Source organism: Tursiops truncatus, chromosome X (assembly GCF_011762595.2).
Source record: "Tursiops truncatus isolate mTurTru1 chromosome X, mTurTru1.mat.Y, whole genome shotgun sequence".
NCBI classification, from domain to species: domain Eukaryota; kingdom Metazoa; phylum Chordata; class Mammalia; order Artiodactyla; family Delphinidae; genus Tursiops; species Tursiops truncatus.
The window spans coordinates 75,037,540-75,325,897 of NC_047055.1; the positions used below are offsets into that span (position 1 = coordinate 75,037,540).

General features: G+C 38.9%; 1 protein-coding gene across 3 annotated transcripts; it reads left to right on the top strand.

The window, feature by feature from the left end:
• The first annotated feature begins 27,743 nt into the window (after positions 1-27,743).
• On the top strand, positions 27,744-190,249 carry AR (androgen receptor). Of its 3 annotated transcripts, XM_004316787.4 has the most exons (8): positions 27,744-29,278; positions 117,502-117,653; positions 159,388-159,504; positions 178,060-178,347; positions 184,216-184,360; positions 188,294-188,424; positions 189,284-189,441; positions 190,094-190,249. In XM_004316787.4, the coding sequence occupies exons 1-8, from the start codon at positions 27,744-27,746 to the stop codon at positions 190,247-190,249; spliced, it is 2,682 nt and encodes an 893-aa protein (XP_004316835.2). The 3 variants fall into 3 exon arrangements, with proteins under 3 accessions (XP_004316835.2, XP_033705275.1, XP_033705276.1); XM_033849384.1 differs by lacking the exons at positions 178,060-178,347; positions 184,216-184,360; positions 188,294-188,424; positions 189,284-189,441; positions 190,094-190,249 and adding an exon at positions 162,881-162,942; XM_033849385.1 differs by lacking the exons at positions 117,502-117,653; positions 178,060-178,347; positions 184,216-184,360; ... (1 more) ...; positions 189,284-189,441; positions 190,094-190,249 and adding an exon at positions 60,281-60,296 and having other exon boundaries at positions 159,335-159,421.
• Positions 190,250-288,358: the final 98,109 nt, after the last annotated feature.

A 288,358-nucleotide genomic window follows, 5' to 3' on the forward strand; every position in this document is an offset into this window, starting at 1 on the left:
GAGTGGTAAGAAACGAGAGTAGAGAGGGAGATGGATGGGGAAGTAGTCATGGGAGTCTTGGATATCACTTTAAGGAGCTTAGCTTATCTAAAGGCAATGGGGAGTCAGTAAGGAGTTTTAAGCAGGGAAGATCTGTCAATTAAAATATCACTTGGAGTGCAGTGAATGTATGAATGAATAAACATGTCTATGTCACAACTTTACCTGAAAATGTGCAATGTTTTCCAAGGAGCCTACAGAATAAAGCCAGAATTCATTTGCTTCGTTTTCCTCAGGCTTCTCTAACCTAAATTTCTATTCTCAACTCACTCTTTTCTAGCCACATAAAATTCACTCTTCTTACTCATTTAAAGCTCATGCTATTCCTTATTGCTAATTTGTCCCTGTATGCTTCCCTTCTCTGGTGAATTCATAATAATTCTTTGAAAATAAGGGCAGTTATCATTTTCTCTGAGAAGTCTTCCCTGACCTCTGTTTACTCTATTCCTCCTCTGTCTTCCCATAGGACCCTGCTCATGCTTTATAGCTTTTATCACAAAGTGTTGTAACATCTCTGTTTCCCTGAGTATTCCCCACTTGGCATGAGCTGCTTGAAAACAAAGAAGATGCCTTATTTATTTCTACTTTATCAGTACTTTACATAGTCAGCACTCAATAAATGTTGGTTGAAATAATCAAAAGATCAACAGGTTAAAACAGAAGGTCAGAAACAGACCATTCTAATCATTCTGGCACTGTAGGAGGTTAATTGTGGAGTGTAGCAGAAAAAGCACCAATCACCAAGGTGTAGGGTGTGAGACAGGACTTGAGATTTCACTCCATGTCCTGATGTTGACTTACTGTAGTCATCTTTTCCTATCTCTGTACTGCAGTAGTCCCAAGCTATGTATTAGTCCAACTGATCTCCTGAAAGGTTACCAATCTCTCTCCCAATCCAGATCTAATTCTCTAGGATAATATTATTCATATTATCCACATTCCTATATCCTAGAGGCCTGCAGAGTCTATGGCAATGGGATATATAAAGCACTTGGATTGAGAAGAAAAAATATGTTAAGTCCTATGATAGAGGAATACTGGGAAAGGTATCTAAGAGATACTTTAGAACATCTCATAATGGAAACAGCTTTCTCTCCCTTCCTTCCTCTCATATCTAAAGAATGGGGCACAGTGACATTTAGAGTTGTGTTGAGTTGACTTTGCCTAGTTGCAATAGCCCACGAAAGCCCATACAAAAGATTCCACAAAGTGAGCCTTGTAAGTTAAATTCCATAGGGTACATACTCATTCATTTGCAGCTTTTTTACATCAAGAGATCTGCTGTTTGATATTCTCCAATCTAAAAAAGATAGTGTTTTCCTGGATTCGGTTGTGAAACCAAAGCCACAGTAGCACAAGCCAGGTAAGGAGAAAAAAAGGAATTGAACACATTAATAGGACCTTTCCTAGCTGCCTGGCAGTAAAGGGGAAAAGCTTAACAACATCTACAAAATGATGGCTAATAGGATGTGTCAGTAGTTAATTTGCATATTTTTCATTTAATGTGAAAACAGAGCCCAGGCGCTTTTCTGACTCCTTTATCACTACTTCCAAACTTCTATAACCCTGACCCATTTGTCCTCCCAACGTTGAACAATGTTGGTTTGGCGAGGCCCAGAGAAGTGAGTGTCAGGGTTCCAGGACGCAGTGTGAAGATAAATAATGAAAATTTAAAATGATAGCATTTTCATAGTGCTTTACTGTTATAATCCTTTTTAGCATAAATCATCTTGATTCTTACAATAACTATGTTCTATTGAGCCTCAGGGCTTTTGCACATGTGCTTCTCTTTGGACAGTTCTTCCCACCTATCTTTGCCTAGTTTTACGAATGCTTCAGGTCTCAACTCAATGATTACTTTATCAAGGTAACCTTCCTTGACTTCATTGTCTATGTCAAGTCTCTCTGTTACACACTCATGACACTAGTACATTTCTTTGTTTCTTATCATAATTGCAACTTTACATGAGTGGGCATGAGCATTTAATTATGACAGCTCTATAATATAAAGCTGTTGTTGAGAAGTGGCTGCCTAGCCAGAGACTACATTTATCAGCCCTCCTAACATCTTGGGAAAGGAAAAGGTGCATACGACCACCCTCCTAACATCTTGGGGAAGGAAAAGGTATGTGCATACGTACCTTTTAGTACAACCAGTTCTTACTAATGCAATACAAACAGAAGTATGTCATTTCTGGGCCACAGTATTTAAAAAGCAGGTGTGCCTTCTTTATCTTCTCTTTGTACTTCTCCAGCCTAGATACAGAGGCTTCTGAGGCCCTAGAGCAGTGGTTTTCAAACTTGACTGCGATGTTAGAATCACCCAGAAACTTTAAAAAATTCTGATACCTCTACTGCATGTCAAGCCAATTAAATCTCTGTATGTGGACACCCAGGCATTAGTAATTTTTAAGCTCCCTAAGATATTCTAATGGATAGTCAAAGTTGAGAAAAACTGCCTAGGCATGGCTTCTGGACCCCTAAAACACTGTGTGGAAAAATGTTGTCTGTTGAGCAGGAATATCTGTATTAGGCTGTCATGTGAGCAAGAAATAAGCTTATGTCAAGCCACAGAAATTTGGGGGGTTGGTTTGTCATATCAGCTATTTTACCATAACTAACATACTCCTCATTGTATCTCTAGTGCCTAGAACAGAGCCAGGTACATATTTGGTGCATAGTTACTAGTTATTGAAGAATGGTATTATCTTTCTCACCTTTACAAATGAAGCTCAAAGTGGTTAAATAACTTACCCAAGTTTGTACGGCTAGAAAGCAGAAGTTTGAATTTTAGCCCAGGTCTCCTTGATTACAAAATAGGTATTCTTCCCACTATATTATAATGTTCCATTTTGCAGATGAGGACACCATAGGTTTTCAGAAGCATAGGCACTAACTTTAATATCCCTTATAGGTGACAATTAGTGGGGTGTGATGGTCTCAGGATTCTGGCAGCTAATGGTGGGGATATTAGCACCTAATTAGTGGTAAATAAAGGAACAGAAAGACACTGATGGGAGTTGGTAGAAATTGGTAGGTGTTAAGACCCTTATCTGGATCTTAGGTTGCCTGTTTCAAGATCAAGCCTGAAACCTCAAACTTTTGACAACTAAGACCCTTTTTCATGAGACCAAAAAAACAATGATTAGAATATAGTATTTTGTGGTAGAAAAACAAAGACGTTGGCCCTGGACCAAATTAAGATCTGATTAAATGGTCTCATTGACTCCATTTTTCCTGTATCTTCCAACTTTGCCTACCATATCTTTCTAAAGACCACCTGCATCATATCACCCCACAGCTCAAAAATATGTAATGGCTTCCTGTCCTTTCCCATATCAATTCCACATCATTCTGCCCAAATCACTAAAGACCCAAGACCCTCCATAACCTGTCCCTGTCATATCCAGCCAACTTTTTCTCTCAGCCCTCCTCTACACCTCTTTTTCTTTAGCCAGAGTGCCCTCTTCACACTTGGTACCACACCCATACCAACTTCAGCATTCCTTCAAACCTTACTTTATGTTGAAGCCTGCTCTCCACCCCACTCTGCTCATGTCCCAAAACTCCATGAAGTCATTTTGTACTACTCTGAACCATCTAGTATTTACCTAGTTGCTATATTTTGTGTATTGGTTTCATCTCCCTGAAGGAGTTTGTCAGCAACTTGGTTGGCAGGACCCCATACCAAGCCTTCTTCATTTATGTAATTGTGACCACTGATTATTTTCTTTACAAAGGTAGTTGGCAAGGCACTCTTGAATACATGATCCCATTTGACAGTCACACTCATCCTGTGAAATACATATTGATTCCCTATTTAACAAAATATTTATTGAGAATCTGCTACCTGCCAGGCACTGTGCAGGGAACTTATTTCTAGCCTCTTTTTATAGATGAGGAAACTGAAAATTTTGGTAAAGAGACTTAGATAAATTCACACAGCTGAAAAATGAAAGATCTAGAGCTCTAACTCATGTTTACCATTCTACATCCAAGGCTTTCTCTATTACATGTTAGACCTCCCTTAGAGTAAGCATTCAATATATCTTAATGAAATAAAGTAAATTTTATTTTTATACATTTGGGAGAATTCATTGTATATTATTGTGAGCATTAGTAATTTGATCAAAAAATATTTATTGGGCACCAATTGTTTGCTGGGTAGGAACGATGTATACATAAAGATTAATAACATTGGTTATGCTCTGTTAAGTTCCAACTGAATGGCAGAAGTTTCCCAGGCCTTATGAAAAGGACAAGAGCACTGTGAGTTAGTGGACCTGGAAGGCTTCAAAGGAAATGTGAGCTTTGAGCTGAGCCTTGAAAGGTAAGTAAGACTTTGATAGAGAAAGGTGAGAGTATGAGGGAATTTCAAGGAGAGGAAATAATTTGAGCAAAAGCTTCCCAAGGTGTTGCAAAACCAGGTCGGGCATCGCTGGTTTGTACCAACAGTAAGAAACAAACTTTTGAGCAATATGTGATAAGTGAAAACCTAGATGGTTTTGAGGATTGAAAGAAGGTGATAAACAAGTATTAGAGCGGGAGGCCAAAGTTGTGAAATGAGTTACTGAAAGTGACAGAACTTTACAAACTAAATTGCAATGCACATGGAAATGATTTAAAGTATTATTGTTGTTTTTGTTATTGCTATTCGACCGACTGCACAGTAAGTGGTTTGATTTAATCATCACTGACTTTCATCATTGAGCTGTGGCCATTTCTACAAAGCAATAAAAGGCATAGCCCTTTCCAGGAAAGGCAAGTAAAGAAAATATACAAATTGGAAACGTTCTTTCTTCTCACATTGTTTTGAACTTATTAGAAGTTCAGGAGGACCTGAATCAGCAGGTGGGTGACTTCAGACACTGTTAGTCCTTCACACTTAAAGTGAACTTCTTGGAGGAAGTGAGTTATGGGGAAAATGAATTTTTTTAACATCTTTATTGGAGTATAATTGCTTCACAATACTGTGTTAGTTTCTGTTGTACACCAAAGTGAATCAGCCATATGCATACATATATCCCCAGATCCCCTCCCTCTTGAGCCTCCCTCCCATCCTCCCTATCCCACCGCTCTAGGTCATCACAAAGCACCAACCTGATCTCCCTGTGCTATGCTGCTTCTTCCCACTAGTTAACTGTTTTACATTCGGTAGCATATATATGTTGATGCTACTCTCAGTTCGTCCCAGCTTCCCCCTCCCACCCCATGTCCTCAAGTCCATTCTCTATGTCTACATCTTTATTCCTGCCCTGCAACTAGGTTCATCAGTACCATTTTTTTTTTTAGATTCTATATATATGCGTTAGCATACAGTATTTGTTTTTCTCTTTCTGACTTACTTCACTCTGTATGACAGACTCTACTAGGTCCATCCACCTCACTACAAATAACTCAATTTCATTTATTTTTATGGCTGAGTAATATTCCATTGTATATATTGCCACATCTTCTTTATCCATTCATCTGTCAATGGACATTTAGCTTGGTTCCATGTCCTGGCTATTGTAAATAGTGCTGTAATGAACATTGTGGTACATGTCTCTTTATTAAGGAAAAATAAAGTTTAGAAAAATGAGCCAGCAACACTAATCATCTTTCACTTTGCCTAGCACTTTGGTCTTTTCAGCTATTTCTGTGGACTCATCTTCATCTCACTCTGACTCTGAGAGATGATGAGAACTAATATTACAGTTCTATAGAGGCATTCTTGAAGGCTGTGGAGCTAAGACTTGTAGGTTTAAATCCTGGCTCTGTCACTTCCTAGCCATGAGAACTTATACCTCTCTGAGGCTCAGAGAGAAAAAATAATCCCTAATTTGCAGAATTCTCATGAGAATTAAATAAAATATGTGTCTATAAAGTCTGGAATGTTCCTCAAATATCAATTCTTCTTTGGTTCTCTGGCATTATACAGCATACTTTTGAGAGTCAGAGAAGATATAGACCCAAGTGAAGGAGAATTCATTCAACATATTGCAATTGAGCTCCTCTTAAGTGTCAGGCTCAGTGCTAGGGGCTGGAGAAAGAACAGTGAACAAAGCAAACAAGACCTTTATTCTTATAGAGTGTACAGGCCAAGCCTTTTTGACATATAGTAGCTGTGTACCTGTAATATTTAATTCCACTAGCCTCAGTTTGCTCAAAGGAATGATAGTCATTGCCCAACATACTTTATTAGGAAGTTGTGAGAATCAGATTATATAATTCATATGGAAACATTCTTGTGAACTGCAAATTATTGTACTAATGAAATTATTAGTAGTTGTGTTCCTATTTGATAGCAAGAGGGGCTAAAAACATAAGTTGGTAGCTGTAGGTATCAGAGAATACATTATCACAGAATCCTGACCAGCAGTCTGGCCAGAATAGCATGAGCTGCTACTTATAGGTGCCATAGCACATATTATCATAGAATCCTGATCAAAAGCCTGACCAGATGGAGTGAATATGATAATGTCATCAATATTAAGGGCCAGCTGCTGGAGGTACCCAGGCAATTTGTATAGCCAGGGAGGTCTGGCTGTCTATAATAGTGAAGGAGAAAGCCTTTGTCTTGGGCCTCTAGCCATTCTTCTTATGCTCAAATTCCTATCTTCCCTGTCAGGAAGTCCATATTCCCATTGGCTTCCCAAATTTTCCCCTTCTCCCTCCTGTAAGTGAATATGCTCTAGGGAAATGATATGGTCAATGCATTCATATCAATGTGTCAGTGACTGAAAAGACCTCATGGATGACCACTCCCAAGGAAAAGGATATTGAATTGGGGGCTAAGCCTTAAGATAAAGAAATAGAACACTGATTGGTAGAATTCTGGGGAGTATCAATAAAGCTCAGGCTCCTCTGAAACCAGGTGGATAGGAGACTTAACAATAATGGAACCAGAAAATGTAAGCACTAAAATATTTCTCAAAGTATGTTCACTGGAACACTAGTCATTCATCTATTCTTCTAGAAAAGAAGAGAATGGAGAACTGATGGCCAATAGCCCTGGAAATAAGCATAGATATTTTAGAGCCATTGTTAGGATTGAGGGAGACCTGTTGGCACATGCAGAGAAACCCATCTCTAAATCTCACTAGTAATGTACTCAGGCTGCATTAGTTGGCAAAAATATATATTCTTTGCTTTTGTAGAAAAATCTACTCATTTGATTGTCTTCCCAGAAAACCCCTTTGAAGGAAACTGTCACTTTTTCCAGAAGGAATACCCCCATTCACATATTACTGAGAGCTACTATGCTCTTTTACACTTACTATGCTCTTACACTGAGAGATACTATGCTCTTATGCTACTATGCTCTTACACTACTATGCTCTTACAGGGAAAGGGAGCTCTACTATGCTCCCTCTTGCTGGTAACAATTAACTGGCCAAAGGATGGGCATATAACCCAAGTTTTTACAATCAGTCTTTACCTTGGTTTTTGGACCTGGCGATTCAAGGCCAGTTTGGCTCCTAACTTTAATTGTACAGATGTTATCAGTAGCCATTTTCTCCAGTGTGGACTTAGAACGGAGAAAGTGGTCTGTAGAGAGAGGAGGAGGAGACATGCCAAAAGAAGCAGAGACAATAAGAGGGAAAGAGACCTGACAGCACTGAGTCCCTTGTTCTAATTGTTTCTGAGGCCCAGCAGAATTCTGATCTGTAAGACACCCCTATAGGCTTAATAACAAACAGTTCTTTATGCTAAGTTATTCAATTTCTCTCTTTCCTTAGTGAGCTTAACTGGGTTTCTATTACTTGCAAACATACATCTAAACTAGTAAAGCCTCCTACTTAACAAAAGCAAAAGCTAGTCATTAGTGAGCTTTTATATTTATACAATCCTACCACTGTACAAGTATTTTTTTGTTTTTATTTTTATTATGACTTAATCACATATGATTTTTTATGGTTTTTATTCTTCAGTTTGTTAATATGGTGTATCACATTGATTGATTTGCAGATATTGAAAAATCCTTCCATCCCTGGGATAAATCCCACTTGATCCCATGATCATTTTAAAGTATTGTTGGATTTGGACTACTAGTATTTTGTTGAGGATTTTGTGTCTATATTCATCAATAATATTGGCCTGTAATTTTCTTTTTTTGTGGTGTCTTTGTCTGGTTTTGGCATCAGGGTGATGGTGGCCTCATAGAATGAGTTTGGGAGTTTTCTTTCCTCTGCAACTTTTTGGAAAATTTTGAGAAGAACAGGTGTTAACCCTTCTCTAAATGTTTGACAGAATTTGCCTGTGGATTTTGGTTCAAGAGGGTAGAGTAGAAGTACGTGTGCTCACTCCCTCTTGCAAGAGCACCTGAATCACAAATAACTGCTGAACAATCATTGACAGGAAGACACTGGAACTCACCAAAAAAGATATCCCACATCCAAAGACAAAGGAGAAGCCGCAATGAGATGGTAGGAGGGGCACAATCACAATAAAGTCAAATCCCATAATGGCTGGGTAGGTGACTCACAAACTGGAGAACAATTATACCACAGAAATCTACCCACTGGAGTGAAGATTCTGAGCTTCACATCAGGCTTCCCAACCTGGGGGTCTGGTAACAGTAGGAGGAATTCCCAGAGAATCAGACTTTGAAGGCTAGCGGGATTTGATTACAGGGCTTTGACAGGACTGGGGGGAACAGAGACTCCACTCTTTGAGGGCACACACAAAGTAGTGTGCACATCAGGATCCAGGGGGAAGGAGCAGTCACCCCATAGAAGACTGAATCAGACCTACCTGCTAGTGTGGGAGGGTCTCCTGCAGAGGCGTGGGGCAGGGCGGCTGTGGCTCACCAAGGGGACAAGGGCACTGGCAGCAGAAGTTCTGGAAAATACTCCGTGGCATGAGCCTGCCTGGAGTCCACCATTAGTCCCACCAAAGAGCCTGTAGGCGACAGTGCTGAGTTACCTCAGGCCAAACAACCAGCAGGGAGGGAACTCAGCCCCACCCATCAGAAGACAAGTGGATTACAGTTTTACTGAGCTCTACCCACCAGAGAAACACCCAGCTCTGCCCACCACCAGTCCCTCCTATCAGGAAGCTTGCACAAGCCTCTTAGATAGCCTCATGCATCAGAGGACAGACAGCAGAAGCAAGAAGAACTACAATCCTGCAGCCTGTGGAATGAAAACCACGTTCACAGAAAGATAGACAAAATGAAAAGGTAGAGGACTATGTACCAGATGAAGGAACAAGATAAAACCCCAGAAAAACAACTAAATGAAGTGGAGAGTGGCAACCTTCCAGAAAAAGAATTCAGAAAAATGATAGTGAAGATGTTCTAGGACCTCAGAAAAACAATGGAGACGAAGATTGAGAAGATGCAAGAAATGTTTAGAAAGACCTAGAAGAACTAAAGAACAAACACCTAGAATTACAGAACAAACAAACAGAAATGAAAAATACAATTACTGAAACGAAAAATACACTAGAAGGAATCAATAGCAGAATAACAGAGGCAGAAAACTGATGAGTGACCTGGAAGACAGAAGGGTAGAATTCACTGCCACAGAACAGAATAAAGAAAATAAATGAAAAGGAATGAAGATAGCCTAAGAGACTTCTGGGACAACATTAAATGCACCAGCATTCACATTATAGGAGGCCCAGAAGGAGAAGAGAGAGAAAAAGGACTCGAGAAAATATTTGAAGAGATTATAGTCAAAAACTTCCCTAAGATGGGAAAGAAAATAGCCACCCAAGTCCAGGAAGCACAGAGAGTCCCAGGCAGGAAACCCAAGGAGAAACACGCCAAGACATATAGTAATAAAAATGACAAAAATTAAAGAAAAAGAAAAATTATTAAAAGCAACAAGGGACAAATGACAACATACAAGAGAACTCCCATAAGATTAACAGCTGATTCCTCAGAAGAAAATCTACAAGCCAGAAGAGGGTGGCACAATATATTTAAAGTGATGAAAGGGAAGAACCTACAACCAAGATTACTCTACCTGGCAAGGATCTCATTCAGATTCGACAGAGAAATCAAAAGCTTTACAGACAATCAAAAGCTAAGAGAATTCAGCACCACCAAAACAGCTCTACAACAAATACTCAAGGAATTTCTCTAAGTGGGAAACACAAGAGAAGAAAAGGACCTACAAAAACAAACACAAAACAATTAAGAAAATGGTAATAGGAACATACATATTGATAAATACCTTAAATGTGAATGGATTAAATACTCCAACCAAAAGTCACAGGCTCACGGAATGGATACCAAAACAAGACCCATATATATGTGGTATACAAGAGACCCACTTCAGACCTAGGGACACATACAGACTGCAAGTGAGGGGATGGAAAAAGATATTCCATGCAAATGGAAATCAAAAGAAACCTGGAGTAACTATACTCATATCATATAAAATAGGCTTTAAAATAAGGAATGTTACAACAGACAAGGAAGGACACTACATAGTGATCAAGGGATTGATCCAAGAAGAAGATATAACAAAAGTAAATGCTTATGCACCCAACATAGGAGTGCCTCAATACATAAGGCAAATGTTAACAGCCATTAAAAGGGAAACTGACAGTAACACAATCATAGTGGGGATTTTAACACCCCACTTACACCAATGGACAGATCATCCAGACCAAAAATTAATAAGGAAACACAAGCTTTAAATGACACAATAGATCACATAGATTTAATTGATATTTATAGGACATTCCATCTGAAAACAGTAGATTACACTTTCTTCTCAAGTGCACACGGAACATTCTCCAGGATAGATCACATCTGGAGTCACAAATCAAGCCTCAGTAAATTCAAGAAAATTGGAATCATATGAAGCATATTTTTTGACCACAATGCTATGAGATTAGAAATAAATTATTTGTTACTAAATAACAAAGATATCACTGATGAAATCAAAATGGAAAAAAAAATACCTAGAGACAAATGACAATGACTATACGATGATCCAAAACCTATGGCATGCAGCAAAAGCAGTTCTAAGAGGGAAGTTTATAGCAATACAATCCTACCTCAAGAAACAAGAAAAAAACTCAAATAAACAATCTAACCTTACACCTAAAGGAATTAGAGAAAGAAGAACAAAAAAAAAACTCAAGTTTGTAGAAGGAAAGAAACCATAAAGATCAGAGCAGAAATAAATGAAATAGAAACAAAACAATAGCAAAGATCAATAAAACTAAAAGCTGGTTCTTGGAGAAGATAAACAAAATTGACAAACCTTTAACCAGACTCATCAAGAGGCAGAGGACTCAATTCAGTAAAATTAGAAATGTAAAAGGAGAAGTTACAATGGACACTGCAGAAATACAGAGCATCATTAGAGACTACTACAAGCAATTCTATGCCAATAAAATGGATAAACTGGATGAAATGGAAAAATTGTTAAAAAGGTATAACCTTCCAAGGCTGAACCAGGAAGAAATAGAAAATATGAACAGATCAATCACAAGTAATGAAATTGAAACTGTGATTAAAAATCTTCCAACAAACAAAAGTCTAGGACCATACGGCTTCACAGGGGAATTCTACCAAACATTTAGAGAAGAGCTAGCACCCATCCTTCTCAAACTCTTCCAAAAAATTGCAGAGTAAGGAATACTCACAAACTCATTCTATGAGGTCACCATCACCCTGATACCAAAATCAGAAAAAGATACCACAAAAAAAGAAAATTACAGAACAATATCACTGATGAATATATATGCAAAAATCCGCAATAAAATACTAGCAAACAGAATCCAACAACACATTAAAAGGATCATGCACCATGATCAAGTGGGATTGATCCCAGAGCTTCAAGGATTCTTCAGTATCCACAAATCAATCAATGTAATACATCATATTAACAAATTGAAGAATAAAAACCATATGATCATATCAATAGATGCAGAAAAAGCTTTTGACAAAATTCAACAATGATTTATGATAAAAACTTTCCAGAAAGTGGACATAGAGGGAACCTACTTCAACATAATAAAGGCCATATATGACAAACCCACAGCAAACATTATTGTCAGTGGTGAAAACCTGAAAGCATTTCCTCTACGATCAGGAAAAAGACAAGGATGTCCACTCTCACCACTATTATTCAACATAGTTTTGGAAGTCCTTGCCATGGCAATCAGAGAAGAAAAAGAAATAAAACGAATACAAATTGAAAAAGAGGAAGCAAAACTGTCACTGCTTGCAGATGACATGATACTATACATAGGTAATCTAAAAATGTCACCAGGAAACTACTAGAACTAATCAATGAATTTGGTAAAGATGCAGGATACAAAATTAATGCACAGAACTCTCTTGCATTCCTGTACACTAACAATGAAAGATCAGAAAGAAAAATTGAGGAAACAATCACATTCACCAATACAACAAAAATAATAAAATACCTAGGGATAAACCTACCTAAGGAGGTAAAAGACCTGTACTCAGAAAACCATAAGACACTGATGAAAGAAATAAAAGATAACACAAAGAGATGGAGAGATATACCATGTTCTTGGATTGGAAGAATCAATTTTGTGAAAATGACTATACTACCCAAACCAATCTACAGATTCAATGCAATCCCTATCAAATTACCAATGGCATTTTTTACAGAACTAGACCAAAATATCTTAAAATTTGTATGGAGACAAAAAAGACCCCTAAGAGCAAAAGCAATCTTGGGGGGAATAAATGGAGCTGGAAGAATCAGGTTCTCTGACTGCAGATTATACTACAAAGCTACAGTAATTAAGACAATATGGTACTGTCACAAAAGCAGAAATATAGATCAATGTAAGAGGATAGGAAGCCTAGAGATCAGCTCATGCACCTATCTATGATCACCTAATCTATTACAAAGGAGGAAAGGATACACAATGGAGAAAAGACAGTCTCTTCAGTAAGTGATGCTGGGAAAACTCAACAGCTCCATGGAAAAGAATGAAAGTAGACCACTTTCTAACACCATACACAAAAATAAACTCAAAATGGATTAAAGCCCTACATGCAAGACTGGACAGTATAAAACTCTTAGAGGAAATCATATGAAGAACACTCTTTGACATAAATCACAGCAAGATCCTTTTTGACCCACCTCCTAGAGTAATGAAAATAAAAACAAAAATAAACACATGGGACCTAATGAAACATAAAAGCTTTTGCACAGCAAAGGAAACCATACATAAGACGGAAGACAACCCTCATAATGGCAGAAAATATTTGCAAACACATCAACGGACAAAGGATTAATCTCCAAAATACATAAACAGCACATGCACCTCAACAGTAAAAAAAAAGAAACAACCCAATTAAAAGATGAGCAGAAGACCTATGTAGACATTTCTCCAAAGAAGACCTACAGATGGCCAAGAAGTACATGAAAATCTGCTCAACATCACTAATTATTAGAGAAATGCAAATCAAAACTACAGTGAGGTATCACCTGACACCAGTTAGAATGGGTATCATCAGAAAATCTACAAACAAATGCTGGAGAGGGTGTGGAGAAAAGGGAACCCTCTTGCACTGTTGGTGGGAATGTAAATTGATACAGCCACTATGAAGAACAATATGGAGGTTCCATTAAAAAAATAAAAAAAGAATTCCCATATGACCCAGCAATCCCACTACTACACATATACCCAGAGAAAACCATAATTGAAAAAGACGCATGCCCCCCAATTTTCATTGCAACACTATTTACAATAGCCAGGTCATGGAAACAGCCTAAATGCCCATGAACAGACGAATGGATATACAAGATGTGGTACATATATACAGTGGAATATTACTCAGCCATAAAAAGGAACGAAATTGGGTCATTTGTAGAGACGTGGATGTATCTAAAGACTGTCATTCAGAGTGAAGTAATTCAGAAAGAGAAAAACAAATATCGTATATTAACGTATATATGTGGAACCTAGAAAAATGGTACAGAAGACACGTTTGCAAGGCAGAAATAGAAACACAGATGTAGAGAACAAACGTATGGACACCAAAGGGGAAAAGCAGGGTGGTGGTGGTGGTGGGATGAACTGGGAGATTGTGATTGACATATATACACTAATATGTATAAAATAGATAACTAAGAAAAACCTGTTGTAAATAAATAAATAAATAAATAAATAAAAGTAAATAAGAGCCAAAAACAAAGAATTCATCTGTGAAGCCTTCTGGTCCTTGCCTTTTGTTTGTTGGGAGTTTTTTAATCACAGTTTCAATTTCAGTACTTGTGATTGGTCTATTCATATTCTCTATTTCTTCCTTGTTGAGTCTGGGAGATTGTGCCTTTTTAAGAATTTGTCTGTTACTTCCAGAATGTCCATTTTATTGGCATACAGTTTCTTGTAGTAGTCTCTTATCAGCCTTTGTATTTCTGTGGTATCAGTTGTAACTTATTTTTCATTTCTAATTTTATTGATTTGAGTTCTCTCCCTTTTTTTTTTTTTGACGAGTGTGGCTAAAGGTTTATCAATTTTGTTTATTTTTTCAAAGAACCACCTTTTGGTTTCATGGATCCTTGCTATTGTTTTGTCTCTATTTCATTTATTTCTGCTCTGATCTTTATGATTTCTTTCCTTCTACTAACTTTAGGTTTTGCTTGTTCGTCTTTCTCTAGTTGATTTAGGTGTAAGGTTATGTTGTTTATTTGAGGTTTTTCTTGTTTCCTGAGGTAAGACTGTATTGCTATAAATTTCCCTCCTAGAACTGCTTTTGCTGTATCCCATAGGTTTTGGATCATTGTGCTTTTATTTTCATTTGTCTCTAGGGTTTTTTTTAATTTCCTCTTTGATTTCTTCAGTGATCCTTTGGTTGTTTAGTAGCATATTGTTTAGCCTCCACGTGTTTGTGCTTTGTACAGTTTTTTTCTTGTAGCTTATTTCTAGTGTTATAGTGTTGTGGTCAGAAACAGTGTTTGATATGATTTCAATTTTCTTAAATTTACCAAGGCTTGCTTTGTGGCCAAGCATGTGGTCAATACTGGAGAATGTTCCATGTGCACATGAGAAGAATATGTATTCTGCTGCTTTTGGATGGAATGCTCTATAAATATCAATTAAGTCCATCTGCTCTATTGTGTCTTTTAAGGCCTTTGTTTCCTTATTGATATTCTGTCTGGATGATCTGTCCATTTATGAAACTGGGGTGTTAATATCCCCCATTATTTTTGTGTTACTGTTGATTTCTCCCTTTATGACTGTTCGTATTCATCTTATATATTTAGGTGCTCCTATGTAGGGTGCATATATATTTATAATTGTTATACCTTCTTCTTTGATTGATCCCTTGATCATTATGCAGTGTCCTTCTTTGTCTCTTATAACAGTCTTTATTTTAAAGTCTATTTTGTCTGATATGAGCATTGTTACTTCAGCTTTCTTTTGATTTCTATTTGCATGGAATACCTTTTTCCATCCCCCACATATGACTTTTTCATTAACTTGTAGGCCAAGTGCTATTTGCATGGTTAAGAGACCTAGAGAAACTGGGCATCAAAGCAAGGCAAAGACTTATCTAGGGTCAATATCAGAGCTATAACACATATAAAAGCATTATGATTTTGGATTATTCATGAATTTCATTGTCTCAGCCCAAGTTGGGCTGCCTTGGCTTTATACCAGTGAGAATGCCATAAAAATGGCAGGGTAAAAAGCCAAAAGGCTTCCTCTAACCACTTGAGTGACAGAATCTATGTGCTTGAAGCTGTTATAGCATGTGAGTATAGTCATTCTGAGTCCAAGGTGTTTGACACGTTCATTTAAAGCACTATGGCATACAGTAGTTAAAAGTGCACAATTTGTAGAGTCAGAAGATGTTTGAATCTCATCTGTATAACTTTCAAACTGTGTGGTCCTAAGCAAGTAACTTAGACTCTCTGAACTTCAGTTCTCCCATTTGTGAAATGAGAAGAGAAATACGTTCCTAGCTGAACTCACAGAGTTGTTAGGATTAGGTGGGGAAAAAGGCTTTGAAAATTCTAAAATGCTGAACATGTCCTAATTGTTCTTATTTTTTAACAAAATAAAAGTTCATTCTACTAATGTTGAAAATAATGGGCTGGGTTGCTTTTCTATTGCAAATTTCTTGATGGTATGCCTAGTACATAGTAGGTGCTGAGAAAAGGTCAGTTACTTGTTGAGACTTTCTGGCATTTTGTTAATAAGAAAAGGACCAGGCAGATGATATGCAAATATCATTTAGTAGTCAGGATAGCATAAATAATAGTGCCAGGTTTCAGGGGTTCTAAACCTGACTCTATCACTTGCTAGCTGTTTGATCTCAGATAAGTTGCTGTATTTCTCCAAGCTTTTCTTTCCTCATCTGTAAAATAAGAGTAATAATAATAGTTTTCTCACAGGATTGTTGTGAGGATTAAATGATTTAATTCACATAAAGCTGTTAGATGAATGGCTGAACACAGAGTAAGTGCTTTTAGTACTAAATGAGTTGGTTCATGTGTGGCTCTTTTAAAAGGATGGTTAGCACACAAGTGTGTAATAAGTATTAACTGTTATTATAGTCCATTGCATAGACTCTGGTGATAAAGGAACTACAACCTGGTTATTACTAGATGAGGCCCTTTTGTTTCAATCTGATCACATAATCCAAATGCTCTTGCAATACTGTATTACTTTTGTATCTGTATTCCTGTCCTGGTTTGCTATCTGTAACAGGGGACCACTGGAGCACCAAGGAAGTAGCATCTCTCCTAGCTTTAAACACTATATGGAGGCTTTGCTACTATAAAAGATAGAAATGATCTCAAGTGCATCTTTTAGCCTTACTCTGGTTTTCCCAGAGTATTCACATATCACCTACGGGCCTTTCTATTCTTAAAGGTCCATAGGTGATATATGTTCTCTGATTGATTGTCATTTTTTCCTTTTGGCAGCTATTGATTCCCTCCTCCTTACCTGGTAAAGCAGAAACAAATATGAGCCAAGATTCTCTGTATATTGCCATATTCAAATGGGTTTTTCACAACAAATGCTGCCAAGGACATTTCTAGAGTAGAATGAGATAGGGTCTTTTTGCTGGGGAAGGGTGAGATGTGGGTAGGAAGAAAGAAAGGTCTTGCTGAAATGATTTCCAACTGTAAGCCTCTGCTGCACATGTTTTGAAACCTTTTAAATGTGGAGTTTAAACTTTGAATCCCAAATGTTATCCCTGGCACCTGAACTTGAGGTCAAATATCCTTAGGCATTTTGAAAAGCAAATAGCAGTATACAGATGATACCAGTAATTAACTGTTGCCTAATGCATGAGAGAAAATATGACATTCTGTTTTGTGTCAAAGAGGGCAAGCTTCAAATTCTAGCTCTGCCTCAATATTGTCATCTTTAAAATGGGAATAATAACAATAATGCTTCTCTTGGAGAGCTGTCGTAAGCACTTAATGGACAGATTATTATAATAATCCTTATTGCATAGTCTCTTTGAGTTCTTCTTCTTTTTTTTTGGTTTTCACAACAAACTGTGAAGAAGAAAATTATTATCTCCATTTTAGAAAAAAATAAAGGGAGGTCCAAACTGGGAGATTACCAGAGGTCACATAGCACATAAATTGTAGGGGAAAGAATTTTCATTCTTCATCAAATGTCACTATAAAACCTATTATGAAATGCCTTGCTCTACCATAGATTCAATACTGTCCCTGCTCATCTAATGTTTGGCTTGCATATTATGGATGGATAGGGCACCTCACCAGAGCATTAGAGAGGCAGCTGGGGCATAGTGGTAATAGGTCAGTTGCTTTGTGATAGAACATCTAAATTCATAGTTGTGCTAGCCCTGCCTGCTATCAGCTGTCTGACCTTGGGCAAATTACCTAATATTTCTGAGCCTCAGTTTCCCCATCTACAAAATAGAGGTAACCCCTACTCATCTGGTTTATTATACAAAAGTGATTATCAGGGCTTCCCTGGTGGTGCAGTGGTTGAGAGTCTGCCTGCTGATGCAGGGGACATGGGTTCGTGCCCCGGTCCGGGAAGATCCCACATGTTGCGGAGCGGCTAGGCCCATGAGCCATGGCTGCTGAGCCTGTGCGTCCGGAGCCTGTGCTCCGCAACAGGAGAGGCCGCAACAGTGAGAGGCCCGCATACCGCAAAAAAAAAAAAAGTGATTATCAATGTCCTGTAATGTCAGTGGATTCTTACTGAATTATCATTATTAGCAGTCAAATAGCAGAAGTGTGGACAAACCTCTCTTTCTCATAATACTTTTGTAATCTGCATTTAAAATTTTATACCTATAATTTGGTTAAACGGAACATCTAGAGCTCTTAGTCATAGTGCCTGGTAGAGTGCCTGACACACAGTAGGAGTTCCACACATTTGTTGAAAAAAATGAAAAATTAATGAATGGGAATGCACAAGGTGTGGGATACCGCCTGGTGGAGGAGTAAGTTTTTATATCAGATATATTTATATAAATAGCAGGTTGTGATAAGTGTTTTAAAAGTGATAAGGATAAAGAGCTATATAAATTATGATTAATAAATCCAAAACTACTGCCCAGAAAACTCAAGATTTGAGCTGTGTTTTGAAAGTTAAGTTGAATTTGGTCATGAGGGAAGCGAAGGAATAACATTTCTGTAAAAGACAATAGCATGACCCAAAGGTAGGCTGGCCATACAGTGTAGGATATTTTAAGAGGGAACCCAGGAAGTCTGATATGGTTGAGGAGGTGGGTGATTGGCAGGAGAATGAGATGGGAGAAGGGGCTGCAGAGAGATATTAGGACATAACTGTGATAAACTTTAAAGTCTAGGCTATGAAACTTGGACTTGAACCTGCAGGCCAGAGGTTGCAGATTTGCAGCCCACGAACTAATTTTTGTCCACAGACATGTTTTTTTTGGCCTGAAAAATGGTTGGCCTGTATGATGTTTTTAAACCAATTGAATTAGTTGCCAACTTTTTTAAAAAATTCAGGAGCTTTCACATTAAAGTCTGGAATTCTGTTCTTAAAAATAATGGAACATCTGGAATACTGAGACTTCATTTCTGCCTGGCAACAACCAGTTGGAGTTGAGTGGAGGCTGCCCACTTTAGATGGGGCATCTGTTCTCTAGTTGGCCACAGCCTCTCCCACCACAACCTTTTCTCTCTTTAACACCAGGTTCTCTTCACTCACTTTTGTTTAAGGAGGCGTTCAGGTTTGAAACCCCTAGTATAGGCAATTGAAGTTTATAGAGAAGAGAAACAATGCTATCAGAGTTATCATTTTATAAAGAACCCTCTGATTCTGATTCTGTTGAAGATAGCCTGGAAGAAGGTGGTCAGGGGAGAAATTAGGGCTGTAGCTGTGGAGAAGGATAAGATAAGATGGAGGCTCCAATATTTAGGGGGAAAGAAGAAAATATGAGATGAGAAAGTAGTCTTTTATAACCCTCTAAGTGGAGGAAATAGCAAACATCTACAAATCAGCAGAATGAAAAACTCTAAGGGTTCATTCATAAGCCCCACTCCTCATTTCCGGCCCGACTCAATTACAGGTATTTAAATGATTTTTCACTCTCTTTCTTACACTGTGAATATAAGCTCTCAAAGACACAGTCCACAGTATCCTATTCATCAGTGAATCCCAAGTGCCTAGCACAGAGCCTGGCAAGAAGTAAGCGCTTAATAGATACCCATTCAATGCATGAATTAGAGAGATTCTCTATTTTAGGCAGAGAAGGTTTACTGCATGCCTAAGCATGCTGAAACCACAAGGGTTTCTGCAAACCCCCAAAGCCAAGCTCTCAGTTTGGAAATAGAGTTTTAATTCTGTGAAAATAGAATCCATCCATTTATTCAACAGATATTTATTAAATACTGACCATGTGCCACACCAGGCTGAGTCTTAAGGATTCGATGATGAACAAAACCAACATGGTCCCTGCTATCAGGAATGAGGAAAGTCTAATGAGGAAACAGTCTAATGAGGAAAATAGATATTAAGCAACTAAATGCACAATTATTATAATTGTATTTGTGTGAAGACCTCCAATGGAGAAATACTGGGTACTGTTAAAACATGTTAAAAGGTGGGTGAGTGGGGAACTTGAGCTAGCCTAGGGGGTCAAGGAAGTCTTTATGGAAGTGCTCTATGCATAGGCATTAACTAATGAGCAGGGAGAAGGATAAGCCAGCATTTCAGGTACAAGGAACAGCATATGAAAAGGCACGAAAGATTATTGGGCATTTGAGGAGCTCTAAACAAAGGCCAGTGTGAGCAGAGCTCAGAGAGCAGGAGAAAAAGTGGTATGAGATAAAATCAGAGAGATGGCGAGACACCAGATCATATAGTGTCTTGTTAAAGATTTGGGCTTTTATACTAAGAGCAATGAGAAGCCAGAGATAGAATGTAAGTGAGTGAATGATATGATAAGATTCAACTTAAAAAAACTCTCTTCACAAACATATATTGACAGTTCACTATTAACAAAAGTCTAAGGGCAATTAAGAGGAGAAAGAATAGTCTTTTAAACAAATGGAACTGGATATCCATATACAAAATTCAATTCAAAATGGATCATTCTAAGTATAAAACTGAAAACTATACAACTTCTAGAAAAAGAAACACGGGCTTTTAAAAACATAGTTTGTGACGTTGGGTTAGAAAAAGATGTCTTAAATCTGAAACCAAAAGCTTAATCCATAAATAAATAAATTGATAAACTGGACCTCACAGAATTAAAATCTTCTCTTCTTAAAAAGACCTATAAGGACCTCCCTGGTAGTGCAGTGGTTAAGAATCTGCCTGCCAATGCAGGGGACACGGGTTTGAGCCCTGGTCTGGGAAGATCCCACATGCCGCAGAGCAACTGAGCCTGTGCTCCACAGCTACTGAGCCTGCACTCTAGAGCCCGCGAGCCACAATTACTGAGCCCGGGGGCCACAACCACTGAAGCTCACGTGCCTAGAGCCCATGTTCTGCAACAAGAGAGGTCACCGCAATGAGCAGCCCGCGCACTGCAAGGAGGAGTAGCCCCCGCTGGCCACAACTGGAGAATGCTCACATGCAGCAACAAAGACCCAACGCAGCCAAAAAATAAAATAAATTAATTAATTAAAAATAGAATTATAGTTATAAGTTATAGTTATAGTTATATAGTTATAAGTTATAAGACAATGAAGACAAACTACAAATTGAGAGAAAATATTACTGAGTCATATTTCTGACAATGAGCTTGTATCTAGAATATATAAATAACTCTAAAAACTCCATAAAATACAAGCAGCCCAATTTTTTAAAAAAATAGGCAAAAATTTTGAGCAGTCTTTACCAAAGAAAATATACAAATGGCAAATATACACATGAAAAATGCTCTACATAATTATTCATTGGAGAAATGCAAATTAAATGAGAAATGCTTACACATCAAATTAGAATGCTAAATTTAAAAAGACTGACCATACCAAGTGTTGGTGGGGATGTGGAGGAAATGCTGGTGGGAATATAAAATGGCACAACTACTTTGGAAAACAGCTTGGCAGTTTTTTTATTAAGGCAAATATACACCTACTCTGTGACCCACCCATTCCACTACTAAATATACAATCAAGAGGAATGAAAGCATATGTCCATACAAAGATGTATGTATGTATGTTCATAAAAGCTTTATTCGTTATAGCCAAAAATTGTGAAGAACACAAATTCCATCAACAAGCTAATGGATAAACAAATTTTGGTACATCCATACAATGGGATAATACTTAGCAATAAAGAAGAACAAATTACTGATACACATAAAAGCTTGGATGGATATCAAGGGTATCATGCTGAGTGAAAGATGCCAGACAAAAAAGATGATAATTTTATTGATATAAAATTTTGGAAAATGAAAACTAATCTATAGTGACAAAAATGCAAACTTTTGATTGCCAGAAAGGGAGTGTGGGGAAGGGTGGGGAGAGGAAGTAAAAAGGTACATAAAAGAAATTTTGGGGGTGATGAATATTTTCACTATCTTGACTGGGTGATGGTTTCATGAGTGTATGCATATGGCAATGTTATCAATTTATACAACTTCAAATATGTGCACATTATTGTATGTCAATAATGACATACCTTAATATGGTTGTTTTAGAAAAATCCTCTGGAATAGAAAGCCCAGGAATAGACCCACATAAATGTAGTCAATTGATCATTGACAAGGGAGCAAAGGCAATAAAATGGAGCAAAGGTAGTCTTGTCAATAAATGATGCTGGAAAAACTGGCAATCCACATGTAAAAAAATGAATCTAGACATAGACTTTACACTCTTCATAAAAATTAACTCAAAATGGATCACACCTAAATATAAAATGCAAAATTATAACACCCCTAGAAGATAGCATAGGAGAAAGTCTAGATGACCGTGGGTGTGGTGATGTCTTTTTAGATACAACACCAAAGGCACAATCCATGAAAGAAAGAATTGATAAAGTGGATTTCATTAAAATTAAAAGTTTTGCTCTTAAAGGACAATGTCAAGAGAATGAGAAGACAAGCCACAGACTGGGAGAAAATATTTGTAAAAGATGCATCAATAAAGGACTGTTATCCAAAATATACAAATAACTCTCAAAACTCAACAATAAGAAAACAAACAACTGGATTAAAAATGGCCAAAGATCTTGACAGACACCTCACCAAAGAAGATATTCAGATGGCAAATAAATATATGAAAAGATGTTCTATATCATATGCCATGAAGGAAATGCAAATTTAAACAGAAATGAGATACCACTACCAGAGTGGCCAACATTGGAACACTGACAACACCAAATGCTAGTGAAGATGTGGAGCAACAGGAATTATCATTCTTTGTTGGTGGGAATGCAAAATGGTACAGCCACCTTGGAAGACAGTTTGATGGTTTCTTACAAAACCAAACACACTCTTATTATACTATTCAGCAATCATGCTCCCTGGTATTTACCTAAAAATGTTGAAAATTTATATCCACACAAAAACCTGCACATGATGTTTATAGCAGCTTTATTCATAATTGCCAAAACTTGGAAGCAACTAAGATGTCCTTCGGTAGATTAATGGATAACTAAACTGTGGTACATCCAGACAATGGAATATTATTCAGTACTAAAAAGAAATGAGCTGTCAAGTCATGAAAGGACATGAAGGAAACTTAAATGTGTATTACTGAGTGAAAGAAGCCAATCTGAAAGGCTACATATTGTATGATTAATACAATACATATTGTATAATTCCAACTATACGACATTTTGGAAAAGGTAAAACTATGGAGTCGGTAAAAACATCAGTGGTTGCCTGGGGATGGGGGAGATGAATAGTTGGAGCACAGAGGACTTTTAGAGCAGAGAAAAATCTCTGTATGATATCATAATGATAGATACATGTCATTATATGTTTGTTCAAACCCATAGATATACAACACCAAGAGTGAACCCTAATGTAAACTATGGGCTTTGGGTGATTATGATGTATCACTGCAGGCTCATCAGTTGTTACAAATGTACCTCTCTGGTGGGAATGTTGATAATCGGGGAGGCTATGCAAGTGTGGAGACAGGGGTTATATGGGAAATATCTGTGCCTTACCCTCAGTTTTGTTGTGACATTAAACTGTTCTAATTAATTTTTTTTAATTTTAAAAAGTCCCTTTAATTGCTCAATGCAGAACTGACTCCAGGAAAGTAAGAGTGGAAGGAGGAAGCCCATTTACAGTGGTCCAGGTGAGAAAGGACAGTGCTTTGAACTAGGTTGACAGTAGCAGAGATGAAGAGAAGTAGGCAGATTTGTGAGATATTTAGGAAATAAAGCCCACAGGACTTGGCGAATGTCCATCATTTTCCAAAGGTCAGCTCATCCTGGCTTTCCAGAGCAAGGAACTAGGGAAAATTCTATTAACAAAGTCTCCTTGAAATTGCAGAGGAAGCCCATGGCAAAAACATACCCTCAACTCAAATGTCCTGAGAAGACACTACTGATTACTTATGTGGTTGCTAAAAATTGCAAAGAAGAAAAAGAGAAAGAAAGATGGTACAAGCACATAATTTATGTAATAGTCTCCAATAGTGTCTCTTGATCTTTAAAACAATGGGAGAAAAATAAGATTTGAGATTGGGGATCAGAACTCAAAATTCAAAATAAAGTGTAAGCTCCTGTTATGTTCACAGTAGTCTTCCCTGACAATAACATAAATGTAGATAGCACCACCTTTAAAAATATAACATAACAAGGTGATCCTTCAGATTTGTACAATGCTTTCCTGTTTATAAAGTTGTTCCACACACATGATCTCCTTTAATTACCACATCAGCCTTTTAAGGGTACGTATTATTGGCCAGAATTTTATAAGAAAATTTTGAAGACAATTTTGGTGCTGTGAAAGCAACATGAATTTTGGAATTCTTCAGACCTGGGTTTGAATGTCTGTTGGGATGTCATTTATTCAACGGGCAACTCTGAGGAATTATTTCTCACCTTATGTTTTTTCAGGCTTCTTTGCTTATAACTACCCTCCTCACCTCTGTCCATTGGATTTTTCACTATCACTAGTGAAAAATAGTGATATCCCTCCATCCCCACCCTCTATGGAGTGTAGATACCCACCCTCCATATCCACCTCCATATCCACCTTCTACGGAGTGTAGATAAGAAGACAACTCATGTCAGTCACAGCACTCTAAATTGTCAGTGTTTGAAAGACTGTCAGGTTCAGCTTCTATTTCCTTCCCTTCCCATTTCACAGAGCAAGAAACCGAAGCTTATGTAGAGGAAGAGATTCATTGTTAATCTGTAGACAAACTTCTGACTTTGAGACCTATGTTATTTCCATTTCATTTTCCTGCCAGCCCAACTTACTTAATTCCCTTTGAGGAACCCTTGTTAAAAGCTTTGGTGGAACTAAAGGTTTTGATGACTATTTAAATAAGGTTTTCAAAGTATCTGTGCATTTCAATTACATATTCTTGTTTTCCATGACAATAAGGAATTGAGAATTAGCCCTGTTACAATTTGACGTCTCTACGAATAAGACTGCTTCTTTACCATAAGGAGTATTTTGTGAGATTCTTTACCAACAAAGGGTGTATATCTGCGATATGTTCAGGCAGGGGTGAAATCATTAAAATCCCAGAAGATAATTTTTCACCTCCTCAGGTGAAAAGCTCCTCATGCTTCTGGAAGTTTCATTTATAGCCCTTTTCTAAGTTCTCTTGACATTGATGAGTCTAGCTAAAATAGCAATAAGATGGAAGACTAGTTTAGGTTCTACTAAAGTGGAACATAGAACAAATTATGTCCTTGCTTCAATGTCTTCATCTGGAAAATAGAGCAGATCATGCCCACTCTTCCCTGCCTTTAGTATTAAGTTACTTCCTTTGGTCATGGTAAGTAAATTCCCATTATGCTTGGCTGTGAACAAGATAAGATTCTGTAGAAACCTGTAAAAAACAGAACAGGCCCACATGGAAAAACTCCACTTGTCCTCTGGGACAGACAGACCCTGCCCAGATCCAGAAGTCTAAGGAATTTAAAAGCTAGGGAGGCCCAGGGACCCTGCTGATACCAAGGGACACCTCTTTCCCTATAGATCTCCCCTTTCACTTTCTCTACTCTTCCATTCCCAACTGCCTCTCCATCTTTATACAGGGAAGATGAGACCTCTTCCAGAAAAGAACAGTTGCAATAGCCCACATGACCTTCCACTCCTGGTTGTCTACTAAGAGGAAGAAAAGCGGACCTATATAGGTTCCATTCCTTGAATACTGCAGTTTGCAAGCTTAAACTATTCAAAGGCAACTTGGAAAAGCAAGTGCCTGTATATAAGCAAATGTCTGCAAAACCCTGGACAAAATCAAGATCTCTATGTACATGACAAGTGTTTCTAGAGTTTACGTGTTTGCCTGCTTTTCTGGGTGATTTTCCTTTGTACATCGGGATAGATGATAAGTGTGTGGTAAGAAGCAATTCCAGACAGGAAAAAGGGAAGAGAAGAGGATAGAGATTACCTTTTGTTCCCAGGCAGAGGGTTCCTAGAGCAACTGATACAGTGCCACGAGGCCCAATCTACCCCTATGGAGAAATTTGAAATGTTTCAACAAGTATAGACTGGCTTGGCCATTGCTTGTTCCTCAGTTTGTAGGAGATCCTCCCGTCTGCGCTTTTCGGTCTGCCTTCCCTGAACATAGTCCCTCGCTGAAGGAGATCTATTTCCTCTATACTTCTATTGCCCTTTCCCACTCTCTCCCCCCTCCCACAAGTGCACAGGGTCTGTTTTGAAATTGGACTTCAGAATCAAATCTGGCAAGTATGGTCCTCTGAGAGTTTGGTGGCCCTGTCGTCAAAATAAAGCTCCGGGTTAAAGCTTCAGCCCCGATGCTTAAAACCTGGTCCAGGAAAGCAGGAGGTAGTCGGGGAGCTGGGGTGCTCCTGGGCTAGAACAAGCCTCTCCTGCCCTCACCCACGCTGCGATAGCACCTGTTTCTCCAAAGCCGCCCGGCTTTAGTGGACGGGGAGGGGAGGGGAGAAAATCAAAGGGGAGGGGAGGGAGAAAGGAGGTGGGGAAGGCAAGGAGGCCGGCCCGGCGGGGGCGGGACCCGACTCGCAAACTGTTGCATTTGCTCTCCACTTCCCAGCGCCCCCTCCGAGATCCCGGGGAGCCAGCGTGCAGCGAGAGCCAGAGGGTCCGGAGCAAGCCTGGAGGCAGAGGAGGCGACGGAAGGAAAGCGACCGAGCTAGCTGCTTCAGTGTGGGACAGGAGCCGAAGGGACGCACCGCGTCAACCCCAGCCGGCTCTGGCGACAGCCAACGCCTCTTGCGGCGCGGCGGCTTCGAAGCCGCCTCCCCGGAGCTGCCTTTTCCTCTTCAGTGAAGTTTTTAAAAGCTGCTGGAGACTCGGAGGAAGCGAGGAAAGTGCCGGGTAGGACTGACGCCTGCCTTTGTCCTCCTCCCCTCCACCCCGCCCCCCCCTCCAGGGTCTCCTGTCCTGCTGCTGCCTCCGCCTTCTCCTCGCAGCCCCCTCAACCCCCCTGCAGTCAGCCCAGCGCAGCCAGCCCGAGTTTGCAGAGAGGTAACTCCCTTTGGCTGCGAGCGGGAGAGCTAGCTGCACGTTGCAAAAACGGCTCTGGGGTGCCAGGAGACCGGGGAGCCGCTTCAGCACTGCAGCCAGAATCTGGCTGGTTAGGCGGTAAGCAGGGCAGACCCCCAGATTCCTCTTACTCCCTCTCCACCTCCCCCTGCACGCCGCTTCCCCCTCCCACCAGTTTGTGGGGCCAGAGATCAAAGGATGAAAAGGCAGTCAGGACTTCAGTAGCCTCCCCCCAAAAAGAAAACAACAACAACAACAAACAAAACCCCAACCAAACCCAAACAAACAAAACCGAATAGCAAAACCCAAAACAAAACAAAACAAAAAGAAAATAACCTGGTTCTTATTTGCACCTGCTTCAGTGGACACCAAATTCAGAAGGCAGAGGGTTTTCCTCCCCACCCCCCTTCAAGATTTGAGCATCTTTTGAATCTACCCTCCAAGTATTCAGGAGCAGATTGTGAGCCTACCAGGGAAGATCGTGTCCAGCGCGTGTTTCCTCTGCACGAGACTTTGAGGCTGTCAGAATTCTTTGGAGTTGTTACTCCCGCAAGTTTCCTCCCCAGGAGCTTCCCGCAGGTGGGCAACTAGCTGCAGCAACTACGCATAGCAGCCTGTTGAACTCTTCTCAGCAAGAGAAGGGGAGCAGGATAAAAGAATTGGGTGGAAGATTCACCCAAGCTTAAGGATGGAGGTGCAATTAGGTCTGGGGAGGGTCTACCCCCGGCCGCCGTCCAAGACCTACCGAGGAGCTTTCCAGAACCTGTTCCAGAGTGTATGCGAAGTGATCCAGAACCCGGGTCCCCGGCACCCTGCGGCCGCGAGTGCAGCACCTCCCGGCGCCCGTTTGCAGCAGCAGCAGGAGACCAGTCCCCAGCAGCAGCAGCAGCAACGGCAGCAGCAGCAGAGTGAGGATGGCTCTCCCCAAGTCCAGAGCAGAGGCCCCACAGGCTACCTGTCCCTGGACGAGGGACAGCAGTCTTCACAACAGCAGTCAGCTCCCGAGGACCCCCCGGATCGTGGCTGCGTCCCAGAGCCAGGAGCTGCCTCGGCAGCCGGCAAGGGGCTGCAGCAGCCGCCGCCAGCACCTCCGGAAGAGGATGACTCAGCTGCCCCATCCACGTTGTCCCTGCTGGGCCCCACTTTCCCCGGCTTAAGCAGCTGCTCCACCGATCTTAAAGACATCCTGAGCGAGGCCGGCACCATGCAACTTCTTCAGCAGCAGCAGCAACAGCAGCAGCAGGAGGCGGTATCTGAAGGCAGCAGTAGCAGCGGGAGAGCGAGGGAGGCCACTGGGGCTCCCATCTCCTCCAAGGACAGTTACCTAGGGGGCAGTTCGACCATCTCGGACAGCGCCAAAGAGTTGTGTAAGGCAGTGTCGGTTTCCATGGGCTTGGGTGTGGAGGCATTGGAGCATCTGAGTCCTGGGGAGCAGCTTCGGGGGGATTGCATGTACGCCCCGCTCCTGGGAGGTCCACCAGCTGTGCGTCCCACTCCTTGTGCCCCGTTGGCTGAATGCAAAGGTTCTCTGCTGGATGATGGCCCGAGCAAGGGCACCGAAGAGACTGCTGAGTATTCCCCTTTCAAGGCAGGTTACACCAAAGGGCTGGACAGTGAGAGCCTGCGCTGCTCTGGCAGCGGCGAAGCAGGGGGCTCCGGAACACTTGAGCTGCCATCCGCCCTGTCTCTGTACAAGTCTGGAGCACTGGACGAGGTAGCAGCTTATCAGAGTCGCGACTACTACAACTTTCCGCTAGCCCTGGCTGGGCCGCTGCCCCCTCCGCCGCCTCCGCATCCTCATGCCCGCATCAAGCTGGAGAACCCCCTGGACTATGGCAGCGCCTGGGCGGCCGCGGCGGCACAATGCCGCTATGGGGATCTGGCGAGCCTGCACGGCGGGGGTGCAGCAGGACCGGGCTCAGGCTCACCCTCAGCTGCCGCCTCCTCTTCCTGGCACACTCTCTTCACAGCCGAAGAAGGCCAGCTCTATGGGCCCTGTGGCGGAGGCGGGGGCGGCAGCGCAGGCGAGGCAGGGGCTGTAGCCCCATACGGCTACACTCGGCCACCTCAGGGGTTGGCGGGCCAAGAAGGTGACTTTCCCCCACCCGATGTGTGGTATCCCGGCGGCGTGGTGAGCAGAGTGCCCTATCCAAGTCCAAGTTGTGTCAAAAGCGAAATGGGCCCCTGGATGGAGAGCTATTCTGGACCTTATGGGGACATGCGGTAAGTTTCTCCTCCTAAAAATGTCTTTAAGCCTAGAGTCAGTCCTCTCCTCCCCGCGCAAACGCTCTGTTCTTGGGCGAGCTGAACAAGCTTCCACAGAAAGGGCCGCCCTAAATCTGGAGCCTTTCCCTGGACTACCAAAGATTCGACCTTTGCGCTCTGAACCCCCACTGTGTGCTCCAGTCCCCACCACTGTGAGCCCTGGGTGCTGGTGCAAGCCCTTCCAGATTCCTTGACAACCCCCGCCCCCCACCAGCCTCCAAAAATCTTGCCTGCCACTTGGTACTCCATGTCCCGCTGACTCCAAATTTAAATCCAATTGCAAGGGCCATCTTCCGAAATAAAGCCCTTAAGCCCTCCACTACTTCTCCTTCTCCCCGCCCCCAAATCAGAGAACCTGGACAAGAAATATGGGCACTTTCCCCTCTTAAGGTCTGTTAGGGATTGCCCCCCTGGCCTGTGGCTGGTCTTGACAGGTTAGAGGCAAAATAACTGACCCAAGCTTTTCTCAACCCGCCTCCTCCAAAGAGATGAAATGGAGTATGGGATTACGGGAAGAAGGTGGTCTCTGGGTTCTGAGGGCCGCTGTGTGAAGAAGGAGTGAAGTCCCTTTGTTGGCAACAAAGAGGACTTGCCCCAGGGTTGGAGGTCAGGAGAGAGACTCCAACCAGGCAAGATTAGAGCAGGCAAAGGTAGGGGAAAGCCAAATGACCCCTTTCCCCGTAAACAATGGGCAAGATTTGCCCTCACAGGTTGACAATGTTGGAACTAGATGGTAGTGTTGGTTTTCTCTTGTAAAGTGTTTATTTGCTCTATGGATTACAACAGATCCACAGTTCCTACTTTGAGTTTGCATTAGCTCTATAAAGAGGAGAATGTTCTTTTAATGAACAATTTAACCAGACTTGAGTCTGACTTACAAAAGTGTTGGGAAAAAAGTTTAAAGGATTTCCTGCTATTCCAGTGTGCATAGAAATCTGCTTTTGTGAGATTAGGGTTTACAAAAGGAATAGGGCTTTTCAATATATTCCTTCATTTTAAGGACATACTTGCATTTTAAAACATGATATGTTACCTCTAACAAATTAAGTAAGAACTGTTAGGGACCTATGAGCCTTAATCTTGCCCAATAGTTTTCATTAGGACATGAGAAAAGTGGCGGTCAATTTCATCTTGCGTGTTAAAAATTCTTACTTACCACAATTGAGCACTTTGGAGACCACATTAAAGATTTTTTTCCTAGTAAACTAAGATATTAGTTTATTCCCATGAGGGAGGGAATATTGACTGGGGAACTAACTCCTCAGATCTGCTGGGTGCTGATGTCCTCATGGATGTTGATGTCTTGTTCCGTGTTTCTGTAGCTATTTTCTTTACCTGTGACTTTTCAAAATTTGTTAGACTTAGTATCTTTGTTTGGAGACTTAAATCCAACAATTTGCTTCCTTTCACTGATGCTTCTGTTCTTGGAAGGTTGATAGCACAGTGTTAGAAAAGAAAGAGGAGGATAGGATTTCATAAAATATTATTTTCTGGGTTACTGAAGAAACAGCTTCTAACCAGGCTTTATATTTTTTAGGTTCTTAAGGTTTGGCTTACAGGATTTTCAAAGGCTTCATTTATATTGTCAGTCTTTTCTACTTAATTTGAAGTTTGTTTTTTTTAAAAATTTTTGCAATGTGGTTATACTGTGGGACAAAAGGTCTTCATTTCATAAGAACAGATTTACTTGCTAGAGTATATATTTTTTCCTAGGGCGGTTGCTAGTCAGCGGAGCTCTCTTCTACTGTGAAATATTTTTCTTTTGGCGGGGTTGGGGGGAATGTATAAGGTGCTTCATGACCTACCCAGTCACTGGAACCGTCCTGTCCCTCTTCTGTATGCCTCCCCCAACACCCAAGTAACTCAGTTAACAGGGAGGGGGTGAATGATTCCACATATTTGTTAAGAGATGTGTGTGTGTTCGAAGACATAACCTGAAATTTTCAGAAAGTGGCTACAGAGAGCTTTTAAATAGCTCTTCCCATCAGGTGTGCAGTAAGCTAGGGGATTTTATCCCAGGTCTTAATGGAAAAACTTCTCTATTTCTAAAACCTGCATAAATTAATGACCTCAACTAGTGAGACATTAGCAGTACCCGAATAAAGTACAAGATTATTTAATCTTTCCTGGTTTGTGATTGCTGCACTAGTTATAGGAATCTAGTGAAAGGGAAAACTGGCATTCCTGTCTTGTGTGTTGACAAAGATTTTTCATTTCTAGGACAAAGAAAATCCTTGAATCAGGTTTTTGAAAATTTATCAATTTCATCAGAATTCAACAAATCCCAATACAAAAGTTGGTATTTTCTTACTTTCTCTTTCTTTCCCTCACTTTGTAGGGCCACAGTTTGGTGAAAGGCAAGGAATTATTTTAAGCCAAAGCTAGAGCTTCCACCCTCTCTGTATTGCATGCATTATATGCCAACTTTGAGTTAAAAATCTCAACATTCTAGAGACTTTCAATAATCTGTTGGATTACTCCCTTTTCTGATTGTGTGTGTGTGTTCATACACGTTATTTAATTGTAGGTTTTTTTTAACTTAATAACTTCTGGAACAGCTCTGTGTTCTTATGCATCTACAATATTTCTGCCGAGAGGAGAGAGGCCTAAGGTTGTCCATTAATTTTTATTTTTACTTATTTTAGCATGTGGTATGAGCAGAAGGAATAATAAAAAGTGATAGGGCTTGTGTGAAACCCTGATAATATTTTATGGAGCTGTCTTCCACCAAGAACAAATAAGACTACAACTTTGTTAATTGACCACTGTCTCACTTGACAGAAGTAGGGCCCTTTATATCCCAGCAAACAGCGTAATAATATGACAAATATTTATTCTTGGGAGATGAGACCAAGGAGAGCCTGTTCAGGAATTAGAGTTGGCGTTTAAATAAATTATCCAGATGCAAAAAGAACATTTTAATTTTTCTCTTGATAATTTGTTCTGGTCTTCATAATAGGTAGTATTTTAGTAGTGCTTTGAAATTGGCAAATCCTGCCTTTCTCCATTAGTTGTTTCAAAAGAAGTCATTTTATTAACTCCCCTTTCCATCTCCTCTCCTCTCCACAGTTATCAAGTCACTTTTTATGACTATATTGCAAGGAGCAGTTTGTCTTTTTTGTAAATCTGAGTTTTGCTTTGGGAATGACGCTCTCTGTCCATAGGCCTTCAGGGTCAATATGTTGGAAAGAAGCATCCTTTCTTCACGGTCAGTAAATAACTGGTGAGTTCTGTCTGGGTACCAGTAATCAGAACCCGAGGACCATATAGCCACACTGGGTGGTACCCCATTTGAAAATATGTGCAAGATGTAGTGATAGAATTCTTCTCTTGGTTGTCCACAGAGTATCTCTCTCATCTTGGCCAAAGGTTAACATCAGTGAGAGACATTTTTGAAGATGCTTGCAGCTTTCCTGTTGCAGGGTCACTTAAGGGAGCTTTCTTGCCAGTGCTAATTTTGCCTCATCAGACGTCCATTCTTTTTACGCTGTAAACTTTGATATTAATATATTGAATTTGCTGGCACATTTCATTTTCTTTTTTAAACGTTTTACCTCCCTGTAGTAATTTTCTCATCTGGTATACATATATGTATTTAAACCAAACAATTCTTTGGTCTCCCGACTCTTACTTGTACTGTGGCTGCTCTTGGTGGGATTATGTGAGTTGGAGTTAGGGACATGGACAATTTTATTATTATTGTTATTTACTGTGATATCAAGACCACCAGTTTCATTCAGAACTGTGCTAAGCAGAAAGCAGAATGCCAGCTGGTTGTGGTAAGCAAGGGGCTTATTTTATAACCAAACCTGAAATCATGATTCTGAAAAATAGAAAGCAAATAAAAATCAAGTTTTGTGAGGTTGGTTTGAGAGGGAAAAGGAAACTTCTCCCCATCCCCTACCTCCACCATTTTCTCTTTGTCCGCAGCTTCCTTAAGTGCTGCCTGTCCCCGATTTTCTTTCTTTCTATTCCTTTCATGCTTTTGATATTGGAATATAGACTTTTTTTTCTACTTTTCAGGATATTTTTTCTCATTACACCTGTGGCATGCTCCTAAAGAATTTTTTTTTAATCTGGAGAGTAACAGATCAGATCAACCTCAGCACCTTTCTTTTAAGGCTAGATAGATGACTTGAAGAAATTGCAAAATGAATAGCTGGGCTTTTTTTACCTTAAGGTTAGAGCCTGATTTAACAGTTGCTGAGGGAGCTGAACTAGATGGCTTGAGGACTTGGTGATTTAATGAAGTATTTTGCTGGCTGCTGTCTCTGTCTCTTGTTCTCTGTCTCTCTCTGTCTACTGGCTATTTTGGCAACGTTTTCTCAAAACCTGAGAATAACTGGACCTCTCGCCTCTGAGACAGCTCTGTCTGGGTCAAACTTCTGCAGTGCTTTCACAAGTAGTACCTGATCTATATGCAACGGTGCTTGCTAGAATTGTCTGGCTGAGCTAATATGGTGATGCTATATGTGAATTAATCATTTTAAAAAAAGAAAGGTATTGAAGAAATTATTCAACCTCAGAATTTGCCTGCCAGCATTACATCACGTTCTGAGATGTTGAACTCAGAGTAAGTTATCCTCATCCTAGGCACAAAGTTGACTTTTTTTCCCTCGTTGCTTGTAAAGCTCCATACAGTTATCAGTATTGGTTGGCATTTGCCATATTGAAGAGAATTATGAAATCTCATATTTATATAGCACTCTTTTCAAAGAAAAGACCCAGCATCTTCTGGTTTATTCACTAGCACTCATGTAAGTTTGAGTAAGCCAGGAGGGTGCTTAGTGTACATCCCTTTGCTAGTTGAGGGAGTAGAAGTTGTTGCATTTTCTATAGCATTTGTTTACCATAGGGAAACCTCTCTAGAGTGGCACTTCCCAACTTTTTTTCTTGAACTTTCCCACCTGACAGTTGATGTTTTAGATTTTTGCTCAGTAAGGGCTACTTTTAGTGACTGCTGCTGTGATTTATGCACAGCTCCTTGCACACTCATGAATGCTGCCATCCCTTCTCTCTTACACCAATTCCTGTTGCCAACCTACAGGGCAGAGCAGTGTTGAGAGTGGCTCATCTAGATAAGCATATAGCTCTAAAGTGCTGGTTACTTGAGAATGCTGCCAATTTAGATCATGCAGTACCTGAGTTTTATTTTTTTAATCAACAGCTTTATTGAGACGTAATTCACAATATATAATTCACCCATTTAAAGTATACATACAATTCAATGGTTTTTATTATATTCAGAGTTGGGCAACCATCACCGCAATCAATTTTAGAACATTTTAATCACTTAGCAGTCAAACCCCACCCCAACCCTGAGCAACTATCAACCACCAGTCTACTTTCAGTCTCTATGGATTTGCTTATTCTGACATTTAATATAAATGGAGCCATGCAATACGTCACCTTTTGTGACTAGCTTCTTTCATGTAGAATAATATTTTCAGTGTTCATCCATGTTGAAGCACATCTCAATACTTTCCATTTTATGGATGTACCTCACTTTATCTATCCATTCATCAGTTGATGGACATTAGAGTTACTTCAACCTTTTGGTTATTATGAATAATACTGCTATGAACATTTATGTACAAGATTTTTTTTATGAACATGTTTTTTAATTCTTTTGGGTACATACCTAGGAGTGGAGTTTCTGGGTCATATAGTAACTCTGTGTTTAACCTTTTGAGGCACTTCCAAACTGTTTTTAAAAGTGGCTACACCATTTTACAATCTCACCAGCAATGTATGAGGGTCCTATTTCTTCACATCCTGCCAATACTTGTTATTGTCTTTTTAATTATAGACATCACAGTGGGTGTGAAGTGGTATGTCAAAGTGGTTTTGATTTGCATTTCTCTAATGACTAATAATATTAAGCATCCTTTTATGTGCTTATTGACTGTTTGTATATCTTCTTTGCAAAAAAGGTCTTTGCTCATTTGTAATTAGATTATTTTTCTTATTGAGTTGTAAGAGGTTTTTTTTTTTTTTTGCGGTACACGGTCCTCTCACTGTTGCGGCCTCTCCCGTTGTGGAGCACAGGCTCCGGACGCACAGGCTCAGCGGCAATGGCTCACGGGCCCAGCCGCTCCGCGGCATGTGGGATATTCCCGGACCGGGGCACAAACCCGTGTCTCCTGCATCGGCAGGCGGACTCTCAACCACTGCGCCACCAGGGAACCCCGAGTTGTAAGAGTTTTAAAAAAATATATTCTAGATAAAAATCCTATAAGAAATTACAATTTGTGAATATTTTATCACATACTCTGAGTTGTCTTTTCACTTTCTTGATGGTATCCATTGAAGAACATGCTTTAAAAATTTTGAAGTCCAATGTACTTTTTGTATGTAGCTTGTGATCTTTGTATCATATCTAAGAAGGTTTTGCTTAACCCAAGGTCACAAAGATTTACACTTAGCTTTCCTTCTAAGAGTTTTATAGTTTTAGCTGTTAAATTTAGGTTTTTGATCGGTTTTGAATTATTTTTTATGTAACTATCTAGTCACCACAGCACCATATGTTGATTCTTTCCCTATTTAACTGTCTTGTCACCCTTTGTGTAAAATTAGTTGACTGTAAATGTTTTTTCTGGACTCTGGGCTATATTACAATACATTGATCCTATACCAATACCACGGTGTCTTAATTACTGTAAGTTTTTAATAAGTTTTGAAATGAGGAAGTGTGAGTCGTCCAATTTTGTTCTTCTTTTTCAAGATTGTTTTTGACTATTGTGGGTCCTTTGAATTTCTATATGCATTTTAGGATCAGCTTGTCATTTTCTACAGAGAAGCCATTTGGGATTCTGATAGAGGCTACATTGAATCTGTAGATCAATTTGGGGAGTGTTGTCATCTCCACATTAAGTGTTCTGATCCATGGCCATGGAATGTCTTTCCATTTATTTATGTCATTTTCACTTTTTTCAACGTTTTGTAGTTTTAAGAGTATAAATTTTGCACTTCTTTTGTTTAATTAGTTCCTCAATGTTTTAATTTTTGATGCTACTATGAATGGAATTTTCTTAATATCCTTTAAAATTGTTCATTGCCAGTGTATAGAAATATAACTGATTTTTGTATATTGACTTTGTATCCTGCAACCTCGCTGAAAGTACCTGAGTTTTGAACCCCTCTGGGACTTAAGAGGCAAAAGGTTTCTGCTGCTGTGTTGAAAGTTAAAGCATACTTTGTTTCATCCTGTATGAAGGCTGCATAAGGACACTGTTCTCAGTTTTCCTCAACTGTGAATTAGAATTGATAATGCCAGCCCCTTCCTGGATGAATAGAAGAGTGTCTCTAAAATTTTCAGGTCTTCAGACAACAGTAGAGAAGAAACATATTAATAAGGTTTATGCAGTTAGTAGTCCTCTTTTTAGTATTTGGATTTGGGAACTACTAGCAAGGGGATGAGGAATAATAATTTCTATGCACTAAACTAACATGAAGAGGTAACAGATGCAAACTAAGCCAAAGAAATCACTAGTTAGTTGTATTTGGCTTATGTTTAGGTTTGTGTAAGCAGCTGGAGTCATAATTTTATGTTTTTATATGTTGTCCTTTAGACAAGGTAAATGCCACCACTCCTTCTGGTGTGTATTTGTAGATGAAGAAGTGGTCCATTTACTCTCATATAATTTGGGCTTCTTTTCAGGGGTGTACTCTATAACCATAAAGAAGAGATAAAATTTACCTATAAAGGGATTGAACTTTGGTCTTATTAACACTCTAGGCTAAGGGTCATATCTAATCAGCTATAGCTATTGTGTCCTGAAAATGGTAAGTGAACGACAGGCCACTGAACAAAATGTCCTCTTGTGACGTAGTTGTCTTTAGAGATGACCCTAATAAAGTGAGTTTTAAAAAGTATTCATCAATCAACCACTTTTCATTAAACACCTGCTATATGCCCATCTGTGTACTAGAGAGAGATCAGGGTAAAGGGAACACAATTCAGGGAGAATCTTGAGATCACTGCCCTCAAGGAGCTTATAGCTATTAAAACAAAAATAAAAACAAAACAGAATGGCAACACCATGATGCCAGTATGATGAGTTGCTGGATTGTATGGTATGTATTTTTTAAATGCAGATATCCAAAAAAGAAATGGATCAACATAGGTGGAAGTGGTCAACAATATTATCTATGGCTGCTTTTTATCCTTATGGATGAGGTTGGGACATGATTTAACTCAAGCAATAGATTATACGTCTTGATGAATATTTCAGATACCAGAAGGTAGTATTTCTGGAAAGACAATGAAGAGTGAACTCAAGGGGTTGGAATCTATTTCTCCTTTTTCAACAGTGCCACCCCAGTCAAGTCAGTTACTAGTTACTTTCTCATTTTTGGCTATATTTTTGCACTTTCTGGGAACATGTTTTGATGTCTTTGACTATACAAGTCTGCAATATATGGGGAAGTAATTAAAATTGAGGGTGATTAATGGGTCTAAGTTTGGCGTGAGAGCCAATAAAGATGCCCAGTGTGGTGGTCAGATCAAGAATTATCATTCTGAGAGGGAAGACATATGGGAACATATGTTTATGTATGACTGATTCACTTTGTTATAAAGCAGAAACTAACACACCATTGTAAAGCAATTATACCCCAATAAAGATGTTAAAAATAAAAAAAAATAAAATAAAAACTGGCAAAAGAATAAAGCATTTATCCAGCCAAAAAAAAAAAGAATTATCATTCTGCTCTCAAGTTTTCCATTGATCATGGTGGCTTGCTTTGAGGTTCTGTATAAATGGGTTTTCAGGGTGTTGGTTAAGGGAGAGAAGCAAAGAGCACAAGTCAGACAATTCTGGGAGTAAGGGGAACATGAAAACTTTTTTTTATAAGGCCTTTGCTGAATTAGATGATGTAGCTTTAAAATGGCCAACCCCTTAATTATGGGTTCTGTTTTGTGCAAATTGAGTGTGTTCCTTGCTTGTGGAAGTGTAGTCTTACTATCTGGCCGCTAGGGGGACTGCAAGTGTCCTGTGACAGGGTTTCCCTGGAAATAGTTGGCCTCCTTTGGTGGATTCAACATGTCACAGGATAACTTGAGCCAGAACAACCTAGTACCAGACAATAAATAAGCTACAGTGGTACTTAGTATTTTATCTGGGATGTTCTTTTCCAAAGTTCAAAACATTTTTAGTAGCACTATTTGACTCTTTGACAACTTTTTCTGAATGTAGCACAGGGAACAGTGACATTGGACATATTCCAGTAACACTTTACAGTTTACAGAGTTGTTTCATATTCCATTATTGCATTTCATCCTCTTTTCTACTGTATACAAGTAGCCAGGTTTACTGTGTTTTAATATTCTCCATACTATTATAATACTGTCATTCCCATTGTAAATATTATGTTCAGAGAAGTTAAGTGACATGTCTAAAGTCAAACAGCCTCAAGGTGGCAGAGCTGGGATTTCAGCCCCACTCTTTGTTCCTCAAATCAAGTGCTCCTTTTTTATCACACAGGTCGCTCACCTCATAGATAGGAAATAGGAGAGTCAGAGAGGCAAAATAACCTTAACTAGTATCAATAGAAATTCATGAAGCTCTTAAGGCTTCTGGGTCTTTTATCCATTTACTGGACTGATGGATTGGCTTGTGTGGGCATTCAAGTTGCCAACAGTCTTGCCATCTTACTTTATAGACTGCATTTATTCGACAAATACTTACTGAGCTTTTTACATATCAAATTCTATGCTAAGCACCTATGACACAGCAATGAACAAGGCAGACAAAAATTCCTCCCTTCATGGAGTTTACAGTTTAATGAAAGGAGACATGTAGAATATATCTGATGGTGATAAATGTCATGAAGAATAATTTAGCAGAGTGTGGGGAATAGGGATTGATAGTGGGAAGGACTATTTTATATCTGTTGGTCAGAGAAGCCCTTACTGAGAAGGTGATATTTGAGCAGAGACCTGAAGGAAATTAGGAAGTGAACAATAGGGATATCTGGAGTTAGAATATTCCAGATACAGACAACCACAAGTAGAAAAGACCTGAGGCAAGAGCATACTTTGTATGATGGACAATAGCAGAGAGACCTGTATGGCAGTTTAAGTAAATGGAGAGTGATAAGAGATGAGATCAGAGTTAATAAGGGACATCTCAGGTCTTCCTTAGGACTTTGGTTTTTACTCCGATATGGGGAGTCATTGGAAGATTTTGAATAGAGGATTAACATGATTTGACTGATATTTTAACAGATTCTCTTCTTCAGAACATCCACCACTCTTTGATATTTTATACATTTGTTTGTTTACTGATTGTCTGTGTGGAGAAAACACTGTAAGAGCAAGGCGAAAGCAAGGAGATGAGGCTACTGCAGTGATCCAGGTAAGAGATGATGGTGGTTTAGACCAGGGGTTATTGGTAGAGGAGATGAGAAGTAGCTGGATTCTTGATGTGTCTTCATGGTAGATCCTACAGCATTTACTGACAGATTAGATACTCATTGTGAGAAAAAGAGAGAAGTCAAGGCTGATTGCCAAATTTTTGATCTGAGCAATTTGAAGAATGTGATTGCCATTTACTGAAATGATGAATATTGTAGGTAAAGCCGGTATGTGTGTGTGGGTGGGTAGGAATCAAGAGTTTGATTTTTGATGTATAAAGTTTGAGTTATTTGGTGAACATCTTGTTGGCTTCTGCTCAGTTTTCATGCAGTGCCCTTAGCTTTCTGCTTTTCAAGGAGATTAAAACCTTAGAGACCACCTAGATCTTTGATGCCCTCTCACTTCTCCCCTTTTGCTTTATAGGGGCCTAGAGAGGAGTGGAGTCTTGTCTAGGGCGAAACAACAAGCTGGCAACATAACTAGAGCACAAACTCAGTTCTCCTGGATTCCAGCTTGGTGCTTCTTAGCGTTATCCTGAGACCTCATTTTGGGGGTGGTGTGAGTTTCTTCTTCTTGCCCAAACCTTAAACCAGGTAACTAAACTAAATAATGAATAAAAACCTAGAACACCACGCAAAGTGGCTGCTGCCTTCAATCGAACCAAAATATTGTTATTATGTTTTTACTGAACCACACACCAAAATAATTTATCCATGAAAAACACAGTAAGTAGACTTTTAAAGGCCACTGAGCTTTGATCTAAGCTGAAACTTACAGAGATCTGGAACATAAATGGCCTGAGATTGTAGGATATTAGAGTCTATGGAACGTGGCAAACCATCTTGTCCAGTTTGGTCATTTTATGAATGAGGTGCCTGAGACAGAGAGATGGAAAGGAATTTGAACAAAGTCACACAAAAAGCTAGTTTCTTTTAGTCAGAGCCTATTCTGAGGGTTAGCTGTCTGTTGCTCCTTTGGAAAATTCTATGTTGGAAAAGTGATTCCCCACTCAGAACAAAGAATTATAATAGCAATAATAATGATAGCACTTACTATGTGCCAAATTTTGGTGCCTTACATGGGTTAACTAATTTAATTCCCACAAAAACCTTGGTAAATAGTCCCAGAGAGGTTAAGTGACTTGCCCAAAGGTCACACAGCTAGGAAGTAATAGAAGTCTGGCTTGTAACTGCGAGGTTCTAATCACTGTTTAGTACCAACAGCTTCTCAGATTAGCTAGTCATTCACCTCTACTATCCCAAAAGACTGGTGACTAGGGTGACCTCATTAAGCACTGACCCTATATCGTACACTGATCCTCACAGAATACCTGAGTTCCTGGAGATTAAAGTGGAGGTGGAGGGACATAAAGGGGGTGGTGGGAAGAAGTTGATCATTTACAATAGGGATTGGAAAGCAGAACTACAGAAATTGTTGAAAAAGGCCTGGAGATTCCAAGGTGGTTGAAAATCTCAACGCCCACTACAAACATGGGCAATGCAATGCCTGCTTAAATAGGAAAGAAACCAAGGTAAGAAAAATAAAATGGCTGATTTCTTGAAGTCAGGAACTCTTTTATGTGTTTTACATGTGTTAATTCATTTAATTCTCAAAATAACTCCCTGAGGTAAGTAGGATTATCATTTCTATGTTACTGGTGAGTGAATAGGAACAGAACAATTAAGTAACGTGCCCAAGGTTATAGAACAAGTAAGTGAAAGAGACTATATTAGAATCTAGGTAGCTCTGCTCCTCAACTTATATTATTTTCCACTACATTTAGGGAAAGGAGTGCTATTCATATTATAGAATTTTTTTAATGCAAAAACATTGTGCCTGAGCTTCAAACATTGAGCACCTCTTGTCCTTAAAATACACCAGCTTCTTTCAAGGACTCTTAGAAGGAAAGGTACTTATCCAAGGGCACATGGTGAGTAATTAGTAGAACCAGAGTCTGAACTCGAGACTCCAGACTGCCAAACCTCTTTGCATTTTATCACTCTGTTTCCATTTTCACACTGACTTGTCTCCCTTTATTCCTCCTTCTGTATCGCCCTGCCTCTCATTTTTTAAAAATTAACTTTCTGCATCAGCAAGATTGGACAGAGAATGGGAGAATGATCAGAATCCATGTCCTATCAGGCATTGTCAAAAGGAACAAAAACGTAAGGAAAAAATGTCAGCATATGGGATTTGCCCTAAATAAGAAGGCAAACTTCCCAGTATGAGAAAATGCTACCTCTGTTCTTCTAGCCCAAATTGGTTGTGCAGGATTCCATAGGAAGTCATGAATATGATTGTCAGATGACTTTTTTGTTATTGTGGAAATGTAAGAAGGCCACTATGAAAGTCTGCTTCTCTCCAGATTTTTTTTAAGGAAGGTGCAATCTTCCCACTCATATAAGTGATAACTACTTAGGAATTTCTTTTCAAAATTGGCAGTACATAAGAGGAAGCATCTTTCCAAAAGTGTCATATTGGTCTACTTCTCTGAAGCATTGTCCAACCTCTGATTAGATGATGAGGTCTCATAAACTGAGAGTTGGGAGTAAGATGGAAACTCCTTTGATGTTTGGGTGCAGAAAGGATTCCAGAACATGTTTTGAGTCTGTTTACTTTACCTACCCCTCCTTCCCTTTCATCTTTGTTTAAAAATACAAAGGTTAGCAAGTGTGTAGTCTGAGTTTCCAGTTGTTCATTTGAAAAATCTGTTTGATCAGGCGTTTAAATAAAAAGGACCAAATTATACTGAGATATTTCAGTCACCAGCTACCTAATAATAAACCAAAAACCTTAACCATACTCGTATTTTTGTATGTCATTTTCTTTGGACACCTGCTAAGCATTGTTGAGGTGCTAGATTGACTCAAAATGTGTCATCATCAGAGATGATCCCACAGTGTCTGGGAAAAGCTGCACTGGAGGCTTTGGGAATTAAGGTAGTGAAATGATGTGTTGTTGTTTACCAAAGACTTCTCTGTCATTCCCTCTCCGTGAGTTCCAGTCCTCATCACCTCTTGCCTGGATTAGTGCAGTGACCTCATGCCTGCTCTCCCTAGTCCTCTGTGCTGCTCTCTGATTCATATTGTATTCATCCTACCAGATTAACTTTCCCAAAACTCAGTTACAATATTGTTAGTATCTTCCTTTAAACATCCATTAGTCTATAAGCTCCTTGAGGGTTAGAACTCTGTTTAATTTATCTCTGTATTCTCAATGCTTAGCACAGAAGAAGCCTTCCTGAGCAGTTGTGTAATGCATGTTTGAAATTGCAGCTCCTCTCCATTTGCTTATAGGTTAAAATACAAATTCTTTAAGTCTGGTGTTCAAAGCTTTTCATTATCTGTATTACTTTTCCAACCTTAATTCCTATAATTACCCTACAGAAATCTTTAACTCCAGCCACATGGATCTGTCACCTTAAACCGTTGTCACTCCTGTTTTCCTTGAACTTGTTGTTTTTCCTATTATTCCTTTGGCCTTGAAGGCTATCCCAATTTTAATACTATCTATTTTTCTAACCTTAGCTCAAATATAGTCTCATATGAGATGAAATTTCTCATCCCCTAATCCATTGAGAAAGTTATCTCTGTGACATGATATGGTTGAAAGAATGTAGGCTTCAGTTTTCATCTGTAAACTAGTGCTCGAAATCTCTAGATTATAAGACTTTTGCAAGGAGATGATCAGATGACGTGATGCATGATGGATGTCAGGTATAAGTCAAGAGTTAGTGCTTAATATCTTTTAGATTCAGCCCTTTTTACCTTCTCCATTGATATATACTTAGTTATTAAATTATAATTATTTATATGCTTATCTTATATATCTTTTTAAATTGTACTCTCTTAGGGCAAAGGTTGTTTCATGGATATATTTCTGTAAATTATACAAAACACATAGCTTAGCATTTGGCTCATAGTAGGTATTCCATAAACATTTATTTATTCAGTGAATCTGAGCCAATCATATTAAGTGCCAAAAACAAATAATGGATTATAAGTTCAATTAATAGAAATATGGGATTCAGAATAAAGGAAGTGAATTCTGGTCAGACCATATTTACAATGTGGTGTTCAACCCAATTTTTCATGAGGCATCTCCTCTTGTTAAGCATGAAGAAGCTGAGATGCTGAGTTGGGTATGGGAAGGGAGGTAGGGAGCAATGGACATAAATATTGTCTCAATATATCTGAAGGGCTATCATGGAATAAAGGAGTTAGATATTTTCTGTAGTACCCCAAAGGGCAAATCCAATGAGGATAAATTGCAGTTCAGTAAAAGGAAGACATTTTCTCATAGTGGATTCACCCTATATTGGAAGTTTCCAACAAGGACCAAATGAGTTTTGGGGTGTGTGTGTGTGTTTGTGTGTGTTTATCAAATTAGTTGCTAACATTTCACGTAAAAATTCAGATTTCCAGTTTGGGAAATGAAGATCTGGAATTATTGGGACTACATTCCTGCATGACAGTAACCAGCTGGAGGTGAGAAGCAAGTGCTCCTCTAGATGGAGCATGTACTTTCCAGTTTACCCAGACACGAGCAACCTGCTTTATTCATTTAAGTTACTTGCTTGACTGTTCTAGGCATTTGAATTTGCCATCCCTGTCAGATCAGGGACCTGGGAAAATCTTGACAGCCTTCTTTACCCCAAGGGCTTGTACTCCTCATCTAGGAGGGACTAAAGAAAAGCACAAGGGATGCTGCAATCAGATGTGACTTGGCTTTCAGTTCTGGCACAGCCATTTACCAACTTGGGTGAGTTAACTTAACCTCTCTGAACGTCAACTCCTTCGTCTGTATAACGCTCTCCTCACAGCATTATTGTGAAAACTAAATAAAACAACTAGATAAAGGGCATGCCACTTAGTAAATGATGAAATACTAGTTCCCTTCTTCTTATTTATGGCACCCTTTATGTCCATTGGGAGTATCACATAAGTAGTAAATTAACCCTCATTGAAGGCATTCAAGAAGAAGCTGGGGGCTTCCCTGGTGGCGCAGTGGTTGAGAGTCCGCCTGCTGATGCAGGGGACACGGGTTCGTGCCCCGGTCTGGGAAGATCCCACATGCCACGGAGCAGCTGGACCCGTGAGCCATGGCCGCTGAGCCTGTGCGTCCGGAGCCTGTGCTCCGCAACGGGAGAGGCCACAACAGTGAGAGGCCCACGTACCACAAAAAAAAAAAAAAGAAAAAGCTGGACTTGTTGGAGACCATGTATACAGGGAAGAGGTTTCAACTCATAGTAGGTGATTTCCACAGTCACTTTCTAACAATTTAAAAGCCTATCAATAACTCCAAAATGCCCGTCTGGATGAATTTAGACATACATCACAGAGTTAGGGACTTTTAATAAACAACAGATAGGATGAGGGCTCTTGGGGAAAAAGTTGGGGTCAGGGCTAAAATATAATGTGTTGACATTCAGGAATAGGCTTTGGCACCTGACAGATTTTAGTTTAAATCCTGAGTTTGACAATTACCAATTGTGTGTTCTGGGCCACTTAATCTTATTTTCAGTTTCCTCATTTATATAATGAAGATATTAATACTTCTCTCGTTGGGTTCTTGTGAGGGTAAGTGAGATAATGGATGTAAAAAGTCTTGACCAATGCCTGGCCTAGAATAAAAGCTTGATAAATGGCTCTCCTCCTCTTCCTCCTCCTCATTATTATTATTATTAGAACAGACCAGCAGAGCTTGGGAAAACGCATGGCTAGACTCTGAAGTACATGAGCCTTTCCTCAGGCCACTGCTGTCCCTTCCTCCCCTCCACAAAGCTCTGTCTCCAAAATGCTTTGGCCGGAATGTAAGTGTGAGGTCATTGCAGATAACAGGAGCGTGATTTGTTTTGGTAATACAAGTTATTCAGTTACTTCCCTCAGCCCAGCTGAAATCTTTTACTAGTTGATGCTTGTTTCAAAGTGCAAGACTGAGCTGGTCTGAGAAGACAGGGAAAGTAAGAAGACCCCTCCTCTCAGCTAGAGGTCATGGTCCTCCACAGGGAACAGAATGACCCAGTGCAAAGTCTGGGCCCTTGGTGAGTTTGGGGCCCCTACATTTAAACAAGTCACTCCATTGCATACATTGGTCCCCTTCCCCCACAGAATCACTGGGCAGGAATTTCCTTCACTCCTTCCATGGCCTGGAACCATCCCCCTTCTCATTCTTGTGCTCTACACAGCTGGCAAACAGCAGACAGCAGAACAAAAACAAGCCTCTTAGCATAGAGAGAGAGCTTCATGGCAATGCTGAATTTGCTTGGGAACCTCATGTTAACAGAGGACCTTCCTGACCGCCTCTCAACACCCCAAACAGATTAAAACATTTTTTTTTACTGTGTCTCAGAGCAGCTCCTTGCCTGGGTATATTTAAAGATCTGCTGAGTCACTGAAGAGCAGACTGGCATGTCACAGGAGGCAAGGACTATACCCTAATCTATGGGGGAGTAAGTTGAGAGGTGGAATCTATCTGACTTCCTCCAATGGGGACTGGAAAGGTGACCCACTTCTAGCCCCCATGACTCTAGAGAGCATCTATTAAGGCTTCTTATTCTATCACTTTTTGTTTTCTTCTTAGTTTATAAAAGAGTAAAGATGAGAGGGAGGCAGCACTTGTACCAGTGGGTCAGCTGTCTGAAATTGTAATGCTTCTTTCTGCTATAGGTAGCTGAAAGTAATATATTATCTATTATAGGTAGTATAATTCTTTATACTTTGTCCACCACTGCAGTTATGAATTTATTAGTGGAGAAAATGGCAGTTAGCAAGTAGTTCATTGTAGGTAAAGATTGGGCTTTTCTCCTATAAACCTGGTTTCATCCTGTAAAGCCCTGAGCTTCAACTTGGTCCTGGCCTCTTTGAACCCTGTTCCACAGACTCCAAGCCCCTTTCTCTTTCAAGGCAACTGCTCTCCTCTTTGTCCATTGCTGTCTCCCTTCATCTACTTTTGCCATTTCTACTTATTCAGTCTGCATCCCATGACTTACATAGCCTCCCCCTTCTTTCTATCATGCCATCTCCCTCCCATCAGAATCTTCCTCACAGCCCTTCACTTTGCTGGGCATAGGAGCCAGGGTGGATCCAAAAGGGATGCTTCTTGGATGACTTTAAAAGGTTGGTATTAAGATTTTTTATCAGTGGCAGCAGTAACTTGTTCAGACAGCCATATCCAGGACCTAGAAGAAATCAGATAAGCCAAAATTTGCTTGAAACTGGCAGGAGACCTAGGCCTCTGCCTTCCTCCCCACCACCTTCTTTTATTGAGGTATAATTTATTTATAATATATGTCAATTTCAGGTGTACAACATAATGATTCTATATTTGTATATCCTTTCCCTTTTGCATTCAGTTTTAGATGGTTTTCAGAGGATATGGTGGCTGGCTTTGTTATAGCCAATTGATATGTGAAATGGTAGAGGACTGGAAAATGGGAGTGGAGCCATTGGACATGTTTGAGACTAAATGATTCAAATTCCTGGGAAGTATAAAGTGCTTGAAAGTGCACCAGGTACTTTCAGGCATATTGTCTTCTCAAAACCAACTTGGAGGTAGGCACAATATGGATCAAAATCCTCATTTCACAGATGAAGTACCTGAGGCTGGAGGCAATTGAGGGACATTCCATGGTAATTTAGACAAAAAGTGGAAGAACCAGGACTTGGACCATGTATTTCTGGTTGTAAGTCCTATTTTTTTTCAAGCTCACTGTACAGATTTGCTTTTGAATAAATGAATGAATGAGTATACATTTGATTTGGGAACATTATTTTCAACTTTGAGTTAAAGATTTGCTCCATCCTTTGTGGATCATCATTTTTATTATCAGCAATATCAGTCTTGTCAAATGATAAACATTTCATTCATTAATTCACTAATTCATTCTTTTATCCATTAACATATTTCCTGAGTGCCAACTTTGTAACTGACCCTGTGCTGGATTCTGAGGATGAAAAGAGAAATAAGACATCATCTCAGGTCTGAAAGATCTCAGAGACTGGGGACTGACATCTCAATAGTAAACATAAGAACAGATGCTTATGAAATAACATTACCCAAATTTCAAGTCATATCCCTCTTGCATAGTGAGTATGGCCCTCCTAAAAATGTAGATGTCTTTTATTTTGGGTATATGAATATGAAGTTTTAATGAGTAACTGCTTTTTAATCTAATCCTATCTTCCTAAGAACAAAAGTGAAAGTTTCAGTGTGTGTGTGTGTGTGTGTGTGTGCGTGTGTGTGTGTGTGCGCGCGCGCGCGCGCGCGCGCGCGCGTCCACACGTGCGCGCGCGCTGTGGGTTGGATGTGTGATGATAGATGAGAGCTAGGGCATTGCCAAGTAGGAGCTATGGGGGCAGGTTAAGTTGTCCTAGTGGGTTCCAACCCAGTGTGTATGTATTATGTAGAGGATCAGGGTGACAAGGATTGTTGTATAAGAGCTGATCTTAGACTTTTTCCAAGTAACAGTCAGCAGAACTAGAGCATCACTATTTCACTTGCTTTGAAAACATGACACTTAAGGCTCTTTCCTAGTGTGGGTAAACTAATTATTATCAGATATTACACATTTTGAGCATCTCCCTCTCAGTGCTAGGTGTATATCAAGGTATTTTCTTGTTTAATCTTTAATCTGATCCTAGACGGTTAATGACTTGTTCAAGGTCATACAATGAGTAACTTAGTGGACTTGGGATTTGAATTTCGGTTTTCAGCTTTTTGTCCTCTGGCCTCACTGCTGTTTTCACTATTCCACACGACTTCAGCTTTATTTTTCATAGAGACCATTAAATCTATTCTCCATTAGCCAAAGCTTCTTGCCTCCCTTCAACATTATTCTTCTCTAGAATGTTCTTAAGAAATCTTCAGAAAAACTTTTACAACCTTCATGAGTACTGTGGCCCAGAGCTTAATCCAGGCTTTTAAGTGTCTTGGTTAACTGTAAAATGGAAAATCAAAGTCTTAGCTACTTCAGGAAAATTAGTTTGGGATGTGAATTTCATTGGCAACTTGTCATCTCTATTTTACTTCCTTAGCTTCGTAAACTTACCCACAATGTTCTCTGAGAGCTAGTAGTAATGAGAATGATGGGGAAAAGCTTCCTTCCCTTCCCTTCCAAGAGCCCTTCAGCCAAGGCCACACCCCCTCCTGCTTCCCTATTTTCTGTGCAGACATGGAGGTGGGAGCTAGAAATGAGTTCCTTTCAGCACTGAGTTGATGCCAGGGTTTTCTTTTCCTTCCGCTGAACCAAAGTGGGAGGAGAAGTTGAATGATTACGAGGAGGACCATGAGTGAAGAAAAAGGCAGGGGTACATGAAAGAGCAGTGAAGGTATGCTTCAAATACCAGGATTTGTGTCCAGACTTTGTTGGTTACTATCTGTGTAACCTTGGACAAGTTAACAGTTGTGAGTCAGAATTTCCTCATCTGTAAATTAGAACATAAATTCTAATTTTATAGATGAAAGGATAAGTCTAAAAGTGTTTTGCAAACTCAGAAAGGGCTTATAGATTTAAAGTGTTGATTTTGTATGGTCAAAAAATTATGCTACTCTTCACTGATAAAACCTTGTCCTGTTTTTCCTAAAAGCCTGAACATGTGTGGCTTAAGGGGTGGGTCTTTGCCCCTGTACCAGCCACATTACAGATGTAGTAACTATGGGCTGAGGGCAGTGGACTGCTTAAGCATTGAGAAAGTGTAAAAGGAGGGTTACACATTCAGGGGTCAGCAGACGGCAAGTAAAGAAGACCAAGTCCCTCTCTCACTCTCCAAAGCCTCTCTTATTTATTCAGACTTAACATCTGAGGCTTGTTTCAAGTAGGCATGTCTATCTGGGCTTTTTTCCTTATTTGTATGTAACAGGCATTTGTTGACTTGGTGAAAAACATTACTCTCTTTCCACTTCTAAGGATTAATTGTGCTTCTCTTCTAGACATCAATTCAAAACAGTGAGTTGAAAAGGGTCAAGCTTATACCAAAGAATCAGAGATTATCAGAATTTAGAGGGGACTCTGGAAATCAGTACCCTTTTATATGGATTGGGCAGGAAGAGGGATTAGACCAAATTCACAAAACTCATCATAGCACATTCAGATTGGAAATCAAGGGCTTCTACTCCCACATCAGTACTAGATGCTCTTTAAGGCCTTTTTCAGTTCAGAGATTCTGTGATCTCCATGATTTTTACCCTTTCTATAATACATTGGGGACAATGGGATCTGAGATTCCAGCTCTAGCTAAAGTGGGAATATTTCCCTCCCCTCCCCTTTGTTTTTTTCAAGGACCTAGAAGATGGAGGAAGTGTGATTATCATGTGTAATACCACTGTCCACATTAGATCATGTTTGTGAATTCTGAATTAGCAAAGAAATGATTAGCATGGAGAGGGCATGTTTGCTTTTCTGCCCCCTTCCTTCTCCCACTTTGTGCATACCAATAAAATTTTTCAGCTCTGATTTGCCAAACTGCTCTCTTCTCCTGTAGGTGTTAAGAGCAGAGAGGGATTCCTCAGAGGTCATCTCTTTCATCTTACTGCCTTTGCAAAAGCCTGCCTCCAAGGTGCTGGAGGCCTGCTTTGAACAGGACTTTGTACAAGTATACCAGGGAAATGAATGCAAAGTGCTCCTGACATTCCTTGTCACTTTTTCCCATGATACTCTGGCCTCACAGGTGGGAGGTTTTGGTTGAAAACTTGGAACTCAGTGGTGAGTGTTGTAAGGTTTGGACTGTGACCTGTGGGATGCAGCCACACCATTATCTATTAGGCATATAGATTAGCTTGCTTATTAAGCTGTTTTAGTATTAAGTGGTTTGAGGAAGACTACAGTGTAGGTGGGGGATTGTGGTGGGGGGTGAGCAATTCATTATTATTAACATGAAAAAAACACTATCACCTAAACCAAGGCTGCTTTTCTCATGCACATTGGCCTGCCTGCAGGACTCTTAGGGACAGGAAGCAGCATGCTTTGTGTCCTCCAGTTTTCAGCCTTTGTGCACAGGATAGGTGTGAGTTTCTGCACATGTATTCTGGTTTAATGCTTATATGTAATTGTGTACCAGACTCTGTGTGTTTCTCTATATGAATCCATTTCTGAACAGTTGTGGCACAGAGACCTAGAAACAGCGTCTAACTCTGTGTACTCTCCGAGTGCGACCATGGCTCTTATTTTGTACCTGTGTCTCCAAGTTATGCATCTTACTGAGTCAATGTGCCCCTGTGTCTTTTCTTCCATTCTTCTGTTCTTGTGTCTCTGTGCTTTCCTATATTTTTTCCCTCTGGTTTTGGACATGTTTCTATCTTTGTGGACATCTCTGACTCTCAGCCCATGTGTCACTGCGTCTATGTATATAGCTCTTTGTTCCTGTCAGTGTATGAATTTCTACATCTGGCTGGGTCTTCGAGTGCCAATGCAAGCCAATTTTGAGATGACCATTTCTGTTTATGTATTAGCCCTTCCCCGTGTGTCTCCTTCTCTGTGTGTCTTTTTCTTTGCCCTTAGTGTCCCTGTCTTCGTGTGTCTTTTTATGTGTACGTTTTGATGCATCTGTGTACTTAGTTCATGTTTCTCTGACCTTGTATACTTGTGTCTTGCTTTTCTGGGCCCTTGTAATTTTTGACTTCTTTATGTTTCTGTATGCATCAGTTGGAATTGGCCTGTTATCTTTTTTGTGCATGTGCTTTCATTTTAGCTTGTGTGCATCAGCTTTGGGAAGAACTGTCTATGTTTGTAATCTGTTGTGTATGGTTGTCTCTGTGTGTGTCCCTGTGTGTGTATTTGACTGTATATGTAATGGTCCATGTATCTTTCTGTTTTTCTGTGACCAGATATTTCCATGTAGCTGTCTCTCTGTTGTTTCTGTGTTGTTGGCTATATCTTTGTGCATGTGTACCCATTGATCTCACAAGATGCCCATCTGCTTTCTGAGGAATCCACTGGATTATTTTGTGAGATATCTCAGATATGTTGAACTTACTGTTTATTTTGGGGCTTTCTAGCCACCATGGTACTTAGGTGTGCATTGATACTCAGGTCTGCATAATTCTTCATGTACGATGTCAAAAGAGTAATTTAAGAATTGTACATGTTGTGTCTTTATTGACAGGACACGTGTGTGGGGAGAATTGTTGGTAAATGAGTGGTATTTAAATTGTAAACCTTTTCATGCTAATTTCACTGTGTCAGTGAATTAAATTTGAAAGGACTGGCTGTATAAGATATTACATGCTTTTAGAGAAACTCAGCATACTGATGGTAGAGGAGGCATCTATTTGTACTGTGAAGTCTTATATGTGATGTTCATTACTGGGTTAGAAGATGTTACTTCTCTGGTTTTGTTTGGCTTTTTGTTTTGAGGAGTTACTACAGATGGCTCTGAGGTGGACTTAGAGCACAAGGAGTATAGACACAATGGAGAATGAAAAATGACAGAGGGATGAACATGTTCTTCATCTGTATGGAGTCAGCTGGGGGCTCAAGATGGAATTCATAGGAAATGGAATGATGAGGGCCACAGAGAGAAGCTTAGCAGAATCCCATCTTTCCTTGTCCTGGGCTGCTGTGTTCATCCAAGGAAGGCAGTGAGGGAGGGGCAGGGATGAGGAGGAGGCCAGTCCTCCTTTTTTTTTCCTGGTAGAAGGTGATCTCCTGTATTTAAATTTAAGTTCTTTTGGTTTCTCTTTCTTTGCTTGATATACTCTTTTTGGTGTTTGTTCTGCCACTGCAAGAAGGAAACTTCCAAATGTGGTTCACCTGCTTATTATACTTGTTTCTTTGCAAGATATTAAAGAGATTGTTAAATGTCACTGCAGCTGTCATATAAATTGATCCATTGATGTGGTCAGGGACCCTTTATGGCAGTTTTGCACTCTTCCCAGGGTACCTGTGGTCCTTTATGGGGGCAGCCATGATTTTTCTGACGTCATCCTTTATTCATTTATCTAGTGTGTATACAGAATTCTAAAGAGTACAGTTCCTTCTCAATTATGGTAAGCATTGACAAGGAAGTGGTCACTAGTAGAGGACTAGGCTCAGTGGGAACATCTAAGTTACCTAGGTATAGGAAATTAATTTGGTACTATGCTAAAGGAATATCTATCTAGAAGTCAACTGTTTTATGATTAATAAGGAGATTCCATAAGTATTTTAATCTAATCCTCCTATAAGATTATAGGAAAGATAATTAAAATATTTTAAGACAATTAAAAATTATCAAACACCTAGACATACTATTTATATACAATTGATATGATGATTAAATAATTGTATCTGTTTATACGCTCTTAACTTAGTTTGATATACTGAATGTAAAATAATGCAAATAACAAAACCAAGGGGTAAAATCTATCATATTTTATAATTCAGACAGTTGATTTTTTCTTCTGTTACATTGATTTGAATACAGAGGAGTCTGTGGTCCTGGATTCCAGTCAGAAGATGGAGGTTTGTATGTAGACTCCACATTCTAGCCAACATTGATAACATCAAACCTTGATTTCCTCATTTGCATATGGTCATAATAAAGACTATCTCAGTAAGTACCAAATGACTGCATATGACAAACTTTTCACTTATTTAGGGAAAAATAAGAAAAGTAAGGGCAATGGGTAGATATTTCATAAAACAAAATTTATTCAGTTAAAGTAATATTCTGAGATAGTCTTTTGCGGCAAACCCTGGTCATTTTGTTTTGTTTGGGAAAATACTGATTTGGTTTAATTCTGCCTTTTCTAGGGAGGGAGGGTGAGTATTGGGTTGAGGGGGAGTCATGACTTTTCTGAGATTATACATCCATGGTAAAAATAATGTTTTATACGTATGGCATAAAGTATCCAATTTTGTTAACAACAAATATTTAAGGGACAGGTGTTAGGACCTCAGGTGTGTAGGGACTTCCTTGCTTTCTTTTTAACCTTTTGTAAAAAAAAAAAATCCAAATCAGAATATCAAGTAAAATATCATTCACAAGAATATTATTATAAAGATACTTTTCATATCCTCTAAAAGAATGGAGGTTCTAGACGTTGGTCCAGTTATTGATAGAATATTAGATTAAAAAATTCTAGTATGTAAAAGAAAAAGGACAGCTTCTTGTGATTTGCTATGAAACATCAATCTAAATTTATTTTTTCTATTTTACTAGTGTGATAGAAGCTGGATTTCAAGTTGTAAGTAGATCATTAGACTGCAAGGTAAGCCTTGAGCCTTGAGGAACAAAACCAATCAAACTAGTCTATCAAATCACTTTTCAAGGAGGAAACTCTGCCATTTATTTGGCTAGTTCACTGTACCATGGGTAGTCAAAAATAGTTCATATACTCAAATCAGCATTCTGAAATTTGTTCTGCTGTACTTAACTGCTTTCCAGGACCATCCTACCTTATTTATTGCAAAGTTATATATGTGTAAAGCGCTCTGACATTTTAATCCTCACAATGACCCAGTGAAGTGGGTAGTAATCTTAATGTCCATTTTATAGAAGAAGAAATTAAGACTCAAAGACATAAATGAACTGGACTAGGGTTCTACTGCTAAAATGTGATGTAGTAAGGATTTGAACCTAGCACATAGTCATCTTCCTATAAATATTTGTTTTATGATTATGTAGAAGTCTGTTCACCAACCATGGTCTCTGCTCTCTGAGGTTAACCATTCTACAAAGCAGAGACTGGAAGGCCATTCAGGTAAAGTGTCTATACTTTTCAGAGGGCCATTAGTAATGCCCAAGTTAAGGAAAAGCAAACAGAGACAACTGAAATATCGACACCTTCAGAAAGTACTTGTGAAACAATTAACCTTTGATAATTTGGCTTTGTGTAAGAAAGGTGGAGTAAGATGGAGGAACCAGTTCTTCTCTGGATCAGTGTTTATTTATCATGCTCTTCTGAAGTCTGGGCCAAGAGTCCTATTTGTTCTGAATAGCCCCATAATGTTTCTCCATTTGAGGACAGCAGATTTAGCACAAATGGATTGGTTTTCTGGGTAGCACAGAGGGCTGCACTGACTGACTTTTAAAAGTCCTTCCCAACCCTTCAAATCTGTGACATTTTCTCAGGATCATCGGATCCCAAGCCTTCATTTGTGATACCATCTCCATTGCTTTTGTGATTAACAGCACAGGGCTGCAAGCTGACCCACTGGGGGTATGGACTGAGGCTCCTGCCCCCACCCTTTGACAGATTTTTTTTTTTTTTTTTTTTTTTTTGCGGTACGCGGGCCTCTCACTGTTGTGTCCTCTCCCTTTGCGGAGCACAGGCTCCGGACTCGCAGGTTCAGCGGCCATGGCTCACGGGCCTAGACGCTCCGCGGCATGTGGGATCTTCCCGGACCGGGACACGAACCTGTGTCCCCTGCATCGGCAGGCGGACTCTCAACCACTGTGCCACCAGGGTAGCCCTGACAGATGTTTTTAATACCTTCTCATTGTATATAAGGAGCCATTGAGGCTCAGAGACATTGAGGCTCAGAGTGGTGAAGGGACTTTCCCAGGGTCACACAGCTAGTTATTGCAAGAGTAAATTTGTATTTCGAATTTGTAGAATAGGTGATTTTATCCCTGGTGTTTTAGTTTATTGTGAAAGTCTTAAAAAGGAAAATTAGAAGTAGCACTTAAAATATAATTGCTCCAATTAGTGACTGAAGATCCCATTAAAATAAGTTATTGTCATCTAGGAGCATTTTGAGGAGAAGAACTTTTCCGTAGTACTTGTCAGTAATACTTTCCTGTTTCATAGTTCTCTTGGGACTGTTGATCTAGGGTAGTATTCCTGAACATCATTCATTCCCAGTGAACTTCAGCTTCACAGGTTTTGACCCTGCCTACCACTTCTACTACTCTGTACTTAACATTTTTTATTGACTTGCCTTTTGCACTTAATAAATTTATTTTAAAAAGAAACTTTCACATAAATATTGTACATGAGAAACCAGGATTTCCTCCCCTACTTAAAAAAAAGATTATAGAAAATTTCAAAAGTACACAAAATTAGAACAACATATAATGTTCCCCCATATACCCATCCCTAGATTCACCAATTATCAACATTTTGCAGTTTTTGTTTTGTCTATTCCCCACTCACTTTTTTTTCTTGCTGCAGTGTTTTAAAGCCAATCTCAGACTTATTTCACCTGTAAATACTTCAGTGTGTGTCTCTAACAGGTAAGAACTTTCTCTTTTTAACATAACCATAAAATTATCATCACACCTAAAAATAATAATAATCTCCAAATATCATATAATAGTTTGTGAGAACCTGTGCTCTTAATATGCTCATTAAAATGAATGCATAAGTACTAAAAGAGTTTACTGAGGTGCCACCTTAACTCATCTCATCATCTCACCACCAGTATAAGTTTCACAGTTGAGGAAACATTGCTCTGAGTCTTACAGATATTGAAGTGGATAGAATTCCTTTCCATTCTCTGGGTACTATTTTCCTCATCTGTAAAACATGATGGAAATGTATGAAAGATAAGAATTGATAATGTCTAAGGCTCCTGCCAGCATATTAGGACATATGTTCTTCTAAGTGGTGATTTACTTCACTTCAGCTCTGGAAGGCCTATTGAACACCACCCGTAGAAGGTAGTTTGGTAAAAAAAAACACTAGTGACTAAGTGTGTTCCTTCCTGACATGTCTTCTAGATGGTAATGAGTTCCAGCTTTTCCTCAGAGTTGAATTTGGCTTTCATTCCCCTTCTCCACCCATCTTGTCAAACAACAGAGGCAGCACCTATTTATATACTTTCCCATAAGACCGTATTCCTGAAAACACCTTTTGTCAAAATGGAAATATATTCAAGTGCCTCAGTGACCCATTGGACTAGTTTAGACGTGTGTGTGCTTGGTGCTCCCAGTTGTTGCTTAGGCCCACTCCCTAATCTGCTGAGGACTTTTGTGCCACCCAGCTGGGAAATGACTGTCATCATAGCTCAATTATTGCCTCTCAGCTTTCCTTCACTGTCTTTGCAGCAGAGGCTCACATCCCCAGAACCTTGATAGTAGTGTTGAGTTACAAAAGCTTGAGTAAAATGTAGTACTTCTAGATATCTCCCAATTACTTCTCAATCTTTAGAAGATAAACTCTCTTACAGAAGTGCTACAATTAATCCAAGTAAAAGAAAAGATGTAAATAAAGCTTTCCTTCTTCATACATGTGTGGGAACTGCTGGGACAGAAAGAGTTAGCCTAAGGACTTGTGATTACTAGCAAAACTCAGGGCAGAATATTCTACTTCTCAATATGAGGTAAAGATTACAAGCTGAAGTTTCTGACTTTCTGGTAGCGCCAAGCGATATTAAGCAAAGTAAGAATACCCTAAAGATAAACCCCAAAAATAGAGCCAATTTTCTTTCTTTCTTTCTTTGGGGATGATGTCTGACTGGTGACATTGGAAAGGGTAAGGGAAAGACTTTTTTGTAACAAAAAAAAGTGCGGACAGCAGAGATATCTACTAATTGCACTCACAGGGTCCTTATGGAATCCTTATGGGCCTACTTTCAAGTGCATTGGATGTATGTAGAGGAGAAAGATTTGCTGAGGTTATGAGAATTGGGCCAAGAATTAACACATTTTTGAATCCTCAAGAGGTAATTTACTGGACAGTGGAGGGGGTATGGTGGGGTTAGTAAGAGTATTTGTGATTATGTTTTAAAAGGAGAGGGAGCGAGAAAAGGAAAAACTGGGTCATCCATCCATTAAAAAGAAACCTTGAAAGAGATCCAAAAATCCTTAGAAATCCTTGGCTTCTTAAACATGATAAGTGTTTGTTTGTTTTTTTCCCCCTGATAATTGTAGAGGTCAGAGAGTTCTGTTTTCTGTTGCAGAATGTTGAGAGGATGTAGAAATAACTGTAGGTAGCTTAGCTCTGGCATAGGGCAGAACTTTTGCACTATGCCTTTAGGATCTGTTTGAATTTATACAATATGTGGCTATGCCAAATACTCCATGAATTATCAAAATGGAATATCATTGCAAATGATAGTGCTTTTGTTTAAATGAAGAAATGGAATACCTGTGGTCCGGTACCTAAAAGAAGGCAATAAGGACTTTTAGAAATTTCAGTGCTATACTGAGAAGGGCTTAATATGGAAGAGCCATCATCTCTCCTCTCCTTGTAAGTCTGACTGAAAATAATATGGAAATTCCATTAGCATCTCAGAAATGTAATTGCCAACATTTTAGCTTGATAGTGACTTCAGATGTTATCTCCTTTACCCCTTAACACTTGGGTGTCTATTTGGGATGCGCTGCATCTGTTTATGTCATTTGCTTTTGCTTGCATAGGAAACTGGTGTGTGTATGTGTGTGTGTGTGTGTGTGTGTGTGTGTGTTTGTTATTTTGGTAAATATCAGCTCATTTTTCAACTAAAGCTTTATTTGTTTAAGTTTCACATGAAGAGGCAAGGAAGAGAAGAACACCTTGTCAAAGCAGAACGAAAGAACAAAAAGAGTCAAAGAACCTATTTCAAATGTCCAAGAAACTTGTGGGTTTTTATGTATATTACACAGGAAAGATTTTCTGTCATCTGGTTGCCAAACCAGAGGCCAGGAGACTTCGAATGTATACCAAAAACGTTTCTATCTTCAGAAAGAAAAATAATTGCCTTTCCACATCAGCAATATGGCTGCAGACCACAGTCTTCATGGAGAACTGGAATATGGGTATTTTGGAATCTCTGGTTAGAGTAGGCTTTTAGTTCAGTCCCTCAGTGGTACTCCACTAAATTTTCTTTTTCCTTTTTGATTGTTGCTGTGAAAAGAGGTGACAACCGTACCTGTATTTAGTTGCATTGTGTAGTTGACAAATAGAGCTCACTGTTAATTTAACCCAGCCCTAACTTCCTTGGCATTATACTCATCTTCTGCTGTGCCTGCTGATGAGCTGCCATATTGAGTATATACATGGACAATAAGGCCAGGGAACTGTGTTCATAAATTAAATAATGAGCTGGTGCCTTGGGAGCTATGCTTTAAACACTTACTATTTCCCTTACTTAGCGAAACTTCTCTTTGGAAAGAAAAACACATAAAGGTAGAAAAACAGGCTGGCAAGAACCCTCTTCCCAATACTTACCCAAGTTGGGATACCCTGGTCTCAGTCTCATAGGTCATGTTTTCAGCAAAGTGGCCCCCAGCAGTGGAGGATTTTTTTTTACAGAGTCTGGTTTTTGGAGCTGGTGAGCTGAGAGCCAGTAGAGAGCGTTCTTCTCAGGCAAATACACTAAAGGGGAATGTTTGCTGTTGGAAATTTCAGCATCCTTCTGTAGTTCTCTCTTCATTGTAACATCTGGCTGTGTAACCTTTATTTTCTTTTCTACTTTTCCTCTCTGAAAAAAATTGATGGTGGATTTTCATATGAGGCATATTGCCTTTTTATAGCTTTGTAGATATAAAATGTACATACCATAAAGTTCACCTATTTAAAGTGTACAAGTCAGTGTTTTGGTATATTCACAGAGTTGTGCAACCATTATCAAGTCAATTTTAGAATATTTTCATCACTCCCCAAAAACTCTGTACCCATAGCGGTAACTTCCCATTTCTCCCTATCTTCTCCAGCCCTGGGTGTCCTCTATTGATTTGTCTATTCTGGACATTTCATATAAATTGAATCATGCAATATGTGCCTGTTTGCATCTGGCTTCTTTCAGTTAGCATAATGTTTTCAAGGTTTATCCACATTGTAGAATGTATCATTTTTTTATGGCTGAATACTATTCTATTGTATGAATGCACCACATTTATTTATCCTTTCATCAGTTGACAGACATTGGGTTGTTCCCACTTGTTTGCTATTATAAATAATGCTGTCGTGAATATTTGTATATATTTGTGTGGACGTCTGTTTTCATTTCTCTTGGGTATATACCTAGGAATGGAATTGCTGTGTCATATGGTAATTATGTGTCCAACCTTTTGAGGAACTGCCAGACTTTTCCAAAGCAACTGCACCATTTTACATTCTCACCAGCAGTTTATGAGAATTTCAGTTTCTCCACATACTAGACAACACTTGTTATTGTCCATTTTAGTTTTTTTTTGTTAATAACTATCTTAGTGGGTGTGAAATGGTATCTCATTGTGCTTTTGATTTGCATTTCCCTTGATAGTTAATGATGTTGAGCATCTTTTCATGTCCTTACTGGCTGTTTATATATTTTCTTTGAAGAAATGTCTATTCAGATCCTTAATTGGATTATTTGTCCTTTTATTATTGAGTTGTAAGATTTTAAAATATATTTTGGTATGTTTGTCTTTTTAAGGATAGTACTTTACAGTTATATGATATTTTCTAGTGTAGTTTTATTGGTGCTATGTATTTTAGCTGCATTAGCCGCTTTCCTGGGTATGAATGCCAGTAAAATCTGAGTGACCTTGGCTTCCCTGGTGAGAATGCAGCCCAGGGACAGAAATTTATCAGAAATGTATCAGAAATTTGCCACTTAAGCCCCCCACCCCCATCCTTATCTGGGACAAGGAGAATCTACATTTAAAGGTCTGTATTTTTTGTTGTTGTTTTATTTTTTATTTTAGCTTGGCTGTGTCTGGGACCTTTTCTTTTTGTTTTGCCTTGTGCATACTTGAACAGGGAAGGAATGGCATGAGAAATTGTGATAGAAAAGTGTTTATGTTTTATTCAAATCAGCATATTTATGTTGGTTTGTGTGACGGGTCAGGTGGCTGAAGAAATCTCTCATTTTAAGCTCTGGGATACTTTGAAGTACCAATAAGACATACACAAACGTGTATTTGCTTTATGTATGGTTTCTATGTACTTGTGTATGAAGCAGTGGACATGAAGAATATCCCCTCTTTGTTTTAGCAATTTATATTGGTGATTTAAAAATAAAATAATGGAAAGTGGAAAGTCATAGAACTCCACGTAAGAAGAAATAGTTTTGTAATCCCACAGACCTGAGTTTCAAATATTGGTTTTTCTATTTCTTAGCTGTGTCCTTACCCAAGTTACTTTGCTTCTCTGAAAGCAAATGAGATAGATGAAAACCTACCTTCTCAAATTACTGTGAGGACTAAATAAGATAATGTATGTTAAAGTATCCGGCACATATGTGCCCAATAAGCTAGCAACTATTTTTGTATTTGAGGATAGGGGCAAGTGGGTTTATTAATGGGAAACTGTACATTGGTGGTATAACTCAATCTGGGATGGTAGCAGAGAGTCCATAAAACAGAATAGGCTGGAAAAATGAAAAGACTTTGAGCATTTATTTTCTCCTTTATCTAGGCATAAGTGCTCGGTAGCTACTGACAGTTTCTTCTCCTGATTATCTGACTTTTTGAGGAGACTATTAGCCAGCAGAACTTTCTTGTAATAATAATCTCTTACATTTATAGATTGTTTTGTGTTTTTAGAAGTACTTAATGCTCCTTATTTCACTGTCTTCTCGTAAACAGCCTCTGAAGCAGGTGTGCAGTCAGTATCAATTACATTTTTCAGATGAAATAACTGAGACCCAGAAACATTTAGAGATGTGTTTAAATTCACCCAGCAGTTCAGTGACAGGATATGAACCAGAGTTACTAGTATTATTTCCCAACATAGCTCTTTTTCTATGCATTATGTTATACATAGTAGGAATGCATTATGTTGCCAGCTTGTTTTCTTAAAGATCCTTTCAGCGGCCTTCCTTGGGCAAGATTTTTCACGGTTCCATGTCTGTTAGTGTACCTATAGAATTGTCATTGAATATCTTAATACTTCAGGTGGTCCTGGTGAACAGCTTTGCCCTTTAGAAGAACACTGAAAACTGGCAAAGGCTGCAGAAGAGTAGGTGCCCAGACATCATTTTTAGGGCTGGTAGACTTCCTACTGAAGCTATTTGCAAGGCTACTTTGTATTACCTAAAAGCACTACTTCAGAAGGGTGTTGTGAGATCAAAATAGACACTTTAAATGAAGAAAAGACTGTAAGCATGGGTGAAAATGTGGTTGATGATTGCCTCGCATTACTTTCTTTAATGTCTAGCGAGCAGTCCTTGGAATGCTATTTCAACAAACCTTGTATAATGTAGAAGATACTGTTACAGATTTCTAACACGAAGCTCATAAATCTGCAATTCTCTGCAATTCTCTGTCGTCCTGGGCACATGAAGGAGAATTTATGAGCTTCAGGTTTCTACATAGCTATTAAACAAAGCATATTTAATCTGGTTAGAGCTCACACTGGCTCTTGCTTGCATGCTTGTGCTGTTGTTCTCACTCTTGCTCTCACTCTCCTTCTTTTTGGTTAAAAACAACAAATAAGTTTGTTTTCCTTCAGATGTCATCAATGCAAACATTTGTAATTTTCATCTGTTAGTTCATCCCCTTGCAAAACAAAATGGCAGCACACAGAAGATTGCAAAAGTTGGATTAGTTCCTTCTCTGAGTGTTGCCATAAGTCGTCAGTTTGCTCCTTTTTCTTAAAGTTGGCACCTAACCCTGACAGTAAAGGTAGGGTGGCCATTTTTTGTCTTTTTTGGCCTTTCCTCAGCTGCCACTCAACAGTTCTCACACATATTTGTCATATAGCCTACTTCCCTAACTCCACAGGAGTTCTTAATTCATCTTAAGCAGATAGCTGTCTGTCTTTTTCCTAAAGATCCCCAAGGAAAACAGGCATCTCCAGGGGAAATCTAGTGCCTCACAGTCCTGACAGAAATTTGTTCCCAAATGCTAACCAAAACCCTTTACTTCCATTTGCGTTTTATTGTGTTTAGGGAGATGTATAACCTAATAATAATGATTATATTGTACACAATAATGACTTTAACAAGTAGTAGTATCTTTTGTCAAAAAATATACAGAGTTTTAGATTTCTTTATTATAAACCACTCAACTATGGTTTAAGAACAACTATGAATACTAATTTTGTAATAATTTTACCCCATAATTTTGAAACTTATAAAGTCAACTTTAAAGTGTTACTATTATTCTGGCCAAAGGATGGAGGGTTTGTCCCTAATTACTAATCTATAGTCTGAATGTTCATTGTACTTTTTTGCCAAATCTAAAGATACTATCTTTGCCTGACTTTCCATGGTCTTTTGGACTCTAGGTCTTGCCTTAAAAGCCTCCTCTTCAGATCGGCCTTCCCTGTCCACTCTATTTCAAGCTAACTTTCTCAGTAATCCCTGTCATAGTATCCTGTTTGTTTCCTTTGAAGCACGTATTCCGATGTCTCATTATAAATTAGTTTGTTCACTCAGTTACTTATTATCTATCTTCCCCACTAGACTGTCAGCTCTATGAAGGCAGAGACCATGATCCTTTTTTTCACTACTGTATACATTCCCAGCACTATCAGAGTGTTCAGCACATAGAAAATGCTTAGTAAATATTCATTGAATGAATAAGTCATAAGGAAGAGTTGATATTCTCTTAGTCGAATAAATCTAGGTCAAGAATTCTCTACCTTGGTTGCACGTGAGAATCTTTAATAGAACTTTAAAACAATGTCAAGGCCAACCCAATCTATTCCAGGTCTACTTGGGAATGTCTATTTTTTAAAAGGACCATAAATGACTCTAATGCATTTCCAGAGATAAGAACCACTTATTAACAGTGTAAAATCAGCTTACTGGCTGGATGAATTTCAACAAGTCACTTTATTTATCTCTGCCTCCAGTTTCCTCATCTGTAAAAATGGAAATAATAGCTCACAGTGTTGTTGTTGTTTGGCACATAGCAGGCACTCACTGAGTATTAGTACCAGTCAGTCAATCAAAGTCAATCCTCCTCTCCTCTTCTCTCCTTACAATCAATAAGTCAGTCAATCTTCAAGATAGTTAATATTATCCCCAGTTTATAAATGAAGAAACTGATCTCAGACAGGTTAGGGTGTGTGAGGAAAAAAAGCAGCCTTCATTAAGTTTCCCCTTTTCCTACCCTGTGCAGTAGAAGTGATAGAAGGGATTTGTTAAAGACATAGTCCAATTTTACAAGCCTCCTGGAAAGGTACAGTTTCCAGCCACTGAAGTGAGTTCCAGAGTACCAGTACCTGGCTTGCCTTGGAGTTTAGACTACTCATCTTAACACTTGTGCTTGATCTCATTTGTTTGAAAGACCGTCCTCACAATTTTGTAGTTTAAGTCAAGACCAGATTCAGTTAAACTTTACTTTCCTTACAACTTTTTAATATCACATCTATTTTGCAAAGCTGTAGTAATAAATGTATCCACATTTGCTCATATGAGCTCTCTTTTCTTATTCTTTGATGTTTCTTGGCTGTGCAAATACGATGGGCTCTTTGGAGTAAAGGTACAATATACTTACCAATCCAAGAGAAAGTTTTCTCATTTTTGTTCCTGACTGTTTTGGCTGACAGTCAGAGCTTTTGTCTGTAACATTATTTCTGCATCACATTGATCAGGAGATTTGGCATCTCCAGAGCCCTGGGATGAGGACTTCTTCCTGGTTATCAGGAAGGAGCAGTTGATATTTTCTCCATAGGAAGAAAGTGCTTGATTATGTGTTGGCTTTGGGAAAGGAAAACTTGTGGACTCAACTCTAAGTAGACAGAGTGACCTTTCACCTCATCTGTTTCTGTTATTGTTCATGCCCAGGTCATCCTGAGGGAATGGACACTTTAGGCTTATACATCTATTTTGTGGCTAGTTACACAGAACTGAAGATGATGATTCCCAGTCATGACCTCTTCAAAATCTCCTAGGAAATCAAAAATAATTATACTGGTTCCTTTCCCCAGAAGTTCTGATTCATTTGGTCTGGCATGAAAGCCAGGAATCTATACTTTTAAAATTTACTCAGTGATGGGGCTTCCCTGGTGGCGCAGTGGTTGAGAGTCCACCTGCCGATGCAGGGGACATGGGTTCGTGCCCCGGTCCAGGAAGATCCCACATGCCGCGGAGCGGCTGGGCCCGTCAGCCATTGCCGCTGAGCCTGCGCGTCCGGAGCCTGTGCTCTGCAACGGGAGAGGCCACAACAGTGAGAGGCCCGCGTACCACACACACAAAAAAAATACTCAGTGATTTTGATACACGGCTATAATTGAAAACCTGTGGTTGAAGTTGTTCACTCTCCCATACCCTGCAATATTTCCCTAAGGTGGCATTTAAGCTTGGTCTTGAAGAATAGGTGGAGATTTAATATGCAAAGATGAGTAGAAAGTGAAGACTTTCCATGTGGAGGGAATTTGGAAGAAAAAGTCACAAAAATATGAGAGCTGCCAGAACTTGGATTTTTTTTTTCCCAATGAGAGAAGTGGAAGCTTTATCTCTGGACAAAGCAGATAGCAGTGTCCAATGTATGGGTAAAGAAAAAGAGATGGTGTGCACCAACTTGGAATTCCTTTGTATGGAAACCTTGATACACGTCTCTGCTTATAAAGGTGATTTAATTCTGAGCCATGTACTACTGTTGAATCTCTTTCCCCAGCTTGAGATCTTTTTTAAAAATAAATTTATTTATTTTTGGCTGTGCTGGGTTTTTGTTGCTACGCGTGAGCTTTCTTTAGTTTTGGCGAGCGGGGGCTACTCTGTGTGGTGTGCGGGCTTCTCATTGCAGTGGCTTCTCTTGTTGTGGAGCCTGAGCTCTAGGCATGCGGGCTTCAGTAGTTGTGGCACACGGGCTTAGTTGCTGCATGGCATGTGGGATCGTCCCAGACCAAGGTTCTAACCCATGTCCTCTGCATTGGCAGGCAGATTCTTAACAACTGTGCCACCAGGGAAGTCCCAGCTTGAGATCTTGAAGAGTAAGAGAATTACTTCTTTCTTCAGTAGAGCCATTTATTAGTTTTTTTCTATTGCAGATACCTCCAGAAGAACAGCATTCCACCTAAATGTTCCATTTTAGTTTGATTTATGTAAAAATAGCCAAACTGTTCAAGTGGAGTTCCTTTACAAGGCAGTGATCTCCAGTTCTGTTGCAAAAGTCAGGAGTCATAGAATGAAAATGATACAGCGTTTTCTATAACAAAGAGCCACAACAGCTCTTTGGTATTTGCACAGCCATCAGATTGCCATGGGACTACAAGACCATGCAGGTGCTTGATCTTTTTGCCTGTTGTTGAATGAATCTGTGTTTACATTAATGGAGTCATCTGGGAGGTAGGTCTCCACTGTGAATCAAGAGGTTTGTTTTGAATATTGTTTGCCAGTGGTCACTCTGCTAACCACTCCAGTTCTCCTTTAGATAGAGACCTATTCAAATTCAGGTCTTTATATAATTTGTGGCTTAATCATGGTACACACCAGATATATTGAACAACCACAGTGAAAACAATTAAAGTTCAAGAAGTGTGTCATGAGTGTAGATGCTGGTGGTATATAACTCCCCAATACCAAGGAAGAGTGGGGAAAAATCTATTGTTCAGTAGCAGCATCCTACATCTTGCAGGTAGGATTTAGGAATGTACATCTGACCTATACATGTTGAGGTATTGCCTGTTCCCTAGGCAATCCTGGTGGAGTTTTCTGGTGTTAATTTTTTCTTAATGTTTAGGACATGCCCACAGATTACTGCTGATTTCTGCCTATTTGTATAGCACCTGCAAGGCATAGGATTCTTTTGTGTCCAGGATCGAGGAGAAATGAATTAACAGACACAAAATAAATGGAAAATGGGCCAATTCTCTTGTCCAGTCACTCCATGAATATTTGCTGGGTGTTCAATAACTCTAGCAGATGCTAGTTACTGGGGATTCTGGGAGATAATACATAGTGTCTATGTCCACTGTTCACTCAGACCTCCTCCCCACTCACAAACTCCTATCTCCATCACTCTCCATATTCACAGATCCAGGGGACAGTTCATGGAAGAGGGAGAACTTGAGCTATACTTTAAAGTTTGGAGATAGATGTCAAGGCAAGAGGTATAAGAGAAGGTCAAGGTCTTCATAGGCCATGGCCACGGTTTGCACAGAGGAAAGTGAATCAGATAGGCTCAGGAGGAGATTTTGAGTAAGGAGTTCTGGAGATGACATTGCAGAAAAATAGGTTGGAATCTTGCCCCAGAGGGAACTCCTGTGGATTCTTATTGAAAGAGTACCTGACTTGGATTCAGACAGATCTGCATTTGACTACTGCAAATCTGCATTTGTCATAGTTGACACCAGTAAGTGTGGGATGGGTTGGTAGAAAATTTTGTTGGCTGGCTGGGTGGAAGAAAGTAGAGAGAATAGGGTCAGAATATATGTCTCTGTAAAGCTGAGAAAAGAAGAATATGAAATAAAAGAAAACACATAGAAAAATGAGTTTTCAGATAATAGGATCATCACAGGCTAGATTGTGAGACATACACTGGAGATTTTTTTTTTTTTGTAGTACGCGGGCCTCTCACTATTGTGGCCTCTCCTGTTGAGGAGCACAGGCTCCGGACGTGCAGGCTCAGCGGCCATGGCTCACGGGCCCAGCTGCTCTGCGGCATGTGGGATCTTCCTGGACCGGGGCACGAATCCGTGTCCCCTGCATCGGCAGGCGGACTCTCAACCACTGCGCCACCAGGGAAGCCCCACTGGAGATTTTGAGTTCTCCTGAATATATTTTTTGATAAAGTAGTCCTTTTTTTTACTCTAAATGAAGCAGACTTGGTTCCCTTCTATGGCAGATCAAAGTTGAATCCTTAAGGTGGGCTTGCTGGATAGGTTGTACCCCTTGGTGAGCACTGTAACCCCTCCACATCCCCAGTAAGGCTTAACAGGGCTCTCTGAGGAAGCAAGCTCCTGAGGATACATGTATATTACATGAAGGTAGTTAAGGAAAATCATCTCTTAGAATTGATTAACCAAACATAAAGTCCTCAGGGGGGCTTGCTTCGGAAAGAGCTGTGAGATGAAAACCCCAGGCTAGAAGGGCATCTTCGCAGCAGTGACAGCTCCCCAACTTCCCTTTGAGTTGTCATCGCCTCTCCTTTGTTCCTACTGCTGACACTACTTGTAAAATAATGTCTTATCTTAAATAAGCAGAAGGTATAATCCTCCATATGACCAAAGAAGAGCTCTCTAGAATAACCCTCAGTGGAAGTATTTTCTTCATGTAAGGGGTGATTCTCTTTTCAGAGGTAGATTAGAGGATTTGGGAAGAGTGTAATCAAGCTAGGAGATACATGCTGAATTTAAAAGGCAATATTATATCTAAATATGAAACTAAGGTGATAGATTCAACAGTGATGCTTTGCTAATGTAGAGCCCTCTGGAAACCCTATTGCTCTATTTGACTGACTATAGGTTTATTAATAAAGAACTCGTAGTTTGGGTGTTCATTAAAATCAGCCACTTTAAGTTTATGTGGAGATATGTGGATCTGTGTCCACCAGCTGCAGCCTCCATTGCAGGTTGGAGCTGGCAGAGACGCTGGCTAAACAATAAGTAAGAGTGCAAACTACAGATACTTCTCATATTAAGCAAACGCAATAAAGGAAAACCAAGATTTACACAAAGGATTAATTAGGGAACGATTATCCTCATTTCCTTAAAAGATTTTGAATATGATTCTTTTTAAATAGGAAGCTCCCTGAGTACACTTCAAATATAGTTGGATGTATATACATTTACCTTTCTAGGAATTGTATTAAAAACACATAATTCTGCAACTTATAGAGGAAATGTGCTTCCATTTATACATTTGGCATTCCTGAGAGATTGTGAAATTAATTTATTGTCTATAACATCATGTTTCTTATTGATTTCTTGTCTTAATATTCCTAGGGAAAACTTTTTTTTAATGTACTAGGTATGATGGATAAGACCGAAGATGAATCTGTTTAAATTAAGCCATTATCAACTACTTATAAAGATTTTGTGATATTCTTATCACTGCAGAGCTTTGAGCATATACTAAAGGGAATAACTACCTCTACAAACTGTGTTTCATTGAGTCATTACTAGTAACTGATTTTGGTGCTTCTTGTTTTGATAGCTTAGAAGTGTGAATAAGTGGAAAACTAAGAAAGCCCAAGGAAATGCCACTCTAGTATTTCTATTAAAAAAAATAATACTAGAGAAAAAGAATATAACCTAACTACCCCAAAATTCAACAATATAACTCATTTACTTTGATAATGCTATTCTAACTCTACTTCAGGCCATTCCCAGCTGATTTAGGAATCAAAGTTCTAATGTTTCATCACGTTAAGACAATTGTTTTAATTGCAACTTTAGTTTTTAAAAGGCACAGCATCTTAAATGTCCTTAGCCTCTTTCACATTTGATATGTTTTGAACCTTTTACTTTTTCATTGAAGTTGAAATCATCTTTTTGGAAATACCTTTATCTTTAGTTTCTTCTCTGGATTATTTTCCTTACCTGAATTTCTGAACTTCTTAGACTGGTGGCTTTGGGTCTTCTATAATTGGTCCCAGTAATAAGTTTTCTTTAAGTGATTTCTTAGTAGTCTGATTTCGTTTTAAATATCCAAACTATTTTGTTACGCAACAGAATGAAATGCTAAACCATTTCATAAAGCAAATACACGTGGATTTTTCCTCAAAAAGTCAACTAATGTCTTTATAACATTGAACATATTTTTGCAACTAATAGATAGTGAGTTTAATTTTAGAAGGTACATAATATATTTAAGGAAGTAGTTAATTTTTTTCATATTAATTTTCAGAAAGGTAACTGATTCTATTTACTTCACTTCAGGCATCAAAATCCATTAATCAGAGAGAACTGAGGAACGATTTGGTTATTTTAGATCTTGTTAAGCTTTGGGAAGAGAAAAATTTCCAACGTAATGGGCAAATTATGGATAATTGGAGCTGTTTTTGCCATAATTTATGTAGTAAACAACAGCTCCCCCCAACAAGCTGGTCTCTGTAATATTTTTATTTAATGAAATGGAGAAAATATTTTATGTTGAACAACAAATATAAATGTTTTAACTAGGCAAGCATCTGTAGTTTAGCATTACCAAACCAAACCAGACAAAAACCTTACAGTTGTGTTAGTTTTTTAAACCTCAACAACAACAACAAAAATCACTACATAAATTGGTAGTGAAAAACTTAAAATATCGGCTTATGGGACCATTCAGTCTTCATCTTCCTCTTCCTATCTACTGATAATTAGGAAATGAAAAACTTCCCTATTTTTTAAATTTCTAAATAATTTCCCAATGTAGCATGTGATAAATTCCAAAGGAAGACAGTTACCATTTCAAATCTGCACAAGTTGTGGCTTTGATTTTGAATATCTGTTAAATTAAAATGAGCTGCACCAGTGCTTAAACCTGTCTTTCTTAAAACATTCTGAGCAAACAGATTACTTGAAAGGTCTTAGCTTGAACACTTCAGAAATTACTGTGGAAGGATTGTTGATGGATACTGCATCACAGCTAACTCTGGTAATTAAAGATTTAGAAAACCCTCATACTGATTATCGAAAAATTTAGCATGAGTTTGAGGAAAAGAATCATGGCCTGCCACAGCCAGTTTTTTTTAACCTTTTATAAAGGTTATGGACCATATTATTTATAAATACTGTACAATGGAAGGTATAAGCCTAGTTTCATAATTCTGTCTTTATACTTCAGTCTAACTCAGATTAAGATTTTTTTTAAATCTAAATGATCTTGTTATTATTTTATTGTAAGTTTCCCATGGAATTTTAAAATTCATGAGAAGGACTTTTGACTTCATTAGGTCATGAAATTTCTGATTTGGTGATGGATTTCAGAGAGGCAACTGTTCCATCTATTCACTTAAATTCAAACAGTGAAAGACTTTGTCTGTTTATCTTAATTACTGTATATAAAATCTTATATTTTCTTGTGCTTTACTAATCCTGTGGATTTGGGGAAGCTCCACTCTTTTTCCTGTTTTGCTCCTGGGTACTCTTTTTTTTAATGTCTCTTATTTTTCTTCAAAATGTAAAGAAAGGGAATAAAACACTATTAAGTTACTACCAGCATAAGGGAAATAAGTCAGACAGAGGAAGACAAATACTGTATGATCTCATTTATATGTGGAATCTAAAGCTGAACTCGTAGAAACAGAGAGTAGCATGCTGGTTGACAGGGGCTGAAGGGTGGGAAAAATTGGGAGATGTTGGTCAGAGTGTATAAACTTCTTCCAGTGATAAGATGAATAAGTTCTAGGGATCTAATGTACAGCATGGTGACTATAGTTAACAAAACTGTATTATTTACTTGTAAATTGCTAAGACAGTAGATCTTACATGATCTCACTAAAAAAAAAAAAATATGTGAGAAGATGGAGGTGTTAACTAACCCTACTGTAGTTATCATTTCACAATATATACATGTATCAAATTATCTTATTGTACACTTTAAACATACACAATGTTATATGTCAATTATATCTCATTAGAGCTGGAGAAAAGATATTACTATGTGCATCATGTAGTTTAGTGGTTCTCATTGAAGCCAATTTTGCCCCCCTTGTTCCCAGGACATTTCACAATGACTGGAGACATTTTAGTTACAACTGAGGTGGGAACAGTGCTCCTGGCATCTAGTGTAGAGATCAAAGATGCTGCTAAACATCTTATAATGCACAAAACAGGCCCCCACAGAAAAGAACTATCTGGCGCCATATGTCAATAGTGTGGGGACTGAGAAACCTGGTATAATGGAATCCAGGAAACTTGGAGTCTAGTCTCAACTCTCCCACTAACCATCGAGTCATTTAACACTTCTCTGGGCCTCAGTCTCCTCATTGAAAAATGATGGACTGAGTTACATGATCTTTAAAGAATTTTTCAGCATCCAAAGCTTAGAAACCTATGAAACCTCATGGTCGTCTCTTTGTTATCAGAAAGAAGGGTTCCTTGATGACTCCAATTTTTTCTTTGTTTGGGTAGCCTTCCAGATGATGTACTTATTTACTTTGTTTTTCAATTAATTTTTATTTTTTAATCAAACTAATATATATAGAGATATCTATCTATCTAGATATCTTTAAAGCATTCTAAAATCTATTTTACACAAAGCAGTTGAAATATAAAGTCCTATTTTAGATTATTTTGAATATCTGATTTTTAAAATGGTTTACAAATCTACCTTGTCCTCCATATGCAATTAAACAAACAACACACTTTAAGCATATTGCTTTGAGGGTTCTGCCTGTGTCCAGGCTGTGTGTATTCAGTTCTCCCACACAACCCTGTAAGAAGTTAGTCAGATGGATAATTAGATTATCATGGCACACAATCTTCACACACTCATTTTAGGCATATGTAGATTAGTGAGCACCACACATTATATGCCATTTCTCCAGAGAAACTGGTTGTGTCATTCCTGAAGAAATCTCACTTAAAAAGCCACATGTGGGGATATTTTCTCAGGCAGTTCAAAAACTAAAGTGGTCCCTAATTTGTACTGAAAAGTATTGATTCCTTTAAGAGCAGCTGTTCTGGTTCTCCCTGTTTCTCTTGGTACCATATGCCAACCATTGTTCTATGCACTAAAACAATAGCTAGGTTTTATGCTGTGCCTTACAGCCACATCACACCTATTTTACAGGGGAAGAAACAGAGAGGTAAGTGACTTGCCCCAAATTACATAGCTAAGAAGTAGTTTGCTCAGTGTGGAAACTTCTTCACAATGTCATTTCATCAATTTGATATTTGTACACCTGAAACTAATATAATAGTGTATGTTAATTATAACTCATTTTTTAAAAAAAAAAAGCCATTTCATCAAAATATAGGAAAAGCTTCTGGTATCTCTTTTGAGCAGGGATCAGCAAACTTTTTCTGCAGGGGCCCTGATAGTAAATATTTTAGGCTTTGTGGGCCATGCGGTCTCTGTCAAAACACTCAAATTTGCTGTTGTATCACAAAAGCAGCTATAGGCAGTACACAAATGAATGAGTATGGCTGTGTTCCAGTACAACTTTACAAGATAAGGTAGTAGCTTGAATTTGGCATGTAGGCCATAGTTTGCCCATCCCTGCTCTTGAACATTCCTTAAGGTTCCATGACCCTGCTTGATATATCCATTTGCCCTCCTTTTCACCCTTTGGGAGCGTAGCTAAGTTAAATATTTCATTAGGTACTTTAGTAAGAGCACACGTAAAACACTGGGCTCCTCACATCACCAGAAGTTAACCTCCTGAACTCTTTTACCACAGACTAGGCACTGTTCTGATTTGCTCTCTTCTAGCCACACCTTTGGCCCCTTCACAAAAGCTGGCACACAGGCTTTCCAGAAAGCTATTTGAGGCGGAATGCAGAACAGTTGGCTTATAGTGGCCTATGACTATCTGCTTTCTGCCCCGGTAACTATTTCCCAGGTGAGTAGGTGCCCTGCCCTTCCTACACAGAGCTTTTTGCTAGTCATGGTATAGAAATTGTGGATATCCCTTGCTTTTGGAATAGATGTGTTCCATCAGGGCTGGCTAGAAGAGGGAAAATAGAATTATCCAACTACCACTTTGTAATTGGACATGGATTCTTTTGGATAAAAATCATCTTAGCAGACCAAATACACTTTTGGTGAAAGGCAACCTGTTGCAGGCACAGAACACTTGGACAAGATTTCCAAGTCCTAGCTGCCTTCACTACCAGCTTAACCACAGTGCTCATGGCCTTGGGCAAGTCACTTCCCCTCTGTGAGCCTTAGGTTATTATCCATGAGATGGGGATAACAATTATAATTATCCCTCAGAGTTCTTCTGAGAACTAAAGGAGATAATGAATGAGAAAGCGCCCGGAACTGCCACACGTAAAGGAGGGAGGGAGATGCAAGAGGGAAGAGATATGGGAACACATGTATATGTATAACTGATTCACTTTGTTATAAAGCAGAAACTAACACACCATTGTAAAGCAATTATACTCCAATAAAGATGTAAAAAAAAAAGGTGAGAGAATAATTGAGATGAGTGGGCCATTGGGTCAGTAGCCCAAAAAGTGCTGAAAATCTACTGCTTAAATAGTCATCTCTTATTGCTTTTCTTTTTTGCAACACTTCATAGTAATTAGTTTCTATTCTAATTAGAAAAGTAATCTTTGGCTCTTTGCTGAGTTTACCTATAATAAGGGTACCAGTTTATCCTTAGAACATTAGTTCAAATATTTTTTTAATAATACAGAATTGTTTGGCTCCAACTGGAGCCACAACCCTCTTAGCCAACATTCTTAGACATTCTCTTCTTCACCTCATCTCTTTCCACTTTTTTGTACCCAAGGCAAAGTTTGAGGCAAAGAAAATCCTCTTGTGATCTTAAGACAAGCATGATGGTAACTTATCCACGAGCAATTTCCTGAGTGCCTAACTGTGTGAAGAACAGAGTAGAATCCTTGGTCTCAGAAAACTCAGTCCGGATCCATGCTGTCCATTATGTAGCCACTAGCGACATGTAACTGTAGAGCTCATGAACTGTCACTAGTTCAAATAGAAATGTGAGGGAGGGAGTGGGAGTAGGAGGTGAAGGAAATTATCCAGAGGAAGGTACTCAAGTACACCAGAAATGGGTATTTATTAGAAAAGTGGGCTATAAATCGTTAGGGAGGTGACTAATATGTGTGACATTACTTGCTCTTACATACTCTGCTTTTCACCTTTTTGTGGCTTTGATGGATGTAGTCTCAGCTCTATGTTATATAGGTAAAGTTGCTATGTAGATATCGTATTTCAGCAATGTATACTGAATACCTACTCATCCATAGAGTACAGGACAGTGGGGGATAATTTGCTTGTTTTGCTACATGGAAAATACAAGATGCTCAGTGGATAGATTCATGTCATAGTGAGTTCACCACTGAAATTAGACTCTGAGATTGGGTTTGATTTAAATGGCTGGTTAGGAAACTGGATTCAGTTCCCTTAATTCAGGAAGCTCATTTTGGGCAATTTCTAACTCACCAATACTGTGTTTGAATGTTAGAGCCTTTGTCTTCCAGTTACTACAGTGTAAGAGCCTTGAGGAGGGAGACAGATATTTATTCATCTCTGAACCTATACCTGTCTCTCTCCTGTGCCTAGAACCAAACAGGTGCTCAATAAATACTTATTTACAACACAAATAATAGTCCATGAAGTTTACTATTTGACAAAGGAACATAATTGTAAAGGCAATTTTTACTACTTAGAACTACATGTCGATTTTCATTTTAGAGATTTCACAGTACTGATTAATTATTTCAAAATAAGTTTGAAGCTAAATGTCAAGTCTGAATGATGAATTGATTTTATTTACTTTATTTGTCCCAAGCTTATGATTTTTTCATGTCAATGTCTAGAGAAATTGTTAAATAAATTATGGTATACTCATAATATGGAATATTATGCAGCCATTAAATCAGGCAGATATGCATATACTGACACACCATACTGTTGAGTGGAAAAAGCAAATTTCAAATCAATATGTTAAGTATCATCTGACTTTTGTAAAATAAAATCACGGCATTTGAATGAACATATATGCATATGTTTATATGTGTATAGGAAAAGCTGTGGTAGAATATATCTCAAGTTATTTAAAGTGGATCCTCCTGAGCAGTAAGATGGAAGAGACCTGGGTCTCAGTGTTTATGTTATACACCCTGTATTGTTTGATTTTTAAAACAATTATTATGAACTGCTTTTGTAATTTTTTAGAAAATTATTTTAAAATTCTGGTACTAAAAGTAGAGCAAGTCAATACAAGTTTTAAACAAAACAAAACTAATTAGGAGGAAACTGATCTCCAATTAAATTGTATATTGGGGGACATATTTGTCTATTAGTTCAACAATGGTCACTTAGAAAAGAAGATTCTTCAACAAATTCTGCTTAGTTCAAGATAAATTTTCTAATGGCACATTTTCTTTGTAAAATGATGTATTATGTATTTTTAGTTAAAGTTTGAAGTATAAATTGTGTGTGCTTTTAAAGTAAATTAAATGGATATTTCAGGCAGATAATCATGAAAATACATGGGATAATAAGGGGTTATGCAGCAGCTCACAGTCTGTACCTTTTTTTTTTTTTTTTTTTTTGTGGTACGCGGGCCTCTCACTGTTGTGACCTCTCCCGTTGCGGAGCACAGGCTCCGGACGCGCAGGCTCAGCGGCCATGGCTCACGGGTGCAGCCGCTCCGCGGCATGTGGGATCTTCCCGGACCGGGGCACGAACTCTCAACCACTGCGCCACCAGGGAAGCCCAGTCTGTACCTTTTTCTTGTTGTTTATTCATAACTTAGGAAATAAAAATACATTTTGGGCCTCTTTACTTCCCAAATAATTCCCTGTCTCTCCAGTACAGTTGTAAGTTTATTGTTAGTGAAAGCTATGTATCCTGTATATTAGGAAACAATTTATTTATATCTTATAATTTATAATTTAGGATTTAAGATATAGAATTTAAATCTTAGGTTATCAGGGTTGAAAGAAGTCTTAAATGCCATCTACACAGTCCAACCTGTGTGACACTTGAAATTCCCCTGCAGTAGGAAATACTAAGTACAGAGAAGGCACTCCACACTGTAGTTATTTAATTATTCAGAGAGGAGACTTTTTGAGTCTTACTGTATAGTAGGTACTTTTAGATTATTTATAATAATAATAATTTAGATTATTATTTTATCCTTTACAGACCTGCAGAAAACTGTTTAAAAAAGTCTCTTTTTCAGATTCAAATGTTTACACAATTGACTCCTTCATTGGTTTCATTTTTTCAGCTCTTATCAGCAAGTGTAGTTTCTTGAAAGGTTCACCTTTAATTCACAAGAATAATGTAGAGAGATGAATGAGAAGTAGAACCATAGACTGATTCAAATGAATGGGAGCTTGTAGATAACTCAATCCAACCCCCTCGTTTTACAGATGGGTGAACTGAGGCCCACAGAATGGCAGAGACTTGCTCAAAGTCACACAGCAAGTCAGAGGAGGACCTAATTATGTCTCTTGCCTTCCATTTTAGTGAGCTTCCTGTGGTGATATTCATACCAGTGTCAAATCCCCTTTTGCATTATAGCTTGACCATAGCAATTTGTCCTGAAAAATATGGCAATAAGTTAAGTATGGGTAGACCGTGTGAATATGATATCATTCCCATGATTAGGTTATATTATATGGCATGATTGACTTTAAGAGGGGTCTAATCACACAAACCCTTTAAAAGCAGAGACTTTTCTTCACCTGGTAACAGAATAGAAAGAGATATGAAACTTGAAAGAGATTTGACGTGCTAATACTGACTTGAAGATGGAGGGAGCCACATGGAGAGTAGAGTGGCCTTTAGGAATGATCCCCAGCTGACAACCAGCAAGAAAATGGGGACCTTAAATCTAGAACTACAGAGAAATGAATTCTGTCAACAACCAGTGAAACTGGAAGTGGATTCTCCCAGAACCTTCATATAAGAGATCAGTCTGGTTAACACCTTGATTTTGGCCTTGTGAGACCCTGAGCAGAGAACCCAGCTGAACCTACCAAGACTTCTGACATACAGAACTTTGAGATAATAAATGGGTGTTATTTTATGCTTCTCAGTTTGTGATAATTTGTTATGCAGCAATAAAAAAACCTAAAACTTGTACCATGTGTCTAAGGTAAGCCATTTATCAAATCTCACATGCCTCAGTTTCCTTTTGCTTGTCATAATGGAAGTAACCTATACTGCTTTGAAATTGTAGTTGTGAAATGTGACTTCCACAGTAATAGGAAATGTATTATTAAATTTGGGTGGTATTATTAATAACAATTTTTATTCTCCCAGGCCTGTAAAAATCCTTTTCGCACACACACACAAAAGTAAAGGCATATAATTTGACCCTAGGTAGAATTTCCCACAATGTAATCTTAGAATAACCAGGCCATATACCTGCAGCTCTACTGTAGCAGAGAAAATATCGAGCCTGTAAAACTGTTCATTCATATCACATACTGATTGAGAACTCAGGCTGTACCTTGCACTGTAGTAAGATCTGTAGATGATATAAAAGGGAAAGGAATCAGACATGGTCTTTGCCTTCAAGTAACACATAAGGTAGTAGAAGAGAGAAGATATGGGGTCACACTAATATACGCCAAGATAAGAAGTGCTTGAGGCCTTGAGATGAACAAATAAAGTTTGGTGAGAGTTCAAAGAGGGTTTCCTGTGAACTAACTTAGCCTTGAAGAATAGTGAGGATTTGAATAGTAGGAGACAGAAAAGGAAAAGCATTCCAGCTAGAGGGAGGAACATAAGCAAAGACGTTGATAACCAAGAAGGTTACATGAGGGAGTAACAAGTAGTTCAGTATAACTGAAGTGTAAGATGCGTAAGTATAATAGGAAATGAGTTTGGAAGAATAGATTGGGGCCAGATCATAGAAGATCTTGATTTCTGTGTTAAGGAGTTTGGACATTATCATGTGTTTTTTGAACAAAAAGTGAACTGATCAGATTTGTGATTTAGAAAGAAAATTATATCAGCTATGGGGATAAGGGTTGCTGGTGAGGTTTGGAAGGTGATGAGGCAGAGACTGGAGACAGTGAGACAATTTAGGAAAGAAACAAAGTAAGAGATGATAAAACTTAGGAGAGTGGTTTTAGGAAATGAGAAGAGGAATGATGTTTTAGAGGAGTCACTGAGGTAAAATGGACATAGCATGGCAAGGAGGCAAAGCTCAAGAAGTTTGTAAGGTGCTGAGATAGGTAGAAGGTACACAGCTAGGAAGTTATCAGTCGGGATTAGTACCCAGACAACCTGGCTGTGGAGCTCTTGCTTAACCACTGTAGTTGACTCCTGAGAGTGTGGAGAGCAGCAATAGTCAAGGAAAAGAACCCTTTTATATGCAATGTGACAGGAGCAGCACTCCCATCCAACCTCCAGCTGCTCTTTGATTGAAGGCTAGGAGTTGGGGTGGAATATAAGTGTGTTTATGTGTGTGTACATGCACTGCTTCTGGGAATGAAAGTGGGGAGTAGATTAGGCAAGGCCACCGCAGTGAAATCTGTGAGCTACCCGCACACGCCTGCTCCAAGGAGAGTCTGTAGAAATTTGGATCATTTCACCGAGCATCACCACATAATAAACACTCATATAGGATGACTGCATTACACAATGCCTGAAGGTTACTTTTGGAATCCACATTCATTTGTTCTGAGTCTGTTCTAAAGATTTGCTAACTCTCTGCTTGACCCCTGGCATGCACAGCCTGATTCATTGGAAAATATGTAGCACTTATAGCATAAGGCCTTGGGAGGCTTCCCAAATAGTCTATGGAAGGATTTGTGACATATGATCTCAGGACTGCCTATATGGAGCCCCTGTGGTGCATGTTGCAAATGCAGATTCCAGGGCTCACCTTCAGTCTTATTGAGGCTCAGGAATCAACATTTGTAACAAGCTTGGGTCTGTTTTCAGTAAACATAAAAATTCTTTCTTTTATTTATTTTTATTTGTTGTTTGAAATCGCCAAATAAATTAGTCATTGTGCCAGAATAATCAAAGTAATTATGATACTGAATATGTTTCTCTGAATGACACCTTCTCCCAGAGATTCTGATATATATCTCCCTTCATCTATCCTGTTTGATAATTAAAGTTTAGACCATTTACCTAAAGAATGAGAGTAGGGGCTTCCCTGGTGGTGCAGTGGTTGAGAGTCCACCTGCTGATGCAGGGGACACGGGTTCGTGCCCCGGTCCGGGAAGATCCCACATGTGGCGGAGTGGCTGGGCCCGTGAGCCATGGCCGCTGAGCCTGTGTGTCCGGAGTCTGTGCTCTGCAGCAGGAGAGGCCACAATAGTGAGAGGCCCACATACCACAAAAAAAAAAAGAAAAAAAAGAATGAGAGTAGAGTTCCCTACTGTTGTTAAAATTTTTTTTCTTGATTCTCAACAACTTGTGTGTGACTCTAACAAGAATACATCTAGTTAACATTAATGTTAGCATATTCACCCACTACCTGAAGAAATTTGGTCCTAATCTTAAAGGAAACTAAAAAAGTTCTTCTTTACATTTCTCTTCTGTGAAATTTTTATACTGGTAGTAGAATAATTGTCACTGCAAGTCACCATTGTCTGCCTCCAGATGAGGAGGCTTGACCTGGTGATGGTAACTGTAGCATTTTTTTGAACATTCTTTGCAAGGTTGATTGTCTTGGCCTCCTTAGAACAGTCTCTTTCACTTTAGTCCCTCAGTGACCAGTGTGGGAAAGGGAATTTTATGCGTTGGAGCTGGTTAAATGAAATCCAAAAATAATTAGGACAGCGGCTCTTTCTTTCGGATTGAATTAGGTAGGAATCTCAATGCACTGGGAAGCATCAAGGTCTCAGCCTCAGGCATTCCCAAAGGATTCTTCAAGTGGCCTGTATTACAGAGGACACTGTTGGAATTGCCTGTTAATTTTGAGAGGAGATGTGTACCTGGTTGTAGGATGACTCACCCTTTTTGCTTGGATGGTTTCTCTTTCATTGTGGTCAGACAGACTCTCCAGAGGGCCAGTTCATTGTACGTGTGTGTTTATTCCACCCTGGAGCCTTCTTTATAAGAAAGCATTTGTGGAGTGGTTTGCTGTTTTGTTTTACAGCCACTCTGCAGGCTGTGGAATGGTCATCTGGCCTCTTTATTTGCCTGAGAAAAGCAGTTTTTCCCCTTCTTATCTTCATGGCTGCCAAACAGCAGAAGAGTAACTCAGGGAAGCCATATGATTTCCTTCAATCTGTCTGTTTTGAGACCATTCAGGAACGGTACAAGAACACCAAATCTGAAGTTTATCGGTTTGTGTATTTGCTCAAACTGGACATGTGATTTTCTGTTTTTTCAGGTAACATAACTGACAGATCATTGGTACCCCTTCATTGAGGTGAATTAATCCATAATGCTTGCTATCTACCAGGCACCTGTGCTAGGCATTCTCTTAACTGAGATGAGACAAATTTCTGTCCTCTAGGTGTTTTCAGTCTAGCAGGGAACAAATATAAACAAATTGCTATTTTTTTTAAATGTCACAGTGTATGTGAGTATAAAGTACTGAAAAGGTGATTAATTCTGAGGGAAAAGAGTGATCATGGAATGTTCTCAGAGGAGGTCAAGTTGAGGGAAGAAAGGCACTCCAGACAGAGGGACTAGCAAAGAAACATGCTAGTACATTGAGTTTGAGGGAATGGCAAATAGTCCGGTGTTGCTTAAGCAGAGTGCAGGTAGTTGTTAATATTCTGTGTTAGGTTACAAGAGGCCTTGGATGTCATTGTGAAGGTTTTGAACTTTGTCCTGTGGACACAGTCTTAGAAGGATTTAAAAATAATTTGTTAATTAATACAAAAAATAGTATTGAGCACTTCTTATGTACCAGGCATTGTGCATGAAGTGAGTATTGTCTTCTCTAACATTAGTTTTCCCCATTGAGGCTTGGTAGTTTTTAGTTTGCCTGTCCTTAGAAGGATTTTAACTAGAAGTGTGACCCTGAGAATTTGCATTTTAGAATGAGGGCTTTGAGAGCAATATTCAGTGGTGAAACTAGAGGTAGTGAGATCATTCAGGAGACCACTGCCTAAACTGGGCTGTATATGGGCAGAAAAGGATGGGCAGTATGTTTATTGGATGGTCCTAGAGATTTCAAATACATTAAATTTGAATAAATAGTCTGGGAATATAATTAACATATATGAATACAAATAAACCACATGGTGTTTTTGAAAGAACTTGGAGCTTGGAATTATTAGAACATTAGATTCAGGCCCTGACACTACTGCATAGCTAGTTGTGAATCTATAAGAATCTTGCTCTTCTTCTTTAAAGTTTCCTTAACTATAAAATGGGAGTTTGAAACTTGCTAGCTACTTCCTAGAGTTATGGGGAACAATTGAGATAATACACGTGAAAGAGTGTGCTATACAAATATCGGTTCTTGAGGCAGCTGTGATTTAATGTACTTAGTATTGTGCCTATCTCACAGAGTTGTTATGACCACCAAATGGAATAATAGATTTGAAAGCATTCTGTTAACTTTTAAGTGTGATTCAAGTATGAAGAATTAGTAAAAATAATAAAAGGTTGTGACCACCTAGAGGGGTGGGATAGGGAGGGTGGGAGGGAGACGCAAGAAGGAGGAGATATGGGGATATATGTATATGTATAGCTGATTCACTTTGTTATAAAGCAGAAACTAACACTCCATTGTAAAGCAATTATACTCCAATAAAGATGTTAAAAATAATAATAATAAAAGAGAACAATTCATTCTACATCCAGATGTTCTGTCTCCACTGTGACTCATGTACTCATTCAGAACTGTGCAGATGAATCTCCACTTAATTTTCACAGTCTGGATTCCCACACGTAACAGAATCGAATGGGACTAAAAGATTCTATGCATTGGCTTCTTTCCTGTCAAAGTTTGGTTCTGAGACTAACAGAACACCCATTTTACATGAGCTGTCACCAACACTGTGCCCACATTGAGTTACTTTATACCCATGTGCATGCTGAATTTGGGCACAGGCCCTCAGATCCAACAGAAACCCCAAGTTTCCTTCCGTTCAATTGACCAGATACCAATCTTCAAGTTTTGTGCCGAGCAGGGCTACAGGTTTTCACTGGGCAGAAAACACCATGAAACCAGGCATGATCTGGAAATCTATTGCTTGTGATCAGTGGAAATACCTTACCAAGCAGACCCCACCATGGTTTGTTGTTTCCGGTGGAGTTAACAACCACATGGAAATTCTGCCTTTGGTGTCTATGAGATGGAGGATAGAGGTGAAAAATCAGAGCAGCTTCCACCCTCACCTTTGAAATTCGAAGATAAAGAGAACTTCAAACTCTTCTAATCTATTGTTCATTTCATCAGCAGTCAACAGAAGCTGTGTAGTAATTCTCTCTCCATTCTCTTATTTTAATTTCAGTGGAGCTTAAGATGCTCTGGCTTTTGGTTTTCATGGATCATGCCATATTTTCAAACTGTTATTTTTGAGGACAAGACATTGGGAAGAGCCTGATTCCTTGTCTCTTTACTCTTGGCAAAGAAGATGAAATCGTTTAAAGAGATGCTCTATTGGCTGAATTCATGAGTCAGTATTAGTGAATCTAATGTATATTCAAGAATTTTGTACCATAAGAGTTGAAATTCCAACCTGTAATGTAATCTTTTAAAAAGATTTAACATGGAAAAATAATAAAAGAAAATTAAAGACAAGTAAAATGTATCACTAGTTACCTAATCACCCTATCAAAATTCATTTTCATGTTTATACAAACATTTAACCATTTTAATTTTCTATATTTATCCATGTAACCTGTGTTTCTTTATCTGGTGTATATAAAACATGTTTTTTTTTGTCGTGGGTTATTTCTTTTATATTTTGTCTTTTTATGGACATATTATACATAGTATCTTTTATTTTAATTGCTTCTTGACATACCATAGAGCTGCACTGTCCAATACATGTGGCTATTTTTATTTACATTTAAGCTAATTAAACTTAAAGTAAATTAAATTTTCAATTCCTCAATCTCATTAGCCACAAGTCAAGGACTCAATAGCCACATGTGTCTAGTAGCTACTGTTTTAGACTGTGGAGATATAGAACATTTCCATCAACAGAGAAAGTTCTATAGGGAAGTATAGCCATAGAGTAAATGTGCCATAATGTAGTAAACCATTTTTCTATTATTGGGCATCTAATTATTTCTCATTTTTATATATTATGGATAACTTGATAATGAATATACCTGTGTATGTAGCTATTTGCTTTGGTTTAATTAATTCTTAAAATCAATTTCAAAAACTGAGTTATGGGGTCAAAGAGTATGAACATGATTTTTTTAGAACCTGTAGTGTATTGCCATAGTCTTTTCAAGAAGGTTTATATTGGAGAGTGCCTAAAGTTTGCATGATTTTTTTATTAGTTGTTTTAAATAATAAAAGTAATACATTCTCATGGAAGAATGATCAAACCTTACGAAAGGGTATATGGAATGATAAAAGTCCTACTCATGACCTTACCTACTATTCTCCATCCCCCCTCCTGGTTTCACTCCTCAGAGGTAAGAGTGGTGACCAATTTCTTGTATATGATTCCAGAGATATTCTGTGCATATAAAAACTTGTTTATATAGTTAAATACATGCATATTATTTTTCAAAAATGCTACCACACTACAATTACTGTTCTGCAAATTGATTTCTTCACTTAATAGATCTTACACACTTTTCCATATCAGTATATATATCTGTATTAATTTTCATAAAGGCTTCACAATATTCACTTGTATGGATGTGTTGTAATTTATTTTGCCATTTCCCACTACTGATGGATATTTTTTTCCTAACTTTTTAAATTAAAAGTAGTACTGTAATTAACATCCTCAAGAGGCAGTATATACAGTGCTTAAGGGGAATGGTTCTGGAGCAGACTATTTTGATTTGAATGTTGGTGCTGCTACCTCCTTACTGTATGATCTTGGACAAGTTACTTAGTTTGTCTCTGCCTCAGTGTCTTCTTGTGAAAAAATTAACATAATAATAATCTCTATCCCATAAGATGGTTAGGAGGATTTGATGAGTTAACAATACACATTAAGAACTTAAGTATTTATACATTACGTGCCAGGCACATGGAAAATATTAACAATCATTAGTTAATATGATTGTATACCTTTATTAGCATACTTTTGCAAATATAATTTCTTAGTTATTAAATAATTGGATAAAACAGTGTATGCATTTTAAATGCTGGTAGATATTACCCCTTTCCTTGCCAAAAAAAAACCCTGCAAGCATTTGCTATTATTAAATTTTTAAATCTTTTAAACCTGGTAGGTGGGAAAAAAAGCAGCTTATCATTATTTTAAGTTTCTTCTCTTTAATTATGAGCAAGCATGAGCGTCTTTTCACATGTTTATTGGCTATTTATATTTCTCTCCATGTGAACTGCCTGTTCTTGGCTTTTGCCCATTCATTGTTGTTGTTTGGCTTTTCGTCTGTTTCTTCTTGATTTATAGAGCTCTTTGTATATAAAGGAATTTGGCTCCTTTTCCTATGTGTTACAAATATGTTTCCCAATTTATCTTTCAACTTTGTTTATATGTTTTTTTGTCCAGCAGTCTTAAATTATATAATTAAATTAGTCATTCTTTTCCTTTATGGCTTTTAAGTTTGGAGGTTATGCTTAGAAAGTCTTTCTAGGTGGGTTTGATTTAAATCACATACTGGAAGTAGTTTTGCCAAAAAGACTCAATTATGGATGTAAAAACTAGAAGGGATCTTAGAGGTTGCATAATTCAACTTTCCTCTCCTCATATCTTTTAAATTTTTCTTTGCAGAGGAAAAGAAATTTAGCCCAATGAAGGGAAAGATTTCATAGCAAGCTAATGGTAAAAATGTAGACTGGAGTGCTGGGCTCCTGATGCCTATTCCAGTGATCAATTTAGTTTAACCAGACTGTTTCAGAAAAAGAGTTTTCTTACTTAAAAAAAACACATATTTAAACAACTTAGAGTTCGTTTTTAAGAAAGTACACAGCACATTTTAAAACAAAGATTCATTTTATTTTTCAGTTAATTTTTACTTAGAGAAACATCAGCATATTTTCAGTTAAAAATAAATCATGTATGTGCTTTAGGTATTTAGTTGAACAAATGTGCAAGTATTCTAACCAAAAGAGCATATCTGGTTTGGTTTTGTTTTTTACTTTCTCAATTATCAAGTGTGAAATGTGGATTTATTTTAACAGAAATGTATTGTGTCTGATAGAGATGAGAACTGAAAAATGTTGGCTTGGCTGGTAACTGCATTCTCACCTTCCTTTCCCTGCTTTGACAAAGCCTGGAATGAAATCTAATTCCTTTTAAATTATTTGGGACCTTAGCCATTGTGACCTATCTTGAATGCAGATCTACTCAGAGCATTCCCTATTCTAAAGCCCTCTCATGGCTCCTCCTTTCCTGTAAGATAAGGTCCAAGCTCCATAGTCAAACTTACTGTAGCCATTTGACCTCTAGCAGCTATGCATAGTCTTCCAGTCTTATTTACACTTCTGTTTATACATGCTGTTTCCCTGTTTGTGGCAACTTTTTGTTCCCCACCTGCCTGCCTGTCAAAACCAATTTAAGTAAACATTATTTCTGCTACTTCTTGTGAAGGCTTTTCCAATCTTTTCACCCCAAGACTAAGTTTTCCTATAGTCAGGACTTCTGGAGTGGCAATTCAAGCATCATGGTGCATCCTTTACCCAGCGAAGCAGCCATTTAACTGGTAACAATTAATAAAAACAACCATTTAAAATCTCTGGAAATTTCCCTAAAGGCATAAAGCAAAGGGAGAAACATTTATTCAAGGAAGTAATTAAATCTCAGTAAGAACAGCAGGAGTCTATGGTATTTGAGCCATGTCCTACTCTCATCCTCACCCTAGCTCCATGTGATGGAAACTGTTCTCCAGATAGGTACAGCCAAGAAGATGAGGGATCCCTCTCCCCCAACTCCTATTCTAGAGCTATTGTTAACCCAAAGGGGCAGTTCATCAGCATCTCTTAGACCCTTTAGCCCTGTATTGCAGAAGCACTATTCTAGGCAGACACAGCTGAGATGACTTGAGATCCCTCCCATCACCTAGTTTCCACTCATGAGGATTTTACCCCAGTGGTGGTAAGTCAGGACGACCCAGTTCATACAAAGGGTGAAGGTTGGGAAAGGCAAGCCAAGAGGACTAGGGACTACTTTGACTCCCCAGGGTCCACAACGATAGCAGAGGAATCACTTTGGGAGAAGCAGGTCACTGCCTCTGTTCCCCAACTCTACTGCAGTGACAGAGTTTCTGCAAAGTGGAGAAGGCAGGCCATTAGTATGGAGAGCTCCACAGGTCTGCACGAGGGAACTGACTTTATTTGGAACAAAGCTTGGACAAATTCGTGCCTAAGAGCATTGTCAAAAATAATGGAGATCTTGGAGATAAGCAATTAGAAAGGGATTGAAGGAGTTCCCTGGTGGCCTAGTGGTTAGAATTCAGGCTTTCACTGCCATGGCCCGGGTTCAATCTCTGGTCAGAAAACCGAGATCCCTCAAGCCATGTGGTGTGGCAAAAAAAAAAAAAGAAGAGGGGGATTGATATTTCCATCAGTAGTTGCAACAATTAAAACATCACACCAGCTAGAAGGTTACCAGAGAGAAGGAAAAAAGACAACCAAGAAGAGGCCCTGTGGAATCATACTCATTTCTAGGTTTGTAGAGTGTTATGTACATGTGGTAGGCTGTACCCACTAAGCAGAAATGAGAGCAAGAGGTGGGGCACACTTTGAAACATTCCTCAAGCCACACACAGATCTGCAAAATGCATTAATAAAATGCAGAAGGCTTAAGGCTGAAGATGCTTAAGTACAAGCTCTGAGCAAACATTGCCTGAACAATATGCTACTCTGACCCTGGGGCAACTCCTAGGAAGCCAGGCTTAATAATAAAATACTTGTCTTTAGTGGAATGTAAGACAATGCCCAAAGCTGTACCTTCCGAAGAGTGAACAGAGAAAAAAACTTCTGAAATACTTGTCCCTGGCTGGATGTGGGGCAAAATCCTAAACTCCCTGAACTGTGAATGTAGTCTCCAAACCACGTGTATGTTCAGTGGTAAAGGGCACAAATCTAACTGACTAAGGGGCTTAAAGAGCAGCCTTTAACCAAAATGGGGTTTATGTACATCCAGGGTTAACCTATGGGAGGCCAGTCTAAAAGATAATAAGGAAATGTATCTGAACAGACATTAGAAGCTTCACAATGTGGGGGAAATAGACTTCATAGAATTAGTTCATCCAAGTCGCTAAACAAACAAATGACCAAGCAGAAAATAAGAGCAACAAGCTTTAGAATGGGGCAGGACAGTATCCAGAGTTGTTACAATCTAGTATCTGAAATAATCCAGTTTTCAGCAAAAAAATTGAGATGTGCAAAGAAAGAGGAAAGTATGGCCCATACACAGGAAAACAAAAAAGCAGTCAACAAACACTGCCCACGAGGAAACCCAGGTGTTGGACTTACCAGACAGAGTAATATATTTAAAGCTACTTTAAATATATTCAATGAACCAAAGGAAATCATTTATAAAATACTAAAGGAAAATATGAGAACAATTTCTCAACAAATACAGAGTATCAGTAAAATGGTAGAAAATAAAGAAGAACCAAATGGAAAATCTGGAGTTGAAATATGTAATTGATATGAAAAATTCACTAGAGAGACTTAACAGTAGATTTGAGCTGGTGGAAGAAAGAATCAGCAAATTTGAATATATATTAATAAGATTATGCATTTTAAAGAACAGAAGGAGAAAAATAATGAAGAAAAATGAACAGAGAGCCTCAGAGAAATGTGGGACACCTAAATAGTGCACCAATATACATGTAATGGTAGTATCAGAAGGAAAGAAGAAAAAGAACAGAAAGAATATTTGAAGAAATAATGGGTAACACCTTCCCAAATTTGATGAAAAACAATCTGTACATCAAAGAAAGTCAACTCCAAGCAGGAAAAATGAAAAGAGATTGACACCCAGATGTATTGCAGTCAACATGTTGAGGACAAATGTAAAGAGAAGATCTTGAAATCAGCAAGAGGAAAATGACAATGAAAACAAAATAAGCTTAACGACTGACTTCTGATTGAAAATAAGAGAGCAGAAGACAGGGTTATGGCACAAAGTGCTGAAAGAAAAATCTGCCTACTAATAGTCCTGTATTCAGCAAAACATTTTTAAAAGTGAAGAAGAAGTAAAGATATTCCCAAATAAACAAAATCTGGGAGAATTTGTTTCCAGCTGACATACCTTGCAAGAAATATTGAAAGCTGTACAGCAGAAACTAACACAACATTGTAAAACAACTACACTCCAATAAAAACTTTAAAAAAAAAGAAATATTGAAAGGAAGTGACATCAGACAATAATTTGAATCCTCAGGAAAAAACAAAAAGTTAAAGTAAAGGGAATTATGTAGGTAATGATAAAAAGTATAATTATATATTTTTAAATGTTTTTTCTCTTAACTCAGTAAAGATCAATAGTATGAAACAATATCAGTAAAATTGTACTCTTGGGTCTACGACATATAGAAATGTAATATATTTGACAATAAAATGCAAAGGAGGAGAGTGGGAACCAAGCTAAATTAAAGAAATGGTATCAGTTAATGAATCTACAGAAAGAAATGAAAAAAATAATAATAAATAGTAAATATGAAGATTAACATAAAAACCTCTATAAATTGTTCTCCCCTTAGCTTCTTTAATAGACATAGGATTATATAAAGCAATAATTATAAACATGTATTGTTTACTTGATTACATATAGACAAATTAGGCAAAACAGTTATTATATAAGGGGAGAGAATGGATCTGTAGAGGAGTAAAATTTCTTTAACCTCCTGGAATTTAGTATAAATCTGAGATAGAGTTTGATCATTTAAAATGTATGTTAGAAGGCCCAGAGCAACCAGTGAGAAAATAATACAAAAATATAGTTTACAAAAGTTAACATAGTTAAAATTGTTCACTAGAAAATATCTACTTTAGAAAAAGAGGCAGTAGTAAGAGAGGAGCAGAGGAACAAACAGTAATGAGAAATATAGAAAACAAAATGGAAAAGGTAACTCTAACTATGCCAGTAATAATATTAAATGGGAATGAATTAAACAATCAAATCAAAAAGTAGAGATTGTCAGCATGGATAAATAAAACAAGATACAAGTATATGCTGCCTACAGGAGACTCACTTTAGATTCTAGCACACAAATAGGTTAAAAGTGAAAAGATGGGAAAAGATATTCCATACAAATAATAATCAAAAGAGAACTGGGGGCTTCCCTGGTGGCGCAGTGGTTGAGAGTCCACCAGCCAATGCAGGGCACACGGGTTCGTGCCCGGGTCTGGGAGGATCCCACATGCTGCGGAGCGGCTAGGCCTGTGAGCTATGGCTGCTGAGCCTGCGCGTCTGGAGCCTGTGCTCCACAACGGGAGAGGCCACAACAGTGAGAGGCCACAACAGTGAGAGGCCCGCGTACCCAAAAAAAAAAAAAAAAAAAAAAAAGAGAACTGGGGTGGCTTCTAGTAATGTCAGACAAAATAGACTTTAAGTCAAAACTATTACTAGAGATAAAAGACATTTTGTAATAATGAAGGATCAATCCATCAAGAAGATATAAAAATTATAAACATATGCACCTAACAACAGTGCCCTAAAATAAATGAAGCAGAGAGAAATAGTTCAACATAATAATTGGAAAGCTCTATCCATTATATAGAACAATTAGACAGAAGATCAGCAAAGAATAGAAGACTTGAATAACTCTATAAAGCAGCTGGACTTAATAGACATTCATCAAGCATTCCACTCAACAATAGCAGAACGCAAAACCTTCTCAAGTGAATATGAAACATTTTCCAGAGTAGACTGTATAATACAGTATAAGAAAAGCCTTTTGTGCTGCAAATTATACAATCAATAAAATGAAAATCCAACCTATAGAATAGGAAAGCATGTATGAAAATCATGTATCTAATAAGGGACCTATATGTAGAATATATAAAGAACTCTTACAAGCTAATAGTAAAAAGACAACCCAATTTAAAATGGGCTAAGGATTTGAATAGGTATTTCTCCAGAGAAGATATACAAATGAAAAAATGCTCTATATCACTAGACATTATGGAAATGAAAATCAAGACCATAGTGAAATATCACTTGATACCCACTAGGATGGCAGTAATAATCATAATCATAAAATCATGTAAAATAACAAGTGTTGGCAAGAAATTTGGGAAATTGGAACCCTCATAGACTGCTGATGGGAATGTAAAATGTTGCAGCTGGTTTGGAAAACATTCTGGGAGTTTCTCAAAAAGCTAAACATGCGAATTCACTCTTAGATATATAAGTACAGGTACATAGCAATTTCATTCCTAGGTAAATATCAAGAGAATTGAAAATATATGTCCACACAAAAACTTGTACATGTTCATAGTAGCTTTATTAATATTAGACAAAATGTAGAGACAACCCAAATGTCCATCAGCTGACGAATAGATAGGTAAAATGTGGTATATCCATATAATGTAATATTACTCATCCATAAAAGGAAACAAAGTACTGATATCTGCTACAGCATGGATGAACCTTGAAAATATTAACGTTAAGTAAAGGAAGCCAGTCATGAATGGCCACATATTGTATGATTTCATTTATATGAAATGTCCAGAATATGCGAATCCATTCAGCCAGAAAGTAGTTAAGATTCACAGGGGCTTTGAGGAGAAGATAGGGAGTGACTGCTAATGGGTATATGTTTTGTTTTGGGGTGATGAAAGCATTGTGGAATTTGATAGTTGCACAACTCCGTAAATACGCTAAAAACCATTGAACTGTATACTTTAAATGGGTAAACTTAATGGTTTGTAAATTTTATCAATAAAGCTGTTAAAATGACTGTGTTCCTCCCCCACCATGTTTTTGCATCACTCTGTATTGTTCTCACTTATGAATTTTTTCAAGTTACATTTTAATAACTATTTGCTTCTAAGAGCCTCAAAAGACAAGGTCTGCTGCCTGCTCCTTTCTGTTTCACTGGCTCATAGGATTCGGTTGCCACCTTTTGAATGCGTAGGAAGACTTTGATAAAGACAATGAGTTGTAGCAAATATAGAATACGGCAATTTTTGGAATATATAGAATAGATAAACAACAAGGTCCTACTGTATAGCACAGGGAACTATATTTGATATCCTGTGGTAAACCATAATGGAATAAAGACTCAGAATGGACTTGAGGACACGAGGAGGGGGAAGGGTAAGCTGGGACAAAGTGAGAGAGTGGCATGGACATATATACACTACCAAATGTAAAATAGATAGCTAGTGGGAAGCAGCTGCATAGCACAGGGAGATCAGCTTGGTGCTTTGTGACCACCTAGAGAGGTGGGATCGGGAGGGTGGGAGGGAGACGCAAGAGGAAGGAGATATGGGGATATATGTATATGTATAGCTGATTCACTTTGTTATAAAGCAGAAACTAACACACCATTGTAAAGCAATTATACTCCAATAGAGATATTAAAAAAACATAATCAAAAAGAAAATGAATGTATATGTATAACTGAGTCACCTTGCTGTATAGCAGTAATTAACACAACATTGTAATTGAACTATACTTCGATACAAAATAAATTAAAATTAAAAGAAAAGAATATGGCAGTTTAGTTATCTATATGCAAATCTATAAGATATCAGTTCCATGGTAGAGGGGCTCATTGCAGAAAATGTGCTTTTTCCATTAGCATAAATGAACTTTAGCATATCTTATATTAAAAATGTCCATTTTGATTTACACTTTTATAAAAGTATGCTTTTTTTCCCTTCGAAATCCCAAGCAATATCTTTGACTTTAGTTTTTTCAATTTTAGCCACCTCCCTTAGCTTATATCAAGGAATAAAAATGGAGTTTTAAGATATAATTACATTTGCTACCAACACTGGTGTGCAGATGGAATTATTGTAAGTCGATCAGGATTTCTGAACATCAGTGACTAGTTGATGCCAGGCTTTATTTTGGACTTGTGTGATACAATGAAGGAATAGTCAAATGAATCTAGCTGCTAGTTCTTGCTGTGTTTCTTCCTAGTTTCAGGACCTTAGGCAAGTTACTATGTCTCAGTGTGCTTAAGTTTCCTCATCTATTATCTCTACTATGCAGTGCCGTGGAGAAGATGCATTATGATAATTGATATGAAAGCACTGAAAACACACACTGCACATAGATGACAGTGACGATGATAGCAGTGGAGGCTCATTTTGTTACTCAATGTATATTATATACCAGGCACCGTGCAGAACACCTGACATGGACTAGCTTACTTAATCCATGCAACAACCAGGGGTGTAGATATTGTCACTACAGTTGTAGTGACTATAGGTATCACAATGCTGGCGTGTGGTGAGTGCTAGGTAAATATTACCTTCCTTTTTCCATAGGTATTTTTTTCCACTCTCCATCTAAGTCAGTTTCAGATGCTCAGAGACCACTCTGTTTTTATGTGTGTATAGCACAGGCATCTAGGCAAACTGTGACTAGGACATTTAATGAAAATGGACCACAGGGTCCCAGGCAGCCCAGTATTACTTAGCCCCATGAAAGGTCCCCAGGCCACTCTAGTCCTTCCTGGATGCAATATTGTCCTTTTCAGCATCCAAAATGTGCAGAAAGCAAGAACCACCACATTTCAGAGCTACTACTTCCTCATCACATAAGAAGTACAGCAAACAAAGTTCCATTTTCCAGGGCTGAGAGCTGAAGAAAATCATATCACGGGCCTCTCCTAACAACCTCTTAGAGGGTGCAGTTAATTTTCAACTGACCTGGTTATGTTTCTTGTAGTATGATGTTCCCTTCTCCTTCTTCTCAGATGCCAGTTCCTACCTATCTCTTTGCCATGCCTGTTTGTTCCTGGGAGAAAGCAGCTGAAGCTTGCTTCCAGGAGGAAGTTGAGGGTAGTTTTGCTCCTTTGCCAGGAACACACCAACCCAGCTTTCTGCAGGCTGTGTTAATTTGTGTTTTCATTGGTTTGTACATTCATTCATTCATTCATCCACAGACAATTAATATTTGACAAACAATATAAGAGCCAAGTCATGTGCTACGCACTGGGGATAGAACAGTGAACAATACAGAGTTTCTGCCACTCTCAAGGAACTGATAGAGATAACAAAATGAACCATCACATACCCTGGTCCTGTTTTGAAGGCTAGGTGTCTGGTGTTACCAATCTTATGATCACAAAACATTTAGCCCAAGTCTCATCCTCCTTCAGAGAAAGAACATTATTAAACCAAGTACTCAAGAGTTAGTCATTTGGAGACTGAATCATGGAAACTCAGAAAACTAGTGCCAGGAGTGAGGCAGCAGAAAGGAATGAACATGGAACATATAGTCAGAAGTTATTGTGCCTGGGCCCAACTCTCCTGTTCACTGGCTAAGACAGTTAGCTTCTCTGCCTCCTTTTGCTCATCTGGAGAATGGAGTTAATGAAAATCTCTACATAGCAGGGGTATTGGGAGATTAAATAAAATACTTCTCAGTCACTCTGTATCCACCTACCCTGCTGTACTTATCAATATCTGAAATTATTTTTTAATTCTTTGTATACTTGTTTCATGCACCTCTCCTAAAATGGAAGCCTTCTAAAGGTAGTCAGTGACTTTGTCTGACTTGATCATCACTATATCCTTACTCAGATTGTGCATGGTAGGTACTGGTTTATGGCAGGTACTGAATACATTTTTATTGACAAAATGGATGATAATGAATATGAAGGTATTTTTAAATTTATTAAATGCTATACATATAATAGTTGTTAAAAATTTCTAATCCAACCCCCTTGTTTTATAGATCTCTGAAGACAATTTGGTATATTAGAAAGAGTGTTGGATTAGGAATTAAAACCAGAGTTCAAATTACAACCCTGCTACTTTCTAGCTGTTCCACTTTAGACAAGTTACTTAACCTCCCCAAACTTCCCTTAACTCATCTGTTTTCCTCACAGAGTGGCTATGCAGATGACATGAGATAAATTCATATGCCTGCTTTATGACCTTAAAATGTTTTGCAAATATAGGTTTTATAAGATGAGAAAACTGAGAATTAGGAAAAAGGGTAACTGGTCCAAGGTCATGCAGCAAGTTAGTATCAGAATTTATAATGGAATCTCAGGCTCCTAACTCCTATCCTATTATACTGAGGCAGATTCCAGAGCAGAAATAGTGGAGGAAAGTAGATAGTGGCCAGGGATAAGGGAAAGCAGGCTCTGTCTGGCTGACTCTTGTCTTTTCATCATAATGACAAAGGGGAACTAGGAAGGTAGTGTGTCAGAGACCACATGATCACTCTGCAGAATGGAAAGAGCTTGCTCATCAAGTTGAAATATTTATCTACATTTATCTAACAATGACAGTTCCATCAACTCTTTACCACTTCACTTTTACCTAGTTCAAAAAGATGCCAAGAATGACACATTTTCTTCCTCAGGTTTTATCCTAGATTACATTTTGTTCAACTTGTGTTTACCTGTAATCTAGAAAGAGAATAAGGCAAACTAAGAGTGTGTAACAATTATTCTCTATTTCTATTGAGGACAAAGGGAAAAAATATCTGAGAGATTTGGATTAGATATGAGGAAGAACTTGTAGCCAGGATGTGAGCAGTATTGTGATCAAATTGATATTGTGGGAGGGCTGAGTGCGAGGTCTACCTGCAGGAAGTTGGCAGCGGAAACCGGGATAGTGGTGGAGAAGAGCATCCTGGCGGAGAAGAGGTTCTGCTGGAACAAGCTGGTAGAGATGCAACTGAAAGTTTTGAAGATGTAGGCCACTCCTCTGATGCCAGAGAAATGCTCAAGCAGTACTATATTGGTGATGTGCATCCGAATGACCTTAAACCTGGGAGTGGTAGTAAAGACCCTCTGAAGAGCAATATGTGCAAAAGCTACTGGTCATATTGGATCTTCCCCATCGTAGGTGCTATTCTCTTAGGTTTTCTGTATCATTACTACACGGTGGAGAGCAAGTCCTCCTCAGGAAACCTTGTTGAAGTCTGGAAAGCACATCCACTTAGGAGTGAGAACTAGAGACTTGTTTGGAGGCTGCAGCGGTGCCCTCTTCTCAAACCCTGCCAAAAGTATTCTTCTCCCTCGGACCCCAGACTGTTGGCCAGACATCTGCCTCAGCCCTGGGGCCAGTGTCCAAGTCATTTCTCAGAGCCTTACTCTCAAAGCACCAGCTCATCGTTCTGTGTCCTTGCCTTTGTTTCCTCTCTTTACTCTTTTCCACGAGCACCTTTATGTTTCAAAACTTTCTTTTATAATTGTAAGTCCATGTGTCCTAGTGACATTGCCCTTCGGTAAAATAGCCTGCTTTCCAATACTTTGAATGCACATTAGACATACTTAACAGGGCATCACACTCTGGTTTTGAAGCTTTTCTTTTTCCCTTTTTGCTTTTAAGTAAATATTACTTTTAAAATTATGACTTAATTCTGTTATTTATCATAAGAGGTTTAATTCATGAAGTCAGGTTGCACACCTGCGACTTAAAACACAACTGCAGAATCATCTTGTTCCTTGTTTATATTTGTTAAAACTGAGGGTAGCAAGGAGTCCTTGCCACCTCCTAAGGCCACCAAGTGGTGCTGGGCAGAATTCTGCTTCCCTTTTGTTTATGGGGAGTGGAGAGAAACAGGGAGAGGGAGAGATGAATTGGGATAATAGAGTGAATTACAGTAATCTTTCTTTTGAAAAATATTGAAAAACACTACTTTTATGACAGGAGTTTAGAAAAAGCACCGAAAACTTAATCCTTTACTTTGGTTTGGCACCAGTTCCTAGCCATCTTTTTTTTCTTTTTTAAACCCCTTACCATCTTTTATTGGTAAAATATAAATTTATAAGTATGTCTTTAGAGCTTTACAGTTTTGTTAAAGGATTTTGCTATTTTTTTGTTTATCAACTTTTTACTCAAGGGCAATTTTTTATTCCCCTTTTTACAGAAGTAAGAGACTCCAAATTGATCAAAGATACAGTATTTGATCTTACGTTTGCCCCAGTAAAATAACTCCCGTGGTAAAGTGGCATTCGGAAAGGGGAGATCGGGACAAGAGAATGTTTTCAGTTTCATCCGTATTTTACCTCCATGGCTCCAATTTGTGATTTTGTTGTTTTTCCATTGAGAATAAAAAAAAACTGATAATTGTTTTTTTCTCGGAGAAAAAATTGATATTGTGAAATCTTTGGTATTTTTTGAAGAGCTTTTCATTCATCTGATATAAGTTAACAGTGTCTTAATTAGAACTCAAAAGTTGTTCAGGGTCCATCTTGGCCTTCAAATTAACATGCAGCATTGATGGTTTTCAAGTTATTTGGCTTAAGAATAAGTGGAAGAGCAAAGAAAGAGGGAGGAGAGTTGATTAGAAAGTTCTCTGGCAGTGTTTGGGCTAGACACTGGAAGTTCATCAATGAAGGCCATATGATGGATGGGAACAACATACATAAATGGATAATTTGTGGTATAAAATATTATAGGTGCTCTGAAAGAAAACTGTACAAGTTGGGGACATGATCATATTCTATGTAAGGGATGCAGAGTCATGAAGGGCTTCATGGAGTAGGTGATGGCCTCTTGAGCTGAGACTTGAGATGCAGCCAGGGAGGCAGATGGGGGTAGGATGAGGTCATTCCAGTTGGAGGGAATGGCAATGTAAGCAAAGACACAGGGGTGTTAAACAGCTGGGTTAGGCTGGAGAACTGAAATAGGGTAGTACTGCTGGAAGGTCATTTGGAAAAGGTTGTGGAAGTGGTGAAAGAAAGAGCTAGAAATAAGCCTTGAAAACAAAGCTAGTGCTTTGAATTTGTATCCTGTAGGATAAGTGGTTTCCAGTGCCTGCCCAAGGAGATTGCTTAGACATTTAATAAAATTACAGATCCTCAGGTCTTACCTGTAGCTTCAGATTCAGAAGACTCTGGGCTAAGTAGAGATGGGATCAGATCTCTGTACAGTTGTCCCTCACTATCCACAGGGAAATGGTTCCAAGACTCTTGTGGATACCAAAATCCACAGACACTCAAGTCCCTTATATAAAATGGTGTAGTGTTTGCATATAACCTATGCACATCCTCCAGTATACTTTAAATCACCTCTAGATTACTTATAATACCTAATGCAATGTAAATGCTATGTAAATTGTTGTACATACAGTGTAAATTCTTTGTAAATAATTTCCAGCGTGCAGCAAATTCAAGTTTTGCTTTTTGGAACTTTCTGGAATTTGTTTAATGAATATTTTTGAGCTGCGCTTGGTCAAATCTGTGGATGCAGAACCCACAGATATGGAGGGTCAATTGTATTGCTAAGTAGCTCTTCAGGGGATTATGATCCATCAGTGAATTAGGCCACTGCTGTAAACCATGGGGAGTTCTGAGAGCTCTTAAGGAGAGAAGTTACAGAAACAAATATTTTAGATAGGATTCCTCTGGGATACAGTGTAATTTGTGGATTGGAGAGGATCAGACAGGAGGCAGAAAGACGTGAATAAGAGAGTTCAGTTATTTTGAAGGTAAAGTTGTGTGTGTGTATGTATGTATTTGTGTGGGGGGGGTACTATTTAGGTAGTAAAATTAACAGATAGTAGTCACTGATGGACTGGGTAGTGATGGTACATGGGATACATTGAGGAAATGTATTACATTAAGTCCAAGATGACTTATAGTTTTCTGGGTTGAATCATTGGGGACTACCATCCCCTGTGAGAAACTATGGTCTAATAATTTATCTTGGAGTTAGAGAGACCTAAGTTCAAATCTTGCAGCCATCATTTACTGTCTGTGAATCTTGGGCAGAATGCTTAAGGTTGCTGGACTTCAGTGTTCTCTTCTATAAAATGGGGATAATCTTACATTTGTTGTAAAGATTAAATGAGGTTAAGGTATATAGAGTGCAGTATGGTAGCTGGGACATATAAGTACCCAGTAAATGTTAGCTGGTATTATTGTGCCATATGTTGGGATGTATACTGGAATGAGATGGAGTAGGGGATTTTTATTCTCTGCCAATGACCTCCTCTCCCAACAATCAAAATCAGTATTTTATGCTGGGGATCAAAGCACTTTCCCAAGTGTCAAGTTCATACCTGGCCTTGTTTTGCCTTGGGGCAGGCCTTGCTGTTTGTGTGTTTAAGAGGGCAGGGTAAGCCCTTTTGCTGTTGAGTGTCTCAATGAGACTGTTTTCCTAGATCCTGTAGGTTCTTTAGGCCAACATGAAATGTCTAACCTTGGATTTCCTGGTTGTGGACTGAGCTTGGAATCTCATCAGCATTTCATTCCTACCCCTGTTGTGTCTGCTTTCATGGTGCTATCTTCCTTCTTTGGGTTTCTGAAGCCCTCAGACACTTTGCTGAATATTTTCACATTTCTTAAGCTACATTGTGTTTTCCCTGACTCAGACAAAGTCACAAAAAGACTTTAAAGTTGTTTTTTTCAGTGCTTTCACAAATTTTGCAAAAAGAATAGCAGTGGCTGCTGCTTTTCTGCCTTAACCAGTAGTGTCTGACAGAGGAGGAAGCAGTATGGTGTATTTCAGAGCTCACTGGACTAGGAGTCAGATGCCTTGGACTCTAGTCCCAAGGAGAAGTTGGGATGGTATGAGGAAATTGGGGATAAATGATCATTTATTTTAAGTGTGCCAGGCCTTTTTCTGTATATTATCTGATGCATTTGTCACAAAACTCCTTTGAGGCTGGTATATTATTTTCCCCACTTTGTAGATAATGAAACTGGTGGTAGGGAGGTTAGGTTCATCTTGTGGCCAACATCACATGGCTAGTGATCAGTAATAGCAGGATTCAAACCCAAGTCTCTCTACCCCCAAAGCCTTTCTTTTTTTTTCTTGTGACAATGCAACTTACTAGAAAACACCATTTACTCTGAGCTTCATTTGCCTCATTTGTAAAATGGGTGCTGTAACCTTTGCTCTGTATGACAGTAAATTTTCTCAGACTTAGGATAGGAGACAGCAATATTTGTATCTTTGGGTCTTTAATGTATTCTAAGTGCCTCTCACAGTGCCTACTACCTAGTAGGGCACTCAATAAATATTTGCTGATTTCTTTCTAGCAACAGGGTAGTTCCATAATGGATGAAATCCATTTTGGGGGCTGCTATACTGTTTAATGCTATTACCATCTTTTCAAAGGGTTCTGGAGTATAGCTGAGTGACTGTTGAATGTTGGTCATCATATAGATAGCGTGGTGGACAAAGCATAGGTTTTGGAGTTAACCAGATATGCATTCAAGTCATGACTCTCCTACTTTACTAGCTGTGTGATCTTGAAGAAATTGTTCAATGCCTCTGGCTCTGCATTGTAAAATAGAGATATTCTACGTACCCTGCAGTAGTAGTTGTAAGGATTATGCACTGTCAACAGTGCTTAACAGATAGTATGTTCTCAGTAAATAGTCTTTTTAGTATCAGATTTCCAAAGGAGGATGTAAGGAAAATATTGGTCCAATAATGTTTAAGAAGTAAATTAAAATCAAGTTGTTTTCTCATTTCCTGCTTTCTTGGCAATGGATTCCGGAAACAAAGAATGTGGAAACGGCTCTCAGTCCTCAGATTTGATGACACTGCAGAAAGGAATCTGGCTAGTTCTTATGTGACCAATTGGCTCTGATGGCTCAGAAGCCATTGGAAAGATTTTGGCTCACAGAATATAGCAGGTGTAGCTTGGGAGATACAAGGACATGACTGTAGTAAGGATTCACTGTTCAGACCCATTTCTGAGAGTGATTTCAGGGGAAACGGACAGCTGTCATTTTGGTGGGGCACACCGATAAAAGTCTTGCTCTTTTAGCATGTTTGTCAGTGATAAAAACTGCAGGAAAATGGAAGTCAGCAGTAGGCCTATAGCTGCCTCATGCATAGTGACATGTATATTTCTATTCATCATTGTGTATTGTGCAAAGCAATCTCTTAATGTCAGGTTTTAGACTTGAGTATGTATTAGAGACATGGGCATCTGATCTATTCTAAATGTTTGACAAGTATGTAAAACACCTAGTTTGGTTAGTAATAGGATTTAGTACATGGTGGGCTTTACTCCCTAAACCCCTCAGACAACACACACAATTTTCTGTTTCTAGAGTAATCAGCATCTTGGCCCCTTTTACAATATTTCTCTTTCTATACCTTGCATTAACCATTCAGGCACTTGTCATAGCCCAAAATGAGCCCATGAAAGCTCTTAGAGGATAGGGGCTATGCCTTCCTCATCTTTACATAACCACCATGTAGCAGAGCTGTCTCTTCATAATGTATGAATAGTATGAATTTTTGAATGGATGAATGAAGAGTATGAGCAACCTCGTCTTCTCCCCTTCATGATGTATGATGTTGATTAGTGTGTGTGTATTGGGGGAGGGCTGATTCTTGTATCATACAAAATATAACCTGACTTGGAAAACAAGGCTTCTAGAATGGTAAAGTGAATACTGACATAAATCTACCCTTTCTTAAAATCAACAAACACACTAGCAAAAATTGTGAAAATGAACTTTTCCAGATCTCTAGAAAGGAAATAAAGGCTTGCAACAAATCTGAGGAAAATATATTCAAGTAAAACTGCTGTATGTTCTCTGATCACAATGGAAGTAACTAGAAATCAATAACAGAAGGAAATTTGTAAAATTCGCAAATGTGTAGAATTAAACACACTCCTTAATAAACAGTGGGTCAAACAAAAAAAAATCACATGAGAAATAAGAAAATACTTGAGGGCTTCTCTGGTGACGCAGTGGTTGAGAGTCCTCCTGCCGATGCAGGGGACGCGGGTTCATGCCCCTGTCTGGGAAGATCCCACATGCCACGGAGCGGCTGGGCCCATGAGCCATGGCTGCTGGACCTGCACGTCTGGATCCTGTGCTCCACAACAGGAGAGGTCACAGCAGCGAGAGGCCCGCGTACTGCAAATAAAAAAAAAAAAAAGAAAATACTTGAGATGAATAAAAACAAAATTGTAACATAACAAAGCCTAGGGGATACAGATACTCTAAAGCAGTACTTAAAGGGAAATTTATAGCGATAAATGCCTATTTCTATGGCCTGAATATTTGTATCCCCACGTAAATTCAAATGTTGAAATCCTAATGCCCAATATGATGGTATTAGGAGTTGGGGACTTTGGGAGGTACTGAGAACATGAGTGTGGCACCCTCATGAGTGGAATTAGTGCTCTTATAAAAGAGGCCCCAGAGAGCTTGCTTGCCCTTCTGCCATGTAAGAATACAACAAGAAGTCTGCAAACTGGAAGAGGGCATACATCTGACAATGCTGGCCTCCTGATCTCACATTTCCCATCTCCCGAACTGTGAGGAATAAATTTCTTTTATTTATAAACCACCCAATCTGAGGTATTTTGTTATAGTAGCTAGAACAGACTAAGACACCTACATTAACAAGGAATAAAAATCTTAATAGCTTGACCTTCCACTTTAGGAAACTAGAAAAAGAAGATCAAAATATAAACAAAGAAAGTAGGAAGGAAGATTAATAAAGATTAAAGTAGAAATAAATGAAATATAGGATAGAAAAAAATCAATAGAATCAATGAAATAAAAAGTTGGTTCTTTGAAAGATCAACAGAATTGACAAACTGTTAGGTTAACTATGAGAAAAAAAGAGAACTCACATTACAAAATTGGCAATGAAAGTGGGGACATCACTACCTACCTTAAAAAATAAAAAGGATTTAAGGGGAATGCTATGAACAACTGTATGCCAAAAAATTACATGACCTAGATGAAATGGAAAATACCCAGGAAGACACAAACTATCCAAACTGACTCAGGAGGAAATAGAAAATCTTAATAGTTCTATAACAAGTAAATAGAGTGAATTACTAATAAAGAAACTTCCCATAAAGAGAAACTCAGATCCATATGTTTTCACTGGTGAATTCTATCAAATGTTTTAAGAAGAATTAATACCAGTCTTTCACAAACTTCCAAAAAATAGAAGTGAAAGCACTTCCCCCCAAATTCTGTGGTTCTCTGAAACCAAAGATATCACACACACACACACACACACACACACACACACAAACAAACAAAAAACAAAAACTAGAGACCAATATCAGTTCTGAATATAGATTTTTTAAAAATCCTTAATAAAATAATAGCAAACCAGCAACAAATAAAAAGGATTATAATGACCAAGTAGGATTTATATCAAGAATGTAAAATTGGGATTTATCTCAGGAAGGTAAAGTTGGAAAATCGGCTAATAAATATAATGCACCATATTTAAGAGAATAAAGGCATCATGATCATCTCAATATATGCAGAAAAGCATTGGCAAAATCTCTAACATTCTTTCATGATCAAAACAGTCAAAAAACCAGGAAAAGGGGAGAACTTACTCAAACTGATAATGGATATCTATGAAAAACCCCCAGCTAACATCATACTTAAGAGTGAAAGAATGAAAGCTTTCCCTGTAAGATCAAAAACGAGACAAGGATGTCTGCTGTCACCGTTTCTATTCACCATTGTATTGGAGGTTCTAGCCAGGGAAATTAGACAAGAAACAAAGTAAAAATCATCCAGATTGTAAAGGAAGAAAGAAAAACATCTTTATTCAAGATGACAAATTGCTAGAAAGATACAACCTGCCAATAATGAATCAAGAAGAAACAACAGCTTGAACAGACCAATGACTAGAAGTGAAATTAAATTTGTTAATAAAAGCAAAAAAACTCCCAGCATACAAAATCAGGACTGGAGGTCTTCATAGGTGAATTCTTACAAACATATAAGGAAGAATTAATGCCAGTTCTTCTCACATTACCCCCAAAAATTGAAGAGGATGAAAGACCCCCAAATTCACTCTAGGAGGACACCTTTACACTGATACCAAAACCAGACACAGAGACTACAAAAAATAATATTATTGGTCAATTCTTTGATGAATATAGATGCAAAAATACTCAACAAAATATCAGCAAACTGAATCCAACAATATATAAAAAGGATCATACGCCATGATCAAGTTGGATTTATTCCAGGAATGCAAGGATAGTTCAGCATTCACGAATCAATCATTAATATTAGCAAAACAAAAGAAGGAATAAAAATCACATGATCATCTCAATAGATGCAGGAAAAACATTTGAAAAAATTCAACATCCATTCATGATGAAAACTCTAATCAAAGTGTGTATAGCGGGAAAATATCTCAACATAATAAATGCCATTTACAACAATCCCACAACCAACATTATATTCAGTGGTGAAAAGCTGAAAGCCTTCCTGCTTATTCAGGAACAAGACAAGGATGCCCAGTCTTGTCCCTTCTATTTAACATCATATTGGAAGTCCTAGCCACAGCAATCAGAACAACAACAAAAAAAAGAAATAAAAGTTATCCAAATTAGAAGGGTAAAATTGTCACCATTTGCAGATGACATGATACTTTATATATGGAACTGTAAAGTCTCCAGCTCAAAACTGTTGGAACCAAGAAATTAATTCAGTAAGTTTCCTGTATACAAGATTAATATACAGAAATCTGTTGGATTTCTATATGCTAATAATGAAATAACAGAAAATTTTTAAATCTCATTTAAAATTGCATCAAAAGAAAAATATACCTAGGAATAAACATAACCAAGGAGGTGAAGGAACTATACTGTGAAAACTATAAAACATTGATGAAGGAAATTGAAGATTATACAAAGAAATGAAAAAAATATCCTGTGCTCTTCGATTGGAAGAATTAATATTGTTAAAATGTCCATACTATCCTGAGCAATCTACAGATTTAATGCAATCCTACCAAAGTACCCATGAAATTTTCCACAGAACTGGAATAAATCATTATAAAATTCATATGGAACCACAAAGTCCCCAAATTGCCAAAGCAACCTTGAGAAAAAAGAGCAAGGCTGGAGGTATTACCCTCTCAGACTATATTACAAAGCTACAGTAATCAGAACAGCATGGTACCAGCACAAAAACAGACATGTAGATAAATGGAACAGAATAGAGAACCCAGAAATAGACCCAAACATCTATGGTCAATTAATCTATGACAAAGAAGGCAAGAATATAGAATGGAGGAAAGATTATCTCTTCAACAAGTGGTGCTGGGAAAACCCAACAGCCACATGTAAAATAATGAAATTCGAACATTCTTTCACATTATATGCAAAAAAAAATCAAAAGACCTAAATATAAAAATGAAAATCATAAAAGTCCTAGAAGTGAACATAAGCAGAACACTCTTTGACATAAATCACAGCAATGTTTTTTTGGATTGGTCTCCTCAGGCAAAAGAAACAAAAGCAAAAATAAACAAATGGGACCTAATTAAACTTAAAAGCTTTTGCCCAGCAAGGGAAACTGTCAACAAAACAAAAAGACAACCTACGGACTGGGAGAAAATATTTACAAATGATGTGACCAGCAAGGGGTTAATATCCAAAGCAAATAAACAGCTCATACAACTCAATATCAAACAAACAGCCCAATAAAAAATGTGAAAAAGACCTGAATAGACATTCTTCCAAAGAAATACAAGTGGCTAACAGACACATGAAAAGATGCTCAAAATCGTTAATTATTAAAGGAATGCATATCAAAACAACAATGAGATAGCACCTCAGACCTGTCAGAATGACCATTCATCTAAAAGTCTACAAATAACAAATGTTGGAGAGGATGGGGAGAAAAAGGAATCCTGTACACTGTTGGTGGGAATGTAAATTGGTGCTGCCCCTATTGAAAACAGTGTGGAGTTTCCTCAAAAAACTAAAAATAAAATTACCACATGATCCAGAAATTCCACTCCTGGGTATATATCCAGAAAAAATGAAAAAAGTTATTTGAAAAGGGGCATGCATCCCACTGTTCATAGCATCACTGTTTACAATAGCCAAAACATGGAAGCAACCCAAGTGCCCATCAATAGATGGTTGGATTAAGAAGATGTGATACACACACACACACACACACACACACACACACACAGAGGAATATTATTCAGCAATAAAAAAGAATGAAATTCTGCCATTTGCAGCAACATGAATGGACCTAGAATACATCATGCTTAGTGAAATAAGTCAGACAAAAGAAGACAAATACTGTATGATATCACTTATACATGGAATCTAAAACATAATATAAATGAATGTATATACAAAACAGAAACAGACTCACAGGTGTAGAAAACAAAAGTGTGGTTACCAAAGAGGGGAGGGAGAAATGAGTAGCATGTGATTAACTAATACAAACTACTGTGTTTAGTAGATAAGCAACAAGGATTTGTAAAGCATACCAAATTATAGCCATTACCTTGTAATAACCTATAACAGAGAATAATTTTCAAAAATGCTGAATCACTATGCTGTGCAGCTGAAAGTAATATGATATTGTAAATCAACTATACTTCAATTACAAAAAACTATAAAACACTATGGAAATAAATTTAAGGTGTAAATCAATTTAATAATATTCTATGTTCATTGATCTGAAGATTTAATGTTTTATTTATTTTTTATTAAAATATAGTTAATATAGTTTCAAGTATATTACATAATGATTTGACATTTGTATATATTGTGAAATGATCATCATGATGTCTAGTAACCATCTGTCCCATACAAAACTGTTAAATTATTTGTACTGCATATTACATTGTTGTGACTTATTTATGATATTACTGGAGGTTTGGATCCTCTCAACCCCTTCACCTTTCCCCTCATCCCACAACACCTGTTCATCTGGGAACCACATGTTTCTTCTCTTTATAAGTCATTTTTTGTTTTGTTTTTATTGTTTGCTTTTCTTGTCTTTTATTTATTTATTTTTATAACCAAGGACTACACTCTTTTTCTAAGTTTTGTTTATTTATTTTTGAATATTTTTTATTTATTTATTTTGACTGCACTGAGTCTTAGTTGCGGCACATGGGATTTTTAGTTGTGGCATGCTGGCTTCTTAGTTGCAGCATGCAAACTTCTTACTTGTGGCATGTGGACTCTTAGCTGTGGCATGTGAACTCTAAGTTGCAGCATGCATGTGGGATCTACTTCACTGACCAGGGATCAAATCCAGGCCCTCTGCCTTGGCAGCATGGAGTCATACCCACTGGACCACCAAGGAAGTCCCTTTCTTATGTTTTATATTCCACATATAAGTGAAAACAAGCAGAATTTGTCTTTCTTTATCTGACTTATTTCACATAGCATAATACCCTCTAGATCCATTCATGCTGTCAGCAATAGCAAGATTTCATTTTTAATGGCTGAGTAATATTCCACTGTGGTGTGTGTGGTTGTATATCATATATTCTTTATCCATTCATCTATGGATGGGTACTTAGATTACTTCCATATCTTGACTATAGTAAATAATGCTGCAATGAACATAGGGTACATATATCTTTTTGAATTGGTATTTTTGTTTTCTTTGGGTAAATATCCAGAAGTGAATTGCTGAATTGGATGGCAGTTCTATTTTTAATTTTTTGATGAACCTCCGCATTGTTTTGCCTAGCAGCTGCACCAAAATACACTCCCACCAACAGTGCACGAGGAGTCTCTTTCCTCCACATCCTTGCCAACAGTTGTTTTTTGTTGTCTTTTTGATGGTAGCCATTCTGACAGTTGTGAGGTAGTGTCTCATTGTGATTTTGATTTGCATTTCCCTGACGATTAGTGATGCTGAGCATCTTTTCCTGTGACAGTTGGCAATCTGTTTGTCTTCTCCGGAAAATTGTCTACTGAGGTCTTCTGCCCATTTTTAATTGGGTTGTGTTTTTTTTTATGTTGAGTTGTGTGAGTTCTTTGTATATTTTGGATATTAACGCCTTGTCAGACATATCATTTGCAAATATTTTCTTTCACTCAATAAACTATCTTTTCTTTTTTTGATAGTTTCAGTCGATGTGCAAAAGCTCTTTAGTTTGATACCATTTGTTCCAATTTGTTTATTTTTGCTTTTGTTTCTCATACTTGAAGAGATATAAAAAAAAAATATAATGCTAAGACTGATGTCAAAGAGCATACTGCCTGTTTTCATGTAGGATTTTGTTATTTCACATCTTACATTTAAGTCTTTAATCCATTTTGAGTTTACTTTTGTGTATGGTGTGAGAATGTAGTCCAATTTGATTTTTTTGCCTATAGTTATCCAGTTTCCCCAACACTGTTTATTGAAGAGGCTATCTTTTCCCCATTGTATATTCTTGCCTCCTTTGCCTCCATTAATTGACCATAGAAGTGTGGGTTTATTTGTGGACTCTCTATTCTGTATCACTGATTCAATACCATACTGTTTTGATTACTGTAGCTTTGGAGTATAGTTTGAAATTACAGCACATGATATTTAGAGCTTTGTTCTTCTTTCCCAAGACTGTTTTGGCTATTTAGGGTCTTTTGTGTTTCCATAGAAATTTTAGAATTATATTTTCTAGTTCTGTGTAAAATGCCATTGGTATTTTAATAGGGATTGTTTTGAAATGGTATATTGCCTTGGGAGTATGGTCATTTTAACAATATTAATTCTTCCAATTCCTGAGCACGGTATATCTTTCCATTTGTTTGTGTTGACTTCAACTTATTTCATCAGTATCTTTTAGTTTTCAGTATACAGGCCTTTCAGCCTTGGTTAAAATTATTCCTAGATATTTTATTCTTTTTAATGTAATTGTAGATTGGATTGTTTTTTATTATTTCTCTTTCAGATAGTTTGTTATTAGCTTATGGAAATACAACAGATTTCTGTATCTTAATTTTTTATCCTGCCACTTTACCGAATTTAGTGTTAGTTCTAAGTGTTCTGTGTGTGTGTGTAGCACCTTTAGGACTTTTTATATATAGTGTCATGTTATCTGCAAACACTGACTGCTTTATTTCTTGCTTTTCCAACTTGGAGTATTTTTTACCCATTTTTCTTACCTGATTGCAGTGGCTAGGATTCCAGTACTATGTTGAATAAAAGAGGAAAGAGTGGGCATCCTTGTTTTGTCCCTAATCTTAGAGGAAAAGATTTTAGCTTTTCACCATTGAGTATTATGTTGGCTGTAGGTTTGTCATATATGGCCTTTATTATGTTGAGGTATGTTCCCTCTAGATCCACTTTTTTAATCATAAATTGTTGTTGAATTTGGTCAAATGCTCTCTCTACATCTATTGAGAGTAGCATATGATTTTTTTTTCCTTCAGTTTCTGAAGTGGTGTATCACAATGATTGATTTGCAGATACCAAACCATCCTGTATCCTGGGATAAATCTCACTTGATTTTTTTTTTTTTTTTTGGCCATGCCACACAGCTTGTGGGATTTTGGTTCCCTGACCAGGGATCAAACCCGAGCCCTCGTCAGTGAGAGCATGGAGTCCCAACCGCTGGACCACCAGGGAGGGAACTCCCTCACTTAATTATTGTGTATGATCCTTTTGATGTATTGTTGAATTTTGTTTGCTAATATATTATCGAGTATTCTTCCATTTATGTTCATCAGTGATATTGGCAGGTAATTTTCTTCTTTTGTGATATCTTTGTATGGTTTTGGTATCCAGGTGATGCTGGCCTCATATGATGAGTTTGGAAGCATTCCTTGCTCCTCATTTTGTTTTTTGAATAGTTTCAGAAGGATAGATGTTAAATCTTCTTCAACTGTTTTGAAGAATTAACCTGTGAAGCCGTCTGGTCCTGGAGTTTTCTTTGTTAGGATTTTTGTATTACTGATTCAACTTTATTATTGTTAATTGGTCTCTTCATATTTTCTATTTCTTCATTATTCAGTCTTGGGAGATTATATGTTTCTAGGAACCTATCCATTTTTTCTAGGTTGTCCATTTTATTTTTGTATAAGTATACATAGTAATCTTTTATTATACTTTGTATTTCTGTTGTGTCAGTTGTATCTTTCCTTTCACTTCTGATTTTATTTATGTGAGTCCTCTCTACTTCTTTTTTGATGAGTCTGCCTAAAGGTTTATCAAATTTATTTATCTTTTCAAAGAGCCATTTCTTTATTTCATTGATATTTTCTATTGTCTTTTTATCTCTATTTTATTTATTTCTGTTCTGTTCTTTATTATTTATTTCCTTCTATTAATTTTGGGTTTTGTTTGTTCTTCCTTTTCTAGGACTTTTAGGTATAAGTTTTGGTTGTTTATTTGATATTTTTCTTGTTTTTGTGAGGTAGGTTTCTATCTCTATCACTATAAAAATTCCTCTACAAAATACTTTTGCTGTATCCTGTTGATCTTGGATCATTGTGTTTTCATCTTTCTTCAGGTATTTTTTATTTCCTCTTTGATTTCTTCAGTGACCCTTTGTTTGTTTAGTAGCATATTTTTAACCTGCATGTGTTTGTGTTTTTTCCAGTGTTTTTTTTTTTTTCTTGTTGATTTCTAGCCTCATTCTGTTGTGGTCAGAAAAGATTCTTGATATGATTTCAGTCTTCATAATTTATTGAGCTTGTTTTCTGGCCTAGCATGTGATCTATCCTGGAGAATGTTTCATGTGCCCTTAAAAAGAAAGTGTATTCTACTGCTTTTGGATGAAATGTTTTATATAGATCTATTAAGTCTATCTTATCTAATGAGTATTTTCAGGCCTGTGTTTCCTTACTGATTTTCTGTCTGGATGATATTTTCATTGATATACATGGGGTGTCAAAGCCCTCTACTATTATTGTGTGACTGTCAGTGTTTCCCTTTATGTTTGTTAATATTTGCTTTATGTATTTAGGTGCTCTTATATTGGGTGCATATATATTTACTATTGTTATATTTTATTGTTCAATTAATCCCTTTATCATTATTTAATGTTCTTAGTCATCTCTCATTATATTTTTTTAATATCTATTTTGTTTGATAAAAGTATTGGTACTTTAGCTTTCTTTTCATTTCAGTTGCATGGAATACCTTTTTCTGTCCCTTCACTTCCAGTCTGTGTGTGTCTTTCAATCTGAAGTGAGTCTACTGTAGGCACCATATATATGGGTCTTATTTTTTTTAATGCATTCATTCTCTCTATATCGTTTGACTGGAGCATGTAATCCATTTACATTTAAAGTAATTATTTACTCATTGCCCTTTAGTTAATTGTTTTTTGGTGGGTTTTGCACTTTTTCTCTTCTTCTTCCTCTCTCTTCCCTTTTTTTTTTTTTTGCGGTGTGTGGGCCTCTCACTGCTGTGGCCTCTCCCATTGCGGAGCACAGGCTCCAGACGTGCAGACTCAGTGGCCATGGCTCACGGGCCCATCTGCTCCGCGGCATGTGGGATCTTCCCAGACCAGGGCACGAACCCATGTCCCCTGCATCAGCAGGCAGACTCTCAACCACTGCGCCACCAGGGAAACCCCTTTCATCCTTTTTGATTTGATGACTTTCTTTAGTGTTATGTTTGAATTTCTCTTTTTTGCATGTGTATCTTATGTTTTATATATATATATATATATATATATATATATATATATATAATGATAACGATTTGATGTTGATCATCTCTTAAGTTTGAATGCATTCTAACAACCCTACATTTTTATCACCCCCCCCAAACATTTGATGTTTTTGATATCATATTTTACATCTTTTTGTTTTGTGTATTCTTTACCTATAGTGGATAGATATAGATGATTTTAATACTTTTGTCTTTTAACCTTGATACCAGTTTTATATATGGTTAATCTATTACCTTCACTGTATCTTTGCCTTTACCAATGAAATCTTTTATCACATACTTTTCATATTTCTAGTAATGGTCTTTTCTTGCAGTGTGGATTTAGTGGTAGTAAACTCTTTTCACTTCTTTTTGTTAGTGAAACTTTTTATCTCTCCTTTAAATCTGAATGATAACCTTGTTGGGGAGAATATTCTTTGTTGTATGTTTTTTCCTTTCATCACTTTTAATATATCTTGCCATTCCCTTCTGCCCTGCAAATTCCCTGCTGAAAAGTGAGCTGATAGTCTTGTTAGTCTTTCTAATTGCTTATTTCTCTTGCTGCTTTTAAGATTCTCTTTAACTATTGCCATTTTATTTGTCTGTCTTGGTGTAGACCTTTTTGAGTTCATCTTGTTTGGGACTCTTTGTGCTTTCTGGACCTTGATGTATGTTTCTTTTCCCTGGTTAGGGAAGTTCTCAGATATTATTTCTTCAAATAAGTTATCTGCCCCTTTCCCTCTGTCTTCTCCTTCTGGGATCCCTATAATGTGAATGGTAGTACACTTGATGTTGTTCCATATGTCTCTTAAATTGTTCTCATTTAAATTATTTTTTTCTCTTCAGCCTGGGTGATTTCCACTACTCTGTATTCCAGTTTGCTGATCCATTCCTCTGTATCACCTTATCTACGGTTGATTCCTTCTAGTGTATTATTTATTTCAATTATTGTATTCTTCAGCTCTGTTTGGTTCTTATACTTTCTATCTCCTTGTTAAAATTCTGTTCATCCACTCTTCTCCCAAGTTCATTGAGCACCCTTATGATCATTAACTTGAACTCTTTATTGGATATATTGCATATCTCCATTTCATTTACTTCATTTTCTGAGGTATTGTCCTGTTCCTTTGTTTGGAATATAGTCCTCTGTCTCCTCATTTTGCCTATTTTCTGTTTTTATTTCTACTTATTAGGCAGATCAGTTACATTTCACAGTCTTGGAGAAGTGACGTTATATAGAGGATGTTCTCTGAGGCCCAGCAGCACACTGCCCTCTGTTCACCAGAGATATATGCTCTGAAGGTGCCCCCTTGTGCATGCATGTGCCCTTCTTTTGTGGCAGGGCTGACTACTGTAGGAATGCTGGTAGGTGGTGTTGGTTCCTAGCCTGGCTGGCTGCCAGGCCCTCCCTTGTGCAGTGGCTTGATGGTGGGTGGGGCTGTGTCTTGACTCAGCTGGCTGTGTGGCTCAAGGGTTCCTGGGGCTGATGCCAGCCCCCTGGTGGGCAGGGCTTGGCCCTGGTATAGCTGGCTTCAGATCCTGTTGGGTCCCAGGGCTGGTGCTGGTCTGTGGATGTGGAGGGCTGGGCCCTCGTGCAGCTGCCTCTGTGACCCCAAGAGTCTGGTGCTGGTGCTGACTAGCTGGTGTGTGGAGTTGAGTCCTGATGTGAGAAGATTTAGTATTGTTAAGATGGTAATACTTTCCATGGATTCAAAGTCATCTCTCTCAAAATCCCAACTTACTTCTCAGCAATGGTGTGAGCTGCTTTACCTCCAGCATCTCACTGAATCTTCATAGCAGTCTTATGAGTTCTATATTTCTTTATGCACTTTGCATGTGAAGAAATTTAAGCAAAATGACTTGTTCAAGGTCATTCTGTTAGAAAGTGGCAGATATGACCATGAAAACCAGATGTTGTACCTGTATACCTTCCCACTTCAACAAAGGGCATCATTAAAGAGAATTGGAGAGATATGACATAAGCTCGGGTAATACTTTTAAAAGAAAACATGATTGTCTTCTTGGACAGACAGTTATCAAATTTAGAATCTCAGGCTGTCAGGGGAAACGTAGCTACAAGTCTTATATCATTACTTTGCCAATTTTTCTACTGAAATATCCTTTATACCCCCAAAGAAGTAGGCACAAGTGATCTATGAGGAGAAAATAACTTTGAACTCTTTGATTTTTATCTTAAAAATTCATTTAAAGTCTTCATTATGTTCCACAATGTGATTAATAAAAATATTTTTTAATTACTCAACATCAGGAAAAATATGATGCTCTGTAAAGATGTTTGGTGGTTTCCTAAATCCCTTCTTGTTTGAAAAGTACAGAGGTATGTACAAAAATGTTATACTTTTACACATCTAGCCTTTTTTCCTTCTCTCTCCACCTATATTTACCTTTCCCTAAGAATACTGTATAGCCAAGAAGGATGGTCTTTTTTATTTTAAGACTATAAGACATTTCCCTTTTTTATGGTAAGACAAAAGGTAATGACATTCTAGACTTATAATGCAGCTACCATGTGGCAGCATAGAGGGAAGGGCTTAACATTTGTTATTCAATGTAGTTCTCACAAAAGCTCTCAAGGGTAGAAAATATCCCCACTCTCCAGATGAGGCAAGCTGATCTCAGAGAGCCTAATTACTGGGCCCAAGGTTCAGTGGTGGAGGCAAGATATTAACCCAGGTCTGGCTGGCTCAAAAGCCCTGCTGAGTTTACATTCTCTCCCAAACAGGGAAAACTGGTCTGTGACTTTTACATTTCATCCTGGTTCCACAATTACTGAGGGACTTGCTTAAATTAGCCAGACCACTTAAGGGATCTAAAGTATCCTCAAGTATGAAAGACAGAGAAACAGAGAAAGAAAGACAGAGAAAGAGAGGGAGACAGAGAGAGATCAGGGGAGAGAGAGAGAGAGAGACTGAGATTACAGCTGGGTGCCAAGGGTTTCTGAACCCAACTTACTCATGGTTGAGCTGGCGTTTGTAAGCCTATAGCTTCTAGTAAACCACTTTCATTTAATTAATTGTGAAACCATTGGAGAATAGCAAGTCATGTTCTTGTTTGGAAAACTTCCATGCTATGTGGCAGGGCTTTTGCTTCAGACTTCATAAAACTGAATGCCCAGCACTGGGATAAGAAGTGAGCACATAACACAGGGGAGGTGGTAAAAAACACAATGTTGCATTCAAATTCTGCACTTACTTATTCTCAGAGCAAACCTCTGCCGTGATTGCAGTTAGAATTTTATGTAGGGAGATGTTAGAAACTCCTGAGGCTTTTCTTTTAATTTTTTTTTATTGTGTCCTGTTATAGCCATACAAAATACATGTAACATGCAAGTTACTTATACAGCATAATAATAAAACAAACACTCATGAGCCCTGATTAAGGAATGAGAACATTAACACTATTATTTGTTCACTAGTTTAACTAACCCCAGGACCTAGAATGGTGCCAGATGTGTAGCAGGTGCTTAATAAATATTTTTAAATTAATGCATAAATCAGTTTGTATCTTCCTTCCTTATATCATTACCCCACAGCCTCCCCTCAGGGATAACCACTGTCCTATATTTGGGGTTTATCACTCCCTGGCATTTTTATGTCTTTTCATATATATATTCCCAAATTACATATTGTTTACTTTTGCTTCTTTTCAAACTCTATGTAATGGAATCATATTGTATGTATGCTATTATGAATTGTCTTTTATGCAACGTTAGCTTGTGAGATTCGCCTATTTTTAGATATATTCTGTTCCTTGTCATTGCTGAATTGTACTTTATTGAATGAGTATGATATAATTTATTTATCCTTTCTCCTCTCAGTGGATGTTTATCATTTCTGCTTCTATAAACAAAGCTGGTATGTCCATTTCTGCATATGCTTCCTGGTACAAATGTGCACAAGTTTCTCTAGAATACAAACCTGGGAGAGGGACTGCAGTTGTAATTCTCATTTCCAGTGCTAGAAGATCAATCAGTCCATGAGTCACTGCAATGTGCCCTTTGTTCACACTAGGCCAGGGTCAGTGGGAATCCTGTCCAAATCATTTTGCCAGAGAGAGGAGGGAGGAGGTAGGCAGAGACTGGCCTGGTAAGGTCAGGAAATATCTCAGGCCTCTAGCCAAAGTGGGTTGTAATTAGGAAAAATTCAAATTCTAAAATTGCCTTCATTATTTCTCCTACTTTTCCACCTCCTTTATAGCTATTTTTGTGTGAGGTGTATTTTATTAAATTCATATCTAATAAATAAAATGATGACTTTCTTCAGTCTTTAAGTATTGATTATAAATTTGATTAATTAGATTCTTTTAAATAATTTGTGTTGTATTTTAAATTTTAGTATGGATGAAAATTTCTATTTTTAAAGGATCTTTCCAAAAAGACCACTTATTTACTTTATGCAGGTTCTCATTTTGTTTATCTAATATTTACTCTTCAATCATATAATAATAATTACTGTCATTACCATCATCATTTCATTCATATATACACATATATACCTTTATACCTTTCAAAATGCATTTCTGTCTTTGAGGTACTTTCTCATTTGTAGCAATATGCACTCTACTTTATTATATCATCTACTATGTTATTTTACAGTTCTTTGCTTCCTGTCTTTCTTCTCTACTAAATAGCAAGTTGCTTAGAGGCAAGGATAATATCTTGATCATCACTATATCCCCAGCACTTATCCCTGTACCTGGTCCATAGGGCCAGGTGCTAGGAGTTGAGTTGAATCAACTTATCTAATCTAGACCTTCAGTCTCATAATATGGTTAGCCATTGGTAACAAATCCACACTTTGTAGTCAGACTTACCTCAGATGGTAACCTGGCATTTCCACTTACTATAGGAGTGATCTTGAACAAGTTTACTTAATATTCCTGAGCATCAGCTTCCTCTCCTACAATATAGGGATGACACAGAACTACCTGGCAGGGTTGTTATAAAGATTAAATGAGATGATATATATGAAATAGCTTGGCACATAAAGTGCCTTAATACATGTCCTTTAGATTTTAACTGTATTAGTTACAGAAGTCATAAAATGTAAGAAGAAGATTAAGACACTTTAAAACAAACAAAGAAACAATAGCAAAAAGCCTCTGCGTCTTCTCTTTGTTTCATGAATGAGGATGGGGGCACAATTTTTACCCAAGGAAATGACATTTTTAGCCAAAAGAATGACATTCTTAGCTTTTCTCCCATTTGTTTATGGAAAGTGAGCTCTTTTCCTGTGGAACCTGTGGCCCTCCTAGTCTTGGTCTGGTGGACAGACTCCTGCTGGCTTTCCAGTTAAGGTAGGAAAGGGAAGGATTATGGGGAGAAGAGATAGGCCGCCATAATCAGCTGCTGGGTTTGCATATGAGCAGAACTTTCTGAGTGCTTTCTGTTGTACTTGGGATGTGAATAAAAGCTAATATTTGTGTCTTAGAGATAAAGTGCTTGTCAAGTGTAGCCTGAGTGAAAGCCTTCTTTGCTCTTGCCCTGCCAGGGCTGTTCACTGAGCATTGAGAGGAGGATAACCTTTCATTCTCTTTTGGGATTCTGATGACTGTGCTGAGTATAACCAAAGAGTCATGGGTAGAAAGTGAAGGTGAGTACTGAGAAGACAATAGGATAATGGAAATTGTGTTAGATTTGGAGTTAGAGAGTCCTGGGCTTAGGTCAAATAGTTTTGAGCTTTTCTTCTCTGAGTCTGACTTTCTTCATCTGATATAATAATGAGAAAAAAATGTCTCACAGAATTGTTTTGAGGAGTTGAAATCACCCAACACAGTGAACAGGCTTATTTTCCTTCCTTTCTTTGCTTAGTAAGAAAGAAGTATTCATAAAAATGGTGGCTGCATTCCTGTGGATGAGAGAATATGCAGTTGTCACCTATCTGTGGCAGATTTACCCAAGAAGTTAATTACGTTTTGTTTAATGTTTAGACATAGGACATAGAAGAGGAAAAAATTGACCTTTGGGTAGTACGAACCATGTTCCATTTGTTTAAACTTGAATTAATTACCATGGGAGACTAAGAGCTACCTTTCCATTAAGGTTTTAGGATTGGCTTTCTGGCCCTCTCCTTCAGTCCACTTGGAAGGACACAGACACAGATCCTCTTGGAGATAGGCAGTTAAACTAGGTGACCTGTGAAGCTCCATCCTAGCCCAAGGAACCTGAGTATTCTAATGGCTAAGTGTTGAGATGGTTGCCTGAAAGGTTTCCAGCATCATTGTGCATCATTTCACAATAAAATCTGGCATAGGGATTCTGCTACTTTATGTTACAGAATGTGGGTGGGGGATTTACATGTGATTTAGATAGACTCCTAAAGAAAGTGAGGGAATGGAAAAAAGACCAAAGAAGACTGGTATGATAATACTAATCATGATCCCTCACTTCTGTATTCATTTCAAGCGCTTTTTATACTTTTGTTTAATTCATACCTCCACTCACACAAGTAGCTCGGTAAGATGGGTGATAATTATTCCTACTTACAGATGAGAGTGAGGCTCAGAGAACTAGAGCAAAGCACATCAAAGTGCTTTGATGCTTAGTCTGGTTTTTCCATAGGTCTCCCTTTGGATAAGGTAAGGTCTTAGGGCTGAGTACATACCCTTTAGTTACTCTGAAATTGTTTCCTGACCACCAACTTAAGTTAAAGACCTTAACCTCAGGTTTCTGCCTTCATCCTTCCCTCATGTAGACATAGCCCATGAGATTTGCTGATTCCAGAGAACTTCTCACATCCTTTCACAGGATTCAAAAGGGCTCTGTCCACATGACAGGAAACCCTACATACATAATCCCTAGGAGAAGTCCAAGGAAAATTCAGCTTCGCCCTGACTCAGTTAAGCAATAAATAATATTTTACATGTGCACTTTACTGCTGAAGACTTCAGACTTCTACCCTCCTGTTTCTGTCAAGTACTGACATGTGTTGCATTGTTCCTCTTGGGTCTTTTCAGTTTGGAGACTACCAAGGACCATGTTCTGCCCATCGACTATTACTTTCCACCCCAGAAGACCTGCCTAATTTGTGGGGATGAAGCTTCTGGCTGTCACTATGGAGCTCTCACTTGTGGAAGCTGCAAAGTCTTCTTTAAAAGAGCCGCTGAAGGTAAAGGGTCTTGGACACTAACTTCTGTTTCCCTTTCTGCTTTATCTTCTAAAAAGAGACACCAGTCTATCAGGACCCAGGATTTTATCATCTCTGAGACAAGGTAACTGGCAGGGCTGGTTCAAAGAACCTAAGAGCCTTAAAAAAAAAAAGTCAGTATTCATACTTGCTGGTCCCCTGGCTTTGGCAGCCTTGGTAGTATAGGCAATGTAGGCAATGAAGGTGGTCCCAGCTGGTGCTTGGAGCTTGGTGGGTCCTAGGAATGAAAGAAAAATTAATGATTTGAAAAGATTTAATTTCCTCCTTGCTTGTGTTCCATTCTCCTGCCTAGTGAGGGAAAAAATTGTCCTTATTAGAGAGGTTAGAAGTGGAGAAACCCCAACCGAATCCCCAGCCTGTTCTCTGTGGTGAATACGAAACTGTTCCTTCGTGAAGGCTTTCTGGCCTCGGCCCCAGAAAGGAAGTGTTCTCACTGTTCAGCAGACCATCAGTCTATGCACCTGCTCCCTCCTGCTGCTGCATCCTTGGGGACTCTTTGCATTAATAGCTCCTAGGTAGATAAGGACCCAAAGTGATGAAACATTTTTATTCTCTCCAGAGAGTTGTCCTCAGTCCCTGTCCATTGGTCCAGAACCATAAGCTAAGTTGCATCTTATATTTGGCTAAGTGGGCTCAAACCCTGGCTCCTTAATATTATTTAACTTAAAACAATTAATGTCTGCTTAGCCCCCAGAGGTGCTCAGGCTGCATCTTACAGGAGGAACTCACACTTCCATACCTCCTATATATACTAGTGCCTCCTTCCTTCCCAATATCCCTGGGCTTAAGCCTCCTACCCATCCACTTCATTCCACATCCTGTACTAAGGGCTTTCTTCTCAAAGGGACACTGATGAACAGTTTCTAGACAGAGATACTCTGCTCTGGGAGCAGACCCAGTTGCTAAACACCACTATTTACTTCTGCCTCCATTTTCCACAAAGGAAGTACATCCTGCCAAGACCTTTTTCTTCCTTCTCACTGGCCTAGAAGTTTTGAGTTCCAATTCAGAATCAAAACAGACAGCTTTTCCTTATATAAAGGCTACAATCCCTGAGGACAGTCTTGAAAGTGGCAGGTATATAGGCCACACCTTTCAGCAGGAATATGATGACACCCACCAGAGGACAGCAGAAGCACCATAGAGTTCTTGGCATCTAGAGAAAAGGTAGAAAGTGTGTGCCCTTTAACTGGCCTCCCTATTGATAGCCAATTGGAATGATGATTACCTTTTCACCATTTTAGCCAGATGGCAGGAATACCTATAAAATGGAAAGCTATTTTGTTTTCTTCCAGTCCCCCAGGCAACAAGGAGACAGCTAGCATTTAGTATTAATGAAAATATGCTGCATGTTCCACCCATAGCCTTGAGTGGCGCATTACTACTGCTTACACTGGACAGTATGAAGTCCAGGGCACCAGTGCCTAGGCGTAGGCAGTTTGGAAAGAGACAGAGAGCAGTGTCTTCCTTTCTTAAGAGTACTCACAAAAGAATGGCTGTCAGAAAAGGAAATGAGGAGTAGCTCCAAACACTTCAGATCACCCCACCTTCTCCAGTGAGAACCTGTCTCTTCCCCATACCCTGTCATCAGGTAGGCCCTATCTATAGAGCAGAGAATGAACCATAGCACCCATCTAGAGCTAATGTGTCAGTAAGCCCAGGCACCACAGTAATAGCAGCCATATTATATGGGAAAAGAGTTCAAGAAAGCAAGCAAAAAGCAAATTCAATAGTCAGATAGATTAGATTGTATTTGATGCTGCCTTTGGGTTTTACAAATCTGGGTCGTGATATTGTTGCTTTTCGAAAACAGTGGGAATGATCAACCATATTGTGAAAGGGAAGATTTTTCTGTCATAACTATTCCACATGGGAGCTTTCTGAGGAAGTTAGGGCTGAAGGAGGGAGGCAGGCAGAAGGGCAGCTGGCAGGGCTGCCTGGGAGGAGCTCTGCTATTATGTGGATCTTGGACTATTTGAGAACAAGGAAGCTGGGGGGAGGGGTAATCACTCATATTACTGAGCACTTGGAAATCCAGCAAGGTCTCAAAATTCTTCAGTCCCTAGAATCACTTGTTAGGGAAACTTGGTGATATTTTATTTGAGAAAATGAGACTCTATGAACTCATAGAGCCAAATGCTCTTAACTGCTTGAAATATTAAAATCTCCAGTGGATTCATTGCAAAACTATGGAGCCCATTGGTTCCTTTGGAATGTGAACCACAGGTTCCAGTCCTGAGCCCTTTGAGGGACAGGAGAATGTGGTTTAAGAAAAAACATGAAACAAAGCAAAAAACAATTATTGGTGTGTTCTTTCACCTCCCATCTGTAAAGCTTGGTAGCTGGAGTTTACTGCCATTATTATCTCTATTTGAAGGCAAGGGGCTGTCTTATTACCTGCAGAGAACATTTATTGATTTTTTTTTTTTATAATGCGTCTTTATTGCCCAAATGGCCTTTCTGAAGGTGATTGTGAATCTTCCTTGTTGAAACTTGGAATTCCACCTGTCTTGGAGGGAGTGGGAGCACAAATCTTTTCTTCCTCATTTGTCTGTCGTTGTCAGTAAGCTCAGATGGAGTATTCAGAGTGTTGATTACCACTTTATTCATGGTTTCGGAAATCTCTGGACTGGGCACAGGTACAAGACTTAAAAGCCTGGCATGTCAGACAGAAATCCATTTCTAGCTTTGGTAGTTCATAAACCATGAAGCTTTAATGCTGTCATTGGTGCAAGGCTCAGCACAGAGTCGATTGTAATCTAGCCAGGTTTTCCTGTTGAGGAGGAAGAAGAGAAGAGAGCCCCACATTTTCTCGTTGTCAGTAATGCTGGGAGTTCGGGGTGATGGTGAGGCTAGTCAGGGAAGGATCTGAATATTTTGAGATTAAAAAATAATGGTAGTAGGTCAAGGGGGTAAAAACCACTAAAATCTGCTTGATGGAAACTTAGTGAAATAATGTGTTTGTGTATGTGTGTGTGTGTAAGCGCATTTGAGTGGATGGTCTGTGGGTTTGAAACAGGCATGTAGAGAATCAGTTAGTGGTGGGTGGGTGAGATGAGTGGGGAGGTAAAAGGGGAAGGCATGTTAGATGCTATCAAAAAGACCAGGAAGTCAAAGGAAGGTGATATCCATGAGCAGGGTAGGGGCTCAGAGGGGGTTTAGTTGTGTGACACTGGATAAGAATTTTTCCCCCTTTGGACCTCAGTTTTCCCTGTCTGTAAAATAAGGGAGTTAAACTAGATACTTTTAAAATGCCTTTTCAGCTTAGACTTTTTGTGACAATTCTGCAAGTTCCAAACATCATCATTGTTATTTCAGCAAACACACATGCATTTATACCTGTATGCATGTTTGGTGTTGCCTTCCTAGAAGATGGTGAATCCTAGCTCCCATTCTCTTAAAAAAATCAATCTTCAGAGGGGAATAGAGCCAGCTGAGAGAGTGCACTGTGGATGGGCTGGGTTAAAAGTCAGGACTGAGATTCCCTCTTCTCCCGGCATTATGACCATGGCTGGATAACTTCCTTTCTTTTCCACTTTCTCATCTGGAAAATCAGGATATGAATCCTCATCTCTACCTCATCATGTTTCAAAGAGGGTTAATTAATTCATCATGTGCATTATGTGCTCAAGAATTTACTATTTTTCAGACATTTTCTAGTAAAACATTGGAGATTGTACATCCATTTGTTTTGTACACATGAAGCACTGTTTGGTACACATCATAAAATTGAAACTGTAGTTTACATTCTGAACTCAAAGAATTACACCATCCTCACTGATGTTTACAATATGTCCCAATTTAGTATCCTTGGCAAATTTTATATAAGTATGGCTTTGATTCTTTCTCTAGCCCCAGGTTTTTGTGAGGAAAGAAATGTAAGTGAACCCTCATTGAACTCTTTCTGTCCTTTAAATCTACTCTTTCCCACCTCAACTCATGTGGAATTGAATGTTACTTCTTGTTTGGAGTCTTGCAGAGAGTTTTTGGTGCATATCAGTGTCCCCTTCACTCCCTGACTTTCAGAGGAACATTTCCCAGGGGCAAGTTAACTCTGCTAGGAGGATCTACTTGCAACTTCAACAGAGCCTTAATCAGGTATCTTTGGCCAAGAAGTTGACTGATCCTCATTGCATGAGTCCTAGAGATTTTTTCACAAAGCTCCTATTATCTTTTCTCTGTCTCTGGTTTTCTTAAATATCATAGCCAGACTTTAGATTAGGGGCCAGCAAACTTTTTTCTATAAAGGGCCAGATAGTAAATATTTTAGACTTTGTGGCCTATATGGTCTCTGACTGTACTATTCAACTCTGCCTTTGTAGCATGAAAGCAAACCTAGACAAAACTAATGGGTATGACTGTACTACAGTAAAACTTTATGGGCACTGAAATTTATATTTCATTTAATTTTCACATGCTTTTAAATACTATTTTTTTATTTTTTCCAACCATTTAAAATGTAAAAATCATTCTCAGTTCTTGAGCCACACAAAGACAAGCAGCACATTGGATTTGGCTTGTGAATTGTAGTTTGTTGACTCTTGCTCCTGTGCTTACAAATCTGCATAGTAAATTTTGCTCTTTCTGGTCTCCTGGTATCTTAGCAACTCTCTAGATTATCTAATTTTAAACATTCTTCTGAGTTGGCCAGTCAAAGTTTGTTCCCCTTGCTTGCCTAGAATACCTGGTCTGGTGGCATCTAGGTCTTGAGCATTTTTCACTAAACAGGAGAAAAATAAACAAATCTAGGAATGCTACAAGGGGATACTTTTTTTCTGATGATCTTGTAGATCACTCACCCTTGCAATACCCAGAGGAGAAGTTGAAAATATTCTACACATTTTCTTTTTAGACTTTTGTACCATAACCATATGGATAACTATAAAATATATATGAATGAGTTTTGATGGACACCACATATACCCCAGATGGTATAGAGGAAGGGCTTTGGGGACTCTCTGGTACTAAGCGTTATGGAAAAACTCTGTCTCATAGAAAGTAAGGCCCAGGTGGCCAGCTGAGTTATGAATCTACCATATATTTCCCCATGATTCTTTGTCTTTACACATTTGCTGGCTTAATTCTGGTCCTCCTCATCACAAGACTAGACCACAGGCTTGCAGAATAAGTAATTTAGCTCTGTAACTCATTCCAGTTGATGCCCACCCAAGTCTCTTATTAGAGCCCAATTTGGGAGCCATGTCAAGAATTTGCCATTGCTCGTCTATAGTGCCCTGTGACTGCTTATTTATAGCATGTGCATCTTATGAAACAATGATTAACATGAAATTTCTGTGTCACTTGTAAGATCTTCTGAGTCCATTGTCTCACTCCACCTTGCCTTATTATTCCCCAGTGTGTTATATTTTTAAAGCCCATCCATATACTGCAGCCAGAAGCTTTTTTAATCCCTCACAGAATCTCTTGATAATTGTGAAACTCTGGGTGGTAGATTTTAGCAGTTGGTTGCTCTTGCAAGGGTGTTAGACCCACTTTTTCTTCAGAGGTAGGAGTTATTTCTTACTTCTCTGATCTCTAGTCTAGTCCCATGGCAAGAAACACACCGTCCCTCATAATAACTGAATTCTGGGAGAAGCTGTTATTTCAAAAAACAATCTCTTCAGTTATAATAGTCATGTGTGCATACTTCTGGAACCTATTTTTCAGGTGTTCACGCTCCTTCTCTTCATGGCTAGGTAACTGCCCTCAGCATTCCAAGGAGGCAGGTAATCTTTTTACCTGTCAGAAGAGAGCACAGAAAAGGAAACTTCCTCCTATCCAAAAAAGGAAACTGGGACTTGGAGGTGAATGATTCTTTATAAAGGGAGCAAAGGGATTAGAATTCTCAGTCCATTTGCTTCCAGCCCATGTTGTGACTCCTGATACATCCCACTGAAATCACCACAGCTTCTGGCTAGACTCGTGCCAATATTTTACTGAGTACTTCATAAGAACAGGCCTGGTGGTAATCTCCTCATGCATTCAGTCAGTATACATTTGCTGGGTCCTTACTACACATGAGATACTAGGCTCACATACTCAAGATACAGAGCCTACCTGAAGGAACTTAGTGATCATAGCCCTGGACACTTTTAAATTTCTTCAGTGGATGAAGAGCTATCATATCCGATTTCCATTGAACTTCCCAACCACCTAGAACAGAGGAAGATGTCATCCTCCTTATTTTCCATGTAAACAAACTGAGGTTTTCTCAGTTAATCAACAGGTAGTAAGTGGACTATCTGGATGTAAACCCAGGCCTTCTGGGTCCAATGCTAGCAGTCACTCTCTTACAGCACAACTACCCCTCAAATATATAAACATACTAACCTAAAGCAGAAAGAAAGTGCAATGCCTAGGCAAACAAGAAAGACAACAGTGAAGAGGAACAATAGAGTCAGAAATTAAAGAATTTACGAAAGACTTAAGTACTGTGGGGAGAAACCAAGGAGCCAATGAGTAGCACCAATATCACAGGGAGCTTTCTTCCTAAAAAAGCTCCAAATACTTAAAACAGCTCCAAATACTTAAAACTCTTCATTAGGTAGGGCCAGGGACATGTGAGTAATAGTCCTTCTGCCAACTTCTATTCTTCAGAGGGAAAGTTCTGATTCTGATGAAACCAGGCTTGGTAGCTCTTAATTCACTCTCATCACACAACCACAGAACAGGAAGCATGATTTAACACCTATGCACATGAGAATTTTACTCCTCACTACCAAGCTAAGGGAAGAACTCAGAGACAGGTTGTACGGATACAAATGGTAGAATCATGGTTCCTTGACTCTTTGCTTTGAGCCTTCTCAGATAAGTGTGCCACAGAATGTTTTCCATGGGGCCAGGAGCAAGAGAACTCCATTCCCCTCCTCTTTGATGTCATAAACCAGAAAATATTGTCTTTCAGGACAGAGCTAAAAATTGAGGCAAAATCTTCTTCTCTTTTATCAGGGTTTTATCTATTTATTTATTTTTTTTTTGCGGTATGTGGGCCTCTCACTGTTGTGGCCTCTCCCGTTGTGGAGCACAGGCTCCGGACGCGCAGGCTCAACGGCCATGGCTCACGGGCACAGCCGCTCCGCGGCATGTGGGATCTTCCCGGACCGGGGCACGAACCCATGTCCCCTGCATCGGCAGGGGGACTCTCAACCACTGTGCCACCAGGGAAGCCCTTATCAGGGTTTTAAATTTTTAATTGTCCTTCTTCTCCTGGTTCACCTCATAGTGTAGACGGACCATGATTTCACTCTGGTACTTGGATATGGAACCTGGAGACTGTGGGCCTCTTACAGGTCCCTAAGTTAGATAACCACATTTCTATAGTCCCATGTTCACAAGTTCTTTCACTTTCTGGGCAGTTGACTCAGCCATGAGTTATGTAATGAAAAGACTTAAAAGATTTGCAGTACTTGGAATCACAGGATCTTTAAATGCTAACCTGTTAAAATTTGAAGGAAGAGAACTCAGAAATCTAAAAATTTGACCAAGCCATTTTATAGATGAGGAAACTGAGGTCCAGAGAGAGGAAGTGACTTTTCCAGGTTCATAGAACATATAAAAGGCAGAAATGAGGGTCTCCCAGCCATTTCTTGTTTCTTGTCTGAGGGGTTCTCCAGCCTCACAGCTGATCAGCAGAGCCTCAGAGATTGTTGCCTTGGAATCTCCAAGAATTATGTAAGGCAGCATAATAAACCTTTATCTTGACTGCAGGGATATCTAAAATTGCTATTTGATGACTGGCACTTTCCCCAGATAACATCCATTTATTCAACAAACAGTCAATGCTTACTTATTGTGTACACTAGACCTATACCAGGCACTGGGATAAGAGATAACAACAAAAACTAGTCATTGAACACTCAGTATGTATTAGTTGCTTTGTAGACATTTTCTCATTCCATCCTCACAATAACCCTATGATGTAGATATTATCATTAGCCCTATTTGCAAATGAGGGAACTGAGGCACAGAAGAGTTAAAGTGACTTGCCCAAAGTCATATAACTTGTTAGTGGCTGTGGAGTGAATATGACACAGAGTTTCCAACATAATAGAGTAAGATAAGTGCTGTACTAGAAGTAAGTACACAATCCACTGAGCAGACAGAATAAGAAAATGAGTTATTTTACCTGGAATGTTTAAGAAATCTTCACAGAGGAGTTAAGGGTTGATTTAGGTCTGAAGGGATGCGTAATAGTTTGCCAAGTACAAAAGGTAGGAAGTGAACTTCAGGAAGACAGGACTTCAGGAACAGACTGGCCAAAGACAAGGCTGCGTGAAAGTTGGATGCTTGTTTTAGGAACATTTTGGAGTCCAGAAGTGGTTGAGAGGAACCTCATCAGATGCAGCAGGTCCCTTGACCAGCCTTCAGTTAGCCTTTTATGCCTTCACCCCCCACCCCGATGCTGAGCTGTACATCACTGTCCTACTCTACTCTCTGGACTTTTTGGAAGCACACTGCTATCTAGGTAGTGGAATAAGATGCAGTGCAAGAGCACCAAATGGAGCTCTGGTTCTGCCATTGACTTACTATGTGGCCTTAGGCATGTCTCATTCCTTCTTTTCACTTCAAATCTCCATCTAAATAATAAAAGTGTTGAACTAAATGATCTTGAATATTTTAGCAATAAATCTACAAAAACCTAAATCTTTAACAATAAATCTCTAAAATGTTATAGATATTCCAGATGTTTCTATTGGCCAGTGGTTCACTTTATATGCATCAGCCTTGGAAAATAGACAACCCAATCCTTAACTCCAAGACTTAATAGATATGCAGCTTTGAGCAAGTCACTTAACTTCTTTGTGCCTCTGTGAAGATAGCAATAGATCACAAGGTTATTGTAAGAACTAAATGATATGTAACACAGCTCCAGTGCCCAATAAGTTTTGGTTCCTTCTACTGGAGTGAAGCCTTGTTTATTGGCACACATACACTTATGGTGTCCCCTGGGTAGCAGAAAGGAGAGATGGCAAATAGTATTTATCGTAGTTCTCTGGTAAAGAAGGCTTTGGGTTGGGTTTGGTGTAAGGTCCTCAAACAACCACTTATCTTCAGTGTTACTTAATTGGTGATCCGAAGGGCCAATAGCATTTGTATAAGAACATAGCAAAGGTCAATCTCTTCCTCTTTCCTCTTGGCCTCTCAGGGCACTATGAGTAACATTCCCCAGAAAGCCCAGCAAGCATGTGTTCATCGCCTCTCTTGAGTTTTGGGCTTTGGACTCGAAAGTGTCAGAGCTCTCTGTGTATCTTTGCCTGCAACAAGATTTGTCTGACCTCCCTGGTAAATTCAGATCCATAGCCACAGGCCAGGAGAAAAGCTAAGAGAGGTCATAAATTATCTTCCACATTCTTCAGCGATTGGTTTCCCTCATCCAGCCAGTGGCGTGTCTTAAAAGTATGTTGGGGCCAGATTCAATAGAAACCTGAACCAGCACCTGTGTAAATAAAATTTTAAGGCTTCTTTTCCTGAAGCCGGATGGATATTTTTTAAAACCAAGCTGGACTTTATTTTATCTAGAGTGCTGTCTCCTATGCTCTTAGTGCTTTGGACCCCTTGGAGGAATGTAGTCTGGTTGTAGTGTTATTGTTTTGTTTATTATTTGTGAGGGAGGGGCATTTATTTCAAAACTCGGATAATGCCTTGGTATGGCCTGTGACTTCACTGTGTATAAAATGAAACTGGTGATGTACCGTCATTCATTCTGCCTCCCACAGATTGGCTTTATATCCCTACATCCACGCCTGCTCTTCAATTCTGATCCTTTTAAAAACCAGCCAACCAGGTTCCTTAAAAAACTAAAAATAGAACTACCATACGACCTAGCAATCCCACTACTGGGCATATACCCTGAGAAAACCATAATTCAAAAAGAGTCATGTACCACAATGTTCATTGCAGCTCTATTTACAATAGCCAGGACATGGAAGCAACCTAAGTGTCCATCGACAGATGAATAGATAAAGAAGATATGGCACATATATACAATGGAATATTACTCAGCCATAAAAAGAAATGAAATTGAGTTATTTATAGTGAGGTGGATAGACCTAGAGTCTGTCATACAGAGTGGAGCAAGTCTGAAGGAGAAAAACAAATACCGTATGCTAACACATATATATGGAATCTAAAAAAAAAAAAAGGTTCTGAAGAACCTAGGGGCAGGACAGGAATAAAGATGCAGATGTAGAGAATGGACTTGAGGACACAGGGAGGGAGAAGGGTAAGCTGGGACAAAGTGAGAGAGTGGCATGCACTTATGTATACTACCAAATGTAAAATAGATAGCTAGTGGGAAGCAGCTGCATAGCACAGGGAGATCAGCTCGGCGCTTTGTGACCAACTAGAGGGGTGGGATAGGGAGGATGGGAGGGAGACGCAAGAGGGAGGGGATATGGGGATATATGTATATGTATAGCTGATTCACTATGTTATAAAGCAGAAACTAACACACCATTGTAAAGCAATTATACTCCAATAAAGATGTTTAAAAAATAAATAAAATTAATTAATTAATTAATTAATTAAAATAAAGGAAATAAAAAAAACCAAAACAGTCAACCCAAACCAGCATGTAACATACTACTTATCTCTAAGTCCTAACTTAATGACCCTCAGATCTTGTCCAAAACCCTAAATGGGGAAAGGAGGTTAGCATCTTGCCTAAGGCCCCCTGGGCCCAGCAGTAAGTGGATATCCAGTCCTTGAGGTCCCTTAGCTCTGCTCAGCTTCAGAATAGAGACAGGATCCTTCATATGTGTTGCTTATGATTAAAGGCCTCCTACTTCCCACTGTCCTACCGCACCTCTTCTGCCACCCCACCTCTATAGCTTCCATGGCTCCCCAGAAACTCCTCTGTAACCCATGTCACTTGGAAAGAGATTTTCTTGTCTCTTTTGCAATTTCATGAAGACTAGCTAGCAAGTTTAAGTCCAGATTATGCTTCCATGGGGGCAGAGATAGATGTAGAAAACAATAGAAAGGGGTTTGGAGATGTGGAATGATTTGTCACCTATGTAGTGAGCCCTACAAAAATATTGAAATGTTCTCTACTCAGAAGCCCTATTGATATAGGGGTAAAAGACTTGATTTGAGTCCAACATTTGTTGACTCTGTGATCTTGGGAAAATGACATGTCCTCCGTGAGCCTTAGTTTTCTCACTTTTAAAATTGGGATAATGATGACCACCAGAGAAATTCTAAGGATTACGTGAGATAAAGCAACTAGAAGTTTTCTTACATAGTGCCAGACTTTCAAAAAAACTGAACCAAACACTTTCGACAATGCCTCTTAATGTGTAAATGAGAAATCAGCTCCACGTCAAATTTCAGCATGTTTCCAGGGGTCCCATGATTTCACTGTAGAAATGCAAGTATGAATTAAATAACTCACCTGTTGCTATTTACATGGATAGTTTGGTAGTAATTATTTTTAGACATGTGACATATTTCAGACATAATTCAGACTGTAATAGTTTTGCAGCTTTGCAGATGTATTCATTCCCAATTACCAAAGACCTAAAAGGAATTAGCTAGAGCTATGAGGGGTAGTACAAAGGTAGACAACACAGGGCTCCCTGGGACCTGTCCCTTGGTTAGAGGGAACTCTGGATTATAGGGATTTGTATTCATATAGTCTAGTGTCAGGGAAGAAGAGCTGGAGGTGAGTAGCTTCCACTCATTCATTTTTTTAAACACGCATGTATTGTATGAGGCCCTATGTGGACCCAGAGATGAGTATGAGATGGCCCTGTCCTCAGGGAGCTTCTAGTCTGGTGGACGTGCCCTCCAAGGTCAGCTACAGTTTTACACTACACAGGGTATTTAAGCGCAGCAGAAGCAGTGTGATGAGACAAGGGAGAGAAAAATCTACAGGCATAGCTTCCCATACCCAAGGACAACACTGACCAAGGCTGGCACAGTTTGAGGGAACTGTTCGCATGAGCAGGTCTGGAAGCCTTATCAACAACAGAAAATAATGATGATGATAGTTATAGCAGCTAATATTTACTGAACATTTTCTGTGTTAGACGCTACACTAAGTTCTTACTTAATCTTCACAACAACGTAATGAGATAGTAGATACCCTTACTACCCTTATTTTACAAATGGGGAAACTGAGGCTCAAGGACTAAGGGAACAGGAAGGGAACTAATTCATCTGAGTTCAACAAACATACTGCATCTTATATGCCAGGCCTGTGCTAAGTGCTAGGGAGAGAGAGATGAGTAAAACATACTCTCAGTCCAGAGGGAGCAAACCAATAAGTGCACAGTGAGGCTAATATATTCCAGGCCTTCTGCTTGATGCTGCGAACTCAGTGATGAATGATACACAGTCCTTCTTGCAAAGCTCTCAAAGTTTATTGGGGGATATCAATGTGGAAACAAAAATTATATACTGCTGTGAGAAGTGTCATAAGAGAGATAAGTGCAAAATGGGACAGAGATTGTGCAGCAAATGATTGGTTTAAATCAAAGCCCAAAAGAAGCAATGTTACTAAGAATAATAGAGAAACTGATTGATTTAAATCAAACCCCCAAAATAAAAACCAGTGTTATCTAATTTTATTCAGGCTTGGTCAGTTATTTTCCATTTTTCATTCTATCCCTAAAATGGATGATCAGTATTATTTCCCATGGAAGGATGATGAAATACTATCAAACTATACTATTAAACTATCCCTTTATCCCATCTCATGCCCACACTTTCCCTTTCCTCACCTTTACTCAGGTTACATCCCTCTACCTCAAATGCTTTTTAAGTCCCACCTTCCTTCAAGGCCTCACTCAAGTGCCTGCTCCTCCATGAAGCTTCCACCCCATGAGGATATGGGGAAGGGGAAGGGTAAGCTGTGACAAAGTGAGAGAGTGGCATGGACATATATACACTACCAAACATAAAATAGCTAGTGGGAAGCAGCCGCATAGCACAGGGAGATCAGCTCGGTGCTTTGTGACCACCTAGAGGGGTGGGATAGGGAGGGTGGGAGGGAGGGAGACACAAGAGGGCAAAGATATGGGAACATATGTATATGTATAACTGATTCACTTTGTTATAAAGCAGAAACTAACACACCATTGTAAAGCAATTATACTCCAATAAAGATGTTAAAATTAAAAAAAAGCAAAAAAAAAAAGGCATTCTACCCTCTCCCGTACTCCCACAGCACTTCATGGGTGCTTCTCTTGTGGTTCTTACCACTCCTTGCTTTATCTTTAGGTGATGTACTTACACATCTTTTTTCCTCTACTAGACTGAGCTCCTTAGTGGAAGATTCACTTTGCTGAAACCATGATTTTATTTTAAATTCATTGGAATTCTCTTCTGGATTGTATTGTTGCCTAGTGGGCCTTACCCTTCAATCTTAAGCATGTGAAATTGCATAACCTATCTGGAGATTAACACGTTCTACTCCTAGCTTTTAATAAAGGCTACTACATTAATATAACAATGACTAAAATGTGTCTTCATTTCTTTTAGGTCTTGCCCTCAGTCATACATAATTTATAGTCTTATTATCTCCCCTCAGGCCTCTGTTGTTGGATGTTTAGATTGTTTACACGTACTTAGGTTGCATTCATGTACATTACTTTTACTCTTTTTCTTTTAAAAATTTCCTTAGGATCCATTTCCACCAGTGGAAATACTGGATCAAAAGCAGAGGTTGGGGATGCGAGCATGTGATGTGCAGATCTTTAGGAATGGTAGATGCATTCGAGGAATTGGAGGGAGACAGATGACTGAATAGACAGACAAAATAAAGTGTTATGATTTAAGAATTTATGAAAAGCGTCTCTGTTTGAAAGTATCTTGCCACACATGATCTGTCACAGGGTCTGAAACTCGCCATATGTAGGACTGTTTTGGAAGACTGCTTCCTAGGACACATTCAGCCATCATCAAGAAATGCTGTTGGGACATAGGTTGTCAGTATGTTTCTTGGCAGGATTCTGGAGGATAGGAACACCAGCCTCATAAATTTTGAAAGGGATAAGGGATTCAGGACAAGTTCTGAACATAAGGTGCTTATCTAGAATAGGAAACTTTATAGATAGAGCATCAAAGTGGCAAGCTCTCAGGAGCCAGGGGTCAAATTAAGGCATTGAGTATTCGGTAGGATGAAAGGACAGAAGGGGAAGAGGGAAGCAGAGGAGGAGTTGTGGTGAGAGATGAACAGGTTTCACCTACTTAACAGGACTTGGAATTTGGGGTTTGTGTTGGGTTTGTGATATCACTTTATACTAGGGAGAGATGACTGAGTTTTGGGCAACCAATAGGTGATTTTAGATAGAATTGTACGGGTCAAGGCCTAAGGGGATGCCCAAGTCCAGACCAGCTTCTGTGGACATCAGAAAACCATGAGGCATTTGGATATCAGAAACCTATCAGGGGCAGAAGAACTCAGGGCAGCATGGCAGACTCAGCACATACAAGTAAGTGCACACCAGTTATCTCACAGGATTAAGATTACTGATGCAGGATAGAGGCCAGCTGCCACTGCCCTCTGTGATGGACAGATCTTTAGGGGTGGTAGGCACATTTGAGGAATTGGAAGGAAGTTTTTACCTATTGGTTGAATTCACTGACATGGTTTGGGGGTTGTAGCTTTCAGATACTCAGGTTTTCTTGTTCAGGTGGAGACTGCAAGATCTACTGCAGAACTGCATATTCTATGTGGGAAAAAAAAAACAGGTCTCCTGAGTTAGAACAGAACATAGAACCCTGCAGGGTTAAGGATAGAGGTGCTCTGTAAGAAGTCAGACAGCATTTTCCAGTTCTGTCCGCCAGAATTTCTTGTCCCCCTTGGGACTCAATTTCTCTTACTCTGGTTCCTAGTGTTCTTCCACTCTTCGCCTTGAGTGTAAATATAGAGCACATTCCTTGGGTTCCCAGAAAACAATAGGGATGACCTCTCGTTCACCAAAGTGCACATTAGTAAATACTAAGGGAGAACAAATGGGAAATCCAGTATGGAAAATAAAAGTAGGATTCTATTCCTTGGTATCCCAGATTAAACAATAAAGAACGCTAAATTCTTTATTGTTTAATCTGGGATACCAAGGAATTCTTAAACAACAAGAATTAGATGCCTTCCTGTGGCTCTTTTTTAGTCATGTCAAAGTGGCCCAGTCTTCACTTGGTAACCCTTCTTCCTTGTTTGTTAACCCTTCTTCCTTTTTTGTTAACCCATCCACTATGCTCCTATGGGGTCCTAGGGAAATGACAAAAATTTACACACATATCCAGTAAGAGGAAGGTCACTCGTTAATAGCAAACCCTTTTATGATGTTGTGAGCATTTGACACCCATGTTGCTAGGAACACCTGTGAGTAACCTGACCCCTCTTTGGAGAAGAATGTGATTGGTGTATTGCTTCAAGGAGACCCTCACTGTTCTGGGAAATATAACTCCAAAGTTTGCTGAATATTACCAGGGAATATGTACAGAGAATAGAGCCTGCAGATAAGCCGTCTTCTGATTAGCTTCAGGCATGTTTAAAGCAGCTAGGATGTGGTAGATTTAGCCTTTAGGAAATTCACTTGACCTCTCTAAGTCTCAGTTTCTTCACCTATAAAATGGAGATAATATAGCGGTTGAAAAAGCTAAAGGAAATGATGCTTGTGAATACACTGTGTAAATTGCAAAGTATCCTATGAGTAGTAGTTTCTAGAGGATCTCCTTACCATCATTCAAGACAATCATGCCTATGTTATATAAATACTTGCCTCTGACCACCCTGGAAACACTTTGCAAAGAGTTGTCTATAGGAGAAACAGTTTAATATGCAAATTACTCCTTAATTTGCATGTTTTCTATATAACAGCTTATTAACATGAGGTACATCTTCTCTAATCTGCAGTCATACCAGAATGATTACCTCTTTGAAATACCTTCCAGAAATCCTCAAAAATGAATTTTATTCCTCCAAAAATAGTCTATCGCAAAGATAACCTCCAAATTGATTGACAGTATGTCCAACTACTTTTGCAAGATATAGGGCTAGGCAGATAATTTTATTTATAGAGATAATTATTGTCTTCCTGCAAGTGAGCAGTAGCCAGAAAATGGACAAGAGAGGCATGAGAATTGCCTTCCTATTACAGCTCAGCTTTGGGTCTTACCTGCACGGTTTCTAAAAGCCTGTGCAGATAAGTTGCAGTGTTTATGGCAAAAGCAAAACTTGCTCTAAATGCAAGCCCTTGTTTCATTGCTTAGTGTTTTAATCCCCATCAGACATGACTTTGAGCTGGCATTTGGCAGCAGGGCAGGTTCCTAAGCTGCTGTATACAAATTGGGGAGGAGTGGTGATATTATTGGAATGAATTTATTTGTTGTAAGTTATAAATACATGGGCTTTTTCAGTTTCATCATCACCCTCAAAACTTTATCTGTTTTCCCCAACGGAGCCGTCTCTCAGCCTTTAATATGCTTGCTTTGAGCTCACGGGCATTGCTGCCTGGCTAACACAGGAACCTTGAGAACTTGCTTCCAAGGTCCTTTTCTTTGTTTTCTCTTGATGCCCAAGCTACCAGGGTCAGTAGTGACTGTGGTGAGCTGACAGTGAGGTGGCAACAAACTGAGCTTTGTCCTCTGGCTTCCCTTGACCCCTTCTATTCATCATCCAAGAGGCTCCAGGCCAGCATTCCATAGAGCAGCCTCACCAAACTCACTAAGACTGAAGAGGAACCAGGATTTCAAATAACTGTTATGGAAGGAAGGAATGAGAATTAACATTTATAGAACTACAGTGATCTCTTTGTTGAGTCTTTTCACTCCAGAAAGATAACTACTCTTTTTAGGAAGCCTTCAAACCCTAATGATCTTCTAGGACCTGGACTGCTTTCTTAAGAAGCACATTACAGGGAGATGTCTTGGCCAACAAAATATTAAAAGACCAATCATTCATTCACTTATGCATTCAACTAATGTAAATTGATAATTTTTTATGTACCAGACACAGGAATGACAAAAAGGAGTAAGTTTTATCCTTCTCTCCTTCACAATCTAATAAAGACAGCTATTCTTTCATTTTGTAATGATCTGTCACATTTCATACACTGCTGGATATCTTTACATGGTAATGACACAAGGGAATGATTGAAAAGCCGAGACAGGGGCAGGAGGACTGAGTGTGTATCTAACCACTCTCAAGGCTCCATTTTGAAATACCGGGGTTGCAGTTTCAAAGGACTATTTTGAAATTTCACCCCATGGCACTGCAGGTAATAGAATCTTGCTGTCACTGGAGGCAAGAACATGGGTGATAATGACATAAATGAGATGAGAAGTTGGGACTAGTTAGTGTTCATTTTATATTAGAGAAGAGTATACTTTATGCATGCATCATGGCAGAGTAAACCACTACTAGGAAAAAGAAAGCTAGCATGTGACCCTAGGCAAGTCACTGAAGCTCTCTGGACTTGTGCTTCTGCATCTGCAAAGCTGTTAATGGTATTTGCTCTTTCTACTTCATGGGTATGTTGTGAGATGATGTATAGGAAGGGATTTGCTAATGTTACCACAGCTTACAAATGTATGAAATTGATTTTAGGACCTTATAAAAGTATACCTGCCTTCATTAATGATTTAGAGTGTCTTTAAAGACGTCTGCATGCTTTTAAATTAGATCATTTGGACTACAACTTACAAGGCAGTCTTGATTTTCTTTTCTGACTCCTATTATTGGCACCAAAAGGCGTGCTAGGATTTCTTTTAAGATATAATTCACATGCCACAATAGTCACCCTTTTTAAGTGTGCAACTTCATGGTTTTTAATATGTTCAAGAAATCATGCAAACGTCACCACTGTCTAATTCCAGAACATTTTCATCATCTCAAAAAGATACTTACTCCCAATTTCCCCTCCTCTCAGACCCTGGCAACTACTAATTTACTTTCTGTCTCTGTGGATTTGTCAATAATAGACATTTTATCTAAATGGAACAATACAATATGTGACGTTTGTATCTGGATCCTTTCACTTAGCATAATGTTTTCAAGGTTAAACCATGTTTTAATATGTATTAGTATTTTATTTTTTCTGACTGAATAATAATTGCTAGGTTATATGGTAACTCTACATTTAACTTTTTGAGGGACCAAGGTTTTTTATTTGTTTGTTTGATTGTTTGTTATAGAGACTCCACCATTTCACATTTCCGTCAGCAGTGTATGAGGGTTTGAATTTCTCTACATCCTTGCCAACATGTTATTATGTTACATTAGTAGTAGTAGTAGTAGTAGTATTAGTACTCTTATACCCATCCTAGTGGGTATGAAGTGGTATTTTGTTGTGGTTTTGATTAGTGTTTAGCTAATGGCTAATGATGTTATGCATCTTTTCACGTGGTTGTTGGGCATTTGTGTATCTTCTATGGACAAATAACTATTCACATCTTTTCCCAGGTTTTGACTGGATTATTTGTTTTTTACTACAGACTTGTGTTATTTATGAGTTCTAGATACAAGTCTCTTATCAGATATGTGATTTGCAAACATTTCCTCCCATTCTGTAAAGTTGTCTTTTCATTTTTGATGGTGTCTATTAAAGAACAAAATCTTTAATTTTGATGAAGTCCAGTTTATCTATTTTTCCTCTTATTGCTTGTGTTTTAGTGTCGTATCTAAAACTTCATGCCTAATCCAAGGTCACAAACATTTACACCTATGCTTTCTTCAGAGAATTTTGTAGTTTTAACTGTTACATTCGGGTCTGTGATCCATTTGGAGTTGATTTTTATTTTATATGATGTGAGGTGAGAGTCCAGCTTCATTCTTTTGCATGTAGATATCTTGCTGTCCCAGCATTATTTGTTGAAAAGAGTATTCTTTCTTAATAGAGTCGTTTTAGTATCCTTGTTGAAAAACTATTAATCATAAATATATGAGCTTATATCTGAACTCTCAGTTCTATTCCCCTGAACTATATATATTTTCTTATGAAACCAGCACACCATCTTGATGACTGTAGCTTCGTAATAAGGTTTGAAATTGGGAACTGTGAGTCCTCCAAATTTATCCTTCATTTTCAAGATGATTTTGGCTATTCTAGGACACTTGCATTTTCATATAAATTTTTGAAAAACATCATCAATTTCAGAAAAAGTGACAGTTGGGTTTTTGATAGAGATTACACTGAATCTGTAGATCAATGTGGGGAGTTTTGTCATGTTAACAATATTAAGTCTTCAAATTCATGAACACAAGATGTCTTTCCATTTATTTAGTTGTTCTTTAATTTCTTTCAGTTACGTTTTGTTGTCTTCAATGTACAAGATTCACAGTTCTTTTGTTAAATTTATTCCTGAATACTTTATTCTTTTTGACACTTTTGTAAATTGAATTGTTTTCTTAATTTTATTTTGGATTACTCATTGCTAGTCTAAAAATGTAACTAATATGTGTATATTGATCTATTATACTGCATCCTTGCTGAATTCATTTATTAACTCTAATAGTTATTTTGCATATTTTTTTAGAGTTTTCTTCATATAAGATAATGCGATCTGTGAATAGAGACAGTTTTCCATCTTCTTTTCCAATCTGTATGCCTTTTATTTCTTTTTCTTTTCTAATTGCCCTGGCTAGAACATCCAGTACAATGTTGAATAGAAGTGGTGAGAGCAGACATCCTTGTCTTGTTCCCAATCTTAGGCAGAAAGCTTTCAGTGTTTCACCATTAAGTATGGTGTTAGCTGTGGGTTTTCCATAGATACCCATTATCAGGTTGAGAAAGTTTCCTTCTAGTCCTGGATTGTTGAAGTATTTTTATCAGATGCTTTTTCTGTGTCTATTCAGATCACATGTGGTTTTTGTCTTTAATTCTGTTAAAATGTTATATTAAATTGATTGATTTTTGTTTGTTGGACCAACCTTACATTCTGGGGTGAATTTCACTTGGTTATGGGGAATAATCCTTTTTATATATTGCTTTTTGGTTTGCTAGTATTTTGTTCAGATATTACCTCGATATTCATAAGAAAATGGATCTGTAGTTTTCTTCTTGTACTATTTTTGTCTTGTTTTGTTACCAGGGTAATAATACCTTCATAAAATCAATTGGAAAGTGTCCCTCATCATTTTCTTTTTCAGAAGTATTTGTGAAGAATTGGTATTAGTTCTTGAAACATTTGATAGAATTAAGTAATAAAGCCATGAGTCCCTGGGCTTTTCTTTGTGGGGAATTATTATTTTTATTACTATAATTAGTCATATTACTAATTCAGTATCTTTATTTGTAATATGTCTATTCTGAATTTATATTTATTTTTGTGTCAGTTATGGTAGTTTGTATCTTTCTAGTAATTTTCATTTCATCTGTGTTACTCAATTTGTTGGTATATAATTGTTTGTAGTATTCCTAAATAATCTTTTTTATTTCTGTAAGATTTCATTCAGTAAAGATGATGCAATAAATAATCTTTATTTCAGTAGTATTATCTCTTCTTTCATTCCTGATTTTCATAATTTAAAAGTACTGTTTTTTTTTTCTCTTGGTCAATTTCTTAAAAGGTTGTCAGTTTGTTGCTCTTTCCAAAGAACCAAGATTTGGTTTTGTTCATTTTCTCTTTTATTTTCTATTGTCTATTTCATTTATTTATGTCCTATTTTTTAAATTATTTTTCCTTCTGCTTTCTTCTTTTTTAGTTTAACTCTCCTTTTTCTAGTGTCTTAAGATAGAAGGTTATGTTACTTATTTGAGATCTTTCTCAATAGCTGTAAATAATGTATATGTAAGCAGTTAGAAATATAAATTTCCTTCTAAGCACAGCTTTTATTGAATTCCAAAAGTTTTGGAATGTTGTTTTTTCATTTCAATTTATCTGAAGGTATTTTCTTATTTCCCTTGTGATTTCTTCTTTGAACAATTATTTAGGCTGCACTGTTTAACTTTCACATATTTGTGAATTTCTCAAAGTTTCTGATTGCTAATTTCATTCTATTTTGATAAGAGAACATCCTTTGTATGATTTCAGTCCATTTAGATGTATTGAGACTTGTTTCATGGCCTTAAGTAGGTTCTCTCCTGGAGGATGTTCCATGTGCACTTAAGAATGTGCATTATGGTGTTTTGGGGGTGGAGAATTCTACAGATGTTTGTTAAGTCTAAGTTTTATAGTGTTGTTCATGATTTCCCTTTTCTTATCTTCTGCTTACTTGTTTTATCCTTTATTGAAAGTAGGGTCTTTAAATTTCTATTATTATTTAATCACCTATTTTCCATTTAGTTCTACCAGTTTTTACTTTATGTTTTTTGGGTTCTGTTATTAGATGCATATATTTATAATTGTATGTCTTCCTAACGGATTCAACTTTTTACCATTATAACATGTCCATCTTTGTCTCTAGTCACAGTTTTTTCTTGATGCCTATTTCGTCTGATAATAGTATACCCACTCCAGCTCTCCTTTGGCTGCTCTTTGTGTGGAATATCTTTTTCCATTCTTTTACTTTCAAAGAGTTTGTCTCTGAATCTAAGGTGTCTCTTGTAGAGAGCATATAGTTGTATCTCGTGGTTTTTTTCCAATTCATTCCTCAAATCTCTGTCTTTTAATAGCAGTGTTTAATCCAATTACACTTAATTACTTAGGCAGGATTTACACCTGTCAAACCTCATGGATTGTTGTTGCTGCAGTTTGTTCTTCTTTTAGTTGTTTGCTTGTTTAGTGACTTAAAAAAAAAAACAAAAAAATTAGGGCTTCCCTAGTGGCACAGTGGTTGGGAGTCTGCCTGCCGATACAGGCGACGCGGGTTCGTGCCCTGGTCCGGGAAGATCCCACATGCCACGGGGCGGCTGGGCCCGTGAGCCATGGTCACTGAGACTGTGCATCCGGAGCCTGTGCTCTGTGACGGGAGAGGCCACAGCAGTGAGAGGCCCGCGTACCACAAAAAAAAAAAAAAAAAAAAAAAAAGTTTAATTATTTGGGCTTCCCTGGTGGCTCAGTGGTTGAGAGTCCACCTGCCGATTCAGGGTATGTGGGTTCGTGCCCCGGTCCAGGAAGATCCCACATGCCATGGGTCGGCTGGGCCCGTGAGCCATGGCCACTGAGACTCCGCATCTGGAGCCTGTGCTCCGCAACAGGAGAGGCCACAGCAGTGAGAGGCCCATGTACCACAAAAATAAATAAATAAATAAAATTAAAAACAAAAACTAATTCTAGATGGCTGGGAATATGTTGGAGATTTTCAAAGCCTCCACTGGACATCTCATTTCTCCACCTTTTTTTTAAGCTTTTTGGTTAGCTCATTGTTTGCCACAGTTGTTACCACCAACTCAGCCAGCCTTGATGTTCAACATTTGTCTCTCGTTATCTTCTACAAACTCCCCCAGGGAAAAAGCTATTCACACTTGGTAAGCCCTGATTCAGGTTAAATAAACATAGCCCTGAAAATGGAGTCTTTCAGGGAACCCCAAATGGTCAAATAGTGACCGTTCTCTGAAAGGGGGGCTTTAAAGGAGTCCCAGCCCCATTCCGCCTCCTCCAGTGATTACCAGGCTGCTAGTTTTCACCATCATTGCAGACTGTTGGTTTTCATGGTTACTATGGAGCTGGGAGGGGATGATGGGCAATAGGGCAAGTTTAAATGTCATAAAGTTTTGAATAAATCCTCCTCAGATTGCTACAAGCATTTGGTTAATTTCTAGAGTTCTGAAAATGTTTATTCTGACCATCTTTTGGCCAGTTTTCTAATTTATTTAATGGAGGAGAGAATTTTAGGAGTTCCTCACTTCATCATTTACTCTGACATTACTCCAGTCTAAAGTGTTTTGATCGAGCACTCCTCAACCTTTAAAAAAGGGAATATCTACAGTGTCCAGGAAAAAAAAGACCCTGAAAGTTAATTGGATTTTCAGGATCCTTCTGCTGTTCCTGAGGTCACTTAACCCAATGTTGTTTTTCATTTGACAAGCAAGAAGAAAGATGTTTTCTTGCATGTGATATAAACATATAAGCCAGACCATGTTTCCCCTCTACTCAGAATCCTCCAGTGTATCCCCATCTCACTTATTATAAGAGTATTTGACCTATAAGTTAATGACCTATAAGATCACAAATGATCTCTTCTGCTGTTGCCTCTCAGACCCCGTTTACCATATTTTCCCTGCTGTAGCTGCACTGCCTTCCTTGCCAATTCTCAAACATGATAAGTATTCTCCCACATTAGGGACCTACATCAACTGCTCCCTAGGCCATTAATGATCTTCCCTTAGATAACTGTGTGGCACACTTTCTCACTTCCTTCAAGTTTTGGACAAGTGTCACCTCAATGAAACCTGCCTTCACCACTCAAGTTAAAATCATTGTCACTCAGCACTCCCCATTCCCCTTACCATGCTTTTTGTACATAGTACTTGTTTCTTTCTAACATACAATTTAATTTCCTAATTTATTATGTGTATTGTTTATTTTCTGCTTCCTTCCCTCTTTCACTTCCCCACACACATTAAAATGGATGTTAGTCAAGATAGGAACTTGTGATTATTTGTTCATTGATATATCCCTAGCATCTAGAACACTGCTTGGCATAGAGTAAATATTTAATAGACATTCAATTAATTAATATTGAATTTAATAGATATTCAATTAATTAATTCTGCCTAGATTTATCTTAATATTTTATCTGTTACATGGGCATGTGTTTAGTATAGATTCTGGTATTTATTAGGTGTATATTCATTTTTCACTGAATAACACAATGAATATTATGCTCCATTTCTAACCCTTTATTTTTCCAGTATTGTCAGGTAAATGAAATGTTCCACCTAAATGAACTTTGCCATATAACTGATCTCCAAGAAGTCTAGGTTTTAACATTTTTGTATATCTCTTCATGGAATGGATACAATGGTTTTCACGCCTTCCGGAACACAGCAGAGTGACTATAATTTAGCGTTTTTGTTGGATTTTGAAAAACTATGGAAAAAATAATAGGAATAAAAGAATACCCTGTGTGGCAAGAATTTAATCTCTTACTTAACTGTATGAGCTTGGGCAATTCTGTTAACCATTCTCAGCTTCAGTTTCATCGTTTGTAAAAAGATAATAATAACTTCCCTGAATAGCTCATATATTGCTGTGAGGTTCAAACAAGATAATGCATGGGAATACTATCTCTAAGTTGTAAAGCTACCAACAAATGCAAGGTAGAGTTGATACAAATGTTTATGATTTAGGAAGATGCTGAATACATATGAACTGATCCCTACTGGTGAGTTTTTAGGGAACAGAGAAGGGTTACACTCAATGTGAGAACAGCTAAACCTGAATAACATCAGCTCTACCTGTCATTAGTTGAAAATAATTTTAGATTCCTGATGTTTTAGTGTGAGCAACTTTCAACACTGGAATTTTGTAAGTCTCCTTGCCCTAGAGTATTAAGAATTATCAACGTTTTACATGTTTTGGAGCCAAAGATGACTCCCGTGTTTCCTAGGAATAACTCTGGTGCCCTTGGTACTGAAAAGGTACTCCAAAATGCAAAGACGCTCAGATACTTAGGGAACCCTGGGACAGTGAAAAAGAACAGAAAGTTAGAGTCGTTTGTCAGCTCAAGTTCCTGAAGTTGGTCAGGGTGGGGTTTTTTTGTTTGTTTTGTAATTGTTGTTTTGGTTTTTTAACATCTTTATTGGGGTATAATTGCTTTACAATGGTGTGTTAGTTTCTGCTTTATAACAAAGTGAATCAGTTATACATATACATATGTTCCCATATCTCTTCCCTCTTGCGGCTCCCTCCCTCCCACCCTCCCTATCCCACCCCTCCAGGCGGTCACAAAGCACCGAGCTGATCTCCCTGTGCTATGTGGCTGCTTCCCACTAGTTATCTACCTTACGTTTGGTAGTGTATATATGTCCATTGTTTGTTTTCCATTAAGGAAAGGCTAGCAACATGTACCTGTGAGTTCTTCTGACTTTCCAAATCACAAATGGAAAGGAATAATGTATTCATTTTTCTTGGGTCCTGCATTATAGAGGAATTTTAAGATTAAAGAGAGACATCTCATTTTGTCAGTGACCACTATTTTTGTTTGTAATTCAGTTGATTTCAACATTTTCAGTGAGAGTTTTGTTGGGGAACTGAAGTATTGGGTTGACCAAAAGGTTCGTTCAGTTTTTCCCATAAGATGGCTCTAGTAGCACTTAGTTGTCTTTAACTTCATTTGAAACAATTTTGTTAGATTGTTCGTGACAGCTGTCATATCAGTGTGCATTTTAAAAAAGACTTATCAAAATTGGTGAACTTTTGTGCAGCCATTTTAATATTGAAGATGGAAGAATAAAGCAACATTTTCAGCACATTATGCTTTATTATTTCAAGAAAGGTAAAAATGCAACTGAAACGCAAAAAAAAAAAGATTTATGCAGTGTATGGAGAAGGTACTGTGACTGATCAAATGTGTCAAAAGTGGTTTGTGAAGTTTCATGCTAGGGATTTCTTGCTGGACGATGCTGCATCGTCGGGTAGACCAGTTGAAGTTGATAGTGACTGAATCAAGACATTAATTAAGAAAAATCAATGTTATACCATGTGGGAGATAGCCAACATACTCAAAATATCCAAATCAAGTGTTGAAAATAATTTGCACCAGCTTGGTTATGTTCATCGCTTTGATGTTTGGGTTCCACATAAGTTAAGCACAAAAAAACCTTCTTGACCATATTTCCACATGTGATTCTCTACTGAAACGTAATGAAAACATGCCATTTTTAAAACAAATTGTGACAAGTGGTGAAAAGTGGACAATGTACAACAATGTGGAACAGAAGAGACCATGGGCCAAGCAAAATGAACCACCACCAACCACACCAAAGGCTTGTCTTCATCCAAAGAAGGTGATGTTGTGTATATGGTGGGATTAGAAGGGAGTCCTCTATTTGAGTTCCTTTCAAAAACCAAACTATTAATACCAACAAGTACTACTCCCAGTTAGACCAACTGAAAGTGGCACTCGATGAAAAGCGTCCAGAATTAGTCAACAGAAAATGCATAATCTTCCATCAGGATAATGCAAGACCGCATGTTTCTTTGATGGCCAGGCAAAAACTGTTACAGCTTGCCTGGGAAGTTCTGATCCATCCTCTGTATTCACCAGACATTGCACCTTCAGATTTCCATTTATTTCCGTTTTACAAAATTCTCTTAATGGAAAAAATTTCAATTCCCTGGAAGACTATAAAAGGTAACTGAACAGTTCTTTGCTCAAAAATATAAAAAGTTTTGGGAAGATAGAATTATGAAGTTACCTGAAAAATGGCAGTAGGTAGTGGAACAAAAAGATGCATATGCTGTTCAATAAAATTCTTGGTAAAAATGAAAAATGTGTCTTTTATTTTTACTTAAAATCCGAAGTCACATTTTGGCCAACCCAATATATGACAGGAAAAGACGTTATCTTTATGGCAAATGGATGGTATGGGTGGACCTTTCTTGATGGATGTAGTCTCACCACCTTCTTATTCTCTGATGGCTGGAAAGTAAAGCCCAGGAGTGCTTTAAGTAAGCAGTCAGTATTCTTTCTAATACCCCGCTAGCCTCCACATGTCATTTTTCTGGCCATGACTGTTGGTCAGTTCTAGCAACTGGTCTTTCAGGTAGTAATCACCAAAATGCAGGCCATAGTAGAGGTTGGGGAAAGGAACAGTCAAACCCATTTGGCTGTCTTAAGGAAGTTGTAAAAAGAAAAACTTTGTTTTTAGTAGAAAGGAAAAGAAAAAGTGTATGGAGTCAATGTGTTTGGTCAAGACTAATTGAATATCTTAGTTTTTGATGAGCCACAAGTCATTAATTTCACAGTTTGTTTTATCCATTAATGTTTGCTCTTTCCAACCTCCATGCCTTTTCAAATACATCATTTCCTCTGCCTGGAATGCTCTACCTGTGCTTTGTTTACATAGTAAAATTCTGTGTTTCCATCAAGATTACTGCTGTGAAATGCAACTACTCTTAATTCTTTCATTTTAGGAGTTTAACTTAACATTAGCAAGCTGTTTGCATTTCTTTTACTATACAGCTTATTAGCGTCCCATTATTTTGTCTTCTGATGATGTTATATAACAACTATTACTCTCTTTTGCCCAATTAGTTGTACATATTCTCCTAGGTCCTATTTTTTTTTAATTTACTCATTTACTCCTCTCTTTTTCTCTTTCTCTTTCAATATTTAGTGAATGCCTATGAGGGCCAGACATTGTGTTAGTTGTTTTGCCCACATTATTTCATTTATTTCATTTACATGTCACAGCAGACTTATAAGTCATTATCTCTATTTTACAGTGCACTAAATTGAGGTCTAGAGAAGTCAAGTTACTTGCTCCAAAGTTCCAGCTAGTAAGCAGGGATTTTTGTGGAAATACAATGCCCTATTTTTTTCCCTACTCTATTACACTGGCTCCTTTCTCTATAGTTTCAATTGATTCCTCTATATGTGTCTGAAATCAATCTTTCGGTGCCTTTATGGGGCTAGAGTAAGAAAGGAATTTTGGCTTCTTAGTGCTCAGGGTCCATCACAGTGTGACTCCCTAAGAGGAAGTAACTAAAAATAATGCTTGGAGAAGAGAGACTTGGAGAAGGTGGCTATAAAATAATTGGGATACAAGCTCACATCTTCCCTACTGCAACAAGGAATGCTTCTACCCTCAGTAGGGATGGCAGTGACACCACAGGTAATGTTGAGCCCAGTAAGGCAGCACTTGGTGGAGGGTGGTAATGGCTTCTTCAGCTTTTCTTGAAGCTGTCACAGAGCTCGGTAGGTCCTTAGTGAGGCCCAGGATTGAGTTTTTCGTTCTATAAAACTTTTCTTTTCTTTTTCTTTTCTTCTCATATCTTCCTTTTTCTTCTTCTAGTCCTGCCCCCTCCCTTCCCCTTCTACTCCTCTTCCTCTTCCTCTTCTCCTTCTCCTTCTTCTTCATCCCTTCTTCCTCTTGTTTCTCCTCCTCCTCTGCCCCTCCTTCTCCCCCCCCACCTGCGTCATTAATCTTGTCAAGAAGCATGTGTTTTGATAAGGTATACACTATAATCATCTTGATAAGTAGTTTTTGAATTTTTAGTAAATCAAATCAAAATAGCACTCAGAAAGGGAGCATAATGAGGGTATGTTTGAGCTGCAGATTAAATTTCAGTTTTCAAATTTGATCTTAGGTGACCTTTATTTTTAGAACTATATAGGAAGAAAAATCTGCGAAATTTTATTAAAGCTCTTTATTGTGGAGTACTTGATAAATAAATAACATTAAGTACACTCCTTGAATGCTGCACAATAAAGATTTCAGCAGTAACTTCAGCCTTGGTCAGTTCTTCCCGCATTCCACGTGATTCCAGGAGAATGCACACCATTCAAACAGCTCTTGTTTACCAAATAGCTAAAATTTGCCAGATTTACATAAGTTATTTTAAATGTCCATGGCTCTGCAAAAGTGGATGATATGATACAGATTTTACAAAGGAGGAAACAGATTCAAAGAGGTTTATGCTGCTTGCCCAAGTTTATGCTATTTACCATAACTAGTAAGTGACATTGCTGGGACTCATAACCCAGTCCCTCTGACTCCTAAGTTCTTGCTTCTGCCACCACACTGTACTTCTTTGCTAATTAACAAATAGCTAAGAACAAGTAATAGAAATTTCACAGTCTATGTTATAGTCTTTTAGTCTCTGGAATGAATATTAATTTATTGAGAGATTACTGAATTCTCCTCCTCATGCTCCCCCATCATTTTCTCAACAGAAAGAAATGTCCTCACAGTGAGCCACTGTAGTCAAGCCATGACCTACACCTCCTTGCCTCATTCCATAACTCTCTCATCCTCTTTTGTCTTATTGCTATTTCATCTCCCACTAGATGCAAACTCCTAAAGGGCAAGAGCTATAATTTCTCTTTCTCCTCTACAGACTTCAGCACAGGGCTGGACCATTGGGGTTTTTTTGTTTGTTTTTTGTTGTGTTTTTTTTGTGCGGTATGCGGGCCTCTCACCGTTGTGGCCTCTCCCACTGCGGAGTACAGGCTCCGGACGCGCAGGCTCAGCAGCCATGGCTCACGGGCCCAGCCGCTCCGCGGCATGTGGGATCCTCCCGAACCAGGGCACGAACCCGTGTCCCCTGCATCGGCAGGCGGACTCTCAACCACTGCGCCACCAGGGAAGCCCTGGACCATTGGGTTTTCAGTAGGTATTTGTTAACTAACTTTTTTTTGTCAATAACAGAAGTACCTTCTCTGGCCATATTAGAAAAGCAGCTTCCTTAATTGCACAGTATGGTGAACAGGAAACACACTTGTTGTGAATAGTGACTCAATAAATTGGGGACTAGGACACCCCGTTTTGGTTTCCTCTCTGAAGTATGGAGTTTAACCCCCTTGTTGTATAGATAGGGATGCTGAAGCCTAGAAAGTGTAAATGATTTGTCTCAAGGAAACAGGGAAGCCTAACAGAGCCGTGACTATTTTAAATCTATGTTTAAAGCAGACAATACATGCACATGGTACAAAATTTTTAAATCACAAAAGGTTAAAGAGTGAAAAATAATTCCAGCCCCCCATCCTTCAGGCATGCAGTTCTCTTCTTCAGAGGCAACCAATATTTATTAGTTTCTTGTGTGCCCTTGTATGCATAGTATATTCATTAATAGACACATATAGAAAATACATAAAGTTTTCCCCAGACAATTGGTGTTCTGTGCTGTTTTGCATATTTTTTCCCACTTTACTATATATCTTAGAGATTGTTCCACTCAGTTTATACAGAACTGCTTCATTTTTAAATGGCTGAATTGTATGACTCCATCTATTGATGAGCATTTATGTTGTTTCCAGTCTTCTGCTATTATAAACAAAGTTGCAGAGAATGTTCTTGTATATGTGTCATGCCACACATGTGCAAACATGTGCTGGGTCAAAGCATATGTACATTTCAATTTTGAAAGCTTTTGCCAAATTGTCCTCCACAAAGGTTGTAAGACTATGCAAAATTTGTATTTGACAAAATTTATAAATGAAATAGTTACTGTTAATTTTACAAAAGAATGATTGTCTTGACCTTACAGAACTGTTCAATACAGTGTTTCTTTAATTGTCAATCCCCACTGTACACTCAAATGAGAATTCAGTTTAAAGAAATGTGACTTATACACTACTCTTCAGGAACACATCGATTGGGTAAAGCATGTGAAGATGGCAATATGTTTCTAAAATGCAACTGAGGCTACATAAACTGTGCTTCTAATCATATTACCAAACCCCAGAGGTGTGATCAGGTGAAAGTGTGTGGAGAAAAGAACAAGGGGGTCAGACTCAACTAGAAGGAAGTAAAGCTACCACAAGGGCAGGACTGGTGTCGTGCCAATAAACTGGGTTTCTGTCTGCGAGGGGGCAGGGGTCAGCAGGAAGTCTTGATATTTGTACTGTTCACTAATTTCCATGATGTAGATACTCTTATCAGGACAAATTTCAAGCTACCAGTATGACAGCACTGAATGTGAAATTATGAAGATGCTCAGAATTGGTATTTATGAATCACTACAAACCAACTCCAGCACAACACTGCACAGAACCTAAGGGTAGACAGCTGGAGAACACACAATTTGGGTCTGACCAAATGTCAGATGACCTTGGCAGAAGTGAGCTGCCTATTCTTCATAGTGTTTTCCTTGGTGAGGTTGGAGCCTGTACTTCTCCAAGATGGTCTTTCCAAATCCCATCTGAAGAACATTATCTGTTTGGTGCTCCCGACACTATTCATCTGAGTGGACTGAACCTCACTAGTCTCTTGAGAAGCAAAAAAAACAAGGAGTTTTGTAAATTCTCAAGTGCTATTTCAATGTCAAACATTCATCCTGTTATTAACCTGATGTCAGCTGCAGAACTACATAAGCAGTCAACTCATGGGCAAGGTCCAACATCAGCAGTTCTCTCCCCTAGCTGCACATTAGAAACAATAGGGGAGTGTTAAAAAAAGTCATAGTGCCCACCCTTACCCCCAGTCAATTGAATAAAAACTACTGAGAGTGAAACCAGGCATAAGTATTTTGTAAAAGCTTCCCAGATGATTCTGACTTGCAGCCAAGGTTGAGAATTACTGCACTGCACTACCTGGTTCTGCCATCGAATCAACTCTTCCTACCACCTCCCCTCCCTTATCATATGCCAGTCACACTGACCATCTTGCTGTTCCAACAACACACCCAACACATTCATGACTTTAAGGCTTTGTATTTGCTATTACTTCTCTTGAGAATTTTTCCCCCTGACTCTTTGCATGTCTGGTGCTATTATTCAAGTTTCAGCTCAAAACCTCATCCTCAGATAATCTTTCCCCACTCTACCTAAATTTACTCTCCTATTCTATCACAGCACTCTGTATTATTTCTTTCATTATATGTATCACCATCTGAAAATATCTAAATTATTATTTATCACTCATTTATTACTTGTCTGTTTCCACCAAGATCACCCAACTTGAGGGCAAGGACTTTGATTGTATTATTCACTGTTGTTTCCCTGGTTGCCTAGAATAGTGCTTGGAACATAGTAGGTATACACTCAAAGATTGTCCTTTAACCATCAGATGATAGTTATTAAACATCTTCTATGGTTGAATTCAATGACGTATTCAAATATTTCATTGTGTTAAGGTTTAAACTGCATAGCATTGCATTCAAGGCTATTCGTGACCTAGCCACCATCAAACTTGTCAGCCTCACCTTCTACTTGCTGTCCTCTTGAAGCAGGAGGTCTATATGAATTGCAGTAGCTAGGGAACGTGGTCTGGAACTGAACACTGCAGGGTTTTCTTTAACAGAGAAGTGTATTTGTGTGTGTACTGGGGACAGGAGGCAGAGGATGGAATGTTTGTGGCCAGGGCAGGGGCCAATGAAGAGAGTAGCATAGTCATAAGAAGGTTGCTCTTGGAGGGGAATAGAAGACAAGATAGACTCAGTAACATTATACATAACTCATCTAATGTACTGATATTTTCCCTTTTACAAATCACTTGCACATGCATTCTATATTATTTGTTTTGTATAACTCTAGGATGGAGGTAATGCCATTATTTATATCCTCATTTTTTAGATGAGTAATCAAGGTTCAAGGTTCAAGGCCTTGCCTGAGGCCATTTGGAGCTGGGATTTGACACCTGCTGTTCTTTCTGACTGCCAGTCTAGTACTCTTTACATTTCTATTTTGTGGAGCTTGGGCCAGACTGTGGAAAGTACAGAAAGCCAAGAAAAGGAGTGTGGGCTTGATTCCTGTTCCCCTCAGTAGAGCTAACTATAACATCAAAAGAATCAAAAATGATCATGGGTTTATAACCACTCCCAAGAAGCATTCCTGTTGAGCATTAGCTGAGGGGCCTGGCTGAGGGCCCATCATGGTACTGGGTTAACGGCCATCTGTGTTTCTGGGTGGGTGGGACAGGTGGGGGAATGGTTGCAGCCCTAGAATCACAAGGAGTCAGCTACCTTATAAGTTCTTCTCACAAACGACTTGCCCTGTGGCAGGGCACAGACTGTGTTGTTTAGAGTTTTCTAGCCTGTTCCACAGGCCAAAGAGCAGTATTCTAGGAGAAAAAACAGTACTAGGAATCAATAATGCTTGGGATTGCTTTTCATAGAAGAGAGACCTTGGGTGATTAAGCCAGAGGTTCTAGGCTGCCTCAGCCCCAGAGAAAGTAATGTCCACAGGATACATGGCCCTAAACAGGCCTTGGTCTCCTTCCAGTATATGTAGGTCACTCAGGGAAGAGGCACTTAGCTACTTCTTTCTGTAGGGTACTGTCTTTGTTTTTCAGAGAAAGCCCTTAAAGTCAAGAGATTTGAGATTGGAAAAACAAGATAGGTATGCAGACTGGCTTCAGCCCTCCTAGAGTCACACTCAGGGACTCTGAGACTCCCATCACAAATACTAATGTGAATAGAAGACTTCTGAACCTACCTTCCTTAGTCTGCTACTATTCTCTTAATGCCTAACATATTCCCATCTAGTTATAGATCAGGGGGAAAAGATGAAGAGAGAAGTAGAGGAACTTCCCTGGTGGTCTAGTGGTAAAGAATCCGCCTTCCAATGCAGGGGACATGGGTTTGATCCCGGGACAGGGAACTAAGATCCCACATGCCACAGGACAACTAAGCCCACGTGCCACAACTACTGAGCTCACATGCCTCAATGAGAGAGCCCACCTGCCACAAAGTACAGAGCCCACACACCACAACTACAGAGCCCATGCACCACAACTAGAGAGAGAAAACCCGCACACCACAAGTAGAGAGAAGCCCGTGCGACACAACAAAGAGCCCACACTGTGACAAAAGATCCCACGTGCCATAGCTATGACCCAACACAGCCAAAAAAAGAAAAAGAAAAAAGAAAGAAAGAAAGAAAAAGAGAAGTAGAAATATGGGTCACATAGTGATTCAGTAAGACCACAGGGCTGGTCCTCAGGTCTTCCTCCTTCCTGCTCTATGATCTTTTACTATTCTGTGCTACTTCTTTCTTTGAAATATAGTGTCAGGGTCCATATGAGAAAAGATATCACATTGATAAAGACAAGCATCTATATCACAGGTCACACAGACCTGGCTTCTGATTCTGCTTCTGCCACTTATTAGCTGGTAACTGTAGGTGAGTCATTCAGCATCTCTGAGCCTTATTTTCCTCAACCCTAAATTAAGAATAGTAGTTACCTGGAAGAATTTTGACAAGAATTAAGTGAGTCAGCATCTTTAAAGGCACCTGTAATAGTACCCAAAGCACAGTGGGTTACCTCCTCTCTCCATTGCTTTCTCTAGGAAAGTCAAGGATTACTCTTCCTTGACACTAGGAAGAGGCAATGGGTATATGTAGAAACTACAGGGCAAATAAGTCAGGAGAGAGGCAAATATTCAATAAAATATTTGCTTGGTTTTATAGTGGTTCAGTAGAAAGCATATGGTAACCTGGATTGAAACTGGGCTATATTCTTTAGTCTCAATAGGCACTCTGTATCTCATGTTTCCTCATAAACTGAGGGTAACGTTCTGTACCCTCCCTACTTTGAAGAAAGGCTCAGCAAGATAATGAATATGAAAATGATTTTGAAGTAATAAAGCAAATGTGCAAAGAACATTGTGGGCAGGAAAGCTGAGTTTTAGTTCCATCACTGTCATTGATGCATTGTTTAACCTTGGTCAAGTCCACTCTGCTTTCTGGATCTCAATTTCCTCACCTGTAAAATAAGAGTGTTGGACTAGATGATCTCTGCAGAGGTCCTTGCCTCTTCTGATATTCAAGGAGTTTATTATTTAAATAATAATAATAGATAAGATCTGTATAATGCTTTATGCTTTATGTTATTTTTACATCTATTATCTTATATGAGAATAGCACTGAACTGCTAGACTGGGGATAGGGAGACATGGATTCTTGTTGCTACTTTGACATTGACTCATAGTATGACCTTAAGCAAGCTTTTTCCATTCTCTGAGTCTAAGTTTCTTAGTCTGTGAAATAGGAGATACTGAGGGTTGAACTAAGTCATGTAGGTCTCTAAACTTTTCCACAAAGCCCTGGGGAGTCCTATAGAGCTTTTCTAAGGTGTACCACAATGATAAAGCTGCAGAGAAGGGGAGAAAAGGAGAGGTCTAGCAGAAGTTCTAAGTTTCCTATGCCTGCTTCAGGCACATTAAGTTTAATTTTTATCTGTTACGTTATATGGGGCCTTTATGTAATGTTTCATTTATTAAAAAGGTTCACCACAAAAGAATAAAATAACTTGAATGGATGTTCTCTAAAGCCTTAAGTTTTAAAAGTGGGATTCAATAACATATGTTGTTTGATAACACCATTGTTGTTTTTTGAATAAAATAGTATATTGTGAATATCCTTCCAAGTTAAAAAATAAGACACTGACTGCAGTGCTCCTTTGCATGAATATAGAATAATTTAATCATTCTCTTAATGTTGGACATTTAAATTTTTCCAATGCAGTCGTCCCTTGGTATCTGCTGGGGATTGGTTCCAGAAGCCCTGGTTGATGCCAAAATATGTGGATGCTCAAGTCCCTTATATAAAATGGCGTAGTCCACCTGAAACTGTAAAACTCTTAGAAGAAAACAAAGGCAGTACACTCTTTGATATCAGTCCTAGCAATCCTTTTTTGGATCTGTCTCCTCAGGCAAAAGCAACAAAAGCAAAAATAAACAAATGGGACTACATCAAACTAAAATACTTATGCATAGTGAAGGAAACCATCGACAAAACAAAAAGACAACCTACTGAATGGGAGAAGATATTTGCAAATGATATGTCAGATAAGGGGTTGATGTCCAAAATATATAAAGAACTCACACAACCCAACATCACAGAAAAAAAAAAAAACCTGAACAACCCAAACAATGAGCAGAGGACCTGAATAGACATTTTTCCAAAGAACACATACAGATGGCCAACAGGCACATGAAAAGATGCTCAACGTCACTAATTATCAGAAAAATGCAGATCACTAATTATCAGAGAAATGCAAATCAAAACCACAGTGAGATATCACCTCACACCTGTTAGAATGACTGTCATCAAAAAGACAACAATGGACTATTACTCAGCCATAAAAAGAAATGAAATTGAGTTATTTGTAGTGAGGTGGATGGACCTAGAGTGTCATACAGAGTGAAGTAAGTCAGAAAGAGAAAAACAAATACCATATGCTAACACATATATATGGAAGGTAAAAAAAAAAAAAAAAAAAAAAAACAGTACTGATGAACCTAATGTCAGCACAGGAATAAAGACATAGACATAGAGAATGGACTTGAGGACACCAAGGGGAGGGGAAAGCTGGCGCAAACTGAGAGTAGCATTGACATATATACACTACCAAATGTACAATAGCTAGTGGGAAGCAGCAGCATAACACAGGGAGATCAGCTCTGTGCTTTGTGACCACCTAGAGGGGCAGGATAGGGAGGGTGAGAGGGAGGATCAAGAGGGAGTGCTTATGGGGATATATGTATGCATATGCCTGAATCACTTTGTTGTACAACAGAAACTAACACAGTATTGTGAAGCAATTATACTCCAATAAAGATCTATTAAAGTAAAAACAAAAAACAAGTGTTGGAGAGGATGTGGAGAAAAGGGAACCCTCATGCACTATTGGTGGAATTGTAAATTGGTGCAGCCATTATGGAAAACAGTATGGATGGTCCTCAAAAAATTAAAAATAGAACTACTATACGATCCAGCAGTTCCACTTCTGGGCATTTATCTGAAGAAAATGAAAACATTAATTCAAAAAGATTATATGTATCCCTATGTTCATTGCAGCATCATTTACAATAGCCAAGATATGGAAGCAACCTAAGTGTCCATCAATAGAAGAATGGATGAAGAAGATGTGGTGTATATATACAGTGGGTATTATACTAAGTGAAATAAGAGACAGAGAAAGATAAATACCATATGATTTCACTTATATGTGGATTTTAAAAAACAAATGAAAAAACAAAACAGACTCATAAATTCAGAGAGCAAACTGGTAGTCACCAGAGGGGAGGAGGGTGAGGGGTTAGGAGAAATAGGTGAAGGGAATTAAGAGATAAAAGCTTCCAATTATAAAATAAGTCACAGGGCTGTGATGTACAGCATAGAGAATATAATCAATAATATTGTAATAACTTTGTATGATTTACTAGGTTACTAGGCTTATCATGCTGATAAAATCCTAAAGTATATAAACGTCAAATCGCTATGTTGTACAACTGAAACTAATATAATTCTGTATGTCACTATAGTGCAATGAAAAAGAGAAAAAAACTATGAATAACAAATAAATAAATAATAAAAATAAACTGGCATAATAGAATGAATACAGTTGAAATTTCGATCCATGGTTGGTTGAATCCACGGATATGAAACACATGACTATGAAGGGCTGACTGCATTCCCTGTTTAAATAATGCTACACTGAACTACTTTCTTGTGCTTAACTTATTATCTTCTTATAAAACATTCCAAAAGTGGAATTACTGGTTGAAGTTTATGTGAATTTAATTTTTTTAGATATATGGCAAAATTGCTCTCTAAAAAGTTTACACACCCACTAACAATACCTTTTCACCAGTAATTAGTATTAAATTTTTACTAGTCTTCCTTGTGAAAATGATATCTTATTTAAATTGTATTTCTATAATTATTAATACAATTGAAATTGCACAAATTTCATATGCTTACTGATCTTTTGTGGTTCTTCTTTTAATTGCCTGTTCATGTCTGTTGCCCATCTTTCTGTTGTATTGTTCATTGTTATATGTCAAGGAAATTGACCACGGCTTTTACATACTTGATACTGATATGTATTTTGTAGTTCATGATTGTCTTTAAATTCTATTATTATGTTTGTTTCACATAAGAAAGTTTAAATTTTTTCTAGTCAAGTGTCAGAATTTTTGCTTATGTATTCTTTATTGTCATGTTTTAAAAATCCCTTTTGGACCTTCAAAAATTAAAAAATGTTCACCTACAATATTTCAATATCTAACAATATTTCAATAATTCCTTTTTGATTTTTTTATTGACATATTTAATCCATCTGGAATTTATTTTGGTTTCAACTAGTAATTTAACTTTATTATCTTTTCCAAATGAATAACGAGTTGTTCTGACACCATTTAATGAATAAATCATCCTTTCTTTACTGATTTAGAATGACATATTACATGTGCAGAGTCTGTTTTTGGCTTTTCTGGTCTCTTGCACTGATAGGTCTATGTTGAGTCAATACCAAACTGTTGTAATTATTATGGCATTATAATACTTTAAATGTCTAGTAGGAAAAGTCTCATTACTCTTCTTTTTCAAAAATATCTTGGCAATATCACACATTTTATTCCTTTAGATAAACTTTGGGATAATGTTGCCAAAATTTTGTTTGGATTGGTTTAAATTTATAGATTTGACTGGGGAAAATACTGGCATCCTTGCAGTATTGCATCTTCCCATCCAGAAACACTGTACATCTTTCCATTTAATTCCGATCTTTTTTTACATACCTCAATAAAGGTGTTTTGTTTTGTTTTGTTTTTAGTTTTGTTTATATAGGCCCTACACTAACACTCTCTTTATGAAGCATGAGAAGTCCTACTTCTTCAGTCTTCTCTATAGGTTCATAATAAAGATGATGACTTGACCCTCTTCTCATTTGCATGATGTGTTGCCACAGATGGTGGGTAACTCCCCTACTTTACCTCCTCAGCTCCAAATAGGATTTTTCACAATGAACAAATTGAAAAAAACCTAATCAGACGTTGACCTCAGCTCATACTGCATGGCAGCACCAAAGGGGCTGACAGAAAACAATAGAAATGAGGAGTCTCTGGAGAAAATATCTGAAGCCTGTCCTGTGACCTTTGTTTCTGCTGGAGCTTTGAATCAGACTTAAGGTTTATGATGGAAGAATAGGACCCATGAAGAAAAATGCAGAACACTATCAGGCAGTCAAGAATTTCAGAGCCAGCTGGCATGCAGAGGGCCTCATATCAGTTCATTATGTGACCATTCACAGGGATAAAGTGTTTGAGCTGTTCTAATAAGAGAGTTATCAAGTATTTAAATGTGCGATCTGTTTGTAGTTCTAGAGTTTGGACTTACCTCCTTCAGCATGTGAGAGGGGTTTTTATATTTTGCCAGAGTTTTCACAATGACATTTTTTGTGAGACTGATTATAGGTTGTTGATAAAATTTTGCTGTTGGAGGTCAACAGTGTCAAAGAGCCAGGTGTAATGTTTGTAGAATCTGAGGAGGAGAAGAAGATGGTTTGTAGTTTGTGTTCTCTATGTTAATTATTCAGTCACCTTGGCTACAGCATGGGAACAGAGGACCTTCTAGGACCATCTTGGAGCAGGCCCAGATCCCATTTACACAGTTCTTTTGTCAACTGAGAAGGCCATACACTTACTAGATAATAAACAAAGATACTTAACATCCTCAGAGTGCTCAGTCTTGAGACTACACCCACCCACAACATGTCTCCTTTGGATGCATTTACTAGATCTTGTGCTGGCTCTACCAATTTCCTGTGATTTGGGGCATGTCATTTCAATACCTTGAGGCCATTTTCATAACTGAAGAGTCAAGCAGTACTTTGGGACATTTTATTAGAAGGCTTTTAAAGTCCTTTACAGATCAAAGATTATCTATTTTTAATAATATATAATTATTATGTATTATTACCAATGGGTCAAAGCTACAAGGAGACAGACACTGAGTTTCCTGGAAGTAAGAGCATCATAACAGAGTCCAGAAATGAAGTGGGCTGCAATTCAAGAAAAGGTGGGGCAGGGATGCTATAGAGGGGATTCAAGCTTTTTATGGAGAAGTAGGGGTGGTGTGACCAGTGTTTAAAATTCTTTCCAATATGTAAGATTCATAGCCTTATGGACTATGATATGGAACAAATAAACTGTGTGGTGCCATGCAGGTCAATTTCATTTTAATGAGCATCATTTTCTTCAGCTGTATAATGTGGTATATAGTAATCCCTGTTATACTTAATTTGTACAAGATTCTTATTAACTTTTGTAAGCTAATCAAATGGGATGGATTTTTATTTTATTAGGTTTTATATTAGGTTTTAATTTATTATTACTTTATGTTATTATATATTATTTATAATACATAAATAAATAGGTATTATATAGTAGAGTGTAAATGTAACCTTTATATGCACTAGGAAACCAAAAATTCATGTGACTCCCTTTACTGGCATATTCACTTTATTGCAGTAGTCTGGAACCACACCCACAATATGTCTGAGGTCTGCCTGTAGTCTTGAGGTTTGCAGCAGCACTGATACTGTGGGGGTGTCCCAGGTCTAGAATACCCACAGCACTGGAAATGAACCCACTGGAATTTGGTACAGGGCCTGCCTTCTAGGAGTTGACACCTAAAGGCTATATGACAATCATCAAAGCACCATCCATTCTGTGCACATATTACAGTCCTCAGTTTGCAGCAGAAAGAAGCTGTTAGCAAATTATGTGTTCTATTTATACAAGTAAAATCCTGCAGTATGGTAGAAAGGGTATTGGCCTAGAGGCCTTAGTTTTTTCATTGTTGAGTGAAAGTGATGACAGTACCTACCTCAAAGCATTGCCAAGGCGATTTATTTAAATAGCATATGTAAACCCCCTCACACAGGCTTTGTTCATAGTAAGTGCCTATTAAATGGTAGTTTTTCTTCCTTAAGGTGCCTCCAATTCAGTGTTCTTCAGGCAAGTCACCTCCCCAGAACTCATCCTTGGAATGAAAGTGTTGTCCTGGGGTGATTTTTAATAGTTCCTTCAAGCCCAGCATTTCAGAGTCCTTTGACAAAGGGAAGAGAAAGAGGGAGGGAGGGAGGGAAGGAAAAAGAAAAGGGGAGAGGAAGGAAAAGAAAATTTTGCTAATCTGGTTACAATGAATCTCCTACAAAAAATAACCTACTACAATAGATGTGACTGTAATGTAAATTTTAGACTGAGTGAAGAGAGAGGAAAGCTGAGCTATAGCTAAATTTGTGGGCTTTTTCCCCGATATCAAATAGCAATTGTGCTTCATTTTTTATTCCTTTTCTCTACCACAAGCATTCTTACTCTGCCAAAAGAAGCCTCCTTAAAATCTCAGTCTATCCCATAAAGTAAAGCACAGAAGTAAATGAGAGAAAAAATACCAAGGACTTGGAGAAAGAAAGGGGTGCGATGAAGGGATGCACAGGCTCAGTCTGGGGGGCAGGGCCACAAGTGTAAGTTCTGCATGTTTCAGAGCAGCAGGGTCTGTATCGCTGTCTATTTCTGCTGGTGACCCTATGTGCCTCTGGATCTCTCTGTTCCACTTGAGTATTCATTCAGTCAGTGTTTATTGAAGGCCTACTGTGTGCCAGGCCTGTGCGAGGAGCAAGGAGACAAAGTATTGAGTGAAATTTGTGTTTCTGAGTGGACCTCCATGTTTTTCTTTGAACAGCTATAATCCTAAGGATTTCTGAGTCTGAGAAGGTGTGTGGTGTGTTTGTGTGTGTATATTTCTGTGTATCTCTCACAACTTCACATGTGCATGACAGTGATTGTTTTTCTTCTGCTATCTTCAGAGGACTTCCTTTCATTTGCTGTGTTCACTTTGCAAAGAGTGGGCTTTATCTGTTTGATTTTTACAACCTGAAGGATTGAGGGTATGATCACTAATATTTTAAAAACAATTAAAAATCACATGGAGTTCTCTTTTATAGAAGGCTTAATTATATTATGAAAAATAAGCATGTTATTAGCTCAAGTATGATCCTATGATGATTACAGAAGTCAGGAGAAGGGAATATTGCCTGAGCCCAAGTCTCTGCTATGCCATGCTAAAGGAGTGACAATTTCCACCATATTTTCTCATGGACATTATTGACTTTTAGTAAAGAGCATCTTATTTAAAAAGCCAGTACGTAATCCTAATAAAGGAGTATCAGCAGGACCTGAATTGTTCATCCCTTTGAAAAACACCTATGAAAACCAAACAATATAGCATTGAATTAAGCCATCCTGGTTTAATAGTTAGAGTCTTTGTGATCAAATTGTATGGGACCATTTTCTATCCACTTCTCTCATTGGGCAGGGTATATCGTCACACCTTTTCTGCCTAGAAATACTTTCCAAAGAGACTCTGGCAACACATTAACAGGACTGTCTACTCTTATATTTGTTCTCCCAGGAAAACAGAAGTACCTGTGTGCCAGCAGAAATGATTGCACCATCGATAAATTCCGAAGGAAAAATTGTCCATCTTGTCGCCTCCGGAAATGCTATGAAGCAGGGATGACTCTGGGAGGTACAATATTTTTCTTCCTCTTTCTCCTTCTTCCTTTCCCTCCCTCATTCTCTTATTCTCTCTTTAAACCAGATTTTCCTCTTTGATGCTTCCATGGAGGCCAGCCATGCTCTAGATACAGGCTGACCCCTTCATATCCTATGTGGCCATCAGCCAGCTGGTGCTTTTCTTTATCTTTAACCATGCCACACCGCACTGTGGGGCTCAGCATAGGAGCAGGAGTTGTGAAGCAGGGATCAGGACCCATCAGAGGGTGAGTGAGTGTGGACTTGACTATGAAGTGTTCCCCAGGGGACATAATGGTACTGACCTTCTGTTGTTAAATGGTGGCTAGGATGAGAGAACTAAGGAATCCAGAACAGTCACAGGTGCAGGATGACCCAGGCACAGGCTGGCCCTGAAAACCCAGGAATATCCCTCAGTTAGCTGCTGCCTGTGTTGTGGAGTTGGCCACCTGGAATGAGAAGCTGCTTTTCTTTGGAGCCTATGACTAGGCTGCCAAGCAGAGCCAATTTCCTATCCCACATCTCCCAGGGATGAGCAGGCCTTTTAATCATTCCATTTTGTTTGCAAATCTATTGACCATTTCCAAAAGCATTTTTTTTAGTAGCAGGGTAACTTGACAGAACAAAGATACAGCTCTTTCAAGGGTAATCCCCCATCGTAATGCTCTCTGTCTTTTATTCTATGTCTACCATAATTGTTGTCACTATTACAGAAAGGTTTGGCTGACACTTACATTTTCCCCCTTCAAATTCCTCATTTCTTCATGTTTATATCTACTCAGTGCCAGGGTCCTCTCTACTGCCTGCTGCTTCCAAAAACATGCACCTTTCATGAGAAAAACTAGCTTATTAGTCTACTTTGATTTGGAAATTTGAAGAAAGGCAAACCTGTTTCTGAACACCTGAAACTGTAGCCTCATACCTGATTACTTATTATCAGCCTGGAAAACCCAAGTTCCTATAATTCTGCCCTCTCACCTCCCCTTCTCAAGGCTGATTTAGAGTACTTGTTTATCATTGGCTTTCTGCAAGGTGCTTAATACCTTGTCTGCCTATGTGCATATTTACAGAAACCAACATGGTTGTTTTCTAACCATGTGTGGGTCTTCATGTGGGTAACTGTGTCCTCCCCTCCTCACAGGCTAGTGATAGTCTTTAAACAGACCAAAGTACTAAAAATGAATTGACGCAGATTCAGCTTGAGACAGCCTCTCAAGTAGTGTCTAGTACTCCTAGACATCGCAGCCAGATGCTCTGTGAGTGGTTTTCCAGGCAACCACATCAAATGAGATTCAAATAATATAAGAAAAGTCAACTTTGTTCTTCTTTGCTTGGCTTACTACAGAAAAATCCTATAATTGTGGTCTACAGTGGGGAGGAAGAAACAGGACTGGGTGTGGAGGGAGAGGGCAGAAAGATAGCCAGGAAAGTTGACAAAGGGGTTGACAAGATGAAGTGTTCTCCATATGAATGTTGTCACAACATTCATGGTGGGGGGTCACCCCATGGTGAGGGTTCTGATACTTTCGACTCTCAATTATTTAGCCCTCTGTGAATTATGTATAAGATATGGGGGCTCCTAGATATGGAAAACTTTTGCTTAGTTTTCCATCTGCTGATATGAATTGCAAGCCGCTTTGACACAGGTAAAGTTTAATGGTAACAAAAGTCCTCATAACATTTGGGCCCAAATCATAAAATTAGTTTCATGTATCAGCTAACATCCTCTGTTATAAAGCAGACTGTGACATGATTACAGTGAATCTCTTTTGAAAAGAAGTTTGTGTATAACAATTTCACTATTCCATATAGCAGTCCGACATAAATCTGTAAATTAATTTCTTGAAGAGAGTGGTAAAGTAAGTTTTCAGATTGATTTATTAAAGTGTTCAAATTTGAATGGGCTTGGTCAATACAATGAAAAGAAGCTGAGAAGTGCTGTGGCTGGCTTTGGTTCCAGTTCCCTTTTTACATTTACTGAGTGTCTGCTATGTACAAGGTACCATGCTAGGCAATAGAACTTCAGGCAGGCAAACTTCCAGAAATGTCCAAAAACTACAAGGATTCTTGATGTCCTGTAAATGATCTTGCCTTTGGAGTCAGGCAGACCTAGGTTAAAGGCCCAGCTCCATTATTCACTGTGCCCCTTCTAAGCTTCAATTTCTTCATCTGTAATTTAGACATACCATTCTTACAGAGCTATGATAGGGTCAGATGACATGATGAATGTGAACATGCTTGGTAAATGACAAAGTGCTAGACAAATGTGAGGACTTATTATAATAGTAAGGTCACTGGTAATTTAGCTGGTAAGGCTCTACACAGCACTTCCCAGTTGGCTTTAATCCTGAGTTACTTAGCATGCCCTATAATATGTAATAGCTCCAACAGGCAGACCATCACCAGAAATCATCTCAAAACAAAAGTACCATCAAGATCCTACTTGGAAGCTGATTCTAGTAATTAAGGGAATCATATATTATGTTCAAGTACCACATCAGTAAAAACCCAAATGTTTACCCTCTTAGACACCATTGTTTGAGAAACAAACCTTTCCATTTTGCTAAACTTATCTTCACATTCCTTGCTTCCCTGCTGCAAACCCTTCCCAGTTTATTGTTAACTTGCAAATTCAGTGTATACTATACCTTTACTCAAACAATGGAAAAAAGAAAGCAAGCATCAATACAGTGATCCTTCTGAATATATTGGTAATAGACATCCTTTTTCACAAGATGTGGGTTTAGCATCAACATTTTGATCACCTTGAAGGAGATTTTGGATAATTTTGTTTTATTTTTCCCATCACTCAATTTAAAATTGTATAATATCTTCCAAAACGGCAACTAAGAATGTAGCTTTGGTCAAATCCCTTCTCCCATCTGAGGCTCATTTTTCTCATCATAAAAACGAGGTAGTGGGCTTCACCAAGGACCTTTTAGGCACTACCATTTTGTGATTCTATGTCTAAAGTCACAGAGAAAGGATTGTAGATGTATCAGCCCTTTTTTGGATTGTCTATTCACTGTTCCAGAGGTATAGATTAGTCTAGACTTGAGTGCATTGACTTGTATAGTAATTTTAGCTACCTCAAGTCACACCTAAATAAGATCTATCATGTATCTAGACTGTATGGATAAGTTATTGATGGAGTAGAGGGCAGAAGGACTGTCTTTATATCTTAGAGAAGCTGGCACTCTGCAGCTGATGGCTGCTTGGTCTTGATGCCTCAAGGTCTCTAATTTGGCTTTCTCTTTAGTGTTCCCTCTATGTTTGGTGATGGAATCTCCTCAGCTCAGAGATACTTAAAACACATACCCTTTTCCTTTTTGCTTCTAGGCCTATCTACCTGTTGATTCTTGTTATCTTAGCAGCTCTTGGTGTTTCTGAAAGGATCCTGGAGGTGGTTGGATTCTCAGAGTGGTTTCCTTAAAGCCTACCTTCAGGCTCTCAACTGCCCATCTACAACAAGGATAGGCCTTTCTTTGAACATGGTTCATTTCTGGCTGCTTTTGAAAAACCACATGTTGCTAATTGCTTCAATAATCTAACCTCCTTGCCTACATTTTGTTTAAGAAATTTTTTAAAAATATAAATGTCCAAAGAAGCACCTTCTCCCTGATGAATTAACTGCTGCTTTTTCACAGTTCATAAGTAGAATAAATATACAGCCATTTCTTACTTTTCTTTGCACTTCTCAAGGATATACTCCCAGTTTCTAAGATGGAATAAGAAGGAAAGAATTACCTTTACCCGCCATATTCTTCCCTGACCCTTCCTTCCTTCTCATTTTCTCTCCTATTCCTCCCTAAACATTATTTCTTTCTGTGTTATGCAACTTTTGAGTTCTCAACCTTTAATAAATGGCTTTGGCCCCTGCCTACTCCCTCCTCTCCTGAAACATGGAAAATGGTAGGCCTTTTAGGAATTTCAGGTAACAGCCAAACCCCAGAAGAGGAGAAGAAACATGGAGCCCCAGAGCATGTGAGAATCTGAGGTGTGCAGCATTTTCTTCAGAGGTTACTCTAGCATATTTGAGAAGTCTCGTTCTTACTAGGAGGCTGAACTCCACATCTGAGACTCAAAACTGTTAACAGATCTGTAGGTTTTAACAACCTCCATGATTCTCTAGTTGAGAGGATGGCCTGGTCTGATGTTGCCATGGACACTATGAACATCCTTGTCATTTCCAGTGTTGAAGTGTTGAAGCGTTGACGTCAGCTCTTTCATCTTTCCCCATGCTCACGAGCAGCCCACCATTGTTACTTCTGGATCACATGCCCTGGATGCAAGAGAGTGATTCCAATGCTGAAATACCATTTCATGGCTTGGTTCTTCAGCAGAAAAGTTTCACAACATTTATTCATCCATCAAACTATCCATTCATCTTTCCAACCAGCCAACTAGCTATCCCTTTCATCTTTCCATCCATTCACTCATATATTTATCCCTTTAACACATATTAATTGAGTGCCAACTATGTGCCAGCTTCTGTGGTAGGCATTTTGGGGGAACATAGGTGAATGAGATACAATCCCTGCCTTCAGAAAGTTAAACAAGGGGAGACAGACCGTGATAACTAATACACCTTAACTTTAAAGGCTAAATAGGAAATGAAGAAGCTGGGAAGAAGTTTAATGAGGTAGAGGGAAAGGACATTCAAGGCAAAGGGCACAGTTTGAATAAAGGCAGAAAGACATTTAAAAAATTCATTGAGGTTTTGAGGAATAGCACAAGTAGTTTAATATGGCCAGATCTGGAGAAAGGGGGAAGGCAAGCTGAAACCACACTGAAAATGTACTTGGTTATTATGCTAAAAGGTTTGAACTTCAGGCAGTTGAAGAGCTATGACACGGAATAGACATGTTCACATACCATTTTGTTTATTTGCATGCTTGTTTTTTAAGAGAATTAGCGATGACATGAATGCTGTATAGATGAGGGCTTAAATTTTATAAAAAGAGATAGTATGCTAGGTAGAGAGAGAGAAAGAAATTTCTAGCATCGATTTCATTAAACACCTAGGATTATAGCCTTGGTTCCTGGGGTTAGTTGCCTCTGCTTGGATTGATACCTGTAAGTGCTGACCATGTGCATAAGTCCTTCCCTTATACAAGTCTGCTGCCTTGATCTGGGCCAGTGCTTCTCAGTATGGGTTCTGAGAAAAATAGTTCTGTGACATGATACATGAAAAATTATTTTTATGGTTAAATAAGTTAGGAAAACTTGCATATTATGGTCTTGATCAGGAAGATTTACAGTGCATGTTAGCATATCACAGACCTTGTCAAGTATTGCAATAAAGTAACCTGAGGAGCTTGGTAATTCAGGATTCCCAAATTTAACTCAAGCACAGAAACCTGTTTTCACATAGTACCTGTTAATATCCTATAAAACCACTGTTTTCTGGAATGTACTTTGGAAAACTTGGTTATAGATAAATACTCTATCCTATAAGTAGGCAATACCCCAAGCCCAGGTCATCCATTTTATAGATGTGTATACCTACATGTATATTGCTCACAAGGAGAATCAATTAAGAATGACTTCATGACCAAGAGCAGACCATCTTCACCACATCTCAACTGTATGCACCAGAGGCTACTAAAACCACTAAAGTAAACCATGTTGGGTCTGTAGTATTATTGTCATACACAAAGGATAGGATATAATTCAGGCCCAAGTTATCTAATAGCCACAGGTACATATTCCTGACCCAAGGAGCATGCTAGATACATAATTTCTGAGAAATATAATGACTTCTAGCATCATGCAAAGTGATCACTAAATATTTTGGCTATCTAGACATTCTACCCTAAAGTTTAACAGTCCTTTTGTGTACTCTCTGACTAGCATTCCAACATCCACCCAGAACCTCATCATGGTGCTACCACATACACTCATTGCTCATGTAGGAGGCCTAGAAATCACAGATTTTAAGAATTTGTGTCCCACTGCCCACACAATGATTGAATCCCCTCTAAACCCTGTTCAGCAAGCAGCAGAGTATCATAAAGAATCAACAATGTGGAACTCAGTTAATGGAATTTCCTCCCTTCTACTTGGACTCTGTAGATTAGAGCCCAAAAAGTCTCTAGGTTGAAGATGTAAGCAGTAAGTCTCAATTCTAAGAAGTGCTACTCCCCACACAAATTTCTTAGATACTTGAGTGCTCTTACAGATCAGCATAACTGAGGCATGCACAGAGGAGCAGAATTGCCCTATAAATTTTGACACCAACCTGTACAACATGTGGCTCAGCACTTACAGTTTCTGGTTTTGTTTTGCTTTTTTTTTTCTTTTGGTTTTGTGTTTTAAGAGGTCCTGTGTATAGTGGAAATAGCATGGTGGACTAGGATACATACAGGCCTTGTTTCTAGTCCTGGCTCTGGCACTTAGTATCTTGATGACCTTGGATAAATCATTAGATCGCTCTGAGCCTCAGTTTCTCCGACTCAGTTTTCCAACTACACTATGGGAATAATAAAATTTTCCTTACAGAATGGTGGTAAATTTGTAAAGAAACTGGTACATAGTAGGCACACAATAAATATCACTGTACCTCCCTTTTTGGATGAAAATTGGTCTGTGCGCTCCCAGTCACTAATGGAGCCTGTTCTTTCTGCTATAGGAGTGTGGATTATGGTACTGGTTCCTTGGTTCTCTGGTCTCTGAATTTCCCCTAAATTAACCCTTGCAATCTGTCCTCCAGGGTCAATATTGCCATCCTCCAATTGGTTACATATATATTTGGTGACATTGGAGAGAAAAAGGTATACTTCTCTCTAACTGTAGTTCTCAAGTGAACTTGTATATGGAGAGATGAGAGACCGTATCTCTTATTTCCTCCAAACCAAATTATTTGGTACAGCACATATATGCTGTAGTCTGTCTCTGAATATTTGTTTTTAGAGAACTATGGTAGAGGTAAATAATTTTCTCTGATCATCAAAATTGATGATACCACATATCTGGTTCTTGAATAAGTATCTAACTTATAAAATTTCCACTTAAAATCCTTGAGTTTTTAAAGTGTAATAGCAGCAGAAAGATTTTATTGTTGTTTACTTTCGCTGTGAGTGCTCCAGATTCCCTGAGGTGCTTTTGAGAGAGTAAAATGATGTCACAGGCAATGTTTTTTGAAAGTAGTATGCAGAAAGCTAAGAGTACACAGCCCACAATAGGTCATATATACAAAGGCAAGTATTTTCCAAATATAAAAATTCAGAAAAAAAGTTTCATATGAACTGATAACATAATGGTTTGTATGAAAACATTTTACTTTTGATTTAAGAAGAGTGCCACTTGTAGTTAAAAATTGGAGAATGTATTCCTTAAGATCAACAAAAGTGTTTAGAATATTTTCCTATTGTCCTGAACTTATACATAGACAATTTACCTGAGAAAGATGCTTTTTTAGAGACTTTTGTACATCCTTTGGGATCATGTTTGTATGAAGTAGAACTAAGGGGGAAATACACAACCACCCAGAAACCAGTAGAGCCTTCAAATTATCTATTATTGATAATATTTCCATGGCAACAGATATCTAGGAAGTAAACTGCAAATGGCATCACTACTTTAGATCACCTCGTTTGGAATCAAGTTCCATTCTCTTCAGTCCATTTAATTCTTGCTACACTTTTTAGATCTCTTAACCCAGGCATAGAAATGTATTTCTTTCTCCTGTTTAATACCCCATTGGACCAGTGGTTCTGTGGCTGAAGTGAAAATTGATTGTTGAGGGACATTTCAGACTTCTAGCAGTCAGCACTTAAAACAATGTAAGCACCAATCCTGAAGAAATCACCTGCAGAAAACTTGGACTGACATTTGGAACTAAAAAGAAAATCTGGATCTTGACCAAGACAGAAAGTCACCAGCCTGGGCCTGCACAGTGTGGTGTATCATGCTGGCCACAGTGAAACTGGAAGAGAATGAGGACTCTCACCAGGGTGGAAAATGAGGCATGGAAGCTTTGATTAGTGAGCTGTTAGGCACACAGACATTAATTTCGAAGCATTCCCATCTCCAAGCTGAGTAATAATGTTTGTAATATTATGGGATTGTTTGGCAGCTGCAAGAAATTCAGAAAACTGAATAAGGAGTCTTTGTTGGCCTCTGAGTGGCTATAATGAGACCTTTAAATTTCACCTCCCTTCCCTTCCTCCACATCCTCTCTGCCCAACCACCACCACCACTTAATTCTTGCCCGCTACGTAGCAAGAGGCACATAACAAACACATATATAAGCTCTTTAGTATATTCGTCAATAAAGCAGAAAAGAAAGGGGAAAAAACCCGCAAAACTCCAAGTAAAGAATTTTCCATTTCCCAGTCTCACTTCTGTATTATGGGTAGGTAGGGAGACAAGGAAACCCCCAGTCCAAAATGGCAGTCACTCATTCTCCCCAACTTTGCATGCTGCCTCCTATGTCAGAGGATCTGACTCAAGTATCTGATTATGGGGCCTGCTAGGTGCTAGCCCATCGTTAAGTTGCTATGTTCACCAGTGTCACTGTTTCATATTAGAAAAAATCCAGGTTGGATACTGTAAGCATCTCAAAATGACCAGACACTGAAGAAAGGCTGACCTGCCTCATTCAAACTGAGGGTTCTAGAGGGCTCTAGTGGATAGCAGGAAACACCTGGAATCTGAAGCTTAGGGGCTTAAGCCTTTGCTCCTCAACAGATACTCTAATGTTGGGACTGGGGGCTACTCTCTTAGTTGATGACTCCTCCCAGTGGGACTGATGGTGTTTCCCTACCTCACAGGGATATTGTGAGGACTAAATAATAGAGTTACCAATTCATATAGTCATGAGCATCATGATTGTTGTTTTCTATAATATGACTTGGCATTAACAGAGTGCCCTTTGATTGTTTTTGATTGTATATGATAGCATCAGGCACTGACTCAAGTGGATGCAGTGAAGCTCTGGCTCAGTTACTTGCTTTCCACAGTGTGCTGCTGCTGGGAAGAAGCTTTGCTAATAGGACTCAAAGTGCTACCTTGAACAAGAAGCCACTGTGCTTATCTGAGGCTCCTGTGGCATTTTCACTTGGTTATTAGGCAATTCATGAGTTTCCTCTTACCTCCATTTTGCTGGACCACTGCCAAGGAACTAGATCTTAACCTCAGGCTCCATCATTGAGCTGAAGGTAGTAGCTGATCCACAGAAATTCAGTAAACAAAGACCAGATTTCTGTTTTTCCTGGAGAAACACCCCCAAGAAGCCAGCCAGCCTCTCTCTTCAAACAGACCAGGAGACTACAGTCAGACATTTCTTTTCTCCCTATTCCCAAAGTTAATGTGACTCTGCTTTTAGGAACACACACACACTTGAACTTTTCATAAAGCAGGAGGAAGGCAAAATCCAAGAACCAGTGTCTACTCTCTTGTTTTCTATTAAAGTTAAGATGATGGAGGAAAGTAGATAAGACTTTACCTCTTCTAGCTTTAGTGCCCCACACTTTTCACTCACACCATACACTTGCTTCTCCAGCAAGTATGAAGCCTTATTTTTCTCCCAAGCCAGCCTCAAAATTTGCATTGATGTAAGAGGAGAGGTCCTTAGAGTTTGTAATATCTTGCTATGCTCTGTCTCTGCCTCAGAGCCTCCATATCGAAACTAGTTTTCTTCTGGTGGATGTGCAGTCTTTGAGGCCAGGGGCAGACAGGTATGAGGGTCAGAAGCACTCTTCCAGCCTTGCCTGGGACCTGCATTTTCCACCCTCTTCCTTCTCCTCTCTCCATCTACATGCACACACACACACACACACACACACACACGCACACACTTCTTTCTCCTTCCCCTGACTCAGCAACATTCTGGAGAAAAGCCAAGGAAGAACTTCAAGGAGGGAAGGGAGTTTCCCCCTCCTTGGGGCAGAATTTTAATCTCCAGGCCAACAAGAGTTTCCCTAATGTGGATTGAAAGGCTAATGTGGTTTATTCTTTAACTGCTTTCTATTTGTTTGAATGTTGCATATTTCTGCTAGTGAATTTTCCTTTAATAAAGCCGTTAATACACCAATGGTATTTTCTTATTTACAACAGACTGACAGGACTAATGCTGTTAACATTGGGCCTTTTTTTCTTTTTCGTTTTTCTTTCTTTTTTTTTTTTTTTCTCTTGTTTGCTTTCCAGGTCATGCTGACCTGTTCGGCTTGGACTGTTTCACATTTGTTTTTAATGTCAGTTTAAATGTAATTGTAAAAGCATGTATGCTCTAAATTCACATAGTTACTTTTTCCAGTAGAAAAGCCTCATATGCGAAACCATTTCCAGGCTCTGCAATTTCACATGAGCAGGTTTTTGGTAATGACCTTGTGCCCCTCACCCAGGATGGCATCTGGACAGTGAACCTCTTTCTTCTGGCTCAGTAGTCAGAGAGAGGAGACTTGGAAATAGTTTCTGCCAGGTCCTGTGCTTTGGCAAGCATATGCAGCATTGCATATCATTCTATTATTAATTACGTTTACTCCTCCATGAACTAAAAACCATTAGACTAAATAGTCCAACATAAACCTTGAAAGATAAAATTCAATATTCTTTTCCCTGGCTATTCCTATGACTCAGAATTGGGACAGGGAGGAGAATGGGGGCATTGGAGGAAGGACCAAGAAACCTTATTGCCTGAGAGAATTTGGCCTACACTTATTTGTGTACACTTACACTTGGATGCACCCCTACTAATCTCTCACTCCATGGCTGCCAAGAACTGGCTCTGTTCCCTGTCTCTTATCCTTGTCCTAATTCTTCCCCACTCATTTCCAGCTGACCCTTCTCCCCACTAACATGCTACCCTACCTGATAAAATTGAAAGAGTACTACCCTAGAAGTCAGGATACCTGGTTCTAGTTCCTGCTTTGCTACTATCTAGCTGTGTGACCTTGAGCAAGACTTAGCTTTGGCCTTCAGTCTGCTCATCTTTATAATAGGGATTTGTTTCAATGGGAAAGGAAGAAATAGACAATATCTGGGGCTTTCAAACATTTTCTTGGCAATGGAATCTTTTCTTCAAACAAAATCTGATGCAGAGTCCCAAATGAAGATACGGAATAGAGCACCGCTTTGAAAGAAGGAGGGTTTATTGGAGCCACATGCTCAGGCCTACTTTGCCTCTTCTCAGGGCCCTTTAAAATCCTTGGAGCTCCACTACTGTACTAGATTGATGTCTGGGGAAACTTCTGATTTGATTCTCTCTCCTAATTGATTTAAATCCCTGTGGAAACTCTATATGTTTCTTTTTTTTTCTTTTATAACATCTTTATTGGAGTATAGTTGCTTTACAATGTTGTGTTAGTTTCTGCTGTATAACAAAGTGAATCATCTCTATGTATACATATATCCCCATATCCCCTCCCTCTTGTGTCTCCCTCCCACCCTCCTTATCCTACCCCTCTAGGTGGTCACAAAGCATCAAGCTGATCTCCCTGTTTCATCAGTTAGCTTTTTCAGAGAGAAATTCAGCTGCTTGAGATAAAGGGAATGATGTGGAGCAATGTGGGGTTTAGCAACTAGCAAGAAAGAGTAAGAGGCATCATGTATTGACATACAGAATTTATTGTGTGCTAAGCACGTTACATGTATTCTGTTAGGTAAAGTTCCAACAACTCTGTGAGGTAGATCCTATAATTATCTTAGGATTCTTGAACCTGTCAGTTTGGCCCTCAATCTTTGACTTGAGACCAGTTGACCAAGATGGAAGACAATATTTCTTATAGGTTGCCACCCTAAGCAGTTTTTCAGAGTGTTTTCTAGCTAGAGATTCATTCTTGGAAAATGTCATAGCCTGCCCATTGATATACAACTTTACAGAATTCAGAGTACTTTCATTGAGATCATCTCACTTTCTCCAAATAATAGTCCTATGCAGTAGTCAGGTCAGATGAGAAAACTGAGGTGTAGGAGAAATCAAGGGATATGTTCAAGGTCAGACATCCCATAAGAATGTGAATACCACCACCAATAATAAAAAGCCCTTTCTTGTGAATAACATTTTAGAACTTTGATGTCATCATTGCATTCTGCCTCCTTAAGTACAGTGAAATTTTTCACCATGCCACAGTCTTGGAGGGTTCTACTGGTGGTGTAGAATCTTCCCTCTACTCTCAGACACCACCACAGTGTCTATATTCCTCTTTAACAACCTTATTAGTTAGGTGCTAATGTTATCACTGATTTATAGATGAGGAAATTGAGGTACAGAGAGGCTAAGTCTTGCCCAGAGTCACACAGCTAGTGAGCAATACAGCCAGGCTTAACACTGAGACAGTCTGACTCCAGACTTTTTGCTGTTAACTACTACCCTTTGTACATATATCAAGAAACTAAGAGCAAAAGAAAGAAAAGGATGTTCTGGAGATCATACAGTGAGCTCCCCTGGATCTTAATCCAGTGTTCCTCTGAATATCTAAACCTAAAGTTGTACAATGAGATCCCCTGACTCTAATCCTAGTGGATGAAATGATGGTTGGCATGATTTAAGCCAGAGGCCACAAATTGGTTTTCCACAGGCCAAAATTGACTTGCAGAATTGTTTGTCCAGCACAAACAGACTTAGACTGCCTCTAGGCAGGGCATCAATCACTTTCCTGTTCCCTAGCCCACCCTATTTATGTTCACTAGGCTGTTTTAGATCATTTGCATATCTGCCTGACTAGTGAAGATATTCAAATTCATAACCCATACATTTAAGCATTATAATATATAAGCACCTGCACACACACACATAATTTCAGACATTCACATAAGTACAGCCTAGTCTGGTTTCACAAAGAATTTGAAGCTCTGCACCAAATGTACCTTTGTGTTTAGTTAGCATTTAGAATTACACTTAAGACCTGAATTCAGTTTTATAGGCAGTTATATGCTGAAGAAACTCAGTTACTTTTTTTCATCTCATAATATGTCACTCTTCCGTTCCCTTCTCTGCCATATCTGGTTCTCTGTTAATCCTGCTGTCCCTTCTTCCCCATGTCCGAGTTTGGTCTCCTGTAATCCAGTCACTCTCTACTCTTTAGGAATGGATGGAGAGTGAAGAAAATCATTTTGGAGGGCTCACTATGTGCCAGGCATTCTCTCTCATTTAGTTCTCATAAGTGTCCTAGGAAGCAGGAAGCGGCTTCTCCATTTTATAAAGGTGGAAACAGAATCTCAGAGAAGCTAGGCAATTGGCTCAAAGTTATTAAGCTAGTAATTGATGGAGCTGGGGTTTGAATCCAAGATCTTCTGATTCCAAAGCCTATTATCTTGTCTATACCCCAATTTTGTAAGGAGAGTGTATTAGTTTTCCACTGCTGCATAACAAATTACCTCAAATTTAGTACCCATTTATCAGCTCACAGTTCTGTAAGTCAGAAGTCTGACACAACATGACTGGATTCTCAGCTCAGTGTCTCACAAGGATGAAATAAAACTATTGGTCAGGGGCTTTGTTCTAATCTGGAGCTCACAGTCCTCTTCCAAGCTCATATGATTATCGCAGGATTCAGTTCCTTGCAGTTGTAGGATTAAGGTTTCTGTTTCCTTTCTGGCTGGCTGTCAGAGGCTGCTCTTAGCTCCCAGAGGCTGCCCTCATTCCTTGCCATGTGTACACCTCCACTTTCAAAGCCTGCAACAGAGAATATTCCTTATATTGAATCACCCTGATTCCATGAATACCCTTCCAGAAAGAGTCCAGTCCCTTTTAAGTCTTATCTGATTAGGTCAGGCCCATCAAGGATAACGACCCTCAAAATTCAACTGACTTGTGACCTTAATTACATCTACCTAATCCTTTTACAACAGCACCTATATTGGTGCTTGACTAAATAACTGGAAGAAGGTATGTGAACACCAGGGGTTGGGAATATTGGTGGCCATCAAGTATACCTAGCACAGGAAATGATTCTTTTATCCTTCAAACTCCATGGTGAGATTCAAGGAAGAGAAACATCCTTGACCTTGGGGAGAGGAACTTGAATTTTCTAAGAATTTGTAAACTTTACCGCACCTTGCCTCTCCCCTGCCCAAGGATGAGAAAACCTCTGTCTTGAGGTAGCAAGGAATGAGGCTGGAATAGTGCCTAATGGTCATAGTGGCTATAGAAGCTACAGATTAATCACATCTACTTCTCCTGAGGGATGTACCATTGAACCTGATTGGAAAAAATCTTTCTCTGTTGCTGTAGAGACAGCCCTCATAGGGGTCTAATGCCACTATGCTGAAAAGTCAGCTCCCTATAAGGTCCAGGCAGCAGGATCCAGGCATGTTTTCAAGGGCTCTCTTCCCCTAAAGATCAGGTACAGACAAGGATGTGCCTTGCCAATGTCCCTTTCTTGTCACTGCTTTGACCTACGATTGAAAGACAGTGATGAGATGCAAAGCAACTCACACACCATTAGAACTATCAACCTATACTGTCCCCTTTATCCTGGCTTCATCACTCAATTTGAGCAAACCAATGGGTCTCTGTGGTAACACAGGGGCCTGACAAGCCTGTACCTCACATGAAAGAGTTAGATATGACTCTGGGGCTCAGGTGCAGGAGACAGGAGGGGTGTGGGGGCGGCCTTCATGGATGAAAACAAGGCCTTGGGCATTGAGTAACAGCTGAGACTAGCAAGCCTCATTGTCCAGCATTCCAAGTCGTCTAGCAACATGCTGGCCTCTGCTGCACAGAGAGAACAGAGGATCCCCCGGCAGAATGAATGGAATCTGATTTCAATTATGTTCAGTACAGTCACCCTCTTCAGGCAGAGAGGCCAGAACACCTGGTGCAGCTTGGGCCACCGTGGCCGCAGGGACAGCAGGTTACCCAGGTCCTGGAGGCAAGTGGGAATACGGATTCTCTTTCTCAAGCAGATGCCATATAGGTCTAGAGGAGGAGGATATGAAAATACCAGCCAAGTTTTCATTAGCACTATGCAGAGAAGGGGAATTATTTTAGGTTGATGGATTCTCCCCACAGTTTCTGCACATATTGATCTTGCTTGTAATGAGTTTGCTTAGGCCCACAAGTCATCAGCCCACTGAGATCTGAGTCATTGGTGGGAGAGTCAAGGTGACAGAGCATACCTCGCTGATTGCACCAGCACCAATTCCTCTCTGTGTCGTTCCACCTTTTTGAAAAACCCATGGATTCTTCTATATAAAATTCATTTGGATTTGTTTTTTAATCAATAGCATGAGTAGGGCATGACAAATGGGACAGATGCCCCAGAGAACAGTCTAGATTCACGACAGTATTCCATAGAACTTTGTGAGATGAAGGATATGCTCTGTAACTGTACTGTCCATTGTAGCAGCCATAAGCCACATGTGCCTTTTGTGCACTTGAACTGTGGCTAGTGAGCCTAAAGAATTATATTTTTAATTTTATTTAATTTTAATTAATTTAAATTTAAGTAGCCACATGCGTCTAGTGGCTCTTGTGTTGGACAGTGCAAATCTTGAGTTCAGAGAGGCAGGTACTGAGATAGAGTAGAAATGACTTACTTACTCAGAAAAAGAGCTGGTATGGTACAAGGAACTCTGGATTAGGAATAAGAGCCCGGTTCTAGTCTCTGCTCTGCCAGTAGGTGACCACACTCACTCTGACCTCAGGCTCTCCATCCTTGACTTGAAATGTTGGATTAACAACAGAAGTCCCAAAATAATGGCTAAGGCCTGAATTCAACTTTGGGATACAGAAGAGTTTTAGGAAAAATTTAAAATATTATATGAACGCCTTCTAGGAGTATGTATATGTGTGTGTGTTATGTGCACATGCATTGCAGGGGCAAGAAGGTGGTAAAGCATTCACTTCAGTTCACCAGAGTTCCCACCATTCTCCTATAAACACACACACACACACACACACACACACACTGTATTACTTGTGTAGACAATGAAGGTATATTAATTCTGTGAACCCCCTGGATGTGATGAGTTCTAATGACCCTTCCTATTTCATCATGCTATGAATCTCTAAGCCACTGTAGTTCCCCAAACCTATTTCTACTTTGGGCAAATGACTAGAGGAGTCTCATAGCTTCTGCCTTTTCCTTTCTGGATTTGATGCTAGTTACTGAAGTTTAGAGTCACGGGTGAGGGTGGAAGGCAGGGAGAATATAACCCTAGCCCTACTCCTCAATTCTATTAGGCTAGAAGTAGGGTTTAGGGCTTCAGACTCCTTGGGGATGCAGTATGATATAGTAGAAAGAGCATTGGCTTTATAGTCAGACTAAGTTAAGATTTTTAGGTTCTATTTCTTGATAGCTGTGTTACCTCAGTTTACTCACTTGCAAAACAGAGATAGGAAATATTCCTCACCTCCTAAGATCATTGTGGAATTAAGTGATACAATATGTTTATGAAGTGAAGTATATAGAAGGCTCAGAAAAAATATTTAACCTTATATCTCTTAGTTCCCTCAGGCATAAGGCTAATTATATCTGTCTTCTCCCAGGCTGAAAGGGGGACTACATGGCCTGGCAACTTCTGAGCCCAAGGTCAGAAAGTACCAGTGATGGGGAAGAGAATGTCTACCTCTAGAACCTGTACCAGGGGAGCAGATCCAGAAGTCACTGTCAGTCTGTGGAGCTGCCTACTTGAGCCCATGTCAGCAATGGGTTCCCCAGATGACAAAAAATTTTAGGGGCTAGGCCAGTAGCTCTGGGACAAGATGAGCTTAGTCCTGCCCATACCTCCAGCCTGTGCCCTTGATGGGAGGTGGGAGTTGACAGTGGGTGTGCATATCTCATTACTGGCTGTGCCCAAACCTTGCAGAAATGATTGTTGGACAAGGTCATCTTGAACTCTGTGTTGATTTTCCAGGCTTCCTTGTTATTTTACCCTGAGTTCTTCTCTGGGCTCTTCTTGCACCACCAAACCCTCTATTTTCTCCTCCTCTACCCTGGTTGTTGATCCAAACATGTGATTCATTCTTTCATTGATTTACTGAGTTGTACTATGATTGGAGTTTGCATTGCAAGACTTATTTTTCTAATTAGAGCTGAGAGTCAGTTCCAGATAAGTATCATTTTTTGCAGGAGCCAGAAACAGATCAGCAACAGGTTTTGTTGTATTTATCCATTAAAATTGAGCAATCAGCTTCTCTCTTTGTTTTATACCTTTTAAATTTTATTATTATTTTAAAGGGATTAGAGATAAAGTGGTTTATGGTCTGTCCTGGTGCAACTGCCTATGCTAGATCTCAGAGTTATGACCTTTTCAATTATTTATATTTCTGCCAATATAAATGCTAAGGAAAATAGCACAAAGTAAACATCAGGATGCCCAAGGACCTGTAAATTGTGTGTATGAGAGCACAGGGGGAGGATGGTTCATAAGGTTTGAGTTTTAGATTATTCTTGTTTTTTTTAAATAATGTTATTTCTATCATCCTTTTTAATGGATGGTTCCTGTTTTACAGGCAGATTATAAAGGTAGGGACATTCTGTTATTTCTTTGATACAACTGGGGATTTCAGACTTCAGCTTCTCTCTCTCCCCTTTACTAAAGATGAAAATCAATATATGTGTTACAGTGTATGTTCAACTATGAGTGTAAATGTCTGACAATACCTGGGACTATTATAGTTGAAGTGAGAAATGCTGCAACACCAAAAAATTCCCATTCATTGACCCCAAAGTGGGATGATAAGTCTAGTCCTTCTCCAACAGATCTGCCTTTCTAGTCTCCTTCCCTAGCAGTTTGCTAGACATGATAGACATAGACACAAGTACAACATTCCCTTGATTTAAAACATTCCATACTTGCCTATCATCTATGTGATAAAGCCCAAATTTCTTAATATGATATACATGCTCCTTTAAAGTCAAACCCCACCTTTGTTTTCAACCTCATAAACAGCCAGTCTCCCCACATATACAATATACACTCCAGCCACACTGGTCTCTTTTACCCCTAAACACTCAGTGATTTTGTTTATGCCCTTTCCATTCCTCTCTGCCTGGTGAAATCCTCACTATTCTTCGAGGTCCAGGTCATATATCACCATAAACATTTCCTGACCTCACCTATGCAGAGAGATTGTTGTTCTTCCTCTTTTGTTAATACTCCTGTTGTAACATTCACCAGTTTGGCATTTTCTAATTGTTAGAATTGTTAGCGGGCGTTTATTTCTCCTCTACCAAACAGGGTTAGGGCCTATGTTCTTTTCGCCACCCAAAAGCAAAGGCCTAACAATGGATGTCTGTTGAATGAATGAATGAGTGAATCATGAATATATTAGTAAATGATTTAATTGAAGATCCAAGGTATGAATAGTGGAGACTGCATTTAGGCAGAGTCCAATCCAAGGATATACTAGGTCTGTCTGGCAAGAGGATCACAGAGAAAACAAGATATGAAAGTTTGAGTTAGGAGGAATTTAGAATGATGAATCATTCATTTAACCAGTGTTTAAACGGAGCACTTGTCCTTAAGGAGTTTAGAGTCTGTGACTAGGGAGAATGAACATCCTTGTTTTCTTAGCTCAAACAGCTTTTCTAACAGGGTAGCTGTGCTGTGTGTTTTTGGCCACTGATAATAAATCCAAGTTTCCCTTCTTTCCCAATAGCCCGGAAGCTGAAGAAACTTGGGAATCTGAAACTACAGGAGGAAGGGGAGACTTCCAGTGCCACCAACCCCACTGAGGAGTCAGCCCAGAAGCTGACAGTGTCACATATTGAAGGCTATGAGTGTCAGCCCATCTTTCTGAATGTCCTGGAAGCCATTGAACCAGGTGTGGTGTGTGCTGGACATGACAACAACCAACCTGACTCCTTTGCAGCTTTACTCTCTAGCCTCAATGAACTGGGTGAAAGACAGCTTGTACACGTGGTCAAGTGGGCCAAGGCCTTGCCTGGTAAGGAAAGTGGGGGCATGGAATGTGGGAGGTCATATTTAGTGAAGACTTCTTTGGGCCAAGCACCATGCCTGTTTACTTCCCATCCATTAACTCATGCAATCCTCACAATAACCTTGTGAGGGAAGAGATTGGTAGAAATTCCTACATTAAAAATAAGGAAACTCAGAAATCAAGGAGAAAAGCAACATTATTGAGTATCCCACATGCCTCACATCAGCACACAGCAACCATGTTTCTATGTTCAACCCACAGATTTAGTCAGCAAATGTTCCCATAATCATGGATCACATAGACATACCCTTATATGCCTTAAGATGCTCTTCTATATGTACACACACAGGTTCACCCCAAAGATAATCTTGAGCCTAACTGATATTCTGTCTTTAATATTACTTGGAACCCATACCATGGGAACTCTTATAATATGGTATGATAGAAGGAACATGGGGTTGGGAGTCAAAACAGTTATGTTCTAGTCTTAGCTCTGCTGGTAACTCATTATGTGATCCCTTCCCTTTCTTGGTCTCAGTTTTTCCATCTGTACAATGTGTGAAAAGTGGTTTGGACTAAATTGATGTTTTTCCAGTTTTACTTCAAGGAACTCTTGGTGCTCTTTAAACTACCTTAAGGAATTCCCTGGCAGTCCAGTGGTTAGGACTCCATGCTTTCACTGCTTGGGGCATGGGTTCGATCCCTGGTCAGGGAACTAAGATCCCACAAGCTGTGCCATGCGACCAAAAAAGTAAAAAGAAAAAAGAAATAAAATAAGCTACCTTAGCATCATCATAGTGGAAGGAAACATTAGGTGATAGTGAAAGAAATATGAAGTGTTTTTCTAACTTCTGCATGGATACCTCCAGTGATGGGGAATTCACTTCCTCTCTTGGCCATCTGTTGTTTGGAAAGGTCTGATTATTAAAATATTGGAGCTTAAAGAAGCCCCAGAGATCCTCTGTCCAACGATTCACAAATGTTCCTTTAGCAGCCAAACTCTTTATTTCTCAAAAACATGGTACACAGATCCAAGTGGAGCTGGTTGATTTAAAGCCAGTGCCTCTCCCTCACTACCCCTAGAGAAGCCTCAGATCACTCTTGCAGAATCTTAGGGCTCCAGGGAACACAGTTTGGAAACAAGAGAAACATAAACTCTTTAAGGGTTCTCTTAATCCTAAACTTCCATGACTGAAAGATTCTTTTGAAACATCAATAACCAAACCTCTCCTTGTGGAGTCAAAGATTAACCTGCCATTTAATAATAACTGTCAATCAGATGTGAATTTATGGTGAACAGAGAAGTTTCATATGTAGTACCTCATTTGATCCTCATAAGAATTCTGTAAAGTAGGGATTCTTTTCCCTGTTTTATAGATAAATACACTGAAGCTCTGAGAGGTGATGTGCTTGCCCACAGTTGCACATTCAGAAGGTATCAGGGCCAGAACTTGAGCCCACGTCCCCTCCTAACTCCAAATCCCCTCCTCATCCAACTCTACCCATAGTCTGTGTAGTACCACTGTAGTTCTCTAGCCTCGGGCTTTACAGTGAGGGACCAAGACTTTATCCAAGGCCAGTTGGGTCATAATGTGGACTTGCTGCCTTGGAAGACATTGCATGTTGACTGTCAAGCCCCCTTTTTGTCTTTCCAACTCACAAGGCCCAGTTACAGCTACCAGATTGTCCCTAACACCTTCCTAGCTTGGAAAGCTGAGGTTGACTAGCCAATTAGATCCCTGGGAAGAAGGCCCAAGGACTCTGGCTGCATATACACTGTACCGAAAACAGAGAGTTCACACAGGGAAGAAAAAAATACAAAAAAAAAGGAAGAAAAGAAAAAGTTGCTTTAATTCTTATCACTTATTCAGCTGGGTGTCTTGATGTCATGTGTCTAACAGAGATTCAGTTTAATCTTTCCAAGCAGTTGCCAGACACCTTAGTGTCTCATTTTATAGGATAGAACCTTTTCTTATATATGATTCCACTTAATCCTCATAGCAGTCCTATGAATCATAAGGACTTTCACTCCCATTTCAATGATAAGGTTCAGAGAGGTTAATTAACTTGTTCTATTTGGTCACTTAACAAATGCAGCCAGAGCTTGGGCTCAAACCCTCTGAGTTCTAGTTTGATGGTCTTAACTATAACCTGGTGCAAAGCATTATGGCACAATTTGTATAACTGGGAGCCACTGGATTTCCTCAGCCTAACCTCCAGGGTTGGAAGCCCTTTCCTTACATTAACAAGTCTGCAAGTTAATATCAGTTCACCATCTAGCTTGTCTAAGGAAATGATCTCTGACCCTGAGTAATTTAAAGAATAGCTTCAAAAGAAAGCCAAGTACCACATTCATTAGAACTGTTATTCATGTTATCAATAATCACCTACTAATTCAAGTTATTTGCTCATTGAACACATTGAGTTCCTGTCCTTTGAGAGGCACTGTGCTAAGTACCTACTCAGATCAATTTTGTTGTGAAGTTTTCTGTGATAGTGATGATATATGTAAATTGCCTACTATAGCACCTGGTACCTTAGTAAATGATAACTATTGAGGGAGGGTGAGTAGACTGTATGTACACAGTATATTTATAATCAGATGTATCTGGCTTGGAATCTTAGCTATACGCTAGTTGTGTGACTTTGAGCAAACCACATGTCTGCAGTACTCGTTTCCTCATTTGTAGAGATGGTAGAACAATTGCTACCTTGCAGATGGTTATCAGCACAGAAATTAGGTATAAAGAGCATCTAGTATAATAGCTGAAACATAGAAGATGCTCCGTAAATGGTGGGTCATTATTATCAAGATTGAGTGCTAAACCACTAAAATCATTTTAAGTTGCCACTAGTTTTTCCTAGAAGCTCATTCATGGGTCCCAAAGATGAATTGTCTTCTTTGAAGACCTTAGCTGTCAGGTGCAATAAAGCAGCAAATATTTCCTAATTGACCTTTCTTTGGGTATGTTCTTCCAGACTAGACATGAGACTATAGGTTTCTACTGAAGATTGCTAAGAAATGATGTTGATTGGATTCTAGTGAGAAAACAGAATCTCAGGTTAGCCTCTGCTCCCTAACCTGTTTTGTGTGTTTCATAACCTGAAACCATGACTTCTCTCTGTTTCTCCAAAACAGCCTAATGCAGCGCCAAATAGGTGTTGAGTGAATGAATATATGTTGAAGGAAACCTGTAGACTGGAACTACTGTTTCCTCAAGTCATCCCTTGATAGCCATACTATCTGAGCAGGCTGCTTCAAAGGATGGGCATTAGCGGGCTAATTTTCCTATAGGTCTAATCTGATTACAATACCTAACTCTGTTCTCTAATGCCCAGCCTTTGAAGCAGCTATGTTGTTGATGCATATACAGTAATTAGGCTTGAGTTCTAAGCAGCTCTCACTAAGGACTGTTAATTAGTATTACAGCCAAACTAAGCTTTCCCTTTTTCTCCTCTTTTTTAGTTCTCTGGCATCTCAGGGAAGGAAAAATCATCAGTATTGACGGCTTCCTTGGTATTTGTACAGTTTAATCCTCATCCCCCCATGCACCCTCATATTCACACACTCACCAACCAAGGCTTTCCTTGATTCCCATTGCCTCCCACCCCAGGGGTTCAGGGTTCAAGCTCCCGGGCCCCTCCCAAAGAGATTCTTTGATGTTCCATGCTTGACCCTGGCTTTTTGTCTCCTACTGGAAAGAATCAGTCCCAGGTATTCTGTGCTACAGAAGGGCTTCAGGCAGGAAATACTCTGGGGTCTGAGGCTCCAGCTAGTCTGTTAGCAGACTAGCTCCTGTGAAGATGTGAGGCACACGCCTGGGAACTAAGATTGCAGTCAAAGGTGGTGATGTGAGGAACTCTAGCATCCTGATGTCTGGTAGGCTTGGAACCTAAAGGAAAAAAGGGTAAATAGGGGGTGTGTGTGTCAAGAACCAACCAAACAGAACAATGTGTCTAGATAGTATAGACTTCAGACCTGAGCCTATGGCTAAGAAAAAACTCATGACCTTGGTAGTTCTTGAGCTGTGTTGTTCAGCAGTAGTATGGGAGAAGCACTGAAGAAGAGAATTAGAACACCTGGGTTCTAGTCCCATTTCAGCCACATACAGACTGTATGAGCTTGGGGAAGTCAGTTAACTTCTCTGGCCCTCAGATTCCTTGTTGACAAAATAAGTGTCACATTGCCCACACTCTAGGGTAATTGTGAGGGTTAAATGAGGTCATCATCAGAAAAGTTAGAAGCATTATACAAATTCATGTAAGCATTCCTAATAAGGTAAGTAAGACAAAATTTCAGATAATTCTGGATCTGTTAGGGAGAAGATAAATGAGGCACTGGTAGGGGATGAGCTCTGAGGTGATGCTTTAAGTATCCAACTATTTGGAAACCTCCAGGAGAGCATACATATCTGTTCTACCTATGTGGAGGCAGCATCTGGGAGCCTCTGTTATCTGAGCTTAAGGGAGGTAATTTGGAGATCATCTATAATTCTCATTTTATAAAATGAAAATAATGAGAATCCTAAGTCTAATTAATATTTCTCAAACGCCTACTCAAATATCTGAACTGTGTTATATACTAGAGAGGTAAAGATGAATAAGAAGGGAATGGTCCCTGTCTTCAAAAAGTTCTAAGTCTTACAGAGGAGACAGATATGTGCATAGATAAATTCCAGTACAGTGTAATGAGTGCTATAATTGGACAGAGCTACTTAAGATTCAGCAAGATGGTAAGAGAAGAATCACTAGGTCTTCTGTCTGGATGAGTTGGAAGAGGCATCACAGAGGAGGTAGCCTTTCAGTGAAGACTTGAAAGATGAGTAGGTGTTTATCAGATGGAAAGCCTGGGGAGGGAAGAATGCATTCTAGGGAAAGGCAGCTGCCTGTGCAGAGATAGCAGAGATTTAGAGGCATGATGTGTGTGTGTGTGTGTGTGTGTGTGTGTGTGTGTGTGTGTGTGTATGTTCAGCAAACTGTGGGTTTTTCAGAATAGCTAGAACCTAAATTATGAGAAGGCAAATGGTAAGAAATTAGTCTGAGAAAGCAGGTCATAAAGGGCCTGTTTGTGTATAATAATGGCAGTAGGCAGGAATGGCAGTAGAGTGGGAAACTAGCAGGGCCAGGTATTTATTGAATAGAAAACAATAGAGAGGAAGTGGGAGGCAGGAAAAGGGTCAGGGAAAAGAGATGGAACCTGAAGGTGGTGTGGAGAAGGCATGGCTGTCAAAGGCATTCCACCATATGCTGATATGTAATAGTATCCCTTTCCCAGGGTTGTTAGAAGGTACAAACAAGATTATAGCTAGAAAAGAGCTTTGTAAAGTGAAAAATGCTGTTCATGTGAGAGAAATGATTATTACACTGTGTCTTTGGAAAGGCAGTGAGCCTTTCTGAAGATCAAGGCTTTGGAATCAGACTGGCTTTGGAACTTGATCTGCCAATTACTAGCCTTATGATCTTGGACAAGTTCTTCAACCCTTCTGTGACTCACTTTTATTGATTCACAGAATGGGAACAATAATAGTATACACTTTATTGGATTCTTGTGAGAAATAAATGAATTAATATAAGTAACATGCTTAGAAAAGAGTTAATTCATTGTAAGCAGTCAGTAAGTGTTAGATTATTATTCTCTTCCAATGGACAGTGCACTTTTTGCCTCTGTTTCTTTTGAGCAGCTCAATGAAGTAGGGAGTGCACGGAGTGTTATCCCTACCATATAGTTTGTTCCCCTCCTGCTCCCCAGCATTGATGGCCCCTGGGGCTCCTCAAGGGCAGCCCAAGTGCCAGAAATTCTCAGCCCAGCAGAGTCCCAGACTTCACTCAGCCCATCAGTGCTCAGTCTGACCACTGCCTCTGCCCTATCTCCAGGCTTCCGCAACTTGCACGTGGACGACCAGATGGCAATCATTCAGTACTCCTGGATGGGGCTTATGGTGTTTGCCATGGGCTGGCGGTCCTTCACCAATGTCAACTCCAGGATGCTCTACTTTGCCCCTGACCTGGTTTTCAATGAGTAAGTGCTTATGGGTCCAGAACTCACATAAACACAGACCTCGTTGGTGGTGATGATGGTAATGTAAGTAATGGTGAGAGTTGGTTCATTTGACCTTTAGGTGAGGCAGTAGAAGCCCAGCCAGCCTGCTCAATCTGAGGTGGCTTTGTCTGGCTGAAAGGCCAATTGGTAGGAGGGAACAGGGGAAGGCTGTCGCTTTTCCCAATCAAGACTCAATCCTGGTAATTTGGCAGTGCTTCTGACCTGCTTTTACCTTATCTCAGACCCTCATGTCAGGATCCTTTTTCTTCACTCTGAGCAACATAGGGAGTGAACAGAGAGACTCTAGTTGTGAGGGCTGAAGTTCCTTTGGTCCCTTATGCTACCATCAAAAGCTACTGCCAGTCACCATTTGTTGAGAAACTCCTTTGTGCCAGGACCATACTAGATATTTTCCTAATCCTTTCTCATTGAGCACTCATGAGAACTTGATTTCCCCTTTAAAAAAATTTTTTTAATGGATGGGGAAAATTAGGTTCAACAAAATAAAGTGACTTACCCAACAACGTCAAACAGCTAGTGCATGTTGGCAACAGAATTCAAAGTATGGCTCTGTAACTCTTAGCTCTTATACTGCCTCCTGATGGTAAGTGATGAGGAAGTGCAGCTCCATCATTTTCTGGCCATGTGACCTTGGCCCAGCCACTTCCCTTCTCTTAAAAACAGTTTTAATAAATGCTTGCCCTGCCACCGGCTCTATTTACCCTTCATGAATTTGGCCAAGAGCTCAGGGTTTAAAATTGTACTTTCCTCAACTGAAACCTCTATTCTGTTATTTCCTACATCATTGTCTTTGGGTAAGACCCTTACCTTCCCTGATCCGCAGTTTCCTAATCTGTTAATAAAATAAATCTTTCTTAAATGGTTTTGTTATGACAACTAAAATAGGAGCTAGTGGATGTGAAATGTCTGTCCCATAATGGGCAAGAAAAAAAAAAGAAGTACCTTTCCAATACTCTCTTTTCCTAACAATGATAATCTGTTCTGTGTCTGCTATTTGAGGTCCCTTGTGGCATTGTGAATGGAGCTGGCCAGAAAAAATCTTCCCAAGAACTTTGAGCTAGTCTCACCACAGAGAATCCCTTTGGTCAGGAAGGAATTGACCTTCCCTCCCCTTTAGCCCTTTAACCCAGAAGAGCCTTAAAATAAAATCTACAGTCCAGTGGTTCCTTCCAGTACAGCAGTGCCATATGGGGGAAAATAAGCGTCCCCAGCTGCCCTCTTCCAACTCAGCCAGCTCTGGTAGCGAGAAGCTAAGAATAACCATTGAGCTTTTGGCACAACCTGCTTTGTGGTTTCCAGATCTCCAAAGAGTTACCTATGATGCCATCTTCTGGAGCAGGCCTTAAAAAGCCCTCTTCCTGTTCATCTCTCAACCCACCCTCTTGCTGCCCTCCAGCGATTAAATCAACTACTGGGCACCTGCACTACCCTCCCCATCCAGAGCCTGAAGACCTTTGAACCTTTGCAAGGTGATAATTGGCTATTTTCTAAATCTTCATTTCCTTTTCCACATCTGTGTAAATATGTGACACCCTACCTCAGCTATCTGGTCCACTTCCATGTACCTCATCAAAAGGTACCACAGGATTCCCCACAGAGTCAGGGTCCTATATCAAGCCCCAGGGCTCCTGAAACAGCAGACCCCCTTCCTCTTATAGGAACCCACCATGTTAGAGCTCTTAAAGTCCCTAGAATCATCTAAACCAATGTTTCTTAACAGGGATGCTGTTGACATTTTTCATCTTTTAGCACATTCCTGCATATTGGAATGTGTTTAACTGCCCTGGTACCTGCCCACTAAATACCAAATAGGATCCTAGTCACTGTGACAGCCCAAACTGCCCCCACACATTTCTAGCACCCACTAAGGGAGCAGTACCTCTCCAGTTAAAAGCCACCAGTTGCTGCTAGCCTCCTCAAGGTACCAATGGGGAAACGGAGGTCCAAAGAAAAAGACAGGGACTCTGGGCCAACCCATTTGCTGACCTCTCTGACACCAAACCCTGTCATCAACCCTGCTTTCTTCTTTTCTCCTCCTCTCTTTGTGGAGAACACAGTTTGTGAGGGTAATGGACCTGAACCCTAGCTGTGTGACCTTGGGTAAATTACTGAACTTCTCTGAGACTTATTCTCCTCATCTGTAGAATAGTGAATAGAATCATAATGGCACTTTCCATTTTTTGAGCAATTACTATGTGCCAGGCACTGTGCTCCATCATTTATTTCCAATGTTCGTCTCCCCACTTCTCCATTCTCTTTTAATCCCACCTACTTCTGCTCACCTCCTGAATTCCATTCCTGCCCCTTGCTTTCTACCTTCTGCACTCTATTCCTTTCTTTCCTCCTCAGGTCTTATTCCTTTTCCCTTTGAATTCCTTCCCTTGCCTTTCTCCCCTCCTTTCTACACCTTCTCTGTTCCTGGGGTCTGCAGCAGTATTAGAGCAATCCTTCATGTCAGGATTACAATTTCAATGGTAAAAATACTGCAGTGTTGTCATCAACAGAGGCTTGGAAGCACAGACAGACCAGAGCAAGGCCATGCCCTAAGGCTCAGCAAATCTTACTTAAAAATTCCTTAGGGCGAAAGAGCTTGGAGCAGCATTGTTTTGGTCAGTTGACTTGTGATACTATCTAAATGCTTCATTTTTCCAGTTGGGTTCCAGCCTGCATCGAATATTTCTACATTATCTGCCCCTTCCTTTCCCTCTTTCTCTACCATCCAAGATCTCTCTGAGATAGGGTGCTGAGCTTCCACCCAGCCAGTACCAGGCCTGCTCAGCCTGTGAACAAGGCTAGTGGTTTGGGGACCAAAATGTCAAACCACAGGCTTCAGACCCAATCTGGGAGGGCTTTTTCCTCACCACTTAAGTGAGTGTCAAATTCCCTTTCCTTTCTCCACAAGATATAAAATCAATTTCTCTCTCTCCCTCTCCTCTTTGTCTCTCTCTCTCTCCCTCTCTCTCTCTCTCTCTCTCTCTCTCTCTCACACACACACACACACACACACATAGACACAGACACAGACACACACACAATTTCTGAAGTGCTGAAAACCAGGAAGGTTTGCTAGCAGGAGGATGCTGTATCTTCTCTTATGGGCTTGTCATGGCCAGTCATGGAACAGAGAGGTTGCTCCCCTCGAGAATCTGTCCAAGCCTTGGTCACTTCCCTATATAATTTATAGGTGATAATGTGATGATGTTTTCACAAGTCACTATAATAAAAGCAGCTCACACGTGTTTATAACTCCCAAACTGTGATAAGGAACAGCCAGTATATGAGGGAGTAGGCTCCGCTTCAGCAGGGGACATTTAGATTTGACATTCAGAAATATTTTCTGGCTGATTTGATAAGCATTGGAACTCATTTAAAGGGACAATGGGGAATCTCCTTTTCTGGGAGTTTTTAAAGAAATGATTAAATTTCTAATATGGGAAGTGTGGTCACTTGGGAATCCTGATGTCCTTATTTTAAAACTTGATTTCTAAGGCCTGTCTCCTAGAAATCCTCCAAGTTTGAATGTCTGGGAGGCAGGTTCTGGCTCTGGCTGCAGCTGAGATTTTAGGACTAGTCAGGGAGACCATGTGCCAGTCCCATTGTATTCATTTGGTTAGGCTTTCCTGTCCTTGTGCCAGGAAACAGGAGGACCACGGGGACCTGGAATTTCCATGTGGTAATCTATATCCTGGCCAGGCAAGATGAGTAGTTATCAGGATATCATGATTTTGGAGAAAAAAGAACAACTTTGTTCCTGTCACTGAAGCACCAGCAAGAGAAACAGCAAGCTCTTCTTGGAGAACTTGGAAAGGGGAGGGCAACCACAGATATTCTCTCTGGGTTTATTGTAAGCCTTTCCTTACTCCTCTTTTTTTCTCTGTGCTTCCTTCCCAGGTACCGCATGCACAAGTCCCGGATGTACAGCCAGTGTGTCCGAATGAGGCACCTCTCTCAAGAATTTGGATGGCTCCAAATCACCCCCCAGGAATTTCTGTGCATGAAGGCTCTGCTGCTCTTTAGCATTAGTAAGTGCCTGGAAGGGCAGAGAATGCCCCTAGGGGCATAGGGGATCAGAGGGAAGCTGCTTTTTTCATTAAAGGATTATTGGGAAGAAGCCAGCTCCTGAACATTTCCCTTCTTCTTTCACCTTCCCTCCTCCACTCTCCCTTAGCATCCTTTTTCCTAACAAGGATGAATTTCATGGCTAGAGACCAATTTCTTTGCTATAATTCAACCTCCATTAGATCCCCACCTACCCCCAATCTCTTTCTGGTACAAGGCCTTTTTGTCTGGTTTTAGCAGGTCTCTGAATTTTTCCATAGCTTCTACCATAGAAACAGGCAAGGACCACCTTATATGTCTTGTAAGGCAGAAGGGATTGCCTCCTGGAAGGAATTTCCTCTTCTGCCAAAAAGAGAAGTTCTGTGTAAGCAACTCAGAAAGGGCTTATTTGGCAGCCAAGGAATATTTCTTTAATGTCTCTTCTAAGCAGAGTGCTTAGCCTCTATGAGGGAGAAAGGAGACAAAATTTGATATTCAAGACCATGTGTTTTAATTTTCTAATTCAGAGCCAGACTGTGAACAGCGTAAAACCATAGGTCCTAAGAAATGTGTAGATGAGAAGTCTAGAGAATGGAAAAGCTCATTAAATTTTATTTACTTGATACCCTACACACTGGGTCCAGCTAGCCTTTTCCCTAAGACCTTCCTAGCAGACTTCCTAAAGGTCCCAGGCATATAGGCCTCAAGTGACAGGAAACCAAGTAGATGGTTCTCTCCCTGTGGGGGTGGGGGTCAAGTTTGTGGTCAGAAAACTTGGTGCTTTATCTAATGCTCCTTCGTGGGCATGCTTCCCCTCCCCATTCTGTCTTCATCCCACATCAGTTCCAGTGGATGGGCTGAAAAATCAAAAATTCTTTGATGAACTTCGAATGAACTACATCAAGGAACTTGATCGTATCATTGCATGCAAGAGAAAAAATCCCACATCCTGCTCAAGGCGCTTCTACCAGCTCACCAAGCTCCTGGACTCTGTGCAGCCTGTAAGCAAACGATGGAGGGTGCTTTGTCAGGGAGAGCAGCCTGATAGAGCCAAGTGATAATATGCTCTTCTAAGGTCTGGCACCACCTGTTCGGAGGTGCTTCCATTCCCCTCTGGCTTTGAGTGTGGTCCAGGAAGAAAATTCAATGAAGAAGAAAGGAACACAGGTCACAGTGTCCCAGCTGGATGTTGTGAAAGAGGTGGAGGAGTTGAGAACAGAGCAGTTGGGATTCAGAGAAGGGGCTTAGAGTAGATAAGTTCTCTACGCAGACAAAACAGACCTGGATGTTTTCCCCCTCTTCCTCGAGTCATGTGCGTTTGTGTGTGTGTATGAGAGAGCGAGTGTGTGTGTGTGTGTGTATGTGTGTGTGTCTATGCTGAGGAAACGGAACACGCAGTCTTGAGTCAGAGAGCTTGCAATGGTGTAAGAGATCTCTTGGGAGCCTTCGATGACTCCCTGGAGACAATTTAGTGCACATGTGTGTGTACGCACATGTGCGCGCGCGCGCACACACACACACACACACACACACACGGAGGCCCAAGGACATGGAAGGAAAGAGGAGGAAATCAAAGAATGTGGGGATAGACCCTGACAAGAAGCCAACTCCTTGTCAACCCTGTTTTCTCCCTCTCTTATTGTCCTCCTGCAGATTGCACGAGAGCTGCATCAATTCACTTTTGACCTGCTAATCAAGTCCCACATGGTGAGCGTGGACTTTCCAGAAATGATGGCAGAGATCATCTCTGTGCAAGTGCCCAAGATCCTTTCTGGGAAAGTCAAGCCCATCTATTTTCACACGCAGTGAAGCTTTGGAAGCCCCCATTTCCTCACCCCCACCCCACTCCCTTTCTCAGAAATCTTCTGCCTGTTTTAACTCTGCACTACTTCTCTGCAGTGCCTTGGGGAATTTCCTCTATTGATGTACAGTCTGTCATGAAGATGTTCTTGAGTTCTATTTGCTAGGCTTTTTTTTTTTCTCTTTTCCTCCTTTCTTTTCTTTGCCTCCCTATCTGACCCTCCATGGCACTTTCAACCTCTGCTCCCCGCTGTGGCCCTTATCTGTGTTTTGAATGCTGTTGTATTTCTTTAAATCTGTGATGATCCTGTGGCACAGTGTCAAGTTGTGCTTGTTTATAGCACTGCACTGTATACCAGCCATGCAAACGTTTACTCACCTAATGCCACGTGAAGTTTAGAGAGGTAAGAGTATCTGGGAAAACAAAAGACAAACAAACAAACAAAAACAAAAAAAAATTGCTAGGGTTTTGCCTCTTAAAAAATATAAAAACAAACAACAATCCCTGAAGAGACCAACAGTAACTAGAATAAAGTGAAAATTGCAAGCCCATGGGGAGTCACTGCTTTCTTTCCCCAAACCCTCTCTCCCTGGGAGACTGTATTTTCTGCCAATGGCTATTGCCATTAGAGGGCAGGGTGACACCAGAGCTGACGTGGATGGGAGGCAGATTTAAGAGAGGACAGAGAGGACAAATGGATCACCAGTACCTGCCCAGAGCCTTGGCTCCTGAGGGCTAGACTGCTCAACTGCAGCACAGTTCATGGTACTGAAAAGTGTACTTCTGGTTTGAAAACTTGTCTGTATGGCCTCCCCCCACCAGTCCCTTTCTCTCTCATCCTCTGCCTCCACCCTCAAATTGACTTTCAATAGCTTTTCTAAGAGCTTTGAACTGAATGTTCTCTTTAGCCAAAACTTGGCCACTTCCACTGAAGAATCAGACCAGCAAGAGGGAGAGGGAGATCTGACCTTTTGTAAGTCACCATTCCGATCCAGGTCTGCTTTCCCATTTGTGGCCCAGGGAAAAGCTTGGGGCTGCAGTCAGAGGAAAAGGAAGTGGTGGCTTGACTGTTTTCCTACTTAGGACACTGAAGATTTGATCCCTCTTTGCCCTTATCTTTAAAAGATCTGAATGTTTTCTGCCTGACTCCATACAGCTACAAGCATAATCCACCCTCCCTTCAGTGTTTTGTGGGCCTGAACTTCACCAGGCTGCATTACATCCACAGTGGTGAAGCTTGTCCACTTCCTTGGGCATGTTCACAGACTCTCTGCTAAGAACTCCCACCACTAAGAAGGCTAGCAAGCCAGCAGTCTCAATGTCTATCTCTAGATGCCAGTAGGCTCAAAGATTTCTTAGAAAATGTCTCTCATCAACTATCAGATCTCTGGAGCCCTTAGACAAACTGGAAAGAAGGCATCAACGGGATTGGACAAGCTGAGCGTCTTGCTCTTGTCCCCCAGAGATGACACCTTCCCACAAAATGGAGAAATGCCGACTTCCACCTTCAGAGCAGCTAAAGGGGCTACCCAGATCAGGGTTGAAGAGAAAACTCAATTACTAAGGTGGGAAGAATGAAGGCACTAGAACCAGAAACTCTGTAAATGCTCTCCTTGCCACCCAGCATATCCACCTGCAGAAGTCATGGGAAGAAGAGAGAAGAAACCAAGAGAAGACTGACTACTAAAGTAAAAGTCTTCAGAAGCAAAGTCTAAAGCCAGATGGGCACCATCTGGTGAGTTTACTCATCATCCTCCTCTGCTGCTGATTCTGGGCTCTGACATTGGCCATACTCACTCAGACTCCCCACCTTTGTTGCTGCCTTTCAGCCAGAGGAAGCTGAAAGATTGAGACTACAGAACCATGGCCTCCGTTGGAAAGGTTGGTGTGGCTCCAATGGGCTGCCACCCATGAACTCGGTGTGTTCCTGGGATACTGGTTTCATATAGTCCTTTGGCACACCTCTGTTCTGTTGAACAGAGTCGCGAGTACAGGGGAATGTCCACCTACTTTCTCATCTTGGCCACTGCCTCCTCACTTAGCTCTTAAATTCATCTGCTAAACAAGAAATGGCCAGTCACCAAGCAGCCCATTTCAGTTGGTTCACTCTACTTGTCGTTGAGAAGATAGTTTCTGAGTGACATGATATGATCTACATGGGTTTCCTCCCCTGATTTCTGTTGATATTAATAGCCAAATGAACTTGCAAAAGAGCTTCTTTAAATAACAAGGGAGAGGGGAACCTAAGATGGGTGTTATACCAATCCAAGACTGCTGGACAGAACTAAAGCTGACAGGTTCTGTTTCTGGGGTAGGATAGAAAACTTCTGTTTTTCTTTGTTATGACACCATTTGGCTTATGTAGGGTCACAGGATCACTTTTAGCTGTTTTAAAGAGAAAAAATTCACTACTTTTTCATTTAAACTAGGTTACCTTTTAATAGTTCCTTTACATCTGTTTTGAAATGATTCTCATCTTTTGTGGTGCATGGATTCAATTATATCATTCTAATACCTCTCCTTGTAAATATTAGATGGTCTCCTTTCCATTTCTCTGGCTATCAAGTTTTTCATCTTTATGGATTTCCCAATTGTGACTCTTGTCTTTATGAATATATGTTTTTCATCTGTGAAAGCCAAAATTCAGTGAAACGGCAGTGTAATTAAAAACAGCAACAACTGGATTACTCCGAATTTCCGAATGGCAAGACTAGGGAAAAATGGCCTAAACAAGAATTTAGGCCTACTGTTTTTGCACTGGGGTTTCAGTGAGCAAAGGAGATTTTAGCTTGGCTTTATCTCCCACAGATGAAAGGGGGATTATTTTTTTCTTTTGGCCATTGTTGTTCCAGCCAGTGTAATTGACAGAAGTCTCATTTTGCATGCACTCTGCTCTGCAAACAAAGTTGATGTAGTTGGTACACTGTGCTCACCCTTGAAGGATCGGCAACTCACACCCACACAACTGGTGAGCTTAAAGATGAGGATCACTCACCAGACAAGCGACGGGGACTATCTCCAAAAAGGTTTGCAGTGCTCAATGGGGATGGAGAGTGAGGAAGAGAAAAAGAAGAAGCACCAGGGAGAAGGCCCCATCTGTGTTTGGCAGCAGACAGCAGCCAGGGTCACAAACTCTGTGGTCAAAGAAAAGAGTCGTGTGGCAGTTTCAGCTCTTGTTCATTGGGCAGCTTGCCCAGGCCTGGCCTCTGAGTTGAAACGGGGGTTGGGTTCTTTGTTCCATAGCTTTTCTATGCCACAGACAGTATCTTTGTTCTTGGAGAGTTCATTATTTTTTTAATGAGAAAGGGGTTTTTTTGAAGGATTCTGTCATATATCTTAAAGAAAATCAGTAATACATATATTTTTATATATGTTCACTGGCACTAAAATATGGGGGGAAAAAAGCTTCACTCTGTCCTCTGGGTAGTTGCTGAGGTGACTGTCCAGGTTGAGAAATAATGTGCTGATGCTACAGTCCCTCTCTGTTCATACTCTACTTCTAAATACATATATACATATATAGCAAGAAGTATTCTATTTGTACTTTAAGAGGAAATAGGCCCACCATTCACATGATACTGACACTACACAAGTGACCTAACTTTAAGCATCAAGTAGCTTCTGTTTGTTTCATTAGGCAGAGCACAGACATGGCCTTTCTTTCTCCCTTGATATTCGGCATGGCTCAAAAGCCCAAGCCACTCCCTCTGTCCCTTCCCAGTCTTGTGCTAAGGTTGCATTTCATGAGACTCTCTTCAGACAGCCCAGTAAGTATCCCTGCATGGTCCCTACATGGCCCTGGAAAAACAAGAGGTTGACTACTAATTATCTTATGCCAGTTGCCCAGGTGAGAGGGCACTGGGCCAAGGGGGTGGCCGTCATGCTCAACCACATGTAGGGGCTCATGGGAACCAGGAATGCTAAAACACAAGATCCAATCCCAAACTTAAAGTCAAAATAAGCCATTTAGCATGTGCAATTTCTTATAAAAGGATATTTCTACCCTTGCTGCCTTTTATAGGCAGGTCTGTTCTCACCACTAATCTCTTTGAAAATCTGTGAAAGCAGTTTTAAAAAACAAAGAGATGAGAGCATCGCATTACGTAACCAAAGATTACACTGTATCTGCTAAAATACCAAAATTTTTAAGGGCAGGGAGGGAGCAAGCATTAGTGCCTCTTTGGTAACCTATCCAAAGACAGACTAAAGGATTTTGCTGGTGACTGACTTATAAGAGTTTTGTGGGGTTTCCCCCACAATATACACGTTTAGAAGAGTGGAAGATAATTTTGAAAAGAAAGGGATTATGGGTCCTTCAGTAAGTGATTTTTTATAAGCAGAACTAGCTTTCCTTTTCTGTTGTAGTTGCTGAGCAAATTCTTAAAGCTCCATCATTGCATGGTTAGAAGTGGAGCTGTCTTGGCCATTGTGTTTGCTAGTGCCAATGTTAACTTATCTGAAGATGTGAAGCCCTTGCTGATAAGAGGAGCATTTAAAGGACTAGATTTTGCACTAGAAGGACAGCAGGCAGTAATCCTCATTTCTGCCCACTTTGAATGGCACAAAAAAGTTCTCTGTGGTTTAAGGCAGAAGGTTGAAATATATTGTAAATGAGTATTTGTATCCATGTTTCAAAATTGAATTATATATATAGATATAATGTGTTCTGATAGCTTTACCTTTCTCTGCACCTTTATATTTGGTTCCAGGTCATAATTGATACCATGTATTTGTGAGAGAGGCCAAAGCTACGTTTTGGAAGCTCTCTCAGAATGGAAAAGACACTTGGGTTGATCAGATAGCCAAGAGATCTCTGCTCCTATTGAGGCCTGACCCACAGGCCTTGCAAAGGAGCAGAGGGGGGAAAAGCGTAAGGTACATGATGTGTTGCACTTTACTAGCCCAAGACAGATGAATGTGTAAAGGGTGGTGAAGTCTCATTGGAACTGACTGGGATTTACCATAGGGAAGGCCCAGACTTGGGGCCAAAGGCCCACCCAAGCAATTAGCCAGTGACCCTCTAATGGGACCTGTGCAGTTGGAAGAAGGAAGGATATTTTTTGTTCTTCGCCATCCCTGTGAGAAAAGGGCAGTTTCCTGCACTTGGGAACCTGGAGCAAGTGCTCCATTTCAAACAATTCACTCACTTGCAACTGAGGTGCTCTTGCTACTGGGTGTCTATTCTGGTTTTGGATACGTTCTGTAAAGATTTTGACAATGAAAATGTGTTTTTCTTTGTTAAAAAATTTATCAGTGTACTAGAAGTAGTTTATCTGTAGGTACAGGTCCATCTCTGCTCACAGGTAAGGGTGTTTTTCTTCAATTAAGAGACTGACACTGGGGTCTGTTGCCCAGAGCCTCCCAACCCTTAACCATTTCTAGGTGAAGGCAGAAAAATCCACAATTAGTCACTCCTCCAAAGACACTTCAGCTGAGGTAACAAACCATTCGGAATGTTCCCACTCCAAAAATAAGTGGTAAATATTGTAATTTAGCAGGCAGAGTCTTAAAGGGAAAAGCAGCCTTTGACTCATCTTTGATTTCTCCCCATTAGATTTGGCCAGAAAATAGATCATATGTATGGGTTGGTTTCCAACCCCAATTCAGTAGAGTGGGAGTGCTGATTCCTTTCCTTATCCCACTTGTCTCAGCTTTTTATAGAATTAAATGAGAAGCTACCATCTGAGTGGTCTTTGTGGCCTAAAACAGTTTGCATCTGCACTACTTAAAAAGGCTGGCACATAGCTACAGGTTCCATTGGCCACCAAAGACTGGAGCCCACACATATGTCCCAAAGGAAAGGAAATTCTGGAATGCTGCTGCTTCTCTGGTGGTACCCTCCTGGGCTGATGCTTCACATTTTGGAACTCTCTTCCCTGAGCATTTACATAGACCAGGCCTGCAGTCTCTCCCAACCTTAGCCCTTGGTGCTAACTGTCCGGCAGTGAAGTGCATGTGGGGTTGTCCTATCCCATAAGCCACTCAGGTGCTGAGAGTAGCCACCATTGGGATGACCCAAAATAAAAAGAGAGTCCCCTCCCACCACTCAGTGACACTTTTCTGCTTTCCCCTAGACTGGAACATTGATTAGGGAGTGCCTTGGACATGACATTCTTGTGCTGTCCTTGAGATTCATTTGGCAGCAGGAGGGAGCAGACTATGTAACCAGATGTAAGAATTATTTTTTTATGTTGAGGGAAAAAATTAAAAAGAAAAAAAGCATCATATAAAAGGTTTTTTTCCAAAGAAACATTAATTTTGCTTGAAACTTCTTTCGATGGGGCTTCAGTTCTCACAGCGGCACTTGGCCTCCACTGGGCAGCAGGACCAGCCCAAAGCGCTAGTGTTCTATTCACTTTTTGTAATCTTGGAATCTTTTGTTGCTCTAAATACAATTAAAAATGGCAGAAACTTGTTTGTTGGAATACATGTGTGACTCTGGGTTTGTCTCTGTCTCTGCTTTCAGAAATGTCATCCATTGAGTAAAATATTGCCTTGCTGGTCTGCCAGCTAAAACTTGGCCACAGCCCCTGTTGTGGCTGCAAGCTCAAGTTATTGTTAACAAAGAGACCCAAGAAAAGCTGCTAATGTCCTCTTATCACCGTTGTTAATTTGTTAAAACATAAAACAATCTAAAATTTCAGATGAATGTCATCAGAGTTCTTTTAATTAGCTCTTTTTATTGGCTGTCTTTATTGAAGTCGAATTGGTATCATGCCCAGTGGCTTTTTAATGCTACTTTGATTTTAATATATTTAAAAAAATCTTTGTACAGGGGTTATAAATTTGTCCTGTGTTGGCCTTAGCATAGTTTGACCTGGGACCACCAAAATATCAAAAGGTCTGGGCTAGAAAGCACAGATGGACACTGGCCACCCATTACAACTTCTCATCAAAAAGCCTGAGTTTGTCAACCAGGAGAAAGCTATACAAAACCCAGCTGTTCACCCTCATTCTCATCCTCGTGGGAGCATAAAATGGGTGGGGGCTTCACTGCCCTGTTCTTGCCAAGCTTCCGGTAAAGAATGGGCATGTTCACACCCTCACTGGTTTTGAGGACCTATATCGTCCTTGACCATCAAGGTAAAATCCGAGCCAGCCTTCTTTAGGGTTTGCAAAAGTTCAAGCAAAGCCCACTCCTGTTTCCTCTCAGTGTGAATACTTAATGAGATCCCAAATTGAATTCTGGGCTTGAGATACAGGCCATCAATGAAGTGTGACAGATGTGTTAAGGAATAATGGGAAAGTTCTCTATGTCTCAGTGTCCTCACCTGTAATAGGGGTTGTCACAGTGCCTCTTTACTGGGCCAGATTGGGGATTCAGTAAGAATGTATATGACCCAACTGGTGGGCTTATTGCTCTGGCTTTGATCCCTGATAAAATGCCAGAACCCCTGAGAGTGATCCCACATTGAGCCATGTTTATCACTGACCATTTCATAGTAGATGGATTTCTCAAACTTTTCCTGAGAGCAATGCTTGATGGAGAGGAGACGAAGAGATTCTTAGGATGTGTGTTTGTTTGTGTGTGTCTAAGTAAGGAGAGAGAGAATATGAATGTTTGTGGGTTGTGTGTGGAAGTCAGAGCCTGCCTGCAAAAGAGCCCCTCTGACAACCATTGCTTAGCTTCTCTTCTCTTAGACCTACAGAGAGTGACCTAACAGCCACCCTATTTGGTTTCATTGACCACTCAGCTCATGCCTAAAGTGACATGGTAGTTATCATCCACCATAGATTTTCCAAGGAGTAGAAAAGCACAGAGGTCAGGGGGAAAAGGACACCTAGAGGATTAAAAAGAGCCTGGAGGCAGGAGTCTTATATGTGACTTAATCATGATCACATAGTATATAGCTAGGATTCAGACCTGCTGATTCACTGTATGATACTGGACAACCCTCTCCCCTTTTCTTGACCTTAGTTTTCTCATCTATAAAATGAGTGTGTCTGAAGATGCGAAATAGAACTAGATGAGATGTAGAGCCGCTTCCAATGTGTACACCGTGGTTATTGCAAACTACAGCAACACTTTTAAAAATTGTAACATAAAAGGAAAAGGAAAGAGCCTTTTATTATCCCTAGAACACATAGTTTTGTAACTAGAATCCCCATGTTTGTACTCAATAAAAATTTACCAAACACCTGGGGCAGAGGGTCAAAACAAAATTTGAGTCCTGTGTAATAAATGCTGTCAACCCCTTGATGGATGGGGATACTGCTCAAAAGTAAAATAATTTACCATTTAGATGATCTCATAAATAGCAGAGATAAGTAGGAGTTAAGCCACAGTCCATGCTTTCAGTGAGTTTATAGTCTATTAAATGCCTTAGGCCAGACCAGTCTGGGACTTCAACCTATCACATCTATTCCTCAGACCCTCCCACATCTATTCCTCAGACAAGATTGGTCTAACCCCTGATTTCTAATTGCTGCCTTTTAGAGATAGAAGGGATCTTAGCATCTAGCCCAAATTTTGCATTCTTTACATAAGGAAGTCACGACATAAAACTTGTTGAATGTTATTGTGAATTAGGACCTGTGTCAAGGGACTAGCTCTAGCACACCCAGCTCATAACCCGTTCATATGCTTGCAGGCAGCATGCCAGGGTGGCAGAGTACCTGAAAACCTCTTACATCCCCTTGCACACTGGTTCAGAGCCTTGGTGAGAGAGCCTGCACTTCTCATCTGTGGTTCCCTTGTATACAGCCCAAGGATCTCTACTCCAACTGCAGTACCTACTTCACCTACCACCCACTCACAGAGGTTTCCTTCATGCCATTGCAGGGGAGAGTGAAAGAAGAGAATTATTGGTTGAGCTGGAATTGGGACTGTAGAAGCAATGAGAAACATTTAAAAGACACACTGAAGTATGAAAACCTAGTTTTCTGAGTTAATAGGCAGATGCAGATGATTCAAATTCTCGGATTCTTCTGCCACCATTTTTTCAGGCCACAACTTCCCCCTCTTCCCTCAACTTTTTTCCCAAAGTACTTCAAGTGAAGAGAAGAGTATTTGCAAAACTTTGACTGCCAATCAGCAAGACTGTACCAAAAAAGCTGACTTAAGCCAGACTTTATGCAAACTGTCCCCTGAATCCCCATTGAAGCAATTCAAATCTAAGACCAGAAAATAGGCCAACCGAGTAGGAAGGTGCTGTGAGAGAAACATCACTTACCACCTAGGCAGTGACACTTGTCTCCAAAGAAAACAAGTCCTTTTGATGCTTATACACAGTGCCAAGAGTAGATAATTTCAGGATTGGACTAACCTTGTGAGAGAATCCCACCACCTCAAGAGACTGCAGGGACTCTTCATGGGGGCACAGTATCCAATTATCCCCTCATTCATTTGTTCTTTCATTTATTCAACAATTATTTATTTGTGTAACCACTATGTACCCCACATAGGAACAAGACAGACATGGTCTCTGTCCTTATGGAGCTTCTAGTCTAGTAGGAAAAACAGACAGACACAGACAATTATAATGTAATGGGTGCTATGGTGAGGGAAGTGCAAGTTTCTGCTGGGGTGCAGAAGAAGGATGCCTAGCCTGGTCTAGTGGGAAGGTCAAGGAAGACTTCTTAGAGAAGTCTAGGCTGTGACCCAAGTTCAGTGAAGATGGGGTTGAAGGTAGAGAAAGGGGCATTCTTTCTCAGGCAAGAGGCAGCAACCTTGTAAGGGAAAAGACAAATTGTTTAGTTTAGCCTGAGTGAAAAGTTTGAAAAAGGGTATGAGTGTGAGAGAAAAGAGTAAAGAAAGAAGCAAAAGCCAGTGAGTGTTCATGTGTCACACTAAAGAGTTGAGCCCCTATTCCAAGGTTAAAGGGAGCTATAGAAATCGTTGCCACCATTTCAGTTCCCAGACACATGATCTCATCTGAACCTCATAACATCCTGAAATCAGGCAGAACAGGGATCAAGCCCATTTTTCAGATAGGGAAATTGAGGCTCAGCACAGTGAAGTGATTGGCCCAAAGGCTGCTCCTGAATAATTAATGACCCTAAGTCTGAACTGGAAGCCCTGAATCTCCTGATTTCCAGTTTTAGGCTCCTCACATTAGAACAATCTATCAAAAACCTGGACATGGTATAATCCTTGGAATGTGTTCAAGGGTCTCTGTCATGACTGTATATACTGTTTACTATGCCACCTATACGTGCCATGGTCTTCCTAAGTGACACTTACTGGCATGATGTTCCTGGATGAGAGACAGGGCATCCCAGAGAGTATCACCAGCAGCTTCATACCCCATAAGGGGTAGTGGAGGCTATGGGAAGCCAATCAAATTGGTGTTCTATGGATGTGGGGCCTCATTCGTTCATCAAAACAGGAAGTCAGGAAAAACGCTGGAGAAGAATATACAACATTCCACCTTCCTAGAGGTGATGATATCTGACTCAGGCCTTGAACAGTGAGATGAAATTCCACAGGAGGGAAAAGTAGCTGAGCAGCCAGGAAAGAGTATATGGCTACTGCTTTGGGACAAAGCAAATAGGAACTAGTAGAAAGTAATAGTTGGAGATGAATCTGGGCTAAGGTCTATTGAGAAAAGCCTGCGTGTGCCACAAAGAAATTTCTTCTGTAGGCCAGTCATTCTCAGTTGCGACAAGGGAAAGCTAATGGCCACATATGTGACATGCCCTCAAGGGAGCCTCCAGGGTTATATGCAATTCCTGATACACAACTGTCACTTAGCCCCTTTCTCTCCCACTTAAGAGAGAAAATACGAATACAAGTGAGACTGACAATATTTTTTTCCTTTCGTTGCGGAGCACAGGCTCCGGACACGCAGGCTCAGCGGCCATGGCTCATGGGCCCAGCCGCTCCGCGGCATGTGGGATCCTCTTGGACCGGGGCAAGAACCCGTGTCCCCTGCATCGGCAGGCGGACTCTCAACCACTGTGCCACCAGGGAAGCCCTAGACTGACAATGTTGAAAGGAAAATCTTGAACCTCCTATAGTATAATATTAAGAAAATTATTCACCAATTTCAATGTTTAAGATATTATCAACATATTATTTGACACACCTAACAAGTAATTACAGAACACCAGTTGAGATAACTAAGGATTTTTGAACAAAGCTGTAACATAATTAGTTTGGGGAGTTGAAAGCTTTATTAAAACATGTATAAGAAAGAATATAGTAGAGGGTAACACAGAGATTGACTCAAAGTAATAATAGTAATAATATTAATAGTATTAAATGTATTGAGCCCTTACTATGTGCCAAGAAATGCTAAGGCAAAGCTCTTTATATCGTATCTTACATAATCCTTATATTAACCCTATGAGTTGAGCACAATTACTCCCATAATACAAAGAAACTGAGGCCCTGACCCAAATTATTTCTGGCTCAGACCCAAGGTTACTTCTAAGTAATAACGCCTGAACTCAAACTAAAGTACGTTTGTTGTCAAAGCCTACGATTTTGATCACTGCGGTATAGTTTCTTTTTTGAAAGGCTGGTTGATTTTCTCAGTCTTTTGCAAAGAGGCCCAAGGAACTCAAAACAGGCAGCATTACAAATAGGAATAAGGAAGGAATGATATCACAATGGAATTGCCTTTACAACTACTCATTCCAAGAGTGAAAGAGATGTCTGGTGTACATGAGCCCATGATTTCCTCAGTAGCCACCTACTCCCCAAACTTCAGATGAATACTTTTGGGAGGAAGAATTGTCTGTTCCAGCCCTACCATCTCTCAAGTGTCTTTCCAAGCCTCTTGCTTTCCTTTCCTGTCTCTGGCTAGAGGTGCCTGGGGTACAGCAGTTCACTGGGTGTCCAAAAAACCTATGAGCATATTTGTCTATAAAGGCATGCAGGGGAAAGAGCATTGGATCAGAAATCAGAGTACCAGCTTCTGCCACTAACCATCAGGTGAAGTTTAGCAGGCTCTTTCCCCTTTCTGGGTCTCAGTCTCCCTATCTGTAGAGCAAGGGAGATAAGAACTAGGCTAGTTTCTTCTAGCTCTTACATGCCTTCTTAGATTCTGTGAAACTTTTGGCTAAAACCAGAATTTTGTCAATCTGGGAATTTCCAACTTTATCTCACTCCCATGCCTGTAGTCTCATTCCTCTATTTTAGAATCTGTACCATGGAAAAGACTAATGATATTTTTGCTGTACTTGCAAATGTCCAGTCACCAGCATCCTTGACAACATAGCCAGTATTTCATTGCTTGTTGTTCCACAACAGCCTATACCATACAGCATGCCATCTTGCCTAAGACACCCATCATTCTTGGTGAGAGTATATTTCTCCTAATGCATCTTGGGTCATTCTGTACCTGGACAATTTTGATATGGACCGAAGACCCTGTTAGATATATCTCTTGTACAGAATAAACATGGGCAAGTGTGACTGCTTGAGGAATCTCTGAGGTGGACGTGGTATGGACTTTATTAATGGTCTAGGTAGGAACCAGAGTACAGGCAGTGCCATTAGATAAGCACTAATGGACAAGAGACCAGACCAAAGACCTCCCTTTGGGAATAGAGCAACACATTCTATTAGCCTTCATTCATGCAGTGCCCTTCATTTGAAATGACCACTTCCACTTCTGCCTAGGTAAATCCTTCCTACACATTAAGGCTCAGCTCAAAAGCCAACTCCAGTATGTTTTCCCTATTTCCTCAGCTGGAAATCAGCTTTATCTCCTTTAAACTTTGAATCTCCTTCCCCTAAGCCCACACCACTGCTTTGGCTTGCACTTAGTTATAATAGCAATTTATTGTCTTTTAAATAGTGCTTTATACCATATAGCACTTTGATATCAACTATCTCATTGGAGACTCACATGAACCCTATAAGGAAAGCACAGCAGGAATTATTAATATCCCAGTTAAATATGTGACAGGAAGGAAGCACTGTTATTTTAGAAGTTGGCTAGAGACTTCTATTTTTAGCAGTGTGTTTTGCTAGATAGCCTGAATGACTCTCCCAATGAAAACAAAATGTAAAATATAAAAATAATATTTTAAAATTCATTGCTGAATTAGTATGATAGTAAAAAAAATCCACAGCCAAAAAGGAAGTTAAAGTAGGAACACTGAGGTAAATGAGTATCAAATCCAAATTTTGCCCTAGGGGTTTTACCAGACCTGGAAGACTGAATTTCTACATTGATGACTGCAAGAGGTGAAGGAATATGAGATAAAGACTAGAGTGAAGTCAATGTAAGAGTGAAGAAGAATTAAATCTGTTTCACAGAAGGAGATGGCAAGGAAACCTGCCTGGCTTCATCTTGGCACTGGGTGGAGGAGAAAAATAAACCTCTCATGAGAATTTATAACCATAAGTGGCCTTCATATAGTTTTTAGTCCTAATTCAAGATACTAATGAGGTCTGAAAAACTAAAAGATGACATCCCAGATTGGTGGTTCTCACAGGAGACTGGCAAAAGCAAATCCTCTGTAGAAGAATGTAACTTTCATCTAGACCTCAAAAATTTCTATACATAAAGGTCCAAATAAAATAAGCATCTCACAGTCAAAATTTACAAAACACACAAAGAAACAAGACACCCTGAGTAAAAGTCTTCAGAAATAACAAACAACATAATCAGACCCACAGACTATAGAATATAAAACCATCACATTTAGAATATAAAATTAACTTTACTTAAAGTGATTAAGTATATTTATAAAATGCTTGAAATAGATACAAGGAAGAAGAGACTATAAAGAACAACCAAACATATTAGAAAAAGTATAAAATAGAATCTCTCCAACTAAAAAAGTAGAATAGTAGAATTAAATCTATATTGATTGATTAGAACACATAATATATGCAACTAAAGAGAAAATTGGGGAAATGAAAGATGGATGCAAACAAATTATCCATAATATAGAACAGAAATGAAATAAAATGGAAAATATGAAAGGTTAAGAGACAAGAAGGTAGTGCAGATAGATCTAATATATATCTAACTAGACTTCCAGAGCATAGTCATGGAGTAGGAAAAAGGCAATATTCAAAAACATAATAACTGAGAATTTTTCAACATTGTTGAAAGACATTCATCTTTAAGACCTACATTCCCCACAAATCCCAAGCTAGACAATTAAAAGAAATCCACACTAGCTCAATTTTGTTTCTTTTTATGCTAGACACATCACAGTGATTTTACAGAATGCTAAAGGAAAAGAATATTACAAAAGCAGTCAGCGAGGAGGGATAACTAGGACAAAACGTTATTTACAAAGAAATAGCCACTACACTTAAGATTAACTTATCAATAATAATAATGGTAGCGGAACAGAGTGGAAAATGAACTTTGATATACTGAGAGAATTCTCTACTCAACAGAACTATCTTTCAAGTTAAAATAAAGATATTTTTAACCATATCCTCAGTAAAGGAAATTCTAAGTGACGTACTTCAGATATTTGGGAAAAGATCTTGGATGGAAGGTCTGAGATGCAAGAGGTAATAGTGAGCAAAGATATTCATAAACATGTGAATAAATCTAAACATACATTAACTATATGCAAAAAATATAGTGATGTCTAATATTGTGGGAAAATAACAAGATAGAATTAAAGAATCTGAAAACTGCTTATATATTGAGAGAGGATTATTACAGTTATAAAACTGAAGTCCTTAATTTGCTGAGAAAGAAGATAAAGATACTCATTAACTTAATTTTTATCCAGTTCTTTTATTTTTCCAGTTTTATTGAGATATATTGATAAATGACATACAGCACTGTGTAAGCTTAAGGTGTACAGTATAATGACTTGACTTTCATATATTGTGAAGTGGTTATCACAGTAAGTTTAGTTAACATCCATCATCTCATATAGATACTAAAAAAATGTTTTATTTTCTTTGTGGTGAGAACTCTTAAGGTCTACTCTCTTAACAATTTTCAAATATACCATACAACAGTGTTACTATAGTCATCATGTTGTACATTATATTTGTCTTTCTCTGTCTGACTTATTTCACTTAGTATAATGCCCTCAAGGTCCACGCCAGTTGTCACAAAAGGCAGGATTTTTTTTTATTTTTTGTAGCTGAATTATATTCCACTGTGTATATATATACTACAACTTCTTTATCCATTCATTTGTCGATAAACACTTACATTTTTCCATTTCTTAGCTATCATAAATAACGCTTCTATAAATCTGAGGGTGCAGATATCTCTTCAACATAGTGATTTTGGATATATCCCCACAAGTGGAATTGCTGGATCTTATGGTAGTTCTAACTTTAATTTTTTGAGGAACCTATACTGTTTCTAATGCTTTGTAGATGGAATTGTTTTCTTTATTTCTTTTTCAGATAATTTGTTGTTAGTGTATAGAAACTTTGATTTTTATAAGTTAATTTTATATCCTGCAAATTTACTGAAGTTGCTTAAATATAATGGTTTTCTAGTGCAGTATTTAGGATTTTTCTATATATGAAATCATGTTATCTACAAATAGAGACAATTTTACTTCTTCATTTCCAATTCAGATGCCTTTTCTCTCTTTTGGTTGCCTGACGGCTCTGGCTAGAACTTCCATTACTATGTTGAATAGGAGTGGTGAGAGTGGGTATGTTTGTCTTGTTCCTGATCTTAGAGGAAAACTTTTCAACCTTTCACCACTGAGTATGATCTTAGCTGTGGGCTTGTCATATATGGCCTTTATTATGTTGAGGTATGTTTCTTGTACACATAATTTGTTAAGAGTTTTTATCATGAATGGATATTGAACTTTGCTCATTAACTTTATACTTTATTAAGTTAAATGTCTACATAATATTGTTAAAAATAATCAAAAAGTTTGAATGTCAAAGAATAGAAAATGTATACTAGGCAAATACCAACCAAAGAAATCTTATTTAGTTATATTATTGGCAGACAAAATAAACTATATGACAAAAGCATTACTACAAAAAGATGTTTGTCTCACACCAGTCAGAATGGCCATCATCACAAAACCTAGAAGCAATAAGTGCTGGAGAGGGTGTGGAGAAAAGGAAACACTCTTGCACTGCTGGTGGGAATGTGAATTGGTACAGCCATTATGGAGAACAGTATGGAGGTTCCTTAAAAAACTACAAATAGAACTACCATATGACCCAGCAATCCCACTACTGGGCATATACCCTGAGAAAACCATAATTCAAAAAGAGACATGTACCAAAATGTTCATTGCAGCTCTATTTACAATAGCCCGGAGATGGAAACAACCTAAGTGCCCATCATTGGATGAATGGATAAAGAAGATGTGGCACATATATACAATAGAATATTACTCAGCCATAAAAAGAAATGAAATTGTGCTATTTGTAATGAGGTGGATGGACCTAGAGTCTGTCATACAGAGTGAAGTAAGTCAGAAAGAGAAAGACAAATACCGTATGCTAACACATATATATGGAATTTAAGAAAAAAAATGTCATGAAGAAGCTAGGGGTAAGACAGGAATAAAGACTCAGACCTACTATAGCATGGACTTGAGGATATAGGGAGGGGAAAGGGTAAGCTGTGACAAAGCGAAAGAGTGGCATGGACATATATACACTACCAAACGTAAAATAGATAGCTAGTGGGAAGCAGCCACATAGCACAGGGAGATCAGCTCGGTGCTTTGTGACCACCTAGAGGGGTGGGATAGGGAGGGTAGGAGGAAGGGAGATGCAAGAAGAAAGAGATATGGGAACATATGTATATGTATAACTGATTCACTTTGTTATAAAGCAGAAACTAACACACCATTGTAAAGCAATTATACTCCAATAAAGATGTAAAAAAAATAGATGTTTGAATTGATAAAAAGCCCAGTTTACCAGGAAAATAACATCATTTAAAATTTATATGCCTCTCATAAAAAAGCCTGAAAATATATAAAGAAAAATGTGAAAATACATGAAAAATTAACAGTCTTGATATTACAGTGGGAGATTTTAGCATATTTCACTCAGGAACTGATATAGTAAGGAGACTAAAAAATGAAAAGGAGGACCAGTTCCCGGCAGTGTCCAGGACAGCGTGGATCAGCCGCCTGGCTTGGATGTAAGCTGTGTGGCTGACAGGGTCTTGGTGGTCCGGCCGGGTGCTCAGGCTCTCAGGTGGGAGAGCCGAGTTCAGGACGTTGGACCACCAGAGACCTCTCATCCCCATATAATATCAGTCGGTGAGAGCTCTCCCAGAGATCTTCGTCTCGACGCTAAAACCCAGCTCCACTCAATGACCACCAAACTCCATTGCTGGCCACCCTATGCCAAACAACTAGCAAGACAGCAACACAACCCCACCCATTAGCAGAGAGCCTACCTAAAATCATAATAAGGTCACAGACACCCCAATACATGCCACCAGATGCAGTCCTGCCCACCAGAAAGACAAGATCCAGCCTCATCCACCAGAACACAGGCACCAGTTCCCTCCACCAGGAAGCCTACACAACCTACTAAACTAACATTAGCCACTGGGGGCAGACACAAAAAACAACGGGACCTATGAACCAGCAGCCTGCGAAAACGAGACTCCAAACACAGTAAGTTAAGCAAAATGAGAAGACAGAGAAACACACAGCAGGTGAAGGAGCTAGGTAAAAACCCACCAGACCATACAAATGAAGAGGAAATAGGCAGTCTACCTGAAAAAGAATTCAGAGTAATGATAGTAAAGATGATCCAAAATCTTGGAAATAGAACAGAGAAAATACAAGAAACGTTTAACAAGGACCTAGAAGAACTAAAGAGCAAATAAACAATGATGAACAACACAATGAATGATAAGAAGGTGATACACTTATAAAAAGTCACATAGTTAAGAAGCAACAGAGTCAGGACTTTGGCTTTCTGACTCCAAATCCAATGCCCTTGAAACTATGAGCACCTCTGGGAAAGCCTAATCCTCTGTCTCCACTTCAGTCAGCTCTATGTAGCAAAAAGTCCCCTTCTGGTTTCATATATACATAGACCACCACTTATGGTGGGGATGAGGAGACATTTACAGATAAGTTGTTTTTTTGTTTATCCATTCATCAGTTGATGGGCAATTGGGTTGTTTATACTTTTTGGCTACTATGATTAATGCTAGCAGCATTCATGTACAAGATTTTGTGTGGACATCTGTTTTCATTTCTCTTGGGTATATACCTAGATGAGAAATTGCTAAGTATCATGGCAACTGTGTGTTTAACATTTTAAGGAAGTGTTAGCCTATTTTCCATAGTTGCTGCAACAGTTTACATTCCCACCAACAGTGTATGAGGGTTCCAGTTTCTCCATATCCTCACCAGTACCTGTTACCTTTTTTTTGGTTTGGTTTTTTTTTGGATCATTGCCATTTTGGTGGGTGTCGAGTAGTATCTCATTGTGGTTTTGATTTGCATTTCCTCGATGGCTAATGGTATTGACCATCTTTTCATGTGCTTGCTGGCCATTTGTATATATTCTTTTGAGAAATATCCATTCAGATCATTTGCCTACTTCAAATTAGCTTATTTATCTTTTTATTATTGAGTTGTAACATCCTTTATATATTCTAGATATAAGGCCCTTATCAAATATATGATGTGCAAAATTTTCCCCTTATTCTGTAGAATGTCTTTTCACTTTCTTGGTAGTGTCCTTTGAAGTGCAAAAGTTCTTCATTTTGATAAGGCCAATTTTTCTGTTACTTCTTTTGTTGTTTTTGCCTTTGGCATCATACCTAAGGAATCATTACCTAATCCATCCTCACAAAGATTTATGATTATATTTTCTTCTAAGAATTTTACAGTTTGAGCAGTTACATTTAAGTCTTTGATCCATTTTGAGTTAATTTTTATATATAGTGATAGGTAGGGGTCCAACTTCATTATTTTGCATGTGGATATCTGGTTGATCCAGCACCATTTCCTGAAAAGACTATTCCTTCCTCACTGAATTTACTTAGCACCCTTGTAAAAACTCAGTTGACAGTAAATATAAGGGTTTATTTCTTGACTCTCAATTATATTCCATTGCTCTATATGTCCGTCCTTATTCAAGTACTACATTCTCTTGATTGCCATCCCATTTTGTCACCATATGGACAGAAATCCTACAACATGCCTTCTGCCAAAATCCCCTTTATGACTCGCTTTCCACCCAACTCTTCTCTAGGTCTCAGGGTAAGATATGCCCAAATGGCAATTTAATTTGGTTAGTTCCAAGCCCTCATTCATTTTCACTATCTTTCCTTCTCTCTTGTTTTTTCTCTCAATCTGTCTTTTCTTTGTCTCTTTACCCTATCTGTCCCCTTCCCTCTCAGTTGCCCAACCTTTCTCTTTCTTTTCTTTTTCTTCCTTTTCCTTTCATTCTTTCTATCTTTTCTTTCTCTCTCTATTGTTTTCCCTTCTCTTGATGTTCTTGCTCTTTTTCATTTTTACTGCCCCTTTCCACCCTTCCAGTTCAGTCTCACTCTCTCTCCAATCTCAGTCTCTCTCTCTCTCTCTCTCTCTCTCTCTCTCTCTCTCTCTCTCTCTCTTCCCCTAGTCTTCAGCTGTGAGCTCTCCCAGGTCCTGTCTTTTAAGATCTTGCCAATTCCTGCTGGTGCCTGTGCAAAACTATCCAAAGAATGTAGTTAGCTTTGAATTGTACTAGGGTCAATCTCTATATTAAAGAGATCTCAAACGTTGCTTCAAATATTTCAATTCAACAAATATTTATAGAGAAACCACATATATCAGACATTATGCTCAGTTTCATTATGCATAATTTCATTGACTCTTCACAACAACTTTGCAAAGAAATAAGGAGCTATTATTCCCATTTTACAGGCAAGGAAACTGAACTGAGTGTTGAAGTTCAGTGAGGAAAAGAGGCATGACTACAACTGCATGTAAGCATTAAGATTTGTGTCAGGTCCATGCTATTTTCACTCTACTGGGCTGGGAATGATTAATACCTATCCTCTAGAGCTAAAACTGAGAGTAGAAGTGTAGAATAGGTGTAAGGAGAGGTTGGAAGGGAGAGGAATGGCCAGGTGGTATAAGTCCCAGCTCCCACCCTGCCCAATTTTCCAACCCAAATTTGCCACACTCTTGATTTCATTCTCAGACCTCTTCCTGCCCCAGGTCCTGAGCCAGTCTTGACCGAGATAGAAAGAATCTTAGAATTTTTATTCCCTTCCGTCAATGCACCCTGGAAACAAGTTACACTCCTCAAACCCAGGACCCAACATTGGGTTGCTATATTGTATCTACCACTTCCACCAGTTTCTTTTGGTGCTAATTGAATTTGACACTTGGTGGGTGAGTAGTCAGACATAAACATCCGTGTAACCCTTAGGTTTCAGTATTCTGTCCCCTCACCTCATGCTTGTCCAGTGCATAATCTTGGCCTCCTGCCTTGTTATCCTGCTTCATGCATCTCTAGGCCTGGGGCTCTGAACACATGCTCATAGCTACCTCCCACTTTAACCTTCCTCCTCTTAGAGCAGGTTCCACTTCTGTACCTTCCATTCCTCCCATCTGTTACCCACAGCCAGATATTGCATCACATATCATGCAAGATGTGTAGTAGCTTGCAATTCTTCCCTGCCTGCTCTTGCCTGGACCAGGCTACCTGTATCTACTGGGCTCCAACATTGCAGTCAGGATAGTCTTCTCCTGGGGTATCTTCTTCCTACCAGGCCCACATTACCAAGGTCTTGGGGACCCTGGAACTCTTGTGACTGAGTCATGAAGAAATCAGAGTTTAGCCTTAAATGAAGGCCTGAGCCTGATCTCCTCCCCCACCACATTATCTTGCTTCTATGGCCACAATCCAGACTGGAATTAATTAGGTAGTACACGTTTTTCAGGTACAGCATAACCTTTCCATGGGGAACTCTGACTGACAGATTCTAATTTATAAGCTTTATTCCAGTGCATAGGCAAACACTGCCACGCTCAGACTGTATCATTTGAAGGTTATAGCATTTAGACCCTAAAGCTCTTAATTTTATTGGAAATGGGAGAAAAAATGTCATACAAATATTTCATTTTGATGCATAATGATTCCAACACACACCCCTTACTGCAGTAATTGCCACCCACTCACCTGCATCATAATTTGATAGTCAGTTACAAAAGGGCCCAACTTCCTGCTATGCCTTTTTTTGGTGTCTTAGAGCAAAAAAAGTGGGCTTCTTCTTCCCCCATGATAGTTTTCAGAATATCATCTTCCCTGTGTACACATAGATTGGGGTGGGGAATCCCTTCTGATGCAAGTTTAGTATTTCAGTATATTAAGTGTTAACTGGAGTATCTTTCCAAATATAATGGAGCCATTGAAACTTATTCCTGTGCTAGAGTCCCCTGGTAGGCTAGCTGGCAGAAGCACCTTGATCATTCCAGCCTAGATGGTGTAAATGTTGCCTAGAAGGAAAAGAATAAAGAGAAATAAACAAGCAGAGGGGCACACAGAGTTTGGTACCAGGAGAGCTGAGGAGAGAGAACTTGGAATCTCAAGAGGGCCACTGGACAAAAAGCTCCAGTGAGAAAGGCTGAAAAGTGAGCTTAGGGGCAAAGACTATGCTGGTTTAAGCAGGAATGAAATGAGAATGGAATGGGAAATAGTGAAGAAGATGCCTGGGTAAAACATGATTTGGGAGAAACACTGGGCCTGCAGACTGGAAAGGATAGAATGTAAATCAGAGTTGGAAGAGCTGCCTGAGGGGCAGTTGTAGCCAAAACTCTGGTCGTGGCATCCAAACCTACCATAAGGAACCATGCTTCTTTGAAGATGAAAGGGAAAGAGTGAGCCAAACTCAACAATGGACTAGAGGTTAGTTTTTATAGCCAGAAGCTTGGCTTGAACTTACTATCAGAGTGCATACATGGGGTCACTACAGGTACAGAATTTGTCTTTGTAGTGCAAGAGGCCCTGGCTCTGCCCACCAAAATTCTGGCCACAGGGGAGGTTGTGAATAATGGCTTAAGGAGTCAGGTGTTGAAGAAAAAGGTTGGGGAGGTCTTTCTTACATTTTAATTCCATATGGAGCTTTCTCTTTGGCTCCCCTTCTCTTCTTCTCCCCCAGAAGTCTTCATCATAGTCAGACATACCCAAGTTCCAGTCCTGGTTCCATCACTAGATGACATTTCTGTAAACTGAAGATAATATCACAATATTCTCATTGAGGTTTCTCAGTGTTAAGTGAATGTAATGCAGCTCTGTCTCCTGCTGACCAAGAGAGGGCAGTACGGTAAATCTCAAGATTATAGCACCACTTGCCCTTTGCTGCTGGGTGGTCTGGGCCTTGGACCAACTGGCTCTTCTACTGGATAATTGGAGCAAGGGTCTGGTAACCCCTGCCAGGTTGTAGATAGGATGGATGTCAGGGTAATGGAAAAATTACCAGAGTTAAGGCTATTCTCAAGTGGAAGTGGAGAGGAGATGGCAGCTATAAGAATGCCCAATGCAGCTGAGAGGTCACCTATCTCCCGCTCGGCATCTTTACTACTTCCTACAGTGAAATAGAAAGTGTCCTTGATCTCCATCAGGTGGGAGCTGTCCTGCTCTAAGTCAGTTAAGTTTTCTGACACTTGGCTCAAATCCTTCTCCCTCCCTTCCTCTTCCCTGCCTCTACTCCACTCTTTGGAATAGCTATGGGAACCATCCTTTGTGGGGCTCTGCCAGGCCTCCAGATTTACACTCTATTTACCAACATTTGTGGCTATGTTAGGCAGGGTACATGACTTCAGATCTCTCCAGTTGTCCTTTTAGCCTATACTTTAGTAAATAAGAGGATCACTAGAATTTGTTGAATGCAGAGCATATTCTAAACACAGCCAAATACATAGCATTTTGTTACCTCATTTAAAGTGTCCTATAATCACTTTACAGATGAGAAAATTAAGGCTGATAAGAAGGTGATAAACTTATGAAAGGTCGCACAGTTAAGAAGCAACAGAGTCAGGACTTTGGCTTTCTGACTCCAAATCCAATGCCCTTGAAACTATGAGCACCTCTGGGAAAGCCTAATCCTCTGTCTCCACTTCAGTCAGGCCTATGTAGCAAAAAGTCCCCTTCTGGTTTCATATATACATAGACCACCACTTATAGTGGAGATGAGGAGACAGTTACAGATAACTTTCCCTCACACTCACACTAGGCATTCTTTTAGTTATCACGCCTCACCCCAGGTAATCAGGGAGCAGGTACTGGTGACTCCTGTTTTCACTGTTACTCCATAGATCTCAGCCTCTCAGTATCTGCCTGAATAAGCTGTCTTCCCTGGCCTGGACCAGATGCTAGGTAGCAGACTTCCCTCTTTCTTATTTCCATCCAGATGCCACTACCCTTGGTAGGACCAGCTCTCACCCTTATTCTTCATCTAGAGTCCCCAGGTAGGCAGACTGGCAGGAGAACCCTGATTGCTCCAGCCTGGATGGAGTAAATGCTGCCTGGAAGGAAAGAAACCTTGGTCTTGTACCCATGGCTGCCAGAAATGGAGCCTAAAGGTCCACCTCCTGTGTGTATGAAGTTAGTCAGTGTTTCTAATAAGGTAGGCCACGAAAGTTGACTAATTTCTGCCATTTGGCTCTGGCCTGGCCCAAACCTGCACCTTGGAAAATAGTGAGCCAGTCAGGCCTGAGAGCTCAGCCACAGCTGCTCTGGGAGCCCACAGCTTGTGCCTGGCCCATTCCCTAGCCCTGCAGTTTTATTAGCTTCATTTTTTTATATGCCTTTTAATTTCCTGAATGCAGCCAAAACCAACATCAAATAACTTCAAGGAACACAAGTTCATGATTCCCCCAACCCCTAGTGCTCATCCCCCCAAGTCACTTTGAAGCAGGGTGAGCAGAATGTGCCACAGTTTTCCCCCTGCCTATCTTTTCAGAGGGTGGGTGTTGCTGCTCTGCGAGCTATTCTCAGACACTGCTGCCTCAGAACTCACTGTGAGAGACGGTTTCGGGTCACCATAACCCAAAGAGCAGAAGGAGGGAAAAGGGGGTGGGGAGAAAACCCAGCCAGCAAGTAATTCTCAGATACCAGCCTCCCTGAGGCCATGAGTGCTAGCCCTAATGGTCCTGGCCAGTGCCTACTAGGAGGGACAGTTGGAGAAATCAACCCCCTGCTTCTCTGCCTCCTTCCCTACTTTTCTTCCTCTTTCCTTTCTTATTTCCTTCCAGGCTAGCTAGGAACAAGCATTCTAGCAGGCCTCCCAGATGGGCTGTAAATCCCAGCCACCCCAAGGGATTCACCAGTCTCTTTCCTTGAGTTCTTAGGTATTGAAGCCAAGAGCCACAGACAGGTCTGGGAAGTTTCCAAGCACAGCAAGCTCGGCACTGGTCCTGAAATCAGATGCAGAAGTCAAGCTGCTTGTGTTGAAGGAGTTCCCCAGCCTAGAGAAAATCAGAAAAACAGTTCGCATTATAGCTTTCCTGACCCCTGGTGCTGGGATTAAAGGTAGGACTCTAGGACTGACTGGACAGAGCCTTGGCCTTTTAGTCAAGAGCCATGGGTTCTATTCCTGAGTGTGTATCTTTGAAAAGTCCTTTTCCTCTCTTGGTCGCAGAATGTCCCAGAAACATAGCAACTTCCTCTGAACATATTCCCCTGAAGTGGAATGTTTCTAATTTTTTAAAATAGATAATATGTTGACATTTTGCCTGCTAAGACTTTGATGAAGAAATTTTAGAGGTAGCAATGTAAAGCAAGACCATGTGACAAAGGGAAGGCAATTCTAGAACTTTTGTTATGTGCTTGCTCCCTTAGCAAGCAAGGGCTTTGGCCCTGTTGCTGTGCCCCCCTACCCCCATTAGATTCTGGCTAAATCTTTGGTGTCCTCATCTGTAATGTGGACAGAAGGTCTCTAAATACCTTACTACCTTAACATTCTATTATTATCTAGCCTCTGAGGTTTCTTTCCCTGTCCTTGATGAGACTATTTAATAGTTTAATATTTTCCTCTGTGGATAATTATGAATCTATATATTTATAGAACTTCTATCTCTATCTATCAATCTATCTATCTGTCTATCTATCTATCTATCTATCTACTGATCTACCTACCTATATACCTATCTGTGTTAAGTATAGCATTTACTACATGAGTTCCTTATCAATTAACTGGATGACAATACCTCTTTTGATTGTAATCTGTTTCTCTGTGGGCCTTTTTTCTCATAAAATAAGCTCAAAATGTAAGTTAATCAGTTCATTTTGTCCATTGATAATGGGAACATATAAATAACATCTCTCTCCTTCAGATGAGAAAGTATTATTAATATAGAGTAGATAAAATTATTATGTTAGGACCCATGAACACTCCCCATTCAGAAACTATAATAGGTGCTTGTAGATCCAGTCAGAGATAATATTTCTTCTGCAGACAGGTCAGATAATATAGAAATTCTCGTTCAAGTCCTCTCTCCCCTCCCCCAGCATTGAGAAGTTAGAGACAGGAAAAGAGAAAGTGGAAGGAAGCTCCAGGCCGTGTTGTGGCCTCTAACACAGAGCAGGGAGATAGGCAAGAGAGGAAGCACATTTAGGTCACCTTCCCATCTATTTCTCTTCATTTATCAGGTTATATCAGAAGTTCCCGAACTCTTCTTGGTTATTGACGCCCTTAGCATCTCATTATTTTTTTTTCATAGTGTTTCTAAGCCAAAAGAAACATCCAATAGCTCCATTTATTAGACAGTTAAGTCCAAACAAGTCAAAAAGTACTCATGCCCTAATAACTTAGTAGCTGTTTAAAAATAATACACATACATTGAAAGAAAAAATATTAATATGCATATTAATATACAGTAAAATATTATTTTATGTCACCTTGAACAGTCATATTTCAGGCAGTGTAAATCTTCTCAGATCTTTGAATCAGATTGGACATCACTACTCTCATTTCTTGTTCCATATGGATTTTCACACAGTACTTGATTTTTATCACAGCAGCCATCAAAAGGAATGTAGCACAATCAAGTGTTGAAACTTTGAACTACCTCAAGCTAGTAGCTTGCAGGATGTCTGACAGATGTCAAGTACTACTGTGTTTCCCTCAAAAATTAAAATGTGTCACATGCGCATTTGAGTTCACTGCGGTACCCTGAAGAACCTCAAATCATAATTTAGGAACCGCATGGTTATATATTCGTGGACATTCTTAGTTGTAACTGCCTCTTTTTTCCCTCCACTGGCTGAAATGTCTTTCCTTAGTTCTATTTCCACAACATGTCCTTTGTTGTAAATGCAATCTGAAATAAAATAAAAGTATGTCTACATCATCCATAAAATTGCTGTTGAAGATGTGTTCTACTTGCCCCTTCCACTGCATGCATCACATTGAGCTGGGGAGATCTTTTTAAAATTGCACATCTGGCATGCCCATCAGATTGGAAAATATTTAAAAACCTGACAACAAGGGCTTCCCTGGTGGCGCAGTGGTTGAGAGTCCGCCTGCCAATGCAGGGGACACGGGTTCATGCCCCGGTCTGGGAAGATCCCACATGCCGCGGAACGGCTAGGCTCGTGAGCCATGGCTACTGAGCCTGTGCGTCTGGAGCCTGTGCTCTGCAACGGGAGAGGCCACAACAGTGAGAGGCCCCCGTACTGCAAAAAAAAAAAAAAAAAAATACCAAAAACCTGACAACAAGATGTGGTGGTGAGAATATAGAGTAATGGGAGCTCTCATATATTGCTGGTGGCAATATAAATTGGTATAAACACTTTGTGAAGATGTTTTGAACTATTTACTAGAGATGGACATATGCATTCCCTATGACCCAGATAGTCCACAACAACTGGTATAACCTGAAAGTTAATGTACCTGTGCACCATGATACAAATACCAGAATGGTCATGATAATATCGTTCACTATAGCACCTTTGAAGAAACCTAAGTGTTGATGTAGACTAGAATGGATAGATTGTAGTACATTTGTACAATGGAATACTATACAGCAATATCAGCAAAGGAATCATAGTTATATACAACAACATGTATGGATTTCACAAGCATAATGTTGAACAAAAGAAATCAAAGAAGAATACACACTATATGATTCCATTAATATAGTTTATCAAAAGGCAAATCTAGCTATATTTTAATGGATTTATGTGCAGATGGTAAAATTACATTTACAAAAGACATTACTCTGGTTCTGCCAAAATAGAGTAGCCCCAGTGGGGCTGGGGCTGGGGCTGAACCTCAGCCTCCACACACACCTAGCAGCAATGACTCTGTAAGAGGAAGCGTGAAACAGAGCTGGGGGCACTCCTGCTCCCTCTCCCCACTAAGTCAGTGGATTCCAGTGGAAGCTGAGCTTCCACCTCCACCCTGAAGCAGCAGAGCAATTTGAATCAGCCCTCCACGAGGGCAGTGGAACCAGAGAAGTGTTGATTTTACACCTCACTCCAAGGCAGCAAAAGGGTGCCCTGCTTTCACATATCAAAGGGGTAGAGGGGGAAGCTAAACTTCTACACCATCCATCTGCAATGAAGCAGCATGAGTAAGTGCATTGCTTTTGCAAAGGTGGTGTCAGCAGTGCCCAGTAAGAAGCTGAACACACACACCCATCTGGTCCCTGCACTATACCACAATAAGGGGACTGCCTGCTTAAGAAAAAGAAGATAACATGAAATAAAATATTTAAATAGGTCTCAGAGGCAGGAGGGATAAATTGTGAGACTGGGATTGACATATACACACTACTATATATAAAATAGATAACTAATAAGAACCTACTGTATAGCACAGGGAACTCAACTCAATACTCTGTAATGGCCTGTATGGGAAAAGAATCTAAAAAAAGAGTGGATATATGTATATGTATAACTGATTCACTTTGCTGTACACCTGAAATTAATACAATATTGTAAATCAACTATACTCCAATAAAAATAAAATTAAATCAATGCGTCTCAGAATATCATCTTATAATGTCCCAAACATCCAGAATCCAATAAAAAAATCACACACCATACCAACCAAGAAAATCACAACTTGATTGAGAAAAAATAATCAGATTACATTAACATTGATATTAGAATTATCTAACAAGGATTTTAAAGTAGCCATCAAAAAATGTTTCAACAATCAATTAGAATTTCCCTTGAATCAAGTGAAAAAATTATAAAATATCAGCAAAGAAAAAGAAGTCATAAAAAGTACTAATTAGAAATTATAGAGTTTAAAAATACAATAGCAGCAGGAAAAAAAATACCCTCACTAGTTGAACTCAACAGTAGAGTGGAGATGACAGAGGATCAAATCAGTAAACTTGAGGACAAAACAATAGAACTCACACAATATGTATAACAGAGAGGAAATAGACTAAGGAAAATGAATCTGTGGAGACCTGTGGGACAATAACAAAAGATCCAACATTTGTATCATTGGAGTCTGAGAAATGGAGAACAAGAGAAAGTGATATATTTTTCGAGTACTGAAAGGAAATAACTGTCAATCTAGTTTTCTATATCCAATTAAATTATACTTCATGATGCAGGGAAAATAAAGACATTCTAAAATGAAGAAAAATTGAGAGAATTTGTCATCAGTAGACCTATCTTAAAAGAATGGCTAAAAGAAGTTCTCTACATATAAATGATGACATAAGGAAGCTTAGAACCATGTAAAGGAAAGCAGAACATTGAAATGGGTAAAGTTAGGGATGAATACAGTAGACTATTTTACTTCTCATGAATTTCTTAAATCCAAATTAATAAGTGAACCCAAAATTCTAAAATCTGATGTAATACCCAATGTAGGCAGAAGAAATGCTTAACAAATTATATTTTTTATGTGGGGAGGGTAAAAGGACCTAAAGAAAGTGAAGTTTCTGCATTTAAATCAAAATAGTAACTCGGCAATACCAGAAAACTTTAAGTTATGTAGTTATATTTACTATCTAGAGAAACCACTAAGAAAATGATACAAAGTGATATACTAAAAAATACTACAAATAAATCAAGATGGAATACTAAAAACAATGTTCAAATAACCCAGAAAAATGTAAAAAAAGAGAATGGGAATAGGAAACAGAGCAAACAGGAAATAAAATATGACAGACTAACATATGAATAATTACTTTAAATGTAAATGGTCCAAATATAATTAAAATACAGATATTCACAGAGTGAAAAAATAACTTATCCAACAAAATATTTTCTATAAGAAACTCTCTTTAAATACAATGACATCACTAATTTGAAAGTAAAAGAATGGAAAAGATATGTCATTCAAACATTAATTTAAAAGCAAGAATAGCTAATATTAATATAAGATGAAGTATATTTCAGAGCAAACAATTACTAGAGACCAAAGAGCACACTGCACAATGATAAAAGGATTATTCCACTAGGAAGACACATACTCCTAAATTTGTATGCATCAAACAACTGTGCATCAAAACACAAGATGCAGAAAAATGATAGAGCTGAAAGGAGAAATAGACAAATCCATAACTGTAGTAGAAGACTTAGTACCCTACTCTCAGAGATTTATAGAACCACTAGACAGAAAAACTGAACAATACAATCAACCCAAATGATTTTATATATACATTTTAAACATATATTTTATATATATATATATATCTGACAAAGAAAAGCATCTATAAAGAACTCTCAAACCTCAATAGTAAACAAACAATCCATTAGAAAATGGGCAAAAGACATGAGGTGGCATTTCAATGAAGAGGGTATACAGATGGCAAATAAGCACATGAAAAGATGTTTAACATAATTAGACATTTGGGAAATGCAAACTGAAACTACAATGAAACATCACTGCACATCTATCAGAATGGCTAAACTAAACAATGGCAACACCAGATGCTGGGGAGCATATGGACAAACTGTATAACTCATGCATTTCTGGTGAGAATGGAAATGATACAACCACCCTGGAAAAGATTTTGGCAATATCTTACAAAATTAAACACGTAATTACCAAAAAGCCCAGAAATTGCACTTATGGACATTTATCCCAAAGAAATTAAATGTATGTTCACACAAAAACTTGTACACTGATGTGTATAGCAGCTTTATTCTCAATAGCCCAACCCAAACTGGATGCAACCCACATGTCCTTCAACAGGTGAATGATTAAGCAAACTGTACTACATCCATACTATGGAATACAATAAAATGGATTGAACTATTGATACACTCAGCAATTTGGATGAATCTTCAGGGAATTGTGCTGAGTGAAAATAGCCATTCCAAAAGGGTCACATGTATGATTCTATTTATATAACATTCTTGAAATGGAAACAGTTATAGAAATGGGGAACATATAGAGCAGATTAGTGGTTTCCAGGGTTCAGAAATGGGTAGGGTGGAGGGGCAAGGAGGTGAGTGTGGCTTTAAAAGGGCAACAGGAGGGATGCTTGCAGTGATAGAACTGTTCTCTAGCTTGACTGTATCAATATCAATATCCTGGTTGTGATGTAGTACTATAGTTTTGCAAGTTGTTATTGTTGAGGAAAATTTGGTACAAGAATCTCTCCTATATCATTTCTACAACTGCATCTGAATCTACAATTGCTATCAAATGGAAAGTTTAATTTTACAAAAGAAAAAAAATAAAAAAGACATGGGTATCACAAAAGTCAGTAGAGCAATTACCTCTAGGGGAAAAGAGAGGATTATGATCAAGGAAGGTCACATGGAAGTGTTTCTGTGGTCTTGGCAATGTGTTATTTATTGACTTCAGTGATGGTTATATGCATTTCATTTTATAAATTGTCACTGATTATACAAATACTTTTTATATAGCTTTCTACATACATGCTATATATTATAATGGTAAAAAATTACTTAAAATATATATCGGATCATTTTCATTCACTTGCTTAAAATTCTCCAATGGTTTCTTTTGTGCATAAGATAAAATCCAAACTCCTCAACAAGGCCTATGGGACCTTCTTCACCAATCATTTCCTGCTTATGTTCTGTGCTCCTGACATATTGGAGTTTTTTCAGGTCTTCCCACCACAGGATTTTTGCACAAACTTTTCCATCAGCTTGGAGAATGTTTTAGCACTCTCCCTATCCTTTATCTACAGATTTAATGCAAACTCCCAGACTATATCAAACTCAGTGATATGCCTTTTTCCCCTTATTAACACTTTCATAATTTATAATAATGTATTCTAAATAATATTTTGAGTACTGCCTGTGTCTTCCTTAACCCCTTGGCCCCCAAGCCATAAACACCACAAGTACAAGAACCCAATTTACCTTGTTTCTTACAGTGCCTAGAACAGTGCCTGGCACATAGGATATACTCAGTATATATTTGTGGAATAAGCAGAATAAAATTTCATTTTGTCATTTTGTGTTACTTTTGGAGGTAACATGCTATGTTGGAAAGATTCTTTAGAATCATATTTCTCAAATCTTGGTCAAATATTGAGTCTATCACTTACTAGCTATTGACCTACAGCAGGATTATTTACCTCTCTGATCCTTAATTTCATCACTTTCAAAATAAAACTAATAATTCTTATCTAATAGGACTTACAAAATTGAAAAGCAGTATTTTATTTTATTTTTGAATTTTATTTTATTTATTTTTTTATACAGCAAGTTCTTATTAGTTATGCATTTTATACATATTAGTGTATATATGTCAATCCAAATCTCCCAATTCATCACACCCCCCACCCCACTGCTTTCCCCATTGGTGTCCATACGTTTGTTCTCTACATGTGTCTCAATTTCTGCCCTGCAAACTGGTTCATTTGTACCATTTTTCTAAGTTCCACATATATGCGTTAATATACGATATTTGTTTTTCTCTTTCTGACTTACTTCACTCTGTATGACAGTCTCTAGATTCATCCATGTCTCTACAAATGACCCAATTTTGTTCCTTTTTATAGCTGAGTAATATTCCATTATATATATGTACCACATCTTCTTTATCCATTAGTCTGTTGATGGCATTTAGGTTGCTTCCATGACCTGGCTATTGTAAATAATGCTGCAATGAAAAATGGGGTGCATGTGTCTTTTTGAATTATGGTTTTCTCTGGGTATATGCCCAGTAGTGGGATTGCTGGATCATATGGTAATTCTATTTTTAGTTTTTCAAGGAACCTCCATACTGTTCTCCATAGTGGCTGTATCAATTTACATTCCCACCAACAGTGCAAGAGGGTTCCCTTTTCTCCACACCCTCCCCAGCATTTGTTGTTCGTAGATTTTCTGATGATGCCCATTCTAACTGGCGTGAGGTGGTTTTGATTTGTATTTCTCTAATAATTAGTGATGTTGACCAGCAAAAAGCAACATTTTATGTCAGGATGCCTATCATAATGTTGAAACAATACGTGCAAAAAATCTTTTCCTGCATAAATTCCCTTTCCATTTAATCCAGGAGAAACTTTGTTACTCCTAAACAACTCATTTTCTTTTATCAAATATAGAAATTACATAGCCCACTATGTATCTCTTTTTTCTCTAGCCTCTAGGAAGCTCAAGCACTCAACCTCTCAGTGCAAGTAGGATAAGTGCCTCAGTTACACTAGATTATCTCTAAGGACACTTTCAGGGCTGTCTTTTCTGGTTCTTTTCAGGATAGTGCTCAGTATAAAAGAAGAGTATTGCTGAACAAGCCCCTGTAGACTTACTGCAGCTTTCAACCACAGGCTTTTGCAAACATGGAGCAGATAGTTGCCTGCTTAGTATGATCTGATAGGCCTAAGCAGGGTTGCAAATGGATATAATTTTTCATTCCAATGTTTATCCATTTACAGAGGATGATTGTGAGACAGTATCTAAGTTCTATAGAAGAAAGTGGTATGATCAATTAGTGATTTGTACACGGGCACAGAATGGGGTAATGGTGGCATATTTACTGCATGATTAACATTTCAGATCTTGTAATATGTCTCCCCACCACCTGATCCAAAGCCTGAAATTCCATCATTGGTGTTTCATACCTCTGGGAGGGGCCAAGTGAACAACCTGAGGCTTATTAGCAGGCCTCGGAGCAACGACTCATTGACAGCCAGCTGAGACCTGATAGTAATGGCACATAGGATAAGAGTGGCTGCTAAAAGTTCATGGCATGGAATATAAATGAAGTTTCTTATCTGCAGACTATGTTCATTGCTTCTCTGGACCTCCTGGTGTACCCAAAGTCTTTAGAAGCCACTACACAGAGGTGATAGAGCTGATGCTCTCACCTTGGTCCTTTAAATCATGTCAGGTTCTAAGGCAAGTCATCTGATGCCTGTGGGCCTCAAAGACCAAAAGACTGTAGAAAAGAATGTATAGATAACCTAGTTTCTACATACTGGCTAGGAAGACTGCCCTCCCTCTTTCCCTTACCCCTTACCTCCATCCTTCCTTTCTTCCCTCTTTTATCACCTCTTCTCTGCTGTCCCAGTTGTCTCCCTGACTTCTTTTTATGCTGCTTCCTTCCAAAATCCTTATCTGTGTCTCCTCTAGTGCCATCAGGATGTGTCTTCAGCTACCTTTCCCACCCTGGGTCTTTTTAAGAGCCTTGATTCAAGAACACTTATGGTTTGCAGATGTCAAGTGATTATTCCCCTCTTGCCTGAGACTCAGAGCAAGTTAGTGTGGTCTCCCTGCCCTCACTAAAGTGGGAGTTTTGTGAGGTAGAGATGGTGTCTTACTCACATAGTCCCAGGTTGAGGATGTGATTTTTGAGTGACCATATTGGGACTGAATGAACGAATGAGCTGGAAGAAATTTTAAGGGTCATCTAGTTGAAGCCCTTGGTCCATATTTTATTACACATTGTATTACAAATATGGAACCTGGGATCTGGAAAGGGGAAGGTTACACAATGACTTAGGAGAAGAACTAGGGCTAAATTTTAATCCTTTAGATCCTCAGACAAGGGCTCTTTGTGCTAGAGAAAACCCAGACATTATGAGTTTAAGCCTCGGCTCTGCCGCTTCCTAGCTGTGGTAACTCAGTCCTACAGAGAATTTCAGTTTCACTCTGCAGATATTCTCAGTGCACCCTCACTTCCTGTTTGTTGGGGCTGCCTGCCTGTGTAGCATGTGACAGAGAAACCTGACCTGTGCTACTCCAGAAGTCTGAGCTAGGACAAATGAGTGACAGCTATGGAGAGGCCAATTTAGATTCAGTTTAAAGAAGAATTTTCTAATAATTTGGGTCATCAGTATAGCAATAGACTGGGTAGATTGCCTTGTAATGTGGGGGTGGGCTCAATTAGTGGTATGGGGACAGAGGCTGGAAGCCCCTTTGGCAGGGATGTTGGAGAGGGGATTCTTGTCTCTTTCATCTGTGAGATTCAATTATTTCATACGGTTTTAAAAAACTTAAAAAATCTTTCAGTGGATCCCACTGTCTACCTCAGTGTTTCTCAAAGTGTGGTTTATAGATCCTCTGCATCAGCATCATGTGAAGCACCTGTTCCCAGGATCCGCCCTAAGCCTACTGAATCTGAATCATTGGAGAATGGTATCAAGGAATCTGAATGTTTACCAAATTCCTTGGCTATCTCCTACCCACTTTAGGGGCTTATTTACACCCCAGAACCTGCACCATTTTGCCATTCCAACCACTGACTTTTCTCCTTCCTATCTGTGTTTCCATAGCTCACCCAAACATTTATTTTTCCCTTAAACTTTCTCCCAGATGCTTAGTTAGTCTTGTGACCTTGGGCAAGTTACTTAATTTCTCTGAGGCTAAGAAGCCTGACATATAAATGGTGTTCCTTAAATCTCAATCCCTTTCTGCTTTTTACTTCCTTCCTTAGTGGTCTTTTCCATTCTGGACCCTTGGTTTTAAACTCCTTCTCTTCATTTGTCATGATCTCCAGTACCCTGTTTCCTGTCTCCCCTACCTTTATTAGCACAGGTATGCACACACACACACACACACACACACACACACACACACACACCAAAAAATAAAGAATAGGAAAAAATCAACCTCAATTGAGAATTATTTGAGTGCTTACTATGTGGCAGACCCTCTGATAGGCACTGGAGCTACAAAGATGAACACAGCATGGTCTCTACCATCAAAAGGATCACTTTCCAGCACAGGAGACATTCACATATACAGCCTGTTCATCCCATACCTAGAATGCTATGGGAGCTGAGAGAGAGGGATCATGGATTCTGACCTGCATGTGAGAAGGAAAGAGAATCAGGGAAGGCGGTAAGGAGGACAGGTCAGAGTTGCAGGGAACAGAGCAGTGTATGAAGAGTGGAGAGTGCATCTGCAGGTCAAATAGAAAATGTTCAGCACAGTTGGGGAATATTGGCAGTAGAAGTGGTTTGGAAAGTACCCTGAGTATGAGGTACCTGTGTGCTCTCCAGATACAGATGGTAGATAGATAGTTAGATAATATCTGTCTGAAGTTCAAGAGTGAAGTAGGGCTGAAGAGCTGGATTAAGGACAGATCAACATGCAGATAAGACTTGAAGCCTTGAAATAGAAAATGCCAGATGGTTAAAATGAGTGGGCAGGGAAAGGCTTAGTTTTCAGAGGTCTCTCTTTTCAGAACTCTGATCAGCCCAGAGAAGCTTCTTGAACATTTCTTTTAAGAGGAGTTCTTTATGTCTCATCAGTGCTGCCCTAGCCTATATAGTATGAATTAGAAAAAAACATCCTCTTTGGGCAGACATTATACAAAGGTGTCCCTTTTGGGTGGGTGCAGCACTATAAGTGAGCAGCTACTTGACAAGCCAGGCAGTCTCTTCTTGCCCTCTCAGCTGAGCACCTTTGTTGTCTAATACATAAATTGTGCAACCCTACAATGTATCTTTGAGTATACCACCACCAGGAAGGTGGATGTAGGTGAAAAATGTCATCAGGTGCCAGTCTGGCCTTCCCTGGGAGACAGCTACCTAGACTCTCACACAAGAAGCATGGCTTCAAGTCCTTTGCTTCTGCTGGGAAAAAAATTTGAAGATTTCCTCAGAATTTCATGGTTCTTATCCAAAGGCCACAGGCTTTGGTATTTGAGGTACTTCACCAGAGAGAAGTTTTCCTGAGGCAACTGTAGAATAGTTGAATGAAAAATGCCGTCTGGACAGGTTCATAATCACTGAACCACATGCTACCTGCTCAGGCTCATAATCACTGAGTGACACCCCCTGGACTGGAGGCCCAAGGTAGGTGACCCAGGCAGGAAACTGAATGCCAGAGTTGGGCACCCAAGATAGTACTACAACAGTAGTAAAAAGAAGACAAGTAGCACTTGTTTGAGGCTACTGCTAAGCCCCAGTTCAAGGTCAGGCTGAACTTACAGGTCAGGTCAATGTGTCCTAGCTGTTCTTAGATAAGGGAGACAGAGGCTCGAGTACAAGCATTCCAACAAAAAAAGTCTAGGGTTCCTTGCTGTCTATAGCTGCTCCCATCACTCTATGAGCCATGAGCCGCTTCTTCCCTGACCAAACCAGATAGCTGGCTTAAGGAACAGCTATGCATGTGGGCCACATTCCTCTTCCCCACCTTTGTCTTAGCTAGGATGATCATGTAACTGGACACTGGCTCTGCTAACAGGAGCTGTCAACAGCAGAATACGTTGCTGATGACAAGACATGTCAAATATGCTAGTGCTGATCCTTGTATACAGAATCCAGCCGGAGGCTGATTAAATCTTGTCCACTGGCTTATGTTCTAGGCCCCAAATGCTGATGAGTACTTTGTGCCAGCTCTGGTCTATGGGGCTTCCTATGTGGGAATAAGCCCTGTGTTGCTATAATTCCCCTTTGCAGGAAGATACCCCAGACTACAGGTCAAGAGCCTCAGGTTCTAGCTCTGGCTCTATCACACATTTAAAATATGGCCATTTAAAATAAAAATGGCCTTTAGCAAGTCCTTTCCTTATCTGTATCTCAGTTTCTCCATGAATAGCATGGCAGATTTGGACCCTTCTAGTTCTATTATTTTGTGGCTTCCCAGAAACTCTGACTTGGCCTATCATTCTATTAATGTCAGGCCTTTCCCTTTCTTTTCTCCCTCTCTCCCTATTCCTCTCATCTGCACATTCTCTGGAGGAACCTCTGGCCTTAACTTGTGGCATTATCTATCCCAGGCAAAATTCTTGTATTTTAAGAAGAGTCTTTAGGAGGTAATAATTTAACCCAGTGTTTTTCAAACTGTGGGTCACAACAAAGTAGTAATTATGATTATGAAATCTATTTAGTGGTCAACAACTGGCACTTCTTAAAAATGAAATAGAATAAATAGAAAATATCACAGTGATTGCACATACTAAAGGTAAGTAATGTTTAGTGAAACTTTTGTTTTTATATTTGGTCAAACAAAATATAAAACTGCAAATATTCAGCAATTTTTGATATATAAAAATTGCAATCCACATGTACATGAAAATATATATGAAGATGCACCCACATAGACACACAAGTAAAAGCAATTACTGGTTCACAGTATAAAATGAATTCTTTACTGTGGGTTAAAGTTAAAAATGTTTAAAGATACAGCCTTAAACAGAGAAGATGGCTAGAGGTGAGCTATAAGTACATCACTGGGGAAACAATTTTGGGCATAGGTCTTTTGGGATTCAGCATTTCTCAAATAAAGGCAGCAACCTTCTCTGTTATCTGTAGAATTTTCCAATTATGTTTATATAATACACTACTTCTGGAACATTTTAGTTAGTCCTAACCTCCCTGTCAAGAAAATGGAGTGTATTCAGGGGACCTTTTATGTAGAATCACATCTTGGAAAGGAAAAGAGCAACTGGGCCTTCCAGGATTGGTGAAATGGGGCTTCCATCTTTGGTCCTCAGTAATTGCTGGGCCACAAGGCCCCATTCACCCTGGTGTGCTCCCTACAAGTGAGAATAACAAACAGGGCACTCCGGCACTGCTTGTGTCTTCCTGGTTCCCAAAGCATGGATTCTGATTTTGTGAGGTATAATTGACATATACAATTATATTACTCTCAGGTATACAACGTAATGATTTGATATTTGTGTATATTGCAAAATGATCACAATAAATCTAGTTAACATTCATCACCATACACAGTTACAAAAATTGTTTCTCTTGTGATGAGGATTTTAAGATGTATTGTCTAAACAACTTTCCAGTATGCAATACAGTGTTGTTAACTATAGTCAGCATTCTTTCCATTACATCCCCATGACTTATTTTATAAATGGAAGTTTGTACATTTTGACCACCTTCACCCATTTCGCCCAAGCTGCACCTACTTCCTCTAGCAACCACTAATTGGTTCTCTGTATCTATGAGTTTGTTAACTTTTAGATTCCACATGTAAGTGAGACCATACAGTAGTTGTATTTCTATTTCTGACTTATTTCACTTAGCATAATGCCTTCAAGGTCCATCCATGTTGTCAGAAAAGGCAATATTTCATTCTTTTTCATGGCTTGATAATATTCCATTGTGTATATATATGCTGCATATTCATTATTCATTCATCCATCAATGGACACTTATGCTGTTTCCATATCCTGGCTATTATAAATAATGCTACAATGAACATGGGGGTGCATATGCCTTTTTAAATTAATGCTTTTGTTTTCTTTGGTTAAATACCCAGAAGTGGAATTGCTTGATCATATGTTAGCACTATTTATAGTTTTCTGAGGAACTTCCAAATTGTTTTCCATAGTAGCTGCACCAAATTACATTCCCAACAACAGTGTACAAGTGTTCCCTTTTCTCCACATCCTTGACAAAATTTGTTATTTCTTAACTTTCTTTTCTTTTTTTAACATCTTTATTGGAGTATAATTGCTTTACAATGGAGTGATAGCTTCTGCTTTATAACAAAGTGAATCAGCTATACATATACATATATTCCCATATCTCTTCCCTCTTGCGTCTCCCTCCCTCCTACCCACGCTATCCCACCCCTCTAGGTAGTCACAAGCCACCGAGCTGATATTCCTGTGCTATGCAGCTGCTTCCCACTAGCTATCTATTTTACGTTTGGTAGTATATATATGTCCATGCCACTCTCTCACTTTGTCACAGCTTACCCTTCCCCCTCCCAATATCCTCAAGTCCATTCTCTAGTAGGTCTGTGCTTTATTCCCGTCTTACCCCTAGGTTCTTCATGACATATTTTTCTTCTTAGATTCCATATATATGTGTTAGCTTATGGTATTTGTTTTTCTCTTTCTGACTTACTTCACTCTGTATGACAGACGATAGGTCCATCCACCTCACTACAAATATCTCAGTTTTGTTTCTTTTTATGGCTGAGTAATATTCCTTTGTATATATGTGCCACATCTTCTTTATCCATTCATCTGATGATGGACACTTAGCTTGCTTCCATGTCCTGGCTATTGTAAATAGAGCTGCAATGAATATTTTGGTACATGACTCTTTTTGAATTATAATTTTCTCAGGGTATATGCCCACTAGTGGGATTGCTATGTCATATGGTAGTTCTATTTTAAGTTTTTTAAGGAACCTCCATACTGTTCTCCATAGTGGCTGTATCAATTTGCATTCTCACCAACAGTGCAAGAGGGTTCCCTTTTCTGCACACCCTCTCCAGCATTTATTGTTTCTAGATTTTTGGTTGATGGCCATTCTGACTGGTGTGAGATGATATCTCATTGTAGTTGTGATTTGCATTTCTCTAATGATTAATGATGTTGAGCATTCTTTCATGGGTTTGTTGGCAATCTGTATGTCTTCTTTGCAGAAATGTCTATTTAAGTCTTCTGCCCATTTTTGGATTGGGTTGTTTGTTTATTTGTTACTGAGCTGAATGAGCTGCTTGTAAATCTTGGAGAGTAATCCTTTGTCGGTTCATTTATTTGCAAATATTTTCCCCCATTCTGAGGGTTGTCTTTTGGTCTTATTTATGGTTTCCTTTGCTGTACAAAAGCTTTCAAGTTTCATTAGGTCCCATTTGTTTATTTCTGTTTTTACTTCCATTTCTCTAGGAGGTGGGTCAAAAAGGATCTTGCTGTGATTTATATCATAGAGTGTTCAGCCTATGTTTTGCTCGAAGGGTTTGATAGTGTCTGGTCTTACATTTAGGTCTTTAATCAATTTTGATCTTATTTTACTATATGGTGTTAGGGAGTGTTCTAATTTCATACTTTTACATGTACCTGTCCAGTTTTCCCAGCAAAATTTATTGAAGAGGCTATCATTCGTCCGCTGTATATTCTTGACTCCTTTTCAAAGATATGGTGACCATATGTGCGTGGGTTTATCTCTGGGCTTTCTATCCTGTTCCATTCATCTATATATGTGTTTTTGTGCCAGTACCATACTGTCTTGATTACTGTAGCTTTGCAGTATAGTCTGAAGTCAGGGAGCCTGACTCCACCAGCTCCATTTTTCGTTCTCAAGATTGCTTTGGCTATTCGGGATCTTTTGTGTTTCCATACAAATTGTGAGATTTTTTGTTCTAGTTCTGTGAAAAATGCCAGTGGTAGTTTGATAGGGATTGCATTGAATCTGTAGATTGCTTTGGATAGTTGACTCATTTTCACAATCTTGGTTCTTCTAATCCAAGATCATGGTATATCACTCCATCTATTTGTATCATCTTTAATTTCTTTCATCAGTGTCTTATAATTCTCTGCACACAGTTCTTTCGTCCCTTTAGGTAGGTTTATTCCAGATATTTTATTCTTTTTTTGCAATGGTAAATGGGAGTGTTTTCTTGATTTCACTTTCAGATTTTTCATCATTAGTGTATAGGAATGCCAGAGATTTCTGTGCATTAATTTTGTATCCTGCTACTTTACAAAATTCATTGATTAGCTTTAGTACTTTTCTGGTAGCATCATTAGGATTCTCTAGGTAGATTATCATGTCATCTGCAAAGAGTGACAGCTTTACTACTTCTTTTTCGATTTGGATTCCTTTTATTTCTTTTTCTTCTCTGATTGTTGTGGCTAAAACTTCCAAAACTAAGTTGAATAAGAGTGGTGAGAGTGGGAAACCTTATCTTGTTCCTGATCTTAGTGGAAATGCTTTCAGTTTTTCACCATTGAGGATGAAGATGGCTGTGGGTTTGTCATATATGGCCTTTATTGTGTTGAAGTCAGTTCCCTCTATGCCTACTTCCCTGAGGGTTTTTATCATAAATGGGTGTTGAATTTTGTCAAAAGTTTTCTCTGCGTCTATTGAGATGATCATATGATTTTTCTCCTTCAATTGGTTAATATGGTGTATCACATTGATTGGTTTGCATATATTGAAGAATCCTTGCATACCTGGAATAAACCCCACTTGATCATGGTGTATGACCCTTTTAATGTGCTGTTGGATTCTGTTTGCTAGTATTTTGTTGAGGATTTTTGCATGTATGTTCATCAGTGATATTCACCTGTAGTTTCCTTTCTTTGTGACATCTTTATCTGGTTTTCATATCAGGGTGATGGTGGGCTCATAGAATGAGTTTGGGAGTGTTCCTCCCTCTGCTATGTTTTGGAAGAGTTTGAGGATAGGTGTTATCTCTTCTCTAAAAGGTTGATAGACTCCGCCTGTGAGGCCATCTGTTGCTCACCTTTTCTTTGTTGGAAGATTTTTAATCACTGTTTCAATATCAGTGCTTGTGATTGGTCTGTTCATATTTTCTATTTCTTCCTGTTTCAGAATCCGCAGGTTGTTAATTTCTAAGGATTTTCCATTTCTTCCAGGTTGTACATTTTATTGGCATAGAGTTGTTTGTAGTAATTTCTCATGATCTTTTGTATTTCTGCAGTGTCAGTGGTTACTTCTCCTTTTTCATTTCTAATTGTATTGATTTGAGTCTTCTCCCTTCTTTTCTTGATGAGTCTGGCTAATGGATTATCAATTTTGTTTATCTTCTCAAAGAACCAGCTTTTAGTTTTATTGATCATTGCTATCGTTTCCTTCATTTATTTTTCATTTATTTCTGATCTGATCTTTATGATTTCTTTCCTTCTGGTAATTTTATGGGTTTTTTCTTCTTTCTCTAATTGCTTTAGGTGCAAGGTTAGGTTTTTCATTTGAGATGTTTCCTGTTTCTTAAGGTAGGACTGTATTGCTATAAACTTCCCTCTTAGAACTGCTTTTGCTGCATCCCATATGTTTTGGGTCGTCGAGTCTCCATTGTGATTTGTTTCTAGGTATTTTTTGATTTGCTCTTTGATTTCTTCAGTGATCACTTCGTTATTAAGTAGAGTATTGTTTAGCCTCCATGTGTTTCTATTTTTTACAGATATTTTCCTGTAATTGATATCTAGTCTCATAGCATTGTGGTCAGAAAAGATACTTGACACAATTTCAATTTTCTTAAATTTATGAAGGCTTGTTTTGTGACCCAAGATATGATCTATCCTGGAGAATGTTCCATGAGCACTCGAGAAAAATGTGTATTCTGTGGGTTTTGGATGGAATGTCCTATAAACATCAATAAAGTCTATCTTGTTTAATGTATCATTAAATCTTGTGTTTCCTTATTTATTTTCATTTTGGATGATCAGTCCATTGGTGAAAGTGGGGTGTTAACGTCCCCTACTATGATTGTGTTACTGTTGATTTCCCCTGTCATGGTGGTTAGTATTTGCCTTATGTATTGAGGTGCTCCTATGTTGGGTGCATACATATTTACAATTGTTATATCTTCTTCTGGATTGATCCCTTGATTATTATGTAGTGTCCTTCTTTGTCTCTTGTAATCATATTTATTTTTAAGTCTATTTTGTCTGATATTAGAATTGCTACTCCAGGTTTCTTTTGAAATCCATTTGCATGGAATATCTTTTTCTATCCTCTCACTTTCAGTTTGTATGTGTCCCTAGGTCTGAAGTGTGTCTCTTGTAGATAGCATATATTTGGGTCTTGTTCTTGTATCCATTCAGCCAGTCTGTGTCTTTTGGTGGAAGCATTTATTCCATTTACATTTATGGTAATTATCGATATGTATGTACCTCTTATCATTTTCTTAATTGTTTTGGGTTTGTTATTGTAGGTCTTTTCCTTGTCTTTTGTTTCTTGCTTAGAGAAGTCCTTTATCATTTGTTGTAAAGCTGGTTTGGTGGTGCTGAAATCTCTCAGCTTTTGCTTGTCTGTAAAGGTTTTAATTTCTCCATGAAATCTGACTGAGTTCCTTGCTGGGTAGAGTAATCTTGGTGTAGGTTTTTCTCCTTGATCACTTTAAATATGTCCTGCCACTCCCTTCTGGCTTGCAGAGTTTCTGCTGAAAGATCAGCTGTTAACCTTATGGGGATTCCCTTGTGTGTTATTTGTTGTTTTTCCCTTACTGTTTTTAATATTTGTTCTTTGTATTCAATTTTTGTTAGTTTGATTAATATGTGTCTTGGCATGTTTCTCCTTGGATTTGTCCTGTATGGGACTCTCTGTGCTTCCTGGACGTGATTAACTATTTCCTTTCCGATATTAGGGAAGTTTTCAACTATAATCTCTTCAAATATTTTCTCAGTCCCTTTCTTTTCCTCTTCTTCTTCTGGAACCCCTATAATTGAAATGTTGGTGCGTTTAATGTTGTGCCAGACGTCTCTGAGACTGTCCTCACTTCTTTTCATTCTTTCTTCTTTATTCTGCTCTGCAGTAGTTATGTCCACTATTTTATCTTCCAGGTCACTTATCCATTTTTCTGCCTCCGTTATTCTGCTAATGATCCCTTCTAGAGTATTTTAAATTTCATTTATTTTGTTGTTTATCATTGCTTGTTTCCTCATTAGTTCTTCTAGGTCCTTGTTAAATGTTTCTTGCATTTTGTTTATTCTATTTCCAAGATTTTGGATCATCTTTACTATCATTCTTCTGAATTCTTTTTCAGGTAGACTGTCTATTTCCCCTTCATTTGTTACGTCTGGTGTTTTTTTACCTTGCTCCTTCAACTGCTGTGTTTTTTTTCTGTCTTCTCATTTTGCTTATCTTACTGTGTTTGGGGTCTCCTTTTTGCAGACTGCAGGTGCGTAGTTCCCATTGTTTTTGGTGTCTGTCCCCAGTGACTAAGGTTGGTTCAGTGGGTTGTGTAGGCTTCCTGTTGGAGGGGATTAGTGCCTGTGGTCTGGTGGATGAGGCTGCATCTTGTCTTTCTGGTGGGCAGGTCGACATCTGGTGGTGTGTTTTTGTGTGTCTGTGGCCTTATTATGATTTTCGGCAGCTTCTCTGCTAATGGGTGGGGTTGTGTTCCTGTCTTGCTAGTTGTTTGGTTAGGTTGTCCATCACTGTAGCTTGCTAGTCATTGAGTGAAGCTGGGTCTTGGTGTTGAGATGGAGATCTCTGGGAGATTTTCACCATTTGATATTGTGTGGAGCTGGGAGGTGTCTTGTGGACCAGTGTTCTGAAGTTGGCTGTTCCACCTCAGAGGCACAGCACTGACTCCTGGCTGCAGCACCAAGAGCCTTTTATCCACATGGCTCAGAATAAAAGGGAGAAAATGTAGAAAGAAAGAAAGAAAAAAAGAGGATAAAATAAAATAATTAAAATAAAAAATAATTATTAAGAACAAAATTTATTTAAAAAGTAAAAAAAAAAATGGATGGACAGAACCTTAGGATAAATAGTGAAATCAAAGCTACACAGACAAAATTTCACTCAGAATCGTACATATACACACTCACAGAAAGAGGAAAAGGGAAAAAAAATTATAGATCTTGCTCTCAAAGTCCCCCTCCTAAATTTGGGATGATTCGTTGTCTATTCAGGTATTCCACAGATGCAGGGTACATCAGGTTGATTGTGGAGATTTAATCTGCTGCTCCTGAGGCTGCTGAGAGAAATTTCCCTTTGTCTTCTTCGTTCGCACAGCTCCTAGGGTTCAGCTTTGGATTTGGTCCTGCCTTTGCATGTAGGTCACCTGAGGGCGTCTGTTCTTCCCTCAGACAGGACGGGGTTAAAGGAGCAGCTGATTTGGGCAGCTCTGGCTCACTCAGGCCGGGGGGAGGGAGCGGTATGGATGCAGGGTGAGCCTGTGGCAGCAGAAGCCAGCATGACATTGCAACAGCCTGAGGCGCACCCTGCATTCTCCCAGGGAAGTTGTCCCTGGATCACGGGACTGTGGCAGTGGCGGGCTGCACAGCCTCCCAGGAGGGGAGGTGTGGACAGTGACCTGTGCTTGCACACAGGCTTCTTGGTGGTGGCAGCAGTAGCCTTAACGTTTCATGCCCGTCTCTGGGGTCCACGCTGATAGCCGCGGCTCGTACCCATCTCTGGAGCTCCTTTAAGAGGCGCTCTTAATCCCTTCTCCTCGCACACCAGGATACAAAGAGGGAAGACAAAGTCTCTTGCCTCTTAGGCAGCTCCAGACTTTTTTCCAGACTCCCTCCTGGCTAGCCGTGGTGCACTAACCCCTTCAGGCTGTGTTCATGCCGCCAACCACAATCCTCTCCCTGGAATCCAACCGAAGCCCATGCTTCAGCTCCCAGCCCCCGCCCACCCCTGCGGGTGAGCAGACAAGCCTCTCGGACTGGTGAGTGCCGGTCGGCACCAATCCTCTGTGTGGGAATCTCTCTGCTTTGCCCTCCGAACCCCTGTTGCTGCGGTCTCCTCCACGGCTCCGAAGCTTTCCCCCTCCGCCACCCAAAGTCTCCACCAGTGAAGGGACTTCCTAGTGTGTGGAAACCTTTCCTCCTTCACAGGTCCCTGTCACTGGTGCAGGTCCCACCCCTATTCTTTGTCACTGTTTTTCCTCTTTTTTTTTTGCCCTACCCAGGTACGTGGGGAGTTTCTTGCCTTTTGGGTGGTCTGAGGTCTTCTGCCAGTGTTCAGTGGGTGTTCTATAGGAGCAGTTCCACATGTAGATGTATTTCTGATGTATCTGTGGGGAGGAACGTGATCTCCGTGTCTTACTCTTCTGCCATCGTCCTCATCTCCCTCTTGTCTTTCTGATACTAAGCATTCTAACAGGTGTGAGGTGATATCTCACTGCAGTTTTGATTTGTATTTCCATGATGATTAGTGATGTTGAGTGTTCTCTCATGGACCAGTTGGCCACCTGTATGTCTACGTTGGAAAAATGTCTATTTGGATCTTCTGCCCATTTGTCTTCTTTGTTTTTATTTTTGTTATTTATTTATTTATTTTAATTGAAGTATAGTTGATGTACAATGTTATATGTTACATGTGTACAATGTAGTGATTCACAATTTTTAAAGTTTATATTCCAGGTATAGTTCTTATAAAATAGTAGCTATATTCCCCATGTTGTACCGTATAGCCTTGTAACTTATTTTATACGTAATAGTTTGTATCTCTTAATCTTATGCCCCTATATTGCCCTTACCTCCTTCCCTCTCCCCACTGGTTACCAGTAACATGTTGCCTATATCTGTGAATCTTCTTCTTTCTGTTATATTCACTAGTTTGTTGTATTTTTTAGATTCCACATATATGTGATATCATACAGTGTTTGCCTTTCTCTGTTTGACTTATTTCACTTAGCATAATACTCTCCAAGTTCATCCATGTTGCCACGAAAGGCAAAATTTCATTCTTTTTTTTTATGGCCGAGTAGTATTCCACTGTATAGATATATCCCATCTTCTTTATCCATTCATCTGTTGATGAATACTTAGGTTGATTCCATATCTTGGCAATTATAAATAATGCTGCTATGAACATTGGGGTGCATGTATCTTTTCAAATTAGTGTTTTTGGTTTTTTCAGATATTTACCCAGGAGTTGGTATATTTCATTCTATTTTCAGTTTTTTGAAAAATCTCCATTCTGTTTTCCACAGTGGCTGTACCAATTTATATTCCCACAAACAATGTATGAGGGTTCCCTTTTCTCCACATCCTTGCCAACTTTTATTTGTGGTCTTTTTGAAAATTAATGTACAGAAATCTGTTGCATTTCATAAACTAACAATGAACTATCAGAAAGAGAAATTAAGGAAACAGTACCATTCACTGTCACATGAAACAGAATAAAATATCTAGGAATAAACCTACCTAAGGATATAAAAGTCCTGTACTCAGAACACTATAAGATATTGATGAAAGAAATTGAAGACAAAACAGAAGAAAATATATACCATGTTCTTGGATTGGAAGAAACAATATTGATAAAATGACCACACTACCCATGGCAATCTACAGATTCAGTGAAATCCCTATCAAAATACCAATGACGGGCTTCCCTGGTGGTGCAGTGGTTGGGAGTCCACCTGCCGATGCAGGGGACATGGGTTTGTGCCCCGGTCCAGGAGGATCCCGCATGCCATGGAGCAGCTGGGCCCGTGAGCCATGGTCGCTGAGCCTACACGTCTGTGGCCTGTGCTCCACAACGGGAGAGGCCACAACAGTGAGAGGCCTACGTACTGCAAAAAAAAAAAAAAAAAAAAAAAAACCCAAAAAAACAAAAAACCAATGGCATTTTCCACAGAAATAGAACAAATACTTTTAAAATTTATATGGAAACACAATAGACCCCAAATAGCCAAAGCCATCTTGAGAAAGAAGAACAAAACTGGAGAAGAAAGTTAGATATATAAACCTCCCAGACTTCAGACTATACTGCAAAGCTGCAGTAATCAAAACAGTATGGTATTGATACAAACACAGACACATAGATCAATGGAACAGAATAGAGAGCCCAGAAATAAACCTTTGCACTTATGGTCAATTAATCTATGACAAAGGAGGCAAGAATATACTGTGGAGAAAAGACAGTCTCCCCAATGAGTAGTGCTGGGAAAACTGGACAATTACATGTAAAAGAATGAAATTAGAACATTCTCTAACACCATATACAAAAATAAACTCCAAATGGATTAAAGACCTAAGTGTAAGACCTGAAACCATAAAACTACTAAAAGAGAACATAAGTCGAACACTCTTTGACATAAATCATAGCAATATGTTTTTGATCTGTCTCCTAAAGCAAATAAAATAAAAAATAAACAAGTGGGACCTAATTAAACTAAAAAGCTTTTGCACAGTGAAGAAAACCATCAAAAAACATAAAGACAACCTACTGAATGCAAAAAAATATTTGCAAATAATGTGACTGATAAGAGCTTAATATCCAAACTGTATAAATTGCTCATACTACTCAACATAAAAAACACAAAAACTCAATTAAAAAATGGAAAGAAGAAATGTATAGACTTTTTTCCAAAGATGAAATGGAGATGGCCAACAAGCACATAGAAAGATGCTCAACATTACTAGTCACCAAGGAAATGCAAATCAAAACCATAATGAAACGTCACCTAACATCTGTCAGAATGGCTACCTTCTGCTTACTTTTTTTTTTAATACAGCACCTTTTTATTAGTTACCCATTTTATACATTTTAGTGTATATATGTCAATCCCAATTTCCCAATTCATCCCACCACCACCCACCCCTGCTTTCCCCCCTTAGTGTCCACACGATTGTTCCCTACATCTGTGTCTCCATTTCTGCCTTGCAAACAGGTTCATCTGTAGCATTTTTCTAGATTCAACATATATGCGTTAATATACGATATGTGTTTTTCTTTTCCTGAATTACTTCACTCTGTATGACATTCTCTAGGCCCATGCACGTCTCTACAAATGACCCAATTGCGATCCTTTTCATGGCTAATATTCCACTGTATATATGTACCACATCTTCTTTATCCATTCATCTATCAATGGGCATTTAGGTTGCTTCCATGACCTGGCTATTGTAAATAGTGCTGCAATGAACATTGGGATACATGTGTCTTTTTGAATTATGGATTTCTCTGGGTATATGCCCAGTAGTGGGATTGCTGGGTCATATGATAATTCTATTTTTAGTTTTTTTAAAGAACCTCCATACTGTTTCCATAGTGGCTGTATCAATTTACATTCCCAACAACAGTGCAAGAGAGTTCCCTCTTCTCCACACCCTCTCCAGCATTTGCTGTTTGTAGATTTTCTGATGATGGCCATTCTAACTGGCATGAGGTGATACCTCATTGTAGTTTTGGTTAGCATTTCTCTAATAATTAGTGAAGTTGAGCAGCTTTTCATGTGAATCTTGGCCATCTGTATGTTTCTTTGGAGAAATGTCTATTTAGGTCTTCTGCCCATTTTTTGATTTGGTTGTTTGCTTTTTTAATATTGAGCTGCATGGGCTGTTTATATATTTTGGAGATTAATCCTTTGTTGCTTCATTTGCAAATATTTTCTCCCATTCTGAGGATTGTCATTTTGTCTTGTTTATAGTTTCCTTTGCTGTGCAAAGCTTTTAAATTTCATTAGTCCCATTTGTTTATTTTTGTTTTTATTTCCATTACTCTAGGAGGTGGGTCATAAAAGATCTTGCTGTGACTTATGCCAAAGAGTGTTTTTCCTGTTTTCCACTAAGAGTTTTATAGTGTCCAGTCTTACATCTAGGTCTTTAATCCATCTTGAGTTTATTTTGTTGTATGGTGTTAGGGAGTGTTCTAATTTCATCCTGTACTCAGAAAACTCTAAGACTCTGATGAAAGAAATCAAAGATGACAAAAACTGGTGAAGAGATATACCATGTTCGTGGACTGGAAGAATCAATATTTTGAAAATGACTATACTACCCAAAGCAATCTACAGATTCAATGCAATCTCTATCAATTACCAATGATAATTTTTACAGGACCAGAACAAAAAAATCTTAAAATTTGTATGAAAACAAAAAAGATCCCGAATAGCCAAAGCAATCTTGAGGGAAAAGAAATGGAGCTGGAGGAATCAGACTCCCTTACTTCAGACTATACTACAAAGCTACAGTAATCAAGACAATATGGTACTGGCATAAAAACAGAAATATTGATTAATGGAACAGGATAGAAAGCCCAGAGATAAACCCATGCACATATGGTCAACTAATCTATGACAAAGGAAGCAAGGATATACAATGAGGAAAAGACAATCTCTTCAATAAGTGGTGCTGGGAGAACTGGGCAGCTACATGTAAAAGAATGAAATCTGCTTACTTTTAAATTAAATTGCTTTTTGTTTGATATTGAGTTGTATGATTCTTTGTATATTTTGGATATTAACCTCTTATCAGGTATATGATTTGCAAAATTTTCTCCCATTCAGTAAGTTGCCTTTTCATTTTGTTGATGATTTCCTTTGCTTTGCAGAAGCTTTTTGGTTTGACATAGTCACATTTGTTTATTTTTGCTTTTGTTGCCTTTGCTTTTGGAATCAGACTTTTAAAATCATCACCAAGACCAAAGTCAAGGAGCATACTGCCTATGTTTTCTTCTAGGAGTTTCATGGTTTCAACTCTTAAATTCAAGTCTTTAACCCAGTTTGAATTAATATTTGTGTATGGTGTAATATAGTGATCCAGTTTCATACTTTTGCATGTGACTGTCCAGTTTTCCCAACATCACTTGTTGAAGAGACTGTCCTTTCCCCGTTGTATATTTTTGCCTCCTTTGTCATAAATTAATTGACATATATGCGTGTGTTTATTTCTGGGATCCCTACTCTGTTCCATTGACCTTTGTGTCTGTTTGTTTGCCAATACCATACTCTTTTTTTTAACTATGGCTTTGGAATATACCTTAAAATTTGGAGTGTGTTGCTCCTGGCTTTGTTCTTCTTTCTCAAGATTGTGTTGGCTACCTGGAATCATTTGTGGTTCCATAGAAATTTGGGGATTGTTTATTTTATTTCTGTAAAAGATATCATTGAAATTTTGTTAGGGATTGTGTTTCCCAAGGTGGAGCCCATGAAGAGAATAAAACTAATCAAATCCCAGATATCTGACTTGTAATGTTAGCCCAGAGAAAAAGTGTGCCCTAATAACTGTTGACTCCTGTCAGGCTCTGAATGACCTTACTTGTTTCTCATTACAGTAGAGAAGAATTAGCAATGTCTGGGATAGGACTCATGGGATATTCATGTAAAGGAATCTTAACATCCAGATATCTTTATTCCCTGACCCCAAGTTTCCAGGCTTCTGCTCTGGTCTCCCCTGTGTTTAAATCCTTCAAGAACCACCTAGCTGCTACCTCTTCTGATTAATTTTCCTAATCCTGAAGTGACATCACCATTCACCATAGCACCATACTACTTTTTCTACTCTCTTATGATTCTCATCAATTTCTGGTGCATATATTAGTTATATGCATACATGTCCTAGCCATCAAAGTCACAAAGAACTGAGTTCAAATCCAAGATCCACTACTTACAGAATGATCTTGGGAAAATTCTTTAGCATCTCTGAACTTCAATTTCTTCATCTGGAAAATTAGCATGGCAATATATTCACCTCATAAGGCTGTTATATGGACCAAAAAAAGCATATTTAAAATTCTTCCCCCGACTTCCAGTTTTAGATCCAACATCACTCCCATCCTAAAACAAGAAAAAGGCTGAACAAACTTAGCATCAATAACTTTTCTTGGATTCATCAGAGAATTGATGTTGCAAGACACACCACTACACCAGAATCTGGAGAAACAGGTAAATCCACAGAATCACGGTCCAAATCTACAGCAGAAGTCACAGGAACCGGGTAGGAGCTTCAAGATGGCAGAAGACTAAGATGCAGAGATCACCTTCTTCTCCACAAATACATCAGAAATACATCTACATATGGAACAGCTCCTATAGAACACCTACTAAACTCTGGCAGAAGACCTCAGACCTCACAAAAGGCAAGAAACTCCCCACGTACCTGGGTAGGGCAAAAGAAAAAACAGAGACAAAAGAATAAGGACAGGACCTGCACCACTGGGAAGGAGCTGTGAAGGAATAAAGGTTTCCACATACTAGGAAGCCCATTTGTGGGCAGAGACTGCTGGTGGCGGAGTGGGGGAGCTTCAGAGCCACAGAGGAAAATGCAGCAACAGGGGTGCGGAGGGCAGAGGGGAGAGAGGAAAGGTGCCGACCAGCACTCACCCGCCCGAGAGGCTTGTCTGCTCACCTGCTGGGGCGGGCGGGGGTTGAGAGCTGAGGCTCGGGCTTCAGTGGAATCCCAGGGAGAGAACTGGGGTTGGCTGAATGAACGCAGCCTGAAAGGACTAGTGTGCCAAAGCTAGCCGTGAGGGAGTCCGGGAAAAAATCTGGAGCTGCCGAAGAGGCAAGAGACTTTTTCTTCTCTCTTTGTATCCTGGTGCACAAGGAGAGGGGATTAAGAGCGCCGCTTAAAGGAGCTCCAGAGATGGGTGCGAGCCACGGCTATCAGTGCAAACCCTAGAGACGGGCATGGGACTCTAAGGCTGCTGCTGCCGCCACAAAGAAACCTGTGCATAACCACAGGTCACTCTCCACACCACTCCTCCTGGGAGCCTATGCAGCCCGCCACTGCCAGGGTCCTGTGATCCAGGAAGAACTTCCCTAGGAGAACACACGGTGTGCCTCAGGCTGTTGTAATGTCATGTCAGGCTCTGCCGCCGCAGGCTTGCCCTGCATCCATAACCCTCGCTCCCCCCGGCCTGAATGAGCCAGAGCCCCCGAATCAGCTGCTCCTTTAACCCCGTCCTGTCTGAGGGAAGAACAGACGCCCTCAGGCGACCTACATGCAGAGGCATGTCCAAATCCAAAGCTGAATGCTGGGAGCTGTGTGAACAAAGAAGAGAAATGGAAATTTCTTGCAGAAGCCTCAGGAGAAGTGGATTAAATCTCCACAATCAACTTGTTGTACCCTGCATCTGTGGATTAACTGAAGAGATAATGAATAATCCCAAATTGAGGAGGTGGGCTTTGGGAGCAAAATATATATTTTTTTCCCTTTTTCTCTTTTTGTGAGTGTGTATGTGTATGTTTCTGTGTGTGATTTAGTCTCTATAGCTTTGCTTTCAGCATTTGTCCTAGGGTTCTGTCACTCCATTTTTTTTTACATTAAATTTTTTTCTTAATAAATATTTTTTATTTTAATAACTTTATTTTATATTCCTTATTTTTCCCTTCTATTTTTTTCCCTTTTATTCTGAGCCGTGTGGATGAAATGCTATTGATGCTCCAGCCAGGCATCTGGGGTGTGCCTCTCAGGTGGAAGAGCCAACTTCAGGACACTGGTACACAAAAGAACTCCCAGCTCCTTGTAATATCAAATGGCAAAAATCTCCCAGAGATCTCCATCTCAATGCCAAGACCCAGCTTCACTCAACAGCCAGCATGCTACAGTACTGTACACCCTTGCCAAAAAACTACCAAGACAGGAACACAACCCCATCCATTAGCACAGAGCCTGCCTAAAATCATAATAAGGCCACAGACACCTCAAAACTCACCAACAGTTGAGGACCTGCCCACCAAAAGACAAGATCCAGCCTTATTCACAAGAACACAGGCACTAATCCCCTCCACCAGGAAGCCTACACAAAATGATTGAAAAAGCCCTAGCCACTGGGAACAGACACCAAAAACAACGGGAACTACGAACATGCACCTGCAAAAGGGAGATCCCAAACACAGTAAGATAAGCAAAATGAGAAGACAGAAAAACACACAGCAGTTGAAGGAGCAAGGTAAAAACCCACCAGACCTAACAAATGAAGAGGAAATAGGGAGTCTACCTGAAAAAGAATTCAGAATAATGATAGTAAAGATGATCCAAAATCTTGGAAATAGCATAGACAAAATGCAAGAAACATTTAACAAGGACCTAGAAGAACTAAACATGAAACAAGCAACGATGAACAACACAATAAACGAAATTAAAAATTCTCTAGAAGGAATCAACAGCAGAATAACGGAGGCAGAAGAATGGATAAGTGACCTGGAAGATAAAATAGTGGACATAACTACTGCAGAGCAGAATAAAGATAAAAGCAAAAAAAAGATAAAAGAATGAAAAGAAATGAGGACAGCCTCAGAGACCACTGGGACAACATTCGAATTATAGGGGTCCCAGAAGAAGAAGAGAAAAAGAAAGGGACTGTGAAAATATTTGAAGAGATTATAGTCAAAAAATTCCCTAATATGGGAAAGGAAATAGTTAATCAAGTCCAGGAAGCACAGAGAGTCCCATACAGGATAAATCTAAGGAAAAACATGTCAAGACACATATTAATCAAACTATCAAAAATTAAATACAAAGAAAAATTATTAAAAGCAGTAAGGGAAAAACAACAAATAGCACACAAAGGAATCCCCATAAGGCTAACAGCTGATCTTTTAGCAGAAACTCTTCAAGCCAGAAGGGAGTGGCAGGACAAACTTAAAGTGATCAAGGAGAAAAACCTACACCAAGATTACTCTACCCAGCAAGGATCTCATTCAGATTTGATGGAGAAATTAAAACCTTTACAGACAAGCAAACGCTAAGAGAATTCAGCACCACCAAACCAGCTTTACAACAAATGCTAAAGTAACTTCTCTAGGTAGAAAACAGAAGAGAAGGAAAAGACCTACAAAAACAAACCAAAAAAAATTAAGAAAATGGGAATAAGAGAATACATATTGATAATTACTTTAAATGTAAATGGATTAAATGCTCCAACCAAAAAACATAGACTGGCTGAATGGATACAAAAACAAGATGTGCATATATGCTGCCTACAAGAGACCCAGTTCAGACATGGGACACATACAGACTGAAAGTGAGGGGATGGAAAAAGATATTCCATGCAAATGGATTTCAAAAGAAAGCTGGAGTAGCAATTCACATATTAGACAAAATAGACTTTAAAACAAAGACTATTACAAGAGACAAAAAAGGACACTACATAATGATCAAGGTATATTTCCTAGAAATTTAACAATTGTAAATATGTATGCACCCAACATAGGAGCACCTCAATACATAAGGCAAATACGAACAGCAATAAAAGGAGAAACTGGCAGTAACACAGTCATAGTAGGGGACTTTAACACCCTACTTTCACCAATGGACAGATCATCCAAAATGAAAATAAATAAGGAAACACAAGCTTTAAATGATACATTAAACAAAATGGACTTCATTGATGTTTATAGGACATTCCATCCAAAAACAACAGAATACACATTCTTCTCAAGTGCTTATGAAACATTATCCAGAATAGATCATATCTTGGGTCAGAAATCAAGCCTTGGTAAATTTAAGAAAATTGAAATCGTATCAAGTATCTTTTCTGACCACAATGCTATGAGACTAGATATCAGTTACAGGAAAAAATTTGTAAAAAAATACAAACACATAGAGACTAAACAATACACTACTTAATGACCAAGACATCACTGAATAAATCAAAAAGGAAACCAAAAATACCTAGAAACAAATGATAATGAAAACACGACCACCCAAAGGGAACTTAAAAAAAAAAAAAGCAATTCTAAAAGGGAAGTGTATAGCAAAACAATCCTACCTTAAGAAATATCTCAATTAAAGGAGTTAACTTTACACCTAAAGCAATCAGAGAAAAAATAACAAAAAAAAAACCCAAAGTTATCAGAAGGAAAGAAATCATAAAGATCAGATCAGAAATAAATGAAAAAGAAATGAAGGAAACGATAGTAAAGATCAATAAAACTAAAAGCTGGTTCTTTGATAAGAAACACAAATTGATAAACCATTAGCCAGACTCATCAAGAAAAAAATGGAGAAGAATCAAATCAATAGAATTAGAAATGAAAAAGGAGAAGTAACCACTGACACTGCAGAAATACACAATACCATGAGAGATTACTGCAAGCAACTCTATGCCAATAAAATGGACAACCTGGAAGAAATGGGCAAATTCTTAGAAATGCACAAACTTCCTAGAATGAATGAGGAAGAAATAGAAAATATGAACATACCCATCACAAGCACTGAAATTGAAATTGTGATGAAAAATCTTCCAACAAACAAAAGCCCAGCACGAGATGGCTTCACAGGTGAATTCTATCAAACATTTAGAGAAGAGCTAACACCTATCCTTCTCAAACCCTTCCAAAATATAGCAGACGGAGGAACACTCCCAAACTCATTCTATGAGCCCACCATCACCCTGATACCAAAACCAGAAAAAGATGTCACAAAGAAAAAATCTATAGGCCCATATCACTGATGAACATACATGCAAAAATCCTCAACAAAATATTAGCAAACAGAATCCAACAGCACCTTAAAATGATCATACACCATGATCAAATGAGGTTTATCCCAGGAATTCAAGTCTTCTTCAACATATGCAAATCAATCAATGTCATACACCATATTAACAAATTGAAGGAGAAAAAACATATGATCATCTCAATGGATGCAGAGAAAACTTTCAACAAAATTGAACACCCATTTATGATAAAATCCCTGCAGAAGGTAGGCATAGAGGGAACTTTCCTCAACATAATAAAGGCCATATATGACAAACCCACAGCCAACATCGTCCTCAATGGTGAAAAACTGAAACCATTTCCACTAAGATCAGGAACAACACAAGTTTTCCCACTCTCACCACTCAACATAATTTTGGAAGGTTTAGCCACAGCAATCAGAGAAGAAAATTAAATAAAAGGAATCCAAATCAGAAAAGGAGAAGTAAAACTGTCACTGTTTGCAGATGACATAATACTATACATAGAGAATCCTAAAGATGCTACCAGAAAACTACTAGAGCTAATCAGTGAATTTGGTAAAGTAGCAGATTACAAAATTACTGCAAAGAAATCTCTAGCATTCTTATACATTAATGATGAAAAATCTGAAAATGAAATTAAGAAAACACTCCCATTTACCATTGCAACAAAAGAATAAAATATCTAGGAATAAACCTACCTAAGGAGACAAAAGACCTTTATGCAGAAAATTATAAGACACTGTTGAAATAAATTATTAAAGATGATACAAACAGATAGAGAGATATACCATGTTCTTGGATTGGAAGAATCAACTGTGAAAATGACTCCACCACCCAAAACAATCTACAGATTCAAAGCAATCCCTATCAAACTACCACTGGCATTTTTCACAGAACTAGAACAAAAAAATTCTCCATTTGTATGGAAAAGCAAAAGGTCCCAAATAGCCAGAGCAATCTTGAGAAAGAAAAGCGGATCTGTAGGAATAAGGTTCCCTGAATTCAGACTATACTACAAAGCTACAGTAATCAAGACAGTATGGTACTGGCACAAAAACAGAAAGATAGATCAATGGAACAGGTTAGAAAGCACAGAGATAAACCCATGCACATATGGTCACCTTATGTTTGATAAAGGATATAAGAATATACAGTGGAGAGAAGACAGCCTCTTCAATAAGTGGTGCTGGGAAAACAGGACAGCTCCATGTAAAAGTATAAAATTAGAACACTGCCTAACGCCATACACAAAAATAAACTCAAAATGGATTAAAGACCTAAATATAAGGCCAGACACTATCAAACTCTTAGAGGAAAACATAGGCTGAACACTCTATGACAAAAATCCCAGCAAGATCTTTTTTGACCCACCTCTAGAGAAACGGAAATAAAAACGAAAATAAACAAATGGGACCTAATGAAACTTAAAAAATTTTGCACAGCAAAGGAAACCATAAACAATTCCAAAAGGCAACCCTCAGAATTGGAGAAAATATTTGTAAATGACGCAACTGACAAATGATTAATCTCCAAATTTTACAAGCAGCTAATGCAGCTCAGTATCAAAAAACAAACAACCCAATCCAAAAATGGGCAGAAGACCTAAATAGACATTTCTCCAAAGAAGAGATACTGATTGCCAACAAACACATGAAAGGATGCTTAACATCATTAATCATTAGAGAAATGCAAATCAAAACTATAATGAGATATCTCCTCACACTGGTCAGAATGGCCATCATCAAAAAATCTACAAATAATAAATCCTGGAGAGCGTGTGGAGAAAAGGGAACCTTCTTGCACTGTTGGTGGGAATGTAAACTGATACAGCCCCTATGGAGAACAGTATGAAAGTTCCTTAAAAAACTAAAAATAGAACTACCATGTGACCCAGCATTCCCAAATTGGGTATATACCCTGAGCAAACCATAATTCAAAAAGAGTCATGTACCAAAATGTTCGTTGCAGCTCTGTTTACAATAGCCAGGACATGGAAACAACCTAATTATCCATCAACAGATGAATGGAGAAAGAAGATGTGGCACGTATATACAACAGAATATTACTCAGCCATAAAAAGAAACAAAATTGAGTTATTTGTAGTGAGGTGGATCGATCTAGAGTGTGTCATACAGGGTGGTTTAAGTCAGAAAGATAAAAACAAATACCGTATGCTAACACATATATATGGAATCTAAGAAAAAAAAAAGAAGTCATGAAAAACCTAGGGGCAAGCCTGGAAGAAAGGCACAGACCTTCTAGAGAATGGACTTGGGTATATGTGGAGGTGGAAGTGTAAGCTGTGACAAAGTGAGAGAGTGGCACGGACATATGTACACTGCCAAACGTAAAATAGATAGCTAGTGGGAAGCAGCCGCATAGCACAGGGAGATCAGCTCAGTGCTTTGTGACCTCCTAGAGGGGTGGGATAGGAGGGTGGGAGGAAGGGAGATGCAAGAGGGAAGAGATATGGGAACATATGTATATGTATAACTGATTCACTTTGTTATAAAGCAGAAACTGACACACCATTGTAAAGCAATTATACCCCAATAAATATGTTTAAAAAATGTCACTGGAACCATAAACTGGTAATAACACTTAAATTGTAAATTTGAGAAATAGCTGAAGACTGAGTGTGGATTAATGTAAGCTGGGACCTCTGTTTTAATGGGAGGGCCCACAAATTTATGGAGTTTATCACCAAGAATCTCATCACTTTCTCATGGTGAAGAGTCAATAAAAATACCTTGTGGCTCTGGCAGGTAGAGGAAAGGTAACCATTTTTAAATGTACCTAGATTATTTTATATAACAAAGGCCTATTCTCTTCGGGAAAAGACTTTACCTGAGTCTTATCCCTCATACAGGGAAGGGCATTTACTTTTCAGTCCCCTGAACCCTTCCTGTTTCACATAAAGGATTGGGGGAAAAAGTACAAAATACATTTGAGATGGTCATAATCCAGTAATCCAAGCCAACTACAAGACTGAAATTTAATCATAAAACCAAGGAACAGTTCCCCTTATCCATACCTTAGTCCTGCACCAACAGGGCCTCAGTATAATGACTATGGATTAAAACAGAAAGAGCTGCAAGGCACTGAATGTAATTAAGGAGGAGGTCTTAGGGAAACGTAAAGACAGCAGGGGAGGGATAAACAAGGAAAAGAGGAATTTGAAATCTCTAGTACAGCCTCTGAAGCCTAGTATCATAGCAAAGAATAAACACAGCCCTACTTCTAGCCAAACCAAAAAAAAACTTTCCCCAAAGTCCTATTTACCTCAAGTGTTACTACCTAACACATAATTTCCAGCTTTCAACAAAATATTCCAAGGTGTACTAATAAAAGTCAGGAAAAAAAAACATGTTTTGAAGAGACAAAGCAAACAACAGAACCAGACCCTTTATACAGATTTTAGAATTATTAGGCAATGAGTTTAAAATAATTATGATTAATATGTAAAAGACTCTAATGGAAAAAGTAGACAACATTCAAAAACAGATAAGTGTTGGAGGTAGAGAGATGGAACTCTAAGAAAGAATCAAAAGGAAATGCTTGGAGCTAAAAACACTGTAACAGAAATTAAGAATCAATAGAATGGACACAGTCAAGGAAAGAATCAGTGAGCTTGAAAATATGTCTATAGAAACTTCCCAGTGTTAAAAAACCCCACAGGCCCAGAATGGCATCAATTGTGCTAAAGCCTATGATACCAAACCAGATTTAATACTTACCTAATTGCAGTTTCAACCTTCCCTAGAAATGTAATCTTAATCAACCAGTCTGGAATTTTGTTGTCAGCACCAGTGGAGGTAACCTATCACAAGAGCCCTCTCTATCCTCCAGAGGAAGAAGAGTCAATCTGCACAAAAAAACCCCACATACTGTTCCCTTCCCCCAAAAGATTTCCTGGCCAAAAGAAACCCCTTCTTTTTTTGCTAATGACTTCCTTGACCTATCCTCCTTTTAATAATAGCCTTCCATTTGTACTACTATTCAAGGTACGCTTCTAGTTGCTAGAGGGGATGCTGCCTGATTCATGAATTGACTAATAAAGCCAATTATATCTTTAAATTTACCTGGTTGACTTCTGTTTTTTAACCAATTGGTGGCAGTGATGGAAAAAACACAGGTGTGGTGCCCTGTGAGCCCTTATGAGTTTACTGTCTTTCTCACTGTTTCCAATGGCCATGGGTGAGTTCCTATCAGTCTGAGCTCTGCTTTCTTTGTGTCGAACTCCCAATCTAATTGGCTTCTACAGTTCACTATTTACAGTGGAAAACCCCAGTACCTTGATTCTGTCCCTGGATTCCACTTTAGGAACTGCTGTTTCTGTTTTTGTTTTTCTTTTTTTTTAACATCTTTATTGGAGTAGAATTGCTTTACAATGGTGTGTTAGTTTCTGCTGTTTAACAAAGTGAATCAGCTATACATATACATATACCTCCATATCTCCTCCCTCTTGTGTCTCCCTCCCACACTCCCTATCCCACCCCTCTAGGTGGTCACAAAGCACCAAGTTGATCTCCCTGTGCTATGCGGCTGCTACGCACTAGCTATCTATTTTACATTTGGTAGTGTATATATGCCAATGCTACTCTCTCACTTCTTCCCAGGTTACACTTCTCCCTCCCTCTGTCCTCAAGTCCATTCTCTAGTAGGTCTGCATCTTTATTCCTGTCCTGCCCCTGGCTTTATCAGCACATTTTTTTTAGATTCCATACATATGTGTTAGCATACGGTATTTGTTTTCCTCTTTCTGACTTACTTCACTCTGTATAACAGACCCTAGGTCCATCCACCTCACTACAAATAACTCAATTCCATTTCTTTTTATGGCTGAGTAATATTCCATTGTATATATGTCCCACATCGTTTTTATCCATTCATCTGTCAATGGACACTTAGGTTGCTTCCATGTCCTGGCTATTGTAAATAGTGCTTCAATGAACATTGTGGTACATGACTCTTTTTGAATTATGGTTTTCTCCGGGTATATGCCCAGTAATGCGATTGCTGGATCATATGGTAGTTCTATTTTTAGTTTTTTTTTTTTTAACATCTTTATTGGGGTATAATTGCTTTACAATGGTGTGTTAGTTTCTGCTTTATAACAAAGTGAATCAGTTATACATATACATATGTTCCCATATGTCTTCCCTCTTGCGTCTCCCTCCCTCCCACCCTCCCTATCCCACCCCTCCAGGCTGTCACAAAGCACCGAGCCAATATTCCTGTGCCATGCAGCTGCTTCCCACTAGCTATCTACCTTACTACGTTTGTTAGTGTGTAGGTCCATGACTCTCTCTCGCCCTGTCACAGCTCACCCTTCCCCCTCCCCATAACCTCAAGTCCATTCTCTAGTAGGTCTGCATCTTTATTCCTGCCTTACCCCTAGGTTCTTCATGACATTTTTTTTCTTAAATTCCATATATATGTGTTAGCATACGGTATTTGTCTTTTTCTTTCTGACTTACTTCACTCTGTATGACAGACTCTAGGTCTATCCACCTCATTACAAATAGCTCAATTTCGTTTATTTTTATGGCTGAGTAATATTCCATTGTATATATGTGCCACATCTTCTTTATCCATTCATCTGATGATGGGCACTTAGGTTGTTTCCATCTCTGGGCTATTGTAAATAGAGCTGCAATGAACATTTTGGTACATGACTCTTTTCGAATTTTGGTTTTATCAGGGTATATACCCAGTAGTGGGATTGTTGGGTCATATGGTAGTTCTATTTGTAGTTTTTTAAGGAACCTCCATACTGTTCTCCATAGTGGCTGAACCAATTCTCATTCCCACCAGCAGTGCAAGAGTGTTCCCTTTTCTCCACACCCTCTCCAGCATTTATTGTTTCTAGATTTTAATGATGGCCATTCTGACAAGTGTGAGGTGATACCTCACTGTGGTTTTGATTTGCATTTCTCTAATGATTAGTGATGTTGAACATCCTTTTATATGTCAGCAATCTGTACATCATCTTTGGAGAAATATCTATGTCTTCTGCCCATTTTTGGATTGGGTTTTTTGTTTTTTGATATTGAGCTGCATGAGCTGCTTGTATATTTTCGAGGTTAATCCTTTGTCAGTTGCTTCATTTGCAAATATCTTCTCCCATTCTGAGGGATGTCTTTTAGTTTTGTTTATGGTTTCTTTCGCTGTGCAAAAGCTTTTAAGTTTCATTAGGTCCCATTTGTTTATTTTTGTTTTTATTTCCATTCCTCTAGGAGGTAGGTCATGTCATAGAGTGTTCTGCCTATGTTTTCCTCTAGGAGTTTGATAGTGTCTGGCCTTACAGTTAGGTCTTTAATCCATTTTGAGTTTATTTTTGTGTATGGTGTTAAGGAGTGTTCCAATTTCATTCTTTTACATGGAGCTGTCCTGTTTTTCCAGCACCACTTATTGAAGAGGCTGTCTTTTCTCCGCTGTATACTATTGCCTCTTTTATCAAACATAAGGTGACCATATGTGCATGGGTTTATCTCTGGGCTTTCTATCCTGTTCTATTGTTCTAAATTTCTGCTTTTGTGCCATTACTATACTGTCTTGATTACTGTAGCTTTGTAATATAGTCTGAAATCAGGGAGCCTGTTTCCTCCAGCTCTGTTTTTCTTTCTCAAGATTGCTTTGGCTATTTGGAGTCTTTTGTGTTTTCATACAAATTATAAAATTTTTGTTCTACTTTTGTGAAAAAGGCCATTGGTAGCTTGATAGGGATTGCTCTGAATTTGTAGATTGCTTTGGGTAGTAGAGTCATTTTCACAATGTAGATTCTTCCAGTCCAAGAACATGGTATATCTCTCTATCTATTTGTATGGTCTTTAATATCTTTCATCAGTGTCTTATAGTTTCTGCATACTGGTCTTTTGTCTCATTAGGTAGGTTTATTCCTAGGTATTTTATTCTTTTTGTTGCAATGGTATATGGGAGTGTTTCCTTAATTACTCTTTCAGATTTTTCATTGTTAGTGTATAGGAATACAAGAGCTTTCTGTGCATTAATTTTGTATCCTGCTACTTTAACAAATTCATTGATTAGCTCTAGTAGTTTTCTGGTAACATCTTTAGGATTCTCTATGTGTAGTATCATGTCATCTGCAGTGACAGTTTTACTTCTTCTTTTCCGATTTGGATTCCTTTTATTTCTTTTTCTTCTCTGATTTCTGTGGCTAAAACTTCCAAAACTATGTTGATTAATAATGATGGGAGTGGGTACCCTTATCTTGTTCCTGATCTTAGAGGGAATGGTTTCATTTTTTCACCATTGAGAATGATGTTGGCTGTGAGTTTGTCATTTATGGCCTTTATTTTGTTGAGGTAGGTTCCCTCTATGCCCACTTTCTGGAGAGTTTTTATCATAATGGGTGTTGAATATTGTTGAAAGCTTTTTCTGCATCTACTGAGATTATCATATTGTTTTTATTCTTCAGTTTGTTAATATGGTGTATCACATTGATTGATTTGCCTCTATTGAAGAATCCTTGTATTCCTGGGATAAACCCCACTTGATCATCGTGTATGATCCTTTTAGTGTGCTGTTGGATTCTGTTTTCTGTTTGCTAATATTTTGTTGGGTATTTTTGCATGTATGTTCATCACTGATATTGGCCTGTAGTTTTCTTTTTGTGACATCTTTTTCTGGGTTTGGTATCATGTTTGCAGCTCCCCATTTGCTTGGAATCATTCCCCATATTCCATGTTGAGAACTGCTGGTGACAGCTGCTGTTCTCCATTTTCTTGGAGTCAGTCTGCAGCCCCTATTCTTTGCAGCCTGCTGGTTTATTCCTCTTCCCTGTTCCCAGATTCCACATAGGGAACTGTTGATTGTTGCTGGCCTGATTTCGACTGGGTCAAACCTAAAACTGGAATATGCCTGGGATGGACTGGGTCCAGCTTAGGCCACAGTAATTATTTAAATCCCAGCCCTTGGTTTTGTTCCTCAATTCCATATTGGGAACTTCTGACACTTTAGTCTGCAGTTCTGCATTTGTTTGGAATTTTTCCCCAGATTCCATGTTGGGGAATTGTTTGTGGCCGCTGTACTTCTCCATTTGTGTGGAATCAATATCCATTCTTTGAGGTCTGCTGATTAAATCTTTTCCCCAATCTCTAGATTTTTTTGTTCCTGCTGCTTTCTGTTAATGTGCAAATAAGGTAAAAGCTATTGCTAAATGGGAATCTCAGAAGCGAAAAAGCTGCAAAAATTGGTGGCCATGAGTCAAGCCTTTAAAAGCTATTAGAATTATAGCCATCTCAAGAAGACTCCTGTGATTGGATAAGTTGGTCACAAAAATGGGTTAGATTGACACCGCATCACCCACCAACCTCAAGAAAATTTCCATGCAATGAGGCACACTGTAAAACACCCCACAGTTTCCAACCCTGTGGCATATCTCTCTTACTTATTTGTTTGGCTCTGAGAAACCCAAAGCCCTAGCTCAAAGAAATGGGATCATTGATATCCAAAGTGTTGAGTGAACCACCTTTCAGCACACCTGCTTATTTTACGTTTAATAATTACCGTCCTAAAAGCAGCAGTATATAAGAAGGTGGCAAGATTTTACCAAAGAAAACCTAGAATTACAATGGCCATTATGAGTTATGTTCCAAAGATAATTTTAAAAGTACACCTAAAAGCAAGAGCTCCGAAATCTAACAAACAAACTGGAATAGCTATTTTAATTAGTATACGGAAGCCTACAAAAGTTTTTAAAGTTCTAAAATAAATTAATTGAAACAGTCATTGCCAAAAGCTACTGAAAAATTAAATATACAAATAGGATTTAAAACAACACCTAGGCCTCCCAATTTCACCCTCCTAAGGGTCCATTATCAAAACACTGGCACAAAAGTAGATTACCAAAGTAATCAACTGGGACACTGGAAAAGAGATTGTCCTCAAAGGCACTTTGGAAATTCTTCAACATCAGTTTAAATGCCCCCATATGGGCCTCTTCCAAAGTGGATGAAATTCTGAGGGATTTTTGATGTTCTTGGTAAACTGCTATGTTATTCCCTTAAACAACCAAGGGGAAACTAAAGTTAAAATTAATGGGGTTACTCAATACTGTCAGAAATATTTACTGTTTGTCCCAGCTGAACCCTGACAAGATATCTGAAAGGATTTAATAACTTTATGACCAGAAATTTGGGAAAACTAGAAGCTGATATTCAGAACGTGATAGGAATTTTTTAGGCTTTCTCCCTAGGCTAAAATAAAACTATGCACCTAGAGGGAAATAAAATTGGAGAAAATGAAGTTGGAAGGGCAGATCAGCCTTTTTGTCATTCAGACTGTAAGTTCTTTGGGGGAATTGGGAAAACTGTCTTTGTCTTGCAAATGTATTCAGGGCCACAGTGTCGCTCTAGAAATTTAAAGTTCACCTTCCCTTTTTGCCAATCCTCCAAACCTCTCCTCTTCATCTCAAAATGCTTTAAAAATTCAAGATACTGGAAACAGAATGGTCCTGCACCTAATATGTGCCTTTGTAATGTAGATTTTCTACCCCCATCTTCTCTAGGACCTAGGATCCATTCTTTGAAAATGCAAACTTTAGGCAGAAGCTTCTCAGAAAGAAAAAAAAAGAGAGAAATATTTTGAAATTGAGCAAATGAAAAATCTTAAGTGTTTTCTCCACAAATATTAGTAAGATCTCTGTGTTGCATCTGTCCTTATGCTGTTTGTATATATATATATATATATATATATATATATATATATACAGAAACTAACCCAAATGCTTTTCAAGTTCACATGTTCTGGAATAATCTTCAGTAAATAATAGTTAAAGTTTGTTGGTTTAATTAAAACAGACATGTCTTTAAAGTTATCAACATTGATTGAAATGTAGATAAACAACTTTTATTCTAGATGGGTTTATTAGTCAAATAAATTCATTTTATCTTTGTTGCAAAATTTGTCGCAAAAATAATTAATTAATTAAATGCTAGTATAACATATGGTTCATAGTTATGTGGTTTTCACTAGAAATTAAGGCTTCTAAAGGTTAAAATTCTCATATATGTAATTGAAGCTACTGGAAATAATATATACAAGGAAAAGGATGTGTTTTTGGATTTACAAAAGGTACAAGAAATGAAGATGCGTTTTTGTTAAGGAAAATGAGAATAATTTTGTCTAAGCTAGAACTTCTGGTTATTTAAGAATGGGAAGCAAGAAGATGAAGGACAAACTAAATGTATGTAGAAAGAAAGAGAGAAAGAGAATTTTAACTTGTGTAATAAAGCTGGCTAAATTGAATTGTTATTGTAAGGGTTACAAAAATTAAGCTTTCTCATTTACAAAAGAGAAACAGTCTCACAGACATAGAAAACAAACCTGTGGTTACCAAAGGAGAAGTGGGGTGGTTGAGGGATAAATTAGGAGTTTGGGATTAGCACATACAAACTACTATATATAAAATAGATAAACAACAAGGTCCTAGTGTATAGCACAGGGACTTATATTCAATATCTTGTAATAACCTGTAATGAAAAAGAATATATATAGGAACTTCCCTGGTGGTCCAGTGGTTAAGAATCCATCTAGCAATGCAGGGGATGCTGGTTCAATCCCTGGTCAGGGAACTAAGATTCCACATGCCGTGGGGCAAATAAAGACTGCATGCCACAACTACTGAGTCCACGTGCGCTGGAGCCTGCATGCCACAACTAGAGAGAAGCCCATGCACTGCAACGAAGAGCCCACATGCCGCAACAAAAGATCCTGCATGCCACAACTAAGATCCAGTGCAGCTGATAAATAAATAAATAATTTAAAAAAGAATATATATATGTATAATTGAATCATTTTGCCATACTTCAGAATCTAACACAACATTGTGAATTAACTACACTTCAATTAAAAAATAATAATAATATATTAAGCTTTAATATCAGTAATGTACTTATGTAAAACAAGAAGTTAATTTCCCTTCATTTGCTAAAAGGATAATTTTTTTTAGACTATTGATCTGCTCTTGATAATAAGAGATTATGAAAGGTTTTTCTTTACCTTTGAAGTAATCTGCCTAGAAAGCAAAAATTCTGTGTTTAATCAAAATAATTTTTTTGTTTTATGATGTCTTAATTGGGTCTTTGATTACTTAAGTAAACCGAGTCCTCTTAATACTAAGAGAGCTAAGTTTTGCTAGTAGATAATTAAGTATTAAGTTTCATAATGATCTGTGATCCTATTTAGGCAAGTGTTTTAAAACTTTTAAATTTATTTTTGGCAAACTTTCCAAAATCAAATTGTAATTGAAGTATTTTGACCACAAACTAACTTTGAAATTTTCTAGAGGATTCCTGGAACATTTCAAAAGAGTGTTCTCTCTCCTTATAAAAAGGGAGGTATTAAACTAATTAGGCATATTTGGTACGTTAAATTGCATGAGAAGCATTGTCAAATAAATGATGCTAAACTTTGATTATATTTGTGGATATATGTTATTAATACAAATATTCTAGGAATTGTGTGAAATTCTTAGAAATCTGATATGTTCTGGTATAATGTTTTCACTTGTAATTCTAGTTTATTATCTTAAATTGTTGTATGACGTCCTCTGGGACCCCAATCAGAAATGGGCAATAAGTAAATAATCTTTTTACTGCTATTTTTTTACCTTCTGAAATTGCCATCATCAAAATTGAGTCTCACACTAAAAGAACTGAACCTGAGTATCAGGGAAATGCCTTTGCTGGCTTTTATGTAAAGGTGGCAGCAACAGAATCTATAAAGATTGTAGCACATGTAGATGAAGTCTGTTCTGCTTCTGCAGAAAATAAACCCTCATTACCAAACTTTTGCCATTCTGATGTCCTTGTAACAAGGCAACAGTCTGCTCCTGAATCAGAAAAATTAGGTTGGGTAAACAATGGCTATAAATTAAACTAAGAGTCAGGGCTGTGTGAAACCCAAGATGACCACTTGGTTCTTCTTGGCTCCCTGACAAACCTCAATTTTTGGTTTTTATGTTACTTCACCCACCACAGTGCATTTAAGAAAAATCAATTTTTGTCCCTAGAGGCCTCCCTCTGGACGCTTTTACACCTGCAGCTGGAATTCATTCAACTGCTACTTAGTATGGGTTATCAATATGTTCTTGTTATTGTGTATATGTTTTCTGGAAGGGCTGAAGCTTTCCCCTGTTGCAAGGCCAATGTCTTCATAGTGGTAGAGAAACTATTAGAAAATGTGTTTTCCACTTGGGGTATACCTTCCACAATTTCCAGTGATTGAAGCACCTGCTTCACTGGACAAATCATATGAGCCTTAACAAAAATCTTGCAAATTTCTTGGAAAATTATTACTATCCTTATCACCCTTAATCATCAGGCAAGGTTGAGAGAACTAATGGAAAAACAGGATTCAAGCAGGACAAGAATTAATAACATGAGACTGAAAGAACTGATGAGGATAATTATAATTTTTATGACTTTGTTTAAAATACTACTGATTCTTTAATTTTTTTCCCGATTTAAATAAATCTTTTCTCTTAAGCTAGCAACTTGCTAAGCTATAACTTCATGAATAAAGATGAAACATGTACTTTTTCTCCCTTCCTTGTCCCTCCAGAATTAAGAAACTCTCAGTGAGTATTCTTATCCATATTTAAATAATCAGGTCAAGTTCATTACAAAAAAATTTCTTTTACTATGATTATATTTGGTAAAAAATGGGGGTAATTGTGGGGGGAAAAATTATGTTTGAACCTTTGTAGATATTAAATTCTAGTCCTTTTGTCTTTGAGGTTTTGTTACATATTGTAAACTGGACTGGATCCTGAATTCATGTAGTTTCCTCAAGTATCTGGCTATGACTCACCAAATTAACATTTCCAAATTTCTCCTACTCTTTTGATCTGTAATCACTAGGAGTGAAGGCTGTCCTTGAGCCCCTTTGGCAGGGACCTTACCAAGTGCTTCTAAACACTGACACTGCTACAAAAGTAGAAAGTGTTAAGCCTTGGGTACATACCTCATAACTAAGGAGGATTCCAACTGACACCTGGTCCTGTACAAACTCTGGAGACTTCTAAATCAAATTTAGGAGTAAAAGAAGTAACTGACATTGAGGGAGGTAGACTGTTTCCACCCAAGACAACAGATCAATACTTTACACTTTAGCTAAACATGAAATCTTTTCTTTCATTCCTTTACTCTGGCATTGGCCTGGAAAGGTAACACCAACATTCATATAACCCAGACCATTGTTATGGGGGTAACCTCTGAAATTTAGAACAACTTTTTACTTCAGGTTAGGAAAAAATCTAACTAACGCCTGGCTTGAATAGGCAAATGAAGCAATTCTTGTGAATAAATCCATTAACAGTGCCATCTTAGTGGAAGTAGCTTTGAGTCAGGAGATAGATGGGCTCCAGGATAAACACCTGGAGTTTGTCGCCAGTGGACAGATACTCCAGGGTGAAGAGGAGGAGGAGCAGAGCCCTGCCCAGATAAGAGACAGAGACCACATATTTCTCATTCTTGAGGTCAAGGAGACCTTCCCAACTATACATGCACAGAAAATCTCCTTGGAAATCAATAGGGGAGTGATGTCAACCTACCCATAGTTCTCTTCACTGGAATCCATCTTGGCTAAGAAATGTGTGCACACACATAGGAGGATCCTGAGATATGCCAAATATGGACTAAGAACCAGGCAAAGCAAGATTGGCCAAAGGAAGCTGGAAGAAATGCCCTATATAAGTGATTTAAACTACCACGAGTGTGTGACTCTGTCTCTGAGTCCGCCTGTGTGTCTATCCACATGTACTATTTTTCCTCCTAATAAACACTTTACTTGTTTCACTGCTTTCTGTCTTCGTGGGAATTCATTTCTGCAAAGCTGAAGGGTGAAGGCCTCGTCACTGGCCCCTGGTCTAGTTGCTAGAACTCAGCAATCTCACTGCTGCAGGCTGCCTTCAATCTCTGGCTGGGAACCAAAATCCTGCTCCAAGATGCTGCAGGCTGAGGTTGCCTGAGACCATACTGTGCCCTGACAGGATTTGTCTTTGTCTGTGATGGTTATCATTCTTCTTGGGCCTATGAATGCTTAGATAGCTGGCACATAACCTAGCAACGCCTCTTAGATTATCTAATTGTGCCCCTAAATGTTCTAGAAAGAACATACGAGGAGGCATTTATAATTCAGGAATAGCTTCCTTTAGCACAGTTATATTTCCCTGGTTAGGAGTAAATGCACCCATTCTTTTGTTGGGTTATTTGTTTCTTTGATATTGAGCTGCATCCAAAGAAGACATACAGATGGCAAACAAACACATGAAAAGATGCTTAACATCACTAATTATTAAAGCAAAGCAAATCAAAGGTATAATGAGGTATTACCTCACATTGGTCAGAATAGTCATCATCAAAAAATCTACGAACAATAAATTCAGGAGAGGGTGTGGAGAAAAGGGAACCCTCCTACACTGTTGGTGAAAATGTAAACTGGTACAGCCACTATGGAGAACAGTATGGAGTTTCCTTAAAAAACTAAAAATAGGACTATTGTATGATCCAGCAATCCCACTCCTGGGCATATACACAGAGAAAACCATAATTTGAAAAGATACATGCACTCCAATGCTCATTGCAGCACTATTTACAATAATAGCCAGGACATGGAAGCAACCTAAATGTCTATCAACAGAGGAATGGATAAAGAAGATGTGGTACATATACACAATAGAATATTACTCAGCCATAAAAAGGGATGAAATAATATCATTTACAGCAACATGGATGGATCTAGAGATTAACATACTAAGTGAAGTAAGTCAAACAGAGAAAGACAAATATCATATGTCACTTATATGTAGAATCTAAAAAAAATATACAAATGAACTTATTTGCAAAACAGAAATAGAGTTACAGAGGTAGAAAATAAACTTATCGTTATGTAACTGGCAAGAGCCAAATCTGACTACATGTTGGATCAGTTTCTTTTACTTTAACCTTTGCCTCCCATTGCCTTAGTTCACTAAAAGGATACTGTTTATATATAATGGCCTGCCTTAGGGAACCCTGCTCCTCTGTCTGAATGTTAAACCAAAGTGCCTTTGTTCAGGGAAACATCCAGACCCTGTCCACTTGTGGATGGCTGCAAGAAAGAAGAAATTAACACATCCCCTCCCTGAGGCTGGCCATTCCAGGGAATATTTGCAAATCTTATGGCCTTTTTACTTTACTTCCTCATCTCCTCCCCCTCTCCCTGCTATAAAAGAAACTGGCATCCAAACCCGCATAAGATGGTTATTTTGATAATGTAGTCTGCCATCTTCTTGGTCTACCAGCTTTCAGAATAAAGTATTCCTTGCCTCAACACCTCATCTCGGATTTATTGGCCTGTCATGCGGCGAACAGAGAGAACTTGGACTCGGTAAAAAATTTGGCTTAGCCAATCAGGAGGCTTGCTGCTTGTGGTTAGCCAGCTCTGATCAGGGAACATTGGGGCAAGGCCCTAGCAGCTGCAGGGATCATTTATCCTAAGGATGTTCCCTTCAAAATTCCCTGATGTGGCACCAGTTACCCCAGCACTTGTCAGTTGAAACAAGGAAGTGACCACCTTCTGTGAGTTGACGGGCTCAATTTCGTAGGGTAAGTCTACCCAATTCTGTAACCAGTTCTTTAGTTTTGGTCTTGGTCTTGTTTTTTTTTTTTGCGTATCCTTTTGTGTTGCAAGTTGACAGACTCGATTTTGTAGGGTAAGTCGCTCCAGGGTGCACACCAGAAACATATTCCCCTCTCAATTTGGGCTTTTCCTTTATGGGATAAGCCAATTTATTTGATTGGGGTACCCTGTTGGAAGGGGAATTGTTGTTGGATTCTACCTGATTTGGAATCGTTTCGTTGGGAACTAGTTCATTGGTTTTGTAGAGTAAGTCTACCCAATTTGGGAACTAGTTCATTGTTTTTGTAGGGTAAGTCTACCTGATTCCGGAACCGGTTTTCGTCTTGGTCTTGTTTTGGTTTTGTGTGCATCAATGCTAGATTTTGGGGGCCTTTTTTGTTGGAATTTATTTGTGCCTTTTTGTATTTTGGTGTTATCAAACTTATAAAAATGGGAAATACTCCATCTATCCCGAAGGAGAGCCCTTTGGGGCATATATTAGTTAAATGGGTGAAACATAGCCACAAGCCTATGACTAAGAAAGACATGATGTACTATTGTAATACGATGTGGACCCAATATTTAAGATCAGAAGAGCGATGGCCCCTGAATGACTCACTCAATTATATGATCTTGAAGTTAGAAATGTTTTGCAAAAGAGCAGGCTGCACTGGCAGTTGTTCCAACTGCCCCCCCCCCATGCCGTCATTATTCACCGCCACCTGTTTCCCTTACCCATGTAAATCAAATAGAAGTTTCTATGTTAACCCCCAGAGCACAGAAGCCTGATTTAGTATCACCATCTAAGACCCGACAGGGCACCCAGTTTGGACTGGAAACCACTTCCCCAGCAGGGCAATTTCCCTTGATCTGACATCCTGTAAGAGGCCAGCGGACTCCCTTGGACTTGAGGTGTCTGATTCTAATTTCCCCACAGGAGCCCCAGGTAAGTTTGACAGTGGGGAACAAGTTGATTGACTCTTTAATAGATACCATTCCCCAAACCTTACCTATTTATCTTAAGAGGTTTGTAAATATTAAACAAAGGGGAAACAAATCACACTAGGAAAAACTTGCCTGTATTTTAAGATGCAAATGTCCTATCTGGTCTTCTCAGGAACCGGCATCTCTGCCATCTTTTTTAAATGCAAACTTTGAAAAGAGGATAAAATAATTTAGAAATTGACTTGTCAAAGATAAGTAAAATACCTAAGTGTCTTTTCTGTAAAAATTCAGCCATCTAGACAGGTGAGATTGATTTGTTCCATCTGCCAGAAACCTAATTTTAATCCAACCTCTTTTTGTAAACTGATGGATTTTACATTGCTGTACCTGACTCAGGACTGAAATTTTGAAATGAGAGCTATGATGTCTCTCTGTTTGCTTGTGTCGTTGTATGTGTCTTTGTCTTTGGATAACATTGCTGAGGTTGATTTTTGTATGAGCTCTATTTAATCAGCTTAAAGGAAAGTAAGCCCTTACAAACCGAACAATTCTAAATACAAGAAAAAATAAGCTAACTGAATTTCAGGTTCAAGTGAACTGAGAAATATTCAGTATTAAATTAATACCTGATATTAATGTTTGTTTGTTGATCTAATTAATATAGACATGTCTTTAGAGTCATCAACATTAAGTATAATATTTTATTGTGCCCAGGTTTAATATAAGCTAAATAAAATCTTGTTATACCTGTTGCAAATTTGTCAGCAAGGAAAGTAACTTGATGTGAAGAAACTTTAAAGGAAAAAAATGCAAATGAGATCAGAGCTTTAGGTGAACTTTTAAAAATAATTATCTTTTTGGAATGTCTATCTAAAATTAATCTCTCCAGATATTCAACATCTTGAAAGTTAGAATTGTGCTAAAATAAGTTAAGTGATGGAAGGTTTATGGAAAGTGACCCCAAGAAGAGTTTTATACATGGTCAAGATTGACTAAGTTTAAAATAAGTTTAATTGAGTAAATGAATTTTAGAAGTAAGCTGATGCGAAACTTGAATTTGGCTTTTCTCTCTATTAAGAAAACAAGGTTTCTTAAGATTTTGAACTGCCTTTCATAACAGATTTTAAGTTTCTTTACCTTTTAAGTGATCTGTTCTGTATTTGCCTTTGAAATCTTTTATCATTACTTTGCCTAAGTAAATAACTATTGTTTCACAGTGACCTGTGGTTCTATCTGACTGTTTTAAACCCTTTTGATAATTTTCTTGACAAAACTTCCCAAATCAAATTATAATGAAGTTCCTTTGAACTCTAGCTAACTTTGGGATGTTTCAAAGGGCCCCTGAAACACCCCAAAGAGAGATATTAACTAATTAGGTTCACTTGGTATGTTAAATTACATGGGAAATGTTATCAAATAAGTAATAAATCTTCTTAGGTTATATTGTATGGCAAATGATACAGGTATTCTAGAGATTATATGGAGTTCCTAAAATTTGATATGTCCTGGTAAAGTGTTATCAGTCATAATTCTAGTTATTATCTGAAAGTGTTGCATGTCACAGCAGCAAACAAGTTGCTTTGTCAATTACATTGTAATCAGATTTAAACGTGCCTTCCTAAGTCTTTCGTAATTATAGACAGTTATGGTTTCACTCTGATTGATACCTTTGCAAAACTGCTTCCTCTTCAGGAAGATTTATAGAAAGGACATTTGGATAAATACAAGTTTCTGGCTTTCAGACCATAATGCTGAACTGGGTAAGAAATTGAAAAATTCTAATGGGAAACCTGGTGGCTTCCTAAAGCTGTTAACGAAAAGGATTAGTTACATAGGACTGAGTAAACCTGTGAATATGGTTATTTTTATGGTTTCTATCTGAAAACTGGTTTAAATCTGTGTTTTCCAGGTGTAAGGAAAACATTCCCCTTAAACTAATTATGACTTACAGTAATTTGGTAAATTACACCTTTGTAAGCAGAATTGAAACATTTATCTTTTTCTCTCTACCTGGTTGATACTGCCTGTAACATATGCTTGTCTCAAAGATTAAGCCATGTATGTCTAAGTACACGTGGCTGGTACAGTGAAACTGAGGATGTCTCATTAAATCTGTTATTGTACCTTTGGTTGCTCACTATTGCAATTGGATTATAAGTAATTATACTAATCAGTGTTCTTTGTTTCCAAATTGTTTGTGCTTTGTGTCTCCCTGCTGCACTATGTCTTTGTCAATGTTACTAGCTGAATTACTTATATCCTGTCTATTTTATAAGATTGTTATCTCTTACAGTACCCAGTGTGTAACCAGGCTTCCAACAAAACTTCTATGGCTTAACATCCTGAGGAAATAGATCACATTTATAACATAAAATAATTGTAATAGTGTGATTCTAGGTATGGGAAGAAGCAATGAGGGAAAATGTCTTCTGGATCATAATTAGTTAGAGGATCCAGAGAATCTTTAATTATCCATAGGGCCTAATCCAAAACTAGCTCCTGGATTGGCATATCATAAATTTTCGCCTGATCCTGGGATAAGGCTCCCAGTGCCGAGGGACAAAATTTGATCATGAAATATCTCCCAAATATTGGTCAAAATCCTGACTAAGAGGAGAGTATCTGAGAAATGGAATTATTTCCTCCACATAGCCCTCCAACATGAGCCGGTGAGCCCTGAGAAAACTGAGGATATGAGAATACAGGATACAGGCCCAGATAGCTGAGGTGCATATCAAGAGAGTGATTTCAGTGAGTCCAGACCCTTACATCTTCCCATACATAGAAAAGTGCTAAATTCCTTAACTTGAGATTCTGCTTCCAAGGCTTGAAGCCCTCAAAATTCCCACCGAATAAATCATAACTCTCAACTTTTAGGTTGTGAATATATTTTTAAGTCTACAGGTGTAAAGGAGACACTTTCCAGAGAGGAACAAAAGAAACAAGGTTTGGAACACTGGCACCAATGGCAGACACTCCCAGAAAGATCCATCTAACAAAGCAATTAGAATGGTCTCATCCTTTTTCCCACAAGACTGTGGAATGGACATTGACAGTGGGGAATTGTAACAGGGAAGAGCCAAATCTGACTACATGTTGAATCTGTTTCGTTTACATTAACCTTTGCTTCCCATTGCTTTTGTTCACTAAAAGGATACTGTCTATACATAATGGCCTGCCTCAGGGAAGGCTGCCCCTCTGCCTGAATGTTAAACCAAAGTGCCTTTGTTCAGGGAAACATCCAGACCCTGTCCACTTGTGGATGGCTGCAAGAAAGAAGAAATTAACACATCCCCTCCCTGAGGCTGGCCATTCCAAGGAATATTTGCAAATCTTATGGCCTTTTTACTTTACTTCCTCATCTCCTCCCCCTCTCCATGCTATAAAAGAAACTGGCATTCAAACCCCCAATTATTTTGAGATTGTAGCCTGCCATCTTCTTGGTCTGCCGGCTTTCCGAATAAAGTTGTAGTCCTTGTCTCAACACCTCATCTCCGATTTATTGGCCTGTCATGCGGTGAGCAGAGTGAGCTTGGACTCGGTTACAGTTACTTGGGGGTAAGGAGGGGGAGGGATAAATTGGAAGATTGGGATTGACACATACACACTACTATATATAAAATAGATATAAAATAAAGACCTACTGTATAGTACAGGGAACTCTACCCAATAATCTTTAATGGCCTATATGGGAAAAGAATCTAAAAAAAGAGTGGATATATGTATATGTATAACAGATTCACTTTGCTGTACATCCGAAAATAACACAACATTGTAAATCAACTATATACCAATTAAAATTAAAAACTAAATAAATTAAAACATTTTAAAAAAGGAGTAAATGCAAATGAGAATATACACAGAAGCCTCTCTTTAACCCCTTTTTTTCAACAAGTATAATCAGTTTATTAACATTCTGTTACATTTGTTTTATCATTTTATGTGTATAGCACATATATACATATTTATGTTGTTATACATATGTGTGTGAATATTCTCATATTGCAATTTTGACAATTAACTCAATATTATACTTTATAGCGTTTTTCCTCTAATGAAGAATCAAATCCAATATAACATATTGCATTTATTTATTTATTTAAGTATAGTAGATTTACAATATTATATTAGTTTGTAGTGCTCAGCATAGTGATTCAGCATTTTTGCAGATTATACTCCATTATAGGTTATTACAAGATAATGGCTATAGTTCCCTGTACTATACAGTATATCCTTGTTGCTTATCTATTTTATACATAGTAGTTTGTATCTGTTGATCTCATGCCCCTAATTTGTCCCTCCTCCCTTCCATCTCCCTTTTTGTCACCACAAGTTTATTTTCTATAACTCTGAGCCTATTTTATACCTCCAGTTTTATTATTTTTTTAGATTCCACATATAAGTGATATCATACAGCATTTGCCTTTCTCTGTCTGACTTAACTCTTGAAAGTACTGCAGAATCACTGCTAAAGCATTAGTTGCCCAGCAAAGATCCTTAGACACTCTGGCTAAGGTTGTTCTTGATAATGGGATAGCCCTTAATTATCTTTTAGCTGGGCAAGGGGGTGTCTGTGCTGTGGCCAACACCACATGCTCTAACTAGAGCAACACTTCTAGGGAAGTTGAAAGTCAGTTACATAAGACCATTGAGCAAGCCACTTGACTTAAAAGGATGACTCCTTCAATGGGGTCTTTCTTTGATGGGTCTTGGGACCCATGGCATGTTATATGCTCTCAAAAGCTTTAAATGCATGTTCACAGCCACTAACCACCAGACAAATGATCTCCCTAAGTCTGGAACATCAAAAAAAGAAACAAAGAGAGTAATCCCAATTTAAGAATTATGAACCTGGGACTGTGATCTGTGAATGTCATGGGGATTAAGCAAAAATATCATGACCAATGAATAACACATCAAAGATCAACAAAGCTGCAGAGTGGTAGCTGAGAGTGATGCTAATGCCTTAAATCTTGACCACATCTCTTTGTTAAGCTCAGAGGCTGATCAAACTGGGGGAATTATTACAAAGAAAATCACAGGCCCAAAAGGGCATCACTTGTGTTAAGTCCCATGATACAAAACCTAGCTTTAATACCTAATCTAATTGCAGTTTCCACCTTCCCCAGAAATATGATCCTAATCAACCAGTCTGGAATATTATGGTCAGCACCAATTAAGCAACCTGTCATATGAGCCATCTCTATCCCCCAGAGGAAGAAGAGGCAATCTTCACAATAAAAACCCATATTGTTCCCTCCAAAAGAAGATATCCTGACCCAGAATAACCCCTTCCTTTCTTTTGCTAATGATGTATTTGCCCCATCCTCTTTTTCATAATAGCCTCCCATTTTGCATGGCTCTTCAAGGTGCCCTCCTAGTTATTAGAAGGGAGGTTGCTCGATTCATTAATTGCTTAATAATGCAAATTAGATCTTCAAGTTTATTCAGTTGAATTTTGTTTTCTTTCTTAACACAGATTAACATGCAAAGAGAAGAAAGCAAATCAGAGTATCCAAGAACAATGAGAGAATATCAAAAGTTATAAAATATGCTTACTTGGACTACCAGAAGGAGAAGAAAGAAAAAATGGAGCAGAAGAAATATTTGAAATATTAATAGCTGGTAACTTTCCAAAATTAATAACAAACACTGAACCACAGATCCAAGAAGCACAGAGATCTTATCCAATGAAGTAAATACCCCCCAAATGCACAGCTAGACATATCATACTCAAAATGCAGAAAACCAAAGACAAAGAGAAAATCTTGAAAGGCGTCAGGAAGTGGGGGATAGTGTGATAGAAAGAATACCTTACCTATAGAGGAACAAAGATAATAATTACACCAGACTTCTCATCCAAAACCATGCAAACAAGAAGAGAGTGGAGTGAATAATTTAGTGTGTTGAGAGGAAAAAAAAAACATGAACCTAGAATTCTATCCAGCAAAATTATCCTTTGAAAGTAAATGAGAAATGAAGACTCTCAGAAAAACAAGAACTGAGGGAATTAATTGCCAGCAGATTTTCTCTGCAAGAAAATTTGAGAGAAGTTATTCAAGAAGAAGTAAAATATAGGTCAGAAACTTGGATGCACATAAAGAAATGAAGAGCAATGTAGAAGGAATAAATGAATGTAAATAGAATCGTTTTTACTCTGAATTGATATAATACAGTTTAAAGTGATGCTAGTGACCATGTACTGTGTGACTATTATAGCATATAGAAAAGTGACATGAATGACAGCAATGCTATAAGGGAAGGGAGGGGAGATTTGGGAATACTCTAAGGTACTTGCACTGCACATGAAAGTGGTATAGTGCTATTTGAAATTGGATTCGCTGCAAATTAGTTGTGAGAGTAACCCCAGCTCTGGACGTAGATTAGTTGTAAATTAATTCAGCAGAGATTAGTGGAAAGTGGAATTAGATTGTTCAAAATCTGAACCACTAATTTATTTTTAAGTATAATTGAAGAGAGAGGGGGAAGATGGTGGAAGAGTAAGTCGCGGAGATCACCTTCCTTCCCACAGATACATCAGAAATACATCTACACGTGGAACAACTCCTACAGAACACCTACTGAATGCTGGCAGAAGGCCTCAGACCTCCCAAAAGGCAATAAACTCCCCACATACCTGGGTAGGGCAAAAGAAAAAAGAATAAACAGGGACAAAAGAATAGAGATGGGACATGATCCAGTGGGAGGGAGCTGTGAAGGAGGAAAGGTTTCCACACACTAGAAGCCCCTTCGCGGGCAGAGACTGCGGGTGGTGGAGGTGGGGAGCTTCAGGGCCGCAGAGGAGAACGCAACAACAGGGGTGCAGAGGGCAAAGCAGAGAGGTTTCCATGCAGAGGGCAAAGCGGAGAGATTTCCGCACAGAGGATTGGTACCGACCAGCACTAACCAGCCGGAGAGTCTTGTCTGCTCACCCGCCGGGGCCGGCGGGGCTGGGAGCTGAGGCTAGGGCTTCGGTCGGAGCCCAGGGAGAGGACTGGCAGCGTGAACACAGCCTGAAGGGGTTAGTGCACCACGGCTACCCGGGAGGGAGTCTGAGAGAAAGTCTGGATCTGCTGAAGAGGCAAGAGACATTTTCTTCCCTCTTTGTTTCCTGGTGCATGAGGAGAGGGGATTAAGAGCGCTGCTTAAAGGAGCTCCAGAGATGGGCGTGAGCCACGGCTAAAAGTGCAGACCTCAGAGACGGGCATGAGACTCTGAGGCTGCTGCTGTGCCACCAAGAAGCCTGTGGGTGAGCACAGGTCACTATCCACACCTCCCTTCTGGGGAGCCTATGCAGCCCGCCACTGCCAGGGTCCCAGGATCCAGGGACAATGACCCCGGGAGAATGCATGGCACGCCTCAGGCTAGTGCAAAGTCATGCCGGCCTCTGCCACCGCAGGCTCGCCCTGCACTCCTCACCCCTCCCTCCCCCTGACCAAAGTGAGCCAGAACCCCTGAATCAGCGGCTCCTTTAACTCCCTCCTGTCTGAGAGAAGAACAGACGCCCTCTGGCGACCTACACACAGAGGCGGCACCAAATCCAAAACTGAACCCCGGGAGCTGTGCGAACAAAGAAGAGAAAGGGAAATCTCTCCCAGCAGCCTCAGGAGCAGCGGATTAAATCTCCAGAATCTACTTGATGTAACCTGCATCTGTGGAATACATGAATAGACAATGTATCATCCCAAATTGAGGAGGTGGATTTTGAGAGCAAGATTTATTATTTTTTCCCCTTTTCCTATTTTTGTGAGTGTGTATGTGTATGCTTCTGTGTGAGATTTTGTCTGTATAGATTTGCTTTCACCATGTGTCCTAGGGTTCTATCTGCCCATTTTTTTTTCTTTTTCTTACTTAAATTTTTTTTCTTAATAATTATTTTTATTTTAATATCTTTACTTTATTTTACCTTACTTTATTTTAGTTTAGTTTATCCTCTTTCTTTCTTTCTACATTTTCTCCCTTTTATTCTGAGCCGTGTGGATGAAAGTCTCTTGGTGCTCCAGCCAGGAGTCAGTGCTGTGCCTCTGAGGTGGGAGAGCCCACTTCAGGACACTGGTCCACAAGAGACCTCCAAGGTCCACGTAATATCAAACGGCAAAAACCTGCCAGAGATCTCCATCTTGACACCAGCACCCAGCTTCACTCAACGACCAGCAAGCTACACTGCTGGACATCCTATGCCAAACAACTAGTAAGAGAAGAACACAATGCCACCATTAGCAGACAGGTTGCCTAAAATCATAATAAGTCCACAGCCACTCCAAAACACACCACCAGACGTGGACATTCCGACCAAAAAGACAAGATCCAGCCTTATCCACCAGAACACAGGCACCAGTCCCCTCCACCAGGAAGCCTACACAACCCACTGAACAAACATTAGGCACTGCAGACAGACACTAAAATCAACAGGAGCTATGAACCTCCAGTCTGCAAAAAGGAGACCCCAAGCACAGTAAGATAAGCAAAATGAAAACACAGAAATACACACAGCAGATGAAGGAGCAAGATAAAAACCCAGCAGACCTAATAAATGAAGAGGAAATAGGCAGTCTACCTGAAAAAGAATTCAGAATAATGATATTAAAGATGATCCAAAATCTTGGAAATAGAATAGACAAAATACAAGAAACATTTAAAAAGGACCTAGAAGAACTAAGGATGAAACAAGCAATGATGAACAACACAATAAATGAAATTAAAAATACTCTAGAAGGCATCAATAGCAGAATAATGGAGGCAGAAGAACGGATAAGTGACCTGGAAGATAAAAGAGTGGAAATAACTACTGCAGAGCAGAATAAAGAGAAAAGAATGAAAAGAAATGACAGTCTCAGAGACCTGTGGGGCAACATTAAATGCACCAACATTCAAATTATAAGGGTTGCAGAAGAATAAGAGTAAAAGAAAGGGACTGAGAAAATATTTGAAGAGATTATAGTTGAAAACTTCCCTAATATGGGAAAGGAAAGAGTAAATCAAGTCCAGGAAGTACAGACAGTCCCATACAGGATAAATCCAAGGAGAAACACGCCAAGACAGATATTAATCAAACTGTCAAAAATTAAATACAAAGAAAACATATTAAAAACAGCAATGGAGAAAAAACAAATAACACACAAGAGAATACTCATAAGGTTAATAGCTGATCTTTCAGCAGAAACTCTGCAAGCCAGAAGGGAGTGGCAGGACATATTTAAAGTGATGAAGGAGAAAAACCTACAACCAAGTTTACTCTATGGAGCAAGGATCTCATTCAGATTTGATGGAGAAATTAAAAGCTTTACAGACAAGCAAAAGCTGAGAGAGTTCAGCACCACCAATCAGCTTTACAAAAAATGCTAAAGTATCTTCTCTAGGCAGGAAAAACAAGAGAAGAAAATGACCTACAGTACAAAACCCAAAAATAAAAAGAAAATGGGAATAGGAACATACATATCGATAATTACCTTAAATGTAAATGGATTAAATGCTCCCACCAAAAGACAAAGACTGGCTGAATGGATACAAAAACAAGACCCATATATATGCTGTCTACAAGACACCCACTTCAGACCTAGGGACACATACAGACAGAAAGTGAGGGGATGGAAAAAGGTATTCAATGCACATGGAAACCTAAAGAAAGCTGAAGTAGCAATTCTCATATCAGGCAAAATAGACTTTAAAATAAAGACTATTAGAAGAGACAAAGTAGGACACTACATAATGATCAAGGGATCGATCCAAGAAGAAGATGTAACAATTGTAAATATTTATGCACCCAATATAGGTGCACCTCAATACATAAGGCAAATACTAACAGCCATAAAAGGGAAAATTGACAGTAACACATTCAGTAGGGACTTTAACGCCCCACTTTCACCAATGGACAGATCATCCAAAATGAAAATAAATAAGGAAACACAAGCTTTAAATGATATATTTAACAAGATGGACTTAATTTATATTTGGAGGACATTCCATCCAAAAACAACAGAATAGACATTTTTCTCAAGTGCTCATGGAACATTCTCCAGGATAGATCATATCTTGGGTCACAAATCAAGCCTTGGTAAATACAACAAAATTGAAATTTTATCAAGTATCTTTTCCAACCAAAACGCTATGAGACTGGATATCAATTACAGGAAAAGATCTCTAAAAAATAGAAACACATGGAGGCTAAACAATACACTACTTAATAATGAAGTGATCACTGAAGAAATCAAAGAGGAAATAAAAAAAAACCTAGAAACAAATGACAATGGAGACACGACGACCCAAATCCTATGGGATGCAGCAAAAGCAGAGCTAAGAGGAAAGTTTATAGCAATACAACACTACCTTAAGAAACAGGAAACATCTCGAAAAAACAACCTAACCTTGCACCTAAAGCAATTAGAGAAAGAAGAACAAAAATATCTCAAAGTTAGCAGAAGGAAAGAAATCATAAAAATCAGATCAGAAATAAATGAAAAAGAAATGAAGGACACGATAAAAAAGATCAATAAAACTAAAAGCTGGTTCTTTGAGATGATAAACAAAATTGATAAACCATTAGCCAGACTCATCAAGAAAAAAAGGGAGAAGACTCAAATCAATAGAATTAGAAATGAAAAAGGAGAAGTAACAACTGATACTGCAGAAATACAAAAGATCATGAGAGATTACTACAAGCAACCCTATGCCAATAAAATGGACAAACTGGACGAAATGGACAAATACTTAGAAATGCACAACTTGCCAAGACTGAATCAGGAAGAAATAGAAAATATGAACAGACCAATCACAAGCACTGAAATTGAAACTGTGATTAAGAATCTTCCAACAAACAAAAGCCCAGGACCAGATGGCTTTACAGGCAAATTCTATCAAACATTTAGAGAAGAACTAACACCTATCCTTCTCAAAATCTTCCAAAATATAGCAGAGGTAGGAACACTCCCAAACCCATTCTATGAGGCCGCCATCACCCTGATACCAAAACCAGACAAGGATGTCACAAAGAAAGAAAACTACAGGCTAATATCACTGATGAACATAGATGCAAAAACCCTCAACAAAATACTGGCAAACAGAATCCAACAGCATATTAAAACGATCATACACTGTGATCAAGTGGAGTTTATTCCAGGAATGCAAGGATTCTTCAATATAAGCAAATCAATCAATGTGATATACCATATTCACAAATTGAAGGAGAAAAAGCATATGGTCATCTCTATAGATGCAGAGAAAGCTTTTGACAAAATTCAACACCCATTTATGATAAAAACCCTCCAGAAAGTAGGCATAGAGGGAATTTTTCTCAACATAATAAAGGCCATATATGACTAACCGGCAGCCAACATTGTCCTCAGTGGTGAAAAACTGAAACCATTTCCTCTAAGATCAGGAAGAAGACAATGTTGCCCACTCTCACCACTCTTATTCAACATAGCTTTGGAAGTTTTAGACACAACAATCAGAGAAGAAAAGGAAATAAAAGGAATCCAAATAAGAAAAGAAGAAGTAAAGCTGTCACTGTTTGCAGATGACATGATCCTATACATAGAGAACTCTAAAGATGCTACCAGAAAACTACTAGAGCTAATCAATGAATTTGGTAAAGTAGCAGGATACTAAAATAACGCAAAGAAATCTCTGGCATTCCTATACACTAATGATGAAAAATCTGAAAGTGAAATCAAGAACACACTCCCATTTACGACTGCAAGAAAAAGAATAAAATATCTAGGAATAAACCTACCTAAGGAGACAAAAGACCTGTATGCAGAAAATTATAAGACACTGATGAAAGAAATTAAAGATGATACAAATAGATGGAGAGATATACCATGTTCTTGGATTGGAAGAATCAACATTGTGAAAATGACTCTACTACTCAAAGCAATCTACATATTCAATGCAATCCCTACGAAACTACCAGTGGCATTTTTCACAGAGCTAGAACAAAAACATTCACAATTTGTATGGAAACACAAAAGACCCCGAATAGCCAAAGCAATCATGAGAACAAAAAAACGCAGCTGGAGAAATCAGGCTCCCTGACTTCAGACTATACTACAAAGCTACAGTAATCAAGACAGTATGATACTGGCACAAAAACAGAAAGATAGATCAATGGAACAGGATAGAAAGCCCAGAGATAAACCCATGCACTTATGGTCTCCTTATCTTTGATAAAGGTGGCAGGAATGTACAGTGCAGAAAGGACAGCCTCTTCAATAAGTGTTGCTGGCAAAACTGGAAAGGTACATGTAGATGTATGAGATTAGATCACTCCCTAACTCTATACACAAAAATAAGCTCAAAATGGATTAAAGACCTAAATGTAAGGCCAGAAACTATCAAACTGTTAGAGGAAAACATAGGCAGAACACTCTATGACATAAATCACAGCAAGATCCTTTTCGACCCACCTCCTAGATAAATGGAAATAAAAACAAAAATAAACCAATGGGACCTAATGAAACTTCAAAGCTTTTGCACAGCAAAGGAAACCATAAACTAGGCCAAAATACAACCCTCCCAAGGGGAGAAAATATTTGCAAATGAAGAAACTGACAAAGGATTAGTCACCAAAACTTACAAGCAGCTCATGCAGCTCAATAACAAAAAACAAACAACGCAATCCAAAAATGGGCAGAAGACCTAAATAGACAATTCTCCAAAGAAGATATACAGACTGCCAACAAACACATGAAAGAATGCTCAACATCACTAATCATTAGAGAAATGCAAATTAAAACTACAATGAGATATCATCTCACACCAGTCAGAATGGCCATCATCAAAAAATCTAGAAACAATAAATGCTGGAGAGGGTGTGGAGAAAAGGGAACACTTTTGCACTGCAGGTGGGAATTTGTATTGGTACAGTGACTATGGAGAACAGTATGGAGGATCCTTAAAAAAGTACAAATAGAACTACCATATGACCCAGCAATTCCACTACTGGGCATATATCCTGAGAAAACCATAATTCATAAAGAGTCATGTACCAAAATATTAATTGCAGCTGTATTTACAATAGCCCAGAGATGGAAACAACCTAAGTGCCCATCACTAGATGAATGGATAAAGAAGATGTTGCACATATATACAATGGAATATTACTCAGCCATAAAAAGATACGAAATTGAACTATTTGTAATGAGGTGGATGGACCTAGAGTCTGTCATACAGAGTGAAGTAAGTCAGAAGGAGAAAGACAAATACGGTATTCTAACACATATATATGGAACTTAAGAAGGAAAAAAAAGTCATGAAGAACCTATGGTTAAGAGGAATAAAGACACAGACCTACTATATAATGGACTTGAGGATATGGGGAGGGGCAATGGTAAGCTGTGACAGAGTGAGAGAGTGGCATGGACATATATACACTGCCAAACGTAAAATAGATAGCTAGTGGGAAGCAGTTGCATAGCACAGGGAGATCAGCTCAGTGCTTTGTGACCACCTAGAGGGGTGGAATAGGGAGGGTGGGAGGGAGGGAGGTGCAAGTTTGAAGAGATATGGGAACAAATTATATGTATAACTGATTGACTTTGTTATAAAGTAGAAACTAACTTACCATTGTAAAGTAATAATACTCCAATGAAGATGTAAAAATAAATAAATAAATAATTATTGATATGTTAAGAGAAAAGAGAAAATTAAATCATATAAAATGCCCAATATAAAATGTTCCATTAAAACCAAAAGAGGTAAAATAAGAGGGGAAATGGAGATAAAGAAATAAAAACAAGTGCAACAAATAGAAAACTTACAAATATTATAGGTATTAATTCAATGATATCAATAATAACTTACAATGTGAATGGACTAAATACACCAATTAAAGGATAGAGATAATCTGAATGGATAAAAATAAGAAACTCACCTTAAAAATAGAGACGCATTTTAAGAGTTAAGGGATGCCAAAAGATATACTGAATATAATCATAAAATGCTTTTACATAGTACAAGCTCAATGAATGGTAGTTATGATTATTTTTTGCATTTTTTGTTGTTGTTTCCAAACTTGGAGCTCCTAGAGGGCCAGGACCTAATCTACTTCCTCTCTGCCTCCCCAATACCTGGCATAGAGCAAGTTGGGAAGAAATGATAGCTAGTGGGAAACAGCTGCTTCACACAAGGAGATCAGCTCGGTGCTTTGTGACCACCTAGAGAGGTGGGATAGGAAGGGTGGGAGGGAGACAAAAGAGGGAGGGGATATGGGGATATATATATATACATATAGCTGATTCAGTTTGTTATACAGCAGAAACTAACACAACATTGTAAAGCAATTATACTCCAATAAAGATGTTAAAAAATTAGTTCCTTAAATTGAACAAATGTTACATTAAAAATAAAGAGATAAATTGACAAAAAAATGGATTAAGTGACTACTCTGTGCCAGACTTTGTTTGGGAACAAGAGAGGTGATTTAGATTCAGCGTCTGTCCTTGAGTAGCTCACAGTCAAATGGAGAAGATGGACTTTCTCTCTTTCAATAGATATTTATCTGTAAGTCTATAGTTAAAAGAACAGTCTGATATGTTTTTCACATTTTGACACCTTTGAAATTTGGAGGTATCTTGAGACCAGTAGTGACTTAGCAGTATGTTGTAATTTAATTGACGATATGTGTTTTTCCTCTGTGTTACATAAAATTATGGTGTGATTTCAGTCAGTGGCATCTTAGATTTGATGAAATATGACAATAGATTATGTCAAGGCCTTCAACAACCTTAAGCCATGAGGTTTTTTTATGAGAAAACTGAAGTTTTGAGAGGTTAAGTAATTTGTTCAAGGTCACACAGCTGGTAAGTAGCAAGTCATTGTGCCTCTAAAACTCCTTTTCTTTCTCTTTCACAAGAACTCTTCAAGAACTGAGTAAGCATTCAATATCACATTGGAATAAGTGAATGAGTGAGTAATAGTAAATGTCAGCCTTTTAAATAAAATGTTTGGTGATATTTGATTGCTCTCCAGTAGAAATATGTAAGCCTTATATATAATTTAAAATTTTCTGGTGACTACATTTTTTAAAAGTTTAAAAAGTGAAATTAATTTTAATAATACATTTATTTTATCTATTATATCCAACATGCTATCATCTCAACATGTAGTCAGTTTAAAAACATTATTAGTGAAATAATTTACAATCCTTTTTTTCATACTAACTCCTTGAAAATGCAGTATATATGTTTATACTTATAGCACATCTCAATTTGGAATAGCCACAATTTAAGTGTTCAATAGCCACATATGGCTAATAGGTACCTCATCAGACAGTGCAAGGCTAGAACATCAGAAAGGTCTAGCAAGCCTATCTTGAGACCGTTTTTTTTTTATTTGGCTATTAAAATGATTCCCTTTTCTCTCTCCCCACAAGTGCCTCAGCGTTAGGAGATTTTTATTTATTTTTACTTTCTATATTTTATTTTTAACTTATTACAGAAAATTTCTAACATATAAAAACATAGAAAGAATAAAATAATAAGCTCCCATATATGTATAAGTTTTCTGCTCATATTGCTCTACCTCTTCTCCATGTATTTTCTTCCAGGAATATTTTAAGAAAACCCCAGACAACTTATGACTAAATCCATAAATATTTCAGAATTCATTTCGAACAGGAAAACACTGTGATTTAAACATAACCTACATATGGTCATCATTAGAGTCTTTCTTACATTCTTATCCAACCATTCCCTACTGCTTGGTGCACGGCCTTGGCAGGCAGGATTGGAGATAAAGAAGATGCAATGATCTTGGCTAGTCATTTAATCTCTTTGAGCTTCAGTTTCTTCATCTGTAAAATGGAGATAAGGTAGCTATGACACTGAATTGTTGTGAGTATTCAATGAGATAACCCCAGATAGAGCTGTAAATATAGTGTCTGGTGCATAGTGTGAGCTTATTGAACCCCAAGATGGTAAAAGGGAAGTATGAACTAATATAGACTAGAGCAGGTTGGTAACTTTAATTGTTCCATGTACTATGTTTTATTAATGCAGCCTATCACTGCCTTAGCTTTCGTGGCGGTCATATCTCATTATTGAGCCAAGGAATTCACTGCCAATTTTCAGAACTGCTGCTACTGAGTCCTGACTTTGCATCTGGTGATTGTACCTGTACTCTTATCCTCTAGCAAATCTACCTTTCTTTGCTCAGGTCTTTATTGTCTCACACTTGGATGATTGTACAGTCTCCTAACAGGTCTCCCTGACACCATTCTAGACTTCCTCCTTTCTGCTGGCTTTGAGGTTTCCAGACTCTGAGAGAATGGCCAACTCTTCTCCAGCTCCCTCAGGAATCTGAAATAAGCAGGAATAACAGTGGAAGGACTGAGATAAAAGATGATCCCTCCACCACCCCAGGCATTTTATGGAGAAGGGACAGGCTCTTCTAACTGGTTTTCCTGTTTCCAGGTGAAACAGGAGGGAAGGGGGCAGGACACAACCTCTAAAAGAATGACATATTCCTTGAGGATACGACATAAACTGGTTAGAACCAACTAGGTCCAAGATGGTGGAAGATTCGACTTCCAGAGGACCTTGAGCCTCATTGTAATACATTAGCATCTAAATGACACACCTGCCAGCACTATGACAGTTCTGAGGCCAACCATTAAAAAGCCAAAAGGTGGGTGGTGGCTCAATTCCTGGAAATCCCAGGCCCTTCCCCCAAATAGTTGGAATAATCCTCCCACTCATTAGCCTATGAAATTACCCAGCCCATAAAAACTAACCACACCATATTTCAGGGCCTCTTGCCTTCTAAAATGACCCACACTCTGTCTGTGGAGTGTGTTTCTCTCTAAATAAATCCACTTCTTACCTATCACTTTGTCTCTAACTGAATTCTTTCTGCAATGAAATATCAAGTACCTGAGCTTCATTAAGTCCTGAGACCAGGAATTGATTTCAATTAAAAGACAGTGGGTTCAAGTCCCAATCTGGGTTCTGGCTGGGTTCTAATCCCGACACATGGGTTCAAGTCCCATCTGCGGTGCACAGTTTCACAGGTGCTCGCCTTCAACTTACCCTCCACCAGCCACCAGTGTGATCTTTGTAACAGAGATTCACATGTCACTCCCTTTCTCAAAACCCTTTAGAGACTCCCCGTATCCTATAGAACAAAGTCTAACTTCTGAACACGCACTCAAGTCCCTCTGGGGTCTGGTCAAACACTCTAGGGGTTTCCCATCTCATTAAGAGTAAAAGTAAAAATCATTATGGTAGCCTATAAGACCCTACATGCTCTACCCCCACCTCTGCCCCATAAACCTTATCTCTCTGACCTCATGTTTAACTATCTACCCTACCTCATTCTGCTTCAAGTATACCAGTCTTCCTACCTATTCCTTGAATATAAGTGTGTCCTCACTTTGAGATCTTTGTACTTGTAACTCCCTTTGCCTGGAACTCTCTACCCCCAGATATTCACATGGTTCTCTTCCTAACTTTTTTCAGATATTTATTCAAATACTACCTTCTCAGTGTTTGCATTTTATTTAAAATTACATCTCCCGTCCCCACACATCTCATCATTTTCCCCTTCTTTATTTTCCACTATAGCATTTAATATATACAATTTTTGTTTTTATTATCTGTCTCCTTCTACTGGAATGTAAGTTGCATGAAGGCAGTGATTTTTACCTGTTGTTTCCTGTCATATCCCTGACACTCCCTCAACCTTCCCGTCTGGATGTAGTCTTCCCCATCTCAATGCAGTGCTCTGTATTTATCCTTGTGATAGCACTCATCACACTGGACTATTATTTTCTCTCTCCTTGTCTGTCTCCCACAGTAGTTCTAGAGCTCCTTGCAAGGTTTGCACTGTGTCAGCGTCTATTGTCTAATTGAATTTTACAGATGTATTTTGCAGCTGAGGTGTAGGACTTTGCACTTGAATAAGATAAATGCATCTTGTTAGCTGTGGCCCTGGGCCCCAGTCAACACACACCCTCTTTGGACTGAGGATGCCCTCCTGGACTCCTGCCCCTGATCCCACCTTTATCTAGCTTCTTAGCATTTATGACTTTGTTTGGCATGTTCTCTAGTTCAACAAGACAACTGATGAAATTATTGGGCAGGATATTAAGGTAGAGTTGAGGGTGGGGGAATGCCTTGTGACAAACTACCAAGGATATCATCTGAAAGGACTCTATTCTATTCCTAAATGCTGTATAAGTGCACTCATGTAGTCATTCAAGGCATACCTGCCTGAACTAGTCTTTACATTGGTCTTTGCTATTTTCTTGGATTGTCCATAGCTAGGCAGAGTCTTGACCCATCCACCACATACACACATACCCTCTGGCCTTCAATACTATTATCCCAGTCACACAAGATATTCAGAGGCCTGAGGAGCTGCAATACCAAGACATGTAAGTTCATCATATATTGTCAGAGACTTACTATGTCCTAGGACCTGTGAGGCATAGCCTGGGAGCTTTTGAGGGGAGGCACTTTATCTTATTCATCTCTGTATCCCTAAAATCTGATAAGAGCTTGGCATAAAATAGACACTTATCAGGTGATTAATGATAAAGGGATGAGTGAATGAATAAACCAATAAAAAAAGTTGCTTACAGTCTAGAATACAAGAGTAGCAAATAAAACTATTTGTTAGAACAATTTACCAAAAAAACATCAGTTTCTAGAAGCCAGGGACCAAAACTAGAAAATCATGGTAAGATTCTAGAGTCCATGTGCCTTTCCCACTCTTATTTTCTTTTTTACACACTTCCATTATCCTGAAGAAATTATCAAGAAATGACTCAAAGCTCAAAAAGAAACCTAATGTTGTTGAGGATATGGTAAGATGAACACTCTTGATTCTGTTAGGAAGAGTGTAAATACCTTCTGGAAAGCAGTCCTGGCTCAGCAGTTCCATCTCCAGGAACTGAACCTAAGGAGAGAAGCAGGCTATTAGACTACAAGCTTCAGAATGGCAGGAACTTAGTCTGTTTTGTCCATCATATTTTGTTAGAGCTTAGCATGATAAGTACCTGTAAACATTCAACCAATATTTGTTGAATAAATGAAAGTTAAAAAACATGTGTTTTATGCACAAGGATATTCATTATGATGTTTATACCATTGAAAAATTAGAAGCAACCTAAATATCCTCCAAAGAGTGGTATCTGTGGAATACTATGTATAGAAATTAGCAATGGCACTAATTTATATATAAATAAAATTCTGTGTGTGTGTCTGTTTGAGGAGATTTTCAACAAAATGGCAAAAAGTGGGTTATGTCTGAATAATAGGATTTTAAGAATTTTGAAATTTCTTCTTTATTTTTATGTTGTATATGTATTCTTTTAAAATCAGATATTAACCCACAGGTAACTTTAACTCAATGGCAGAAATTGAAAGCATTTCCTCTAAGATCAGGAATAAGACAAGGATATTCACTCTCATCACTCTTATTCAATAAAGTACTGGAAACCCTAGCTAGAGTGGTTAAGCAAGAAAAATACATTTAAAAAATTGAAATAAGAAAGAAAGAAGTAAAATAATCACAATTTGAAAATTATATGATTTTTTTATATAGAAAATCCCAAAGACCCAATCAAAAAACTGTTGGAACTAATCAATGAATTCTAGTAAAGTTGCAGGATATAAAACCAACATACAGAAATCAGTTGCATTTCTATGCACTGATAATGAAATATCTGAACAAGAAATAGAGAAAATTACCCCATTCACAATAGGATCAAAACCAATAAAATATGTAGGAATAAATTTAACCAAGGAGATGAAAGATCTGTAAAACAAAACTACAAGACTTTGTTGAAAGAAATCAAAGAAGAAACAAACAAATGGAAAAACATTCCATGTTCGTAGATTGCAAGAATTAATATTGTTAAAATGTCCATACCACCCAAAGCCATCTGTAGATTTAATGCAATTCTCATCAAAATAATAAAATTTTTCACAGAGATAGAAAAAAGAATTCTAAAATTTGTATGGATCCACAAAACATCATGAAACAATCCTGAAGAGAAAGAACAAAACCAGAGTTATCACACTTCCTGTTATTTCAAACTATACTACAAAAGTATAGTAATAAGAACAGTACAGTATTGACATGAACATAGACACATAGACCAATGGAACAGAATAAAGAACTCAGAATTAAACCCCTGCATGTGTGGTCACCTAATATTCCACAAAGCAGCCAAGAACACTTAATGGGAAAAGGATAGTGTCTTCAATGAAAAGGGTTGGGAAATCTGGATAAATACATGCAGAACAATGAAACTGGACTCCTATCTTGCACCACTCACAAAAATTAACTCAAAATGGATCAAAGATTAAACATGAGACCTGATACCCTAAAACTACTAGAAGAAAACGTAAGGAAGAAGTTCCTTGATGTTAGTCTTGGCAATGATTTTTCTGGATGATACAGAAGCACAAACAACAGAAGAAAAAAATCAGCAAATGTGAATACATCAAACTTAAAAGCTTCTGGGAATGTAAATTGGTACAGCTACTGTGGAGAATGGTGTGGAGGTTCCTTAAAAAACTACAAATAGAGTTACTATATGATCCTGCAATCCAACTCCTGGGCATATATCCAAAGAAAACTATAATTCGAATAGATACATGCACCCCAATATTCATTGCAGCACTATGTACAATAACCAAGACATGGAAGCAACCTAAATGTCCATCAACAGAGGAATGGATAAAAAAGATGTGATATATATACACACACACACACACACACACACACACACAAACACACACACACACACAGACAATGGAATACTACTTGGTCATAAAAAAGAAAGAAAGAATGTCATTTTCAGCAACATGAATGGACCTAGAGATTATCATATTAAGTGAAGTAAGCCAGGCAGAGAAAGAAAAATATATGATATCGCTTGTATGTGGAATCTAAAAAAAAAATAATGATACAAATGAACTTAGTTACAAAATAGAAATAGACCCATGGACATAGAAAACAAACTTATGGTTACCAAAGGGGAAAGCAACCTACAGAATAGAAGATTTTTGCAAACCATATATCAGATAAGGGATTAATATCCAAAATAAATAAAGAATTCATACAACTCAGTAGCAACAACAACAAAAATCAAGCAATTCTATTTTAAAAATGGGCAGAAGAACTAACTAGACATTTTTCCAAAGAAGACATTCAAAGGGCGAACAGGTACATGAAAAGCTGCTCAGCATCACTAATCATCAGGGAAGTGCAAATCAAAATCATGAGATCACCTGTTAGAATGGCTATCATTAAGAAGACAAGAGATAACATGTATTGAGGAGGATGTGGAGAAAAGGGAAACCTGTGCACCACTGGTGGGAATGTAAACTGGTGCAGCCACTATGAAAAACTGTATGAAGGTTCCTCAAAATATTAAAAATATAACTACCATATGATCCAGCTATTCTACTTCTGGATATGTACCCAAAGGAAATGAAAACAGGTTATTGAAGAGATATGTGCACTCCTGTGTTTACTGCACCCTTACTGACAATAGCCAAGATACAGAAATACCCTAAGTGCCCAACAATGAATGAAAAGATAAAGAAGATGTTGTATACATAGTAAAAATTGAATATTTTTCAGGCACAAGAAAGAAGGACATCCTGCCATTTGTAACAACATAGCTGGACTTTGAGCACATCATGCCAAGTGAGATAAGTCAGACAAAGACTGTACAATATCATTTATATGTGGAATATATAAAAGTCAATGTCATAAAAACAGAAAGTAAAATAGTGATTACCAGGGGATGGGGGGATAGGATATATGTTGTTTAGGAATACAAACTTGTAACAAGTAGTAAATAAGCTCCAAAGATCTAATGCACAGTATAGTGAGTATAGACCACAATATTGTATTGTAATAATCAAACTTGCCAAGAGACTAGAAATTAATTATTCCAACCACTAAAAGGAAATGATAATTATGTACTGTAATAGAGGTACAATCATATTACAATATAAAATGTATCAAGTTAACATGGTGTATACCTCAAATTTATATAATGTTATATTTTAAATATATTTTTTAAAAGTTAAAATAAAATAAGGTATTAACATAAAAGGAAATAAGCTGTTTAGGGGGCTGATAAAAAGATAGGGATAGGGATAACACATCCCTTACAGCAATCAGTCTTTTGTCCAAGTGTGTCATAGATGAGGCTGGTTTTATAGAGGAAAAAAACAAGCTGAGTGCTCAGGCCAGCCCTTCTGTGGTAGAAAAGGGGTACTAGACTTAGCCAACTGGAGGCAAATTAAACCTGACAACTCCTGAGCCATCACAAGAGTTATGTTGGTACGCTGGTCTGCCCTTGCTTGGCCTGACATCCTAGAGCCTGATCCCTGGCAGTCAACTGGAGATCTTACTCTATCCACTGTTGAATGAGTCAGCTAATGCATGGGGTTCTCCCTGACAGAGACTATGCTGGGGGAGAGGTGACCATTGGAGCTGCATTCTCAGCTAAGGTTGTGTAGGTGCTCACTGATCAAGGTCATTTTCATACCACACGCCTTGAGAACTGTCCCCTGGAATAACTGGAGAATATAGCCCCCACCCTCCTAAAGGAGTGAATGAGGAACTTGATGCCTCAACAAAATAGCAAAACAGGCTTACACAGAGAGAGGAAAGAAGATCACTGCTAAAATTTGAAAAATGAGAGGAGAGGGGATATATTTCAAGCTGCAGAGTTAGGCTCCAAAAAGATGTCTATAGGCTGAACTAAGAGGTTGAACCTAACCACATGATTGACAGTTAGAAATGGAGAATCCTGTTCTTGGGTGCAAAAAACCAACTGGCTATACACAGGATGGAAGATACTGCCCTGTACACAGTTCACAGGAAAAGGACTAAAATCTTTGCCTAATAGGCATCACCAGTGCAATGCAAAAAATCTCTAATGGGAACTCAGGCTGTATTAATATAAATATAGTGTTGGATCAAGGTAAGTAACAATACCTTTCCACTCTTCCCTGGTTAGTCCCTTACTAAAGGGCTGTATCCAGCTCTGAATATCATACATTTAAGGGGTCATATGTGAGAAGTGTCCAGAAGGAACTGAGCAGTCAGGAGAGGGAGCCAAAAGACATAGGGCTGTGGCTTTTCATGCTGGAGAAGAGAACACTTAAGGGAAGTGGTCTCTGCCTTCATACCTCTAAGGAGCTGTCAAGGGCAGAGAGAGAAGATGGATTCAGGAAGCCCCAGAAGGCAGAGTTAAGACCCATGGGTGGAAGCCATAAGGAGACCAATTTCAGCTCAACAGAAGGAAGAACCTTCTGAGTGGACTATGTATGTAACAACTTGTCATTATATGGAGTGAGCTCCTTGTCATGGGAGATTTCAGGAAAAGTCTAGACAATTTCTTTTTTAGAATGTTGCAGAGGAGAACCACGTATCAGTTAAGGGGCATAGACATAGTCTAGGTGGCTTCTTTGCCTTCCCCCAACCGTGTGCCTAGTTTTCTGGGTACTGTGCAGCTGCGAATTTCCCATGTATAGGCCCAGACATAGTCTGTTTAGCAGTTCATAGAGGCTGAGATACCAACTTCTGTCTCAGAAGTTTCTGTGGGATGATCCACAGGCTTTCCTCTGGGAGTTCAGAAGTTTATGTGCTGACTTACATACTGATGAAGTTGCTTTGCCATTCAGAATTACCAAAATATCTTCTACAAAATGTTTCTCTGGATGAGAGCTGGGAACCAGAGAAAGACAGAGAGAAAAATAGAGAAATGTTTTGATTAGGTCACCCAGAAAGGGCAGACTGAGAGGAGACACATGGGATGGGATGGGAGACTGGCAGACAGACAAGTAATACAAGCACAACTTGCACAGAGGGTGAGGCAGATAAGGAGGGGAGTGGGGAGTGAACAGAAGGGGCCAGGTTTCTTAAACTGAACATTCATTTGACTCTCATTACAATGACAAAGCTCTCAGTCTCATGCTTAGCAGTTAGCCTTTGAATTTCCCAGAGCTTCATAAGTATCAATTACTTCTGAATTCATTCTACCAAAGGGGGCTCAATTGCCAATAAATCTGCCATGTATGCTTCTTGGGGTTAGATCTTTGTTTTACATGAGGAGAAAACAGCACCTCCCACTTCCACCCATGCAAGGATCTTACCATCCTGGGGAGGCAGATAGAGGTCTAGACTGATATAACCTCCTGACTTCCTTCACCAGCTCCCAGCCTGGTCCTTGTACATTGTCACCAACCTTGCAACCAGGAATGCCACAACCTCACCTTGGCATGGGGTGGGGAGAATGAGTAGTAGCTATGAAGGCAGGCCAAGGAGACGGACAGGTATTCAGCTATCCCACATATTTGCCAGGCTCAGCACATGAAACGCCCAAGAGAATTCTCAAGGTGAGAATTTCCTATAAATTGGGCACTCCCATTTATTCTCTTATTTAATCCTCATTCATTTATTCAACAGCTTTTCACTGAAAACACAGAAAAATCAAACACTCTTCTAGGTGCTGGGCATACAGAAAGGAATGAGGCAGCCAAAGATCCCTGTCCTCATGGAGCCGACATTCCAATAGGAAATTGGGAAAACAATAACAAAGGAATTATAAAGTATGCAAGAGTGAGAAATGCTATGAAAGAAATGTAAAGCTTGAAAAAAGGAATTAAGAGTGCCCAGTGCCCAGATATAAAATATCTGAGCATTGAGACGTGACTTGCCTAAAGTCGTCAAGCTGGCAAGTGCTGCATCTGGTACTGAAACAAAGTTTGTGGGACTCTTTCCTTTTTGCCATACTGCCTCCAAGGACACATAGCTAAGTAGCTGAGAGCTAGAGGGTTGAGCTGGTGGCAGGGGTGAGAGTGTCCTGTATTAGGCATAAGATTAGGAAGAAGACTCCAGTGGGGCCTAAGAAACCCACTAGTCTAACAGTTTTGCCTGCTGACCAGAGCTTCAAAATGAGACTTCCAGCATTACCCCAGAGAGGCCAAAAGACAGTCAGGAGAAGTGTAGCATGCTAGAGAGAGCTAGGATTCATATGTACTTGGGGTACAGTTCTAGTTCCTTAAGTTCTTGTGATGACAGGTCTATCCCTCTTCCTCTCTGGGTCATAGAACCTCATTTGTGTCATCAAGGAGTTAGACTTGATGAATTTTCTAAGATCTCTTCCCCCTCTGATGTTTCATGGGCCACTAAGTTTAGTAATAGAAGAGAGTCAGTTACTCAGAAAATTCTGTAAGATTCTTTAGCTAGTATGGTTCTCCCATGACCCAGAAGTGAGTAACACTAACATGCAAAGTTCCTTGATGCTCACTTTTAGGGAAGGCAAAAAAAAAAAAAGGAAGGAGATGAGGAGATTGTGTTCAAATTCACAGGTAAACTCCAAATGGGCATATGGAATAGAACCCAAGGAAGCTAAGTCAGTCATAATGTCAGGAGAAGTAAGCAGATCCTGGAGTCAAAGGAAAGTAGGAAGGGGAGGCCTCAGCCAGACAAGGATAAGGCATTCTGGTAACTTCCCCAGCAGACTCCTAGATTTTCTGACCATATTCTCCTCACACTCTCCTTTCTAGCCCATCCTACCACCTGCAAATACAGTCTGGGCTGCACTTGCTGCCCAGCTCTAGCTTAGCACTGTCATCACCTTTTGTCCCTCTATGTGCCCAGGGAACTGCAGTTTGAAGAGAAAGGTTTAATAGATTATTACATAGTGTAAAGTAATGAGTCCTTCTCAGGGACTCATTTGTAACTTTAAGGGTTTGGAATGTTTCTTAACTTTTTGTGGGATCATAGATTTCTGAGAATCTGATGCCACA

Coding starts and splice junctions, on each gene's coding strand:
- AR (XM_004316787.4), top strand. CDS start 27,744: ATGGAGGTGCAATTAGGTCTGGGGAGGGTCTACCCCCGGCCGCCGTCC. Junction 159,505..178,059: donor AGCAGGGATGACTCTGGGAG/GTACAATATTTT, acceptor CTTTCCCAATAG/CCCGGAAGCTGAAGAAACTT. Junction 178,348..184,215: donor GTGGGCCAAGGCCTTGCCTG/GTAAGGAAAGTG, acceptor CCCTATCTCCAG/GCTTCCGCAACTTGCACGTG.